The sequence below is a fragment of the Podarcis filfolensis genome (genome assembly GCF_964270895.1).
Source record: "Podarcis filfolensis genome assembly, chromosome: 5".
Classification (NCBI taxonomy): Eukaryota; Metazoa; Chordata; class Lepidosauria; order Squamata; family Lacertidae; genus Podarcis; species Podarcis filfolensis.
In genome coordinates, this window is record NC_139608.1 from 53,829,092 (window position 1) to 54,061,244 (window position 232,153).

The 232,153-nt window shown below is 41.1% G+C and overlaps 6 protein-coding genes and 1 long non-coding RNA gene across 14 annotated transcripts; all 7 read left to right on the plus strand.

Annotated features, from left to right (window-relative positions):
* The first annotated feature begins 5,404 nt into the window (after positions 1-5,404).
* BTBD16 (BTB domain containing 16) lies at positions 5,405-37,397 on the plus strand. The gene is made up of 17 exons (XM_083616956.1): positions 5,405-5,696; positions 6,463-6,529; positions 8,745-8,904; positions 14,545-14,662; positions 15,581-15,657; positions 15,763-15,906; positions 16,823-16,948; positions 17,551-17,665; positions 18,918-18,987; positions 19,863-19,993; positions 24,446-24,565; positions 30,841-30,932; positions 33,638-33,720; positions 34,990-35,067; positions 35,678-35,776; positions 36,869-37,057; positions 37,172-37,397. Exons 1-17 carry the CDS (start codon positions 5,578-5,580, stop codon positions 37,238-37,240), a joined length of 1,857 nt encoding a protein of 618 aa, XP_083473082.1. The 5' UTR covers positions 5,405-5,577; the 3' UTR covers positions 37,241-37,397.
* Positions 37,398-46,462: 9,065 nt separating this feature from the next.
* Positions 46,463-84,926, plus strand: PLEKHA1 (pleckstrin homology domain containing A1). Of its 8 annotated transcripts, none has more exons than XM_083617051.1 (13): positions 46,588-46,703; positions 58,604-58,764; positions 60,841-60,897; positions 62,719-62,764; positions 64,818-64,915; positions 65,978-66,109; positions 67,532-67,672; positions 69,586-69,654; positions 73,662-73,726; positions 74,947-75,010; positions 76,679-76,768; positions 77,876-77,946; positions 80,425-84,926. In XM_083617051.1, the coding sequence occupies exons 2-13, from the start codon at positions 58,624-58,626 to the stop codon at positions 80,639-80,641; spliced, it is 1,191 nt and encodes a 396-aa protein (XP_083473177.1). In that variant the 5' UTR covers positions 46,588-46,703; positions 58,604-58,623; the 3' UTR covers positions 80,642-84,926. The 8 variants fall into 8 exon arrangements, with proteins under 8 accessions (XP_083473174.1, XP_083473177.1, XP_083473180.1 ...); XM_083617054.1 differs by having other exon boundaries at positions 46,589-46,703; positions 77,876-77,916; XM_083617050.1 differs by having other exon boundaries at positions 46,623-46,878.
* Positions 84,927-86,106: 1,180 nt separating this feature from the next.
* Positions 86,107-131,034, plus strand: HTRA1 (HtrA serine peptidase 1). Its single transcript, XM_083616998.1, has 9 exons — positions 86,107-88,545; positions 109,455-109,554; positions 109,889-110,093; positions 123,035-123,229; positions 124,464-124,496; positions 126,136-126,250; positions 126,613-126,670; positions 127,967-128,062; positions 130,319-131,034. The coding sequence occupies exons 1-9, from the start codon at positions 88,059-88,061 to the stop codon at positions 130,485-130,487; spliced, it is 1,458 nt and encodes a 485-aa protein (XP_083473124.1). The 5' UTR covers positions 86,107-88,058; the 3' UTR covers positions 130,488-131,034.
* Positions 131,035-152,733: 21,699 nt separating this feature from the next.
* Positions 152,734-156,003, plus strand: LOC310763130. The gene is made up of 3 exons (XR_014548504.1): positions 152,734-152,845; positions 153,897-153,944; positions 155,914-156,003. It is a non-coding gene; the product is annotated as an uncharacterized lncRNA (long non-coding RNA).
* A 2,438-nt stretch (positions 156,004-158,441) lies between these two features.
* Positions 158,442-181,341, plus strand: LOC310763270 (scavenger receptor cysteine-rich domain-containing protein DMBT1-like; the record flags this gene model as incomplete). The annotated part of the gene is made up of 15 exons (XM_083615159.1): positions 158,442-158,448; positions 159,482-159,632; positions 159,998-160,200; positions 161,122-161,433; positions 166,361-166,511; positions 166,833-167,026; positions 168,417-168,725; positions 169,690-169,707; positions 171,720-171,752; positions 173,670-173,829; positions 174,776-174,996; positions 175,376-175,548; positions 176,400-176,788; positions 178,962-179,239; positions 180,421-181,341. The coding sequence occupies 15 exons, from the start codon at positions 158,442-158,444 to the stop codon at positions 180,576-180,578; spliced, it is 2,757 nt and encodes a 918-aa protein (XP_083471285.1). The 3' UTR covers positions 180,579-181,341.
* A 4,717-nt stretch (positions 181,342-186,058) lies between these two features.
* On the plus strand, positions 186,059-217,203 carry SPADH (spermadhesin family member; the record flags this gene model as incomplete). The annotated part of the gene is made up of 17 exons (XM_083615160.1): positions 186,059-186,169; positions 193,828-193,857; positions 194,733-194,880; positions 196,339-196,523; positions 197,603-197,638; positions 199,069-199,098; positions 199,705-199,731; positions 200,653-200,679; positions 203,207-203,233; positions 204,044-204,200; positions 205,344-205,534; positions 206,967-207,047; positions 207,161-207,205; positions 212,942-212,983; positions 213,291-213,308; positions 216,697-216,738; positions 217,046-217,203. The coding sequence occupies exons 1-17, from the start codon at positions 186,124-186,126 to the stop codon at positions 217,201-217,203; spliced, it is 1,290 nt and encodes a 429-aa protein (XP_083471286.1). The 5' UTR covers positions 186,059-186,123.
* A 592-nt stretch (positions 217,204-217,795) lies between these two features.
* Positions 217,796-230,679, plus strand: LOC310763972 (scavenger receptor cysteine-rich domain-containing protein DMBT1-like). The gene is made up of 10 exons (XM_083617072.1): positions 217,796-217,832; positions 218,874-218,915; positions 221,298-221,436; positions 222,893-223,089; positions 223,926-223,970; positions 224,726-224,761; positions 225,046-225,224; positions 226,413-226,804; positions 227,570-227,853; positions 229,374-230,679. The coding sequence occupies exons 4-10, from the start codon at positions 223,014-223,016 to the stop codon at positions 229,520-229,522; spliced, it is 1,161 nt and encodes a 386-aa protein (XP_083473198.1). The 5' UTR covers positions 217,796-217,832; positions 218,874-218,915; positions 221,298-221,436; positions 222,893-223,013; the 3' UTR covers positions 229,523-230,679.
* The last annotated feature ends 1,474 nt before the right edge of the window (positions 230,680-232,153 follow it).

A 232,153-nucleotide genomic window follows, 5' to 3' on the forward strand; every position in this document is an offset into this window, starting at 1 on the left:
AGTTTTTAAATCATCATTGGAATTCAGATTTGCAGACACGAGAGAGGGAAAGTAGTACAGTATCTTGCTGAAACTGAAATTCACAGGATTTGGAATTTGTAATTTCTCTTCTTTTCCTGGTTGGCATTATAATGTGAATAGTAAAAGTTGCATGTTACCATTTCAAAGTTTCTTGCAAGATCTCATTTTTATTAGGAGGCAAAGTGGACATCACACTTCTCAAATACATTAACTCTGTTAAGTGTGGGGTAAATAGAAACAAGCCCAAGATGTTTGTGAATTGATCTGCTTCTTCACTTGAATTAAAACCCAATACAATGACTTCTCACTTGATTCTCCATTATTCTTTGGCAATGTTTGTGTGAAATATAAGTCAAATTGCCCTTTTTATTTGAAGCTGAGATCAGAACTGATTATCCATAGTTATTTGCATATAAGGCCTTCATCTGTTTTTAATTGATGACAGGCGAAGCACTGCAATGCTATACGTGTGTAGGTACAAGTGATGAAGAATGTAACAGACAAGGTACAGAGCAATGTCCAGGGAGTTCTGATGCCTGCGCAATCATAAGAGGACAGTCAAGTAAGTGGTTGTATAATGGTCATAATCAAAACTTTTTTTGGTTAATTTCAAGCAATGGAAACTTCTGCGAATTTTGCTAGCCAGAAAGGTGCAGGGGGCGGGGGGAGGCCATAACACAGAGAAAGCAGAATCCATTTGCATTTTATCTTTAACATTATTGATAAATTACATTTTGGTCCACTTTTGTACTGAACTTTCAAATATCCATAAATACAGCATTTAAAATCCTTAATTTTGAAGGGCCGTTTAATCCAGATAATTTAAATTTATGGGAATGTTGTCTGTATTCTGTTCTTTTCCTTTATCTTGTTAAATACTGTACTCTCAATTAACTGAGTAAATTTCATGCCATCAGAAATCTTAACTAAATTTTCTACTATAAGGAGACAAAAGATAAATGTGCTATAGTTGAAGGTCTGTATTTCCTGTGGGTTTTAGCAGGTATTGCACAGATGGTAATATAGCAAGTTACTTGAGATGTTAACTAATTTAACTGATGTTACTTGAGATGTTAAGTAATTTACCTGAAGATTAATATATCAAGTTACTTTGATGTTAACTAATTAATTTGGAGATATCAATCAATATTGACAAGATACCAAGATATAGTCTGAAAGCATAGAATATTTCCAAAAGTCTCAGTAATAGTTGAAATAATCACAAGCACATTTCAGAAGCTTCCTAAGGAACTGGAGCTAGACTTTCAATAAGCATCTTGCCCAAATGATGTCCCCCTCAGCTGTTCCAATGGAGAAGAGGAGGCGCCTGTAGGAGCTCTCCACACCCAAAGTCATAGAAGTTCAGATGGGGGAACTTAAAACTGTAGTTTCTGTCTAATATACCTTTAAACTCATGAACTTGGCTAGTAATATCTTTCTTTAAAAGGTCCTTGATAAACACTTCAACAATTGAGTTACTTTGTTTCAGGTTATGACAAATTAAGATAAGTATTCGGTTTATTTTCGTGTTTCTTTCCTGATTATACCAACCTTTTGGACTTTCGGAACATTCATTTATTGTCTCTTGAATTTACTCTTAAAGTTCAGTTTCCTACTTACATGTCAGCATTTCCTAAACAATGAGTTTCCACAGACAAGACACTTGACTTTAGGCAAGGTTTGAGTTCTCTATCTGATCCATCTTCTCTGAAGCCTGAAGAACGTTTCCATCACATGTTCATCATATCATATTAGGAAGCAGTATAAACAATACCAACAATACAACCAAGGTTGCTTTCTCTTAAGCTCCTTAAAGTTCTCTCTTTCCTCTTCTGGAGATGAAACTAAAGCAGGTGAACTAGCATTTTGTCATTGTCACCCTTTATCAATATTTCTATGAGATAAAAGGCAGCAATGAAGCAAAGATTAATAATGAACTATTTAGGCTTCAAGCCTAGAATAGGAACAAGCAGAAACTTGGGATTAGAACATCAGTCTATGTTTTTCTAATATCCACAATTATTTTTCTGGATGGCAACTAAATAAAGGGAAGTCTTGATGCTTCTAATAGGCATGTAAATTTGTAGCTATACTTCTCGACTGACAAATAAAATAAAATGCATTCTATAAAGCCAAATCAGTGTAACATTCCTTAAAATGTTCCTTAACGTTCCTTAAAATGGCAGTGCTTTCACCTAGGATAAGCAGTTTGAAGATGTGAGCCTAGATGTTCTGATTCAAGCTAATAAGATAAAGAAGCAGTTAAGCATGGATGGTGTAATATGTTCTGGATTTGTCTCTGAATCTATTCTAGGTGGCATTATGAAGTCGTGTTCGTATAGGTCATTCTGTGAGCGAGCGCGGAGGGAAGGTTCACGGGCACCCGGAGTGAGTGTCCACTGCTGCTATTCAAATAATTGCAATGCCAAAGGCCTGGGCACAAGACATATTCCCTCCTCCTGCTACTTCTCTTTACTTCTTTCTGCTCTCTTGTGGCACTTCTTTTTTTAACGCGGAACAGAATTTGAACAGGAACGGAAGATGGAAAGGAAGCTATTCAACCAGAGCTACAATACTGTATTTGAAGGATTGATATCAGGAAACCCAAATGAGCACTCCTATGACTATAGGACATTACATTTCAAAAAAAAATCAGTGGCAGTTAAAGATGTTGGTTGGAGCGGAGGGCACAGAAAAGCAGACATAAACCCTGAAACAGTTCGGTCTCAATCCTATGTATTTTCAGTCATTGAGTATTTCAATGCTATTGTTTTAACCAGATGTGTTTCAACCATATTGTTGGTTTTATATGATTCTATGTTGGGATAATGCAAGAGCAGGTTTGGGGAGACCGGCAAATGGCATTGTACTGAAAATAGATAATCTAGTTAGAGTTAGTTCTGTCCATAAGAAAAACCCATGAGCTGAATCAATGTGTAAACTGGGCTGGGCTGATAAGCCCAATTTTTCACCAACATTATGTACACCATCATTCCCACCTCCTCACTTGTTGTTAATTCAGCATGTGAACATTTCTCATGAACTGGGCTTTATTTGGCAATTAATCCCACAAACAAGCAAAACATAGCTGCCAACAGCAGCCTTGTAATGATGTACGTGAAGCTTTACAATCTGACAATGGTGAAGAGCCTCTGTGTGACCGGCAATGTCAGGAAATTTGCTTATGGAACAATAGAGCTTAGCAATCCTCCTCCAGGAACTCTTTCTCAAGGAACTCTCCTAACAGGAACTCTTTGTGATGAATGGTTTAGTGGAGAAGAAATAAACAAAACAATTTGAAAATATACCTAAAGCCTGATTTTATAGAGTTAGTTGAGTAGCTTTGGTACCATTCTGCATATTTCACAGCAGACTGTTGGAAAATCAAGTCCTTAAAATGGCCTTGTGGCATTGGATGGATATTACGAAAACATGATGGGCAAAGGGAGTACAGCTTTATCTAGGATGATCCCTAGGGTAGAAACTGCAAATCCAGATTAAGCAATGACACAGTTTCTGGTCACTAGGCTTCTTAGGTTGCATTCCTATACCTACCTACCTGGGAGTAAGTCTTATTAAATCCAATAGGACTTGCTTCTGAGTACACATTAAGAACATAAGAAGAGCCTGTTGAATCAGGCCAATGGCCCACCTAGTCCAGCCTCCTGTTCTCACAGCAACCAACCAGATGCCTGACTCAAGCACAAGATCACTCTCCCCTCCCTAATAGGGAAGATCTAGCTCTATGTATAGAGTTGTGCTTGTGAACAGACCTACCAGTTACCTTGTGTGCCCCTATGATTAGCCCACAGCTATTTATTAAAGCTTTTGATCGTTGACTCCTTTTGACATGGTTTCATTGTGTTGTGTGTATTGGCCGCCATGCTTCCCTTTGGGTAGAGTTCTACATAAAGGCACATCTGTACTGAAGCGTTAACTTTATGCATATGTATATTATTGTTTATGGTGGAAATAAATGTGTTCTCTAAATAGAAATGAAATCTAGCTGTACAGTTTCTGACCTGGGAATGCTAAGAATTGCATGGCTTCTGCTACCTAAAGTACTCCTAAACCAAACTGCCCTGGAGGCCTGTTTTTACACAAAAAATTATAGACCACGCATAGATATAAGATATCAAGCTAAGGTACAACAGAATATGCAGTTCAACAGAACATAAAATACTCATTAAAATGACAGACTCATCTTTCAAAAGTTTAATCAACTGAGGAGGCCTGTCAGCCTAAGAGATGCCTGGAAATTTTAGGGTGCTTGCCGAATCTCTGACAGAAGAGTATCAGAGTTGTTTGGCTAAGAAAGATCCCAACCTCCACCACCCAACCTCAGATTCTTAGAAGGTGCCCTTTCCAGTGCAAAAGGAAGGAACCTTCCAGAGGAAGGTGATCTTCTGTTGCCTCAGGTGAGCCTCCACAGTACAAGGCAAAATTTGTGTGAAAATCAGCTGTCTTGGGCCACTCAGATAGCAGTCATTGGTCAATGTAATAGGTTGCTGGGAACAGAAGCCGATTTGACTAGAGCTGGTACTCCAATGTGATGAACTTGTTCCAACAACGGTCAGAGCTAGAAGGGACTGAAGTGCCCCATGTTCTGAAACAGGTACTCTGGCAAGTAGGACTATGAGACTGTAGTCCCTGGGGCAGACATCTAAGGAGGCTTGGTTGGCTGCTTGGATGCACATGCTTGCTGGGTCTAGAATTTAAGTTGGGAGATGCCACACTGTCCTGAACCCCTGGTCCACCTGGCAGCAAGTCAGTATATCAAGTCCCCAGTTCAGGGTCAATCCACGTGCCCAAAGTCCTGCAGATATCCTGGTGCATCCAAGCTGAGTTCCATCAACATGGACAGTTGAGTAGACCCAGCACCTCAGCTCTGCTGCCCTTTTGTACTTTGCATGCTGATTGCAGCATCTGGGCTTCATGAGACCTGTGATCCTCACCTGTTCTGAGCCTACTCCAGCTGAGGAATCACACACCTTGCCTGCCTCAGCCTCCTGGAGTGCCCTGCCCGCTGCTCCCTACACCTCAGAGCCCACCGTGTTCATGGAGACAGGGGCACCTCTTGCTCTGGTGATGGGTCCTCTTGTTCTGGTTCCTGTGCACTGACCCCCCACCCCCTCCATCATCCCATGAGTACTTCCTACATCAACTCCTCCTTCCCCAATCTCCAGCTTGCCCCAGTGTGTCCCAGTCCCGGCTACATCATTTGCTGGGATTGCCTTCCTCCTCCCCTGCCAGTTCATGACAACATACTTCCCTCTGAAAAGTATTTTTTTTGCAGACACTTTCCCCTAGATTTGATCCAGAAGTGAAGATATCCTAGGCCCGTATTGTGATGCCACAGTCGTAATGAGATGACATAACAGTGTTCTGTATGTATGCAGACATCGCCACTTGTTGCTGCTTTTAAGGGCCTGAAGTCATGCTTTTTCTGGGAGAAAGGTGGAAGGGATATGGGAAGGAATTTATAAGCCTTCTTTCAGCAACCCCTAATCATCTCTCACTGAGTCTTGACAGGAATCCAGAGCAGCATTCCTGAACATGGCCACAAAAATGACTTGCTACAAGCGTCTCCATGGGAAAACCCGACATTCCCTGGAATTGCTTCAGCTAACTTCTTTTGTTCCTGAAACACCTGCTTTAGATAATAAAGAACACCTGTAAGTAGTGGCTAACGTTTTGAGAGATGTATCTGAAGTGCTTTTCTTCTGGGGGTCCTCAAAGGTATGTGGTACTGGCACCTTCTTTTCTAGAAGAAAAGCACTGGTTAAAAGTGTGGCGTTTACCGTAAAAACATCATGGTGAGTACTGGCACCTATTTTTTCTAGAGGAAAAGCACTACGTATTTATAATGGGTGGTACTACTGAATAGTGAAGAGAAAGAGTTAAAGAGACCTCTTTTGCTTCTAGATTCCAGAACGTGTGATGCATTCTAGAAGGGATGGGCTGTGTTCTAAAAGGAAGTGGGGCAACAGCATGTCATTGGCTACTGCTGTTTACTCAGATTACAATTATTTTATTTTACTAGATTTATTAGTCACTAGTTACCATGGTCTCCAATTGTCATTTAAAAACAAAAACAAAACAGAAAGATTACACCAATAAAATTTCATATAAAACATTAACATTCTCATACAAACACCTGTAATTCATGCCTACAGAAAACAATGCCACCATTGCCATAAAAGCCAAAGGAAGTTTGGGCAGCCCACCAGGAGTTACCCCTACCTAAAACTAAGATAAACTGCAAGTCGGGAAAAGAAAAGGAAGAGAATGGTGACTTAGTTTTTTTTCTATATACACATGAAAGAAAAGAATCAGACTCCTCCTTGAAAAAGGGACAATGTGACATTAGGAACATTTTAGTTTTGTCTTTGTCCTCTTCCTGAATGCATACAAAACTGATGCTGTCTTTTTCACCTCCAGTTACCTGCTCTCAGCTCCCTATGTGTCTCTGGGAGGACTCTCGCCAAATGAGAAGGAGATAGCTAAGGTAGGTGTGTGGGTGTTTATGATAGCTTTGGATGACTAAGACTTCGAGAGCAGAACAAAGCTGCTGGCTAGCCAATCTAAGCTACTAGTTTAACTTACTTTACAGGTCTGTGTATTGTAAAATCTATGGACTTTGGCTTACAGCTATAACGAAACAACACAGATAATCATAGTCTTGCTAGAGTATACTACAGACAATACTTGGGGCTCATCATCACCTCCCAGGTTCTTTGCCATGCTGGCCCAAGACATTTTGTTGCATGAGGCAGAGTGGCAAATGGTGCCACATCCTTCTTCCAAGTCACAGCGCAGAGCCAGCCAAGTTATTATGATATTTAAGGCAGAGAATCCCACAATGTTCTCTGCCCCCGGTTCCATTCCCACCAGTAGCATAGCATCTCTTCCTCCCCTATGTTCATTTGAGATTTTCCTGACATGCCTTTGGCCTCCTCCACTGCTTCCTTCAGGTTCCTGTTTCTTAATCCACAGCCTCCTTCCCACTTGTGACTGTGTGTCTGTGCTTCTCATCTTTCCTTCCACCCAGCTGCTTACAACCTCTGCTGATCTGAAGTCCTCTGTGAAGTTTGACCTGGTCAAATTGGTCTTTCAGTTCCTCTCGCACTGACTGTTGTGTAGGGTATTCATATTTTATACACGACCTTTCACCTTTAGAAATGAGAATGTTTATTAACATTCTGCAACTTCACATAAAAGTCATTCCATTGGTGGGCTGATGTAAACACAGATTGCATATGGGAGATACAGTGCTAACCTTTGAGGAGATGCCAGGTTAAAATTTCCGGAGAAAACCCCCAATTGATAGCCATTTCAGCTGACTGACTGATCAAAATCTGGCAGTTTGAGGAGTGCATTGCATGGTGAGTTATTTTGGTTTTTTGGTGGGGGGAGACGTTGAAATGGCAACACCACAAGGACAATAAATTATGCTGCAGCAGATCACAAGATGGACTGAAGACAGGTTTGTGATACTTCTTGTCCTTACCCCAAATGTTCATCAAAAAATCCATGTAGAACTTCACCAGCTCAATGGTGGGTGGATGAGTTATTTGGGGGCCTTCTCGGTTTGATTTTAAAAGAAAGAGAGAGACCAATATAATATTAATTCTACAAAGCAGAGGTGTGCTTGTTGATATCACCTGGGAAATGGTACAAGTCCCATTGAAACTCTTTTAGCTCCCTTCAAAACTCTTCCACTCTGAGGGATAATTCTCAAATTGCGTTGGGCAATATTTTGGTGTCAAATTTAGGTGAAAGGTGTACTTTTTAAAATGATCACTTACTGAAGTACAGGCAGCAGCTTGATTTGATACCTCTTTCAGCTGTGTGGGCTCTCAGCCTGGATACTAGTAGTAATTTGTCTCATTCTTCCTATTCCTCTAATGTATCTACTCCTTCAAGCCCAAATGAAGGTGATTACAGTGGTACCTCAAGTTACAAACACCTAGGGTTACAAACACTTTGGGTTACAGACTCTGCTAGCCCAGAAATAGTACCTCGGGTTAAAAACTTTACCTCAGGATGAGAACAGAAATCGTGCGGCGGTGGCACTGGGAGGCCCCATTAGCTAAAGTGGTACCTCAGGTTAAGAATGGTTTCAGGTTAAGAACAGACCTCCGGAACGAATTAAGCTCGTAATCAGAGGTACCACTGTATTTTCTTGACAGTTTGTCTAGGGAGAAAGGAATGTATAGCCTTATAGCATCATTATAGCCTTACAGACCAACAGGACACAAGGGCAACATACACACTCACACCATTGAGGTATTTATTCACATTATACCTTTTATGAGGCGGGGAAAATTACTGCATTTGGATGACCTTGGGCTAGTCACACTTCTCTGAAGTCTCTCAGCCTCACTCACCTCACAGAGTGTTTGTTGTGGGTGAGGAAGGGAAAGGAGAATGTTAGCGGCTTTGAGACTCCTTAGGGTAGTGATAAAATGGGATATCAAATCCAAACTACTCCTCCTCCTCCTTTCTCTTTCTCCAAGGAGCTCAAGATGGCATTCATAGTTTTCCCTTTCCTCATTTAATCCCCACAACAACTCTGTGAGGCAGGTTAGGCTGAGAGGCAGCGACCGACTCAAGGTCACCAGCTGAGCTTCAGGTATAAGTGGGGATTTGAACCCTGGTCTCCTGGGTTCTAGTCTAACCCTCTAACCACTACACCACAGACATTCATGTCTTTGTTTAAGGTTGCAGGACCTTTGAAAAATCGTTCGTTCCGCAAGCAAGCCGGGCTCACCAATCGCTGGCAATTTCCATTCAGCCCAAGTTGTGACCTCCTGGGAATTTCACAAGTGAATAAGGCCACCCGGGTTGGTCTCAATGAGACCTTGATGAGAATGATATCAGGTATGGTCATAACTGAGAACATTGACTAACTGTTTGATTGGAAACCCTCTCTTTTCTGCGTCTGCTGGATGACTGTGAAAGCTTTTGAGCTTCTTGGTAAGGTTGAAAATAGGGCACTGCTTCCCATAGAAAAGTAAAGGTAATTCCACAGTGTGTCAGTTTCTAGAATCAAGACTGTTTTAAATTTACCTGTATTCTACAAGTCTGTAGCATTAATCTCTTGAGCGGTCTGATTGGAATTAGCACTTCCAAACTCTTCCACTAGAGAGCGATTATGTATCTGTAAGAACTTGACTGAACAAGCCCTGTATCTTTAAGTATACAAGTGTAAAGAGAAGCACGTTTTATTATTTTGTTAATCATCTCTCTCTCTTTCTTTCTTAACTGATATACATTGAAGTCTACTGTTTCTGAAAATTTTTATGCATTGACATACCCAGACAGACACATATTCTGTATGTATGGGTGTACACATAAATTATATGTATTTGGGTGAGGTTCAGATTTTGACATCTTATTCCCAGGTCCATTTTGGATTGGGCCCAAATCCTCTGTAATTTGCAGAAATATGAAATTCCACTATTGCTGCTATGACATTCTCTGGAGTCTGAAGCCTTCTTTGCTGCCTGTCTCTGAACTGGATGGCATTCTCCATAATTCTTTGCATGCTATCGCAGCTCTCACTAGAACATCCCATCCCTGCAGTTGCATTCCTTGGAAGCCTCTCTGTCATCACCCTAATTTGTGTGAAATGTGGAGCAGGCAGGGAGGCCCTGGGAGTCTCATCTACTCAGGACACAGTTCCTGGTCCAGAACAAATACCAGGGACTGGGATTAGAGGGAAGATTCCCCCTAATGCGATAGACAGGTCATGTTGAAGAAACTAGCCAGGAAAGACTCAAAGGCTGAGTACACACCAAACCTTTATTCACATTCAGGTTTGAAAATGGTATAAGTGCAATCTACTCAGAACAAAAAGCTAAGTTAATAGTTAATAATGTGATGACAGAGGAATTTAAGATAGAGAAAGGGACACGACAAGGCTGCCCAATTTCCCCATTGCTTTTTATTTCGGTTCTGGAGGTTTTGCTGAATATGATTAGAAGGGACCGTCTGATTAAAGGTATTCAGGTCGGAGCCAAACAATATAAATTGAAAGCTTTTGCAGATGACCTAGTTTTGACGTTACAGGAGCCAGAATCTAGCACGAAAAGAGTATTAGAATTGATTCAAGAATTTGGTCATGTGGCAGGATTTAAGCTGAACAAGTCAAAAACTAAAGTGCTTGAGAAAAACTTAACACCGATTGAGAAAGAGAGGTTTCAGAAGGAGACTGGTTTAACATTAGTTAAGAAAGTAAAATATTTGGGGGTTAATATGACTGCTAAGAACTTAAACTTATTTAAAGATAACTACGAGAAATGTTGGATAGAAGTGAAAAAAGACTTGGAAATATGGTCAAATTTGAAGCTTTCCTTGTTGGGTCGAATTGCAGCTATAAAGATGAATGTATTGCCAAAAATGTTATTTTTGTTTCAATCATTGCAAATTTTGGACAAGATGGACTGTTTCAAGAAGTGGCAGAGAGACATTTCCAGATTTGTCTGGTAGGGCAAGAAGCCTAGAATAAAATTTAAAATATTAACTGATGCAAAGGAAAGAGGTGGATTTGCCCTGCCAGACCTTAAACTTTACTATGAATCAGCAGCATTCTGCTGGTTGAAAGACTGGCTGCTTCTTGAGAACACAGACATTTTGGATCTAGAAGGATTTAACAACGTTTTTCGTTGGCATGCATATTTGTGGTACGACAAGGTTAAAGCACATAAAGCATTTAAAAACCATATTGTCAGCAAAGCATTGTTCAATGTCTGGATAAGATACAAAGATTTACTGGAAAATAAAACCCCAAGGTGGTTGTCACCAATGGAAGCGAAGGCTCAGAAAAAGCTCAATATGGAGGCCAAATGGCCGAAATATTGGGAAATACTGGAACAAGAAGGAGACAAACTGAAATTACAGAGTTTTGAGAAATTAAAAGATAAAGTGCGAGGCTGGCTTCATTATTATCAAATAAGAGAGGCCTATAATTTGGATTAAAAAAATGGCTTCCAGGTGGAAAAATCAAAATTGGAAACAGAACTGTTAGATCCCAAAACTAAGATACTTTCAAGAATGTATAACTTGCTGTTAAAATGGAATACGCAGGATGAAACGGTTAAATCTGCTATGATTAAATGGGCACAAGATATTGGTTATAACATTATGTTTGCTGACTGGGAACAGTTGTGGACCACCGGTATGAAATTTACGGCATGTAATGCCTTAAGAGAGAATATTATGAAAATGATGTACAGGTGGTACATGACACCAGTCAAGCTTGCAAAAATTTATCATTTGCCTGATAATAAATGTTGGAAATGTAAAGAAAATGAAGGTACATTCTTTCACCTTTGGTGGACGTGCCCAAAGATTAAGGCTTTCTGGGAGATGATCTATAATGAAATGAAAAAGGTATTTAAATATACCTTCCTGAAGAAACCAGAGGCCTTTCTCCTGGGCATAGTCGGCCAATTGGTGCCAAAGAAGGATAGAACTTTCTTTATGTATGCAACAACAGCAGCAAGAATACTTATTGCAAAGTATTGGAAGACACAAGAGCTACCCACCCTGGAAGAGTGGCAGATGAAGGAGACGGATTATATGGAATTGGCGGAAATGACTGGCAGAATCCGAGACCTGGGAGAAGAGTTGGTGGAAGAAGACTGGAAGAAATTTAAAGACTATCTTCAGAAATACTGTAAAATTAATGAATGTTAAAATGATGTTGGATTGAAAATAAGTGGCATTAGCAACAAAGTTAATAAGAATATGAAAAAATGAATTGATAATGGATGAAAATATAGAGTTATAATATGTTAAGATACAGAGTTAAGATAAACGAAAGAGGGTAAGGATTTGCTGATTTGATTATTTAAATGGGAATACAAAAAGGGGAGGTGTGAGGAGGCCAAGGAAATAAGCTAATGAGTTCAAAGTTACAAAAAACGGATTTGTTTTTAATTCTTTTTTAGCGATTTGTCTTTTGTATTTTGTATTTTTATTCCTCTTTTTTCTTTTTCATGTATTTTTCTATGTTCTCTTTTTTGTATCTTTTTCTTTTTATATGACCTTTTTTCATTTTGTAAACTTATGTTTTTGTAAAACTTCAATAAATATCTTAAAAAAAAAAACCTTTATTCACATTCAAAATGCATTGTCCCTCCAAATAATAATAATAATAATAATACAGTGGTACCTTGGGTTACATACGCTTCAGGTTACATACGCTTCAGGTTACAGACTCCGCTAACCCAGAAATAGTACCTCAGGTTAAGAACTTGGCTTCAGGATGAGAACAGAAATCGTGCTTCGGTGGCGCGGCGGCAGTGGGAGGCCCCACTAGCTAAAGTGGTGCTCCAGGTTAAGAACAGTTTCAGGTTAAGAACGGACCTCCGGAACGAATTAAGTACATAACCAGAGGTACCACTGTAATAATAATTCATTATTTATTTTTTTTATTTTTTTTAATGATTTTTTATTAAAGGTTTTTATAACAACAACAAAACATATAACAAATACATAAACAGACAAAAACAGAAACAAAACAAAAAAAAAACATGTACCATTTCGAATCTTAATTTCTTATACCTTTCTTCCCCGACTTCCTCATGCCTCCCTTTTCTGTATTCCAAATTCTTATCAATTGCTCAGCAAATCTTCCCTTATTTTAATTTAAATTTAATCTAGTCTTCCTTATTCTCCTTGTCTTAACCCTTACTAATAGTAACCATTTACTTTCCAATCCAACATCATTCTAACTTTCGTTAATTTTGTAATATTTCTTTAAATAGTCCTTGAACTTTTTCCATTCTTCTTGCGCTGCTTCTCTTCCCTGGTTTCGGATTCTGCTCGTCATTTCTGCCAGGCCCATGTAGTCTATCACCTTCATCTGCCATTCTTCCAGTGTGGGTAGTTCTTGTGTCTTCCAGTACTTCGCAATAAGTATTCTAGCTGCTGTTGTAGCGTACAAAAAGAAAGTTATGTCCGTCTTTAACACCCCCTGTCCGACGATACCCAAGAGAAAGGCCTCTGGTTTCTTAGGGAAAGTATATTTAAATACCTTTTTAAGTTCATTATAGATCATTTCCCAGAATGCCTTAATCTTCGGGCACATCCACCAAAGGTGAAAGAATGTACCTTCCTAATAATTCATTATTTATACCCCGCCCAACTGGCTGGGTTTCCCTACCCACTCTGGGTGGCTCCCAACAGAATATTAAAAACACAACAAAACATCAAACATTAAAAACTTTCCTAAATAGGGCTGCCTTCAGCTGTCTTCTAAAAGTCAGATAGTTGTTTATTTCCTTGACATCTGATAATGACACCATGTGATTGGCAAGTCACTGCCCTGCCCACCTGTCCGATTTGGCTCGACCAATACTAATAAAAAGCCCCTGGAACCAAAAAGATTCCCCACCCCTTTTATAAAGCATTGCCTATCCATTCAGGATCACATCTCACCGAATACCAGCTTCATCCCTAAGCGCTTTTGCGTGGCTATAATGTGCTCGTGAACTACGATAATGCCTCTTGCTTGCCTGGATGAAGAGGTGGGTGTATCTAGACATCACTGACCTTTTTGTGTGTGGAATGTAGCTTACTGCACAAAAGTAAGTCATAGCTGTTGCTCCACCTCAACTTGCAACCACTTTTTGTATCTGGTCCTGCCCCTGGGTGGCATGTGGCCTTTGAAAAGTTCTTGGTGTGGGAGTGCAGCCCTTGAGCTGAAAGAGATTCCCTTCCTCTGATGTGCACTTACATGTTAGATTGCTCTAGGATTTCTAAAGATGGGAATGTCAAATATAGAAATATTATATATCTTACTATATAATAAAATTGTAAGGAGCTCGGCAGACACGTGAGCTGAACCTGGATGACAGAAGAGCAGGCAGGCGGCCCAGGCAGGCAGGTAGGCCCTTCCAACTAAACAATCCTACAATAGATTCCTAAACTCCAAGCATATCAAGCAGTTGCTTTACCTTTCCTTTTCTATACGTGAAATTTTAGTATTAATGGGTGGCATCCTATGATATTTGCTTACCTGCAGAAATCCACTTGTGCAACAGGACTTCCCATTTTTCTTCTTCGCCCAACCCCAGCCCTACACCCTGTTCCCAAGGGTCTCCCAATTCTGCAAAGCAGATTTTTGGGAGTTCTGCAGGGGGAGTAGAATAAGAAGTCTCATCATTCAATTTGTACTAAACTGGACTCCACCCTGTTTATTTAAATATGTGTTAACCATGTTTTGTCACACTATTTCAGGATGGTATACAAGAGTGTGAATTAAAATACACACATACAACATATAGACACAGTTTTAAACCAGCAAATAACTATGATAAAAGCCAAAACCCAAACGACAGAAGACAAAACTAGAAGAAACACAAATAATCTTCGATGTGAAAATACTAGAATGCCTGGGCAATAGGAAGGAAGGTCTCCACCTGGTGCTATAATATGAACCATTTGATACTTGCTTTCCATGGGCAAAAATACATAGCATTTTTGTTTTGTTTTGTTTCTTTAATCCTCCAGCTGACACCCCCATGTCTGTGAGTGCAGAACGAGAGGACCGGAAGGAAAATGGAGACTTTCAGAATGCGTATGATTTGAAACATTTGCCAAGCACTCCAAAGCACAAGCATAGACCCAGGTAACTGCCAAATGCCACTGACATATTGAAACTTGGTAAACGGCCTTCAAAGTGGAATTTCCCCATTCTGCCAACCACCTGCATCTTCACTGTAAACAAAGAAATGGTGTGCATGCATGCATGTGTTCTGGAACTTCCCCACCCCTCCACAGGCCCAACAGACACCATCTGCCCTGTGGGAAGGAAGAGGAAAGAGAGGAAGACCAGCAGAGGCAGCACCAGGGGCTGCTTCATTCAACTTTTCCCTCTCCCACTAGTCAGGGTCATCTGCCTTCTGTGGGAGTGGTTGTTTTGTTTTGTGAGCGTACAAGTCTTGGTGTAGCTGTTGTGTTTCATCAATGTCGTTGACTGCTTTGAGGACTCAAGTTTAAAAGCAGAATATAAAGCTACTAAATAAATAAATGTCCTGTCCCACCCCCCGACACAACAGCACAAGCAAGAGCCAATCAAGTCTTATCGAGGGTGTACTAGTGGGAGCACTGATTTGGCTCTGCTGATCTGCCAACTTCTCAATTATCTCCCTCTTCTCCCCACAAGAAAGTGGCAGTGACTCAACTGCCAGGGGGCTATGTTTGTAGTGCCTCCCTTTGCTACCTCATCTGGTACATTTCAACTTACAGTAGCGGTAGCCCAAGTGGTGCCCTTCAGATGTTGTGGGCTACAATTCCCATCAGCCCCAGCCAGCATGGACAATGGTCAGGGAAAGTGGGAGCTGTTGTCCGCAACATCTGGAAGGTGTACTACATTGGTCTTACAGTCTTTTTCAGGGGAAAGAAAACATTATTCCTTTCAAATTCACTGAAACATGTTTATTAGCTGGTATTTTGTAACCACAGATGCAACCATTTGATATGCATGAAAACGGAACAATTCTAAGTGACTTAAATCTTGGCTTCTTGTTTCTCTTTCTCCATTGAGGGTCTCATCCCTGCACAGAACTCCAAATGAGAGCCTGTTTTCTTACACGCAAAAGATCACAGAAGGCATGGAGGCAGGTGGGTAGCACTGCTTGATGCCCACAGGCCGCTGGAAGTGGCCTGTCATCTCCACAGAAGCAGCTCTAGTTTCACCAATCTCTCTCTCTCTCTCCCCACCCTCAGATGTAACCCTGGAGTGCTTGGGCTTCCAATGGGAACTTCATCGCATGTACTTCTTCAAATCTCAGGTCCTCTCACAGCTTCTTGCTGCAGCTGTTCAGAAATGCGACTTACAAATAACAGAAAGCAAGCCCCAAGTCGAAAAAGGTACTGGAAGCCATTCCAGAGATGTGTTTATTCAGCCATTCAATCGATCAAGCATAGCTGTCAAGTGTCCCTTATTCCAGCGCCATGTCCCGCTGCTGTCCCTTATTGATGGATGTCCCTTAAATGTCCCTTAAATGATGTCCCTTAAATTTCAAAGGAAGCAGCTCCTCTCCCTCCCTCCCTGCCGGCCAGGGAGGAGGGAGGCTCAAACTGTGTTGCTTGGCTGTGTTGCTCACCCTATAAGAATCCTAAGAACGACTGGGGGGGTGGAGCTTGCATGCCTTGTGTGTGGCTAGTTAATGCAAGCTGAGGGGTTTTTTGAATGCTGGATGCCATTTTGTTGCACGGGCTGCTGCAAACTTTGCAGTGCAAAGCCAGGCCGGGGAGCCATCTTAAGCTGAGGATGCATAGGCCTTGTGGTGCATGTGATTCAGATTCTATTCAGTTGAACCTCTGGTTACAAAGTTGGTTGGACAGTGTTCTCGAAGCTACCAGCATGAGTTTGACCAGACTGCAGGAGGACAGGAAGAGTGGGAGTGCCTGGAACAGGTGAGGCTGCAGGTCCCTTATTTTGGCTGCTGGTCCCTTATTTTCAAGGCTGCTGGTTCCTTATTTTCAAATCTGTAAGCTGACAGCTATGCATATAAGTCACATCTTTTTTGTGTGTGTTTGTTTAAAATATTTTTAGGCCGCTTTTCTGGGCAAATGCCTGTCCAAAGTGGCTTCCAATCAAAAACAACAAACGGTAAAAAGACCATGACTACAAAATTTAAAACTGAAAACTGCCACTCAGCAGCACTCCCCCTCCCTTTTTTTGTTAGAAAAACTGAGGTGGAAAGAACATAATTATGCTTATTGTGCCTTTCATGACATAAATCCCATACTAGTCTTCCTTCATTTCTCATGCTTTTGGCAGAAACCAGATGTTATAAGCAGCGTCTCTTGACTAGTCGCAAAAGCAAAGAACTCCTCAAACAGAAGAAAACGATGCCTAGAGTCACAATTTCATTGGAGGTTAATGATCCAGACGTCACTCGATTTGGTAATCCGTTTTTACTTTCGATACGGACACTAGCTACAGATAAAAACAATATAGGTTGGCCATTTTCAGTAGGTATTAAGATTTTGTCCTGAAAGGCTACCTGAGGGGCTGAGGAAATAGGTGAGGAGCCTCATTAGGGCACCTGCACTGCCAGGAGTGGCTCAAGGTGCCTTTTGCTGACTGAGAAGGAGGACAAGATGGCACCCTGCTCCTTCCCACATTGGCTCTACTGAAAGCTTGAAGATTGGTGACAGATCAACATCCTCCACCACGCTGGAAAGTAGCAGGCTACTTTAGGGGGGTGGGGAAGGTCACAGCTCTGTGGTCCAGCAGAAGGGAAAGGACAGAGGGCTCACGAGAAATGGCTGGCCCCTTCTGCCAATACCTAAACTTGCTGTTTACAGTTATATACACTGAACAGCTTGCCTGTTATAGGGAGAGGGGGCAGGCCCACAGGTAATGCTAAGTCCATAGCACAGTATTGTCATTTCACTGTATGGGAATTCAGATCAGGTGACAAGAGGGAACCATTGCCCTGCACTTCTAAGGCTTGGTGAATTAACTGATGTCTTTATTTGCATCTCCTTTTGATGTGAATGAAGCCTTTGCTGTTGCGCTCAAGAATTTATACAACTCTGAACTCGAAGTGAATGAAGAAGATGTTCTGGGAGTCCTGGCTACTGCAGAGGTATTACAGTTCCCTAGCCTGTTCCAGAAGTAAGTAGACATTGGCGCACCATCCTGTCATTGGCTTTAGATGTGGGGACTGGATTGTATAACAGTACAAAACACTGGCCTCCCTCCCTCATGACTTGGTTCTGTGAAATGTCAGTTTTTGTCAAGCATCTGGTGTTGTGCATCTGGAAGTCATGTACAAAGAAACATTTGCGCAGCTCAGCTGTAGGTCTCCCTACCAACTGTTTGCATAGACATTTGCTGCTCTGCAGAGCATTGTGGCACTAGTCACATTGCACATATAAATCAGTCGAGCAGGATCTCTGGCCATTATTAGTGACTCTGGTGATGTAACAGTGTTTTGCACCTCTCTGTAGCCCAAGTTCAAAGCCAACGTTATAGCATTTCTTCTTGGCAGAATTTTCTGTGTCTCTTGGCATGACCATCCTAAATTAGGCATTATTAGAGTGAGAGAATGGTAGAAAAATGTCCTCCTGTCACCCGGCAAAAGCACAAGTTGACGCCCTTAGCCTGCCAAGAGATGTGGAATGAATCATCTGGGTTGTTGTTTTACTGGAAGAGCCTCCTATATTTTTAAAACTGCCTTTAAAAAAAAAAAGTTCTGACTGAGCTTGACATGCAAGTCTTGGCAAAGACCATTTTATCTCAGTAGCTGATGAAATCAACATATTTTTAGGACACAGTCATATTTCTTTTTCATACCCATATAGACATATCCACATAATTTGAGCGCAGAATTTTCTTACAATACCCAAACGCATAGCGGACAGACAAACAACTTTGCAAAATGCATAGCAGAGTAGCTGGAAGTAAGGAGTGTTGCCTAGGAATTACAAGATCCTATACTGAATTTCACAGAATGATTTTTAATTTTGTTTCATTTTTCATGTGTTTTTATTTATTTGCAAGTCATATTGGTACCAACCCTCAGATTGTTTTAAATATAGGTCACATCCATTTTGGCCTTCTGGGGACAAACATTGCTCTTTATCAAGGGCATTGCCATATAAATAATTAAACTGCTTGGTGATTGGCCATATAAATATTTATTTTAAGATGGTCCTTTCCTACTGCACTACTGTTGGAAAAGATGCTGCTGTTTGAACTGGGTTGGGGGCAGAACCCAGGTGTGGTAGCAATGATATTGCTGAAGCTTTGCCCAGGAGATTGGTGAATTGCTCTCCTGCTTCTTTTTCTTGATTTCTTCTCCCCTTACGCTCACAACTCACTAAGTCTTCAATTAATAGCCTTTTCTCTCTTCCTGCCTCCCAAGGTGTGTGCAGGTTATGAGAAGAAGCATTTGCCCAGCCAGCGTCTGCAGCTATTATTCCGCAGGCTGCAAGGTGAGCTGTAAACCTGATGGATTTGCATTTAGCTGAGCCTGGTGAATGTTCATGGACCCACTTGTTCCTGACATTTGCACCTCTGCCATTTTCTAGAGCCCTCTGTGCATGCTTGGTGTTTCTCTGTAGCAGCTGGGCTTCTGTTTTCTTGATCTTATTCCCTCACCCTCTGATTGCCTCTTGGGGGGGGCGGTGTCCAAAGAACTTGCTTCTATGCATGCATTGAACACATGAATGGAGGTTTGATAGGACACTATCTGCCACACCCATTCGCTTTGACCTCTGACCATGCCCACTGAGAGCCCCATGTTCAGTGTTCATGTAAAGGGAGGCTACATGTTTGCACTGACTGTGTAGCCACTGGGGACACAATCTCTCTCTCCTCCCTCCCAGGTGCGTGGGCTGTGGGTGTCTGAACGCCCCTTTAGCGGCGCAGGAAGGAAGTTCTTAAAGAAATATGGCCTGTCTCCAAGACAGAAGGTGATAATCTTCTGCAGAACAGTGACAGAGGAACACAACCGGGTTTGCCATTGAGTGCAGACTCAGCAGGAAAATAAGAATTTAGGATGAGACTGCTGGATCAGGCCAAAGCTCACGTAATCCAGCAATCTGTTCTTCTCACAGTAGTCATCCAGATCCCTAGGGAAGCACTTGAGATTCCCAGCAAATGACATTGCTCCTGACAGCAGCAAATCTGTACAATATGTGAATTAATCGTATTCCCACTATACATATTAGGTGTGCACTTAAAATCCAATACTTTTAGTACTTTTAGTTTCAATCTGCATATGATGTCTCCATTTCCAGTTTCCACCACAAGATGGTCCCAGAGTTCAGAATTTCTTTGACACTTTTCTCCCCTCCCTTGAAATCAGTATCAGCAGCCCACCTTGATCACCGAATGTGAAAGATGGATAGAGGTGAACCTTGTCGCACAGCTTGGCTCTCAGATTCACCTGCGGCAGCTGCCCCTGGAACTACTGCAGAAAGTGATCAGATCTTCAAGGTCAGAGGGACGTGCAATACTTTGTTCTATAAAAGGATGTTTTGTGGAGGCAAATCAGGATGAAGGCTTAATAAACAGATCTTTGAAGGGATCTGCTGTCTAGGAAGCTACAGGAAGTGGGATCACAAGTCAATTGGGTTCTTTTCATTGATGAAAATGGAGAGCAGGAGTTCTGAGGAGGGCAAATGGATACAATGCTTTCATAGCACATCAGTATATATGGGGAATAGAAACGGACCTGCCAATATATATTCTGCAGCACTGCCTTCTGCCAGGTACTATATACATCATAGGCATTAGTGTTTGGGGGCTTTATGTAATACTATTCATATATTTATATCCCTCCTCCCTTTCAGATTAATAAAAAATATCTATGTGGCTTTCACATTAAAATAATATAATAATATGCACACATTACAACAAGAGTTATAAAACAGCAGATAAAGCAACATAAAACTCCCTCCCCCCCCAAAAAAAAAAAATTCCAGGAGAAATCAAAAGGTTCTAATTCAGCAGTGAAAATATAGCAGCCCATTTATAAAACTGAACCTCCCTGGATAGGCCATTTGATAGGCTAAGTGCCACTGTAGATAAGCCTCTCTGTGTGTGCCGGCTCTGGATGACGAATTTGAACTCCCAGTTCTGGAACTCCCATCCAATAGCTTTAATGGATAAAACAGGTTGGGACATAGGCAAGGCACAGGTTACAAGGTGCAGCAGGTACATAAGAGGTATAAGCACGTGGATAAGCGCAAGCTAAGACATTGAGCCAACAAGCGACAGGCTCCCTGCACCTTCCTTTTGAAGAGTAGGGCAGGCGCAACTCATAGTGCAACAAGCGGTTGGCATCTTGGGACTAGGCAAGTAAATGGGCACTCATTTGAGCGGGCTGGGTCTGCAAGGTTTGTTCATGTTGGTGTTGGCGTCTCTCTTATCTTTGGATGGTGGTGCTGGCACTGGCTGGGCCTCCAGTTTACTCGGTCACCTCCACAGAAAGGGGAGGAAAGGGTTAAACCTTCCATCCACATAAATAGCTGCTGATAGATATAATTGCTTAATATTTTTGACTGTCCACCACCCAGTCATTTCTTAAGAGGTCTATAAACAGTCATTCTCCTAATCCACCCAAGCAATATGTTGGAAAGGCCCAGGTGCTAAGCTATGTGCTGTGAAGGACTGTTCGCTTTTCAAAATTGCAGATTTGGTGGATGCTATTTCCTCATTCATTTTGGTAAGCAGGAATGATCAGGTGCAAACTTTGTTTGGAGAAGGAACTTTTAGTACAGAGGGAGCATGCCCGTCAGATGAAGGGTATTGACTCTTGTGAGCAAAGGATTTAGCAGACATGACGGTTGGTTTTCTTTGGATTCTGCCACTCCACAAGTTGTTTTTAAAATGAAACCGAATATTGACTTGACCAGAAGTTCTCTGTTTTATGGCCACTGTAATTGCTCTCTTATGAAAACCACTGTCCTAGCGGATGTGTTATGAAGCAGCAACCTAATTCCGGGGAAAGTCTTACTTAACTTGAGCAAAACAGATTGTTTTTATGCCTATGACATGTCACACTGGGAATTTATGTCTGTGACATGTCACATTGGGAGTAAGAGCCTGCCATGTGAATTAGATTTTCTGTGTGTGACCTAGCTTTGCTAGGGCGTTAAAGATTTCTCACGTGGATTCAGCAGGTTTCCTCTGATTTGCAGACTGATTTCAGGTATCATTTGAATCTGCTTTAGATCTTTGGCTCACCTCTGTCCACTGTCTAGTCCTGGCTGGCAGTGGCTGCCCAGTAATGCTCATTGATGCACTAAAGGAGGCACAATTTTCACCGATAAGAGAAGTGGTGTGGGGGAGGCTTAAATATTTTGTCTTCGCATGTTGCATTCCTGAGAACAATTGTCCCTCTTCACCTTGTGTGTTTTGTTTTGTTTTAAGCACACAATGTGATTGCTAATCACATAATTATTAAGGCCCAGAGATTTTGTCAGAAGTGGCGATGGGGCTTTTTGCATGCAAAGCAGGTGATCTACCATTGAGCTTCTGAAATGAAGGATGTGCATTTGTCAACTATATTTGACAATGTTTCAGATGTGGCAACACTGTGCCTGCCCTTGTTTTATTCTAGTGATGGAGGTCTGGAGCAAGATAGGAGTCAAACAGTGCATATTAGCAAATACACCCCCCCCCCCGAAAATAAGATGTAGGGTCAGCAAAGAACGCTTGATCATCACGACAATTCAGTTGCAGTGAGCACAGATGCCAGTTCCTGTTCTACAGGGAAGGCTATCACAGCAACATAGGAACTCAGTAAGAACGTAGCTGCCTCATACTAAGTGAAATCATTGGTCCATCCAGCGCAGTATTGTCTACAATGATTGGCAGCAACTCCCAAGGGTTTCAAAGAGGGAGCGTCTCCCAGCACAACCTGGAGATTCTGGGGTCCTGGGACCTTTTGCCACCAGTATAGATGTACATCCACTAGGGATGGAGGAGATATTCAGTACACATTTAAAGTCAAATCTATCAAATTTAATAATAATAATAATAATAATAATAATAATAATAATAATAATAATAATAATTTATACCCCACTCATCTGGCTGGGTTTCCCCAACCACTCTAGGTGGCTCCCAATGTAATAATAATAATAATAATGTGATGAAACATCAAACATTTAAAACTTCCCTAAACAGGGCTGCCTTCAGGTGTCTTCTAAATGTCTTCTAAAATTTGCACTTTCCAGAACAATACGTGAACAGGTACATGCACTTATTCAAATTTCATGAAGTTCTCCAAGCAAACAATGATTACAAAAATGCATATATCAGTGGGAAAGTGTGTGTGGAAATGAAGATACGAGTGAAAATACATACAAAAATGCAGTCTCTTAGGAAGGATTGCTTTCAAAAAATGTACACTCAATTACTCAAAACTGCGTATTAAAATGTGTTTATTAGGAGAAATTCACACTAATATGTTTTTTAAGGCATATTGCTGCAAAATGTGGGACATTTAAGTTATAACTTAAATGAGTAACAGAGAGAACCAGAACCGACAGACCTTTCCAGCCCTAGATCCCACTAGATCCCACGGTCAAGGCCATTCTCCTAGTTCCCACTTGACCACACAGCTATGGGCATATTAAATGTCTGTGGGTGGGCAGTGGAGAAGATCTGTTCCTTGTTCCTGAAGGTAATCAAAATCAGATATCTCAGAGCTGTGCTATATCAAAACTGAGGGTTGATGAAGGGGTGAGAAATAAATTATTGCTGCTTTCCCACCACCATCCATTTTAGATTCTTGCTTCCGCTAAAACACTTGGTGGCTCCCAGGGGCAGCTATAAGCTCCTTGTTTTGCAGATTTATTTATAGTGTTTGGACAGAATGTCTGCTTTTTGCAAAGATCCCTTTCCCAATGACTTTTAAAGACTGCCTGCTTTTACTTCCAAAATGTTGCTGAAAGCTAGACACATTTTCCATGCTTCTTGTCTTTAAATAGACTCTTGTCTTATCTGAGCAGTTCATTAACTTTGCCCTTCTCGGAAAGCAATTAGCTTCCTCCCACAAAAGTTTTTAAGAGCTGTCCTTAAGTTTCCTCGCTGCCATGTGACTTTCTCAAAAGCTTCTGTCTAGTTAAGTAAGATTCTGCTGAACATCTTCTAGCCCCTAATCTGTAGAGGGATGAAGACAGGAAGATGGGTTTTCACTATGTTAGCTCAAAAACCAAGTAGTTTGCAAGTCAGAGGTCCAAACTGAATAGGCTGAACATCAGGTAGGCCACTGGAGAGGTAAAGGAAACACTGGCCTAAAATACAAGGTCAGGAACACAGGAACGCCCAAGAAAGCAGGTGCATCATTGCATGAAACAGGAATAAACTAACAGCAGAAGTACAGGAAACCCCAAGGGCCTGAGAAAAAACAGTGCCTATGTAGTGACAGGACACACACTGTCTTTGTTTCAGGTGATATCTCATTCTGCAAGGGCACCTTTAATATTAATATTGTACTGATGTTTCAAAATTTAACTTTGAATGTAGCCAAGGTTTGCTTGGGACTTTTGACTTTTCTACATCTTGTCCTGGCCCCAACAGAAATCTGAAATGTACCCATGAAAAACTGAGCATTTGTTTCTTTCAATACTACTGAAATGGTTGTTTTTGCCATTTTGGGGACTTGTAACTTACATGTCATGTCAAGTGTTCTGTGTGGAACTGCAGTTTAAAAATATGCCTGATGACATGCTGATCAATGCGCTAAAGTAAATTAAACTAACTTGAAGCGGTTGTATCCAGTTCTTAAAAATAAGCAAAATAGGAAAATATGGTTATCTGAGGAAAATAACTTACACTTAATATCTACGCTTAAAAATAATGATGTAACTATTTGTTTAGACAAATAGAGACACCATACAAACTGGTAGTTCATAAAGATTTTGTTTTGCCTTGCAGGTTATTTACTTTCAATGAATTTCATCTCCTGCGAACTGCACTATGCTGGGTCTTCCTACAACAGAACCCCAAAATTCAGATAATTCCATCTTACGATACCGTCCTCACATATTTTAGCAGGTAATTAAATGTATTTTTAAAATCCCTACTCTACACACCTATTCATATCAATTGTACATATTTTAAAACTTCTATAAAGTCTAACAGCGCAATCACTCACAGAGCAGAAAGTCTTCAGCTGCTGACACCGTCCTCGAATACAGTAAAGAAACAGCATTAAACACACACACATATGAGGGGATAAACCCCAAAATATAAAAATACAACCCTTCAGAATGAGAGAGTTTCAGGGCCCCTCTCAACAGTCAGTATTTTGCAGGAGGGATTCAAGCACGTACCAGAAGTTTAGGTTTGCATAATTAGGCTGTGTGGGTACTAATCTGTTTGTGACACAGAAATGTAGTTTTTCTCAATCCGGAATCATTTATGCTCATGCTCATCATGCTGCTTTCATTCTAGATTAATTCTAGATGCTGCCATCCACAAGGGTTGGTGTCTTTTTTGGGATACGTATTTGAAAATCCTCCCCTTGGTGAGATTATCCACCTTCCCATCACTGAGCATACCTCAGGTGAATGAAGAAGGAAGTGGTGATTGCATCACAGTATACACCCACCCACAATTTCATTGGACAGGTGTGGATACACACATTGCCCTGCTGACTACCTCTATCTTCAAATAGACCAGGATAATGCAGAATCAATCTGCAATGAGCTTTTATTATTTTGTATGAAACCAGTTTCCCAAGAAGTGCTTTTCAGGGGCAAAAAGTAAGCAATAGCTCTAAATTGTATGGGGCTTACCTAGAAAAAAACCAAGAGCTTTTGATTTTAGAATAAAATGTTCTATGTGCACACCCTTAGAGTAGATGAAAACACTCTGTTGCCCTAGCCTAACAAATCCACTTAAAAAGATTTCTTCTGGTTAGGAAAGTGATGAGGAAATGCACTGAAAAGTGTGGCATGAACAGTAGTTAACGGGAAGACATATACACAAACAATTCAGAACAAATGCTCAACGAAGACCAAATACAATCTGACCTCCGCATACACTTTGTCCAGGTGAATGAGGATGAATGCTCAATAAATAGGTCATCTGGAGAAACCCAGAGTATGCCTGCAGCTGATGACACTAGGCACTTCCAGGCGCCACTGCTTTTGGGTGGGATTCAATCACATATTTTGAAAACTGCTTTGAGGGTGCAGAAGGCAGTTTTGGAGAAGAAAGAGAGGGAGTCAGTCAGGAGAACTAATACAATGGCAGAAGTAGACCCCACATTCACCTTTTAGACTGAAATAATAAGCAGCAAATGGATTTCAAGCCTCCCACATGAAAATGCTTTTCATTATCTTCGTTCTTCCCGCTGTCCTCAAACAGATCTTCTTGACATTGCTGTTTTGTTGTTGTTGTTACTATTCCCATAAGACATTCCTTCCTATGAGTCATGTATCAGTATAAAGAAAATACTGTTTGGCTCAAAATGGAGCTCCCCACTTGGAATCAACCTCTCTTCTCTCCTCTCTCTCTCTCTCTCTCTCTCTCTCTCTCTCTCTCTCTCTCTCTCTCTCTCATTTCACCAGGATATAGAAAATGAGTTGTGGGTGAATCAGTATTTACTAGTTTTACCCAAGAAATACTTTTTATATGAAAAGCTAGTGGAAAATGAGAAATTTTACGATGCACACATGTGCAAGCTGAGTGCGATGCCAGATTGCAACTACGCAGTTCACATTTAAAGTAACATGCATTGCTTTGCAACATCCTCTGTGCTGAAGCATTCTGTTTTCCCAATGATTTTGCAGTCAGGAGTTGCAGAGTTAACTAGCTACACCCCCAGTTTGCACTAAATCTGTTTTAACACTCCCACTTAAATTCCCTTCAGTTTAAAATGTTTTGTCATTTACACATCTGTATTTATTTAGTTGAAGATTACTTTATGTAACCTGCTACTATCTAGGGCATCTAGAAACAGAAAAGGAGCGTGCTGCATTTGTGCATTAAGCAATACGACACACTGGAACTTGTTGGTTATCCAGTTTTCACTGAGACCCCTTTAAACATGATGAATGGGAATCAAACCAATAGGGTGTGTTGAAACAGAGACAATTATTGAAATATACTTGGAGTCGAGTGTGGAGTTCATGCTCTTTATTCAGCTCATAGTAGTGAGGAGGAATGGAAGTTCCTCCAGAATGTCTGCTTTATATACATTATTTACACAATGGGCCCCATGTGATTGGCTAATTCCAGGATTCACCTGTAGGCCAATCAGGTTGCAGATTCACTTCCACCTGGAGCTGGATTGGGCGGCTCCTGTGGACCAATCAGACTGCTGCATTCTGAATCCTATTGTTCTAGGACCAATCAGTCTGCTGCATTCTGAATCCTATTGTTCTAGGACCAATCAGACTGCTGCCTTTTGGATCATATTCAGCTCAGTACATAACAATTATAGTTCCCCAATCCTAAACATATTATTGGAAAGTAAGTCCTGTTGATTTCAGTGGGACTTACTTGCATCTGATGACTGCAGTTGAACACAAGAGTTATGCATGCTTTAGCACATTGGTTTCTCAGGCTGAAAGTGTGCTTATCTCTCTTTTGGATTTCAGTCAATATATAGTAGGTCTGGAAAGCCCAATCCAGCAAGTTAGTAAGTGTGACCATTTTATATCTTTTCTTTTTTAAAAAAGGGAGCAAATCCTACGATCAGCACAGTGGTGTTTATTTATTATAATTTAACAGGTGCAAATGTTCCAAGCACAGTTTTCAGTTTGCCCAAAAATAGTCTGCTAAAGAGGATTGCTGAATCAAATCAAGGGGAATCCCTTGAGCTGGCACGTGCCTTTCCAGAAAAGAACAACAAAAGAAGCAGATGCACAAAGCTTAGCATTGTTCGGCAGCTGCACCAGAAATGAGGTAGCTTTGAGCTAGTTTAAAGCCCCTCCTCATACAGTTTACCCATGCAGCTGTAGGAGAATCTCTACAAGGCTGCCAGTTCCCAGTTACTGGCCATTGTCCAAAGAACCATACAGCTAATTCCACCAGCCAAAGGGAGCTTAAGGTTTGGGTTTCTCCAAACAGTTCATAATTGTATGAATCTGTTTGTTTGTTTGTTTGTTTGTTGTATTTATACATTCCTCTAGGAAGCTCAAGGTGGTGTACTTGGTTAACCACCTCCTCAATTTATCCTCGCAACAACCCTATGGGGGTAGGTTAGGCTGAGAGATAGTGACTGGCCCAAGGTCAGCTGGTGAGCTTCATGACTGAATGGGACTTTGATAGCTGCCCCCCCCCCCCAAGTCCTATTCGGACACTAACCACTTAGCTCCAACCATATGAGTTTTAAGCTGCTTTCTGTGGCTGGGCTCCTCCCTTCATGTAACAGGAGTGATTTCTGCTTACTCCCCACCACACACACAAACACACAATTGATAAAACAAAAAAATATTTATTTCAGGAATTTTGTTTTGACTATGGCAGACCAACACGGCTACCTATCTGTAACACAATTGATAGACACTCATGCCGTAACCCATTCCCAAATATCCCCCAATTCCTAGGGATAAATTTCAGGGGGGAGAGGTAGGGTTCTGCAGAGGTTAAGGGAAGCTTGCTTTGTGAATGTGAACTTGGTTCAGTCACAGATGGGAAGTAAGGTGCCAAGCAAATGTACTTCATATTGTTTAAATATTTTACCCTGTTACCTGCTGGGAGCAGTCTGTTACCTGAAGAGTGGGATGGAAATTCCTCAAATAAACTGAAATAGCATTATAAAGTTGTATTTCAGTGCTCAAGCATTCCTTAACTTTTTGAGTGTTTGAACAAACTTTTGGACACTGCAAGATAATGGAGAATAGCGGCACAGCGGTATTCTAGAAGGCAAATAAGTCTTTTAAAATATGCTTAGTTCAAATAGTTCATATAAAAATATGCTTAGTTCAAATATGCTTACTCAAGAGAGTGCCTTCCAATAATTAGAATGTGAATATCCCTGTGTGTTTAAGTAGTGCATTCAGCTCAAATATAATGTGCAGAGAAAACAGCTGTTTTCTGTGTAAAGTCGCTGAAAGTGATCTATTGTGTAAAGCGGAGGAAAAAACCACTTTGCAGTTCCTTTCTGCCTTTTGAAGTGAACTGCAGCAACAGGCATCTGATTCTTCTCTGACCTTTCAAAGGCAGGGTGTGGGTTGCTTCAATTTCAGAGAACTTACTTCCGGTTGCCTTGCATCTATAAAAATAAAGTATTCAAAGTATCTAGGGAGAGCACTGTTGCAAATGAACGCTGAAAAAGAAGCCAGGAGTGAAGGTGGAGGTTGAGGAGTCGTTTCATTCAGAGCTTCCTTAATGAATGACTGTGATTTAGAGTTGGGTCTATTGTGGCATATCTTTGTTCTTCGGCAAAGAAATACCCATGAAAAGAAGTATACAGTAGTGAGAAAAATGTCCAGCAAAGATCCATAAACAGGAATGAGCAGAGATTTAGGCAGGATCCAAACTGTGGAACTAGTTCAATGGGCTCAAAGGGCCTTTAGGATGCAAACCTGTGCAGAATTACATGGGAGTAAGTCCTATCGAACTCAATTTTGAGTAGACATGCTTGTGATACAGCATAGGGGGATTAGCTGTTCAAAGACAAAACTCAAAAATTTCAAGGGGTAGGACATGCCACCTTGTGAGCCAAATTTTCCAGCTTCAGGATTCCCACCCCCCTTTGTAATCTGCATGTGGATTTGGGGATGGGTGGTTTGTTTGTTTTTTGGCATGGCATTTCCCTCTGCCACCAAGGGTTATTATGTGTCTTCCCCAGTAGAATAAGAAAAAAGCATAATGACAGAAACATTATAATTGACACTTCCCTAGGGAGATGAAGGTGGATTCTTGGGAATGGTTTATGCTAGGCACTTTTAAAAACAAGGTAGCCTGGACCAGTTTGTGTAAATCAATACAAAATAAAACAGAAAACTAGCAATGACACTGGCTTGCTTCACTCATTTGGAAAAATTTGGATTGTTTATCAAATATTACCTGAGGACTCCACTTAGATCAGTGAACCCTTTTGTTTAGTCTACCAGCTCTGTGCTCCTGGCTTCCTCCTCCCTGGCAAGGATTTGGCCTCACACAGCTCCTATTTCCTATTAATCATTATATAACCTAAATGGTTGGTTAGATATTTCCTGCTGTTAATAACGCAGTCAACCTTTGAATCAACCTCTAAGAAACCTTTCATATAACCTTTCAGAGGGTTGGGTTTTTTGGTGAATTATTCTTTGTATGTCACTCTCATATAAAACTTTGAGGTACAAAACCCCCACCCCCACCCCCAATTGTAGAATCATATGCTTGAATGGTGGCTACATTCGGATGTAATAATAAACTATGGTTTATCATTAAATGAGCACGTCTAGGTGAACTTTGAGCTTGCACACCTCCCCTCATGTTTCACGCTGTGTGTGTGATCAGACACATTTCCTTCCATTTCCAACTAACCACAGTTTATTGTTATGTTTGAACCAGGACAAACCATGATTTACTGAACCAAGCCAACCTCAAAGATTGGTTTATGAAGCTGGCTTATTTCATTAAACCGTACTTACAATTGCCCACTGTACCTCAGAGTGAATGTAATGCTAAACTGTGGCTAGCTGAAAACAGAATAAAAACTTCCGATCTCTTTGCAGACTCAGTGGAAAAGAGGGCAGGGGGAGGAAAAATGACTGAAGCCAGTGTGTTTGTGTTTGTGTTTGTGTTTGTGTTTGTGTTTGTGTTTGTGTCTGTGGCAAGGGTGGGGGAGAAGACAGGGTAGAGTGAGTCCTGATTAAGAATAACATCAAGGTAGATGTTTGGAGAACCTACCTGGGGAAACGATTGATTAATTTATTACTTAATTTCCATACCACTTAATATATTAAAAATATCTCTAAGCAGTGTACAAAACAGCTGAAGCAACAACAGGCACTTAAAACAAAATATTACAAAAATACACAGTTACATATAAAAATGGTACATTAACACAGAGTTAATTCTTACTGTTGCATTACCATTGGTATCTTTCACATTAGGAAATCAGTTTTGTCTTGGGCAAAGCCTGAAATAAATACATGTAGAATCTCACTTGCCTTGCATATGAGAATCACATGCATAACTCATTGCAGTGACACATTTTGGCATTTCAGCATGTGCACAGAAACCTCACATAATAATCTATTTGCACTTGTAATGCTTGCCGATGCTTTCCATGTAGAAAATGAACAATAGCTTTAGCAATACTAAGCTTGGATAGGAAATCATGCTGGGTTTAAACAAAGTTTTCTGCTCCATTGTTTTGTTTTTAGCTTACCCAAGATATGTGCCTTCCTGGAAAGGGAAGTAGGACAGCGATACATAGCTATTTTTCAGTCCCTCCGTTTACATGGCATCACTTCAAGTAAGTTTACTTTTTCTTTAGAACCTAAACATACTGTCGCAATCAGTTTTCCAAATCAAAATGCACTCCCAAATTTTGTGTACCCTACTCCATAGGTCTGCTCTGCCCTCTTTAATATAAAATTACGGTACATATGCATATGGCACTTTGCAAATAACAGGTTTCAGAAGTCTCTACCCCAAGGGGCTTATAATCTTAAAATAGAGAGATAGGAAGGAGCAGAGGAAGGAACTGGAAGCAGGAGTTTACAGGGGAAGAGCATGTGATTACTTCCATTACACATACTTGGGCTTAGTTGCAATAAGACGGTGTAAATACTTGGAGGAAATGCACAAGGAGTGTGTGTGTGTGTGTGTGTGCGCGCGTGCACACATATAACACACAGACACAAAACTACTAGCATATGCATGTATATAACTGCCAATAGAGAGTCATTTCTAACTAAGGTCTGCTTAGAGTAGACCTACTGAAATTAATTAAACTAAATTAGCCATGCACATTGGGTCTACTCTGAGTAGATGTAGCATTGGAGACCACCCATGTATCCAAAACATTCCATGCATATTTTCTTTATGTGTTTCCTCCATTCGTTTCGGCAAAATCTATTGCAGCTATCTCTTTTTTGAAACAAATTCAATATTCCATGATACTAGAAATCGGGTCCTCCCTTAAAGAGGGTACACACTGCGGTGAGACCTGGAAAAACCAACACCCTGTGTTGTGGGTGGGATTGGACAGCCACAACACCCAATTGGTAGGTCCCTCGAAGCTGGGTACAATCTGGCCAATGGGACGTAGTCCAAACGGTTCGAGGGACCTATTTATGCCCATGCATGTGACCCAGAGCTTCCTCTTTCAGTGTGTGCATTCAGAACACTCGCCCACCTCTCACTACTTTTAGGACTTGTGCGCTTGACCTTGTTATGCCTTCGTGTGTCGTCTGTTGTTGGGACAGGGGCACGGCAGGAATTTTCCCCACGTGGCTGATTGGCTGTTGACATTTGGGTTTCGCCTGCCATGTAGCAATTCGTCACAACTTATAAGGTTGCGGATAGGCTCTGGTTCAGGTGATAGGGATGGGAGAAGGCTCTCGCCATCCCTGGAGAGTTTTGGAGAACTCAAAGGCTTGCCACATTTTTGTGACATGTTGGTTGGCCCTAATAAAAGCATTAGCCAAGTGCAGACATTGAAATTTCTACTTTCTGTTGTAATGCCTCTCACTATTTAATGCTTATCCAGCACCAACTACGTGAAAGGCACTTTTTGTACATTTTGCGATGTGAGAGGGAAAGAAGAATGGAAGCTTATTGTCATGCGCCCTTTAAAAGAAACCACATTTAACAAGAAATATTTTTGATTCACCCACTTTGTCAGTACATTTGTTTTGGAACAATAGCTGCTTTCAATAGCAAGCCCATGTTACATTGACTTCTTTCAGCCTGAATAGACTGTGATGACATCATGCAAAGCCATTTCTGGCCATGAAACTGAAATGCATACTTTGCTATACGCAAACAGCACTGCATTCTTTGGCAGCAGTAGCACAGACGAGAGCCCAGATTAATTTCTTCCTCATTGTGCTGTGAGCATCTCAAAAAGCAGGTTAATGTAAAACCCAGCCAAATGTTGTTAAACCTGATTCTTGGCATTTGTGTCTGGCCTGCAGAAGCACAGGGAAGGAAGAATGGCATCCCTGCAAACTGTGCAAATCCCGGTTGTCGAAACAATTGAGGATCTGTGCAAGGTTGTCAAAAAGAAAACTTTATCTGACAGTTTTTAATTTTGGCAGAACGCTGAGCAGAAGCAGAAAGGGGCACTGTGCAGAAAGTATAAAGGAGAGTCAACTTGGACAAAGTAGTGACTGAACTAAGGGAGTGGTGCCATAGCTAGACAGGTGGATGGGAGAGGATAGATTTATATCAGTGGTAAAGGTAAAGATAAAGGGACCCCTGACCATTAGGTCCAGTCATGACTGACTCTGGGGTTGTGACGCTCATCTCGCTTTATTGGCCGAGGGAGCTGGCTTACAGCTTCCGGGTCATGTGGCCAGCATGACTAAGCTGCTTCTGGAGAACCAGAGCAGTGCATGGAAATGCCGTTTACCTTCCTGCCGGAGTGGTACCTATTTATCTACTTGTACTTTGACGTGCTTTCGAACTGCTAGGTTGGCAGGAGCAGGGACTGAGCAACGGGAGCTCATCCTGTCACAGGGATTCAAACCACTGACCTTCTGATCGGCAAGTCCTAGGCTCTGTAGTTTAACCCATAGCACCACCCGCATCCCTCATACCAGGGGTAGGATTCTTTTTTCTGTTGAGGGTTTGCATTCCCATGAGGATGATACATTGAAGGGACACATGATGATGTGGTCAGGGCCACCCCTTTCTCTGTCTTTCTGCAACCCGTTCTCTCCTGACGAATTCATCAGTTCCTCTCTCTGCGTTGACCTCACAGCTTCTTAGCTGCTCATATTCTTCAACAAGGTGTGGCCTTAAAATCCCAGTTCACATGCCTGGGCTTCCCTTTTGCATTCTTGCTGCGTCTCCCCTTTCCAAAAACTCTTCCTGCTTTTAGTGTTGTGCCTGCAAAGCCTTGCAAGTGCATCACCAATAATATCGGACTCAGCAGGTGCAATGACATCTCTTTTTTGTTTTCTGATTACCAGAAATTTAATAATAATTCATTTTCCTCTCTTCTTCCCAAAGGCAGGCATCTGGAGGAACTCTGGGAAATTAACTTCCTTCCTCTGCCATGGCTGACAAGGATCTTGTCTGATCATTACCATGCAGTGAGTTGGTATGCTTACTATACTGAGCAAATGGGGGGATTTTAGTTCTTTTTAGTTCTTTTTAACTTCATAGTTTCCCTCTCTGGTATATTTTCCTAGTACCGTATTTTTTGCTCTATAAGACACACTTTTTCCCTCCTGAAAAGTAAGGGGAAATGTGTGTGCGTCTTATGGAGTGAATGCAGGCTGTGCAGCTATCCCAGAAGCCAGAACAGCAAGAGGGATCACTGCTTTTGCTGCGCAGCGATCCCTCTTGTTGTTCTGGCTTCTGGGATAGCTGCGCAAAGCCTCTTCAGGGCAGCGGGAGGAACGTTCCCCCTGCCCTGAAGAGGCTTTGTGTTGCTTTCTCTGAAGACAGAACAGCAAGAGGGATCGCTGCGCAGCAATCCCTCTTGTTGTTCTGGCTTCTGGGATTCAGAATATTTTTTTTCTTGTTTTCCTCCTCCAAAAACTAGGTGCGTCTTATGGTCTAGTGTGTCTTATAGAGCGAAAAATACTGTATGTCTATGCCTATAAAAATCCAGGCCTGCTTTGAAGTGTGTAGAGGCTTGTCATTCAGGTCGGACACTGAAAACAGATACACAATGGAGAAGTGTACATAGAAGCATGGACCTAATTTCTAACATTGTTTAAGGAAAATAATGATGAATCAATAATAATGAAGCCATGACAGTTCACACCCTGGACATCTCTTGTTAAAATGCATGCATTAAAACCATGATGTCCCGGGTGTGAACTGTCACGGCTTCCCCCAAAGAATCCTGGAACTGTAGTTTGTTGAGAGAAGCCGAGGATTGTTCAGAGACTCTGTTCCCCTCAAACAGCTACAGTTCTCAGACTGTCACACTTAACAACTTGGCCACCACATTCTGTACTAGCTCCGACCTTCACACCATCTTCAAGGGCAGCCCCATGTAGGAAACATTGCAGTAGTACAGGCAGGAAGTCACCATAACATGGACAACTGAGTCCAGGCTGTCCCAGGCCAAGAAGGGTCATAGTTGATGAACCAGCCTAAGCTGGGCATTGGCATCCCTGGCCACAGAATCCGCTTGATACTCCAGTGTCTAGCTGGAATCCAGGAGTATTTCCTGACAACAAGCTTGTTCCTTCAGGGGGAGTACTACAACCCCTTCAATAACAGGTTGTATACCTAATTCCTAGACATGGGAACCACCCATGTTAGGCTAAAGCACTGAATTGGCACCTGTGTTGTACTGAAAAAAATTGAACTCATGAACTCTATATGAAGTTTTCTTTTCCTTTCAGCTAGAGAATGGTGGTGACATGGTATTTCAGAGAGACTTTAACACTCAGGCAGTGAGATTTGGTCTGGTGCTTACACAGGTAGGTCACTATTAAAACGTGAAGAATTTCTACACAGGATGGAGGGCAGGGGACCGTCTGCTGACAAAACATTTCACATAACCTAACATGGCGATGGGAGGGATATGCATGAATAGTCAGGTAGAGAAAGAAAGAGAAAGGATTTAATATATATATGCTAAAATTGGCTGAAAGATACTGTTGCTGCCAACTCTGAAATCACTGGCCGAAATAACGTTTTAAACTGTTCTTATAACATTTTTACCATTTCCTCCAATTGTTGATGTGTTTGCCATCCTGGGGTCTTTCAGGAGGAAGGGTGGTATATAAATTGAATAAATAAATAAATACAGACTGAACTTGGGGGGATGGGAAGGCAAAATTGTGGCAAGAATTAGCGAGGTGGATTTTGTCTATACCTACAGAGTAACTCACAAGCAATGGGCAACTGTTCAGTCTTTTGTGATGTTCCCACGGTCCTTCCCCTTAGAGGTCACTAGGTCAGCTGCTCTGTTGAATCCAGACTTCTCTTAATGGCCCTCTCACAATACTTACAGATCTTTTTGCTGACATAACTTTGAAATTAACTGGGATAAAAAAGCATTAAAAAAATATCTCTTGGTTACTTCAGGAGCCAAGGTACCATTCAGAAATAATTTCCATTTATGGATTCTTCTTTGAGATAAAAGCAGTAAAACATGATGCTTCAGCCTACAGTTTTTACATGCAGGTAAGAAAAGCGTTTCTGTAGTTCTCTCTAACTTGGGCCACCATCAATCTTTAGGGAGATGAATAAAACATTGAACTAGGCTACACCCTGAAAACAATAAATTTCCACAAGGAAGATTGTGTCACTGGCATTTTTTGCTATAAGGAGGAGGGAAATAGTGTTAAGGCTGACTTGCAAAACTGGGCAGAAGTGCTCTTGTGCAACTCCCCATTAGGGTGACCAAGGAGTATAGGGATCCTACCCCTTTAATAGTCAGGTAGACTTGAGCAGTTCAGCAGGTGTAGCTAAGACAAAGGATATGTATGTATTGCCATTCCAGCTCCATTGCACTCCCACCTCTGGTGTCTGAAGTCAAGTACACATGGCATTAGCTTCAACTCATATGTATCCTGCAGCTTCTTGAGAAATACTTCTGTTGGATGCTTTCTCCTCAAACCAACTTCCTTCTGACTTGAAAATGCAAGTCACAGATTGGTTGAGGTGTATACAGTTCAGACAGCCATTTCACATGTGCAGAATGACAGTTTCCTTGAACTGGAGTTCAGGGGGGGTGTACAGTTGCAGGTAAACAAATCAGATACTGGTAATATGAAGACACCATCACCTGCTCTCTAGTTGTGTACAGCAAATGCAACATGAAATGCACAAGGGAATGGGAGTGGCCACCTTGCTTGCCTTTGCAGCTACTAATGTGTACATACCCAAAGGAAAAACAATGGGAGCTAGGAAGACCAGTTAGGTAAAAAGAGATTGATCTACAGTGGTACCTCTGGTTACGTACTTGATTTGTTCCAGAGGTCTGTTCTTAACCTGAAACTGCTCTTAACCTGAAGCACCACTTTAGCTAATGGGGCCTCCTGCTGCCACCGTGCCACCGGAGCACGATTTCTGTTCTCATCCTGAAGCAAAGTTCTTAACCCGAGGTAAAATTTCTGGGTTAACGGAGTCTGTAACCTGAAACATATGTAACGTGAAGTGAATGTAACCCGAGGTACCACTGTACCTTGAATTAGGATTTTCTTGGTGGAGGTTTTTGAGTACCTTCAGCTCACAGACGCTGACAAATAACAATTTAACTCTGTGTCATTTCAGAGAGTCAAACATGCAGATCCAATTATATCTTTTTTTACTGCCGAACGGAGTCCTGTCAGTTTAAAGGAGACACGTGAAGTTAAGTATGAAATCAAAGCACAGTGTCAGATAGATGGGAAATGGGAAGAGTTCACTACAGAGAGACTTACTCAAAGGTTTGGAGTTAAGAAGCCCAGCTGTAAAAGCATGGTAAGTCAGGGAAGGGAGCCCTTTGTACATTTGAAAAACAAAATTGTTACATTGACTTCCTAAATAGCATAGATAGAAACTTGAGTGCTAATTCTTGCCTCTTTCTGAATGCAGGTTTTGAAAGCATGCATACCATCGGTTCCAATCTATGTGACCTTTTCTCTTCTTTTCCCAACATCGTAAGAGACAGCAAGCACTCTCTGGGCAGCTCTGCTGAAGGACTCATTTTGACACCTAGCATATGCGTAGGAGTGTTAATATCATACGTCTAAGGGCCTGCACTGGTCAGGCAGGTGATCACATTTCGCATAACAGGAGAATAAACTGCACCCTTCCCTCATGCTCAGCTCATTTAGACATTAATCCCTATTTGCATTGTACTCTTGTTTCCTGTGGCAAATGCTGCAAATAGATTGCAATTGCTTAGGTGTAGCTTCAAATTACCAATCTGGTGCCCACTAGCAAATGAAGGGCATGAACCGTTCCTCCCATATGGATGCAAACAGCCGTGTGCGTGGCATTTTAGAGAGCTTTCTTTTTCCACTCTCCCCAGCTGGCCTTCAGCCAGGTGCACTACAGCACATCTAGTCGTTATTGATTTCGGGAAGCCATTAATGTTGCTCACATAAAAGTGTCAGGTAACCCCACCTAGTCTAGCCCTCATCCCATTGCACAGGCTACTGTACAAATAAAAGCAAGAGCCACCTCCATACCAGGAAACTGAGATCAAGCACCCCAAACAATCCTAGTTTATACTTAAATTCTTCTGCCAGAATCACCAACATTGTCTAAATCCTGAGACATAATCTAAATGTATGGCTTTATAGCTTTGCTCTTGCTCTATCTCAAATTGCCTGTAGAGCCCCACCAGGTAGGTGTTTTATTGTAATCTGCAATATGTTATTGAAAACAGTAACAGTGCAATAGTGGTGGATGTATTCTGCTTTAGTTCTGTTATGCTTCTCCAGTTCTACCACATTTTCACTGTCCAGAGGGATTGAAGAGCAACAAAAGCAGGACAAGAACAAACCAGAACATTGGTGTGCTATAAAAAGTTTGAGGATATCATCAGCACGTTATGAGATGTGCACTGATTGGAAATGAAGCAGCGTGACTGCCTCAAAACTTTTGCAGGTACAAACAGTGTGGAAGGTAGGGTTGCATATAGCGGCCCCAATAGCACCAGGAACATAAATCATCTTGAACAAGAAAAGGGATTTTTGGAGGGACCTTTAGTTATTCCGGTAATGGAAGGGGGAGGTGAGGAGAGCCTGTTTATGCCCAGCCTTGCCGGTTGCCAGTTGTAACCCGAGCCACACTCCTTATTAAACCCGACAACTCCCAGGTGAGGTGAATTCTGGGAGGTCAAAGCAATTGCTTCCAAAGGGACTTGGAGACACCACACCCTGCACTTCTCAGCTAAATCCCTCTCTGTTTATCAGAAACAACAGGCCTAGCACCCAGGTGCCTTTCCCGCCCTGCAATTCAACACAGCCTGTTGTTTCCCCTTGGAATCCCACTCTTTCACCCACATAGTATGCTTCCAGTGGCAAGGCACATGGGAGATCACAAGAATGCTTGGCATAAACATACTTCAGACCCCAACAGTCAAATTGCATGAAGTTTTATTAAGAATAAAACAGGAAGAGAGGACAAATGAACAAAACATGATGAGGAAAATAAAAGGAGCCTGTTGGTTCAAAGTTATCCAACCTAACCTTGCTACTTACAAACAGGCTTCCGGTTTTCTCATGAACAATGTTTCCTTTATTTTTGGTTTCTTAATGTAGGGTTCTGCTTCTTCCTTTTGTCCTCCTGATTTTTAAAATTCTAAATAAACTTCTTACCATTGGCTGTGGGGTTCATGCATGTATTTCTTCCAGACTCTCCCCATGGGAGAGAACCTGATGTTCCCCATAAGATCTCCTGCTCGCTACCTTTACATGAAGTGGATGGGTGTGTGACTAGGGTGGCTACCAGCCCTGCTGCCTCCTGATGTCTTTGGACTACAACTTCCAACTTTGCTGGTCAAGGGCTGATGGGAGTTGGAGCCCAACCACATCTGGAAGGCACCATGAAATGAAGGAAGGTCCTTTAAAAGTCATTCAAACAGAGGACTATCCTCTGTCACACTGCATGTGAAAGGCAGCATGTGATAGTCTGGCAGCACATCTCCTTGCCTTCATTTGGTTGTACGGTGTGGCCAAATTGGTTCATTATTTTCAGGTCAGGGCTGTGAAAGTTTTCCTGGAAGCTGCTTCAATGACTGTCAAGGTCATTTTGGGAGGTGGCATCCACCCTTTTGTTCTCTGCCACCCCACACGGCATGTATGCCTGCTTTGAACATGCCATTGCTGATACAAACAATGACATAGTGGCAGGCCTGTTGTCTAGCCGGGGAGACTGAGAGGGAGATACAACAGCCATCTTCAAATGGCTGCCACATGGAATATGGACCAAGCTTGAGTTCTCCAGCTCTGGAGGGCAGGACCCAAATCAATGGCTTCGAGAAAGGAGATTCTGACTAAAACATCAGGAAGAACTCTCTGGCAAAATAAAAAAAATTGTCCAGTAGCACCTTAGAGACCTAAGGTGCTACTGGACAATTTTTTTATTTATTTCAACTGCGTCAGACCAACATGGCTACCTACGTGTATCTAGAACTTTCTGGCAGTAAGAGCTGTTTGACAGTGGAACAGACTCACACGAGAGTCTGTTCTTCATTGGAGGTTTTTCAGCACACAGGCTGGATGGCCACCAGTTGTGTAGATACCTGTACTGCAAAGGTTGGACTAGATGACCCTTCCAACTCCTCAGTTCTATGATTTTATTATTCTGCCTTGTAAGCTTGAGTTTGCCTTCCTGCGCTTCTGTGGAGTTGTTACAGAAAAATACAGAAGATTGTGGTTTGTGCTTACTTATGACCCAGCTGAATAAAGCATACTTTGTTGTAAAATATCAAAGTGTTCCTGGCCCATTAGATAAGAGCGGCAACCTCAGTTTGGAAGCTAATGTGCAGGAAGACTGAGTAAAACACACTATTTCATTTGGAGAACCGTAGCTAATGGCCAATTAATACAATCCTTTACATGCGGTCAGTTGTGAGGACAGAGCACAGTTGCCTGTAAGCCTAAAATAAATGCAAAGGCAGTAAAATGGTTGTCCTACCGTTTAAGTGTGTGTGTGTGTGTGTGTGTGTGTGTGTAAGCACCCTGGGGTTCCCCGGAGAAAAGTGCAGGATATAAATATAATAATTTATAGTTCAAGATACAGAAGTCATTTCAAGAAATCTAACCAGGAAAAAAGAAGAAAGAAGAAAAACAGCATGGATGGAATCACAAATCCTGCAAAAAAACAAAACAAAAAACAAAAACACACACACAACAACAACCCCAAAACCCCATACCTGCATTGTCCACCAAATTTCAACTCTGTCCTTTAAATTTAAGCACATGCACATCAAGAACAGCAAAGGTCAGAATCACAATTTGCATCTGCTAATAATACAAATACCCACAGAGTCAAAACGTGGGTGTTACAGGAAGCATAGGTCAGTATGTCAGTGTGGGTGAATATAGGAAACATGATGTAATTGCTGGCGGCTGTCAACGATATTTCTGTATTTATAAACAAACAAAGAGTTCAGTCCCAATGTCAGAGCTTCACCAGAAGAAAAGAACAAAATGGAAAAATGTCGATGTCATAAATTTATCTCTGCAGAAAGAAATCTCATTATTTCCATTATTGTTTCTATTCTCTTTCTCAGGGAAACTGTGGTGACAAAATATAAAGTTAATAAACTCATATACTGCCTTTTGAGGGTGTGTGGAAATTAAACCTTAGTCAAATTGTTGAGGCCCGCTTGGAACTAAATAGGCAGCAGTATTGGTGCAGGCCGCTTCAGCTGCTCTATAAAAGTTGAAAGTTTAAGATTGCGCCTCAGGAAGGAGCATGAATCCGGAAACATGTTGAGTTCATTTTATTAGTTGATATTTTTGAGAACTAGTTTCTCCTTTTTGCATTCCCTTAGAAATAACTCCCACTGCAACCTCATAATGCACATTTACTGGTTGGTAAGGCCCCACTGAACACAATGGGATTTATTTCTGAATGAGCATTTATAGGATCGCACCATTTAAAGTATAAAATTGTGGGCGGGGGGGGGCATATCCTTCACAACTGCTGGGGTAAACCACACCCCTTGTCTATCACCAAAATAACACTGGTAAACTGAACCATTCATTACTTCATTTTCTACATGAATCACCTTCACTGAGTCATATTTGTTGCGAAAGCCAGGTGGATTTTTATAAACTTGTCAGTGTGTACTCAGATTACAATTACAACCTTATAAAGTTGATATCATAGGTAAGAACATGGCCATTTATTTAAATGTATTGCTCCTTATTTTTCAGAGGCATGTTAAGTGCCTTATAGGTTGCTTTTAATGTGGAATTTAAGAACTACCTTGTACGTTACAGAAGCAGATTTTTTAAAAAGTTTCCTTTGTTTAAAACAAATTGCATTTGTTCTTTTTTCCCACTTCAGTTTTGTTGTTGTTGTTCCCCATCAATTTCAAAGGGACAGCCACTCAATATTTGGCTGCCTGCAACTTTAGTGTTTCTCATCCAAAGGACATGAGCTTTGCAGGTATCCTAATATCATTCCATGGCACAAGTCCTGTCAAATACATGAATGATAATAATAGTAATAATAATAATAATACTAATAATAGAACATCACAGTTTTGTGTAACGGAGAGTTGACACTTACTGCAGTGCTAAATTATTTGTTCTTTGAACCATTTTCACCTTCTATGCTGTTATAATCTCTGGAGATGTACAGCAAAAGACTGTACACACATCAGAGCCTTTTAGTATTAACAGCAGTTTTTTAAACATTGGTTGGATCATGTCCAAAGGTCATAAAATAGAATGTGCAAGTATACAGAGGAGTTGTGTTGCTGGTCACTAACTAAACCAAAAGCAAGATTTTATTGGAGCCATAATATTTGATATTCCGAACTTTAAAATGGAAAGCGTAATGTTGGTGGTCAACAAAAGAAGTTTAAAGACTGTCTCAAGGCAAATCTTAAAAAATGTAGTATAAACACCAACAATTGGGAAACATTTGCCTGAGAGTGCGCCAATTGGAGAACAGCCTTTGCCAAAGGTGTCATGGGCTTTGAACTCAGGACACAAGGGAGAAACATGCTAAGAGGAAGGCACACTTGGCAAACCCTCACCATGATCAACTCCTGCCCAGAAACCAATGTCCCCACTGTGGAAGGACTTGTGGATCCAAAATTGGCCTCCACTGTCACTTACGGACTCATTGCTAAAACCGTGTTTATGGAAGACAATCTTACTCGGCTATGAGTGATTGCTAAATAAAAAGAAGAAGATGATTTGATGGTTGTGGTACTGGAAAAGTAAACACGCTTTTCTGTTTCCCAAAATACTGTTGTTTCAGTGTTACAGAAGTGGTAATGTTGCTACAAAAGAAGCACTATCTTGTAGGCAACCCCAAAACTGCAGGCAACCTGACCAATGGGATATAAATGCACATATATCAGGCACTGAATTGACTGTGCCCTTTGAGGGAACTTCTGAGCTGAAAGAAAGAATGGCCATAAGCAGAACTTCACGGACATGGCTATGATAAAATGACTCAAGGAAATGTCATTGTTTGAAAAGAATGGACCTGGGGAAGCCCTTTACCTGTAATGACATGGCAACGCTCCTCCCATCCAAAACAAATAACATGGCTAAGCTGAAGGTCACAGTTGCTTGTGTGCGGATAAGCTACTATGTATACTCTTCCTACCGGAATCGTACTGTATAGAATAATAAACATTTCCGAACAACAGGAAAGGAACAAAGAGAATACAAAATTCAGAAGAACAAAAAAGTAACCAGACGAACGTCTATGTTATGGGGGAAGGAAGTGCAGTGGTGTTAGCTTATGCTTTTATCCAGTGCTTTTTTTATAAAAAAAAATGTTTAGGGGTACTCTCATTTTCCTACTTATATTGGAATACTGCCCCTCAATGAGGCCAAACTTAGATTCACAAAATGTTTAGGGGTATGCGTACCCCCAGAAAAAAAAGCACTGCTAAATGTGCTCATCAGATGCATGTGAATAAGCTGCTATTATTTCCTACCCCTGGTGGTACATGACACCCCAAAAATAAACAAGAGCTCTTAAGAACTGGCTAGCCTATGGGATCGAGTCAGTGCTTTGTGGCTAAAAAGAAAAGAAAGCAGTGTTAGGAGTTTGTGGGCTGGGGAGTAGGCTGCATGCTGAGACCCTTCTAATTCTTGGAATAGCCAAGCTAGCTTCCTGGTGAGGTGGTGGGCCATTAGGGGAACAAAGGGAGTGGCTCTGTATGAGGTGGCAAGTGAGTGGGATGAGAGTAGGAGTGATGTGAGCTAGAAGGAAAGCAGCAAGATGAGAAGCAAGTTGTGGGGCGGGGGGAGAGAAATGATTGATTTCTGTCTGAATCCAAGTCTGCGGCTTTGGGCGAAGTAAGGCCGTCTTGGGGTGTTAACGCCGCAAAGCCCTCCATCGCAGGTTCAGGTTGTATATATGTGTAAATAAACTATATATATCACAAAGATTTCCTCATTCCAAAAGAAACACAAACTGGGTAAACGCCTGGAACCCCTGGAATCTCACCCCGCTGGGAGATAGGGGTGGTGTGCAACAGTATTAACATTTGCAGCTGCCCTGCAGGCTCACCTGGAGGCAGATCTGTCTTGTCACAAGCTTGAATATATTTACGTTGCAGCATAAATATAGAGCGTTTCATCAGTTTCTGCGTCAGGCTATCTGTAATTGTATTTGCAAATATTGCAAAGGACCCAATAGGCCTCCAGTGATATTCCAAAAGTAACCGAGCTGCATCACTCACGGTATATTAAAAACAGCCAGTTGCTTAGGTCCCATCACATTTCTTATATGCAGAATCACAAAAATGAAAACCGTGAGAGGACTTAAAAGGTACTCTCAGGGTGTAATCCTATGGCCCTTGGAGGATGGGGTGGAGGACCACAGGAGCCATAGAATAGAGATGTCAGAGGCTCAGTCGCTGAACCCTTTGAAGCTCTGCTGAAACCAGTGTTGGAAGTTCTGATGTCAGAAGGGTAAAAAAAAACCACACAACCGACATTCCATGGGTGTGCCAAGAAGCAGCTTAGATCCAAAGGTCTCCCAGTCCCTTGACACAATCCCAAATTAGGGGGAAATTAGACACAGTTGTGTGCATATCTAAGTTGCTCCTTCCACGTGTTTCCAATGATACATAAAATTGTGGGGGCGGGGATTAAATATTTGTCATCTCCCTTCCCCCCACCATGGGCATAGCCAGGATTTTTGTTAGGGAGGCAGGCCTTTTGTTGGGGGTGGGGAGGCAGAACCTCAGTTTGCCATGTATTTTTATTGCTTTAGATGGGGGCAGCTGCCCTCCTGCCCCCCTGGCTACGCCCATGCCCCCACCATAGGGTTGAAGCCTACAGCTTCAATCCAAAACACACTTACAAGAAAGCTCAGTAAGACTTGCTTCTAAGTAAACATGTCCAGTAAATGTTGTAAATGTGCGAAATGAGGAAGGCACCCCAGACATCCTCAACAGAAACGGAACAGTACATCCAAATCAAATCAAGTCAAATGGGAGCATTTCACAAAATGTGCACAGAAGGAATCAAAGATCAGCAGGCACGATGCTAGCTGCCGAGACATTATCAGGCACTCTTTAGGAATCATGATGGTGCCTTGTCAAACTTGAGTTATATGTAATCAAACTATGAAAGAGTACTGCATTCTCCATTGTGTAAATTATACAATGCAAGTTTTGCTGGCACACGACAGACATTGTGGGTGAAAGTTTCGTCACTTCTTCATGAATCATGATACACTATTAGATGGTGTGACTCTGGGACTTTTACTGAAAGATAATTTAAAACATTTGAATAATTGTGAATGCATGAAAAGCTGCTTTCTCACAGAGAAAGGAGCAAGCTCTATGACCCTTCATGGGTTTGGTAGAAAATGTTGCCATGGTAATTGCAAACCATTGTTCACAGCTGACTTCAGCATTCATTGTTGCATTCTGATTACAGCTTTTGTTTCATTATGAAGTGCGATTACTGAAAGCCTCCTTACAACAAAGATGTATTTTCATGCAACAGCTGAGTATAGAAGAGGCCTTTTAGAGATTCCCCCCCCCCTGTTTTAAGCCTGAAAAGGGGGTGGGGGAGCCCTACTGCACAGTGGACAATATTAAATATTCCAGAGGAAGCAAAATTAAAAAATGATTGTTGTAAAAGTGGTTTTATGACACCATTGGAAAGAACAATTATTGGTCTCTCAAAGCTTTATGAGGTAATGCCTGAATTTACTAGACTTCTGACTTAAAACACAGAGCAAAAGAGAGCTTTTAAAATTATATTTACTCAGACTTCTTTGCAGTTATGAACTTGTTTAAACATTGATACATTTTATTGCATCAGCTTATGCAAGAGAGCATGCAGACTCCTACCCTAACGTAATTTGGCCTAATAAATGAAAGCACTGCAACCACATGGTATCTTCTGTCCTTTGACCAACACAGTGTGCTTTGAAACATGCTCAGCAACAGTGAAAAATCTATCAGTTTTTATGGTTCAGTTTTTATGCACTGAACTGCAAACAATGTTTATACAATCTTTGTATCGGAATCAGGAATAATGGATAAATCCCAGTTATTTGATGTCAGACCTCCTATATCCCATCATGATTACAAAGCCTTTTATAGCTGGCCCAAAATATTTATCTGATTTAGTTACATTAGTCAATATAATGACCAATATTATCTTATCTTAGTTAATGAACATGTATATAAGGGGGATAATTATTTACTAATTTTAATTCCTACCTTTTCTCCATGGAGAGAAAGGTGGTGTACATGGTCAACACAGTCTAATCATTTATTTTATTTAAAAGAATCCTAAGCCACCTGCAAAAAAGGAGAAGCAAAGTGGTGCACATGCTGCAAAAAATGAATAAATCCAATCCATATTAAATCTAAACCCAAAAACCTGACAGTTAAAATAATAAAACAGGAAGAGCGAGATAAAGCTATCTGTATTGCATTTCTATCCTTGTGACCCATTCCACTCGCTCTCAAGACTCCACGCCTCGTTTTATTTGCAGTTTACTTTTCTTTCAATGGAGCCCAGTTACACCAATTGGCACTCTCCGCTCCCATTATTTCCTATGGACCTTCAGAGAGCTCCTATTGTCCCCAACGGGGACATTCCTGCCGTTCGTTTCAGTACTTCCCTCCCCCGACCCTAGTGAATACATGACAGGTCCGAGCCTGTAGCCTGAGCTCCGCGGAACGAGGAATACAAATCCCAGCATGCAACGGGCTCCGAAGCGATCGCGCGACGCGGGGGCAGGCGCTGGGAAGACTACACTTCCCATGATGCCTCTCGGCAAGAGAAAGCCGGGCTTTCGAAGCTCCCTTATGGAGCACGGCCTTCTTGGGACCTGTAGTTCTTCACCGAATTCAACCCCCCACCCCCATCCCAAGCTCTGGCGGCGGGAACTTGGCGCATGCGCCCTGGGCTCGCGAGAGCAGGCAGTTCCTGTAGCTCACACTGAGGTAACTAATAAAGTTTCTCCTCTGAGGAGGGAAGGAGAAGAGAGAGCGAAGGGGGAGAAAAAGAGCTCCAGCGCCGAGAGGAAAAGAGGGCGGGACCGCGCCGGGGAGCGGCTGGTCCGGCTTCGTAGGGCGCTCTGCGTTCGGGGGGCTCTCGCAGGAATTTCCGCGGATTTGAGTGAGTACCGGTCGCCTGAGGGAGAGAGCAGGGCCGAAGGAAGAAGAAGCGGGGTATTAAAAACACGCACAAACGCCCCACTTCCCCGCTTAATGCCGCCGCCGGCTGAAAGGGGTCTCGCTTCGCCTGAGGAAGGGAGCCCGGCGGCGAGGCGGCCTCTGTGAGGGAAGGTAGGGGGCCGCCAGGGCGGAGGCGCCTCGGAGCAGGTCGGCGGCTGTGAGGCGAAAGACGGAGGCTTGGCCCGGCGAGGGGGCTGGGGGCTGGGGCTGCTCTGGTGGTTCGTTGAGGTGAGCGGAGTGGGGGCGGGGGTTAAACAGGTTCCGGGGCGGAAGGTGCAGGTCTGAGGGAAGATGGGAGGGGGCGTGGGAGCCCACTGGCCACGGCGAGGCAGCCTTTGCAGAGCCTGGAAGAGGCGGCTGTGGGCTGGCAAGGCGGCATGTCCTCCTCCCAGAGCCAGGTGCTTGTTGCCCCCCTGCAGGCGAAGCTCCTTCCTGGCTGCCGTGGTGGACCTTTGGCCTCCCGAGAGTAGGGAGCTCCGTGGTGGTGGCGGCGGCTGTTAAGCTCTCAAGGTGGCTCTGGGGTCTGCCAGGGGCAGCGCGCCCTCCTGAATGTTGAGGGTTGGGGTCGCGCTCCCTCTCCGCAGGCAGGGATATCGTGCCGGGTGTTTTAAGTAATTGGTAAATAAGAATGCTGCGGGGCAACACCGCGGGGTAGTTACAGTGCCTTCATCCCCTAGAAGCGTTTGGCTGGCTACTACTGTGTGTGCAGTAGGGTCTGCTGGGATAGCCCAGTGGTTAGAGCGTGAGACTCTTAACCTCGGGGTTCAGGCCCCACGTTGGGCAAAATGATTTCTGCATTGCAGGGGGGGGGGGGGTTTGGACCAGAGTGGTCCCTCCCAATTTTACAATTGTATGTTTCTGGTTCTGTTTTTATGATCTTATGATCCAGACAGGGCTCCTCTTGGTAGATATTTCTTTCTTTGTTTGTTTTTGGGGTGGGAAGTGCAGATGGGGAGAGCAGCTGGCCTAGTTGCTGTGCCCTAGGAATAAGGGGACAGGCTATGGTGTGTGTCGTTTGTATGTGCTCATGTTGAAACTGGCATGCTGAGGAGCTGAAGGATTGGTGTCATGAGGGCGTCTGCGATTACCTCTTTGAAATGGATTTTCAGGAAAGGCTGCCCTCTGCTTTTGCTTAGCTCTGCAGCATGTAGCATTTTCTCTTAAATGCCTGCCTACTCTTTGACTAGGACTCCCAAAGTGACTTTTTACCCTGGGGAAAACTTGGCAGCTCATAGTATAATTAACCTGGTAAGTGTTTGAGACTATGCAACATCCCCAGCGGTCAGGGGTTGATCGTGTTACCAAGTAATTTTTGTTACTTCAGTATTCTGAGTGTGACGCTGTGGAGACTCAGATCTTATCAGTCTCGAGAATTATAGAGTGATTTGGGTTGTGGTTGAATGCTGTGCTTTTGTAAAGGATGGGTGCATGAATGCTGACAAATGTTTTCAGTGGGTTTTCAGAGTTAATGCCTTTGTGTATGGTGCAAACTGGAATTTTGAAGCAGCAGCTTAAAGGCAATTAGAAGAGATACTTTAATTAAAACCTTATTTGCTTTAAGTGTTGTATTTCCTTTTTGATGACTTCAAAAGCCTGCTAATACTGGGATTTCTAGCTTCATTAATATCTGTAAAGGGTTCAAAGTTCCTTACCTAGCTGTTTTGGTTTGCCAAACTTTATTTTCACTTTATCATCACAGGATAGTAATGCTTTCTGAGAAATTTGGAGATGTATATATTTTCTATGTGCATTTATAATTCACTCTTTACAATAGTCTCAGGATGGAGAATACACATACACTAAAACCAACAATTAATAATATAAACTAAACAGAAAATTATAACATGGGTATATTACATGGGGAGGTTTGTACATAGATATTCCTGAAGTATCTTCTTCAAAGAAAGCGTTAATGTAAGTATTGAGATTTTGACTTTGGGGGGGGGGCTGGGGGAGGGGGATGGATTGAGAATATTCTCCAGCCATTGATGTGCTGGGATATGCATATCTGGGGTATCTAGATTGATAAGGGTAAAGGGACCCCTGACCATTAGGTCCAGTCGTGACCGACTCTGGGTTTGCTGCGCTCATCTCGTTTTATTGGCCGAGAGAGCTGGCATACAGTTTCCGGGTCATGTGGCCAGCATGACTAAGCCGCTTCTGGCGAACCAGAGCAGCGCACGGAAACGCTGTTTACCTTCCCTCCGGAGCGGTACCTATTTATCTACTTGCACTTTGACGTGCTTTCAAACTGCTAGGCTGGCAGGAGCAGGGACCGAGCAACGGGAGCTCACACCATTGCAGGGATTCGAACTGCCGACCTTCTGATCGGCAAGTCCTAGGCTCTGTGGTTTAACCCACAGCGCCACCCGCGTCCTTTATCTAGATTGATACTTAGGCCTAAATTGCAATATGTGTCTATGCCAGTGGCCAAATCCCCCTCTTGTGCCGTTTGATGGTTGAGTTGGAATTAGTAGCATTCTCACACTCTGAAATAGCATAGCTTAATAATAAATAATAATAATAATAATATCTTTATTGTCATTGCCCCCTCTCAGGGACAACGAAATTACTTGACTGCTCCATAAAAACACTAATTAAAACAATACAGTATAGTACAGCAAGGAAGATTAGATGACTTTCAAAGTCCAGGCTTCCCATTCAGGGCTGAGTTCGCTCTGGAGAAGAAGCTGTTCTTAAGACGGCTCGTTCTTGTCTTCATCGTCCTGTATCTCCGTCCCGACGGCAGGAGCTCGAAGAGACTCTAATAAGAGTACAAATAACCACAATAAAAAAATAGACTTACAACTGCTCTCATATATAGGCTCTAGAATCAATGAGGCATTTTCTAGTCTTCAGGAGATTATGTAATCATTAACATTTATAATGCAGTCTATGCAATCACCTATTTTAAGTGCCTAATATCAACATAACACGCTGTTTCAGGGTGGGAATCCCCTTTCAGTCTGAGGACCATAGTTCTTTCTGAGCAATCATCTGGAGGTCAGATGCCAATGGCGGGCATGGCCGGGGCAAAGTGGGCATGGCAGTGAATGTAATGTTTACCTTTGTACAGCCTGCTAGTTTCTACACACATTCCCCTCTCCAATTATTAGAGTTCATGGGCACATTGTGGTGAGACAAAAACACTAAAGGAAGATATGAAGCAGGGCCAGTGAGTAGTGTGGTTGGGAAGGAAGTGTGGCTTGGGGAGAATCCCAAGGGCTAGAGGGCCTTATCAGCCCCCTGTGATTGAGGTTCCCCACTCCTGTGTAATATTGTACCAGTTATTAAGTACTGTATACATATTTTTTACGTATGTGTTATACTCAGTGCTTTCTTTCTAAAAAAATGTTTAGGGGTACTCTCATTTTCCTACTCTCATTGAAATACTGCACCTAAATGAGGCCAAACTTAGATTCATAAAATGTTTAGGGGTATGCGTACCCCCAGAAAAAAGCACTGGTTATACTGAGGAGAATTTAAAATGTGTCAAAATTGCTTAGTTGCCAAACCAGATGTTAAGCTGATGTGGAGGGAACTACTAACATGAGTGCAACTTTTTCTTATATGAATTGCTTTCCATTTAAGCTAGTGATTTCCAGAGATAGTATTTTGACCATCAAATATATAATTCACAGGGGTATGTAAGGTCCAGATTTTGTTCATGCAACTTGTTGAAGTAGTAGAAATTGTGTCCCTGCTGCAAGGAAGTTCATGAAGGTTTGCAACTTGCAGAAGTAGGGCCTGTAGGCAACAACGTGTCAGTATGTAACAGTTGAAAGGGTACCTGTATTAATGGAATGATTAATTAATTGCTTCCTGGGGGGAAAGGTTCTTCTCCTAATACTTTCATTTCACATCCTCATCCATATTTACAGAATCAATGAATGTATATTTCGCCAATCAATTAATGGTTGCAAAAGTTCTGTTTCCATCCCCTTTTCTTTCAGATGGTATGTTTGTACAAAACAACTCTTCAGTTGTTTCAGTAACTAACTGTATTTCACTAAGATTGACAAGAGTCTTCTCTGTGTGCTTTAGTAAAGGCACTGCAGTTGGTCTTGCAGTGGGGACCAAATGATGAATTTAGTAATCAATATGTCTATGATCATGTGTGACATCTAATCTGGAAATCAGCAGTTTGGACAAAACACTAAAGGCTAGTTTTCACCATTTCATGCTTTGTGGTGTGATGGTGCAGTTGTTTCAGTGTTGTACCAGTGCTTCCCATAGGCATATGTTGGGCTACTGTGGGTACAGGATTTTGGACTAGATGGGCCACTGGCTTGATGCAACAGACTCTTCTTATGTTTCTGTGCATAAGTATGTTTTCTTCCCATTTAGTTGTTAACCCAGGAGATTTAGACAGTGCTTGTATGTATAGAGCTTTTGGCATGCTGCAGCAACTGCAGCTATGGTTTCTACTCAATTGCTATAAGGAGAAAATGAATTTCTGTGGAGGACTATCCTGTAAAAACACATCAAATAACCACCCAAGGAATTTATATACTTCATCACAAAGAATAGGACAGTGATGATGGAAAGATAAAAAGGCTGTGACTGATACATAAATACTGATATATATATATAGCACCTCCTCCCTTTATCGCTGAATTGCAGAAATAGTATTTAGATAAAAGGCCTTGTTCACAACACTTGTACTCAATTTTCAGTTTTGCAGGAATGGACAATCCACTTAATATTTTAATGTGTGAGCATCTTTCGGCCTGGAAATGAATTGGCAATCAGTGCTGCTGTTTTTTTGTTTGTTTTGAAAGGGGTTATGTGAATTCTAAATGGAGCTCCAGACAGTAATGTGGATGCTGCGGTCTGGACTAATTGAAATTTCAGTCTTTTTCAAAAGCAGCTCTATGTCAGAGTGCATAACAATAACCCAGTCTGGAAGTTATCAGAGCATGTTGATCAGCTAGCTGTAGTTGGAGATAGGCATTCCTAGTCACTGAGGCTACCTGTACATCCAGTGACAATGTTGGCTGTAGGAGTGCCCCCAAGCTATGGACCAGCTCCTTCCAGGAAATTTCAAGCCAGTCCAGAACAGGTGGTCTCCCCATATGTAAGATTTGAGAAACTGGCACACATAAGTCTTATAAGGGTTCGGCTTACTGGTCCACATGCACATGGTGCATACAACTGAAGTACAGAAGACTGGTTCCGACAGCCATCAGGTTCCAAGCATGCTGTCTTGTATATGACTATTTTCAGTGCAGGCAGAAATCCCATTATGGAGACAGTTATGCGATAAGGATTTCATTATGAACTGAATTATATGGTAGTTTGATTTTTATAAACCTGTACTTTACCATGCATTTCCTGCTATTGGAATATGAAACAGGGTTTCTTTTGTTTTAAAGGAAGGAAGTTAGTGTTGGTGCTTTTAAAAGTAGATATACTTCCTTAAGGAAGATGCAGAAACATCAGGGCTGTGTAGGTGTCTAATTTTTCAAAGACCAATATACAATCAAGGCATTTCATGGAGAGAGTAAGAATTTACAGTATTTCTGACAGTTTAAGCTCCAGACAGTGTCAGAAAATTGTTGACTTGATTCATTTTCCTCAGGTCTATAATAAATGTATTTGGCTAATCTGTGTGAAATGCCTATTGTTTGAGGGAAATAGTTTAGTTCGTAATGCTTAAAATCTATTTCTATAAGATACTAATGATGTTTCAGATTTGTCACGTTCCAATATGTTCTTCTTAATCTTCTGTTTTAGTCTTCTGTTAGTTTAATTATTTTTAGTGTATTTTAATTTGTTTATTTGTTTTTATGTTGCTCATCACCTTGAGGATCCTTGTTGGGTAAAAAGGCAAGATATAAATGCTTTTGATGTATTGACAAGGATTAAGGTGGAAAAATTCCAAGCATTTGGATGACTAGGATCCTAAAAATTGGGGCTGATGTCCAGAGTGGCTGGGGAAACCCAGCCAGATGGGTGGGGTATAAATTTATTATTATTATTATTATTGAAATAGGGAGAATTTTCTCTCCTAAGATATTTAGGGTGTGACTTTTATGACAGAGATCTATTGGTAGAAGGTTCAATTTTATTGACACTGGGTGATATTTAGCTAGATAATGGATCAAAATAGGTGCATTGAAATCAATAGACTGAAGTTATTCAATTTGAACTCAGTGGGTCTGCTGTGGGTATGACTAATGTTGAATATTGTCCCACTCTAAAATGGTATTTTAAGCATTTGAAAACTAGGCACAGTGCATATCTTCAGAAGCTTATGTATGCTAACGTCCATAGTTATTTAGCTTTTCCTTGTACTGTGTTCCCTTTGGACAGTTTTCATCTTTGCATCTCTTTAGCCTTTCAAATTCTTCTTGAATGTAGTGCCAAAAATCAAATGGTGTCTTTTAAAAACAGGCTACAACCCCACACAGAGTTAAGTGTGCTCAAACCCATTCCCCGCCCCCCATGGGCACTTAATTCTGTATTGATACAGAAGCTGGACCAGTGAAAAGTTCATTTAGACTTGTGAAGTGTTTCAGTTGCTTAGTCAATCTACTCATCTAGTGAAATGTTTTGTGAAGCCAAGAATGCAGCTATTTATGCAGTGAGCATTTTCTATTAGCATCACTATGTTTTCAGATAGCAAAGGCAAGAGTGAAGGGCCCTTGATCCGAAGCTACAGAAGTATGTGGTGTGATATATCTATATATCACATGCACACACACCCTTTGTCTATCTTCATTTAGAAACAGATGCCTGCTTGTCTGCTTTGTAACAACATTTAAAACTAATACCTGTTTTTTAAATAGTGGCTATGTGTTTCTTCACTAAATTGAAAACCAAGTGTGTGTTTAGACTATCCTTGTGGCTTCAAACAAAAGCTAGTGAGAATTGTTTTCCCCTCTTTTATTACTGATGCTTGCATAACCTAGTGATATATAATAATTAGTAACTTGTCTTTATGGACATGTATTACAATACTAATAAAATAATTTTAAATATTTCATCACCATAAGACATGATTGCCCTATATTTGATCCATCAGGTGGTTAACCCTGGTTATAGTATTACTTAATATGCTTTTTGTGGTATGTTAGCTCCCTAGTGTATGTAGCATTGGACTTTTGTGTCATAGCATTGTATTGTATTTAGTTTGCTTCCCACTAAGCAGGACTTTGAGTTTTGCATCAAGCCAGTCTGGATCCAGAATAAATTATGCTAATTGAATTTGGATGTGTTTATTTACTGTGTTAATTTTAGTTTACAGAATTCAGTTTGTCAGACAGTTTGAAATTATTTGAACAGTATTGGGTGTGCACGGGGCAAAGTGTTATGGAAATGGAAAAACAGCCTACTTTGGGATCGGTTGTGATGGGAGGTAGATGAAATGTTGAAAATCACTTAACTTTTCATCTGTCTTTTTGTGAAACCAAGGGAGTGGTTGGAAGAGCAGTGAACATAGATGAGCTAGTGTTGTGGCTTTTGATTTGTTTTTTTTGCACTGGTTGCTAAAAGCTTGAATTCTGTTCTTCCAACCTTTGCAAGAGTGCTCAGATCCAGAAGTGCACTTTTGATGTTAATATACTTGCATATACTGTGTTGGCCCTCAAAAGTTAAATGGCAGGAATGTAGCTTCTGCAAAAGATTAGCAATAATTCCAGACTCAGCTCTTTGTGATAGAAATCATGCTACAGTTATTACTCCTCCTAGTTCTTATCAGCTTGGGAGGGTAATGTGCATTTTGCTTTGCATCTTCCTTAGAAGTGGCCAAGCAGGAAGCACATTGTGACTCATAACTGTCTTGAACATTGGCAGAAGGTGATAATATAGTAGCAGAAGGGATAAAAATTAATTTTGAATTTAAAAACTAAAGCAGATTCTTAAAAAACAACAACCACAAGTAAGTAAAAGCCTGGCTAAACAGAAGTGAGGAACCTATGGCCCTTCAGATATTCTTCTAGAAAGTATCCTCCAGTATCTTACCAGGATCATTCACAGGGTGATCTTTAAGAGAACTTCTTATAGAATTTAGTTACCTGACCTATGCAATTTGTTCAGCTCTCAGCTTATGAATCTTAACAACTTTTCAAGGATATATAGTGCTCATCTCATGGAGTTAAAAATTCTTAGCTCAGTAATTTCTTGAAAGTTCTACACATAGTAAATTCGCATGTTTTCTCAGAAGTCCACTGTGCTTTGTTGCTGCTAGATAAATGTGCATTAACCATTAAATAATTAGGATTTTAGCATTAGCTTTCAGTTAGTGATAGTCCTTAAAATCCTTAAAGGTGTATTGAAAACTAAATAGAAATCTAAGTTGATGTAACTTAGATGTGCTGCAGAATTATATGATTAAACATTTTTTTGTTATGTCCCTAGGTTGTGTTTGTTTTGTTAAATTATAGCCGCCACTTTATATGCATTCTTATTAAGAAAATGTATGACCTATAACATGGGAAATTTGGTTTAAATCAGTTCTTTTTTTAAAAAATTGGCTATTCTTAAGACTGAAGTAGTTCTAACTTCCCAGATCTTGTGTATGGAATATACGGTCAAACCTTGGCTCCCGGACCTCTCCATTTTGGAACGTTTTGGCTCCTGAACACCGAAAACCCGGAAGTAAATGCTCCAGTTTCCGAATGTCTGTCACAGCTTCCGCTTGAGTGCAGGAAGATCTTGCAGCCAATCGGAAGCTGTGCCACGGTTGTCGAACATTTCGGAAGCCAAACAGACTTCCGAAATGGATTATGTTTGACAACTGAGGTTTTGACTGTACTTCCTGGTAAGCAGATTAATACTGAACCCTTGAGATCTATGTAACTATGTTTTGGTTTCAGTAAATGGCAAGCAGAAGAAACTTGACTATGCTGTTGTGAGGGCTGGATAAATCTGGGGTATCTGGTAATTACACACATACACCACCCAATATAAAGGCCATAGAAGTCTGGCCCTGAGTAATAAAATAAAAACTTTTTTTCTAGGCCACAAAGCTATAGATTTTATACAGAGAATATTAGCTAGTATATGACCCTGGCTAATTTGACAGAATTCCCAAACGTAGGTATGATGCCTTGCTTCATATTGGAGTGAAAATAAAACTAGCTCAAATTTTTGGCTGCTTGGATGTGGTATAGGTAGTAAAGGAAACATGTCAGATATAAACTTTAGAATCTAATGGCTGAATATGTGTCCATACTTGCTTTGTCCTAGAAGATCTGGAGTATGCAAAGTATTTGTTGGTTATCCTTATACCAATACGCTCTCTTTCTCTCTCTTCCTGCTTGTTCTCAATAACACTGTTTCTGTCTATGGCTCCAAGGCATTGTGGTGAAATATTGTAACATGTTCTGACAAATGGTATAATTATAACTCCACAGTCCACTGCATTCACGAATGAGTGGTGTTAAGACATCTCAAAAGTTTGAATATAGTTCATATTGTCTGTATGATTATATATCCTCATTTGCATCATTGTTTAAATATTTTTATTAACTTGCTACATGTATACTTCCTCACTTTTAAACAAATGATACAAGAGCTTAGCAATGAGTTATTAAATCAAAATACAATTGGCATGAACACACACTTAAAATGGATACCAGCTTTCATAAATATTTCAGGCAGTATAAACATTTTGTATTTGGACTGAGAGCCATACATTTTTGTTGCGCCAAATGTGGAGAGCAGTGTTAGAAACTCAGATATATAATCTAATTGTCATAAACCAAGGTTATGGTTACCACAATGGAATGTCTCAGCACCTTTTATTTTTGCAATGGAGATTAATACAATTATGATTATTGATTTCTCTACCACTTTATATTTTTAAGAACAAATCTCAAAGCGGTTTACAGCACATTAAAGCATCAGATAAAACAATCCAGAATAAAACAAATTGAAGCTTCAAGGAAAATATTTCAGATCGTTCTCTAAGTGACATTTTGCTTTCCCCAGTTGCCAGCCTGGCATTCAGAGATCTCCACGTGGTTGGAATTGGATCCGTACCAATCACAAAATACACCTGGGGCTTGGCTAATTTCTAACACTGGTGGAGAGTTGCATTGCCCTAATTTGTGGTGCCCTTAGGCTGTTGAGATTTACTCTGTTTTTCAGTTTATCAACAAGCTTAATAGAGGTGCCAGTTGTCCCTATCAACTAGGATAACATGTGGAGAGATCCATTGTGGGCAAATCTGCAGTATGTTTGCCTTAAGCTTCAGTCATTTGCTTGAAAGCAAGTTGTACCAAGACTTGCCCAATTAAGTCTGTGTGGTTTTTTATTTATTACATTTATATACCATCTTTTTCTTCGCAGGAGCTCAAGGTGGTGTACATGGTTCTCCTCTCCATTTCACCCTCACAACAACCCTGTGAGGTAGCTTAGACTAAGGGATGGTGGCTGGCCCAAGGTCAACCAGTCAGTTTCATGGCTGTGTGGGGATTTGAACCATGGTCTTCCAGGTCATAGCCCAACACTTAGATTGAGCCTATAATATTCTTTATAATTTTGTAACAGTTATTTTTCAAAAAAAATGCTGTATCTGTGCCAGAAGGGCTCACTTAACACAATTATGCTTAATTGAAAGCTTAGAGGATAAGAAGGCCAAACAAACAATAATTAAAAGTAATCAAGCATTCAAATATGTCACCCTCATTTCCTTATCCCTAATTCACCTGCCTCACCTCTTCCTTCCTCTCCAGTATTATTTTATTAGTATTCATCCTCTTTGTATGAGGTTTAAAAGTCCAAAAAATAATAAACATAAATTGAATATAGAAACTTCATATAACACTCACATGCAACACATTGCCGGTGAACCAAGTCTGCAACTGCTCTTGTGGAAAGGGTTTAAACCCCAGCATATTTTTTGAAAGAATGATTTAGCACAATTATATCTTAATAATTAATATATTCTAGAAACTGAATAAATCCACTATTGTTGTTTTATATACCTTGGTTAAAAGGGTCTTGGTAGCACTTGAAGCATGCAATTCTAATTATGTGAAGACTGTAAGTTTTAACATTATTCAGGCTTCTGAGTGTAATGTACCGTATTGGCCTGAATATAAGCCTCACTTTCCCCCCAAATTCTGACCAGGAAAAGTTAAAGTGTGGCTAATATTCGTGACCTTACGGTATGCAGCCAGGAGCGCTGGGCAAAGAGCACCAGAAGCGCGGCAAAGTGGTGCCTGCCCTGCGCATAGGCCCCCTTCCTCTCCCCCAAGGCCAGGAAGGGAGAGAGCGAGGAAGCAGAAAGGCAGCCAGCAGTGCAGTGCAGCCCCCCCCCCCCCGTCCAGGAGCAGTGAGGAATGGAGCAGCTTATATTCGGGTATTTTTAATTTTTCTCTCTCCCCCCCGCCCCAAAATCAATTTTAAAGGTGTGGCTTATATTCAGGTGTGGCATATATTCGGGCCAATATGGAAATATTCTCAAGTATCACATCTATTTTGGAATCTCTTGCTGTGCTCTCATGAAAATCAGAGTTTGGGGCAATGTTTAGTGAATCACAATGTTATTTTGTTTTTTATAAAGTTCAGTGGGGACCCCCCCCCCCCGCTTGCTTATTTAAGTATCACCTTTTCCTAAAATAAGCTATGAAAGTACGTTAGATGAAACTAGTAATGAAACAGTATTGATTAAGTGCAGCTAGTAAAGCAAACATTTGCTACTCTTTGTTTTGCAGTGTAATGTCCAAATTCAGAAATGCCTTATGTGGATCGTCAAAATCGTATTTGTGGTTTTCTAGACATTGAAGAAAATGAAAATAGTGGAAAGTTTTTGCGGAGATACTTCATATTGGACACAAGAGAAGATAATTTGGTATGGTACATGGATAATCCACAGGTAAAAACATTTCAGGATACTTTTAAATGTGTGTGCTTTTTAATAATATGAGATTGAATTGAGCTGGAAGATTTCAAGGAAAAATTCTGCAAGTATTGACGTGCCTTTCAACTTTGTGCAGATACATATTCTGTTAAATTCTCATTTTGCCCTGTGATTCCATCTTCATGGGTCAAATGATTTACCATTTGAAGTTTGGATACCTTGGGCTACGGTCCTAGACACATTTGTTTGAAGATAAAACTGAGACCCAAATAATTGAGGTGTGAAGACTGTGATTGAATGCTGATGGTCAGCAGGTGGCAGGTTCTGGGCTAAATTTGTACCTGAGGTTTGTCATCCAGTCCACAGTTGACATCCAAGAGGCAAAAGGTGGAATGGGAAGTAGACTTGTTTATAGATCTTGGCAAGCATTTCAGTGGTGGTGCTTTGGCCCACCAACCCCAACTTCCTTTTCAGAGTGGCTCTTGGGCAGTTGTTTGACTAGGTTTATAGGCTGTACAGTGGTACCTCGGGTTACAGACTCTTCAGGTTACAGACTCCGCTAACCCAGAAATAGTACCTTGGGTTAAAAACTTTGCTTCAGGATGAGAACAGAAATCGTGCGGTGGTGGTGCAGCGGCAGCCCCCATTAGCTAAAATGGTACCTCAGGTTAAGAACAGTTTCAGGTTAAGAACGGACCTCCAGAACAAATTAAGTTCTTAACCCAAGGTACCACTGTAATCTAGAAAAGAAAGACAACTTTGTTGGTATTATCAGGATTTTCACACTTAAACTTCTAGTTTTCAACTTCAAACTTAATTGAAAATAAAGAATTGGCTGGCTCAGTGCCAGATGATGTCTGGGTGAAAACAAAGGAAGTTTACCTGGTTACTTAGGTACATTTGACATGTGTCAATTTAAGGGCTGAGCCATTGTGCCCATTTTGTAAGAATCTTTGGATTTTACTGGATTCAATCAGAATGAAAGAGTTATTAACCATATTGAGCCCCATGAGAAAACTCATGGAAATCAGTGGAGCACTTCTGCAAAAGATGCAAAATACCATTTGGTCCTAAAAATGAGACACCTGATTTATGCGGCAACAGTACTTCGATTTTCGTGTGTGCTAGTGTGAATTTGAATCACAGCACCTGAAATACATTGTAATAATCAAGAGCCAGTCAGATACTAGTTTTGCTAAGGCTTTAAACTGATGCTAGCAAGCTGTTTTAGTGTAGGAGTTTATTTTAAAATAACAAAACACAATGGTAGCAGCATTCTGTTACACAGAAGGTGCTGCTGGGCCGGATAATTACGTTATAGAGATTTCTACCCCACCCTTCAGACAGGTTGCCAGGATTATTTTCAAATTAGAGAAATTAGCAAAATCTAGAAAGGGTAAAAGCATCAGCCAGAAGAAAAACCTGCTTAAATTAAAAATAAAATAAAATAAGCTAAAATATAGGAGGAGGTGGAATGTTCAGATTCATGAAACAAGTGCAGTTAAGGAAGTTGTTTCCAAAAACAAGCAGGATTAAGCTGGCTGGCGTAATTGGGTATAACACAGAGGGAAGAATGAAAAAGGAATTGCAATTACTAGTTCTTAGAATATTTTGTTCTATGTGGATTTCAAGCTTTTGAACAAAGCCTCAGAGCTTTTCTGAAAGCTGTATTTGGTGTGCATGTCTACTTGCTAGTAGGCCTGGGCGATGTATCAATACATCGTCCAGGATTGGTTTGAGGACCAGAGCATGATGGTGCCTTCACCCAGCAGTATATCATGGGTGGAACTTGCCTGCCGCCCAGCTCCTTACCTTCCTTCTCCAGCTGCCTCTTTCGTCCCTGTGCCAGGTGTACTGACAGTGGTAGGAGCGGTGGCGGTTTCACCCCAGCACCTCATGGGACTGGGGCCAATGCTCCTCCCTCCGTGTTGGAGGGAGATCTTTCTAATAAAGATCAAATAGATAAGAACATGTTAGAAAAATATTCTATCTTTTGAATGGGTTTTTTTTTATGTGATGGTTTGAAAATTTGGGCATTGTCTTAATTGATAGCACTGCACAATAAAATAAAAACTATTTTCTTGACTACAGAACCTTCCCTCTGGATCTCCGCCAGTTGGAGCCATTAAACTTACCTACATTTCAAAGGTATGTATGTGTTCCTCTAAAGATTGAATTTCCAAATTCATAACACACTTTGAAAGGAATTGAGATGTGAGTAACTTCTTTAAGATGTAGCTAGTAAATATGTGTCTTTCTTTTGGCTATTGTTTCTGAGAACATTGGAAAGGAAGAATGCAAAGTCAGAATTCTGAAACTAGTTGCAGTACTTTGGGTAGTGTTTGTACACATGCATGTGTCATGTTGAGCCCATTTTTATTTATGGTTTCTGAACAAGCCAATAAACCCCTGTTTATAGTTGGCTTGTTTTGGTGAACCATAGTTAAAAACTACATGGGTTTTCAAGAAGTTGATGGAACGCCAATCAGTTGTTCAAAAGTCTGCTGCTGCTTTTCTCCTTGCAGCCACTCCAGAGGAGAGGGGGGGGGGGGTCCATGAGCCTATGAGTCTTAGGCTCATTCATGTAGGACTAGGTCATAGTTTATTGTTAATGTCTGAATTCAGTATTTTCTCTGAAAGTAAATAATGTAGATGAAAGCTTGTCTGCTGGAGTATGAGTGAAACTAGTGTGATGGGAAGAGAGTGCAGAGTGTGTGGACAGCTTTGATATAATAGTATTTTGAGTATTTGTATCCCACAGTCAGACTATTTATAATCTTATTTACTTTGGGGGTGGGGTTCTTTGTGGAAAAGACCTCAGTACACAAAACAAGCATTTAATGTTTGTTTTTAGTCTCTGATATATCTTCTGTAGTTTTACAACTTGGTAAATATCCTTAGGGGGGGAAAAGCAGGCAATAGGGAATAAATGAATTCATTACATCTACTTCAAATCACTGATTTACTATTCAAAGGTTGTACTAATATATGTGGAAGCAATTTTGCTGCATTTCAGTGCAATATTAAAAAGAAACTACCTTTTGGGTAAATATCGGAAAAATAAATTTAAATGTTGTGAAACATGAAACATTGCAATACTTAGTGCAGAAATGCCAAGTTCTTAGCTCCTTGTACATATTGGTAAGGCCTTTACTCTAAAGATCTCTGATTCCCTTGCTTCCGGCCTGTTATGGATTTCTCAGTATTTCTCACTACACAAACTGCACAAACATTTGTCACAGAACCAAGGAAGAAACCAGTATGTGAAAAATGAGTTGAAAAAGAGTTGAAACGCCACTATCTGTTTTTTGGAAGTCTAAGAGTTCAGAATCAGGAGCTTTAATACATTAAGAAAAAAGCTGATACAAAATATACTTTTTTCATGTTTATATCTGTGCCTTATTTGGGCTTGTTAATTTGTTTATTATTATATTTTCATGTTTATTGTATAAACTGCTCTTTGATTTTTATGAAGAGTGGTATACAGATGAAATAATAATAAATGTCATTTTTTCAGTCATATCAGTAAGCCCACAAAAGTAACTTGCCTGCAAAGTTTTTTACTAGCCTGCTAAGGAAGCAGAAGAAAGGAAGTTCTATGCTTAGTGGGCAGCATGGCAACACAGACTACTAGCCTCTTTGCCTACCAGTAAAGAAAATTGCCCCCCCCCCCAATCTGGTAGGATTGATCTGTTAAAGTAAAGAATAAGTTTAGTTTGGATAATATTACATGTGTTTCCATTCTTTGCAGGCTCCACCCTTTGCATGTTACCTTTAACCACAGAAATACTCCATTTCTAGAGTCCTTTGAAGAGATGACATAGCTCACTGGTGTTTTATGTGGATCTGTGTACTAGTGTAATGTGTGTTTGTAATCAACACACAAATCAAGGTGTATTGTAAGGAATCTTTATGTTGTACATGATAATTTTTATTATGGTAATACGTATAACTGTCATTTTTTTTTAGGTTAGTGATGCAACTAAACTGAGGCCAAAGGCAGAATTCTGCTTTGGTAAGTTGTAGTAGACTGCATAAATGTTGTTGTTGTTGTTAACTGCAACCAGGATATGTTCTGCACATTTCTTACCAAATATCTATTTGGAATTCAAGTTAATTCATTTTTAAGGTTTCCTTCTAATTTAAAGAAGAAAAGTTATTCTTTTTTATAGATTAGATATTGGCAGTATCTAAATTAGCAAAATTGTTGATTGTAAGGAAATCAGCCCTGAGTGCTCACTGGAAGGACAGATCATGAAGCTGAGGCTCCAATACTTTGGCCACCTCATGAGAAGAGAAGACTCCCTGGAAAAGACCTTGATGTTGGGAAAGATTGAGGGCACAAGGAGAAGGGGACGACAGAGGACGAGATGGTTGGACAGTGTTCTCGAAGCTACAAACATGAGTCTGACCAAACTGTGAGAGGCAGTGGAAGACAGAAGTGCCTGGCGTGCTCTGGTCCATGGGGTCACGAAGGGTCGGACACGACTAAACGACTAAACAACAACAACAACAACAACAACAACAACAACAACAGCGACAAGTGGCAGTTACCAATGGTTTATTTAATAATTGGATAATCAAAACATTGTTTCTGTATTATTATTTTTTTACAAAATTAACTATTAATCAACACTTCATATGTTGTAAAATATTTATTTTTTTCTCTTTCTCATGTTGTGGACCATTAAATACACTGGACTTTATGCAGCAAAAACAGAAAAAACAAGAGTCATGTTTTAATACACATCAGTATTAACAATACCTGCTAATTTGTTATTTGCAGTGAGTTTAACATGCATCTAGTGATTAAGCAAAGCCTAGATAGCCATGTTAGCATATGCAACAAATTATTAGAATGGCTGCAGGCATGGCTTGTTATGGAGCTATTGCTTGTAGTGTTGCCAAAGGCTATGTCCAACTGTGGGATCCCAATAGCACTAAGTATCTGACTGTGTGGTGAGGTCATTTTTACTTATATTTCTGTTTGTTCAGAATTATGATCTACTACAGAAGCATAGTAAACATAATCTCCTTGCATATCAGAGTGCTCCTGACAACTAGCTTCTTATATGTGTTGCTTAGACTTCATGACATGATGAAAGGAGGTGGCCATGTGGCAAAAAGATTCTCAAATATTTAATATAAATGAACAGTCTTTGTGTGGGTTATTTGAGCTCTAATGCTTTTTCTGTACTCTGTTACACACACAAGGGAAATGTGACAATATAGCGCTAACTAAGAGAATCCATATGATTACCAATCACTAGGAAATTACTTGCAGATTTAAGTATGCAATAAAAATGGCAGAAACCAGCTCTACAGATGTTGCTTGTTCATTCGTATAAATTCTGTGTCTACGGCCCTACTACCCTGAACACGCCCGATCTCGTCTGATCTTGGAAGCTAAGCAGGGTCAGGCCTTGTTAGTACTTGGCTGGGAGACCGCCTGGGAATACTGGGTGCTGTAGGCTCCCCCTCTAAAGAAAACAAACCAAAAAATAAAAAATAAATAAATTCTGTGTATATCAGGATATGGCATACACATTTTCTTGCTTTAAAAGTCCTGTTGGTTTTTCCTTCTACCTCAACAGCATTTAAACACTAATTTTAGATTTGAAGCACCTATTGTAAGTGTTGGGTCCTATGCGTTTTTATAAATAAAAGTCTGTTTAAAAGGACAAATTACTTCTGGTGTTTTCAAACCAGAATAGGATTATTCTTTTTGCATCTCCCGCTCCCATCATACAGGTGTGTTGGTTCAGCAAGGGCATTGGGGTCAGTACTTATTTGGAAAGTGAGAGAAGGGGTGTGTGTGTTAGGAGATAGGAGAACCAGGAATACATGCATCACTCCCCACCCCCTGCATCTAGAACTATATATAAACAAAACAGAGTTATTTAAGACAGATGAGTATATGCTATTAAAGCACTGAATTTGGGTTTTATAGCTTTGGGATAAGGAGTAATGTACCCAGTTTGACTTTGAGCTTTGTTACAATGCCTAGAAAAAGAACAACATAGGTTTTATTTTAGTTAATGAAATCCATTCCTCCTGTCTCTTAACAGTCATGAATGCAGGGATGAGGAAATACTTCCTACAAGCCAATGATCAGCAAGACTTAGTTGAATGGGTGAATGTCCTGAACAAAGCTACCAAAATCACAGTAAGTAATTATTTGTGGATGGTAGAGTCATTCTACATAGAACTCCACTATACTTGGACAAACACAGCAACAATATGTTTGGTTTTCTATGTCATTTTCAGGTAGATCTAGTGCTTACCCTGCCTCCAAAAATATATATATATATATTTTTAAAGGGTCATAACTAGTAAAACATTATGGCCAAAATTGAGATGGTGTAGAAAGGAAGGGACACTGCAAAAGGAACTAGAAACAGAAATCAAATTCCTACTTTTGAATGTCTTGAACTTGGAAAATGCAGGTCAATAAATCAAAGCATGTAATTTCTACAAATATTTATCTATTTCTCCTGTATGGAGCAGATGGATATTTCGTACTGTTTTTAGATGATTTTTTTTTTGGATGAACACTTTCTAGTATCTTATGTTGATATTGTTTACCGTATTTTTGGCCCCATAGGACACACTTTTTCCCCTCCAAAAATGAAGGGGAAATGTGTGTGCGTCCTATGGGGCGAATGCAGGCTTTCGCTGAAGCCTGGAGAGCGAGAGGGGTCGGTGCGCACCGACCCCTCTCGCTCTCCAGGCTTCGTGCAGCTCTCCGCAAGGCGCGGGAGCCCTGCACTGGGCTCCCGCGCCTTGCGGAGAGTTGCCTGCATGCCAAAGGCTGGGCGCGCTGAGCTCAGCATGCCGAAGGCTGGGTGCGCTGAGCTCAGCACGCCCAGGCTTCGCACAGCTCTCCGCAAGGCGCGGGAGCCCGGCACCGGGCTCCCACGGCTTGTGGAGAGTTGCCTGTTCTGGGGGCTGGGGAAGCTCGGGCTTCCCCCGCCCCAGCCCCGCGCCTGGGGGGGAAATAATTTTTCCCCCTTTATTCCCCCCCCCAAAAAAACTAGGTGCGCCTTACAGGACGGTGCGTCCTATAGGGCGAAAAATACGGTAATTGAATAGCTTACATATTTTGCATTATTGTAACTTGTTTTTGAATGCCTCTGGGATGTTTGAAGCGATATATAACTATATATAATTATACTGAGTTAGAATGATTTTTGCTTGCTCCCCTATTTATAATGCTTATTATTTTCAGGTACCAAAGCAAACTGATTCACAGTCTCACACTGATAATTCAACACGTCACACTGAAAATGTGGGGTTAAAGAAGCAGATGTCTTACAGGACAGAGATTGTTGGTGGTGTTCCTATAATAACCCCTACTCAGGTAGCAGTGTGCCCTTTTATAACAACTTTATCAGAAGTATTTGGTTATTGGCCATCTATTCCTTCAGTTGAGATTTCTTGGAGCATGGGATTTCTATTGCCCCCAAATGTTGCCTCTTCTATTGTGATAAATGCGTACATTGCTGTGCATGTATAGACATGCTTTTTGTATTGAAATGAGAAGGCTAGTCTTCATATGCAGGAATTTTGTACAGTTGTACCTTGGATGTTGAACGGAATCCGTTCTGGAAGTACATTCGACTTCCAAAACATTTGAAAACCAAAGCACGGCTTCTGATTGGCTATAGGAAGCTCCTGCAGCCAATCGGAAGCCACCAAAGCCCAGTCAGATGTTCGGCTTCCAAAAGAACATTCAAAAACTGGAACACTCACTTCTGGGTTTCGATCGTTTGGGAGCCGATTTGTTTGGGAGCCAAGGCATTCGAGATCCAAGGTATGACTGTATATGTATTCAGGGTGTATATGGGACTACTTAATCTAGAATCAAAATCTTATTTTCAATTTTATTTTGCTTAAAACTATGTTTAAATGTATGTATGTGCATGTATGTACATATATGTTTGTGTGATACTGTATACATTGTATTTATATATAATAACACACCTATATGAAAATGCTTTTTCAGGTGGAGGGAAACCTGTTTTTACAAATTCCTTGTTGCAGAATGAGTTGCTACTATTTGCAGTTGTTGGGTATTTAGTTCTAAGCTAGGATTGAGTCTGGTTTTGTGGATGGTAGATTTGCAAGATGCTTGGGCCTGGTAGTGAATCAGCACTAGCAGTTAATAAAACCTGGTAACCAAGTGATTCTAGACATTATACTTGTTAATGCTAATACTGAGAGAGAATATAACATGAGAAGCAGTTCTAAGAGGGACAGCTTCATTATGCATATAATTGCAGATCCTTACATGTTGCCTCCAGTAAAGGGAAAGAGAAAGCTGATAGAATCAGGAATGTTCCTTGCACAGCATAATCAATATGAAACTTTGATTTAGTAAACTTTGTACTGGCCTGGCTCTTGAAAAATATAGGGAACACCCCCCAAAAAAACCACCTTTGTTTTTACAGATAGCTGGAAATAGTTGACAGATTTGGGAGGTGGGGCTATTACCAAATTTGTAGAAGAAGCTTTCTGGTTTATATATATTATTTATCCTGAAAGTGTGATGAGCTACATGCCATTTCTTTGTACATAAAAGAAACCTGAGGTGAAGTAGAGACACAAGTGTATAAAGGCCCTGATAAATTGAAAATATGTATTTAGTAGTGCACCAAATTCAAAACTTGAATTTGTCTAATAAAAGGGAATTTATAATCTGGAATGATGTTAGGAGAAAGTAGTGGAGGGGTTGATGATGAATTTTAGACCTTACCATTAAGTAGTCTTGTTTTATTTCTAGAAAGAAGAGGTAAATGAATGTGGTGAAGGTGATAAAAACTACTTGAAACGGTCCCAAAGCCACCTTCCATATTTTTCTGCTAAGCACCCCCCAGATAATGCTGTGATTAAAGCTGGCTACTGTGTTAAACAAGGAGCAGTGGTAAGTGACTAAGATGCATTTCTGATGTTAATGACTCATTGTTCTATATGATGCTAAAGCAAGAGAGTTTTTTTGCCAGTGGAATGAATCTGGTTAAAATTCTTTGGGAAAGAGCGGAAACTCCAGGGCTCTTTGGTAGCTTCCAAACCCTGACATTTAGGAGCATCCCAGGTGGGGAACCTCTGGCCTTTGGGCCATATTTGGACCCACGTGGGTTCTGGTTTGGTCCTTAAAGCCATTTCCCTCAAACCATGGCCTTCTGTCCTATTCCTGATGTCACATGTGATGTCAGGTGAGGAGCAGGTGGAGATGGTGGCTGCCAGTGTACAAGTGAGAGCCTTAAAGTGTGCTCACAATTGTGTAATGACAAAGAAGGCTTTCTATCACCACCAGCCAGTTGAGAGGGAGGGCAAGACAGCAGGGATTGGCTGCGTACAGCTAATCTTAGTAGGAAGAAAACGTTGAAGTTGGCATCGAGCAGGGCTCTTTGTAAGCCCCTTTCTCCTTGCAAAGAACCCTGCTCAGCACTTTGAAGCACCAACGACCAGCTGTTAAGTACAGTGGTACCTCAGAACTCGAACATAATCCATTCCGGAAGACCGTTCAACTTCCAAAATATTTGAGTTCCAAGGCATGGCTTCCGATTGGCTGACAGCTAGGTTTCTGCACAGGGGAAGCCACTTCGGAAGTTCATGTTCCAAGGAGCGTTCGAAAACAGGAGCACTTCTGGGTTTTCGGCATTCTAGAGACAAAACATTTGAGAACAGAGCTGTTTGAGGTACCACTGTACTTCAAAGCACCCCTCAGGGCTCTTTTCATACCCTTTGTGGCAGTCCCAGTTATTGTGTGGACATCAGAGTGCATCATCGCCGGATGCCATGTGATGTAACAGATAGCTGATCCACTCACTTGTCAGATTTTGCCTGCAAGCAGTCAGGGAGATAGGGATCTGGTCCACTGGCCAGATTCAATTCCCCACCACTGCAGTAGCATGTGATTTAGTAATGATTTTTAAAGAGAAGTTAACTTAACTGAATGATTTTGTTTGCACTTTAAGAAAAATGTTTTGTTTACAGGCTCAGAATCCCATTAGAGGGAAACTGTTTTATGTAATTAATTATTAAATAAAGCCTGACTGCATTTGCTCAGACACAAGATCAGAAGAATGTTAATAAAAGTATGGCCCCACTCTATCTACTTAAAATTTCCTCTGTATTTTAAGCCTTTAGTATACATCAGACTCACCATGTTAGACCATCATCCACTACCGATACAGCACTATAGCAACACTGAGGCAAAAAAAAGCAAAAAAAGCAGGGGCCAGTTTGCATCATGCATGATCTGGTGTATATGAGATGGAGCAGCCATAGTATGGAAACAGTATCAAGCTGCCTCAACAATACAATTAGAAGCAGCCTTGACTTTGACTATTGTTTGGAATTGTCCCATTGGTAAAAGATTGCTGGAAGTAACATCAGCTGGAGTAGATGGGCAGCTGCAGTTTGGCTCTGTCATCTTGCTTGGAGTAACCAGAAAGAGAAATCAAAACCTTTCCCAGCTTAGAGGGCAACCTGTGATTTGCTGGCTCTTGTTAAAAAAGTTGATTATTTGATAGCTATCAATTGCTTCATTTGTAACTGCCTCTTTTGGGGAAAAGGAGAATTGAAAATACTTTCAGTCACATCTGGACATGGTGGAAAGACTCACTTTCAGTTGCCTCAAGTTCTAGTTGTATTTTCCTCCCCTATTCAGAACCATTCTCAGCAAATGAAAACAGAGACAACTCTTCCCCAAATGTTACAAGCTATGCTAAAAAATATGGCCTGGATATTAAGACTCCCATGAATAAACTGTTTGATGATCCCTAGACTGGAATTATGTTTATTTTATTTTTTACTTTTTATTTTACATAGATGAAGAACTGGAAAAGAAGGTATTTCCAGCTGGATGAAAACACGATAGGATACTTTAAATCTGAACTGGTAGGTGTCCAATTGTGTGTGTCAGATTAACTTTTGAAAACATGTTTTGTACAAACATGATAATGCATAATTGTTATGCTTCAATTTTCTGATGGGAAACTAGTTTTATTGGAAATGTGACTTGGACATAATTCCTCTTATATATATTTTTGTAAGTTGACAGAACCTGTATGGATATTGTATGTGGTTGGATCATGCTATAATGCTGAGTGCTGAAAATCTGAGAGTGGAATTAATTAGTCCATTCCTTTCCCATCCTTTGACCATTATTGGCCCTTATCCTCTGAATTATTTGTGCTTCTCATATATAATAGCTGTACATCTCTAAGGAAAGCAATAACCTCTTTCCATTTTCTCTTGTTGCTATGCATACTTTTTCCATTCCAAGTTAAGAATTAAAGTTTTGATTTAAGATGCATCCTTCTTATACATGTAGGCTGGTATGCTTGTAACAGCAGTTTCCCAATGATGCATTATCAGCTTTTAAAAACATTGTTGAGGGAAGTTTAAAAAGCTACTTGAAGCATCACATTGGGCAGCACTTGAATCTGGCATTAGAAAGACACCTCTCCATCCCTTCTCAGGACTGGCTCCTGGTTCCAGGATCAATAACCATCTTCCAGTGTTGCCTTCCAGAAAAGCAATTCTATCAACTTAAGAGATTTCTGTCTTTTGCAGTTATCAGTTGATTAACCCAAAGCTAACTTCTAAATTCAGTAATCTTATTTCATCATGGATCACTGGCTTTTACCACAAGTCAATTTCTCGAGAGTGGGGAAACAAGCACCACTGTGTTGAAGGTGAATTCACTTCCATATCTATAGGCTACTGATGGTAGAAACTATGTGGCTAGCCAATCAGTTGTCTAAAGAAGTTCATAATTTTCAAGTTGAACAATATTTTTGATAACTATTAAGAAGATATTGTGGGTGCTTCACAGCTTTAGTTTTATGATGAAAGCTATCTTCCATTAAAATAGTAATTGTTAAGTGAAATACAAACTATGTTGCGTTTATTTCTTAAGAGCATGGGAGGAAAGAAAATTGAGTTGCTTAGCTCAAGTAAGATTCCATCTACAGCAATGCATGCTCTTGAAGAGAATGAAATGTGATACAAAAATGTTTGGTCTTAATTCTTGCTGTATATGTCACTTTAATTAATCTGACCCTTAAAATTCCTAGCAGTCATTAATATTTGATAGCGCAGAGAAACTTCTTTGGTGTTGTATGTGGAGAAGGTGTGAAATGTTACTTTACTGTATTAACTTTATATGAGGCTTTTCCTCCAAATAAGTATGCTTTTTGCTTTCCTTTCAATAACCACATGATGGCACATGAAAAAAGGCAGATGAAAGATGTCAAATTGTATGGTTTCAGAAAAAGAAAGCAATGTAATTCATCATATTACTCAAACTACAAGCAAGCAAGCAATGTAAACCTTTGAACATTTTACCTATTCATTTACTGAACTCCTTCTGTAATTTTAGAAGTTTCCCCTAAATTGTATTCACATATAGTGTACTACTGATGATGTTAAGCTGTTCAGTGGTATCAGAAACTTCATAATCTTTACAACTGATTCAGAAGTCATTACTAATTATTTTTAAATTAAACATGAACATGTCAACTTAGTGATGTTGCTGTACTGTGCTGTCCACTATAAATAACCTAATCAGCATGCATTTAAAATGTGTAAACGTAAAGATTGTTTGCTAGCAATCTTCCTGACCTTTGTTATCAACGTGGTTATAAAGTTGCATCAACTTGAAATTGATATAGTCCCTAGGATACCATACTTAATACTTCACATACTGAAAAGAAAGCGGGTTACCTACTGCATGATAAAATATCTGTGGACAAATCTTATATCAAATGCTGGGCTCTGCTATCGAATTTATTGTGTGCACAAACAGAACTGTGTTCTTTCCCATATATTTTTTCTCCCCTTCTTGCTTTGGTTAATGTTTGTTTGTAGTCATGTTAAAAAAGAAATTAAATCACCATAAAGGGTTGATTTTATATCATTAATTAAAATTTTCCGCTTAATTCAGGGTACTCAACATGGTGCCCTCCAGATATTTATTTAGAAATAAATAAATAAATAAATAAATAAATAATCCAAACAGAATGCATAAAACAATATAAAGCAATTATCAGTAATATACAGATAAAACCAGCAAAACTTCAAAAGCAAATACTGAATTTTATATCTAGATAGACTTGGGTTTTTAAAATATGTTTTGAGCTGGTGACTAAAATAATGAAGTTGCCTGCTTAAGGAGGGAGTTCTAAAGTTGAGGTCCTGCCACAATGAGAGAGACAGAGACTCCTAACAGATGCAGAACTTGTATGGCACTTGTAAAAGCGGAAACTCTGCAGATTAAAGCGTTTGAGTAGGCACATTTTTCTACTAAACTGCTTCCAAGCTGTTTAGGGCTTTATGTACTAACAGCTAAAACTTGAATTTGTCAGGATTCAAGCTCATATTATTTTCTCTCGTCTGGCCCACCATGACATTCAGGCCATGGCCTGTGTGACTTCTCCTGACTCAGATGTTTTGGAGAAATATAGCTGAAAAACGACTAAACAACAAAATCAGTATACTGATGGCACTGTACTTTAAATCTCCTAACATTTTGAAGTCTGACAAAGCGCCATGTCGCCTAACCAGGTTGTGGTGTTTGGTGATAGATAGGTGGGCAGCCTCACCCACTTCAGATCTTGCCCTACAGGGGAGATGGGAAGATAAGGATCTGGCCTGCTGATTGAAACCACTTCCCCATCTCTGACCTCCATAACCATTACCATTCAAGAATGTCTGCAGTTATCTCTCCACTACCTCCCCCCCCCCAAAGGTGGTTTTTTGTGATGGGCCAGTGGTTGCTTCAAACAAACAGCTCCAGGACAGTCTTTAGTTTAGGAGTGGCCAATATCACTGTCTCTTTCAGAGACTTGTAGACAGTAACTCCACTTATCCACAGCCACCGTGACCAGTGGTCAGGTTGATGGGAGTTGAAGTTCAGTAATATCTGGAGAGCACCACACTGCCTATGCAGCTCAAATTAATTTATTTTCAAAACAGATGCAACTTGGCCAACTTTATAATGATTAGTTCTAAGGATATTTGGTTTATTTTTCAAAGCTTTGTATTGTTTCCTTATTTATTACACCATCATGCCTCCCAAAGGAGCCAGAGCAGGAAGCAATGCAATTGAAACAACTAATTGATTGCTATTACAGTTAAAGAGACCTAGTTAAAACTACATTCACTGAATATAGTCACTGGCAACATGTCACTGAATTAAACTCAATTATGCTTGATATAAGGTGTCGGGGTTGAGGGGAGTAAGCAAGGTATCAATAGCATGAACTATAGCATATCTTTGATTATTGTGTCACATTAGTTCTTGCTCACATTGTCAATTGAGAAATTTTTAAAGGTGAATCATTTTGCTGGATGTTGCTGTGTAATGCTAAATATTAATGTAATGCATTTACCGTATTTTTCGCTCTATAAGACGCACCAGACCACAAGACGCACCTAGTTTTTGGAGGAGGAAAACAAGAAAAAAATATTCTGAATCTCAGAAGCCAGAACAGCAAGAGGGATCGCTGCGCAGTGAAAGCAGCAATCCCTCTTGCTGTTCTGGCTTCTGGGATAACAGTGCAGCCTGCATTCGCTCCATAGGATGCACACACATTTCCCCTTACTTTTTTGGAGGGAAAAAGTGAGTCTTATAGAGCAAAAAATACGGTATATTAAATGATTAGATTCATTTTGGGCCACATCTTTCTATCTGAAATCAACATGGAAATAAACTATCTGAATCACTGAGTTCCTTAACTGGTCAGCAATTTGAAATCAATTTGCTAATCATTTGATTTTGTAAATAAGTCATCTATTTGACTTCCGGGATATAAAATTTGCATTTTGGCATCTCCTTTGGGATGTCTAAGTCCTTGTTTCTTATGTGCTAAAAAAATTTGATGTACTATCTGTTTTTTCAGGATAAGGAGCCCCTTCGGATTATACCACTGAAAGAGGTTCATAAGGTCCAGGAATGTAAACAAAGGTGAAAATCTGAAGGTTAAACTAAAAAGTTGATGATCTCCTTCAGTTAGAAAAAGAAAGCCTGCCTGCACATTATTTTCTATTATGTCTTAATAAACTCCTCCACTTTCCATTATACTAAAGTCACCCTCTGTGGCAGGCTTTTAGACAGATGTAGTGAGATCTTAAATAGCTGTATTAAACTGAGTTGCTGGTATATCATGATAGAAGATGTGGGTCTCTGAATGAAAGGAGGAATATAAATAGGGGGTGCAATATCCCAATATGTTAAAAAGTTGTTGGTGAGAAAGTTGGTTTTATATGTTTTAGATATTATTTTATTTTTAACTGTATTCTTTTACCACTTCATTGTTGGCCACACTGGACTCCTGTGGGATGAGGGGCAGAATAGAAATTTAATAAAAAGTAATATAACAGGAAATACTCCTTTACTTGAGGATTCTAGTCCTTTGCAAATGAAGAAACAAAATACCGGTTTAAAGACTGGTGGTTTTGTTTTTGTATCTGTGCTAATCACAAATACAAAAGATGAAACTGTGGTTGCTGTGTGTGATGCTGTAAAGTGGTTTCCATTATGGTATTGTAAGAAAAAAGTTTTGGGAGTGCCTTCTAAATAATGTTGTCTTTTTGTCATGCTAAATTTGTGAAAGCTTGGGGTCCTGGCTCAAGTGTGGCCCCCTTTGTGCCTGGGAGGGGGAAGGCAGCAGAAGACTCTGATAGCATGCATCACTTTACTGGTGTATCATTTTGCTGTTGATGTTTGTCCTTCCCTGGGCAACTGGCTATACTGAGAAGCTGCCACTGGTGCGAGGTTTCATGTCTTCTAGTGCAGTTACACATTAGAGGTCTGTGCCTGACCTGGACACCAGCCAGTCAGGTAATGATTTCTCCACTTGAAGAATGCAGCCTTTTTCTCTTTTGTGTAAAATTGGGGTGGGAGGAGAGGGGAAAATCTAGTGTCTTCAGTATGGTATAACTACTTTGAGCTGCTAGAGCAAGAAAGTTGAGTGAGTAGGCACAGAATCTTGGTAACATCTTACTAATAATTATAATGTGTGCGTGTGCACGCATGCATACACCCCCCAAGAAATGGTGATATAATTTAAATTATTTTCAAAGGTAGCCCCCTTATTTATGTGTGTTCTGTTGCTTGGAAATACAAATGTGCATGTCAGACGATGGTAAAAATGTTTAAAGACCACAAACATATTTTTTCCCCAGTGATATAATGATGAGAGACAATCTATTTGAAATTGTAACAACTTCTCGAACGTTTTATGTACAGGTAAGTCTATGGAAAACCACTTTTCTGTAAGAAAATGAATTTATTGCATTTAGAAAGGTCAAACACATAATCCTTTGATTAATGCCTGACAGTATACATACAGCCTTGCAGTTAAATTGTGCATAATTGTTTAGAATGGAATATACCAACAGACATGCCTGTCATGTAAACAATGCTAATGACCAATGGTACCTGTCCACTAGCAGAACTAACATTGAAGGAGTGGATTCCCCCTTCTCCCTGAAGCCTTCCCCTCTTCCCGTGGGCCCAAAATCTGCTCTGAAGGGTTGGAGGGTTCTAGAAGAGAGGGAGAGAAAGTCTTGTTGAATGAACAGAAGTCTGCTGGCATGAGATTGAAACTTGGCCAGAGAGCTGAAGGCAATTCTCCAGCCAGACCTTCTACCCAAATTATTACCTAAATGATCCAACCAAATGCTTGCTTCACTTGTTTTTTAAGTCGTCATCTAGGGAATCTTTCCCAATGCTCTACTGCCATTAGGCTCCATCTTGTGAACACTTGTTTGGAGTGGGATTTGAATAACCATGCATAGGATTGCACCATTAAAAAGGTTAATGCTCTGAGGGATTGAGAAGGAAGAAATTCATTGTGAGAACAAATAAAGTCTAACTCAGATGCCAAGTCAATAATACTTTTGGTTCCAGTATTTATTTCTCGTCGACTCCTCTTTTCTTCAATTATATCGCTCTTCCTCTAGTTGTTTCCTTAGGTCCTTCCTTTTCAGCTTTGTCCCACTTTCTTAGCCATCCTGCCTCTTGACTGATCCCTTGTACTCACCTCTCCCAGAGCACAGAGCACCTCTTGATCTTAAACACTGTGAAGTTCATTTATTGCCTGTGTTCATTGTTTCTCCACCTTTTCCTCCAAGCTTCAGTCTCACCTTTACTTCTAGATTCTTTTATGTCATTCCATGTCTAATCTACACCATTTTTTGTCCTCTTTACTCTGGGCTCTCTGATCCTTAGATTTGTTATAGCTTGATAGCCCCCTGCCCCAGATTTTAATTCCAGGCTCACTGACAAGTATCACTTCCCTCACAGAAAATGGATCTGAAATGCTAGGTAGGGGTGGAGCAGTTGCAGGTCACCACACCAGCTGTGCTAATATGTGAGCATTTCAAGTTACAACACCAGACCTGCCAATCAGAGATATTACCTGATCTATTCCTTGGAAGAGCCTGATTTCCCTTTAGAAAATTTACTTTTGTGTTGCTGGATCTCTAAAGTGATGTGATACCACTCTCTATGTATATTTGGCCTAAATTTCTAACTGTAGTGCATCTCTTATTTATTGCAATATTGTTTTCCGTGCATGGTTCACATGGTTAGTTACTTTCCCCCCTAGAAGCAATCACAAGTTCCTTGTTCATTATTTATGTATCAGGTACTAAATTTAGAAGTCACTACAGTACTTCAGTAATTGTTAAGCTTGAGATTAGTGAGTAGTTACATCAGTAATATAAAATAAATCTCTTACCATGCATAAGTATTTAGATATCAGCCTAAGCTTATGAAATATTTTTTTAAATTGCAATTTTTTTATTGAGAAACATAGAAAACACTTGTCATATTCTTAGATTACAAGGTTTATGAAGCATATCTGTTTATTGTCACTCACATGATAAGAGTTTTTCTTTCTTTTTTCTTCAGGCAGATAGCCCAGAAGACATGCACAGCTGGATTAAAGCAATTTCTGGTGCAATAGTAGCACAGCGAGGACCTGGAAGATCAGCAGCTTCTGTATGTTTTTACAAAGCTTTACTGTTTCAGCAGTGATGAATCTTATACATTCAATCTCTTTCATTTTCTTGTGCTCTTCTACCCCCTCCTAAGTCTGGAGTAATATCTTTGCATGCATTACAGGTTGCATTGAATCCTGCCTTTTTAATTAAGTGCTAATCTTAGCAGTAAACATATGTGTTGTGGGTCCACACAGTATTATTTTAATGTTCCAACAGTTCAACTGGTGGGTTTGAAAATTATTGTAGTTCTTTATTAATCTGAACTCTGTCAAATTACTTGACAATCTTTACTGAATCTTGTACTTGAGATTTAAAATTACTTTGGTGTACAACCCTTTTGAAAGCTTTTGGGCTCTCCAGTCTCTTAGCAGGGAGTAATCTAAACTTAATGTAGATTTTCATGGAATGTTTTGATAATTATTGGCCTCATTATTGGTGACTAGTTTGGTTCACAATTCTAACATTACCAAACTGAATCTTAACTGTAGTGACAAACTGTAGGACTCTGTAGATAGTGGTGATGTACCTTCCAGCAGATATCAAGTTTAGAGGTACTAAGTATTAGATTCTTAGAGTTGGAAGGGACCACGAGGGCCATCTAGTTCATTCCTTCAATACAGGAATCTTTTGTATTCCATGTTTTAATTTATAATGTTCTTGCAATCCATATTCTAGCCATGCTTTGCAGTTCAGGTTTTGCAAGATATGGCTTTTATTTCCCATTAATACATCAAAAGTTAGCATTCATACCTCTTTGTAAAATGGAATGACTTCATATGTTAAAAACAATTGATCACTTGTTTCAAGCTTCATTCTTTGGCAAGGAGAAGTATTATTGTAATTGCAGTGGGTTTTCACTGCATAGTAGAGACTCTGTTTGGGAATCAATGTGTTCTGGGTGAGAGAAGCTGCCAAAAGATTTTTCTATATTTGTGTGCCTCTGTATGTGCAATCTTTGTGGTGGGATAACTCAGCTAGTGACTCTTAGCAGTTCTTTCTTTCTTTCTTTCTTTCTTTCTTTCTTTCTTTCTTTCTTTCTTTCTTCTCTCTCCCCCCTCTCCTCAAGTTTAGGTTACTCTAATCTTAGCTTTGCACTGTGTTCCAGATGCGGCAGGCCAGAAGGCTGTCGAATCCTTGTATACAGAGGTATACATCAAGAACTGGTGAATGCAGCATGTATGTGGGCTCTCATGTAAACTTGCCTTCTTACCAGAGGGCTGAAATTCCAAAATACTTGTTAACACCACGTAAAATGATGAGGTCAATCCCATGGCTTCCTCTATTGATTTATAACCACTGTGAAGTTACTAACTTCTAAAATGCTTCCCATTGGCTATTACGTTTACTATCTCTAAATGCCTCCTAAATAAAATCCATTTTTAAGAATGGCAAAGATTCACACAGTGCTGAAATCTCTGCTCACATGTGCTTGCTTTACTGAGTACAAAAGCTCTAGTAATAAATATACATATTTAGGAACTAAAGCTGACCTAATTTGCATGAGAGTTCATATTTCCATTTTATCATTTTTGAAAGATAGCTAAGTAAAAGCCACCTTGACCCTCATAGCCAAATATGTGTGTACATTAAGGAAAAAACCCTGCACTGATTTGCATGGCTTATATGATAGATATGCATGGGGTCATTAGTCAAGATGTAGGGGCTGTTACAGCTTGCAACCTGTATGTTAATCAAAATAGTGCAATAAATAAAATCTTTTACTTTTTAATCATTAGGCATAACTACATGTGAGTCTTATATCATAGGTGTGAGTTGTATGGATTGTAGTTTTTAAGCTGTTATCCCAGTGCTGGTCCCACTTGAATTCAGATTTTATTTTTTTAAAAGAAATGTTTGTGTAGTATTCACTTTAGAAAAGAAGCTTAATTGTAGGTTCTGCTTTTGTATTGGAATTTACCACTCCAAGTTGAAGCTTGTATGTTTCATATTCCGTGTCACATAATGTTTCATACTCCGTGTCACAGAATATGTTTCATATTCCGTGTCACAGAATATGTTTCATATTCCGTGTCACAGAATGTTTCATATTCTGTGTCAAAATGATTCCTGTGAATAGTTCGTTATTGGGGTATTTATAATTTCCCCCACTACTCCAAGTATACTGTTTATCATTGTAGAATATTGAGGTGAGCTGCTTCTGATTGTAACAGACAGTAGAAATAGCTATATTTTAGTGTTGCCCCCACCATCCTAAATTATAGATTCATGAACTGTTACTCATGTCTTGAATAATACAGTGAGGAGTGCAAAAAATGAAATTGTACCTCACATATACTTGATAAAGGGATTCTGGAATTATATATTGAACCAGTCCATTCTCACTGGTAGCTTCAACACCAGATTGTATTATTGAGATAATATTCTGAAAGAGCTGTTCCAGAATACTGCAAATAATAATAATAATAGGGCAACCTTTCTGGAACAACAGAATTGAATGGGAGAACAGTGTAGTCATGTGACCTGTCTCCTTTTGTCAGAAAGCCATACTATATGATGGAATGCTGGCCACTTGATTGGCATGCTGCAGGTTCAGTTAAAGCTTTCACTAGCCATCTGAAAGTCCTACTGCATCATTTGTTTTTTTAAAATATACACTAAAAAATATCCTTTGATATCATGAGTAGTCTAGTAAATTTGTCTTGAAAATACTCCAGTTAACTGTATAAATGCTACTAATGTTTTTTGGCAGATACCTTTAAGAAGGGGCTGCTAACTTGTAGCCCTCCAGATGTTGTTTAACTCTCATAAGCTTCAGTCAGCATGTCCAGTAGTTGGGGATGGTGGGAATTGTATTCTAGCAACATCTGGAGGGCCAAAGGTTAGCAGCCCCTGTCTTAAAGTATAATGTTGAAACATGGAGTTTAGTAGTGACACAGTCATGTAAATAGTTGTTGATAATATTGTACACAATATAAAGCTTAGCAATTGAGGCAGCTCTTACCGTACTTTTCTAGAGGAGAACATGTTAGTATTTTATCTTCAGTATGGCTGACTATGGCAATAAAATACATTTAAAATGTAGAAATGACACAAATCATATTTGTTATAAATTTGGGAGGAATATTGTCCAGTGGAATTAGTTTATTCCTTAATAGTTTGTAGTTCTGTAGAACGAAAAGGTGAAGGAATAAGAAATAGGTGTCTAGTCAACAAAAATGTAAATGTTCATTAACTTAGGAAGTGACCTTCAGTGAGGGATTCCATTATGCTTCTTTTTTGAATGTGAATACACTTCGCATGCACTTTTGAATAGTTTATTCGAGTTTATTGGGGGACTTCAGGAAGCATTTGTTCACATGTTCTTAAATTATGAAAGTATGCCTTCAATAATTTTAATTGCATTATATTAAATAAACAAGTGCAATTCCAAGCTAGTTTGTGCTGGTAAACTTAAAGTGATGCCATGCTAGACTTTAGGGACCTGACTTGGCCGTTTCAGCTTGCTATCACTGCTGTAAGCTCAGTCTTAACATTTTGCTGCCTTGGAAAACCGCCTGGTTTCTGCTCTTAAGCTTTGCTTTGTTTTCCCCCCTTTGATTTGTTTTTTGGTTTTTTCAGAGGTATAAGTTTGAAATGCGTTACTAGCATGCAATTAATGACCCACTCAATCTGACAAACATTCCTCCTTTACAGGAACATTCCAACTGTTCTTCAGAATCCACCTGTCCTGCAAAAACAGCAGCAGCCACCTCACATTCCACAACCACTCACAACCCCCCTTTGGTCCAAACCCTTAACACCAAGCCCCTTGTCTTGGAGAAGCGAAGACTTCACGAATCTTTTACCAAGACCAAGCCAGGGAGCTACAAGATCCAGGCTGTCCCTTCAAGAGACCCAGCTTCCAAAGTGACTCTACAGGGCCTAATGGAACCTCAAAATAAAAATGGCACTCAGGAACAGGATCCTGGCCCAGTGGATCTGGATGATGCAAGCCTTCCAGTCAGTGATGTGTAATAATGGGAAGAGTTTGGAGAGTGATGCATTTGCTTTTGGTCCTTGAATTTCCTTGCTCAGACTTTTAGCCAAAGATGACTATGGGATGAAAGAACAAAGAATGGGATGTTGCTTATATGTGTGTGCTTACATTCAAATTTGTGTATGTTTAAATTGTCATATGCTGCCTTGTACTGATTATCAGAGCGGACCTTTTGCTTCTACCGCAGTCTGATGATAAATCTTTTTAAAGTGAGGGGCCAAAACAAATGATTAAATATTACTGTTGTCAATAAGCAAGATACCAGCTGCTTTTCATCACCCATATGGCAAAACTGAGTAGTATCTTTGTGCTTTAATAAAAGAAATGTCAACATGTGACTTACTTATACTCTAATTCAGGCTATTGACAAGCAAGTTGACTTACTTTCTTAAAACACTGGCACAGCCTTTCAGATATTTTAATATATGTATGCAGAGTTGTTTCTTATAGGATCAACACTGTAGAAACTTACAGAAATACGCAGAGCTTGATATAATGTGCTTTTCCTATGCACAGAGTCTTCATGTAAAAAACAACACTATAATTCTGCAGTGTCTGAAATGAAGTGTATTTTCCCTACCATGATGATACAGATTTGGCAGCTGCTGCATGATCTGCATTCTTATGGCACAAATACCACCTGCACTGTATTTTAGACATTGCATACAAGTGTTAACTTACATGAAATGAGTGTCTCTATGTGTGAGAAAAGCATTCCTAAAGGTGAGGGGCACAGAGCACTTACACCGATAAAAGTGTGCTGACTTTATTGGAACAACTTCTTTGTAACTGCTCTGTGAATCACTGCCCTTCTATAGAATTCAATCCCCTTAGAATTCCTGGTATTTGGTGCTGTGAAACTAATTAAAGAGTAATACAGCTATTTTGAATATTAAGCCTATTTTTATGCACTCCTAAAGGTAAATTGTAATTTTTGCACATTTGGATATTAATGGACCACCAATAAATAAGGGTGTCGTGGGGTTTTTTAAGTAGGGAGAAGGGAAACTGGACTACTAAATAAATCTTTTACAGGTTTAACTAAAAGTATTTTATATTAAGCTTCTCAGAAATTAAAAGTTTAAAACTATTGTCTTAAGATTTCCCCCCTCCTGTATGCTCCTTTACCCCAAGTGTGGTATTAAATGGTTCCCATTTTATATTTGGGTTAGTAAAATCTAAACAAACTTGTTTCATGCTGTTAACTGGTACTGAGTTGTTCAATCATGCAATTGTGGCCTGTAACTTTTGGTGCACTAAATTTATTAAAAGTGCCTGTGGGTTCTTCTTTCATGATGTGTTAAATGTTTGGGGGTTAATTGGATGCTGATTTTTGCTTTTGTGGTTTTGAACCTTATTTTGTGTAGTGTAGTTCACAACATGTATAAAAAAATGATACGCCAGCATTGCCAGCATACTGGTATCTATTAGCTGTGCATTGTGTTTTTTAAACTTTTCAGGGTTTCAGTGATGAAAATAATGGGTTTAAGACACTGATGTTGGATATTTTGATCAGAATGAGCATGCACTATTTTGTAGTTAGGTTGTGAAATTATTTGCTTTAATCAACAAAAGCCCCAAAGTTTCACATGATGCTGCTTAATGCAATTCAGTTTCCAGTTTGTAGTACTCTAGTTTTTTTAAACCTTGCGTGTGTGAGAGAGAGATGCTTGACAAAGCATGAAAAAAAGGGAAAAAAGGTATTTCAGACATTTAAGTGAAAATGTCCACTACTTCAGTGAACATACAGTTGAGTTATGCCCCAGTGGTGCAGATAAGCAACCTGTTTGAAATTAAGGGTTCTGGAGTGAAGTTGTGTGGGATTCTACTTCAGCCAACAGGCATGTTGCCTGCTCTCCTTCTTGCTTGCCATTTAGTAAGATGTGACAGAAGTGGATTATGCCCTGTGTGCCACCCCAACTCATTGTGGACTCTGGATGTTTCCACGTACTCAAACAGGGTTTAATTTGCTGCTGACTTTCAGTTGCCCCAACCCGCAAGCCTCGTTGGAAGAAGATAGCTGCTCATGGCCCAGTAGAGTTTATTTAGCTTCGCAGGCAATAGCACCAGATGACCTTTTTCAAATACTAACTAGACCAGGGGTTCCCAACCCACGGCCCATGGGCCGGAAGCAGCCCACAGAGGCCGTTTAACCAGCCCCCGAGCCGCCCCTGAACTGACTTGCCAGCTCGAGTCCCCACGCGCTGCGCTAAACTGGCGCAGCATGGGGACTCTCTTCTGCTGCTCTGGAAATTGCTTCTGCGCATGCCCAGACGCCAAAAATCACTTCTGCGCAGGTGTGATTTTGGGCATCTGCAGAAGCGATTTCCGGCATCACGCTGCACTAGCCCAGCCCATGGAGGATCTCCGCGGGAGTGATCTGGCCCATGCCCAGTAAGCCTTGCTGACCCCTGAACTAGACTGTATAGACTGTCACAACAACCTGTTTAAAAGTATACCCCCCCCCAAAGCCCTAGTCAGTGCTCTCAAAACGTGGCAGTGACAAAATTCCCTAAAGCCAGCAGACTGTGGGTCATGTACTCTTTTCCATTTTAATTCATTTCTTGTTCCAGAGAAATTTTCTTTCGGTTCCAAGATGACCTGCAATTATTGGCTTTCTTTGTGCCATACGTAAAGAAAATGCAAGTGGAGAGTAACACTTGCAGCCCGACTACATAAGTATTCACATGGAAGCCCTACTTTCAGCTTGCCCAAGGCTCTTAATGTCGTGGTCTGTACTAGTTTGCACCTTGAGACTTTAAACTTCCGCAACTTGCTCATTCCATCCTGTCATCTGGTCTTCGGCATATAATCTTTCTGCCTGCAGCTAAGTGGCCTCCAGCTTTAAATTAATTTGCCTTAGAGATGCCTTCCCCCACAAAACTTGATTTAAGCCTATATGTCTATGCAGTTCTTTGTGTGATCGCCACCCCACCCCACTGGAATTTACATGGGGGGGGGCACATTCTGCACTACATACAGTATCACATAGCAAGAGGTACAAGCAGTTACACCATTGGTGCAGACAATCTTGCATTTTTCTGATTCCATTGTGTCTTCTCATTTTTTGTTCCTTATATTTTTGTGTGAATTTATATCATCGCACACATCCACCTAGAAGTGTAACTAATTTTGCCTGTCAGAATCTAGTTACTTTGTGATCATGGTAAATCCACTAGTTTAGGCTTCCTTTCAAGGCTACACTCCCCTTTCCACTTTTTCAGCACACTGATTTTATTTATTGAAAGGTACATAGGTGAAATTGCAACATGTTAATAAAAACTCCCAAACTTTCAGTTTTGAGGGGAAATCGCCTGTGTACGAAAGCTTGTAAACATTATTTGGATTTGTTGAGACTAAAAATTGAAAAGAGAAAAGATTTGTTAGTACTGACAAATGCCTACAGCTATAGTAGTAGCAATGCCAAACTGCAGTGGTCTTGTTTCTAATGAGTATAGCAGCACCTTTACATTTATTAACCATAAGCTAAACACAAGCAGTGTTTGTAAATTACATTATTTGCCTTTTCAGTTACATGTGAACTGGTAAGTTGACTGTTAAGATTAGTTTAGTAGCATACATTTTAACTTGTAACAAACTTAGCCAATAGATATTTGAAACCTTATTTTCACAAATATGTACATTGTGGGAGAAACTGAATTGGAATGTTTGTATTGGCATACTTTGTTGTAGCTTTAGATTTCCTGGTTCTGGTACAGTTTTCACACTGCATGTTCATTTTATTCTGTTTTGATATTGCCCATTTTAGATACTGAATTTGAAAGGAAGCAGCACTCTTATTGGGATTCTTTTAAAATTTAACTGCTTAAGATAGTTCAGTGCAGGAAAATATTGTGGTTGCTAAATTGTTAGGGTCTCTTATTTATCAGTACCTTTTTTATAAAGTGGATGAAAATTGTTAAATTATTTTAGAACCTGTGGTGTTTTCTGTAAATGTCACACTTATTAATAAATTGACTTCAGTACTGAAATACAACAATCCTATCAGACTACTATATTTAGTGCACTTCAAAAGAAAAAGGTTAATGGTGAGTGAAACTGTTTGCATACTATCTGTTGTTCTTCCTTGTTTAATTCACAGAAAACTAAGTGACAAGTTTTTAAAAAAATAAAGAAAAGCCGACCTGTGAAAACTTCATTCTGTGTAGTATAGTAATCCTTTGGTTCCCATCATTTTTAAAAATAGTGGTCTCACATCTCATACAGATATGGTGTGAAGAGTTATTGCAAAAGCCTTTTTTGTAATTGTCAGTTGCTTGTAGAATTTAGGGTGGTATCCAATTAAACACTTCCACTAGCACAATGGAATTGTCCCTAGTATGACCCCCAAATCTGTTATGGGCATGCAGGGGTCACACAGGGAGAGGAGTAGGAAACATCTATTGCTCAGCTAAAACCCCTTGCGCTGGCAGAACTGTTTAGTTTGGGTATCATCTCTGGTCCAAATGACCTCTCACATGCATACCTTTAGTTTTATTGGTTTGATTCAGCAGTTAAGCCAGGCATAGGCAAACTCGGCCCTCCAGATACTTGGTTGCTTTGGAAGCGAATGGGGGCTACTCAAAAAATGACAGTGACTGCTCCATACACGGAGGACACCCTAGCCATGTACAAGTTCTTCAGCTGGTGAATGAAGAGTGTTGTTTTAAAACAACAAAACTGCCTAATGGGAATCTCTTGCATTTACAGAACTGGATGGCCATTGAGCCTAGGAAGGTAGGCAGAAGGCTCCTAAAGCAGGAGATGAATATTCTTTTCTGTAGTGGACTGTATTCTTTCAGGGTTGATTGCTGAGAGTTGCACGATGGCAGGTAACAGTGCCAAAACCACCAGTGGGTGGGGTACTCTCTCCCTCAAATCAATATTATTTTAATTATATTCTCTTGCTATGTGTTGACAGCAAAGAAGAACAAAGGCATTTGTTGTTTGTTTCTTAGGGGAAAATGATTGCTTTTCCTTCTCTCAGAAATTTGGGACTCCCTTGAAAACTAGTGGTTATGGCAATACATAGTGTGGCCTCACAGCCAGTGCCATGTATCAAACATAACCTTTTACAGTAAGCCTGCAACTTAATTTAACTTGTGTGTGTTCAGCTTTACATACTTGCCCCCCCCCCTTTTACAAATTAGCAAGGGAGCAGATAGTGGGGCGGGGCAGGGGGTGGGTAGGAAGTCTTTGCCAGCCCAATGTGTGCCTAATGTGTTTTGACTACATGCCACTTTGGCTTTAGGTGTGAGCCCTGTAACATAACCCTGTTGATGGCTTACTGTACTGCATAAATGCTTTTCAAAATTGAAGCAAGGCAAATATATATGGATTATTTAATTTCTATACAGCATATATTTAAAATGTCTCTTAAGCAGTGTACAAAAAATAAAGCAACAATAGACAAAATACTAAAAAGTACAGTTACATATAAAAATGTAACATTAATACAAAGTTGCTAATATAGATAAAAGTATCTTGTAATGAAATGTTGACATAACTGAACCCCAACACGTCGTATGGTGCTGAAGAGAAGCAACAAAAAACAATTGTGATTTACTGTACGGGATTTTTCATTTCAGAACTACTAACAAATTGCTTTATTTAGCCATTTAACAATACCAGTTAAATATGGTATTGGAAAGACATACAGTTTTAACTTCTGATTTGAACAATACTGTAGGACTCTTAAAAAAAATAAATTAGAGTCAGTCCTACAGTATTTTACAGAGACTCTAAAGCTCAGTTTCACAGAATCTGCCTTGACTATGAATGCCAGACATAAAATTTGAAACCAGTTGTACCGTTTTGTTAATGCTCACCGGTCCATCTTTCTCCTTAATCATTTTCTTGTGCTTTTTCTGACCCCTTTTCACCTCTACAATATACTTTCTATCGTGAAGCAAATGTGACTGCACCATAGATTTATATCAGCAGTTTTATTATCCATTCCTTTTTAATGATTGCCTTTTTCAGTCATCAAGCTATCCACTACGACCCCAAAGTCAGTTCCCACCTGCTCAGCTCCCATGATAGTATATGTGAAATTAAAGATTTTTTGCACCAACATCCATAAAATTCCATTTACCATCTTAAACCTTCAGTTTGAAGAGGTCCTTTTGGAAATCTTCGCAATCTTTTGTTTTATCCACAATTTAGTACCATCAGCAAACCTGGCCACCTCATGGCTCACCCCTAATTTATAGGGTTGCCATAAAATTCCTGACACCTGCAAAATTGTTGAGTGCTTTTTTTAAAAAAGGAAACCACCAAAATAGTGATTTTAAGCTTATGGAGCTGTTTCCGCTGCTTTTTCCATATCTTTGCCATGCACCCGGGTTCCCCCTGACATTTACAGGTACGCAGTTTTGGCAAAATTTCCCCTTGGTGCCATTTCTACACCTCAAAACCAGGACGTGTCAGGTATTTTCCTGACGTATGGCAAGCCCATCACTTAGGAGCAACTTGAAACCCCCAGTTCCCGATCCCATCCTTGGGAGACTCCGGCTTTCCCCATCTCTCCATTCACAGAACTGTCCACTTATTGCTACTCCCCGCTTCCTGCTGATTAACCAATTTCTGATCCGCCCGAGGACCTCTCCTCTTATTCCCTGACTGCCGAGCTGAGCTCACTCACACCTTCCCACACGTCTTATGCACGCACAAACTCTTTGAATGGAAATGCCCATTAACTTTGGGGAGGGGGGCGGCGGCCTCCTCAAATACGTTATGTATTGTGTTGGCTCCTACGGAGAATGCCCCTGTTTCCACTCGGGAGTCTTGGCTGAGGTTGACAGAAAGCGCGGGCTGCGCGTAGCTCCGCCCCGCCGGCATTAAGCGCTCGCAGCTCAGCGAGCTTAGAATAACTTTCCCGGCCCAGGCTCGCCGCCGCCGCCTCCGGCTTGGTGGAAATGGGCTTTGGCGGGTGCCAGCTTTACGGCTTGCCGCGGCTCCCTGCCCCACTTGGCGCGGCGGCGGCGGCGCGTTGCCTTTCCTGCCCCGGCGGTTGTGTAACCCCGCCACGTCCCCTCCCAGGCGGCGGCGGCGCGGCCAACCGACGGGCCGCTCTCCACGCGCACGGCATCTTCTCTGCCTTCCCTCCCCAGGCGCTCCGTTTAAAAGCGGCTCTCCCCGCCGCCGTTTCCATCTGCGTGCCTCGGCGAGCCAGGCGGCCAAGCGCTCCGCTGCAAACCCTTCTGCCTCGCGCGCCTTTCTCGCGCTCCAGACGCGGCGCCTTTCTCCACCCGCTTCCCGCCTTTTCTGAGAGAGAAAGCGCGCCAAAGCGATGAGGGGAGCCCTGTGGCCTCTGGCGCTGAGCTTCTTCTGCCTGCTGCCGCCGCCCGGCTGCCGGGCTCAGCTGTACGGGCGGCGCTTCGAGGAGCGGCCTTGCCCCGAGCGCTGCGAGCGCGCGCGCTGCCCGGAGCTGCCGCCCGAGTGCGCGGGCAGCGGCGAGTCTCTGGACCCGTGCGGCTGCTGCCCGGTTTGCGCCGCGCAGGAAGGCGAGCCGTGCGGGGGCCCTCCGGCCGGGGAGCCGTCGTGCGCCGAGGGGCTGCTGTGCGTGGTGTCGCCCGGCGGGCCCGGCGTGGCGGCCTCGGCCACCGTGCGCCGGCGGGCCAAGGGCGGCCGCTGCGTGTGCGCCAGCAGCGAGCCCGTGTGCGGCAACGACGGAAGGAGCTACGGCAACGTGTGCCAGCTGCGGGCGGCCAGCCGCCTCTCCGAGGGCCAGCGCCAGCCGGCCGTCATCGCCATCCAGCGGGGCGCCTGCGGGCAGGGTAAGCCTCCAGCGGGCGGAAAGGGCTCGGAGCGGGGATGGGGCAGTAGGCGGACCCCTCGGGCGCGCAGGGCGCTGCAGCTGAGCTGGCGCCCCACGCTGGGCGCATTTGTTTTTCTGGGCGCTCTGCACATGGTCAGGAGCTCTTACAAAACAGAACCCGACGGCTTCCCAAGGATCAGGTCTTGTACTGAAATGGGAAAACAGGGCCAATTCAGATCTGTTAATAAGGCAATCAAATGAAGGTTGGAGCCAACTCCTAGCGGCCCTTCGGCCCCCCAATAAAATATTTGAGAGGCCTCCCCCCAAGTTTAGTATTGCCATTCAAATGGTGGGTGCAGGAAGAATGGACAAAATTTAACTTAGCTAAATTCGTTAAGTTAAACTAATTGGAAATAGCTTGCAGGCAATAGATTGGCTTAGGAATTTATATATTTAACATGTACAGTTTTGAACTGAAAAGCTATAAGGATGTTAATGGACTAAGTTAAGTTTATAAAAATTACGATTTGGAAAGCCGTTATAAGGATATGCATGGAAATTCAACCAAGGGGAAGCGTGGAAGTCACTTAACAATGTCAATAAGTGTAATTTTAATAGGGTTATGGTTTATGTTTGTTTGTGTGTGTGTTTTGTTTGTGTATAATTTTGTGAAACTTAATAATTTTTTTTGGAAAAAAACAAAAACAAATGGTGGGTGCGCACCGTGTTATGTGATCAATTATGTGGGGCGGGGCTTACCAGCCCCCACCCCAGTATTTTATTCAAGTTGGCTCCCCTGCAGAAACGTATGAACATAAAATAAAGAAGAAAATACCGAAGAGCGCCAGCAGGCTTTCCCCCTTTCGTTAGCTTTGTTCCTTTAAAAATCAATCAAGCCATCAAAACCTCAGTTGGTTTCCTGCTCAGTATTGAGGGTGTCTGTGTGTGGGGTGGGGTGCGCTTCTTGGGCTACAGTTCTCCAGCGTCAGCATCCACCTGTCTTGTGTCCTATTTCTGGCCTCTAATGGTGGTAGCACAATAGAGAGAGCTCTGAAGTAGAACCACGGGGATTACTGATACGCAGATGGCTGCGAAACCAAATTCCCTGGTCAACACCTTGGAGAGTTCACATTGTTCTCTCCCTCTTCTCCCCGCCCATGTAAACAATAGTTGTGAGCCGTAACACTGTTGGTGGAGAGGAGAAAGTGCTCGGAGAGAAGTTTGGGTATGGATCGATGTGGTCTGATTTAGGAGACGGGGAGAGGTAGTTTGTGCTTGTGGGAAGAGGACAGGGGTAGGACTGGGTAGAAAGGTCATGAACTGGAAACAGAGGCAGGGGAAATATCTGGGCTTGATGCTGAACAAAGAGAAGAAGTGAATGGAAAAGCCCATTTTGGGGTAGGCATGCTGAGAGGTGATCTGATAGGGATGGAGGGTTTGTTTTTGTTCATTGTTTTGCTGGATTCTAGAGTGAGGGTGGGGAGTGTGAAAGAAGCCAATGTTGCTCTAGATTTTTGTGCTTTTTAATAAAATAAATGATCAGTAATATAGATTTGATTCTTCTCATTTAAAAAAAATACAATAGCTGCCTATAAGCATATCCTCTAATTCTGTTTTACAGTGGCCTGCTATGAAATGTACTAAATATAATGTTATGAAGCAGTTGAGCAAGACAGCATAGGGTGGGTCATATTGTCTGTGATAGTGTTACATCCATTGATCATAGTCCCTTGAATATTTAGATTCAGATGTCAGCCTGTTTCAGCCTTCATAGTGGATAATGTCTCCATATCTCAAGGAGCTAGTTTTCTGTTACGTACACTTGAAATCTGTCTTTTGCTTGAGGGTCATTAAGGGCCAAATTACACAGCAGGTGAGTGCTTGCTTAACTCTTTCTACTTTTGCCATTTCCCCACCTTAACCTCCCCTCACCAGCTGCTTTTCCCCTTGCAGGGCAAAATATACAAATACTTACATGTTTCTTCTGTGCCAGAAAACCATGCAATTGTGAATGGAAAAGCAGCCAATAAGAAAGGGTTAATCAGCCTCCTTTCCTCCATTCAAATTTCCAGAATCTTCCAGTTACTTTTCATAACTATATTCATATTAAGAGACAGTTATGCATTTGCTGTGTAACATTTGGCTTGGCTTGACTCTAGCTAAATATTTTCATTTGAAAGAATATTATTGAAAATCAACAAGAATTATGCCTTGACTAATCTGCTACCTGCTGTCTGCTTAAGGCTGCACTCCCACACACATTTACCTGGGAATGAGTCACACTGAATACACTAGGTTTTGCTTCTCAATCAACATAGGGTCTGTCTGTAAGGCTGCAGTCCCAGCACAATTGGGAGTAAAGACCAGACTAGATGTGTGATAAATTTGTGGGCAAAAAGGGGTCTGCCATTGTTTCATTGTAGAGTGGTGTTGTTGAGGTGGGGTGATTTAAAATGATCAAGTATGAGGGGAGAACTCAATCCTTCCCCCTGCTCACTATCTAAAACGGTGTTTTTTAAGCTGTTCTTCTCCCAGAAATAGAGGTTGGTTCATTAGGGCAAATGGGTCACTGCCCTACAAACATCTTGTCTCCCCTTCCTCAGCCCTCACCTGCTTGCCTTCTTATTTACAGTCAGTCAGGGTGTGGTTCTGCCTGTCTCAGGGTCTGGCTTCCTGCCTTCTGCCCCATCAGTCCCAACGATTACTAACCATCACTGTCTTCCAGTGAGGCTCCATGAAGTGGATAAAATCCCTTTAAAAAGTGGCTTAGGGTGTAAATGGAGGGGATAGAAGGATTCATCTCTGTCAGCCCTCCACCTGCACTTTAAATCATCTCCACCCAACCTGGTTTAAAGGGAATTAGCAGGACCTGAGTTAAGTCCTACCCTGCCCATTTGCATCCTAAGTTCTGTACAGCTCAATTTGTAGGTAAATGGGCCTTGAGGAATCTGGCTACATGCATGTTATACATTGATAGCTAGTAACTGTGGATCATCTGGTAATACATGCAGTGAAAAGTTCATTGGGCTGGCGACAGAAGTTTTAAATCTGGGATTCTAGAACTAAGCTATGTGGTCTGGAATGCACATAGACAACTTGAGTATCTTTGAAGTACCTCCATTTATAAGAATGTGACAGAAAGGTTATATAAACATCTGGCAGACATTGGGATAGAAGGTACGGGAGCAAACACTTCATTCGAAAAAGAAAGGCCTGAAACCACATTTTATTGAAGTAGAATAAATAGCTGCTTTGATGTTGGGATATATCTGTTCTTTACACATTAAGCTTTAAGGAATCTTATTTTCTTTCTAGAGTCCCCTTCCCCCAGTATATACAGAAACACACTTCAAGCAGCTGTTGAAGAAAATCAAAAGTGGTTGCTAGAACCTTTAACCAACCATCCATTTCTACATTGCAGTTTTTCATGTTTACATACTGTTTTTTAAGTCCTTAGACTATTTTACACATTTCGTATATGAAAATAATATGGGAACTTACTTTATATGAAACCATCCCCCACAACAAATGTAGCTGGAAGGCTTAGTCTAAACTTCTGTGAAGAGCTTTATGACTGGGTGCCCTTGAGTCAAGTGACATCATGGAAAATATAATTAGATGTGCAAAGTAAGCAGCAACAGTGGGATGAATGGTTGCTGAATGGTTGCCACAAACCTATGGACCACTTCTTGGCAATGCTAAAACCCATCTCATCAAAAGCTGCACATTATTTGTTAGTTTGATATGGTGCATATTGTTTGAGGGTAGACAAAATAAAGTTCATGATGTCATTTTTATTAAAGTGTATAGAGTAATCAAGCTGATCAGTGCTGAGAACCAGCAGGGAGATCCAGCATGTTTTTTTGGTCAGGGGAGATTTGAGCCCAAATCCTGCTCAGCTAAACTTATGATTGAGCAGAGGTGCATATGATTCCACTTTCATGCAAGTTACTGTTATGTAGCCTAATGTACTTCACAAGGCTGTTGCATGCAGAAGGTTGTAGGTTCAAGCCCTGGCTTCCCCAAACACTGTAGAGCTGCTGCCAGCCAGTGTAGACAGTACTGGGCTAGAAGGATCCAAGGGTCTGGCACAGCACAAGTCAGCTTCCTGTTGTTGCAAAACTGTATTCTGTGTAGGAACAAAGAAGGCTTCACTGCAGTACTGTTTAAGTGATTAGGGTTCAGGATTAGGTGGTGTGATAACATAACTCTGCTTAGCTGGTATATAAACTTACATGTGACTATAGTAGCCCTTTGAGTATGGTGGGACTTTCTTAGAATCATAGAATCGTAGAGTTGGAAGGGACCACGTGGGTTATCTAGTCCAGCCCCCTGCCATGCAGGAATTTTTTGCCCAAGGTGGGGCTCAAAACCATGACCCTGAGTCTCATGCTTAACTGACAGAGCTATGCTCTACTGACTGAGCTATGCTATGTAAGCATCAATAGAACTGAGCTATCCGTGACCTAAAGAGCCTTCCAGCATTTTGACGGATGAGAGTGGCCTGACCTTGTGTTATAAATTGCTGTTGAAGGCTATATGCCAGCTAGAACATGGTTTGGCTTTCCAAAAGATTAGTCATGTATTATTGATTCAAATGATTGTGGTCCTGAGGTTGTCTGATTAAAAAAAGAAAAGAAAAAAGCTTCAGAATGGATGCAGCTGCAACTTTTAAAATATTTTGCCTTCACCTCTTCAGTCCATGGTAAAAACAATTTATTTTATAACTAAATATAAAATAAACTCCTGTGATGCTGCTCTTCAGGAATAAGCAAAACAAAATATTTTTTTGTACAACTTTTAACTGTTCAGGAAGTTTTCTTTTGTATCCTTATTGAAAATGGCAGTGCCTGTTTGTATCTTGTTTTGTTTAAAATTTGTATTGTAACCAAGTGGGGAAAATTTGAATTCGGTTCATTGTAATTAGCAGTGTGATCTCAAAGTCTATCTTTAAAAAATGTTCGCTTTAAGCATCACAGCAGTACAGCTGTCTTATCCCCACCAAGTTTAAACATTCCTAGTTGCTGAAGGAAAGTTTGCAAAGCATTCCTAATTCCCGATCTATGCTGCTGCAGGGGGTTTGGGTATGGTGGATATTTCCCTTCTGCCCAGCTCTACTTGGTCCTGCCAGCAGAAGGTGACAGGCATAAGGCCCTGAAATGAGGCAGAGCAGACAAAGGGTATGCTGGCCTGGGTTCTAACCTGGACAAGCAGACAGAGGGATGTGATTTGGGTCTCTGTGCTGCACTAAACTGTAGCCAGCACAGCAGACATTCAGGGCAAGTAGCAGGTCCTCAGTTACAGAGGGGGTTGTTTCACTCCATTCAACCACACAACTTCCAGGCTGGGAGTTAGGATTGCCCTTAAAACTTGCTTTTCTATCCCAGAAGGCTATGAGTGGAAGATGTAAAATCAAAATGGAAAAAAGTTCATTACTTCCATTCAGTACAAACCCATGCTTGTTAAGTGTGTGCCTATGACTCACACATCAGTACTTGAAAAACATATATTGCTTTCAACAACAATAGAGAAAGCAATGTACAATCAATACATTAGCAAACACAAGAATCTAATAAAACAGCAACAATCATAGTAGCCAGTGGAAAAACCACTAACCTCAAATTCCTCAGTAGTCTTATAAAAAAGTACATGAACCAGAAACTTAAATGGATGCTCTTAAGCCTACTAATACATGTATATCTTCACAAACTCTCCAGAACCCTACAAGGATTTATAAAAGGATAATGATTCAAATGTCTGCTAAACAGGACTCCCTTGTGGAAGCTTCAACTTGTCCTCCTGAGAAGATATGAACAGATTTTAACAACGATATAAACTTAGATCATTCAGTCCCTCTAAGGATCCACCCCTTACAGATGAAAGGATTTCCATCTCTCATGCACATCAAACTATACACATGGGTTTATCTGTCCCTTTGATCATTTAGCCTGGCCTTTTCTGAACAGTAGAGGCTCAGAGAAGTTTTTCTTCTTCCATTTCCTCTGTAGTCCCTTGAAAATCTGCTCCTGTGGGTTGGGGGACACTTGGGAGTGGGGGTTGGCAAAAAAAAAAAAGCCCTCTCATGTGAACAGAGGAGCAACTTGGGATCTGAGCCCAAAAACTTATTCCGTTGACTTCTGCTAATAGTGCAAATTTCAGACATTTTCAGAATTCTTCAGACACTGGCTGATTTTTTCCCCTTCCAGCACCTCTGACATCATTTAATTGACAAAGTTGGACAGAGCACTATTTAAATGTTGCCACCTGTCTAGTTTTTGACCTGATTACCCAGTTCCTAGGCTTCTCGTCTGGTTTTCAGACATCTCTTTGTCCCCCCCCCCACTACTTTCCCCCTCTTTACTGTAATGTGTGTGCTATGAATATGAGCTACTTAGGAGGTTTTATGGAGAAGCAGTGTATGCCTGCATTTCCTCTGGCTGGGGCTTTGTCTGGATGTTAGTAGGAACAAAAGAGAAGGACTGGAAAAGCAGGTCTCATCCCTGATGCAGCAAAAGCAACTTTTGGGTACTGGGTTTGATCTTTTTTATAGCAGCTTATAAAGGATGCTTGAATGGCCTCAATAAACAATCCATTGTATAATTCTGGGTATTTTATTTCATATCACTTTCTCAGGGAGTACACGGTTTCCCTTTTTACAAAATGAGGTTCTTAATTAAAATAAGTTTCGATGTAATTCCCAGGATTAACATTGTTTGCTCCTTTTTCAAAAGCTTAGCAATGAGTTGCAGTGCACAGTTCTTTCCTCCCTCCGTTCCCTCCTTTTTCGCAAGCGCTTAATTGGACCGAGAGATTGAAGTTCTCCTTTGCCCCCACCGAATCACTGCTTCATAGGCAGGGCTATGAATGTTGTGTGCTCTGCTATTGCTCCTCAAGTGCTTTTGCCTGTCTGGAATGTATCCTTGCACTGTGACAATGGCTCTTGCTTGCCTTAATGGAGAGTTGTGCGTGCTTAGAAACCCAATGCTTTGGCATTGCTGGCATGTAGCCTCCTGTCAGATCCATTGCCTCACCCACCTTTGCCTCTTGTCTGACCCACTGGCATGTAACCTCACCCTCCAGGCTGGAGAAGGTCCACCATCATCACTCTATTTGTTCTGCTGACTGATGAAGCTCCAGCCGAATGGCCCAGCCACCTGTTTTGTGGGGAGAAATGTGTTCCTCAAAAGGGTTTTTTTTGGGGGGGGGGGATGTTGTGTTCTTTGTGCGGCTGGTCTGCTTGCCCATGCTTAATAATCAGCCTGTCTACAGATACTTGAAAAAACAAATGTTAATAAGACACAAGACTACTAAAAAAACATTAAAACTCCATATTCAGATTTGTTGTAGCTGCAAAACACTTGCCTGAAAATAGGTCGTCTTTTTCTGAATGCAGCTTGAGATATGGCAAGGCTCCAGTGGAAGAATGCTAAGAATTGCTATAGACATACCCTCGTTGTATGAACTTGGTCTGCTGATGGAATAATCAAGACAGCATTTTCCTGGAGATTGCAAATGAGGGAGGAGGTATGCTAGATATGTTGGATCTAATACAAGCAAAATTTTGTATGATAGAACCAGTGCCTTGACTTTTGCTCAGGCAAGTTCAGAAAAAGCTACTGAAGCTTCAGAGCGTATCTTGGTTGAGAGGCAAACTCCATGAACTACACAAGCTGCAGCCCTGAACCTGCCGTGCTGGGGAAATGTTTGCTATAATGACGTTTTACTAATGCAAAAGATAACTATTTGCAAATACAGTGCTAAAGTAAAACATAATTGCTCCTTATGTACAATAGATGCCCCAATCTAGCCATAGTAGTCTGCCTGTAGAAACAGGTTCTATATGCGGACCTGCTTTAGAAGAGGTTCAGGAGGCCACTGGACAAGGAAAGTGTGTTTTTGTTCAGCATCGTGCAATGGACTGGTGGTCCATTGGTCAACTTTTTTTTTTAAATACCCAATTGCTCCATCAAAAATGTTTGCAAGTTGTAAGATACAAAGATTTCACATGTTACTGTCTCATCTCCCTTTCTTGGATTTGTAACCACACATAAACATATTTATATGTAACACATTATGCCTAAGGCTCTAACTACACATGCCATTTATTTTATAATTGCTCTTGAATGCACGTTCCTCTGCTCAAACAACAACAACAACAACAACAACAACAACAACAACAATAAACAACAACATTGCTACCATGGAACCCACTCTTCTGAATTGAGGCCCTAGCATGGAAAGGGTGGGGAATAGGGAGATTTTAACCATTTGCAATCATCCAAATCTGGGTCATGTCCCTTCTGCCTTCCATTGACATAGGAAATAAGCTCCCATTAAAACAGGAGATTTGAAGCAAATTGCTACCATGGAAGCCAATGGGCCCCATTAGGACCATAGTGGGGGACAAAGGGTTAAAGCCCTATTGTCACCTAATCCAGATTGGGCACTTCATGCTGATAGGGGCTTTTTGGGGTGTGTGTGAAGGGCTTGTACTTTGGGGTAAACTACAAAGTAAAGTATCTTTTTTGTAATACTTTTTTACCCATTTTCAATTACAGTCCAATAATAGCCTCATTTATAACAATATAAATTTATAATACAATTATTAATACCAATCATTCAAATACCAGTAAATAAACTGTTGTCACCATTTTCTCTCTCAGCCTGGAAAGAAAAGTGGTCTATCAAACTGCGGATGACTCAGTAAAGAACCTTAGTTCCTTGGTAGCTCACAGTCTCCTTTCATCCTTCCTTCCAGCTGAAGATATATGAGCAAATATACTTCCAATTAAATTAAATTCCAAGTCCTCTTAGCGTTATTCAGTTCACTTTGTAGATAATAAAGGATGGGGAAGAACCAGCTCTAAGTTTCCATCTAAACCTTTTGCAAAATGGAGCTTCCCTCCTTTCTTCCTATTTATACAAACAGGGTTTCGTTTGATGTTATATTCCATATTTATAATCCAATTTCTTCCATCCTCACTTGTACAAGTATAATTTGAACCAAAATTCAGAGGAGGGCTGCTGAATCATAAATGTAGAGATGAAAACGTTAAATAAACAGTAGCCTCCTCTCCCCCACCATCTTTTGCACCTAATGAAGTCTTACCTCAAGTTCAAACCTTAAAGTCCTTGCAGTTGGTTTGTTCCACAGTTTGTGATCTCATCTCTTCTAGCACACGCCTGTACTTTAGTCCAATTAAGCTCTAATTAACAGGAGAATCTCTGCTTCTTAATGGTGGCATTGGAGGGTTTTCAGCAAGTGAAGTGCTTTCACATTCAGTGCCCCCCTGCCCCCCCTGCATTCCATGCCGGAGCGAGAGCCAGGTACTGAGACAAACTGAGTGAAGCCGTTCTCCCCGTCCCTGGAGGGAATCTGCAAGGATGATTGTTACCCTGAATCATCCTTGGTTTTCCTTCACCAATGATCTCCCGCTGTCATGGGGGCTACCTCCATTAAGGCAGAGTGGAACCGGAAGCCACAAAGTAAAGTATCTTGTGTACTTTGGCCTTGCGTGTACATGCACCATAGCTGCAGAGTGCTTGCTGCTAGATCGTACCAATTTTATTATGAGGTTCACTTTCCCAGTGAACTTCTGAGACCATAGTAGTTGGTCATTTTTGGTCTAGATGATTAATTGTAGTATGAAGTTCTCGGTCTCTCAATTTAGCCCTTAGGCTGAACCCCCCCCCCCCCAAGTTCTGGCATGCCAAAGAAAAGCAAAAAAAATTACAAAGCAAAACAATGACGAACTCTTTCAGCTCTTTGAGCTAACTTGCTCATGTATATGTGTGCAGCATCCCATTGAAAAATGTGAAGCAAGTAAGCTAAAGCTAACTCTGGCCTTGCTACTTTCTACCCATGCACAAATCAGATGAAGATGCATTCATATTGATTTCTAAATTTAGAGCAAGCCTTGGGAGTGAGTAGACAACTATTAATTCAGGTGCAGACTTTTAAAACGTTGTTTTGATTGAAAGCTTGATTATCCTTTCTGTTACACAAACGTTGCTGAATTATTACCAAAAGCTTATTATGCCAGATTTAGGAGAATCACATGGCTGGAAGTAGACTTTCAATGTGCTTGCTGAATTCCAGGAATAAGATGTTGTAAATGGGATCTTGGATTTCAAACATGTATCCAGATAAATTTGTAGCTAGTTGTGAAACAAACATAAAATGATTAAACTCCTAGGCACTCATTTTAGTTTGCTTTGAAATTTGACTAAGATTTACAAAGCTTCAGCGCTGTGTAGGAGCTGTCTTTTCCATCTGTCTGTTAGTATTTTAGGTTTTTTGTTTTGGTCTTGTAGGCTATTTTGTATTTATTTATTGAGACATTTCATGGAGACAGCTGGCTCTTTGTGCCTGCAGCAATGATCTCTGGTGTACTGAATATTAACACTCATCAAACATTCTCTTTCACTAGAACATCCTACTAAATGGAATAGCTGCATCCTGTTTTCCAAAAGCTAAATGTCAAAAATTTACATAAAGCCCAAATGTGGGTGCACATTTTTGTTATCACATTGAGTCCCATTTTCCTTTGACCATTTTATTTCCCTTCAGCATTGTTTCCTGGCCATCAAAGTAGAAGTAATTATGAAAGCCCCATGTTTTATCTATTATGTTATTAATTTAATTGGCAAAATGAGTAAGAATTTACCTTTCAAATCAAAGCAGGTAAATATAGATAGAAAGTGGGTCATGGATAAAGAGTTGGTCACATTGGCTTGGTTCAGACCAACCACCAGACCACAGTTCAGTGCTATATGAATGTGCCTGAAACTCCCACATCCCCTTAACTCACATGCTGTGATTGCTTTCCTTACCACTTGTTTACAAACCATAGTTTGCCATTACATGTGAACCAAGCAAACCATGGTTTGGCAACATACAGGAGAGAGTTGGATTCACAATGCACAAGGAGAAGAGTATCTATGTGAGGGTGAGGCTGGTTCATGTCCTGCTGAGCTACAGTTTGGTTTTAAATCTGAACTGAACTAGCATCCTCTTAAAATCCTGATAGTTCAGTTTTATTAACAAAACATAATTTATATTTGAAGACATATTTAATCTTGGCTAAGGGACGCGGGTGGCGCTGTGGGTTAAACCACAGAGCCTAGGGCTTGCCGATCAGAAGGTTGGTGGTTTGAATCCCCGGGACGGAGTGAGCTCCCGTTGCTCGGTCCCTGCTCCTGCCAACCTAGCAGTTCGAAAGCACGAAGTGCAAATAGATAAATAGGTACTGCTCTGGCAGGAAGGTAAACAGTGTTTCCGTGTGCTGCTCTGGTTCGCCAGAAGCAGCTTAGTCATGCTGGCCACATGACCCGGAAGCTGTACACTGGCTCTCTTGGCAAGATGAGCGCCGCAACCCCAGAGTCATCCGCAGCTGGACCTAATGGTCAGGGGTCCCTTTACCTAATGTGAGTTGCTCATGCAGGCAACCCAAGGGAGTCCTCACTACAGGCTTTGAAATAGGTTGAGCCAGTGCTGATGGTCCACAGCCTGACTGGTGAGGGTGTGGGACAGGATGCAGAACTGTGCACTTCATTACTCCACCCTCTTAAGTGAGAATCCCCAATTACGCAGTTTAAGGGTTAAGTTGCCACATTAACAAAGGCTAATGCTAATCAGGATTTGCTCTTAGTTAAGCTTGCTTTTAACTGAGGTTTGACGCAAGTTCAGAATCCTACTTAAGAGAAAAAACCTAGCAAGTGGTAACTGTGGCTAACATTAATGGCAACAAATAACTCTTAAGGATGCATAATGCCAGTGGGTAGAATTAGTGGTATAAAGGGGAATCCTGTGGTTGGTGTATGATCCCTTAAACACCATTAAAGATGGACCGAATTATGTCTTCAGGAGCTTATATTACTTTTCAAGTTTCCTCACTTTTCACCTAAGTTACTCTGTTTGAGACAGGGTCTGTGATGAGCCCAGTTCTGTCTGTTTCATTATCCCCACTGAATATCTTGCCTTCTTAGAAATCATTTCCAGCATTGTTCCATATATTGTATCTGAGGCTCCTGAGCAGAACCTTTGTAAGGCAGACCGTTTAATGCTGGAGTTCATTTGCTATAGAAATGCCCAGATCCCCATTTTTCATCAGCTACTGAGTATCTGTCATTCCTGGGTTATTTTAGTCATTTGGCACTGTTCTCCTTGGTTTATTTCCCTTCCTGTCTCGTCAGAAAGCTTTCTTCCTCATTGATTTTGAAGATCAATAAATGCTTCTTAAATATTTCCACTGATGTAACTTCCAGACAGCTTTGATGGAGCAAATGCAAAATGCATGTTAGGAAGCCCACTGGTAATATTTGGTAATTTTAAGGGTAGCTTCTTTTGCAGCTTGCCAAGTTTTAATTAAACTTCATGCCAGCCACCTTTGATGGAATATTATAACCATTTCAAAAGTAGGGTTGAGAAATTGTGGTTAAATACTATTCACCATGACTATTGCAGCTGAGAATAGAACCGTTAAGTCACGAATTGTCAACACCTACTTTAAGCAGTACACTCACTTTTCTTTACCAAGAAATGTTCTATTTTCCTGCTTTTCGTGCCGATGTTTTGTAGCAGCTGCTACCACTATAGTTGTGAAGATGTTCAGCTGATTCATACACCACTGACTGTGGTTTACAATTTAGCAGGGAAAAGACTTCCTGTTTAGAGCCAAGCTATTCCTGCATGAAGGAACAAACATGACTGCATTCTTTATTTTTTATTTAAAAAAAATTTTAAAAGGGACTAGCCTAGCCAGGAACTGGTCTAAGAACTGTGAATCCCAGGTTCAAATCTTAACTCAGAGCTGTTTCATCCATTACAATTTCCAAAATGGAATTGTAGTGTAGGAAAAAAGTATGTACATTTTCACATTTGAAGTGCAATGAGTTTTTCTGCTGAGACACACCAGATGGGCAGGCAACACTGAAAATAAACTTTAGCCACACTTAAAATAGCTTTATGCTGTCATATTTTTCCTCCTTCCACCCCATCCCTATTTTGTTTTGTGCCATGTATTTAAAAGCAGGGTCTATCTTGTTTTTATTATCATTATTGATCTGCAAACTGCTCAGGGGGGTCTCTTTTGGCTGAGAAGTAGAGCAAAAATGCTACAAACAAACAAACGAACCACTCACATTGAATGAATTTATCCTACATAGAGGTCAAAGAAGTGCCCATTCATTAGTTATCCAGAGCTTTTGTTGTCCTATAGCAGATGTTAAGCAAGACATTAGAAATAAAGGCTGTGTTCATGGAAACAGACACAAATACTATTTTCTGTAGTGATTGTTCAGGACTAAGCAGCTTTATTATTTACAAATAATGAAGAGCGCATCCTCTTGTGTTTTACAGTGTTACATAAGGTTTTCTATTAATGACGATGTGCCTGTCAATCTGGTTTCAATTCACATGTCCTGGTAGATAAAGCAGAGCCAGGGAGAATCACTGCAGATTTGGGACTGTAACTAAAATTATTAAATGGTTTATTGATATACAATAGAAAACAGAAAAAGAAATATGTGAATTGACCATATAAGAACATAAAGGAACATCCATCAAAGCTCTGCAAGAGGGATGGCCTATCTGTGATCCTCCAGATATTGAACTGCATCTCCCATCAGACCCAGCTAGCAATACCATGGTCAATGATGTATTGCAGCAACACCTGGAGCCATAGCCTAGCACCCTAGCATCCCTGCTGTATAGTGTAAACAAAGCAGTACAATATCACTAGAATCATCATCATCAAGGCTATACAGTGTGAATAACAGCATAACCATAGGAGAGTTCACAAACCAACTATAATTTGCATAAGAATAAGTAGCAAAGCTACCAGTAAAGAAATCTGAATAAGAATAAAACGAGGACCTATTTGTCTCTCCAGTCCATTTCAGTTTAAAGCACTGTTTTACCACTGCTCCCTGAAGAGCAGTGGTCCTTGTGTTGTAGCAAACTTCTCTACACATGGAAAAGTAAGCTGTTTGAGGCTCTCCAAGTGTAACTTTAAAAACTCCAAGTTAAACAGCTTGACTAACAGTGCTGCTGCTACTTAGGAAAAGGTTGGGGTGAACACGTGTCTTCTGCAAGATCTATTACAGAGAACATTCCTTTTATTATGCACAGAGAATTCAAGCTATTACTTCCATAGAATTCAAACTATTACTTCCAATCCATTTTTATGGATTGGTAACACTGTTCAACAGCTTCTGTTCATACATTATTTGAAACATGGATGATTATGTCCAATCAGCTTTCCCTATGTTGTTTAGTTGTTTAGTCGTGTCCGACTCTTTGTGACCCCATGGACCAGAGCACGCCAGGCACTCCTGTCTTCCACTGCCTCCCGCAGTTTGGTCAGACTCATGTTTGTAGCTTCGAGAACACTGTCCAACCATCTCGTCCTCTGTCGTCCCCTTCTCCTTGTGCCCTCAATCTTTCCCAACATCAGGGTCTTTTCCAGGGAGTCTTCTCTTCTCATGAGGTGGCCAAAGTATTGGAGGAAGGATCTGTCCTTCCAGTGAGCACTCAGGGCTGATTTCCTTAAGAATGGATATGTTTGATCTTCTTGCAGTCCATGGGACTCTCAAGAATCTCCTCCAGCACCATAATTCAAAAGCATCAATTCTTCGGCGATCAGCCTTCTTTATGGTCCAGCTCTCACTTCCGTACATCACTACTGGGAAAACCATGGCTTTAACTATACGGACCTTTGTTGGCAAGGTGATGTCTCTGCTTTTTAAGACGCTGTCTAGGTTTGCCATCGCCTTTCTCCCAAGGAGCAGGCGTCTTTTAATTTCGTGACTGCTGTCACCATCTGCAGTGATCATGGAGCCCAAGAAAGCCACTCCAGTATCCCTGCCAAGAAAACTCCATGGACAAAGACAACAGGCAAATAAAAGCTTTCCCTATAGTTCTCTCTAATCCTGGTGTTGCATTTAAATAATTGCTCCTGTTTTCCCAAACACTATAATTCTTCCTTTCACATACCTTACCCAAACTGTGAACGTGCATCTGAAATGTAACCATTATGAAGAGTAATATGTTAAAAAATAAGGACTAAAAGAGAAAAGGAGTGCCAGTGTTAGCTTTTCCTTTCCATGGTGTGTGTGGGGGGGGGGGGGAATCCCTGGCATTGCTTTCATACTGAAGTCATACATAATTTTGGTTTCTGTGCAGAAAACGAGGTATGCTCTGACTTCATAAACAAACTGGTGCTGATCCTATAGTGCTGTTCTTTCTCATTGTCTTTTAAACTTTTTCTTTAAGGTCTATGGAGACCAGAATCTTAAGTAAAATGTAACTAGCTCTCTTCCATGGGGCTGTGGACTTGCTGTTTTTCAGAATCCATCTATGTTGCCACACAGAAATCTATTGACCCTCTATGCACATCACCATAAACCAGGGTTGCCAACTTTTCTGGGCCTGCGGGCACATTTGCAAACTGAACAAACTGCTGTGGGTGCCACAGACATGCCACAACCTAGCACATACCACAACTTATTCTATTAGTTACAGCAGAATGTTTTTTCGTGCCCCCTTTCTATTTTCAGCAGGGGGAGGGGACCCTGCAGGCACTAGGGAAGGCCTCTATGAATCCCTGCCACAAACCAGACACAATGGCTAAGACCCAGACTAAGTACTCACTGGTTTCAGTGGGAACTAAATTAAGTCTTAAAGGCGTAATTTGTCCCAATGACTTCAGTGGGGCCTATGCACAACAAATTTAGTCTGCTTTGTGTCTGGAAAAGTACTCTGGAGTAAGAGTGAAGCCTAGATGTTCTCACCATCTGTAACACATGCAAAGAAATGTATCTATTTTCTACAATATTTTTTTGTGTGATGACTAAGAACCGTGCTGTTGATGGAAACCAAAACCTGAACATAAAGACTATAGTCTTAATATTTAACTTTGAATAATGCAGTAGTGAGTGCTTTTGGTGGCTAGGTCTGTTGAGTGTTTTTGGCATTGCATTTCTCTTATTCAAGGCCTGTTGGTGCACATGCAGTTCCAACCCACTTTCAACTTATGTGTAGGATGGAATATGCTTAAAAGGCTCTTACGCATGTGCTGGCAGTGAGTGTGTAAAATAAAGAGCTGTGGTAGTGGCCAGGCGGCTGATCTATCAGTCAGTAGGTTCTGGTTCAAATGTGGCCTTTGTCATATTAGACAAGCCACTCTCTTGTCAGCCTAGGCTCCTCTCCCATTTTACATATGAGATAATAATGGCCAGTCTTACAACTTTGTTGTAAGAGTTATATTGTATCAGTGTTAATTATTATTATGTGCATCCCAGCACTGCCACAATTTGAGATGTTTCTGAAGGATAGCCTTCAGGACAACAACTCTAGCAAAGTGTCTCTAGCAAAATATTAGCATAATGCCCATGGAAGCTAATGCCATGGTAAATCTCTTCATCACTAAAGAGCTTTAAGATTCACCTGAAATGTGTGCATGTATATGTAACAGAGACTGAAGGTGTTCATTGGCAGGATCTTGCAAATTAAACTAGGGCAAGCTAAGATGACCCAATCTCACTGCTCACAAGACATCCAGTGAGATCATTGCTGAGGCCTGGTGAGTCCTGCTTAATTTTAGTCTGGGAATACTAAAACAGATGGACAGAAATGCTGTGGACTAAAATGAAAAGGAAAAAAAAACTTTATAAAAGATGAATGGCTGTGGACAACGGGTAAACTGTGCCCCTGTGCATTTGCTACTTTTTATTTCTCTCTTCTTCCTGCCATGATTCTAGACTGACAAAGAGCAAGGATGGGGACTGGGAGAATGGTGTGCAACAGAAACATCTTTTCCCATGCTGAGAGACACTCTGAGGAAAGCACTGTCCCCTGAGAAAATAGTTTGAAAAATTGTGAGGTTCTTTCATTTGTTTTCAGCGAGGAACTTGAGAATGTGTTTCTTAACTGCTCACAGAGTTCCATTATGAAAGTCCTAGCAATCTGTGTATGTAGAAGGCAAGATGTTTTCCATTAGATCAGTTTCTCTCCCCCACAACATCTGTTGCAAAATTGTGTTATACAACTCAAATGGTTTGCGCAAGAATAACGTAAGATACACAAGAAAAGCCCTTCTGGATCTAACCAAAGGTACATCTAGCCCCAGCATCCTGTTTCTAGCAGTGGATAGCCAGATGCTTTTCGGGTAGCTTGGAAGCAAGGCATGAAAGCAGCAGCCCAGCCCTGTCCACTCCACCCCAAGAAACAATGCTGCACACCTTTATTTAATATTCATGATCATAGCTGTTGATAGGCCTGTCTGCAAATTTGTCTCTTAGACAACTCTTAAACATCTTACCATTTTTATCTTCTGGAAGAGAATTCCATAAGTTAAGCATGTGTTGTTTGAAGAAGTCTTTTTTTATCCTTTATTGAAGATACTGCTAATCAGTTTCACTAAATAACCCTGAGATGTAGTACATATTAAGACAGATGGAGGGCAAAAAAACCCTTTCCAACCACTTTATCCACAGGCAGATATAATTTTATAAATCTTTTATTACCTGTTGAATTAGCCTTTCCTCTGAGGAAAGATAATCCAAATCCTGATCTCACTGGTTGCCCTCTTCTCCAGCTTTATGGTATGCACTTTGAGGTGGGTTCAGTAGAACTGTGCAGAGTATTCTAATGTGGCATTATTGTGTATATTAGCTGTCTTATTTTTACCTCTTTCCTGATAATCCCTAACATGGAACTTGCCTTTTTCACTGTCAATGCATACTCAGAGTTGACAAGTTATTAAGCTGACCGAGAGCTCTTTCCTGGACAGTCACCATCAATTCAGACCCATAAACCTATAGAAGAAGCTAAATGTTTTGCATCTTTGTGGTTCATTTTACACATCTCTTCAATCTCCAGTAATCCCTGTACATATTTGTTATCAAGCAGTCCAACTTGTTTGGGTTTTTTGTTTTGCTTCTTATTATGCGTTTGAGCCCCCCGTTGGGCAAAGCATACCCGCATTGCAGGGATTGGACTAGGTGACCCTTTTGCTCGAATTTGAATTTGGACTTGGAGAAAAACAGACAGAAAGTTTACTTTGCCCAGTATACAATGTGTGGATGAATTAATAGTTGAACTATTTAGTGTAGTGACTGCCCAGACCATGATTTAAACTTATGTGACACTTCAGAGAGTTAAGTAAATGCTGGGAGATCTGGTTTAGGCTTGACTCTGCTGAAATGTAACATTGATGTGGCTGCAAACTTTGTTCTTTGGGGATCTTTGCAAGTTATAGGCACACCCTAGATTCCAGTATGCTCCGTGTTTATATTTTGTAGGTATTGCAAAGGCACCATAAGTTTCACCATATGGGATAGACTCTGTAAAGAAGCTACCCTTTGAACCTCCTACTCTTTGGGAAAGCTGGTCAGGGGCTGCTGTCTTCATAGCAATATCATGCCTATATATCTAATTAACAAAATTTAAAGACAACTGGTTCAGTTGTTATCTTTAAATTTACTTTGCCCAGTATACAATGTGTGGATGAATTAATAGTTGAACTATTTAGTGTAGTGACTGCCCAGACCATGATTTAAACTTATGTGACACTTCAGAGAGTTAAGTAAATGCTAGGAGATCTGGTTCCCCACCTGTCCTCCCCACCCCCTGTCACTTAAATGAATTATGAAATGATGGTTTGTCATTTCTAACCATAGCTAGTTATCTCTTGCCTGCTGTTACTTAGAAATCCCATGGTTTTTGTTCCACTGCAGTTGACATTTCTTAAAATAATACAGGAAAGGAATTTTCATGGAGCACAGCAGTCAGCTCTGCCTCTCCTTCCAAGGAGAATGTTTACTCTGAAGAGCCATACATTCATGTTGCAAATAGATAAAAACTGGATAGATCTAAGAAAGGGATACTTGTTTATAGAACTCTCATCTTGTATGTTGTGCTAAAGTTTCGTTAGCTGCAAAAATACATCTTGTATGTTGTGCTAAAGTTTCGTTTGCTGCAAAAAGACAGAAAGACTATTTGATTATAAATAGTGTTTCTGTCTCTCCTTTTTTGCAGTAAATGTAACTTTAAAACAACATACAAGATGAGAGTTCTATAAACAATTGTCAAAGCAATTGTATTTCCTTTAGGATGTGGTGGCTTAATTGTTCTGGTGCAGCATCACTGTTGCATGCCACCCCAATCTCCAAGCAGTACAGGATTCCAGGGGTTCCAGGCACTTACTCAGGGTTCAGTTTCTTTGGAATGAGGGACAGTGGAGACCATGGTGTCTTTATGATATCTGGTTTATTTATACATATATACAACCTGAACCTACCATGGTTAATGCTCACAGCTTTAACAACCGCAGAAGGTCTTGTTTCTCCCATAGTTACAGCCTTGGATTCAAGCAGAAATCAAGCATGGCACTCACTCTCTGGCTTCTGTCTGCTTCTAGCAGCTCTCTCACACAGCTTTGGCTATTGACTTTCTCAGTACTCAGGGGCGGGGGCCCACCCATTTCCACTCTATCACAGAGCAGCTTCCTTTGTCAGACTAACTACCCATACCTGGCCCTTGCCTGGGTAATTCAACAATGGAATATACCATTAGATTTTAACCCTTGCTAGATCCAAGAATTAGAAGGGATTCATACAGACTAACCTATCCCACAACTCACAACAGTACTTTGATTAATTGAAGCCTGTAACTAGCACTGACACCTTATACCTGTGTAGTCTTTTCTTAAAGTGTTTCATTTGGGGGGGGGTTCAGTTTATGGGATTATGGCTCATGCCCCATCTAGAAAAATTACTGTTGTTGCTTTTTGGATCAATAATTTAGGTCCAGGGAAAGTCTATTGCTAAATATTTTGGCAGGCTATTGTGGAAGTATTCCTAGAAATGAGACACATCAGTCAGTTATAAGTAAAACAGAGCAGAATCATGAAGAGTGGTGGCCAGAAGGATCTGGGCCATCAGTAGCAGCTGATGGGAGGCAGGAAAGTTAATTGAATTGAGCTTGAGTTATAAAATGCAATTGTTAGGGCCCTTGGGAGGTCTGGCTAATGTGTGGTTTTATGTCCGGGTCCTGTAAATGTTGCTTTACTGAAGTGAACATAGAAAGTTATTATGGGTCATTCCCATAATAACCACTCCCTAGAGGTGAGTGTACCTAACCCTGTTCCTAGCAGGACACCTGGCACAATGCAGATTTCTACCCAGAGGTCTCCGTTGTGCTGCAGTTTGCAAGCAGGTAGGAAACAGCAGCAGGTGGGAGTGCCACTGTTTCTTACTTTCTTCATACTCTGGACAAAGGAGAGAGGATGCTTAATCTCTTTCAAACCCTCTGTGCATGCCAGAGTGACCAACGGAAGGGCTCATTGTTGTCACAAATAGTGACTGGCTAGTAAGCCAAACCAACGCTTGTTAACTCATGAAGCTAATTATAAAAAAATTTAGCAGTGTGTTAATTATATTTTGTTAGAGTAACTGAGAGGAGCCTCTGCTGAAACTGTGATGCTAGTATATTAGATGATATAAGTAGTTCTTACCTGACATTTGTGAGAGGAGCACATAATAGAGGTGAGATAAGTGGCACAGTTGTGCACGGCTCTGCTATGTAGGTGAGGATGTTTATGATATGGTGATATGTGAAAATGCCCTGCCTTGTGGCAGCCTCAGAAGTGTGGTGACTCATTTGATAAATATGGGGATGCTAAAACTGAGTAATCTTCTTTGTAATATAATGAGACCCAGTGCTTTTATTGGAGCAAGTTCCCCCCACCCTCACAATTTTATTAATTAAAAATAAGCTCAACAACAGTCTTGTTGTGAACTCTTAGACTATTTTTTTAAAAAAATGTTTTTCATAGATATCAACTCTGTTTTTAATATGAGTATTTTGCAACACTTTATTGCTGACATTGATGAATTATGACAAGTGTTTTATTTTTCATTCCTCAGGCCAAGAAGATCCGAATAGTTTGCGGCACAAATACAACTTTATTGCAGATGTGGTGGAGAAGATAGCACCGGCTGTGGTTCACATTGAATTGTTTCGCAAGTAAACAAGAAATCCAAGTTTTATTATTTAACTGGAGACTTTGTGGGTTTTGTGTGTTGTTGTGAAAAACACTGATGCTATATTTTAATGTTGTTATGAATATAACATTATGTGTAATGTACAAATAGTATAGCATACTATTATTTTCTGACCAGCTTTTTTAAAAAAGTTAATGCATTAATATATGTGTTGTGAAAGTCCTTTATGTCTCATATTCTAAGGTATCTTAAAACCAAATGTATCATAATAGTGTGTAATGGTCATAGAAGCAGATTGTCTTTGCTATCTTCAGAAACTGCTTTGCTTCTTGATCTTGAAATTCCATGTCTTTTAGACTGCCTTTTTCAAAGAGGGAAGTTCCTGTTGCCAGTGGCTCAGGTTTTATTGTTTCCGAAGATGGACTGATAGTTACAAATGCCCATGTGGTTACCAACAAGAACAGAGTGAAAGTGGAACTGAAGAATGGTGAAACACGAGAAGCTAAAATTAAAGATATTGACGAGAAAGCAGATATTGCACTAATAAAAATAGACACTACGGTAAGTTGATTATGAGCACGGGATTATTTATGCATCTGCTATTTGATTGATATTGATATATTCTTACATGAAAAAAACTAGATTTATAGCAAACAATGGACTTGGAAAGAAGTATGAATATATTTACATGCCAAATATATAGTTGAATCAAGTTTAAATAAAACTTTCAACCATATCAAGATACTTAGGATGTCAGTATAGCAATGGATTCAATACCTTTTGATTTTTAGTCATTTAAAAATTCACCTCCTGGGAGAGTGATGCAGTATCAGTCATCAAAAGGGTCTAAAACTTTTTTGGGCTGCAAACTGGCAAAGTTGTTCAGCAAGACTAAAAAATAAAGTGCTGCCTTTTAAAAAAATCCCCATTTCATGTGATTCTGCAAGCATGTAAGAGCAACTTAGCCATAGTATGAGGAGCTGATATAAATGCCAGAACCAGTTATTTGAATCATGGAATTGTAAAGTTGGTAGGGACCCTGAGGGACATCTAGTCCAACCCCGTTCAGTGCAGAAATCGCAGCAAGCAGTCCTCAACCAGTTTGAAACCATTCTGGACCCTGATTAGCTTTGCAAGTGTGCTAGGAGATTTATTGATGCACCATTACCTATTATTACCCATCTAGAAAGAGAAGCAATGATTGGCTGTGATAGAAATACACAGAGTTGACATTGATTCAGTATTGCCATGCACACGTTGACATACAGTCACGTGTTTCTACAGCCGTGCTTGGACCTGCTGCTTGTGTGCAAAGGCTGCACATGAGCAGAATAGGAATGAGCATGCTAAGCTCTGCCCCCATGTTGCCATGCCTGCTGCCCACTACAGGTTAGGGGGGCAAAGTCTGAAGCAGGAATAATAATAATAATAATAATAATAATAATAATAATAATTTATTTATTTATTTATTTATTTATTTATTTATTTATTTATGCCCCGCCCATCTGGCTGGGTTTCCCCAGCCACTCTGGGTGGCTTCCAACAAAATATTAAAATACAGTGGTCTGTTAAACATTAAAAGCTTCCCTAAACAGGGCTGCCTTCAGATGTCTTCTAAAAGTCTGGTAGTTGTTTTTCTCTTTGACATCTGGTGGGAGAGCATTCCACAGGGCGGGTGCCACTACAGAGAAGGCCCTCTGCCTGGTTCTCTGTAACTTGGCTTCTCGCAGTGAGGGAACCGCCAGAAGGCCCTCGGAGCTGGACCTCAGTGTCCGGACAGAACAATGGGAGTGGAGACCCTCCTTCAGGTATACTGGGCTGAGGCCATTTAGGACTTTAAAGGTCAGCACCAACACTTTGACTTGTGCTTGGAAACGTACTGGGAACCAATGTAGATCTTTCAAGACCGGTGTTATGTTCTAAATAATTTACTGAGTCCTCACTCTACCTTCCAAGTTTCAGAGAGCAGACAAAGGGGCAAAGGTTAGTGAGCTCATCCCCACTCCTGCAAACATATGTGCAGCCCACCAGAAAAGGGCTCATGCATTTTCAATATCTACTTCCAAAGTCTTCTACCCTTTGACATGCAGTGCTCTGAATAAAGAATGCCAAGATGCTATCTAGGGCTGATGAGATGATGAGTGATGCAGTCCAACGACATGCGGTGGGCTGGCCTAGCACCACGGCTGGACCTTTCTTGTGTTTGGATCTGAATATACTCCTACCACGCACTCTTCAAGCCCACATACAAAGAAGCGCTTCTAGCGCACTGTCAGTATGGCTGGCAAATTATTTTTGCGGCGTCAAAACAGGCTGTTAATTCTGCATGGCTGCCTCCTTAACATGGGGTCACCCTGGGGCAAAAGGTACTTGCCTTTTCCAGGGCGATGCTTCCTCCCATTCATATGCGCTACAGAGTCCAGCTGGGAGCACAGGCTGTTACTGTGCAGATGTGCCCTAATTCAGTACTGCGGCCTTGGAAGGGGAAAGCACAATTAAGACATAACTCAAGTTCTTTGGAAAACATCTCCTGGCATGTGTTTGATTTCTGTCCGAAAACGTAGCAAGAATAATGTTTGTTTATGCCCTAGAGTGCACTCTGGTTTTCATGTGGTGAGCTTGCTTTGCCACTGTATTCATGCTATTTCAAAACCTCCCTTTAATGCACTGCAGGTGTGTGTGTGTGTGTGTGTGTGTGTGTGTGTGTGTTTGTGTGTGTGTGTGTGTGTTGCGTTATACAATTTGGCATATTTAAAGGGACAAATGCTGTTTCGTTTTCCATTGCTAAGTGCTCTGGGAAAATTAAAACACACACACACACACAATACTTTATTCAGTATTTCAAACCCTATTGGGGCTATTGATCCAGCAGTTACTAAACTGCTCAATCATTATCATGTGGCTCCATCCTACTGCCTGGATGCCCTTTTTTCTTTTTTACTGTGCTGCATAAATGTTTTACTTAAATATGCAAAGAGAACCTCATGGGGGGAAGCATAGCTTTGAAGTGATGTACAGAGTGTTTGAGATGCCATCTTTGCTCTTTTTATGTATTATTAAGGATTTTTATGCCTGTAGAACAGGCAGTGTCGGGGCATATATCTACGATAAAGAGCTGTACACATATTTAAAAATATTAGCTCATTTCAGATAGCCATGATCAGCATAGGTAATGGGAATTATCCTCCCATGACTTTTTAGGGATCTGGAATGTTGATTCAGTGCAATTGAGAGTTAGCAGAAAGAGTGAAATAAATATTTTTTATTTTACATTTCCCCAGAGGTTTGGGAAGGAGGAGTTAAGAGCGTGTTATATCTATGTAGAGAATACAGTGGGTGGAGCTTCCTTAGTTTACAGTGGTGGACACTGTTGCAAGTTGGAGTTTTGGCAAGGATTAACAGAGGAAGTAAGCAGATGGACATATACAGTAGCTGAGTTCAGCAATTTCCTTTTAAGCATTGTTTCCTGGATTATTTTATCTATTGTTTCTGGAAAGGATGAAATGCTCCTGTGAAATGCTGTTCAGTTACAGTATTTTAGCTAATGCAAAGAGGCAGGGCAATCCAAAGGGGGCAGAGGAAGGAAAATCTGAAGCAGAGAATCTTCCAAAGCCAAAGCCCTGCTAGATTTATTCTCTGAACCGCCCTGAGACTTCTGGGTATAGGGCGGTATATAAATTCAATAAATAATAATAATAATAATAATAATAATAAGAAGAAGAAGAAGAAGAAGAAGAAGAAGAAGAAGAAGAAGAAGAAGAATTAGCACTGGCAGAGCAGAAGGTGGAAGATCAGCTTTTCTACCAACTTTCCATGCTTTTTTATTCTTATTCGTAAAAAAGCTTTGGTCCCAATGGAAAGCAAAGTAAGGCCTTGGGGCCTTGTTGGCCTTAGGGACTGTGTACTCCCCAACCCCCTAATCCATGGGTAAGCAAACTAAGGCCTGGGGGGCCAGATCCAGTCCAATCACCTTCTCAATAAGGATGCTCCTTCCACAGAGAAGCAGATTCACAAAACCCTGTGGCCCCAAGACATCTTAGGACTGCATGCTAGGAAGTTGTATGTAGTCACATCACACATAACTAAAATCTATGTAGTTTCAAAACAAGTAATTTTATATGGCTTTTTGAGCACATTTCAACTTCTGTGCGTTACATGCAGCCTATTAAACTTCATTTTGTTCACTATATGCAGCATTCTTCAGTTAGTTTATTAGTTCAATTGGTTTATTCCTACTAAGAGGAATATGTTTAACAAAGATTCTGATTGCGAATGTTAGACAAGTGCTCTTCTAAGTACAGTAGTAACTCCGGTTAAGAACTTAATTTGTTCCAGAGGTCCGTTCTTAACCTGAAACTGTTCTTAACCTGAAGCACCACTTTAGCTAATGGGGCCTCCTGCTGCTGCCGCACTACTGCTGCGCGATTTCTGTTCTCATCCTGAAGCAAAGTTCTTAACCTGAGGTACTATTTCTGGGTTAGTAAGAGTCTGTAACCTGAAGCGTCTGTAACCTGAGGTACCACTGTATAAGCATTAGACAATTGACTAATGAGGTAAAAACTTACCTGCAGTCACTTCCCTGCTATTTTGCCACTTTATACTTCTATCAAATAAATAAATAAATGCTTAATTTGTATAGCACATGGGCTTATTTATCATTTAATTTGATAGTAATACTTAATGCATTTAAAAATGATTGTTGACTGTATGATTCTTTTAACTGTATTTCTGAATCAGAAGGGAATATTTCCTCCTTTGGCCAGATAATGCAAATATGAGTACTAAATTCTGTCATGGGATATGGAATGTCTGCGGTAAAAAGAAAGCACAAGGCGACTTACTCTAAAGATTCCACACCACTGACATTTCTAAAACTGCTGTGTTCTTTCATTCCCAAGCATGCAATTTTCCTTTAAGTGATGGACTTCTGCCTTAGGACAGACTGCTTTACTAAACAGGAAAAGAAATTAAATAAAGTATTGAGTTACAGGCACCAGTAGAATGAACTGGTTTGCACTCACTAACCCATTTTTCCACGGAAAAGAATTTAGCACAAATGAGAAACAGATCTGTTGGGATGTCCCCCTTCAGTTTCCATAAGGTTGTGCTGACCAAATGGAGATACATAGTAATATGGGATAATTTGAAGACATCTTGAAGAGTGAAGGTTCTTTATTAACTTTGTTCTCTAGGGAGGGAAGTAAAAATTTATTTCTGGAAAACTAACACAAGGGAAGCCCACGAAAAGGAAGGGAGCTGTGAAAGTGAAACCATTAGTTGTCTTGTAGTGAGTTAATCAACTGGTCCATCTAGCTTCAAATCATTTTTTGATTCTCTCTGACCAAATAAGTCAGTCTCTCTGTCTCTGTCTGTCTCTCTGTCTGTCTGTCTGTGTCCCTCCCTCCCTCCCTCCCTCCCTCTCTCTCTCTCTCACACACACACACACACAAACCAAACACATATTCTAACAAGCAGTGGAAATAGGACTTAATGGAACTATAACCAAAGGGTTAATAAAGTTTTTCTGTTCCTTTAGCAAAAATAAACTGGACCAAAAAAACAACAACCCCTATCATGAATGCAGGTCACATATTGTGATTACATGATAACTGGTTGAAAGCCAAAACAAATGGAACTGAACAGACCTCCCACATGGAAGTTTCCATAGAAGAAAGCATAGAGTTGGAGTGTTCACCTTAGAAGCCAATAAGTCCTCATAGATCACTCTTCCCCTTTCCTGAACAGTGAGTGGTTCTCCCTAGACATTTTATTAATCACTTGGGCAGCTTGACTATACAAAACACGGCAACTTGGACTTAGAAACGTTGCCTCTCTTAGCTCCAAAACAAGTTCCTGAACGTCTTACCAATTAGTTGTCTGAATAACACAGTCCTGGTAATTGGGATGGATGCAGGAAATGCATCTCTTTCCTATTTAGAAGTTGCCAGAAATGTGCAGAGCTCTAAAATAACTCTCAAGGGTCATAGAGAGGATACTGGTGGACACTGCTTATGTTTGACTTCTGTGATTTGAAGAAGAAATCCAACCAAGCAAACAATCATGTTCATTTCCAGTGCTTATGAAGTCTCTATTAGACCAGTGGTAGGGAATCTGTGGCATTCCAGATATTGCTGAACTAAAACTCCCATCGTATTTGTCTATTGGCCTTGCCAACTGATGAGGGTCAAAGACCAACATCATCATCCCTAGCTAATAGGACCAGTGGTCAGGGATGATGGGAATTGTAGTCCCAAAACATCTGGAGGGCCAAGTTTGGCCATGCCTGATCTAGAGAGTCACAAGTTCCCCTTATCTGTTGTAGATGAATAATCTCACCCACTTTGAAAATGCAGCTAACTAGATTGATACTGGGACAATAGGTGCATTCAGACTTAGTGATAAATTCTAGTTCATAAGTATGGGAATGAACCAATGTGAGCATCAGGACTCATATACTTCCCTCTTCAGCACAGTTGCAAGATCAGAAGCAATGGTCCCATTTTTCACTAAGCACCATTTATGTCTGAACAAACTGTGCTTAACCTTAACTGTGGTTTACTGAAACAAATTAACTTTGTATTTATGAAGCTGGCTTGTTTCAATAACCATAGCTAACATTAACCACCGTTTAGGGTTCAAAACAGAAGTGAACATTTTGGTTCACTTCCTTGTAGTTTCATCAAAGGAGATGTGGGAGTGCATGAGTCCAACGCTTGTCTAGGCTCATTCCCTTAATAACTATAGTTTCTTGTGATGTCTGAAAGCAACCATAAATCATATAATGTTTCCTATTAACTCAAAGTGTTCTGAACTAACCTTTGAAGTAAGGAGGCCTGGTTACTGAAAGGAGGATGGTTTGACTATTAATTTGCAAAAATGATTGTGTGTGACATGATCTAGTGTCTGCTGCAATATGGTGTAGTATCAGCCTTCCTCAACCTGTACCCTCCAGATATTTTGGTGTACAGTTTCCATCCGCCAGAGTCAGTATGGCCAGAGATGAAAGGAGCTGTTGCCCAAAACATGTGGAGGACACCAGGTTGGTGGAGAATAGTGCAGATGCTTCTGTGCCAGGAGACCTAATTACCTCCCTACCTGGCAGTCTTTTTTGCCATTTCACTGTTTGAGGTTTGCTTTTAGGGAGGTCTTAGTCTTCTGATGTGTTTTGAAACTAGCTAGTGACTTTTGCCACAATTTACTAATAGAAAAATTACCATCCGAGCATGTGAAATAGCTTTTAGAGCCTTTTTTGTTTTTGTTTTAAAAAATCTGCCTCCATTAGATCTCCTAAAACCACCAAGAGGTAAACTTATGAGAAGAAACTTTTTTGAGGTCCAGTTATATGTTTTAGGGTCAAGATCACTTCCACATGTTTTGTAAGAGGTACCTCTGAAACGCAACCAGTTTGTTTTCCAGAACTGTTGGCCATTAACATAAACACACACAGCTTGCTTTGCTGCTTTCCACACAGGCTGTGTACACAGAAAAATAGCCAAACCCCCCTCTGGCCACACAAATACAGTAACTGCAGCGCTACAGAAGGGAAGAGAAACCACATGAATGGATCAGACAAATAGAAGGGAAAGTAGTGGGTGAGAGGGAAATCTGGAGAGCAAAAGTTCGCATTCACTTCCTACTGCTGAAGCAGGTAGGCCTCAAGCAGTGTTGGTGCCCTAGAATCAAGTTCATCACCTGGGTTAGGTTTGGTTGGGGTCAGAGAAAGCCTGCAACTTGTTTTAGAGCACCAGGCCTCCAAAGACTCAAGGGTTGATTGTGGCAACAGTAATGAGGCAGACACTGATACTGGATTAAACTATTGTCACAACTTTTATTGTATACAACAACAACAACAAAAGTTACTAGGACTAGCTAAATTATTGGGGGTGGGGGCCTCAGTCGTGACTCTTTGCACCTGATGACTGGTCTGGCTGTCCATTCCTGCCCCTTAATTACCAAGACAGGAGTTTGACTAATATAATAAAGCATGCAATGAAAATCTAGTAATTACCCCACTAACTACTCAAAAAGCCACTCAAGGGAAGGCGAAGACCATGCACGTCTTTGTCCAATCGGCATGGTGTCCAAAAAATTGTTCCTGGCTCCCTTAGAGAGCGACCCTCAGATGACTGAGGTAACTGTAATTCAGTTGTGACCTGCCAGGTTTTGCTAAACTGCAACTCCCATCAGCCCCAGCAAGCATGGCCTATAGCAAATGGGAGTTCTAGTTCAACAATCTTTGGCAGGACAAAGGTCCCTCACACGGGCCTTAAATAAAGGGAAGCAACTCAACTCTTGGCCCTGGCCTGACATTCACTTGTGTCACCTGTCTTTGGCTGCCACTAAATCTGCTTGACACATCTGCTTGTCTGTCTCTGAATTTTCTTCTTGCCCCATTTGCTTCACTAAAATGAAAAGGGATAATAAGTTGTGCATTTTCCTAGTTGTTCAGGAGCAGCTGGTAGGTGTGATTTCTTGCACGCGTCACCCTCACTTTCCAGTTTATTGAAAACAGGAATGTAAATCCTTGTATGAAATCCATTGCATCCTCTTCATAGCACTGGCTCAGTAAGATGGTTCAAGTTACAGAATTTTAAAAATTATGCAGACTGTGTTAGGCATTAAATAGCTCCCCACATCACCGGAACACCGGACGAAGAATCCCAGTGATTTTGTGTGTGTGTGTACACACACACACACACACACACACACCGTATTTTTTCATCTATAAGGTGCCCCCATGTATAAGACGACCCTTATTTTGGGGGACTCCGATGGGGGGAGATGGCCCCCGTGTATAAGATGCCCCCAAATTTTGTACATTCTTTTTTAGCTGTGAAATAGAAATACCATATTTCCCAGGTCTCTGCATCGCAAGGTGCCCATACGTCTGCTGTCTTTGTGAATTTGTCATCTTGCATGTGTGCATCACGTTCCTCTTTTCCTCTTCACTATTGTCCTTTCATCTCCTTGAGATTTGCTTACCACTTTCATCCATAAATTTGTTCTCAATATCACATAATGGATTTGATATCCTGCTGATGCTGTGTGTCACCTCTTCTGCTTCTATTAAAAAATAATTGATACTTATTTCCCTTACACGTTTGAGGGTACAAATCAATGTTTCATTCAGTGAGTCATACTTTGGCAACACAGTGTAAAGTAATCTTACTTTTTTGTATAGGATTTCTTCGCTGGTCTGATCTGTTAGACCGTGTGAATGCATTGCAGGCTTGTGAATATACTGACTTTGGAAAGTTTATTGTTTTTCTTGGCATCTTTTAAAGGAATAAAATAAGCATTCCTGACTTAATATAGTAAGGGCTGTCTGAGTTTTGGCAGCACTTCTGCTAATAGATTGCTGCCATTTAGTTCAGGCATTTCCCAGGGTTGCTGCTGCTACATGTTTTGCAATTTGCTGTCAGCTCAGTGTATGAATTCTTTTTGGGAGTGGGGGTGTTGAGGAATCAATATTATTCTTTAAGAAAAATAAGATTTATAGAGTTCTGCTCTCTTGTATTCTTGTTTATGAATTTCCTGTAAACTTTCAAGCTGTAAGGCCAATAAAAATTAAAGCCACTTTTAATTCCTCACTATAGACATCAGTTTTACTGCAGTTATTTCAGGAGCGGACCCAATTTCAGTTTTCTTCACAAGCATCCACAGTAAAGTATTAACTTCTTACAACCAAACTGGCAACATTAATATTGGGGGCGGGGTGGGTTGCAGTGCTTTCCCGGCCCATGTTCCTGGGAGTTACTGTATTTTTCACTCTCTAAGATGCACCAGACCATAAGACGCACCTAATTTTTGGAGGAGGAAAACAAGAAAAAAAATATTCTGAATATCAGAAGCCAGAACAGCAAGAGGGATCGCTGTGCAGTAAAAGCAGCAATCCCTCTTGCTGTTCTGGCTTCTGGGATAGCTGTGCAGCCTGCATTCGCTCCATAAGACGCACACACATTTCCCCTTACTTTTTAGGAGGGAAAAAGTGAGTCTTATAGAGCAAAAAATACGGTATTTGTGTTTCATAGGAAGTCTCCATAGGCACCAAAAGGAATTGAAAGTTGCACCTAGTTTGGCTTTTAAATTGTTGAAGATAGTTCCCATTCACAAATGTACCTTACTTGATTCTGATCTCCGCATGCAACCAAATGAAGTTGCAGAATCCCATTGTGATAAATAAACTGTATTTCTTCCTTGTACTTCCTGCACGTAAAATAACTAGCACATAAGGGGAAAAGATTCTACCCCAGCATACTTCTGGCTGTGCTAGTTTTCTAATCAAAGTCAGTGATGTGGCAGACTTCTAAATTGGAGGTTGGGAGATTAGTACTAGGTTTTAGAGTCTGCCTTGACCTATATTAGATTGAATTGGATCCCTTTGAAGCTGATGTAAGTCAAATCTTTTTTACATTGCACTATTGCCTCACCACATTTCCAAATGCACTGTGGATGCCCCTATCACTATCCTGCTATGCAGCAAACATAAAATCCTGCACTTAATTGAGTGTTTCTGTTCAGGCTGCAGGAAATCTAACCTTGCAATTACATCTCTTCCTGCACAGTGTTAGGTGGAAAGCATTGTTTAGCTTAGATTCTTGCCACAATGAGAAGTGATGGCCGGCTTAAGTCCCTGAACGTTTCTCTCGTCTCACCCAGGTAACCCAAATACATTTGCACTGGGAGAAATGTGATGGTCTCTGTGCCCACAAATGCTGGGTGCAAAGCTTTTGAGACTAATTATTTTAACATCAGCCTTGACTTTCAGAATTTGAAATAATACGTGCTGGGTCTGTGTTTTATGAACATTACATGAGGCCACATGATAATAGGATGATTAAAGGAAGGAAGGAAGGAAGGAGGGGGCGCACAGAAAGGAGAGAAACAATGACTGTGGTTTGCTCTGGGCTACATAGTTAAGTCAGTGACTCAGCATGCGGAGGGAGGGAGGGCACTTGGAAAGATTTAAATCTAGGCATGTCCAGGCTTTTCATTTACTCATTATATGCTGCTGGAAGGCATTTAATTAGCTCCTCTGCTTTAATAACTCTTTGCTACCCTGTCCCTGAATATTGTAAAAAGATAAATTAAAAAGCAAATCATAATTGAAGCTTCCAAAATACTGGGCCTTCCCCACAAAAAAATTTTCTATTCCATATACAGGAGAGAGAGTAATACTGTTTTCAAAAATGTATGCATTGAACAGCTTTCCTGTTTCATTTAGGCAGTCGTGAGGCTGGGATCTGTCTCTGTTGTACTCCATAAAACACCATGCACACCTGGTGGTCCTGCTTAAATTAATGGATTAAATAAATAACTTCAAATTAAGTTCCTTCTTTGAAATTGGTGTTTATCAGTTGTCAACAAACTGGCTCATATTAGACTTTTAAAAGCACTGTGATATTTTGCCTTTGTTTCAGCTTCAGCTCATTTTAGTCACCCTTCCTTTGTCATTCAGAATTTATAGTTGCTGTTAATTCTTTTTACGAGGTGGGAGCATTCCTTTGACATGTTTTACTGTAGATTGCTTTCTAAAATGCTAACCACTCAGCAAGCAAGAGACATTTATGACTTGCAATAGGATTTCGGATACGCAGCCTATGCTGGATTAGGACCTGCATTGGCAAAAGGATTCTGTTCACATGGTTTCTGGTACAGGGATCATGTATACAGAATTTGGCACTGAGCCGGTAACCGTGTGTGCAGAACAAAATGTATTAAGTCATGTCTGCCAATAGCTGCAGCAGTGATTACCTTTGCAAACCATTCCCCCTTTCCCCACCTTTCCCAAACCAGTGGTAGCTGCTAGTCCTATTAATTGCTTAGGCAATTAGACATGAATGAAAAGCCCACTGCTGTGCATGCATATCTCTGGGTAGCACCAATATCACTCTAATTTGCTAACACAACACAGAGTTTTCATCCTAATCTGAATTTTTTAGGCCCTTTTGGCCTTTTGGTTTTCTTTTTTATCCATTCCCATTCTAAGAGCCTTTACAAAGGTAAGGCTTAAGTTACACCACTCTGTGCTGTTCATGCAAATGTATTCCTGGTTATTGTTCATGGAAGAGGCACTTGCAATGCAAATGAGCATTTTCCCCCATGTAGCACTCCAGATGTCACAATATTTGTGCTCTTTGACTTAACTTCAGAGTTCAACAGGATCTCCAAAAAAGAAAAAGGGACGGCTGCTTTTACCTTACATAAATTGATGATGATTGCCATGTTGAGGAATAAGAGGAAACTGACAAATGAGCGTCTCACACATGGTCATTTGAGGATTTCTGCCTTAAAATGCCTTAAACAAAAGATACAGAACTTGGTCTCTTCTGGAAACTCTCTGTACATGACACATTCTGCTTTGCAAAACTGTGTTTTATAACATCTGCTGAGGAAGGGAGTTTTGCAGCTGATTTTGTTTTAACCCCAGAAAGAGAAGGCTAACTCTTTCCAGAAGGCATGTTGAATCCCACAGATGATCTTGAGCCAAGTCATACAGTACTTGACTTTGAACTAGTGTTTCACCAATATTGGCCCAGGCTTGAAGACTCAGCACAACTGCAAATAATTGCATTACTCACCAACTATTTATTATATAGCTCGTTTTCTTGCCAAAAATAACCCGAAGCTATGAAAATATGTGTCTGTCTCTCAGGAGATCTATTACACTTATCAGGGTTTGATCTGATAGATGAATCGCTTTAGACAGATCATAGAAAACATTTTGTTTCAGGATTCCCACCCCCACCCCTTCTCTCTGCCTCAACATAATATTTCCCTGCTTTAGAAGTTTTGTGGAGATTAACAATAAGTAAGTGCTATGCTTAGGGTGTTCCAGTTAAGGGTGAACTGGCCTATAAATAAAGCTAATTTATATCTCTAAAGGGATGGACATATTCTTTTGTGAAAGATGTCTGCAAGAAATACATTAGTTTAAAAGGATTAGATTAATATTTTATGACTGGATATTTACTTAGTTTGCTGCTTTGCTTTTTTTTAGCCACATCAATGGGCACAGCAGTGGAAAGGACTTTGTGAGAGATGGGGCCCTTGGCAATGATCAGGGCTCCAAGAGGGAGAAGTGCCATCGCTTTAGCATTTCTACTGAGACAGCAACATATCCTGAGCCAGTGATTGTACTTGGCTACTGCTGAACCAGCAACTGAGCCTTTTGCATTTGCTTCCCCTTAAACAGTTCATTAATCAGACACTAGAGTTTGCCATCACCCCAGAATTTACCTGGACTTTTCTATTCTCCTTCCCTTTATTTGTCTCCTCTTGTGCTTCTACCTGACAAACAGTATACAATGCAAAATTAAAATACTATGCTAGAAGTGTCATTAATATTACTTAATTGTTTAATTGTTTAAAGTTGCCATTACATTTACCTGATACAGGAGGAAAGCTGGCTGTGCTTATATCTTGATTCATTGTTCAAGTTACTATTTAAGTTGCTTGAGTTGCTATTGACTAATGATTATTTTGACCCTCTCTATTCTTAGGGGAAGTTGCCAGTCCTTTTGCTCGGACGTTCAGGAGAGTTACGGCCTGGTGAATTTGTGGTTGCAATTGGAAGTCCATTTTCTCTTCAAAATACTGTGACTACTGGAATTGTTAGCACTACCCAACGTGGAGGCAAAGAACTGGGACTTAGAAACTCTGATATGGACTACATCCAAACGGATGCAATTATCAATGTAAGTCACTTTCCACAAAGCCATTCTCTTGCATTCATGGTTCTCATCTCAAAATACATTCAGATTCTGTTGCTGCCTTGTCATTCATCCCTATAAAGTTGATGCATTAGGATTGGCCAAAATTGTTTCTTGGAACATGCAAAGGAAGCAATTTGCAGTGATCTTTCTGGTTGCTCTTTAAAGAGACATTTTTTATTATTATATTTAGCTGAATTCTCTTAGAATTATTAAGTGCAGGCAATGTTCATCAGAGATCTTTAAAGATCCATCAAAGAGTTTGCCAAAATATCACGTTGCTGTTCTTTTGTTGGCTTTTTTTAAAGAGACAAGCTAGTTTTTGGACTAATAAGACATCAACTTTTAGTGCTTCTTCTGCTAGCCTTGAGAGAACAGGTAATTCTCAGGGAGAATTCTCGGTCTAATTCTCAGAAAGTTGTGCTAACTTCCTGTAATCTAGGAGTGTACAGAATTAAGAAAACAGACATATTTTCCTAAGCTTCGTTAGCAAGGCCATCAAATAAAGGAATCAGTGTCTAGCAGTTTTTAGACTAAAAGAGAGGCAAAGGTGACCAGGAACTTTACTGGGGGAAAACAGAAGCTCTAGACATGTTTAAAGGAAAGCATCAAAATTATCACTGAAATTTAGTGGTCTTTTGTTTAAAAGAATACTAGGTAAAAGACCTCCCTGTCTTGTTTTATTCAATGAATGGCAAAACTGAATCCCCTGATTTAAGTACCTCCACACAGGAGAACTTCATTTTGGCTGCTATGGTAGTTTGTTTGGTCTGTGGTGTGCTTTGGCAAGGCTTCCATATCAGCCCCCTTTGAACTCCCTGTTCCTTCTCCAAGATCTTGGCTTCATGCTTTTGGGCCCTTCCGCTCATGCGATTGCATGTGCTACAGTTAAAGCAGTCTGCATTTTCTTTCAAAGTGTCATGCCTTGATTGTAAAGGTTTTTCTTTTCCCCAGCCTAACAATACCAGAGGGGGTCTGTTAATCCTTAGTCCGTCATTGCAAAGTTTAGGCATTCTAGGCTACAGAAACTATATCAAGTTTATTCCAGCCATGTTTGTATAGTAACCTCTTCATAAGAGAATGCTGTGCATAAATGAATGTGAACCCCTCCCTCCCAGAACGTTTTGTGCAGCAACTCTATTTCAAAATGTAAAGAACTGTTGTAAATGGGGGAGAAAAAGAAAGATTAAAGACAAATTTTCTTCTTCTAAATTTACAGTACGGAAACTCCGGAGGGCCTTTAGTAAACCTGGTAAGAGTTCCTTTCTAATAGTACTTCTAACTGGTGTTTTGGATTTTACTATTGATTCTCTTGCCTCTCTCCCATCCCTTTTCCCCATATTGGTAGAGGAAGGCTAACAAATGCCTGTACAAACATCAGACTCATTAATCATTCTTTAATGTTGGTGCTGGTAAATGGTGTGATGCTCTTGGAGTTCAGTATTCAAAACATTTACTGTGTGCATATTTCAAAATGAACGTAATACGTAGCATATTTGCGTATTTTCTCAGTGAATAATAATATTCTTTGGAATCTTATTTCCACCCTGCCCCAAACTAGGCATATAAGAGGCTGAAATGCAGACTCCCTGTGTCAGTTTCTTATGTTTACCGCATGGTTCTCTCTACCAGCATGTTAGCAATATGATTCTGTGTAAGTCAGAATTAAGCCCCCAAGGGGGTCAAAGGGATGCTGACCCTTCTGGTATTAGTTTGTGATATTTTAGTGCCACTGTCTGCATAGCCAGTGGACTGTGAGCAACTCAAAAGCTTGTGCGGTACAAGAACTTAGAAGACTTGAATTCTAATGCCATGAGTAAGACACTGTCAGTTGGCTTTGCTTTGTTTTGGCAAAATGGAAATAGTAGAGATTGGCTTCACAAAATTGATGAAATGTATTATCAAGATTTGGAAACCCCATTCTGTGAGGCAGTGAAAAGTTTTGCATAAATAGTGGCACATGAAGAAGTTCAGCCAGTTCTTTCTAACATGCTAGTTTTACAGATAAACGGATTAGAGTCCTCTGAGGATTGCCTTGACACCATTCTTGAAGTCTTCTGGTTTTTTTGTGTGACTTCAAATTTTCCTCCCTTGAAGGCTATTTGGCAGCTTTGGCAAAATTATTATTGTTAAAAAGAAAGTTTTCTGTGTCATATCCTTTAATAGAACTATTGTTTACTCCAAAAGCAAACATTCAAAATACCTGTAAGGTTCTGTCCATTTTGATTAAAAAAATAAAAATCCATTTAGTCCAGCTATGATTATGGACTACTTTCTTTTTTTTATTATTTCAATGCAACAGAGTCCCTTAAAGCAAACATGTTGAGTAAGTCTTGTTGGAAAAATAAATCTTGAAACCAGTTGAAGGAAAGTTTTTTGGTTAGTTTAAGAGAAAGTATCAAGCTGTTGTGCAGAGCATATTTTTGCAGCTAGAAAAGACTGGGGCGATGCCTGATCTCATAACCAAGTCGTTCCCTTGAGTAGAACTGTCTGTCCTGGTTTGCAACAGCTGTCTCAGCTCTTGGGCAGTAATGTCCCAGTTCTGCTACCTGACTTTGAAGATGCCAGGAATTGAACGTGGAGCCGTATGCATGGAAGCATGTTGCATTGAGCTTGGTTGTCTTGATGTTAAACCCTGGTCCTTTCACACTCAGGCGTCTCAAAGCGGGTGGGGAAGAAAAAGAGTGAAGGATGCTTTCACCCAAATGAAAGCGGGGGTGGGGGGGGCAGATTTAATTTTCCAGGGTACATTCAGTTCATGATCAGTTTAGGAACAGGGAGCTATGACAAAGAGATCACACGCAAGGTCAGCAGCTCAGATTAAAGTGTGATAGAAATTGCAGTCTTTATTTGGGCCGCTCATGCTTACTTAATTATTCACACTACTGCAGGATGGTGAAGTGATTGGTATTAATACTCTGAAAGTCACTGCTGGGATTTCCTTTGCAATACCATCGGACAAAATTAAAAAATTCCTCACTGAGTCACACGACCGACAAGCTAAAGGTACTGTACTGTACTGGTAAAGTAAACCTTCAGTCCTATACACATTTATATGAGAATAAGTTCCATTGAAATAGTTCAATCCTACACATATCTGCTCTGAAGTAAGAGCCATGCTACACAGTATACAAAAGTCGCAGCACTTCAAACTTCAGGAAAATATTCTCCCACCAGCAAATCTTTCACCTTTGTGTGCTGGTTTATTATAATATTGTTTATGAGAGGTAGTGTTCAACAATACTACTTCCCACTTATATTCTGAAGTGGTATCTCCCACATCATTCTGCTTCCTTGGGGTAGAATGTCTCCTGTTCAGATGGGAAAGACGAATCAAAATAAATGCTACATTTTCCTTCTCAAAACAGGAAAAGCTGTAACTAAGAAGAAATATATTGGCATACGGATGATGTCTCTTACTCCTAGGTAAGTTTAAAAATTTCAGGGTGGGTGTTTCTGGACAAGGAATATACTAGCCTGGAATTGCAACTCTTTGTTGACACCAGGCCCGTTGGCTAGGCCCCAGAACCATGTGTGCTTGGGGCTGCGCACGCCATGGGTGCACATGTGACCAACATCAGCACACCCCGTAGCATGCTGACATCATATGCTCATGTACGTAAGTGGGCGTGCTGACGTCAGACATGCAGGACCCCACGGCATGCACGGCCCCAGCGCAAAAAAGTGTGGTTGCCCAGCCCCATCATGGGGAATGTTGTGGGGGCTGGAGCACCCAGGGCTCCCCACCCACCCAGAGCCTATGGTTGACACACTTTTTGTGGGGGAAACGTCACTTTTTGTGGGGGAGACGTCACACGACGTCTCGTCAAAGTGCTGCCTTCCTTTGTTTTCCCCATACGACTTCCATCTTTTTTTAAACCATTGAAAGCCTTCTCACCCTCTTTCTTAAATACAATGTCTTTGATGAGCGGACAAAGAAAAGGTGCAATTGAGGCAGGAGGAATGGTATACTGATGATATGGTTGCTACTGCTTCACCATTTCCTGTTTGCATTGTCCCTTTATCCATTACTTTTCAATGAGAGTTTTGCCAGCTCTGAGGTGCTGCTGAGGGAAAGATCAGCTGGAAACTCTTTACATCATATATGTTTGATCATAACAATTGTTTATTATTGGATCATTATGTGTCACCATTCGTGTTCTGGATGATTTTCATTTATTTTTAAATTTCCAGTTCACTTACATTTTGCGGGTGGGGAGGACATAGTTGGACCCTTGTTTATTTTTCTGGATTACCATTGCCATACACTGCAGCCCATTTTTTAAATTTGCAAAGCCAACGGACAGATGGTTTTCATCTTTTCCCTGGCAGAGCTACTTAGCAGAAGAGCTAGAATCTGATATTCAGAGACATAGAAAGAGTTTACAAAATCTGCCAAAAAAAGGAGAAAACATTCTCTACTTGCAAACCTCAGATGCTTTCTTAAACTCAAAGGCTTAGGACATTTCTAGATCTAAAGCAATACTGATTTCAAAAACCAATATAATTGCAAAACGAACAAATTGGTAAGGCAAAATTTCCTGTGCACTTCTATCCAGAATAATGTTTCTCAGTGGCGGCGGCATATTTTTCTTTCTTTCTTTAGACTTAGGAAATTTGCACAGGTTACGTCAAAAGTAAGAGAGTGGCCTCTGTGTTGTCTTGTTTTGCTTTTCTGGAAATATGTTTCTTATTTAACTTGATTGGGTTTGTTTTTCCTAGCAAAGCTAAAGAACTGAAGGAGCGCCATAAAGACTTCCCTGACGTCATTTCCGGAGCCTATATTATTGAAGTAATTCCAGATACACCAGCTGAGGCGTAAGTTAAAGAACCCCTTTTATTCAAAAACCTGCACGTATTCACTTAAAGGATAAACACCTAGCAGGCCTTTAACTATGCTGTTTAATGGCAGGAAAGTTCTTACCCTCAGATGACATCTGCCTGCTATTTCAGGAAATCTGTTGGGTTTCCCAATACCATAAATCTAGAAGATGATTTTTGCCATTTTACCATTTGTTAGAGACTTGAGCAATATTTAGAAGAGCGAGGGAGACTAATAGACTGTTTTTCCCAGCTGTTGCAAAAAGTTCACATGGCATGATCCCAAAAGCAAGCCCACAGTTGTCCCAAAGCTGGGAGCTGACCCAGCAGTTGCTCTTATCACTGCTGCACTCAGTACTTGGGTGCGGCTACGGTATCATGTGATTGTGTCATGCAGTCGCTGCTAGAACGGGGTGAAAGTTGTAGCTGCTGGAGTTCCTTGGGTAACAAGAATAATAATTTGTAGCTATTATTTGCATAGCATTTTCACGGGGCTCCTGATAGTACTGAGCTCCGCAAAGCAGACCAGTGCTCCTTTTGAGTTTCCTCCTGTTCCCCTGCTTCCCGCAGCCCACACCTGAACTGGAAAGAAGATGAGATGGGGAGGGTAGCTCTTTGCAGGTCCCATAGCAGGGAGAGACAAAGCAACACCGATTTACGGTGGTTTCCGCCACCTGTTCCGCCTCCTCCTCTGCCTCCCCAGGTCCTCTTCCCTGCAAACGATCCACATTTGTCCTCAACGCCCATACTCTTGATCCAGTGCTCTTTGGTCACAGCCCTTTCGGCAGTGCAGCCTGCTTTTATGCCCCACAGGTGGCCTCCTGGGGCGCTGTGCTCACTAGGTCTGCCAGTAAGGCACAGCCCACATCTCTGGGGCCATCTCTGGCCCATTCAAATTTGGTGGGCAATCCCGCCAGCCTCTGACACGAGCTGAGGCCAATAGAGACCATGCAGGGCTGAATTCCTTCCCTCCTCTGTTCTTGCGGCCACGCTTGGCCTCAACAGTCACCACCACTGGAATACAGTAAGCACTCTTTTTTCCAGTGGTAGAATGCTCTCCCCAGGGAGACTTGCCTGGCACCTTCATTACATTTCTCTTCTTCCAGAACCTTTGACTAATTAAACAATCTATGGCCTTTTAAACGGGGTGGGGGGTTATTATTTTTGTTTGTTATTATGTTGTGCATTTTTGTGTTTTTATATTGTAAACAGCCCTGTGTTCTTTGGATGAAGGCGGTATAGAAATAATAATAATAATAATAATAATAATAATAATAATAATAATAAAATAGATAAATAGATAGATAGATAGTACCCTTCTCTTGACCCATAAGCACATATTTCGAATCCTTGTGACCCCCATGCTCATTTCTTAAAAGGGGGGGGGGTTCTGTGCCTCGTTGTTGCACAAGTAGCTTGAAATCACCAGTAATTTAATGCATGCAATTTAAATGTTTTTATTTGTCCTGCATACTATGCTTGTTTTCATGGAGCTGCAATAAGAGAGAGTGAAATAAAACCTTCTCACTTTCACTTTGGTGTTCCCCCTTAAGCATCATAAAATGGCAGTCCGTACAAGAACTTCTGTGGGGAGGGGGGAAACACTTCTGAAAGAAGTGCTTGTGTAAGGCATTTCTCAGCAGTAGCTTGTGACTGCTATAAACTGATTATGTTTAGGGGTTGAATCATGTCTCATCCCGCTAGCTGGGTTAATGTTTCCATAACTCAGAGCCAGAATTTGTCTACAAGAAAGGGCAAGATGATACAGGGAGAAAGATGCTGTATCCTCTTCATTTGCCTTAATGCTGTCAGTGACTTCTGCCAACTCTGTTCAAACAGCACCATCCAGCTTGATATATGGATTTAATCTTGCTGAATAAGCTCAACTTTGATTTTTCTGTCACCATTGAGTGCACATAGGTTAGAGTAAGGAGAGGAGCTAAGGCTACACCACCTAGAGAGCATGTGAAATCTATTTTGTGTAGTAGCACAAAGGAACTAGAAAGGCAGAACTTTCTAAAAAGGATCTATAAAGGCCCCAGCTTTTCAGAACATGTTCCTGTCATTTGTCCTTTTGAATAGCTTCTCTCTCTAGGTCTCTCTATCTCTCTGTCTCTCATCACCTGTTTTGCTAAAGATCTGTTGTATTCTTGCTTAAGAGTTGTGGGTTTGGTATCTTGGGGGTGGCTGTTACAGAAAGCAGATATGTTTCTTGCAGTTGAAGTAATTATTTTCCATCTCTTTGTATTTCAGCGGAGGCCTGAAAGAAAACGATGTGATTATAAGCATCAATGGGCAACCAATACTCTCTGCCAACGATGTCAGTGACATTATCAAAAAGGACAATACACTCAGCTTGGTAGTACGTAGGGGCAATGAAGACATTATTTTAACAGTGATACCTGATGAAATTGACCCTTAAGTAGAAACATGAGCTGGATTTCATGTTATCTGTTAATAGCAAGCAGTGGACTGCTTATATTATCTCTGTGCTGGTACAGGAAACATTAGACTTTTGACCAACAACCTGCATGTTCAGTGGAGATGTATTGGCCAATAAAATAATTTTCATGTAGTTCTGAGGTACAAAACCGATGCAATCTTCAAGATGATACTTCTGTTCTCTATGTATGCTTTGTATTCTCTACAGGCTGCTCCTTTTGTTAATGTTATTTCTGTGGTCAACATCTGATCCCACCTACGTTGCAAATATATTACTACTTTGAACCAAGGCTTTCCCAAAGTTAAACCACAAGTAAACCATACATTGCATTGGTGGTTCCCCCCCCCCCCTGTAGCTTTAGTCTTCCTGGAAATACAATTGTTTATATGAGTGACAGATGACTAACATGTTTGAAATGCTCACTTGTACACACACAGCCCGAGTGATATTTCCTTACTGAACCCAAGCTGATTTTTTTTTAAAGAATACTTGTTTTCCTAGTTTAATTAAAATATTTCCAACAGTATTGTCGTTTGTGTTTTCCCTGATGAAAATTCATTTCTGGAAGAACTCCCCCCCCCCCCCCGTGATTCCTACTTGACCCAAACTCTATGCACTGCATATAGAGATATATAATTTCATTACATATCCTGGCAGATACAAATGGCTTATGTACAACTTCCAAACTCACCTCTCTTCACTGTATTTAAAGACTGATGTTAAATTTTTAGAACCACATTTGTCACATTGATGGGAACCTTTGTAAAGTGGGTCCTTAGCGAGCCCTATGAAGGATTGCTTCAGATTGCAATTTTGTGCGTTTAGAAAGAATACTAAGTGTGTAGTAAAGCTTGTGTTTACTACTGCCCATGGCATGGTTTGTTTGTTTTTGCTATGGATTTTATCAAATTGATTTAAGAATATGAGAGGAGCCCTGCTGGACCAGACCTGAGGGCTATCTGGTCTAGCATTTTGCTGCACAGTGGCCTCCCAGGTGCCTATGAGAAGCAGAAAGCAGGACATCAGTGCAAGAGCCCACTCTCTCTTATGCTCCCCAGCATCTAGCAAAGCATTCAAGTCAGTGGTGATCATTATACCCTGCAGTAGCGAATTCCATAGTTGTAACCATGCATTGTGTGAAGAAGTATCTCTTTTTGTCTGTCCTGAATCTCCCTTGTTGATCAGGCTGACCACGGATTGTGATTTTATTTTTTTTACATAATATCGCTATTGAATTAATGTGCTGCATATGCATAGATTGACCTTAGTAGTTAAATGAGCATTCAGCCTGTGGCTCATTCTAGATTTAGAAGGCCATTCATGTGATGATTCAGTCAATGCATATTAATGTAAGCTTCAAAAGACAATGTACTGAACTGCAGGCATTGCAGATTCGTTCTAACAATGCGCAGCTTACAATGGCAGTCCTTTACACCCAGTGCCATACTTCTGGAACAGCATTTTCCAAGAGTGCACTGTGGTTGTGCAAACAATTGGAAACTTGTACTATAAGAGACTTCTGAATGCTGCGTCCCTAGTAGGTTCATACACTCTTAATAGGCTGTGCTGCTCCAGTTCACCCATCACATGCCAAGCAACTGGAAGTCAGATCCTGTAGCTAGAGGCAACTCTCAGTCTGAAAGCCGCTTTGCAATTGCACTCAGATTGGATTTTATTGCATTGACATATGATTGCACAGGTGCAGAGACCCTCTTTGTCTGCCTTCCTTCCTCTGCTTTTTAACACCTAATTAATTCTCCTTTGAAACCGACAGTCCATGACTCAGTATGCTGACTAATGTAACAGGATTCTTATTCCATGCTTTGCCATTTCAGCTACATAACACAAACATTTCACACACTAGGAGGATGTCTGGATAGAACATTGCTTTGCTGCTCTCTATGTGGTGGGACATGCCTTCCTTGTGATCCTATAATGCACTGATGGAGAAATGGCAAATAGGACAGGTTTTTTTTTAACCAGTGAATCAGTTCCAACCCTGGGGTTCATACCTAAAAGCACCCCGTAAGTTGTTACACTTAGCATCTATTTTCTTCCTAATCATGCTATTATTATTAGCTAAAAAAGGTAAAGGACCCCTGACAGTTAAGTCCAGTTGCAGACGACTCTGGGGTTGTGGCGCTCATGTCGCTTTACAGGCTGAGGGAGCCGGCGTTTGTCCGCAGACAGTTTTTCCGGGTCATGTGGCCAGCATGATTAAGCCGCTTCTGGCACAACGGAACACCGAAACCAGAGCAGTGCACAGAAACGCTGTTTACCTTCCTGCCGGAGTGGTACCTATTTATCTACTTTTTGGCGTGCTTTCGAACTGCTAGGTTGGCAGGAGCTGGGACCGAGCAACAGGAGCTCACTCTGTCATGGGGATTCAAACCGCCGACCTTCTGATCGGCAAGCCCAAGAGGCTCAGTGGTTTAGACCACAGCGCCACCCGCATCCAACCAAGGCTCATATTATGACAATCTATCAAAACAGTAACAGTTTGGGGATTTCCTCTTTTGGTCAGGATTAGTCTATCCTGTGTGCTTCAGGACCGACAACCTGGCAGTGGTGAACATACTGGCCATGCAGTCATCTCGGTCTGCGAGGGTCTCCTCCCTTCTGCGGGGATATCTCGCTTCCGGTCGCTAGCACCTGGAGCACAACTGTTGCCCGAACCCTTTCCGGAGCACCTGTGGAACGTTGGAGACGCAAAGTAATACAGGGAGTATTAGCGTCTGCCGCACCCTCCACTCTCAGGTCTTACAAGAAGGCCTGGTGCGATTTCCTGGGTTTCAGGTCTGGGATATCTGGGCTTTCGCATAACGTGCCATCCACCACTGATGATGTTCTGCAGTACCTTTCTCATCTTGACGATTTGGGACGTGCTCCCAAAACCTTAAAGATACACGTAGCCGCCATCAGCTTCTTTGCTAAAGCCACATTTTCCCCCGATCCGTGTAGTGACTTCCTGATCCGCAGAGCTATTGAAGGTTGGGGCAGGCTACAACCCCCCAGGGCCGAGGGCCGTAAGCCAATTTCTTATGGGTTGCTATCTCAGATATGCATAAAGCTCAGGTCAATTTGCTGGACCAAGTTTGAGGCCTGCCTCTTTTCCACGGCGTACGCTATCGCCTTTTTTTTGGCGCTCTGAGAGTTGGTGAAGTTGTGGTTGAAGTTAGTGCAGGAGGTTCAACGTGCGGCCTCCTTAGGGAGGACATGCAGTTGTCCGAATCTAGCTTGACGGTGTGGATACGTCAGTCCAAAACTGATCAGGCCAGTAGGGGTGTTCTAGTTAAGCTTACAGCGTTGGCGCAGCAGGGCCCATGCCCGGTAAAGGACACTAGGCGGTACCTCTACCTCAGACCACCCGGCCCGGGACCGCTTCTGGTTCATGAAGATGGGTCACCCTTGTTGAGACACCAATTCACCAGGGTACTCCGCAAAGCTATTGAGGCTTGTGGTTTATCTTCCCAGGAGTATGCTGCGCACTCATTCAGGATTGGCGCCGCAACAACAGCCGCACACTTGGGTCTGCCTGCGGATAAGGTTAAGGAAATGGGCCGGTGGAAATCCAACGCTTATAAAAGTTATGTTCGCTAGAATGCACTCTGCTATATTACCCCTACTTACCTGTTTTTCTGTCCTTTCATCCTCAGCTGTGCTCAGGAGAAGTGTGTGGATTTGCGGCCACAGTATAGTCCATTGGGCCCGCGTACGGGCGGTCAGCTGCGGCCTCGCGCCTAATATTGGTTTGCCACCTGGAGTTCGAGTTTCCTGGTTTTCAAGAAGAGGCATGCATTGGGAAGAGCTTATGCCATTGCTGTTGGAGAAAGTAGCCACGTTCGGCCCTCCCGACATCCTTATCATTCAATTAGGGGGAAATGACCTTGCTAACAGAAGGAGTGCAGACTTGTTGTGGAACATAAAAAGAGACTTGGATGCGTTTGCTGCCTTGTGTCCCAGAACGACGGTGTTCTGGTCCTCCTTCCTGAAGAGAATTTTTTGGCGCAGTGCGCAGAACTGTATGGCCATTGAAAAAACCAGGAAACTCGTAAATCGGGCAGTGGCCCGTTGGGTGCGCTTCATGAATGGCCGAGTCATTTATCATGACCGTATCCGGATCGGCGACCAGGCCTTATACCGGAATGACAGGGTGCATCTCTCAGACCAGGGGAACGACATTTGGCTAGATAGTGTCATCAACAGCATTTGGGATTGGTTACAGCTGTGAGGGTATTGGCGGCGAGCCTTTTTTGGCTCGGGTGGCGGTTAGGCATTGGAATAATGTGTTGTGGTGTGTCGAAGGGCTAGGTGTGGCCATTGCCTATGCCTTCAATTTTTGGGTATTCCGTTAAAGGAATCTGGCGGTCGTGTACTCTGTCCGATGCCTGCTTGGCCGGAGGCCATGGCACGACCCTCGGTGACATCAGGGGAGAGCCTATAGTTGGATTACCATCAACAGGCTGCACCTACTGGTGAATAAACTCCCTTGTTTTAGACATCCAATGCCTAAGCCAATACCTTTTCACTGCTGTAATCAATAAAGTTGTGGTCTTTTCTTGCCCATTAACCTTTTATCACGTGTCCTTGCGTATTCATTTCACATTGCGGGGGTCGGGTCCTCGAACCACAAAGACTCTCCTCCCTGGAAGAGAGGGGAGTGGTTGTGGGCGGGAGCCCAAGCTCCGCCCCTAGCAGGGGGCGTTAGCCCCCTGCCTCCTCCTCTCACCTGGCTGGCACCCACGCCCCTCAGCAGGCACCCAACCAGTTGCCTCTGAGGGGGCGTTTACAGCAGCCTTTTGCTGCGGCGCCAGTTCCTCCTCGGCCTCATTCTTCTCTCCATCGTCTCGTCGCGAGTCACCCACCCTCCACTCCCTTTGAGCTCAGGGTCTTAGTTCATTGGCCTTGCTATGGACCTTAGGTTGGTCGCCCTGGTTGTCCAGGGGGCCTGGTAGGAATTTTTCCATTTGGCATTAGGCTTTTTGGTTTTTTCGCTACCTCGTAGCAATCGTCACAACTTTTGTGGTATTGGTGGGTAGGTTAGGCATTGGAATAATGTGTTGTGGTGTGTCGAAGGGCTAGGTGTGGCCATCGCCTATGCCTTCAATTTTTGGGTATTCCGTTAAAGGAATCTGGTGGTCGTGTACTCTGTCCGATGCCTGCTTGGCCGGAGGCCATGGCACGACCCTCGGTGACATCAGGGGAGAGCCTATAGTTGGATTAGCATCAACAGGCTCCACCTACTGGTGAATAAACCCCCTTGTTTTAGACATCCAATGCCTAAGCCAATACCTTTTCACTGCTGTAATCAATAAAGTTGTGGCCTTTTCTTGCCCATTAACCTTTTATCACGTGTCCTTGCGTATTCATTTCACATTGCGGGGGTCGGGTCCTCGAACCACAATCTATCAAAACAGTAACAGTTTGGGGATTTCCTCTTTTGGTCAGGATTAGTCTATCATATGTCTTGGCTTTTAATCTTTCTGTGCCTGGGTTCATCCCATGGTTTGTATTACGGTATTCCAGTGGTAAGATCACAACAGGATCTGTGCATATATTCTGAAAGAAAGATGGAGAGAATCAAGGAAGTACAGTAATAGGAAATGCTTAGAGAGCAACCTATATTGCCCCCTAGTGGGCAATAGATTGTCTTTCACTAGGTGTTTTGGCAATACCTGGAGTTCATTGTTCCTCTGAGTAACTTCAGTAAAGCTTAGCTTTACCCAGTCTGGTGCTCTCTTCATCCCTGACCATTGACCATGTTGTCTGGGGCTGATAGTTTCTTACTGTGAGACCTGGCTGTTGGATGAGATGGGTCCTTGTTGAATGAGATGGGTCCTTGTTGGATGAGATGGGTCCTTGTTGAATGAGATGGGTCCTTGACCTGATCCATCAGGTGCTTGTTACGTTATCCTCGGAGTTGTCCCAAATGTCTGTAGTGTGCCAGACTGAGAGGACTGTAGCATATTAATTATTGTAGTTGAAGCAATGTGTCGTTTATGATCTGCATGTCTTTGACATGTGCAAATGGTGGATTCCAGAAGGGTAGCCCTGTAAATGTTTCTGGAAGCACAATTAAGAGTCCTGTGGTACCTGACATTTATTTCAGTACAAAGTTTACATAGGCAAGAGCCTACCTACTTCAGTGTACACAGCATCTGATCATTCCTCAGATGAGGAAGGCAAAGGGATAAATGAATCTACCAGTCTTGGGGAGAAATCTAGAATGAAGCACAAGTTGTTGTTAGGTTGCATGATGTTCAGATGTGTTAAGCTAAAACCATAAGAAGCTTGAATGCACACGTTCAGAAAGAGACCACTTTTGAATTTTCTTTCTGAGACTACATTTGCAGCTATTCTAGGCCAGTTAACTTTTAGATGGCTGAGGTTTTAGATGGCCAAATAAGCCCTGGGTGATACAGTGATACCTTGTGTTACGTACTTAATCCGTTCCAGAGGTCTGTTCATAACCAGAAGCCGCTCGTAACATGAGGCGCGCTTTCGCTTATGGTGCCTCCCGCTGCTGCCGAGCCACCAGAGTGCAACTTCCGCTTGCATCCCGGGGAAAAGTTCGCAACAAGGGGCATCTACTTCCGGGTTAGCGGAGCGCGTAACCCGAAGCATTCGTAAGGGGGACGGTACTTAACACGTGGTACTACTGTATTCTGTATTAGTGATACTCATGGTAGACCCAATAAAATAGATGAACAAGTAACTTAAGACTGTTGATTACAACATGACTTAGTTTGCTATCACTCCCTATATTTATTGGCTGACTGCATAGCTAAGTGCTTAATCTGACGTATTGCAAGTATTCCATTACTTGCTTGAAGTGGAAAATGATACTAGTCATCATATTTGAAACTGTATTGATTGTTCCCTGTAATAGTGCTGGTATCTACTCTAAAAGTCCAGACTAGTCTAGATTGGGTAGTAGTTTCTCCTTTCTTTGCATGGCTGAATCATCATTGCTGACTCATCATGTCATCCACACTGATTGAACAGCCAGTGTTACTTGCCTGAAAACTAGACAGATGCTTGTTGGCTTCAGCTACTGGTGGTTTAACAGCCTCATCCCAGCTCCATTTAGTAGCCATCTATAGCTTCCATTGGCTTTCTAGTAGTGGAGAACAATTTTATATGCCAGACTTATTGCCACCCCAGTGCAAAATTCTCTTCTAAATCAAAACTAAATCTTCTCTTAATCAAAACCAGGATAGCAGTGTCTCAGCTGAAAAGTAGAACTGGTTGGAAAAATGTGCTCAGTGGTACATTTCATTAGTCATGTACACTGATATTGCAAATTAGTAAAGCAGTAGGATTTGCCAGTTCTTAATGTCTCTGCAGAGCCCTGCAGATGATTTCCATTTCTTTTCCTATCTCTTGACAGGCCCCCCACCCAAAAAAACCCTTCTCAACTACCATTTCCTATTTCTATGACTCAGTGACATACAGTGATGCAGTGGATGCTGTATATTATCCCTGCAAAATGTGAAAATGTAAGAGGCAGTTCATCTATAAGCCAACATGTCTGGGATGTAGTTGTAGAATGTGAAGGTTGAGGCTCTTTTGTGTGCGCTGGAATAGTGAAGCTTGGAGAGGATATCTGTGGTGAGGAATCCTGGGGACTGAATAACTAGGATGAAGCAGGTTAAGATTGGATGGAAGAAGGAAGGAAGGAGTTGCAGGCTAAGAGAGAATGAGAGAACACTAGGTCTTAGGAGTATGACTGTGGAGGGAAGGGAGCACTTCATCTTGTGCACCAAGACTAATCCATCCAAGCTGTAAGTGACTACACAAGGCCTTTCTGTAAATGTATATCTCAAGGCCTTTCATATTGATTCTATACATGTGCATATTTTGCCAACGTGACTTAGATAATGCAAAATGTTCAGCACTCTGAACTTGACTTATATCAATGGAACAATGGCACACAGATTGCAATGTACATACAAGAAAGTATTTTTTTAAAAAAACACACAAACATATCTAATCACTGTAGAGATGCCATCAATAATGTGATAAAGCATATATCTGAAGCAATGCAGCAGTTCAGATGGCATAAGTTCAGGATCTGTGAATGGAGATGAACTGGGTGTCCAGAAAGGATGCACACATTTGCAAAAAGGAGATATGCTGTCAAAAACAATACCTTTGTGGGGAGGACCATAGATCAGTGGCAGAGCACATGCTTTACGTGCAGAATACTCCATATTCAATCTCTGGCACTTTCACATCAGGTAGCAAGTGATAAGAAGGACCTTTGCCTAAGATGTTGAAGATCTGATGCTAGTCATAGTAGGCAACATTGGCCTAGATGAGCTAATGGTCTGATGTGAATAAGCTTTCTACTTCAGAAATTATTCTTTCAAAGGGTTCAGTCCTCCACTTGCTGTAGGAAATGGAGATGCATTCCTCCAAAAGGATACTTTCAAGTAAATGGCCCAGGATGATAGGAAGCTGCCTTATACTATGCCACAAGAACATAAGAAGAGCCTGCTGGATCAGACCAATGACCCATCCAGTCCAACATCCTGTTCTCACAGTGGCCAACCAGATGCCAATGGGAAGCCAGCAAGCAGCACAAGAGTCCTCTTACCTCCTGTAGTTTCCAGCAACTGATATTCGGACACATTACTGCCTGCAACTGTGAAGGCAGAGCATAGCCATCACAGCTAGTAGCCATTGATAGCCGTCTCCTCCATGAATTTCTCTAATCCTCTTTTAAGACAGACCATTGATCCTTCTAGCTAGGTAAGCAGGGGGTGGCAGCAGCCTAGCCTCCAATGGAAGGGAGTTCTACAATCTGGGAACAGCCACCAAGAAGGCCCTCCCTCATGTCCTCTATGACTGAACTACGACCTTTTGCCATATGGCTCTGATGTAGCTAGACATGGCCTCTTGAGAGCAATTGAGCATGAGTTTGTCTTTGTAGGATAGGGTGGTCCGTCACTCCAGCACCAGCCCTGTAGGGTAGTCTAGTAGCCTTGGGGAACCCATCCTTATCCTTTTCTCTACAGCCACCACCCATTTACATATCACCTAGGGCCAGGGGCACAGAATTCTGACTGCCTTACAGTGGTCTCCTGTATGTAAGGGAACAGCCATCTGAATCCCTTGTTTCCTGCTTGGCCAGCCCCTTTCGCTCTCCTAGGCACCTTAAGAATTAGTAGCACAATTCAAGTAGCCGAAGCCACATGGGAGGTTAATTAGCCCTTAAATGTAAAAGGGAAGGGGAGTGGAGAAGTAGCAAGTGCGCAGCTCACAACTGAAACAAAACAACATACCATAATATTGGTCTTACCCTATTGCAAACTGACATTGCAAAACTTAGTCCCAATGGTCACCTCCTGTGCTGGAAGCTTCAGCTATCATTTGCAGGTTGAGGGTTCAAGCAGTACAAGGATGTATGACCGCAGTCCATCTGAAAGGGTTTCTTACCTATGTTGGTTCTGACTAACAGCTGGTGCTTTCCAGCCAGTCATAAGTCATGTCATATTTGACAGGCAGAGTTTCAACATTGAGGGGCTCAGGGAGATGGTAGACGCCTCCTGGGCACAGATAACTTTTGGGAGCAGGGGGTGAGGGTTATCACTGGTAGGAATTGCCAACAGGATTTGATCTCCTTGATAGAAAGGATTTTTTAAGGAACTTTGTGTATTTAAGGAGGAATCTGCCTTATTTTCTAAGCATAATAGAGGGCCAGAGACCAGGCTTTGACAGATCCATGACTAACCGCTTTCATTTGTTTCCATTTGACTTAGTTATAGGACTAACTTTAGCTGGAGTGAGGCACATGTTAGAATTAAGAAGAGGCCTTCTATTTCACTTTTTTAAACAAACATGGATCATACAGGAATGCCATCAACCAAGCACAGAAGAGCAACTCATCAAACAACAGTGCTATACTCTAAGCAGACAAGGGTTGTTGCTAGGGAGCCTTTTCTGATGTGCTGGATTCTATAACGAATGTGTTTCTCAATTATTCTTGTGGAGGCATGCTTTGCCAGAACTGAAAATCTATGCTGTTTTTTCTTTTAAAGAAAAGATATGTGAATAAGTGCTGGCAGGAAACTAGTATTCTGCTCATGGATCTTTCCAATGTGATTACTTCCATGTGTTTGCCTCAAAAACTATTCATGTGGAATAAGAAGTTGACTAAACTGTAGACTAAGCAGTGTAGCCGCACACAATGATACTTACCGCCAAAATAAAAATGTATGTCTGATCAGTCTCTATGGAACTCCTGTTGATAATACAGTGGTACCTTGGATTAAGTACTTAATTCGTTCCGGAGGTCTGTTCTTAACCTGAAACTGTTCTTAACCTGAAGCACCACTTTAGCTAATGGGGCCTCCCGCTGCCGCCGTGCCGCCGGAGCACGATTTCTGTTTTCATCCTGAAGCAAAGTTCTTAACCTGAAGCACTATTTCTGGGTTAGCGGAGTCTGTAACCTGAAGCGTATGTAACCTGAAGTGTATGTAACCCGAGGTACCACTGTAATGACAGATATGATTCTAAATTAATATGCCTAGCTATTCCTAATCAAGTAGTAACCAGAATGCTATTCCTAAACAAGTAGTAACCAGAATTGTTTGTGGAAGAAATTGGATGGGAGCAGAGTATGTGCTCCCAAATGGCTACTGAAACTTCATGAAACCTTGCTTACGGTTAGAATACATATAACACTGCATAAGAAAAAGCTTGATCCATTTAAAAAGAATGTTTCCATTTTGAGAGTGTTTAAAAGGAAATTGTAAAATATTTAGGAACTGAGTTTTTGACTCATATTCATCTATATACCTTGGATCTTAAACGCTTTGGCTCCCAAACAAATTGGCTCCCGAATGATCGAAACCTGGAAGTGAGTGTTACGGTTTTCGAACGTTCTTTTGGAAGCCAAACATCCAACGAGTATTCTGCAACTTTCAATTGGCTGCAGGAGCTTCCAACGGACTTCCAGGATGGATTCCGTTTGACTTCCAAGGTACGACTGTATTTCTATAGATTTTATGGAAGATTGATGCTCGTAAACTGCCCACTCTGGAAAGCTTAGTTAAGTGTGTTTTACTGCATGAGGCAAACTCCATTGAAGGAATGGTCTCCTGCAAGCAGTGCAGTGGTGATTTTCAAAATGTAAAAGAAACTATATACTTTAGCAGATAACAGCAGCATGCTTTTACTTCCCATTTATAGCAGGCTAATACTCATAAAGGCAAGTTTTTTTAAAAAAAATCACGATCAGAGCAATCCACTTTATTCATCCCTTCCCTGCAGCAAAATAGCCATTGCTCAAGGCAATGCTGCTCAAGGCAGAAAAAACCTCACCATAAGGAAGTGTTGGCACACAACTTGAGCTTTATTATGTTGCACCACCCACTGCAAAACAACAGTCATCCAGCTTGCAAAATAAGTGACTTTAACACGAACAGCATACTGCTTTAGACCACCCAGCAACTGCATAAGCAACATTTTTGAGTGGGTGAGTTAATATTGCCTGGTCATCAGCACAGCAGATTCTTATAATTACATCTTCAACATTCATGCTCACTAAATATAAGCACAATTTATAAACATAGTTGCAGAAAGCATAGTGCCCCAAAAATTCTTTATGCTCTCAAATCCAAGCTTGAAAAGCTGAGCAAGCCTAAGGTGTGTGCATGTGTGTAAAAGTGCAGCAAGATGGAATCCCAAGCAGAGCAAATACCACTTCCTAAGCCCTACTGGCTTGTTCCAGCCAGGGTAGAAGGTGGGCAGCCTTATCAGGGGACCTGGCTCCAGTTTTGTATTTTTCTTCCAGTTGCTGTCAAAACCACGATACCATGTCAAGAACTAGTAACATTTTTTTGCCTTTTGGGGGGACAGTGTTGGGGCAAAGGGAGCTTTAGATCCCAGGATCACCTGCAGTCTGCCCTGACACGCCTCCTTTCAAGTCCTACTGCCAGTGCCACACCACTAGCTATGCCCATGAAGTTTTCTGCAGGTGTACAAGAAGCTCCTTCGTGTGCATAAGTGCCAACCAGCTGGCAGTGGAGTAGCGCTTATGCTGCATTATAAGGCCCCTCAGTTGGCCTTTGTCTAGTTTAGGGTTGCCATCCATCCGGACATATCCAGAATACGGCAACCGTATAGAGCAGCCAATGTTGGAATTGGCAAAAAAACAAAACTGGACTGTCACTTTGTGGAATAGGGCATCCCTACCTTAGCTCGAATTTGAATTTGCACGTTTTACAAAATTGGATTGCTTTTTAATGAATTTGATGACGTTGCCACAAATAGATAAATCTACATGATTTGTCTCTTTGCAACCTGTATGTCATGAATTCTAAGCTTGTACATCATCAGTGGAAAATGCATTGACTTTAATCAGGTTAGGCATTTAAAAATCTAACCAAGACCAGCTTTCTGTTAACGTAAACTAAAGTTCTCAGGATCTGGGGTGGGGGGAGGCTGTGAGCTTTAAATATATGGTGTGCATTTTAGCTGTATTCTTACAATACAGAAAAAGTGCAGTGATTCTTCCCTGATCTTGAACTGCTCCAGTAATATTTGAACTGCTACAATCACAAGGGATGGGTAGGCCACATGGGACGCTCTTCCCCACAGTCCAGCTGGAGGAACTTCCCTTCCCACATGTTTGTAGTTACCAGAATGTATTACCAGAAAGGAATGGGAACAAGCTACTGGGTCAAGGGAAGGGGCGACATCAACCATGCCGCTAGGAACTGGCTCTTGGGCAATGTGTAATAGAAAACATGTGAACCAGCTGTAGAATATTCGGATTTAATTGCTTCTTCTCTTTTGCTTTTTTCCTTTCCAATGCACTGTACTTACACACCCAGAACAAAGGAAAATGAATCTGAACCAGTGCAATGACTGCATGGTGTCATATACCACCTGATGGTAGTAAAGTTCTCTGTACCACTAGGCAAGATAATACAGAAGATTCCACCAGTTGTTCAAATTACACTGGGTGGGATAGCTTAATCACCTGCCAATTCTGCCAAGTGATAAGGGGAAGTTCACCCAATACCACGTGAATGCCTAGATTGCTGCCAAGTGAGAAAAGGAGCAGGGAAGGGATTGCCAAGTACAAACTCAGAATATGTTGAGTTCAGAGGACTTGGTAGACAACTCTCCATACCCACCAATGTTGTTCTTTCTTTCTTTCTTTCTTTCTTTCTTTCTTTCTTTCTTTCTTTCTTTCTTTCTTGGAGCTCAAGATGGAGTACATACTTTTCAACATTTTATCTTTACAACAACAGCCCTGTGAGGTAGGTTAGGCTGAGAGTGAGTGACAGGCTTGAGGTCACCCAGTGAGCTTCATGGCTGGGTTGGAATTTGATCCCTGGTCTCCTAGGTCCTGGTCCAGCACTCTAACCACCACACCACACTGGCTGTCAAGGAAGACATTTGCCTTCCTCCACAGACACTTTCCTAGCAGATACGTTCTCAGCATCCCTTCAGTAAATAAGGGTGAAAGATGAAATTCATAAAGCTGTGATAGGTTTTAAACATAAACATGTGTGTGATATGATGTGGTACATTTAAACTATGCTTGTTCATGTCCTTCCTTTCCCCAAGATGGGCACAAAATAAACTGCCAAGTGGAGAAGATGCATGGTAGAGAAACACTCTAAAGGAATTTATTTCAAACTATAATGAAGTTCCCAGCATCTGCCCATAAACTGAGTAAAATAAGTTTACAATTAGACCTACCTGCTGTTGCAGCTGTGGTTGATGAAGCTGTATAATTTAAGTTAAGAAACCAACAGGATTATCATGATGAGGTGCACATCTTTGCACTGAATACAATTTTGCAAAGTTATTTCGTTGTATGTCCTTCAGAAAGAAAAATCTTGTCTACAATGGACAGGAATCAATATTACTAGCTAAAAATATAATTCCACAAGGGGGAGCTAAATCTTTGCATGTAAACCATTGGTATTCAACTAGGAAGCACAGGAAAATTTGATTTCTCTCAGTTTCTTCTTTTTCTCTAATCTTAAATTCAGCCCTTCTCATTTCCACATCAGTTTCCATGCTCTGCTTGCTACCTTGCATCTTGGTCACATAACTCCCTGTTCTAAGCTTCTGGCTCACATTGCTTCTAACTACTCACATTGCTCCCACCTTTCACTTCTCTCAGCTCTGTCTTTATCTTTGAACTAAGAGCTGAGGGAGGAGCTGCAACTGTTTGGCATCCCACACTGAGTCCCTTTGATGCTTTGTCCTCTTAATGGCTCATCCTTCAGGCTATCACCTCACGCTGGAAGCTTGGACTAGCTTAATTAATTTTCAGCATTTGGTGATTCCAGTGGGTTTAAAAGTGTCTCTCACCCAAGTTAATACACACAGGTCTGGCTTAATACACATTGGCATAATACACATGGGTCTGTCACCCAGTCTTAACACTCCAAGCATTAAATTCCAACACTTATCTGATCCAGGAATTTAGGGTGTCTAGCACCTGCAAACTCATAACAATACATTTAATAACTCACAATTTGCTGCTCTTTCAGAATACCTAAATCCGGCTGCCTGAGGAAACTGCCTTGCAAAAATCTAATGGCACAACCAGCCCTGCTGAGCCCAGACCATTATGAGGATAAAGGCACTTATAAGGGGAAGAGTTTCTAGGGAAAAGTGAAGGATAGTGGGATGGTTAAGTGTTTCTTTTCTTCCTGTCCTTTCTCTGATGCCAATAAACATTTCCTGAGGGTCCTTTTCAGGGGAGAAGGAGGTGTCAGGGCCTTGTTACCTGTAGCTGTAATACCACACATGGTGTTTCTTCCTTCCTTTTCCCAATGTAATCTGTTTTGTCTGGATTCCCTTCTCAAATGTTTCAGGTGACTCCCAGAGCCTTGGCTTTTATATGGAAAATTGCACTGTGTTATAACATTAGTCTAAATGTGAAGAAGTGTTTTGCAATTCCACGGTCAGTGGTACTGCTTTAAACACCATGAGGAAATAACCTTCACCCAGGGTAATTTCCCGTCTTATCTCTTTATCTCTCAGTGGCTTTTTCTTACAATGTGTGATCATGTATAATACATATACGTCACATTGGTTTGTTCACACAAATAGTTTCCATGGAACAGTTATTGGCATAGCAGAAACACTCTGTGTGGTAAAAATGCCAGGGATATTGTAAAAATTTGGCCTATACATGCATTATGTGTGTGCCCATTGCAGGTATGTTCCATGTGTCCTTTGCCTGGACTGGTTTGGTTAAATTTTATGTCTAGATTTGATATTTATTTAAAAGCATTTTTTAAAGGTGATTAAAAAAATAAACAAATCTCTAAGTGATGTAAAAAAATACAATTTAAAAACAACAAGACTGTACAATTAGAAACACAGCTAAAATACAAAAAACACTGACAGGATTATAACAATAGGAATTAAAAAATGACAGAGCCCAATATTATGGGAAGCCTGGGCAAAAAAATAAGGATGGCATTTTACCTTAGCCTCTGAAATCTGAGAATTCTAACTTTAGTTGTCAGTCTGAAGGACATAGCTAAAAGGAAGAGGCCACAGTTTATTTTGTACCATGAAAACCACAAGAAGGGGTAGCTAAACAGTGCATTCAGCTTCCCAAATTCCTTAAAAACTTAAACCAAGACTGTGTTCCCCTGTCCAAATTTTGAGGGGAAAAATTGAATATGCCTCCCTCCAAAAGAAAAGAAAAGAAAAGAGCATAAGGAAAAATGAAATAACAGCACCATGGAATGCTTACTGACTACTGTCGATAAAGAAAACCAGGTGCAAAGGGGAACACAACTGAGTATCTTGAAAGAAGTCATGGCTGAGCATCCCAGGTTGGGTTGAGGGGCTGCTCCAAAGTGCCACATCAAACCTTGGATTAGGGGAGCCCTACCGAATATTTGAAATCATGAAGACCATTGCTAATTATTCTTAGTTACTTTATGCAATACATTTTGAAAACACAACAGAGCTTTAGTGGATAATTGCTAGTATCGACTTGCATATTTTTGGAAACATATTGGAAAATGTGTTACCTATAATAGAGGAAATGTTATATAAGGTTTGGCAATGGCTGTTAATGAATAACTTTATCTTTATGAACATTTATGGGAAGTGACAGGCCACCCAGAAGTCTATCTGCTTTTTCCCATACATTGGAAAGCTACTAGTTTTAGGCTTATCTAATCTGTCCTACTGTGAATCTCTTTTGAGCTTCAAAAAGGAAACATAAGAAATATAATTGATGAGATCATAAAAAATCCTTCAAATTGCCACATGCATGTGAACAAATGCCCCCCCCTCATCAAACTGTTGGGGAGGTGGGAAATTATTTATTTATATTTTATACAAATATTGATATACCACTAGGTCATTAAAAAAAAGCAAAGCAGTTTACAGCAATAAAAAAAAAGCTGTACAATAAAAGCCATAGACAAGTTTAAATCATGCAATAATTAATCACTGTGGAAGAAGGAATTTTCAATTGCTTGCATAGGCCTGGCAGAATGGAAACGTTTTCAGCAGTCATTTAAAATCAGGCACAGGAGATGTCCACAGCATTTATATATACAGTGGTATACCTCTAGATACGAACGGGATCCGTTCCGGAGCCCCGTTCGCATCTAGAGGTAAACGTAACTAGCGGCGGCACATCTGCGCGTGCGTCACTTTTCGCCGCTTCTGCGCATGCGCATGACGTCATTTTGAGCACCTGTGCATGTGCAAGCGGCGAAACCCGGAAGTAATGCGTTCTATTACTTCCGGGTTGCCGAGGAGCGCAACTCAAACACGCTCAACTCGAAGCGTATTTAACCCGAGGTATGACTGTATATATATAAAATATTTGCACACTGCCACATCATAAAAAATACATCACTATGCTTTACAGCAATGAAAACATAAAACCATATAATAAAAACAATTAAAATGTTAAAACTGACATCAATGAACCATTGTCGAAGGATGTATTATTAGTTGTTTGCATAGGTCTGTCAGAAGAGAAAAGTTTTCAACAGGCATTTAAAAGTTGGCACAGAGAAGGCACCTGCCGAATTTCTGTTGGCAGAATACTCCATGGGACCAGGCCAATGACAGCAAAGACTTGGTGTCTTGTAATTGTCAAATGAGCCTCACCAACTTGGGGGATGATGAACAATGTTCCTGCAGATGAACTCAATGATCAAGCCAGGATAAGAAGGATTTAAGCAATTCCTGTGGTACTCTGGACCTAGGTTCTTCAGGGCTTTGTAAATTAATAAGAACTTTGAACCTGGCTCAGTAGTAGGTGGACAGCCAGCGCAACTGTATTAGCAGTGGTGCCACATGTTCTCAACCAGAAGCTCCCAATCATCTGGCCACCGCATTCTGCACCAGCTAGAACTTCCAACCAGATCAAAGTGAAGCCCTACATAGGGCGTATTACAGTAATCCAGCTTTGAGGTTGCCAATGCAGTGGTCAGGCTATCCTTGTCTAGCAGCAGATGTAGCTGATGAACCAGAAAAGCTGGTAGAAGGCACTCCTAGCCATGGAGCACAATTGGACCTCTAGTAACAAAGATGTATCCAGGAGTACCTGACAAACTATATACTAGCTCCTTCAGGTGGAACTTGCCAATTTCCCTAACATGGGAACCACCCACCCAAAGAGCCTCCGTCTTCCCTGGATTCAAGCACAGTTTATTGGCCCTTTGTCCAGTCCACCACTGCACCCAAACTTTCACAGCTTCTTCTGATTCAGATATTATGGAGAAGTAGAGCTGTGTCTCATCAACATACTGGTGAGGTCTTGCTCCAAAACTCCTAATGACCACTCCAAACAGCTTCGCTCCAGCTGGTTGATTGGGCTGAAGCAGCAGAGCTTGGAGCAAAGGAAGGAAAGTCTAAAGAGGACACCGCTTCGTAAAATTGTATTTATAAAATGATCAGGCTTCACTGTTCAGGGCCAGCCCTACCATTAGACAGAGTGTGGCTGCCATCTGAGGCAGCAGATGCTGAGGAGCAGAGGGTCAAAGCTTTGACGCCTTGGCATGCCCTGCACTTCCTAAGGAAGCTGACTACCCTCAGGTGTGGTGGAGATTCTGTCCCCTTACCACGGTTGAAGTAGTATTTATCTGCCCATCTAGACAGTTTTTGTAAAGGAACGGGAAAGGAAGAGGTACTATCTTGTTCTTTGCCTGAGGCATCAGAACATTTTGGGCCAGCCCTTTAAGTATTGAAAGGAAAAGATGGATGTGCAAAGAATAGCTACGTGCAGGGAAACAAGAAGTTAGTGATAACAGTAATATGTGGAGTTATATTTTATATATAGTATCACATGCAGTATTGGAAGGAGTCAAACATTAAGCCTCCTGCAAACTGAACTTTTGCATAGTGACAGTTGTACAGTAACAACCCCATATGTCATCGTGACTGCAATTCTGTATCATTGTAGCCACTGCAGAGAATTACCCAGAGATTCATGTTCATTGTACCACTTGAACTTGATCACAGCTGTGGCATTTCATCACAAGTATGGGTGCAACCATTGCCACCAATTTAGTGTTGCAAATGATTGACGAGATGAGAAGTCACAGCAGGAAGATTTTAAAGGGTAGAATGACCCCCCCCCCCAAGTATATGTGATGCAAGTAACTTTTTCCTTCCCCACTGAGCTTCACAGACTTCCACAACCAAGTATGGAATGTAGAGTTGTAACCTAGTACCATTTTCCCTGGGAAAGGTACCGTGGTTTTCGCTGTATAAGACGCACCAGACCACAAGACGCACCTAGTTTTTGGAGGAGGAAAACAAGATAAAAAAATTCTGAATCTCAGAAGCCAGAACAGCAAGAGGGATCGCTGCGCAGTGAAAGTAGCAATCCCTCTTGCTGTTCTGGCTTCTGGGATAGCTGCACAGTCTGCATTCACTCCATGAGACGCACACACATTTCCCCTTACTTTTTAGGAGGGAAAAAGTGAGTCTTATAGAGCAAAAAATATGGTAATACTTGGGACCAGACTGATCGGCAAAATCAGAAAGTTTGGAAGACCTTTTTTATGTTGGTTTAGCTGATTAGCTTAGATAGTCCCCACTTTTTCTATAGTAGGGATGGAGAACCTGTGGCCTCCAGATATTGTTGAACTCCAATTCCTTTCAGCCCTAGTCAGCATCACAAATGGTAAGGGATGGTGGGAATTGTAGTCCAGCAACTTCCTTACTTTATTCAAAGGGATAAATTTCTCTACAGGCCATTAGTTTTTTGCCAAATTTTTGAGATTTTGTGTACATCTGGAAATGTTCACACACATTTGTGACTCAACAATGGGGTTGCATTCCTTCTTTCTCTGACAGCTGCCGATCAAGAAGGTTCTCATGGTCAATGGTGTCAAAAACTACTGAAAGATGCAGGATTGTCAGTTTCCCCCTTTTTCCTAGCATAGATCATCTGTCAGAGTGGTCTTTGTGCCAAAACCAGACTAGAATCCAGATTGAAATGGGCGATCGGTCTCATGCAAAAGCACCTGGAGTTGTGCAGCCACCAACTGCTCAGGTACCTTCCCTAAGGAAGATGATAGATGATAAGAGAGACCAGATGATAATTCTTAAAATCCTAGGGGCCCAAGCCCTAGTTGCAGACTGTCATAGACCTGTTACACTGGCGCATATTAACTGTAATACAACCCAATGACTGAGCGGTCATAAGATAATGGATTCACTGTGATAAAGTATTGAATATCTGTTTAATATGTATATATCTTGAGGATTGTTTCTAGTATGCGGCTTTGTATTACCTGTTTCACTGCTTTGTATTAACCTTGCATGCATTTCATTGGTTGGAAGACTGACGTTGATGGCTAGTCTCCCTCATGGGTAGCAAGTGTCACCTACTCAAAATAAATTTAAAGTTGTGTTTGTAAAGGAAAGGAAGTGAAGGAGGCAAGAAAGGACATATCATGCACACACCGCCATACAAAAGTAATAGATGTGGAATAGCAAGCATTTCTGCACTTGCTGCTCCCTAGCAGACAATGCAGTCCTGTCACCAGGACCAATGGCTTCCTACAGAAGTTTTCTCTCACTTTCTCTCCTTGCTCTCTCCCACACATAAACACCTCAGAACAGGAACCTCCAGCCACTGTTGCAACTGTCAGTCATCTGCTGCAGCTCCTTCTCACCGCAAGGGCCTGGGATTGTCAAACCTGCCCAAGCCTACAACTAATTTGGTTGTCCTGTGCCATTCAACTAGAGACTGGACATGGGAAGGGGAAAGGTGTTGTTTTTAAAACTGCACAACACTGTTGACAACCTTTAGATGTCTTTTAATATTTTCTTATTTTACTGTGTTTCTTTGATTAAACAGAAAACATTTAATCAACGTGATATCTGGTACATCTGTTCTGCATAGGCTGGCATTTTTATAGGTCATTCAAATGACACATCTTCTAGTTCCTGCAAGAATTCTGTGAATAGATATATCATCTGCCTCACTAGTTTAGGCAGTTCAGGGCAAAACCTTGGAATGCACACAGCTTGTCGGCATTTGCTGCCCCACTCTGTCTCTTTGTATGTAGGCTTGGTGTCCAAAAAAGAGATCTCTGTTTCCTCTAGTTCTCTGCCAAGCTTTCAAATACTCTTACGTTACTCTGCAAAGTTCCACTTTTAGTCTGTCAATCAAGTTCTTGCCACTGGCAACCTAAGAACTCTCTGTTCTCCTGAGCAATCAAGAACAACCTTTGACAAATGTGCAAGCTGCTACATTTTACCCAAGCCTGATTTCCTCCTTCATTTGTGACCTTTACTTTACTTCCTCTTCATAAATTCTCACAGAGAGATTATGAGAATTTCACCCCATTTTTTTTATAAATGAGAACATAACATAGGAAGAGTCTGCTGGATCCAGCCAATGGCCCATCTTGTCCAGCTTCCTGTTCTTACTTTTATTATTTATTATTTATTAACATATTAGTCATTTGTCACCCAAAGGTATCCAAGGGACTTACAGTAAAGAAAAATATAAAATACATAATGCCATAGGGTAAAAAAGGGGGGATAATACATTACTATTTAATACAATACAGCAGTACCTCGGGTTAAGTACTTAATTCGTTCCGGAGGTCCGTTCTTAATCTGAAACTGTTCTTAACCTGAAGCACCACTTTAGTTAATGGGGCCTCCTGCTGCCACCGCGCCGCTGCTGCATGATTTCTGTTCTCATCCTGAAGCAAAGTTCTTAACCCAAGGTACTATTTCTGGGTTAGCGGAGTCTATAACCTGAAGCATATGTAACCTGAAGCGTATGTAACCCGAGGTACCACTATATAACATTTATAGAAAAACAGAATAACATAGCAGCTGTATCAAATGGTAGCAAACAACATTAACAATACTCAAATAATAAACAAAGCCATACTTTGACCCACTAATTAGTGAATAAACAAAGCCTCAACCTCCCCCTAGCCCAAAACTCATTCACATCGAACCAACAAATTTTCCCCTTTAACCTCCCCACCCAGATGTCTGGTGTCAAGGCCAGCTGTTGCAAATCAGTGGTGGGTTGGTCCAGTGTCCTCTAGGGATGGTCCAGCACCTTTCCTCTCACTTCAGGGGAAACAGACATGTCCCAGCTTGGGTTGGGCCTTGCCTTGTCTAAACCCATCTTCTGGTTGCCCCATAGGTTCCTGGATGCTTGGGTTGCCCCATACCAGGATCCAACACTGGTCAAATTCAAAGTACATTAGGTACTTCCCAGAAGACCATTCCAACAGCAAGGTCTGATTGGAATGATGATCCAATTCTTACCCATTGCCTTGCTACTCCTTACCTGTTGTATAAAGCTGTGGCCTAATTTCACTGAGCACTAGTGTGTATCATTCCTGCTGCACCCATGGGCCATAAATCTATGTTGAATACCCCTCCACTCATTGCTAAAAATTCATGGTAGTGCTTTGCCCTTTGCCCTCCTTTACTCTGGTGTGCAAATGAAGAGCTTTGCCCCACTTCAGCAAATGGTTTCCAGTCAAAGAAAATTATCCTCTCATCCATGAAGTCATTTCCTTGCCTCATATACACAAATAGGGGCTTCCATGTGTCAATTGAGTCTTCTTCTGCAGCCAACATTATGACCCAAATGCTTCACCTTTGGGTAGATAAGGAAATGTTAAAAGTAAGATATGGGATGAACAAATAAAACGCGTCATAAGATTTATGGCAGAGACAGAAAAGTACATATACACAACAGTGCTGTTTACCACAAGCATTTGAGTTGGGGAGCTTTTTGTACCTGGACAGAAGTCTTGACGAGATGGATTCCACAGTGATGGTTGCTTGGGTGATGCTGTTCAGTACATTGGCTTTGCCAGGTGTCTCAGGTAATTGCTGGGCTTAATCCCAGAGTACATTAGATGTAGAAAGTTTGTTTACCTAAGTTCCACTTACAGATTTTGGCAACAATTTGGGGACGTATTTGCAAAGTTACGAAACATGACTATAACAGCATGATTTTGTATTTGATGCCTCTTCAGTTATCCAGAAATGATCACGGTTAGAAATGAACTGATGGTCAGATAGGCCATTGATCTGACTCCATAATGAAAGAGCAAGAATAGGCTTTGAACTTTAGATGAAAGTAAAGCATGAATTATTTTTATAGCTTAAAAAAGAGAAAACAAATGCCAGAACTCAACAAAATGTTCACTTGAGCTCATGGGAAACTAACTGTGTCAATATAGCACTTCTTAAAAAATCAGTAATAAGGTACATCTTAAATTAGTCCACCACAATATTTTAGGATTGCATTCTAAGTAATCTTTAGATACTTCACATACTGATTCTTTTCATTGTTCCAAAATGTCTCTTGTATGGGCAGGTGTGGGGAACTGTGCTGGATGGGTAGGGAAGTGGCCGCAGCCCCAGGCTGCTTCTCCTGAACACTCTGGCTGTACACTGTTATTGAAGGGTAGCTGCATGTGCCATGTGGCCTGTTCTGATGTCTGCATCTAGCCTGCTCCATTCAGAAGTGGTGGAGGTCATTGTCCCATAGCTAGCATTGTAATAAGTTTGAACTGCCAGTCTAGTCAGCTACTGTGCATGGAATGGCGGGGCCAGCATCTTGATGCCTAAGGAAGGAAAATGTCTTGGTCTGATCCTGACTCTCTTCCATCCACCCCTCCTTCACAGATGCTCCAGATGTCCTTTTTACTGAGCAGTTATGATTTGTGCTCATGAGCTTATTGAGTAGGGCCATGCAACGGGTTGCTATGTTGTTAGGAGACATACATAGCACCAACCAAGTTATCCCAGTATGCTTGGGGGCATAGGTTAATGGTGTAGACTGGAAGACTCAGGAGTCGCCCCTCTAAGGAGATGTCACAGTTATACACATATACCTGCAATGTTGTTTTCCAATTCCTTCTACTACAGGTTACACAGTCATTCCTGATACCACAACCACCACACCAGAAACTACCGGTAAGAACTCACTTTGTTTTGCTTTTTCCAAGTATCATGGGATTTAAAATATTATGTGTTTCAGGTCTAGAAAACAGGTCGTATCCAATGATAATCCTGCTTAGAGTAGACCCATTGAAATAGGCCTACAGTGGTCATGTCCATTAATTGTAATGTGTTTTACTCTGAGTAGGACTAACATTGGAAATTTGACTGCCAAAATGATGGACTTTAAGTTCTGTGAGAATACAGTAAAGAGAAGAAAACACACACTCAGATAGGATTTGAGAGATATTCTGCTCTTAGCTTCGTTGTTCTGCGTTGAAACCCTTTGGGAGGAACAGTAGGGTATAAATTCAAAATAAATAAATTATTATGAAGACAGAAGCCATACAGCCAGAAGCAGCTTGAAGGACAGGGTGGATTTGCTACATGAACTTCCCTGCTGGTGGGAAACTCCTGCCAATGTGTTTTCACTGAACTGACTTCCCTGCAACCTTGGACCTTCCACGGTACCTCCCAGTAAGCAGTGACCCACCTGCTAAGATGCTAGTGTAGCAGCTCCATCTCACCAGGTGAGTGGTTTCTGCACACACCTGGATATTAAAACACTCCATTCTTTGTACAGAACCCAGTCTAGTGAAAGGAGAGGTTGATTTCGAGTGAAAAACTGTGATCGGGGAATGCTTTAAGCATGCCTTTCATCCCCCAACCCTTTCACACTCAGTTTTCATTTTTGAAAATGATGCTGATTGCTAATTCCCAGATATTTACAGGAAACTTAAAAAGACCCTGAAACCCAACATAAACTTTGGCCTGTATCCTATATCTTCATGACTGAAGGACTGACCCCTGGGACATCTACAATGATTTTCTCCAATCAATATTGTCATGTTTGAGGAACAGTCCTAAATGTGTGATTGCCCCAAATGAAAATAACAAATAAGAAATCTCACAATTAGCTTTGTGCCACTGCAAATCGTACACTCACACAGTTAGGAGAGCGTTCTCTATGAGATTACATTGAATCATTCTTGGCCTATTGCTTTTCTTCATTTTGGTGCAGGATATTATCAAAGGCATGTATCCACTCTACAAATAGCTAAAATAGGTGTGTGGCGGGGAGGGAAATAAGGAACTAGGGTGTAAGTAAGCTTTTGGCCACCATTTGACCTTTTGAGTTCTGGAAAAAAAAGATTTGGATGGAGTGTTTCCTATCTCCCAGCTTCACAGAAATGTGCATAAACAAAGGAGGTTCTTGATTTCATTAGATTAATTCCAGATGATTTTATAAAGTCCGTTTCACATGATGTTTTCTTCTGAATGCCCATGGTAAGAGCTGATGTCGATCACATCTGAAAACCTATTAGTTTTCATGCCTTTTTCCTGGGAGAGTGAAACTGCCACCTGTTGATGCATGCAAGTACATTCCTAAGAAATATTCTTCATACAAAACGGACACTCTAACTTAAAGATGGAATATGTGAGCAGCCTCTGAAAGAGAAGGAAGAAACAGGAACATGTGATTTTCTCTTTAAAAAGGAGTAATATTTTGATTCCTGAAAAGTTCATCTGAAAATGATAATGGAAAACTATCTAGGGGTGACATTTCCATTTCAAACAGTAACATGAGGAACAGCCCTTAGTGCGGACAGAACAGGAGGCTAATAATATTTAATACTGCCCAGAATGGCTGGGGCAATCCAGAATAATAATAATAATAATAATAATAATAATAATAATAATAATATGTATGAAAAAGTTTCCATTGCCCTTCTTGTGTTCCATGAGCACTGTATGGTCCATGGGGTCATGAAGAGTCGGACATGACTAAACAACTAAACAACAACCCTCATAAAAGGATCTTCATAACTCTAGTTTAATAATTCAAATAAAAAATCAACCTTATTTAATTCCCTGTGGGTATTGCATAAAAGAGGATGTTTTTCTGTATAGGCTGCTAAATGCCAATATATTTGTTTTTTTCCAGCATGGGCAGATGGTGAGTCTACTGTTCATATTTGTCGCAATATGGTGTTCATGTTTGTCCTAGATTTCCAATTAGATGTATTCTGTTAGCTCAGTGGTAAGAAACATGCCCTTTAGGGCAATCTTCTGGGGTTACATGCTAGTGGTGGTTTGGGCCAGAGGCAAAAGTGGGGAGACAAGCAATATAAATTTTATCTTTGTACAGTAGGCTTTTTTTTTACACAAACTAGAGGCAAGGTATTATGACTTATATTCGCAAAAGTTCTAGTCAGATTTTTTCAATTTGTCATTTAAAATTGGTAACCAAAATGGGAACTACTCCATATCTCCTAGGGTTATATATTTTAAAACCACAGCTAATATCTATGGTAGAAAACAAAAACAAAAGAAAATTAGCACAATTTTAGTAGTGTATAATTAAAATTATTTCTTTCTTTCCCAAACAAACAGTTAATTAAAATATGGCTTAAAATACAGCTTAAAATGCAGCCTCATTTTAGTAGCAGCCCATAAATCAAGACCACAAAGGAAGGAAACATAAGATATTCACCCGAGCCAGCTATCCATGCTGGTCCTACATGGGCCAGCAAAAAAGCCAAGGGAAAATTTATATACCAAATCCCATATAAGGGGTCAGAGTGAGTTTCAGCCGAAGGCCAGGCGGAACAGCTCCTTCTTTCAGGCCCTGCGGAAAGATGTCAAATCTGGCAGGGCCCTAGTCTCTTGTGACAGAGCGTTCCACCACGTCAGGGTCAGTGCTGAAAAGGCCCTGGCCCTAGTTGAAAACCAGTCTAACCTCCTTGAGGCTTGGGACCTCCAAAGTGTTGTTATTTATGGACCTTAAGGTCCTCCACGGGGCATACCAAGAGAGGTGGTCCCATAGGTACGAAGCCAACATTGTTATTGAGTTCTGGAAAGAACCACATTTACCTTTGATTCCACTGTTTATATAATATGCCAGTACTAAAAGTCAAGCAACTTCTGCTCTGCTATCTCTGTCACTGTCTTCTATCTAATACTTTATGTTTGTTCTGCAACTGTATCCTCTCCTGTACCACCATCCAAACAACCATTAACAGAACAAAGTAACTCAAGTTTTTCAGCGCATATTATTTATGGGCATGATAAGGTTTGGAAATCTTATCAGTACTGCATTTAGTTGGCATTCCTTGTTTACAGTGTTCAAAAAGTGTCCAGCGTAGGAAGATTAAATGGACAGTTGATGTGAAAACACATTTCCTTTCCAAGATCATTGGGGCCATTACTATTTATCATGACTTTAGATTTTATTGACCTTATGTTGCCCCTCTCCCTTTTACATGGTTTGGAAACTGATAAATAAATATTTGAGAGCATAAAAGACATTGGGGAAAATCAAATCCACAATACAGGCATAGCTTCTTTGAGAACTATGAAGGGCTCTGATCCCTTTAAAGCAGCTTTGGTTATATTTTTGCCTTGTTAATACTGAAATTATATGAAATAACTTAGTGGTTACACTGTAGCTGTACAGAACTATTTAAAAACACACATGCCTAAAATGCTTACAGTTATACTGTTTTGAAGAAAGCTGAGTTCCAGGGTTATGAAAAATGTACACATGCACCACATGGTTGGGGATATTGTACACCAGTGAGGTGTCTAGAGTCTCTTTCCACGATCCTAGTAGAGTATTAGCTAAACAGCCTTTCCTCCATCAACATCTCCCAAGTAGTAGGCACTGCATAGAAAAAGGGGCCCTGTTGGGCACAAAACCCCAAATGCAGGTTCTGTTGTGGTATTTCTCCAAACTAACTCCTTCATTCCTGGTCTATGCAGCTGAGTCCACATGATGCTGAGAAGGGGAACATCATGAACTGGGCCTTTTTGAAAGTCTCATGATATGTGTTTTACATGTGTATGATAGAATACTTCATGATATACTGGTACTCTATGATGTGGAGTATGGGGCGTGTTTTAGCTTAGCTTCTTTTTTGCCCCTTTATGGCTGTTCAGTCATCATTTCCTTTCACTGTCTGCAGAGATCCCTGGAGCATATCAGCTACTAGGCTTCTGCTGGCTGCACCACAGTTATGTGTATAAAATGCTATGTATAGCGCCTTTTGCTCCTTAGAAGAAAGGCAGGATATAACTGAGAGTGAGATCCTAAGTGGGGTACATATATGCGCAGAGTAGCAGACCAATCTCCACTTATGAGCTCTCACATGCTGGCCAGGAGAAGAGGTTTCCGTTTTCCTTCCCTATGTAGATATTTGATGTTCATCTCCTTGTCCAGTTCTAATAGTGATGGAATTAGTTGTGTCAGGTCCAGGCTTGTGTGAAGGCAGCCCCTGGCCTCTGAAATGAAAGAGGGGGCCTGAATTCCAACACATCCAATACCACCCCCAGCCTACCTCTGTGCTACTGCAGCTGAAAGAACCACAGGTGGCATCTCTACCTGTTCCTTTGCTGGCAGAGTTCTTCTCAACTAATGAGAAGCATCTCCACCCCATCCTAACTCTCTCCAGTCAGTGGATCAGGGGGTTGGGAATGGCCTGTGAGTAGGTAAAACAAACAAACAAAGGTACTGTGGCATATTTGTATTTACCAGGCTGTGTACTGTTGTAGGTAGAAGGGAAGGCAAAGGGGCACGTCACATTCTATTTCCTCCTATGCTTGATTGGGTGTCAGTGGTGTTGCCCTGGAGGCTAGAGAAATGTATGTTGGTGTTGTACTATATTAATTGTAGTAGTACCATTATTTTGGTTGGGTGGGTTGTAGAAATCTTTATTATCTTTATTATGTTAACATTTCATTGATGTTAGTGGTTGGTGGCATCGGTGGTCCCACCAGATTGGTCTAGCAGTCCTCTCACTTTGAACAGATCTTCAGTAGGGCTCATTGTGGCACTCCTCAAATCTATAACAGAGTTGACCCACTGGTGTGGGTAGAACTTTTCATGAGTAAGCTATCTGAAGGCTGGGAGTTCATTTATATCTTTTGAAATAAATGTGATAAAAAGCAATATCTTAGTTGTTCTGGCTCAATTAGCTTATTTGTTTGTAAGAGAACTTAGCTTCTGTTCCTTCAATGTGACTTTTAAAAGTCATTGAAATGTATCTAATAACTCATTCTGAGAGTAGACCCCAGTAGTTGTTGACGGGTTAGCCGTGTTCACTTGACCCCTTGTCACTATGGCTTACCAGGAGTGGTGAGATGGCAGTGGAATGGATGTGGTGCAAGCACAGTGGCAGAGCTAATCCAGCACTACTGCCGTTGTGTTTGCTCTTCATCAACTTTGCCGTGGCCTCACTCCTTCCAGTAAACCACAGTGATGTGAATCAAAGATTCCTGACAGGAAGTCAGGAAAGCCAGGCCACTCCACCCTGCTGACCACTATTGGTAGACCCACTGAAATCAATGGACTAAAGGTAGTTAAAACTAAATTCATTGATTTATGAGTATGACCCAGTTGTTCTGTTTTGAGTTCTATGTCTTAGTTGGACATAACCCAAACCCAGTGACAAGCATCTGTAACTATATGGCAGTCTGTTCAGAAATATGATTTCACTTTTTTGTTGCACTCTTAGTGGCCTCTGTTTGTGGTGGTCATCTCTATGAGCCATCTGGGAAAATCACTAGTCCAAATTATCCTGTTGTATACCCAAATAATGCACACTGTGTTTGGGAAATCCATGCTGAAGGTTATTCCTACATAAATCTCATCTTTGAGTATCTTAAGTAAGTGGCAGTATTTTTAGGATTGTGTTGCCCTGTGTGATCTTTAAAAATGATTTTGTCTGCATGCCTGCCTTTCTGTTTGTTGTCAAATTGGCTTTGCATGTTAACAATAATCTATATGCTATTTCTGAGTTTGCCAAGTTGTGTGTGGACCCAATATTAAATCATTTACTTGTATTCTAAAGACTTGGCTCAGACCTTAAAAAAAGGCTCACTCCATAAGTGTGAATACATAACAAATAGTGTGCCAAAATTTGCTGACCTGGGTCTACAAGTCCCAATTTCGTGTGGATTTTAACTTTTGTGTTTTATAGTTACAAGCGAAATATCACCCTACTCAGTGGTTTCTAACTTTATATCCACAGACTGGAGCCACGTAATCACTGCTCTTATGATTATGTTGAAATCTATGATGGGCCAGCGTATGTAGCTCCTTTGCTAGGAAGAATTTGCATTTGGGAGCACCAATCATATATTTCTAAGTCAAATACATTGTCTGTTGTGTTTTCAAGTGACACTAGTTCTCAAAGCACTGGATTTTTGGCTATTTATTTTTCTATTCCACAAGGTAAGATCTCACCAAAGAGAACATAATTCAGGACCATGCTGCTTTACTTTAGTGCAATTTTTCAAGTCCATACCTGCAACTGAATTAAATAGGCTATGCTTGGATTGTTGTATCCCAAATTGTAATTCAGGGCCATCCTAAAAAATATTGATGTGTGCATGGGAACTCCATTATTTAATTTTCTCTCTCCCATGGTTAAACAGGGAAGAAGCAATTTAAACTACTCAATGGTTTATCTATTTGGCAGTTGACTCTTCTGCAGAGAAAGGTAGAAACAAACTTGTGGCAAGATACACAGTTCTCTCTCATGTGTTCTGTGTATATAAATTACTTGAGTCTCAGTCCAGATTTTGTACAACATTTATTAGTGGCTGCTTCTGCTTTTGTTTGTTCATTTAAGTACTTTATCTGAAGAACTTTCAATTGCCAAAGAGCAATACATTGACCAAAAATTTAATTTACCCCCCCCCCCATTTTGAACTTAGCCACTAATTCTCATTTGCATATGCTGTCTTCTTCCAGAGTTACCAGAGATCAAGTTTGTTCCAAATGTTGTACAATATATATTGCAAATCTTGTTACTATGCTTTTTCTTGTATAGAAATAAACTGTTGTACACCCACATGTTATTGAATATATTATGTATAAAACTCTGGAAGAGACAAGTTCTCTCATGTGGCTACATATATTTATTTATAGGCACATGGTACATTAAAAGCACATGTTTTGCCCCAAAGAATCCTGGGAGCTCTGTAAGGAGTAAACTACATTCTCAGGATTCTCTGAGAGAAACCACATGCTTTAAATGTAAGGTATGAACACAGCCATAGAGAGGTATCTATAGGTATGTAAACTGGCTGCTGTTTAAGAAACAGGAAACAGGCTGCTCTTTACCAAGTTGTTTCCTGTTGTCTTTCGAAGACGTGTCCTTAAGACTGGTGAATGGATCATACAGCTGTGAGGGACGCGTTGAACTCTATTACAAAGGAGAATGGGGAACAGTTTGTGGTGATTACTGGGACATAGCCGATGCCCAGGTTGTGTGCTGGCAGCTTGGATGTGGAGAAGCCATTTCAGCCCCAAGAAAAGCCTATTTTGGCCAAGGCTCGGGACCTATTCTCCTTGATGATGTGAACTGTAGAGGAAATGAGTCTAACCTGTGGGACTGCCGTAGCCTAGGGTGGCATGTTCATAACTGTGGCCACAGTGAAGATGCAAGTGTCACCTGTGCAGGTATTTTCTGATCTTGTTTCTTGCATGTAGCACAAAAGCAGGATAATTGAATTATGCATGGCATGCCTCCTCTTCCCTCCTGAAATGCAACAAGCTTAAGTCCTATTTGAATCAATTGCCTATGTTGCTGAAGTGCAGAACTGCTTGCTTTGGAATTTATCCTGTTCATAATGCCGGTTCGAATTAATTGTACATAATTGTTCCAAATTTGGAATCCATCAGCGTGCCCCCAGCCTTTCTTTCAAGTCCATAATATCCAGCCACATAATCTTGCACTTAGAGAATATCATATGTTGCTAAAGCCCTGTACAACAGCACAGATATAGCACACATGAAATCCCAGATTCAAACAATGGATGTGGATCCCAGTAGATACAGGAGTCGCATCACATGGCCTCATATCACACAGCGCATTGGCCTAACCAATCAGAGGATGTGGAGCATGAACCTATAATTTCATTTAGGAAAGTGTTTGGCTCTCACATATGTCGAGATTCATGTAATTTTGCCCAATCCCTTCATCCCACCAAGGCTTGCTATACGTTAGGAAAATTCCTGACGTATCCTGGTTTGGGGGTTTAAAAATGGTGTCTGGGGGGAATTTTGCCAAATTGGAAAAATGTTTCTGTTCCCAAAAGTAGCTCAATAATTTTGGTGGTTTCCTTAAAAAAAAATAATGTTCAACAATTTTAGGGTTTTCAACAACTTTGGGGGGGGAGTGTGTGTCAGGAATTTTACTTTTTGAAATATGGCAACCCTATCCCACATAACTTCTGGCTGCATGCTCATTTGTTTGTCGGCACGTTCTGGTTATTTCTGTATAAGACATTCCACTGTTCATTCCTGCACTTCCAATGCTTGATTTATTATCATACTAGCAGTAATGAGGAGAAGTAGGACAGTTGTGAGCTGTTGAGGCCACCTTATTGTCCTCTCTAGTTCTCTGATGGCAAGGCTCAAGCCATGCGGGGTGGAAAATCCCAGCTTCTCTGCCAATGTGTATGACTCTTGAAGCAGCTGAGGTGAGTAACAGAGAGGTGAGGGTTTCTGCTAACTATCACAACTGGAGTAACAGATGGGATACTTACAGCTTTGTGTATGGCCTCCAAAGTGGTGGGAATTCTGACAGCTTTATAAAGACCGGGGCTGCCAAGTTTCCATCTTGTGCAAGATCTCATAACAGACACAACTCTCCCTCTTGTTGCATCTGAAAGGTGAGCACTGTTGTAGTTCAGTCTGCCATGCCCTCTTGCAAGGTGCAGATGCATGGGGAAGGGAATTTTGGGCAACCCCACAGTGGAAGAGCTGGATTCTCACTGGCCACTGCTGGTCTAGCAGCAAGTCCTACTTGTCATCCACCTTGCAATGGGAGTTGGCAAGGTGGCAACCATATCTTGGCCTGTGTATTTGCTGGATTATTGCTTGGTTGTCTTTGAAGAGATAGAGGGGACAGTAATCAGTAATGGACACCCCCTGTAAAAGATAATTTCTGTGCCAAATGCTGAGTAGTTACAATTGAAAGCAAGAGACAGTTGCAAGCTTAATGCTCTTTCAGTCATCGTGTCTGACCCCCTCCCCCTGCATTGATGGTCCCTCCAATGTCTAGGTTGTGATACTATAGATAATGTTGGGGATACTTATTACAACCAGGAAGACAATACTTACCAATATACACACTCCTTATAGAGTCATGTCTAGGGAGGACTAGCCAGGTTTTTTGCCCTGGGTGAAGCCTCCGGAGGGCTGCCATTGAGGCTCCCAGACTGTGTGTGTGTGCACGTATGTAAATTCGCATGTGGTGTGTGTGCCAAACTGGGTCTTTGAGCCAGGTGAAATAAAGCCTAGTTTTGCCCTTGCTCCTTATGTGGAAAAGAACTGGAAACAGTTATCATATGACCTGTTTCTTGCCCAGACTGAGATATCATTACGGGGGGCGGGAGGGCGGTGGGAGGGCGAGCCCTGAGTGTTTGGTGAGTGGGAATGGAGTATCTAGGGATTACCCACTAAGTTGGGTATGTTTTCTATTGCCTTTACATGGGTAGAGCGGTTTAGTCATGCTGGCCACATGACCCGGAAAGCTGTCTGTGGACAAACACCGGCTCCCTCGGCCTGAAAAGCGAGATGAGCGCCGCAACCCCATAGTTGCCTTTTACTGGACGTAACTGTCCAGGGGTCCTTTACATTTACCTTTTTTACTCGGGTGGTGCTGTGGTCTAAACCACTGAGCCTCTTGGGCTTGCCAGTCGGAAGGTTGGTGGTTCGAATCCCTGCAATGGGGTGAGCTCCCATTGCTCTGTCCCAGCTCCTCCCAACCTAGCAGTTCAAAAGCACACCAGTGCAAGTAGATAAATAGGTACCACTGTGGCAGGAAGGTAAACAGTGCGCTCTGCTTTCTGTCATGGTGTTCCGTTGTGCCAGAAGTGGCTTAGTCATGATGGCCACATGACCCAGAAGGCTGTCTGTGGACAAATGCCGGCTCCCTCGGCCTGAAAGTGGAGATGAGCACCACTACCCCAAAGTCGCCTTTGACTGGACTTAACTGTCCAGGGTTCCTTTGCCTTTTACCTACCTTTTTTACTGTCTGCGCAGTGTTCATTTTGGTGTGTCTTTGTGCAAAGTGCCCTTTCACCAGAGTGATCCAATCACCAAAATTCCCCCAGTGTGCTTTTAAATTCTCCAGGCAGGCAATGTAGTCCAAACACTGTTTTCAGTAATGGTAGGGAGGAGTGTGAAGCACTGCCATAGGCAGCAACAGAAGTTATGCGACTGCAGAAGTCTGCAAAACACAACCCTTCTGACTTTTGCTATATTGTATATATCATTTTCCCCAACTCTATTTCCCACCCTCTAATCTGTTTTTCTCTGATATTTGCCTTCCCTGACCAGTTTCTCTGTTCTCAACAACTCCCGCTATCTTTCTATCTCCGCTGAATATTATTAAATGTACATACTAGTATTAAAGGAAGGTATCTTTAACTTATATGTTGTGTTTGCAAATGGATATCATAAATTTATACTCCAGCAGAAAGTAATTTGCAGTAAGTGCAAAATATGCTCTTTCTGTCTCTTTCTAAACATTACCTCAGTAGATCTCAAACTTTTTTCTCTATGCCACAACTTTCAGAATAAAAATTTGCTCGGGCCACACCATTTTTTTTATTAATAAGAAATACATTGGAAAACAAAAAGAAACAACTCCTAGCATTGCTAGGAGAACAAAGCAACTTTATAATATGATCTTCAGAAATCCAGAGTCTAGTCGCCTCACCATTACATAGAAACCTTTCTCTTTCCTGAGCTTTCATATTTGTTAGAGTTGAAAATCACTGTTTACAGCACTATGTCATGGAGAACTGTCAGTGCAGTTCTCCAGCATGCTGAATGGTGATCCTGGATCACAATTAGGATGGTTGTCCGTATCACTTGATGCTCTTGCTCTCATTTTGAAAAGATACTGTATTTTTCCACGTATAAGGCACCCCCATGTATAAGGTTCCACAACAGAAAAAGTAATAGCCAGTAATTAATTTTTCATTTTCATTTAAAACATAAATAAATCTGCTACAATTCCAAATAAACCAGAGATTTATTCACCAGCTCCATCTAAAAAAGGGGTCCATATTGTTTCAGAGATTCAGATGTTGCATCTATCATTCAAACATATGCAACCATGAACTCTTAAATCCGAGATGGGGAACTTTTGATATTCCAGATGTTATTGGACTGTGACTCCCAACACTCCTGGCCATTTGCATGCTGGCTGGGGCTGATGGGACCTGTAGTGCAGCAACATCTGGAGCTCTGCATGCTCTGGCTTGGAGTGCCCTCTTGAGGTTGCTAAGTCAGTTTAGCAAAAAAATATGGAAAGGCATTACAGTGGTACCTCAGTTTAAGAACAGTCCTGTTGATGAACGATTCGGTTTACGAACTCCACAAAACCGAAAGTAGTGTCCCGGTTTGTGAACTTTACCAGAAGCCGAACAGTGGAAGGGCACCAGCGTTGGGAGGCCTTATTAGGGAAAGCGCTCCTTGGTTTAAGAACGGTTTCGGTTTAAGAACAGACTTCCAGAACAGATTAAGTTCGTAAACCGAGGTACCACTGTATTGGGCTCTGTCAATCAGTTATGTCTTTTCTCCCCAAGCCTTTCAAAAGCCCAAGTCTCAACACAATAATTCCCCCCACCCCTAAATCTGTTGTTTTATACATCTGAGATGCATCGGGCTATGAGTTCAATTTTTTTTAAAAAAAATAGGCTGATGGATGGACAAAGGTGATTTCTTAGAAATATGAACACCTTCTGATATCTCAATCAGTTCTAATATTTTTCATGTGTGTGTGTGCGCGTGCTCATATATGTCTCTGTGTGGTTCTTTTACCTTATTACAAAGTGGCTTTTAGCAGGAGGGAAGTCTTTCTGCTACTTAAAGTAGTGACTTGGGTTCTCTGAACATTCTGATTGCATTGCTTTGGACAGAACGACATCATTCCTGGGAGAATTCTTGGGGGGAAAGATCACTGTTTCTATGGTCGGTCTGTGGAGACAGCAATCTTTTTGCCCAAATAATGTCCCTGAGAGTGCCACTACATTGTGACATCGTATCATTCTCAAGGGACGTTCTATCACAGAAAGGCCACATACGATCCCTTTAAATAATCCTGGGAACTGTAGTTTGTTAAGTTTGCTAGGAATTATAGCTCTGAGGGGGAGAAATGATAGTTCATATGATTATTGGGGGATGCTTTAAATGTGCTTTAAAAGGGTGGTGTGTATACAGCTGCAGAGGTAACAAGGTTTCCATGCCTCTGTAAAAGAGAGAAGCCGATAGCATTTACAAATGGGTTCAGGGCAGGTAGGGGCAGTTTGATTATTATGTGTGTAGCATAGATACCTTCACACATTTGATTACATTGTCTTTTATTTCACAGGAAATTATAGTTGTGGTTCTTACCTTCCATATGGATCAGGATCATTCAGTAGTCCCTTTTATCCAGCACTTTATCCGAACAATGCAAACTGTATATGGACAATAAATACTTGGAATGGCTCACGTATAAACCTCAGAATTGCAAGTATTGAGTAAGTACGAGGAGAACTAAATAGTGCTATAAAACTGCAGCTCATTTAAATGTGGACTTTCCTGTGCTCACTTCATCATATATGTTTACTATTATAATTGGGAAGCATGACAATGAACATATCTGTTGAGTATTCATGTGCCCTACTTTACAGAGGTCAGCCCTGTATTCAAGGAGCTGTCAGAGGAGAGTCCTCAGTCTGAAGACACTGAATTGATCTTGCATGGTTCGGTGGCATACTGAATCTCTGTCATAGTTAATTGATATACTAAGTTTATATGTTGAGTTGTATGTTCATGCAGGTTTCTTGTTTTTATTCCAGGGCAGAATGCCCCTTTGATTATATTGAGATCTATGATGGATATATCTACTCACGTTCCCTAGGAAGATTTTGTAATGGTTCCCAACGAACATTTTTTTCTACATCAAATGTTCTCACCGTGGTGTTTCGCAGTGACAGTGGCGTAACAAATCGTGGTTTTATTGCTAACTACTCTTCGGTTTATGCGGGATACGGTGAGTGTGTGTGTGTGTATTAAACTGAACTCAAGTTGAATGACTAAATGGAGTAATAGTTTGTCATTGTGTACATTCATCAGGCCCCATGCTGAATGTACACAAAATCATTCCAAGAAGAGGGGATTGCGCACATTTCCTGATCAATATACACAACCCCCAACAAGACTTTGAGAATGTGCAAATCTTGGCTAAATTTTGTACATTCTCTGGTCATCTACATATCTCAATGGTAGTTTGCACTTTATTTGAGCTACATGCACATTTTTCAGTCAGTATGCATTGTCCCATTTTTTCCTCTGTCTCTTGTTCAGAAGCATGTAATCTGCTCTCTTCTGACCCACTACCTAATCTTCTATGCCCACAACATACCCCCCCCCCCACTGCTCAGCTAAACACCCAGCTGAAGAGGGGGCTTCAGATAAACATGATTTATTATTACTCTTTATTATATATATATATCCCACCCTTCTTCCAAAGGAGCTCTTTCCCCCCTGAAGTCCAGCCTCCTTTTAACCAGCTGAGCAGCACATGGGGGAATGCATGTAGTGAAAAATTATACATCTTTGCTCACCCCAGAGGCATAGCAAGGGTTGCCATTGCCCTGGGCACAGTTTTTCCCAGGGTGCATTTTGTTCCTCATACCACCCTGCCAGTCCCATGCTGCTTTGCCATTGTGGCAGGACATCAGGAGGATGCATCAAGCATGTGCCCTTCCAATCAGACCAATTAGGCTGATTGGAAGGGTGCATGCCTGCCCTGGTGTGTCCTCCTCACATCACCCTCCATGCTCTGCTCCCTGTCTGTGCGCCCAGATACTGCTGCCTCATCCTCCCACAATTCTGATGGAAATTCTCCCCCCTCTGGTGCCACTATTAAGCTGAAGAAAAGCCTTAATAGCAGAACTTCTACCATTATTTAAAACCGCTACTTTCCCTCTTCCTCTCCGTGTGTGTCTCTTCTTGCTTCCATGCCACACCACTGCTGTTGTGCAACCTGCCTTTGCTTTTGCTCCCCTATCCCATTCTGACATCGTGAAAACCCAGGATTGTGATACAATACTACAAATTCTCCAATGGGGGCTGAATGGTGACGGTCTTACATTTTTGTCTACTATATATTTTGGAAAGTAGTTTGTCTGTCCATCTGTCTGTTTGTTCTCTATCTGTTGGGATGTCTCTTGATTTCCCCTCTGGGTTTTCAGCGTTCGGGAGCCGAAACGTTCCAAAATGGAGCCGTTTATGAACTGAGGTTTGACTGTATTAGGGAATTTTATAAATCCCAGACTTTAGCAGGCTCTTGCTGAGACTTGAATTCTGCAGTATCTGTTACCAAAAATGACTGTGAATGCTCATGAATGATCCACATACTTTTGGTGTCCCCATCCCAGATCTCCGACTGGTGAATGGAGGTCATGGTTGCGAGGGCCGTGTCGAAATTGGTTCTTACAATGGAACATGGGGAACTGTTTGTGATGATTCGTGGAACCTGGTGGACGCAGGTGTGGTGTGTAGACAACTTGGATGTGGACAGGCTGTGTCAGCCCCAGTAGCGGCATATTTTGGTGAAGGCTCTGGACCCATTCTTCTGGATGATGTTTATTGTAATGGAAATGAGCGCCACCTTTGGGAATGCTCTAACAGAGGCTGGGGGTCCCACAACTGTCGTCACAATGAGGATGCTGGTGTCATCTGTTCAGGTGACTTCTGATTTTGTCATACATATTGTCTTATATTAGCATATTTTAATCAGTTTGAGCATCTAGGTTAGGCAGTATATTCACTTTTTAAAATTTTTTGGATTCTCCAATAATTCAGTCCTCCCTAACTATAACTAATAGTAACACTGATTATTCAGGAGCAAACCAAACTGTTGATCTCCCAAGGTGCTATCAATAAAAACAAAAGTATTGGGCTTCTACAGCAGGAAAGATAGCTACAAACTATGATCTGCAATCTCTGATGAAACCAACACTATTCTGACTTTTGATGTAACTCTGGTCTACTATTTCCAATGAATTACGGGTACTGAGTCTTTAGAAGAGAATATAACTCTCATTTACCACTTCCAAGGAACTGGAAGTATACGTCAGGAGCCAAGGGTGCTGTCTTGATAACACAGCACGCAAGTTGTAATTAGCTTGAAGATTTAATGCAACACAATTAGCTGAGCGTCCTAGTCTTACAATTCAGTTGACTCTTCTGGGGAATGCTTCCGGCTTCTGCAGAATATCCTGAACCTATGACCCTTACGTTTCTGGTTTTGTTTTCTGTCTAATACCTTTCCCATTCATCTATTCCTGGGGCTCATGGGGTTAACTACCTCCTCTTCCAGTGAGGAAGTGCTCCCCCTTCTGCCGTCCCTAGCTGAACGGAGAATTGCATGCCACATCTCTAGCCTAATCCAAGAATTGTAGGCACGTAACTCGATTTTGTTTTTTGGTTTGTTTTTAAAAGGTGAATTCTTGTTGAGCTGTTGGCAGGCAGAGGAGAAGCGACTTGATTTAGCTCTCTTCTTTTCCTTTACCCAATGACCACTGATCATAAAGATATTTAATTATACATTTGTTCCAATGAATACTGATATCGCAAATAATTATACTGATCAAACCATTAACACATTTGGGAAACATTCTAAGGTCTCTCTACCTTTTTATTTTTCAGGTGGTCACCTTACAACAGGTAAATGATTCATCTAATAAAAGTTTCCTTATGGCTTTTTTTTTTTTTAGTAGTGAATAACTGCAGCAAGATTAAGGGAAAAGGTAGCAGTGTTGTTGTTGTTGTTTAGTCATTTAGTCGTGTCCGACTTTTCATGACCCCATGGACCAGAGCACGCCAGGCACTCCTGTCTTCCACTGCCTCCCGCAGTTTGGTCAGGCTCATGTTCGTAGCTTCGAGAACACCATCCAACCATCTGGTCCTCTGTCGTCCCCTTCTCCTTGTGCCCTCAGTCTTTCCCAACATCAGGGTCTTTTCCAGGGAGTCTTCTCTTCTCATGAGGTGGCCAAAGTATTGGAGCCTCAGCTTCACAATCTGTCCTTCCAGTGAGCACTCAGGGCTGATTTCCTGTTAGTGTATTAAAATATTTAAAAGTCTTTAGTCGACTGAAGAGGTGTCCTCAATTCACCTGGCAGAAAATCAAACAAGTACTTACAAAACTTTCAGAGGAGGGCATGGGCAGAGGGGAATTGCTCTCCTTAGCTTCTGTGTCTGACCACCATGGCTACTCCTTGATGGGAAGTGGGATTTGATGGTCAGGGGGGTGGGGCTTGTCAATTTCAAAGGTGCCCCCTACCTCCCCACCCTTATCCGAGCACTGAGATCCAGCATAGGAAAGGCATTTTCCTTTCTTTTAAAATAATAATTCTTAGGCAGAGTCTGTTGTGATGTGTAGCCATCATGTATTAAAAAAGCAGGTCGTCCCCCCCCCCCTAGAAACTACTGTTTATTCATCATTTGAAATGTATGCTGATGGAATGAATTAATTCACAATGATTGAATTCACATATGTAGTATGATAGAATGAGATGATATATCGGAGGGGGAGGCAGCATAAAGCCTATATGACATATCAAGACAGCCAAAGGGAAAAGCATTTTTCTTCTATAGGCAAAATACATCTACATCTCCTAAATTAGCAGGTGTGGAAAATGCTTCTTCTGCCTTTTCTCACATGAGCTGCTAATAATAATTAATTTACAATCTCTCTTTCACAGCACATAAAGATGCAGGTAGACACCAGAAAGTAGTTAGAACTGTTTGACAGTTTTGATGAATGGTGTCATGAAGTGTATCATTTATACAGTCAAAACAAAAAAATTTTTTTTGCTTCCAGTAGCACCTTAAAGACCAACTAAGTTAGTTCTTGGTATGAGCTTTCGTGTGCATGCACACTTCTTCAGATACAGTGTTATGAGCTGCTTGGTAGTGTGAGGCGGGGGGATCCCTGTTCAAATTCTGCATTTCCTTTCCATTTTCTAAACAATTCATTCCATTGTCCAACCTTAGACCGAGCATTGTACTGATTTCCTTATAGCTAATTTATATTATATGGAACTTAGACCCATTAGTCTCCACATTAACAATGGCATTGGCAGTGGGGGAGAAAATATTTAGACATTTCTTAATAGAACAGGTCTTTCAATGGCAATGGATTCTAATCCTTATGAATGAGGTACTTTAGGCAGATCCTGCCACTGCTTCCAATAATGGAAAGAATGACGTTGAAGGTAAACATTCTTCCTATTTGCAAAAGCTTGAAGAGGTTTATATCTGGTCACTTTAAACAAATACAGGAGATGGAGCAATAAATTCAGGCTTCTTCTTGTGTTTTGTAAGCTGCATTTCAAATTAATTTTTAAAGCTGCAAAATGTACCCACAAGATCAAGGAGTATTAACATGAGGAGCATAAATGTAACTCAGACTTGGCTATTTTTCTGGGACTTACTTTATGTATTTATTTATAGTTATAAAAGTATTCCTGTACTACCATATCAAGGTGGTGTTCACTGTTAAAACGTATTTTTCAAAAAATACCAAAAATGCAAATAATCATTAAACTTACAGATCAATGTAAAACCAAACAGCTGCAAAGGCCTGTTGGCACAAAACAAGAGATGCCTGAAAGTCAAAAGCTTGAGTCAATTGTTTAAATTGTTCTCTCTCTCTCCTCTTCCCTCTTGATCTTCAGAGAGACCAACTCCTCCATGGTGGCCAAGGACAAGTAAGCTCTAGATTTCTTTACTTCATTTTTTTTTTACATTGCCTTTTTATGATCACTTTTACTTCAGCTTCATTAGCGGTATCTGCATTATCACATGGTCTAACACAGGCATAGGCAAACTCGGCCCTCCAGATGTTTTGGGACTACAACACCCATGATTCCTAGCTAACAGGACCAGTGGATGGGAGTTGTAGTCCCAAAACACCTGGAGGGCCAAGTTTGCTTGTGCCTGGTCTAACAAAACAGGACTTGCAGAATACTCTCATGCTGTTCACTTTCAAAACAGATATATAAAGTCATGTGGTACGGTGGTTGTTGTTTATTGCTTTGAGGAGGAGTAAAAATGAGTTAACTCAGCCTCTCTTTCAGGGTTTCTTAACTACAAGGCTAACATAACAGTGAACTTGAAACATAAAATGAAACATATATAGGGAGAGAATAAAACCTAGTAGCCACAAATTTTAACACCTGATACAAGGTCATGTACAAAAGACCTCCCCATTTCCTTTGCACAGAGGCGGACATTTCTGCAATAATATTCCTTTGCGCATGTGGATGTCACCAGCAACAGACAGTGGGGTGGACAAGTACTGCTCAACTTACCACCAGCTGGTTGTGTTGTTGCTGCTTACTGTCAGGAGCTCGTCCTACACTTGAGTAGGACCCTGGTAGACACACATGCCTGACTGGCATGTTCCCTCCCTCCTGGTCGATCGTTCGGGAGCTTCAAAAGCTTTCTTCTGCCCAAACATCACAGCAACCGATGCCAACAGACACCGGCACACTTAGAGATCCGCAGAGTCTTTGCAGCTTGCATGACAGGCCTCAGCAACTCAGCATTTTGGCTAATCTACTTTATTTACATATAAACACACATAGAGCACTGCAACATGTCTCCCTCTCTCTCTACCATCAGACAGCAAAGAGAAAAATAACAAAGGACAATAGTCCCACTTCACAGAACACAGTAACACAAACATCCTGTCTCCGTCACTTCTCACTCTGTGGAGTCAAAACATACACCATCATGTGATAGACAAAAATCCCATGACTGCAATCATGGAGCAGGAATGCTAACACTTACTGGGATGTTAGAGGAGAAGGAATGAGGTAGTGGCAAGGTTGATGCAAATCCAATACAGTTTTAGTGCCAGTGAGTTTGCAGTGTGTGGACCTTGCCTCTCCCCTTCCACCTTCTAGTAAGCAGTAGTGATACAAACAACTGGAGGTCAAGTGAGTGGCACTAAGCCATCTTGCTGTCCATTACTGGGTGTATCCCTTTCACTGGATTGAGCATCCTAGTGGCCATGTGGCCATTCAGAGAGTCCGCCCTTCTCTCTTTAAGATGGCACTGCTAGATAAGTATAGGGTGTCTAAGTCTTCATCTTTAACACTAGGACTGAATACACAATAAAATGCTCTACTGAACCTAAACTCAGGTTTGTGCTTTGTTTCTCTCCAAACAAACCATGAGCAGCAAGTAAGTTTTGCTCCTGGCTTACTACTCAAGGTTTTGAAGGAGGTGGTGGGTGGGAAACCATGAATCCAGGTCTGAACGCAATACTAAGGTAGATCACGGCTTAGCTTCTACCAGTGCAGTTGCATCAGAAGCAGGGGAGGAGTGAAGTGGCCATGATTTTAGGAGTGTGCACAAGTGACTGCACATTCACTAATAAACCATAGCTAAGCTTAACTATGGGTTAAAGTGATGCAGTAACCAAGCAACTACTTCAGAATATTAAGCAGGGTTGAAATAAAAGTCAACTCTGATTGCAACATGTGGCTTTCTCAGTAAGGAACATTGGGTTCTGGGTGTAACAAGCAATTGATCATAGCAAGTTTATAATATTTTCTAGAATTTAACTACTTATATCCCATATGTCTGTAACAAAATGTGTTCTGTGTTTTATTTCTTAGCTCCCTCAACAGATTATTCTTGCGGTGGTTTCCTCGCACATTCATCTGGGTCATTTCAAAGTCCGTTTTTTCCATCCAACTACCCAAACAATGCCGACTGTGTATGGGAAATCCAAGTAGGAAGCAATTCTCGTGTATCACTTACTTTCCAAACACTTCAGTAAGTAAAGCTCTAACATTGCCCATAAGTCAAGGTCTCAAAATGAAACTTATTATTATTATTAATAGCAGCTTTACTAGATAAAACATTACATATAAATTCAAAAAGAGGGTGAGATTATAGCTGGGAGGCAAACAATAGATGCCGTTAGGACTATCCAGTGAGTGCATGACTGAACACCAAACCTTAGATTCTAGGCAAAAGAGCCCACAATGCATTTGCCATTTAAAACACATGGCTTCATCCAAAGAATTCAAGAAACTGTAGTTTACCCCACACAAAGCTACAGTTTCCAGTACCCTTAACAAACTACAGTTCCCATGATCCTTTGGGGGAAGCCATGTGCCTTATATGTGTCATTTAAATGTATATTGTGAATGTGATTGCTAGCATTCCTAGATCCTTCTATAGTCTAGAATCTATTATCACCCAAAACTGGCTGTCAGTTTCTTTGGTTCCCTATAAGAGTACTATAAGAGCTTTTATACCATGACTGCAGCATATCGTATTTTAGAAAACTGAGGACAAGCTTATTTGATGAAAAAGAAAGGGGGGCAAAGATGTAAGGGTTGAACCCTGCTTGTGACGTAGCATGCTTACAGCCCTACCTTGTAAATCCAGGTGTGTTGCAGGAAAGCTCTTGTTACTTAGTGGTAACATAATAGCACCCAAATGTACTCAGATGCACTCTTTTCTTCCTACTTAACATATTCAAGGGCGTTGTGTTCCACGTCTGAACTATGATGTGCCATGGCTTAACAAATAAATTCCTGTTTGGTTTTCTATTTCTTTTGTCTGATATCGTTTGTCTAGTATCTGAGCAACTTAACACACCAAAATAAAGTCTGTTATGTGATAGTAGCTTAAAGGAATTGCAAGTGTAGAGACTAATTCATCATGATCAGTGAACTTTGCTGTAAAAATCACATTCTTGTTTGCTTTCTAGACTAGCATCATGTAATACACAGAGCTGCCCCTGTGATTATATTGAAATCTATGATGGAACGCTCCATAACTCTCCTTTGCTTGGGAAGATTTGCTCTGGCTATTACCAAACCTTTACATCAACCTTCAATATGTTGACAGTTAGATTTCATAGTGATCATAGTATCACAAACAGAGGCTTTTTTGCAAACTATTACACCATCCCAGCAAATCATAATACAAGTAAGTGCAATTTTGCAATACATTTTTCTTTTACCAGATTGTTGTCATTCAATTTAGTTAAAAAATCACAAATTTTCTTGGTATTGTATTGGTTTTTTCCTGCTGTCACTAAAAAAACTAAAAAGAATAAAGTGGGCACTAAAATATATAATTCTCAGATGCCAAAGGCCACGGAAAGAGGTGTGTCTTCAGCATATGATAGAAACTACATAATAAAAGTGGCAAATAGGAAAAATGTAAGGACGTATAGGTCAGGGAACTTTGTGTTACTCTGTACAGTGCAATAAAGATGGATGGCATTGCCTTCATAAAAGGATAATAATGTATTGTCTTGTTTTATTTTAGTGCACTAATACCACATCCTTTCTCTCCTTGCTAGCTCTTCTTTGTGGACCAGAATATATGCAAGCTATAATAAGTAGAAGCTTCCTGACCTCTGCAGGCTATTCTCCATTTGATGTCCACTTGATTGACCCATCCTGCCCACCTATTATCACACCGTATTATGTTATTTCCAACATACGGTACAATGGCTGTCAGACCAGAAGAGACGTATGGAGATTTATATTTGATTTCTATATGCCTGCCTTCCTTCCTTCCTTCCTTCCTTCCTTCCTTCCTTCCTTCCTTCCTTTCTTTCTTGTTTAGAAAAACAGGGCTTCAGGAGTTCAACTGGGGCAATGCTAACAAACTGAAACATGTAGTCCAATTCATGTAGATACACAGAAACGGATTTAGGGGAGCATAACAGGTTTATTTGCACTGGGCTCCAAGCCAAAAAGGCTGTGCAGAGGTTGCTGCAACAATAATTTAGAACGGAAGGAGAGAGGCGTGGGGAGCACTGACTTTTGGCTGCTGAAATTTGAAAGCCCAGAGTCCATCGCTTAGATCTTTGTACAACAAATAGTCACATAAGAAAATATTTTTAGTTTGATTTTTAGCATCTGAATAGCCTGGGCTATTCATGTTACATTGGCAGCATGGAAAGGAGCCAGATCACAAGATCCCTTGCTGCAAATGTAGTATGAGTATGGGATGTTCGGGCACCATCAGAAACCCCAATTTGTTCTGTGTTGGGGGTTGCATGGGTCAAGGTAAGAACAGCAATACGGCATATGAGTTAGCTGTATGTTCAGAGCAGTGCCATTTTGAAACAACTTAATTCTGAACAACAGTTGATACAAGTAATATTTGTATAGAGAATTCAGTAGCGTCCCCAGTGATACCATTGGCTTAGACAAGTATTCCTACATCTTGAAGAGGCAACTTGGTGGTGGGGCTGCTTTGCGCAAAGGTAGCATTAAGACTGGCTGCAGCAAATTCTACAGGGCTATGGCAACATCCTTACCTCAGAAATGTATGTTAACCACTGCCCCCCCCCCCCCACTGGATGTTTCAAACAGGCAGATGCTGATACTATTATTTATTCAAACCTGATCACGGCAGCTGCTTCAGGATACATAATTAAAAGGGACAAGGATCTTCACTTCCATGTCAGCTGCAAGATGCTGAAAAACACTTGGATAGAAACAATGTATGTCGCTGATGGTGTAGAAGAGATCAATGAAACTCGGTATGGACAATACGAAGTCAACATCACATTTTATACCTCCGACTCCTTCTTATATCCAGTCTACAACTCACCTTATGAAGTTAAGCTGAATCAGGAATTATATCTGCAAGTTACTCTTCATAACTCTGACCCAAATCTGGTGCTGTTTCTGGATACATGTAAAGCATCACCCAACTACAATGATTTTACAACTTTGACTTATGATATCATCAAGAGTGGGTAAGGATTTTCACCTTATATGTTGTTTGTCTGATTAACTGTTTTAATCTTTATTGCTTTTCATTTCTAAACATATATGTGGTATAAATATTAGATCTCATTAGGCATGCCATTTTAACCATGTTCTCACTCCAGCCAGAAGCTGCAAAGTAGGGAAACAGCCAAATCATCATTGGGACCATTCTAAAGTTGACATGCATCCTAATTCATGATCCATTCTGCTGGGAAAGATGGAGCAGTTAGGAGGCAGCAGAGGCTTTCCTCTTTGTCAGGCACCCCCCAAACTCGGCCCTCCAGATGTTTTCGGACTACAATTCCCATCATCCCTGACCACTGGTCCTGTTAGCTAGGGATGATGGGAGTTGTAGTCCCAAAACATCTGGAGGGACGAGTTTGGGGATGCTTGCTCTATGCAGAACTGCTGAGATCCACAGGCAGGGGAGCTATCCTAATGTGCTCACCAATGGCACATGGTATTGACAGCCTATTGCTGGTGTTGTTCCTGCCTGTGGTAGCAATGTAAGTCCTCAAAACAGACTGGTGGCAGGAGGTTGTGGAGCTGCTGGATCCTAATCTGGTCCAACAATTGGAGAGGGGTCTGATCTGGGCCTCTCTGCTACACCAGTCTGCAGCTGGCACAGCAAAAATAAAGAACAATATCACACCTCCCACTATCTTCCACTCTGCCCAGCTTGAGTGACGGGTCTTCCAATGGCTCCACATTTAATGCATTGCAGTAATCCAACCTAGAGGTTGCCAGAACGGAGAAAACAGTAGTTAGGCTCTCCCTGTCTAGATAGGAGTGCAGCTGATGGAAGGCACTCTGTGCCACTGAGGCCACCTGAGCCTCAAGCAACAGCAAAGGATCCAGGAGTACCCCCAAGTTGTGTACCCATTCCTTCTGAGGGAGTGTAATGCTATGAAGAACAGGCAACATCCCATCCACCTAGTCTAGTGAACTGACCATGAACAGCACCTCCGTCTTATCTGTACTGAGCTTCAGTTTGTTGGTTCTCATACAGTCCGTTACCAGGGCAAGGCCAGCACATCCACTGTCTCACCTGCAGATGTAATGGAGAAGAAGAGATGTGTGTCATCAGCACATCGCTAACAACCTACTCCAAACCCACTCAGCAGTTTCATGTAGATGTTAAACAGCATAGGGGATAAAATTGAACTCTGAGGAACCCTGCTCCAGAGGGCTGAAGATCACTCCCCAAGCATCACCCTCTGGAAACGTCCATTCAAGTAGGACTGGAACCACAGCAAACCAGTGCCACTGACAACCACTCCAAAAGGATACTAAACTAGTATACTGATACAGTTTTATAGCAAATTATTTACTAACTGAAGCTTGCATTCTTCACAAACCCTCACTCAGGTTTGATTTGACACCTTCAAGCTTCTAAAGCAGCTACATTTAAATTATATTACTATAATAATTTCCTCGAGATTAAAATGAGCCGCTCAGAATACTCTAATGCATGTGACATTTTGTGCATTAGTTCAAAATAGTACCTCTGCATGAACCAAGATGTTCCTTCTTCCTTTTAGTATATTTTGCCTCAATATATATTCAGATAATTTGGCATGTGCTGCATATGGTTACTTTCAGGAAAATGAAACTTAGAGCTGGTCACCTGTTTTGAAGAGCTGTTACGCAACTGACATAATAAAGGTTACAATTACAGAAGTTTTTGCTTTCCTTGGGAAAGCAAAGCCTTGCAGATTAAAAGGATGGTAAAGAACAGAAAAGTGAGTTCACCATACATATTCAATACCACCTCAACAGATCATTTACTTACGTATTTTCATAGGGTTGCCATATTTCACATTTTAAATATTTGAGCTTCTTTTTTTCTTAGCTTACTAATGAAGAACAAGTGGGGGGAAAGTTACCAGTTATGGTGAATATTTCTGTCAATATGCTTTGTGCAGTTTTAATTCAGAGTGAGAAATCACTGACACCTACTTCAATTTAAGCATGGCAGGCATGGCCTTGAAATCAGGCATATTGATGTTATTCATATTATGTTCAAGTGACACTTGTATGCTTTATTTCAGAACTGTTCGAAGTGCTACTTCTATTTCTTCATTGTTCCACATTAACTATATGATGCAAATTGAATACTAATTAGTGTAAACTAATTTTATTATTTTTCTATTTGTGCAGGTGTGTTAATGATCCTACATATCAGACCTATTATTCCCCAAACAATTATGTTGTTCGGTTTTCCTTCAAAGCCTTTAGCTTCATGTATAAACATCCATCGGTTTACCTGCAGTGCAAACTGGTGGTTTGCAGAGCCTATGACTATTCTTCCCGATGTTCTCAGGGTTGTCTGAATCTGCCTAGATCTAAGAGAGATACAAGCTCCTATGAGGAAAAAATGGATGTTATCATTGGGCCAATTGAACTACAGAAGAATGGCATTAAGAATAGAAATTCTGGTAATTTTGCTTCCCACAGAGAGTTCTTTAATGTCTTTTAAATACAAATCAATGCCATCCTAGAGTAGGGATAAGGAGGAATGTATTTTAAATGGATTTATGCACAGAATTTGGCAGTTCCAACCTGATTTGAACACTGCATTAAGCACCCACTTATATCTGAATCACTTGTTGCTGTTTTTTAAAGCCCAATTTATATGCATAATTATATTGAAAAACTCATATATATGAATTAATATATAGTATAATGCATTCAAAAGTATCAAGTTTTATGCTGTATTATATTTCTGCAATATCAATTCATATTAGTACATACCTATTTTATGCAGTTGTACAGTTATGCAGTTTTATGTGTAGTTGTGTGCATCTCTTAAAGCGCTAGTTACCTTAGGAGACGTCCTAGAGTGCATATGCATATAACAATGCATATAATATTGTGCAATATGCTGCTTGTTGAGATTAAGGAGTGAGATGGGAATTAGAAATTATATATATGGATAAGCATGTCATTGAGATTTTCAGAAAATACCATCCCTCTTTTAAATCTGTTTCAGGTTGTTGAGGTTAAGGCAGAGCAATTCGTGTATCCTGTGGCTTTGAGAAAGGCAGAGCTATAGGGGTGCAGGGTATAAGCTGGAATCATCATTATTACCACGATCCTGGCTAGCACTGTATCAAAGCCCTAAAAAATGCTTCTAATGCATTTTAGCACTCTCCTCATCTAATAGTACTTCCTCACCTAACCTTGTTACATTACATGCCTTCTTAATGTGGCCTCATCCATCAGATGCAGCATTATCATAGCTGTGCCAAATGTACCCTGTGCCCTCCAGCGTATGATCTACCCTCCACAGTGGACTCGTAGGGTTCAGCTCCCAACAGTCATCCATGTTTCTTCTTTGGCAATCACTCAAAGCCGAGTAAGATTGTCTTCCATGAACACAGCTTTAACACTGAGTCCATAAGTGGCTGCGGAGGCCAATTCAGGATCCACATGTCCTTCCACAGTGGAGGAGAACAATAGTGTGGTCAGGAAAGTTACTGTGCAATTTTTTACCTTTTTATTAAAAAATAGTGCTATGGAAGTCAATGGTCCATTGTCTTCTGGGGAACTAGAATGATGCAATTCCATGACAGTTCAAGCAGATAATGCATCACATCTTTTCTTTTTAATTTTGCAGAGGCAAAACAAGAGCTGCAAGGAAATGCGGACCCTCCTCATGATTCGCATGCACCATACATTGTTGCCGCAGTCGTCTTGGCAGTTGTTGTCATGACCGTCGCAGGATTCATTTTGAAAAATAAATTGAGAAGACCAATTCCATATGAGATAATGTGAGCGCTTAAAACCTTGGGACTCAATCCAACACCAAGTCAAGCAAGCTTAAACTCATTCATTTCCATGAGTTTAGGTGCAGCTATTTGTTGGTGGGATTGTGGCCTTGATGGTTGGAAAGAAGAATCTGTATTGAATGTGCATCACTTGAAAGATGCATCCTTATGAAGGGGGTCTCAATAGTCTTGTGATTTTATCTTGATTTTTGCTTTTACATGAAAATACAGAAGCAGGAAAATGTATTGGACACAATCCAGCCATATTAAACTCTTGAAAGACCCACTGTTTGCACAAGAGGGGGCTTAAAAATTATTCTTAATTCTTCCATTGGTCTTTTTACTTTTTTACTAAATTTTACACATTGTCATGAATGTATGTAGATGGATGGATTCAGGTTAGACGAGGACCTGAACTGCAACACAAAATACAAATAAAAATTAATCCCACCAAGAGTCTCATATTCAGAACTCGAGCTATTTTTATGAAATTTCTGCCACGTTCCTTGAAGCAATATCCAAGATTAGTAGTTCAGTGCTGCATTTAGTTAAGAATACCTTTTGTAAATGACATACCACTTAAAGTTTTCATTCTGTCAATTTGTATAACTGTCTAAAATGACAATATTTGTTGGTAAACAAGGGCATCTCAACAGTTTCTGGTAAAGTGGATAAACCTTCTTAGGATCATATTCAGTTGTGCCCCTCCACTCCAGCTCTTTCATCCAGCTGAGGATTCCATGAATAGAAGGGCAGGATAGCAATTTTCTAACACACACAGACTTTCTCATCCTGCCTGGACCACCTCTCATCCTGATCCCCTGATCCGCTGGAGTTTTGTAATATTTGAGTTTATTTACAAATTTGCAGGTTAAGCATAGGTGGAAGTGAAGGGAAAAGACCCCAACAGATAGACAAAGTCCACTGCTCCCACACCTGGACTCTAAGGGAGATATCCCAGAATGTTGCTAGATTACAGGGGTCAAACACAGCTCTCTGTTTCTGTGCCTTTTTTGAATGTTTCAAAGCTGCAGTTGATTGTACTTTCCACACACAGACACGTAGCTGTGGGAGCAGCAGGATATCTCCCCTTCACCCACTTGCCACCTTTCTAACCACTCAGAAAACTTAATGAGAAATAGTTGAACAATTCGTTCCATGGGAAACACACCATTAGACTTTTGTCACTCCTACCAGATCCAAGGTTCTGGTCCAGTAATACCTCAAGAGAACCCACAGGATAGTCCTTTTCACAGAACCCTGGCAATGAAACTGGCCACCCCTCTGAAAAGTTTAACAGTATATTTCTAAACTGTGGACTTGTACTTTAGATTACGAAGATCACGTACTTTATAAAGAAATGTTAGAAAAGTAGTTCTGCTTACTATGTGTTTACCATTTCGGAAACAGAAGAGATACCTGCCACATGTCAGACCTAGTTCCTGTTAAGGGGTGACGCAAATGGAAGGAGAAGGAAGTAGCACATAGCTAAGCTTGCTGATTGCTGCTAATTGCTTCCCTGGTGATCTGACTGGTTTCCCAGTGGTTCTCTACTTTGACTAGAGGTTTGTTGTTTGTAAACAGACTGAATTCCTGACATCCACCAGGTTCCAAGTTTAGGATTTGCGGTGAGCTAAAGTCTTGTACACCCTTCTTTCTCAAAGGATTACACAGCTTAAAATATGACCAGTGAAGAACTGACAAGGGGAAACTTTTGGGGGGGGGGGAGAGAGAATAATGAACCATTGAAGTATTACATACTTTAGCTTAAGCCTTTGTATGAGAGATCAAGGGCAGAAGAGGGAAGTCCTAAATATGGTTTGGGAAAGATGCTTATAAGGAAAGAACTAAAAGCTGGGAGTGAAACCGGGCAGCATGAAGCTACTACGGTAGGTGGCCAAAGGGAATTATTTGGTTGGTTTATTTATTATCTCCATGTGGGGATGCCATCGGACATTTCAGCCATAAGGATCAAAATGTCTTAGGCTCTCCCTGGAGAAATATCATTAAAAAATAGTACTTGAGGAATAAAGACCATCAAGGAGGTACTTTACCAAATCAACCAGTAGATTAGGCAACCTGGAGTGAGTGAGTGAGTGAGTAAGCAAGGTATCAATCAGGGGATAAAAGCATGATTAAGAAAAGTCATTGGAAATCTGCTCAAGACAACACATTACAAAAGGTCACAATAAGAGGAAAACAGCAAAGGAAAGGTTTTCTTTCTTTCTTCCTGTTGAATTTCAAGTTAAAATATGTATGCATGGATTGCTGCAAAAGTAGTATAAAAATGGTAGAATTTTATAATGACCAATGCTAAAAAAACCAAAAAGTGGTTCTGCATCCCATGAGTAGATTTGTGTGTGTACTAGTAAACCATATACCTAAACAACATGTGACTACATGGATAAATGCAAGGCACAATTTTGGCCCTGTAGTTCTTAACCGAGCAGGAATGTATCTAATCCTACTTCTGCAAATAGATTGCCTTCATCTAACCATGAAACCATTTTGCCTGATTAAAGGATGACTCATTTTATGTGCAGTCTCTTGGTTATCAGCCTCCTCCTTTTTACCACTCTACAGCAAACCCCTTAAAACATACTAACAGTGATGAAAACCAAACTGAATAACCCACGAATACCAACTTGTTCAGGATAGTTAAAATAAAAAAGGGGATTGTGAGGAGCCCCAAAAGGATTTTCCCAAACTGGGTGAATCAGCAGTAAAATGGCAAATGCAACACAATGTTAGCAAATGTACTTTGATGCAAATTGAAGCCAAAATGTATTAATTTCACATATGTGCTCATAGGGTGTGCATTAATAGTGACTGACCAGCTACAATCTTGATGAAGGTGTTGGTGTGAGGCAGCTCTGGAAAAGGCAGATTCCATGCTAGGAATCATTAGGGGAAAGGATCATTAGGAATATACAATTCTATGGTACAACCACACTTGGTGTACTGTATACAGTTCTGGTTGTTTTACCTCAAAAAGAATATTGTGGAGCTGTAAAAGGTTCAGAAAATGGCAACCAAAATGATTCAAGGGGGTGGAGCAATTCCTCTATGAGGAAATAACTTTTGGTGCTTTTTAGTGTAGAGAAGAGGTGAGAAAGCAGGAGTGTGATAGAGGTGTGTTTAGTTATACGTGGTGTGAATAAATTGGATAGGGAAATATTTTTCTCTGTCTCAGTATACTAACTTGGGGGTCATCAAATTGAACTGAATGTTGGATGACAAAAAGAACTTCACACAATGCATAGTTAAAGTGTGGTACAAGCAACAGCCATTTTGCATGGGGGCTCCATTCTTGACCCCTGCACACATTGGCAGAACATGCAGAAGCCTGCTCTGCCCTGTTATGTCCTGTTCTGCCCCAATCCTGCCTCTGCCCTGCTCCCACCATGCCACCTTTCCTGGCCACTTCCAGGTTGCAGTGATGTGTGTGTGTGTGTGTGTGTGTGTGCGTGCAGCTGCGCACATGTTGAGCACATGTAAAATGGTTGTTGCCTGTATTTGCTCCCACAACAGGCATTAATGGCAAACAAAACGGGAAGGCCTTATAAGAGGATTAAACCAATTTAGGGAGGACAAGGCTATCAACAGCTACCAGTCATGTTGGCTGTGTTCTATTTCCACTGGGAATTCAAGGTGGGGGGGGGGAGGACAACTTAAATTCTGCTTGTGGAAATTTAAGGCATCTGGTTGGCTTTTGTGAGAACACAGTGCTGGATTAGACAATCCTTTGGTCTGATCCAGCAGGCTCTTTTAAGGCTCTTTTTCCCCCCTGGAAGGCTGCTTTTAAAACTGTCACAAGACTACCATTCATGTGAATCAGGAATAAAATAGTTGTTAAATTGTTCTTTGTCTGGCCCTCCCCCTCCCTAAACACTCATTAATGGAATTTTCTTGTAAACTTCCCATGTTTAGAAATGTCATGCTTCTTTGCAGAAATTGTTGTTAATAAATATCAGATAGTTTGGTTTGAGGTTTGCTTGAGTAGTTTCCCATCTCCTTCTTGCCACCTGAATTGGCAAAGCCTTGAAATGTCCTTAACCTGCTTGCAACCCCTATTTTTCTTTACTCACCACCCGATTTTCCATTCTTGGCTGTCTCTGCTACTTTATCTTTCACAATGCCTGTTTAAATATGTACTATGGTCTTTGTAGTGCTCAGTACTTGGCTCCAGATACATTATCTTCACACCTTACCTGTTCATTCATTTTGGTTAGTTTTCAGCATTCACCAGTCTTGACTTTCTACTTGCTTGATCAAATACCCAGAGAATATGTGCAAAAATTCAAAGGCATAGCCTTGAAAATAATTAATGTGGCACAAACAAATTTACAAAAAAACTATTTATATATATATATATAAAGTCCCCATGAATGTTCTGGCTTTAAAAAGGAGGCAGTCATAAGGAGAAACATCTTCTTGTTGAATTACCCTGCTACAGAGGTTCCCAAGCCCTGGTTCACAGACTAGCAGTGTTCTGCAAACTTTTTCCACTTTATCTGTGGCATGTCTTCAGATTTGTGGTTGAAGATGGGAGGTGGCATATCTACTGCATTAAACATTTATATTTATTTTAATAGTGTTTTAATTGCTTTTTTATTTATTGTATTGAATTATCATGCGAATTCTATTGAGCGTGATATATAATAAATAAAAGAAGCTATAAAAATGCAATTAACACTCATACAGAATCTAGCACAGCACAGTACACATGCTACAATAGGGAGAGAAAGAACCGCAGTAGTTTTAAAATGGTCCGGGGGCGGGGGGAGGTTGGAACAACTGCCCTAGTCAGCAGCAGGAAGAAATCTGAAAAATATGTAATGAGAAAACAAATGGTTCAAGTTATTTTATTCATTTATTAGATTTGTATCTCACTTTTCCTCCCAAAGGAGCTCAGGGCAGCAAACAACCAAGTAGCAGAACAACTAAAAATAGAATTATTAAAAAACAACCCAGAACTTCTAAAAGCAATTAACATCATTTTGAAAGCAGCCACATTCTCTCACAGCTAATAACTGATATGAATGACTTCAAGAAACAGAAGCCCAAAGCTCAAGTTCAGCACCCAGAAGTAGCTGTGCGTTTCTCTAGATCCTGGCCGCATATGGGCACAAATATTTCTTGTGCAACACTCTCCTTAAGAGAATCTTGCCTGCTGACATTCCCCCAAATGAAGTGACAAGCAGGTGCACTCGATGGTATCTAATTCACACTCATTTCCTTCTGGAAAATAGCCCCCCTTTTTTAAAAAAGGAAGAAGGAGAATGACAAGCGCTGGGCTTCATATTGAGGACTGTTTACACAACAGGTATAAAAAATTAAAGATAAGGGAAGTGGCATTGATATGCACTCGTATTGTTGGCATAGTTTAACAAACATTGTTTGGCATTGCGAAAGTCCTTCTAGAAAACTTCCTTTTCCCAGGAGGTGACGAAAAAGGGCAGATCAAATTTCAGACCCACCACACTATATATGTTCAGGTGTCTTCATCCTGAAGGTTACTACTCCTAATTCTCCTGGAATCTTAGCCCAAGATGGATCAAACTGTGATCTTCCTTTTGGTGCTACTCTCAGCATCAGGTAATGTGCTGTGTGTGTGTGAGAGAGAGAAAGAGATCTTTGCTTCACCTTCTTTTCTGTCTTGCATATATAAAGTCGAACAGCAATTTCAGTAATTAAATGCTTAAATCAGAATTGAGAAATAAAGGACAAAGTCTGTAGCTCAGTGGTAGGGAAGGCTCCAAGTTCCAACCCGGGCATCTCCATGTAGGATTGGGAAAGTCTCTTGACTGAAACACTAACTCAGTATAAGGCAGCTTCATATATTCCTATGAAGAAACGAATGTTGACTGTTTTCATATTTGAACTGCTTGAACCTTTTAGAGCATAGTCATAGGTATCAACTTTGCTGTAGAAAATTGACTGTCATTTGCTTTGTTGCGAACTTGGTCTTCAGATTATGGTCTGTGCATCCATCTAGAGTTAGTCACGCTTATGCACACTTTCAGGGAAGTAAGTGCCATTGATTTGTTTCTCAGGAAACAGGAACAGACCGCAAATCTTGTTGAGAGCAATGGGATAAGTTTGTCAAAACCAATTTATTCTACTGGTTTCAGTGGGGTGAACTTTGGCCGGATCGGTATGTTAGTGTTCGTTAGAAAATAAATTAAAACCCATTACTCTATTCATTTCACAACCTTGCCTTTGTTTGGGGGAAATTATTGAATGATTTATTACTTTGATTACATTTGGCATTCAATTCAGGGAAGCTAGATTCCAGAGAATAGTTTTGAGATGTAGACTAGGTAGATTGTCTAGGGAACTTTTTCTAACCCTCTCCACTGGAGGCTTGAAAGAAAAACGGTTTTTAAAGAGGTCATTAAGAAGCTAAGTCAACATTATTATTTTTTTGTTAGGAATCTTCCCAAACATATTGGGTGGTATTCAACTAAGTTTTACATATACCGTATTTTTCGCCCTATAGGACTCACTTTTTCCCCTCCAAAAATGAAGGCGAAATGTGGGTGCGTCCTATGGGGCGAATACAGGCTTTCGCTGAAGCCTGGAGAGCGAGAGGCTCTCGCTCTCCATGCTTCAGGAAGCTCTGCGCGACCCTCCAAGCTGCGCCGGCCTCCGGAGGGTCGCACAGAGCTGCCTGTGCTCCCGGGGTCCGCGCAGCTCTGTGCAACACTCCAGAGCCTGGCGCCAAGCTGCGCCGGGCTCCGGAGGGTCGCGCAGAGCTGCCTGCCTGAAGAGCGTGCCCGGGCTTCGCACAGCTGTCCGCAAGCCTGGGGAGACCGGCGCGGCTCCCTAGGCTTGCAGATAGCAGGCTGTTCTGGGGGCTGGGGTCAGGGGAAGCTCGGGCTTCCCCCGCGCCAGCCCCGTGCCTGGGGGGAAGATATTTTTTTTTCTTTATTCCCCCCCCCAAAAAAACTAGGTGTGTCCTATGGGGCGGTGCGTCCTATGGGGCAAAAAATACGGTAGTAAACACACTGAAATTAATGAACATGACTAAGTTAGGTCCATTAATTTTAAAGGATCTGCTCTGGGCAGAGGTGCCAGCTTCTCCAGACTATTTAGGGGTCCTGTCATGACATCCCTACATCATGCACATGATATCGTGCAACGTTCTGATGTCACGCGTGTGGCACTGCATGGCATTCTGATGTTGTGCGACTTTATGATGTCACGTGCGTCCCCTCAATTGTCCAGAGAAGTTGGCCCGTCCTTCTCTAAAATAAGATGGGGGAGAAAGCTAAAGTGCTTTGGCCCCAGACACTGGCACCCTTGGCTCTAGGTAAACAGTGGCGTAGCGTGGGTTGTCAGCACCCGGGGCAAGGCAAGTAATTTGCGCCCCCTAACCCGTGGATTTGCGCCCCCTAACCCGTGGATTTGCCCTAACCCCCAGATGTTGCGCCCGGTGCGGCCGGCCCCCCCTGCACCCCCCATGCTACGCCACTGTAGGTAAACACCACCTGGAGTACAGAACCTCTGAGCATCAAATTTGTGCTCCTACTTATACTACCTATAGAACACTCAAGCTTGAAAGTCAGTTTTTACCTCAATGTAAAATGGATTAGATGTATTTTAGAGCGTAGCAGCTTCTTCAGCATGTGTCCAGTTGAAGTTCATGTTTTTGATGTGGTATGGGATCTCCCCTCCCCCCAATTGCCCCCAGAAGGTTGCAGCCATAGGCGCCAACTCCCTGGGGCCCTGGATGCCTGAGCACTCACAAAATTCCCCATAAAGGGGCTGGACACCCACAAAATTTGGTGCCAAGGCACCCATGGTCCTGGGGCACCCATGGTCCTGGGGCCAAGTTGGCACTCCTGGTCCCAGCAGATGTTGCCACAGGTTTCCTGCATGCACAGATTCAGGGTCTCCCTAATCATGGGCAATAGGATGGAAGATTCACTTCTAAAACAAGTTTAGAAGGATTGTGGAAAGTAAGCCCCTCCCACAGTCGATAGAACTGATCATTAATCACATACACTATTCCCAATCTTAAGGGGGAATGCCTCATATCTTACAGAGCCAAAATGGCACTCCAAAAATGAAAAAGGAGGCTATCAATAGGTTTAGGGGAAACCCAAGATTTGCAATTGTATGGAATTTTTTTACAGAAGAAAAGTGGACCAAGCATTCCACACAGGGGACGGTGTCCTCAGGGGCCAATAAATATTGACTGTTGGGGGCAGGTACAGAAAACCAAGGGATAGAGGTGAGCAATTTGATTCAGTTCACATTTAAAGGTGAACCTACCTACCATGCACTTTCTGAAACAATACACAAACTAAAACACAGCCATCCTTTGAGATCTTATTCTGTGGATAAGTAAGGCATACACAAATGCATAGTCTAGGATAAAGGGTGCCTAAACATGCATATGGCACAAGCTGTTATTTATGTGTTGTTTTTACCTGTATGGGCCTATGGCCGTAATAAATGAAATTTCAATTTCATGCATATGTAAGTGTAAATAACAGATGAAATGCATTATATTAGGGAATATAGCTTTGCAAAAAAATGTGTACAAAGGGGCAAATATGCATTCCGCATGTGTATTTTAGGAGAAATTTGCAGTAAAATACTGATAAATTTTATGAGAACCTTAAAAATTACAAACTGGATTGGAAATGTGAAAAACTGAAAGGATTGGAAACATGAGGAATGGGGAGAAACCAAGATGCACAGATTTGCCCATTCCTAGGTAGGGGAAACTGAATTAGAGTAGGGAATCTTGAACTGAGGCCACTGCACACGCCAACATTTTTGTTGTAGGTCTCACTTATTTAAAACTCATTTTTAAGTAGTTGTTCCACTCCAGCTGGTTTGGACTATAAATTCCCTGGCTCAAGAATGTTTTGTATAGTGACTAGCTGGGCTGAAATATATTTTGATGCGAGTTGCGACTATTGTTTTGTAGGCTCTCCTGGGCATCAGTCTTAAACAAGAACCACTGTGTGCCAGATCCTGCCACCCACACAAAGGGGAAAAGTTCGGAAGCCAGGAGGGAAGGTGTGGCTGGGGATGGGAAGAGAAGGTTGGCAAGGGTTGGTCAGTGCCAGAAATTTCCTCTCTCTCCCTGCCAGAAACAGCGTAGGTTGTTGCGTGACCATGACGTCTGTGGTGTGTGATGGTGTACTCAAACTGGTTTAGAGAGGAGGAATTCAATGACTTGGAAATGCTTTTCCTTTCCTACACATCACTCTTTCCTGTGTTTTCTTGTGCATTACCTATGTCATCACCCCCAGCATGGGTTGCATCCAATTTGAAAAACTTCCATTTTTTAAAATGAACCAACCACAACTTACACATTTTATTAATTAACTAATTGGAAATGCATCATTTTTTAATATTAAGTGTCCAAGGTACTATGCTGTGTAACATTTTTGCTTGAATTGTGTTTTACTTGACTCTGCCTTAAATAACTCTAGTTACTGAGTGTTGCTGTTACATTCAGGTCCTGCTTGCAGGCTTCGCACAGGCAGAACAGGATACTGGACTAGCAGCTTCATCTAGTTTCTGACTTCTGTAGTTATAGAGGTTGTCATAACTGAATTTGCATGGAAGCAAATATCTATGTGAATGCAAAGAATTTTTTCCCCCATTTGCCCAAATGTTTCCTATTATGGAGAATATCCATTCCATGCAGCTATTTATGGCTGAGAAGGCATCAAGGGACTCTCCACCACTCCATTTGGTTGTATTCCATAAGCATTACTTTTGAATTCCTGAAAACCCTTGAGAGGTTTCTCTGAGCATTCAGCCATAATTCTCAAGAGAAGTCTTTTTCAACCTGGTGCCTTCCAGATGTCATTAGCCTATAACTCCCATCCCAAACAACATGAATGGGGCTGATGGGAGTAGGCGTCCAAAAACATCCAAAGAGCACCAGGTTGGTGAAACCTTCTCCAAAGGGTTCAATGATGGAGGCTTGAAGATCAGCCCACCACCATTCACAGTGGGAAGAGATGCTCAGAACATCATTTCCTCCTGAAGCAGAAATCTATTGGGTCTTAGCCTTTTCAAGAGCACTCTGCCCTCTCCTACCTACTCCCTGTCCTCAAGGTGAAGTATTTTTGTGTGTGTGTTGGGGAAGAGGGAAGAGGCAACAGGCTGTGAACATCAGCATGGATGTAAGAAAAATCGAGGTGGAGGAACCAGTCCACTTCAGTCCTGCTCACTGTAATTCCACAGACCTAGGTGCGCAAATAGAGCACTGAAAGCATAAGCTGTGGGTCAGTTAAAGCACAACAGTTGAGGTCCAATTCCTTCTTCTGCACTCATTCCCCAGTTTTGAACACCCAATCCCAGACATCAGATATAGATCTTCAGTTCTGGTAATGTCTGGGTGAAAAAAACACATATGGGACATCTCTTAATTTAATATCTATAACATCTATATTCACACACACACACGAGAAAGAGAGAGAGAGAGAGAGAGAGAGAGACCACTTTATTGTGGTCCTTAGACCCAAAATACACAGTACAACAATAGTACATATTAACAGTTATTAAGGTGTAAGATCAGCCTTGCTGGCCAACAGAGGAGCTTTAGCTGGTACATACTGATTTCTTATTTTTATTGCCTTTAAGAAGTGTAACAGTATCAAACTTATCCTCAAGGAGAACCTTAACATGAAATGGGTCAGTATTTCTAGGTTGTTCCGATAGTATTGGATTGATTAGATGCTGTCGAACCTGTTTATACAAACTACAGTTTATTAAAATATGTTCCATATGTTCAACATCCTGGGAACATGTGCACAGCCTTATCTCGGTATGGGACACCAGCCAATATTCCCCTCAGCACTTCAGATGGGAAAGCATTTAATCTGACTTTAGAAAACAGATGGCGATAGTTAGATACAGTCAAATTCTTAAGCTAGGGAGATAACAAAAAACCTTGTAGGTATTGGAATCCTGACACAGATGGACCACAGGGCACATGTGAGCAAGATCGCAAATCACTAAAGGTGATATCCCATAAGCTCTGTTTCACAGTTTTGAGGGCAGTATCATACCCCAGGTGGGTAAGAAAAAGGTTGAAATACCTATCAAAGAGGCCTTACATGCCATGGTTTTTGACCAGGAGCCGATGTACTCCTCATTTATCAAATGAAGGAGTAGCCCGCTTCCAAAGCCATACATGCAGATTCTTAGCCAATATTTCAAAGCACTCCACCAGTGGGTAGGGAGAGAGAGGAATTACATGCTGCCAGGCTACAAACATTGTAAAAATTAGTTTCATAGCAAGGCTCAATACACTCATTGTTCTTCCCCCTGGATATTATTTACACATCTCCCAAGTATTGCAGAAATAGCCTTTCATTGCTAATCATTATTTTTCATTATACTTTCCCACAGTCATACAGAAGAAGCTTAGCCTTCTTTAATAACCTTTAAATGTATTTATATAAAACAATAAACTCCTCTATTAACCTTAACCTTTTTTAAGCTCAGCAGTAGTAGCTTTAGTAAATTCACTTATTAAATATTTCTATTTTGGTGTTCTTTAGCTTGTAGGACAAGTCTCCCCTTGTCCTACCTGGAGATGCTGGGAACTGAACCTGGGAACTTTTGCGTGGAAAGCAGATGCTCTGGCACCAAGCTGTAGCTTAGCTGAGAAGGAATGGAGCTAGGGTTCTCATTGCCTTACATGAGGAGGGCCCCCTTAAGGGGTACCAGGGATGTAGGTGTGGATCAGTCTACCTGAGATGATGATTGCATTGCTATGCCACTGGGATGCTGAGCAACAGTCATAGTCATGTTTGCACATAGTCGAGACCCATGTTTATTCAAAGTCTGTGTCCTGTGTGTTCCTCTTTGACCTCTATGAAAGATACTTCCAACGGCAAGTGCAAAAGATTTGCTGTGGTGCAATTACTGTCTTCTGCAAATTATGCCTTTTACAGAGGTTTCGCTGGGGTTCTATGGAAGCATTTTGAGATTATACTAGCACCACTTCAGAAAAAAAGGATTATGAAAAGGAGCTACTCTGTGGGTGGTTAAGGGGCAGTAATCGTAAATTAAATGCTATCAGATTTCCAGAAGCCAGTAAAGTTATAAAGATGATCAGAAGAATGATTCATGTTGTTTGAATTTAAGTACTAACATTAATTTCCTTAATACTAGTCAAACATTGTGAAATGCTGCTCTTAAAACAGAACTGAGTTTTGTTGAATAACGTCCCATTTCAAGAGTCTAAAAAGTAATTGTTCAAACTCCATTCTTTGATTCTCTCCCCCCCCCCCCCCCCGTTTGCAATTTATACAGTAACATAAAAATTTGCTCTGGCTGTGAGAGAAATCCTTTCCCAGCCCCAGTAGCATAGCTAAGGGGGGGGCAGGGAGGGTGGTCCACACTGGGTGGCAGGCTTACCCAAAGGGTGTCCCGGGTGTCGCACAGCCTGCAGAGTGCCCCAGCCACCACCTCCTGCTTGGCTGTGGATGGCCTGGAAAATCAGCATGGCCTGGAGCTCAGCTTATTTGCCCCACCCCATGGGCGGCTTGCCCTGCCCCTGTGGGCAGTGCATGCACCAGCCCCGGGCACCCAAGCGGCTTGCTACACCACTGCCCAGCCCTGTCAACTAGTGGCTAACCTCTGTCTACAGCAATGTCAACCAGCAATCAAGGAAGGAGGGGGAGGGATGCAAGTTGGCAATGGTTCTTCTTTACTACTGCCAGCCACAACAGTGCTGTGCTGTGGCCTAATCCTGGAATTACAATCCAGGGGTATACTAGAAAGAGCAGGTTCTCCCTCATGTATGTCACTCTGGCCCTGCCTCCAGAAGTGAGCTAGTGTTGCAGATTGGCCTCCAATGTACAACTTCCAACTTGCACAGCTACTGCTTTGAGCTCAGATGAAATGGAACTTTTAGTATACAGTGCTCTTATTCATTTGGGGTTTCTTTTTGTTTGTAAGAACAAACTTGATTGCATTTAAGATTGAAGCCCTACATATGAGACCCCTAAGATTTGTAACTGTATTCCACTATAATGGTTGCAGAAATTGGATTTGCTAGAGGAGTGTCCTTGTTCTTCTTCTTCTTGCTAGCAAAAGTGGCATATTTTTGTCGTTGCGAGCATGGCATTCAATGAAGCCATTTTTTTCTTCTTGATGAAGAACATTTCCTGCTACATATTAAACCACATCAATTCAATGAACAATTTTGAAATTGTATTCTTGCAATGTTTTCTTGATTCTCTTTCCTCTCTCCCTTTTCTTTTAAATAGGAGTGAAATCTGCCACAACAGTAGCTAAAGGTAAGCAGCATCTCTTCTGCTACATAATATAATGTTGAATTCCAGTTCCCGGCATGCTGACAATATAACATCGCTTTCTCATGCAGAAGTTTGCTAGTGGGTAGCCTGCAAACCCCTTCAGATGCTGTTGGAGGAGCCTAATTGCTGGGGCTGTGCATGCCCCTCAATGCAATCTAGGGCCCTATCTGTCACACTGGAGCAACCCAATCTGACCCAAGCTGATCTGGGTCCAACCCAGCCTGACCCAATATCTTGTGAATTGCCCTGTGATCTTTGGATGAAGGGCGGTATACAAATTTAAGAAATAATAATAAATAATAATAAGCTTGAAATTTTTTTTGGGGGGGGGCGGGAACAGTTCTAACTCAAGTTAAATATTTGGCCAGAAGAGGAGAAGGAGAAACTGCCTCCCCCCCCAACAGCATATTTCATTAGGGTACTAAATCAAACACATCAGATTCCCCCCCCCCAAAAAAAAATACCCATAGCAATGCATTCAGAAAAACCCTTGAATTCTTTGCATTCTGGTTTCTTGTTCTTATAAGAGTGCCTACCATGAGCTGAACCTATCTATAGGCCTGTGCTGCAAAGAAAAGCTGGATTCACTGGGCTCGTAGCAGATCTAGTATTTATTCTTCTGCCAATGGCAGCTCTCTGCTTAATGGTGCAAAGATCACCTGGCTTCATGACACACAACAGATGTGATGCTGAAGATGGCTGAAGAGAACAGAAGGACCACATGGAATTCAGTCCTTGTGATTCTGTCCTCTGGGTCTTGGTGAAGCTGGAAAGTTGTTACTGGGATCTGCTTTTGGAGGGGTGGGGGGAAGCAATGCTTTGACACAATACTCAGCATTTATTTTTGTATTTGTTAGGTAGCTACAGTTGTGGCAAGACTTTCACAGATCCAACGGGGTCATTTTATCCCACATATTACACTGGTGGTGGAAACGTCGTAGAGTGTCTCTGGACAATTGTTTCATATTATAAGATTCCTATAGTGCTAACCCTTGATTATATCAGGTAAGTCCTCCGTTGCTGAAAGCTAGTGTTTTGTACTGTCAGCATCTCGCTTGTACTTTGGCAATAGGTACCACTGAAGAGGAAATTATTTCGTCATGCTTCCTTTCCTCCTTAATCTTTTTCTTCACTTTCTGCTTCTCTTTTTCCACACTTACCCCTTTTCATGTTCTCCTGGTTCTTTCATCTTTTCTTTTTCTTTATATGTTTGCTTGTTTTGAATAACTAGAGCAAAAGGATGCAGAGTTGATATAATACATAAACTGATTGATTTGACATTTTTAAAAAAATACCTTGTGTAAATCATGTATAAGGGCTTTTCACCTGAGCAGCTTGTTGATGGATCGGGTTCATCTGCAAGGTGTGAGGGAGCTGACACCACCACCCTGTTGTGGGTTACAGGTGTGCCAGTTTAATTTGTTTTTCAAAAATTTTCATCATTACTGAAATCACAAAGGAATAAAAGCATGCATATCCTTAAAGCATATATGTGAAAGATTGTATCATCCCTTATATACTCTATCACTGTGCTCTGCCAAGAAAGAAAGAAAGAAAGAAAGAAAGAAAGAAAGAAAGAACATTTTCCAGTTTCAGAGTCCATTCCAGTTGTTCTGTTATTTGCAAAGTTAGTAAAAAATGGCTGGCAATTCCATAAGTGCCGGGGAATCTGGGTCAACTATGGCCTGCATATCTCACTTGGGCTGTCGAAGCTTCTGAGTCTTCATTCACAAATTTAATAAAACCAAAGCAAGCTGAATGCAATGTGCCAGATGTTGATTGCCTTGGGAAAGGGTGAGAAATGGAAGTCTTTAAGGTGACCATGTCCTGTGGGCTCATGCATATTATATTCTAAATAAATAAATGAAGTTTCCAAAATTCCCTACAAAACAGTGCTCATGACTTCTGTGGGAAAATCAATACTATGGCCACACTAGGAAGTATAGCTGTCCAGAGCCAGCACTCCTGCTAGAGTTCTGCTGCATATATTTAAAGTAGGAGAGGAATGATGCGCTGGCTCCAGGTCTGGCTCCCACTGAGACATTGTGAGATGCATTCCAAAATCTTTCCACCAGAGCCTATTTCTTACCAACCAATGAGACATTACATTAATCAAAATGCTACAATATTTAGTGCTACAAGGCCTTTATATGTCCTACTTATATGTCCTACTTATCTGGGAGCAGGTCTCAGGGAACTCAAGAGTACCGGTACTTGCTTCCAATTAGCCATGCATAGGATTTTGCTGTTGATGTGTTACGACAAAAAATTAACTGAACTCAAGGGGTCACAAACCGCAGGTGGGAGAGGAGACAGAGTTTTTAAAGTTAAGAATGTGAGGAGAAAATGAAATCATCAAAATCATATAAATAATAAAATCATTGTCATCGTCAGCTGATACTTTTGAATGCAGGAATTTCTTTGCCTTGTACAGTATGACTAATGACACTTTTTCCTCCACAGTTTGGACTGTACTCGTGAATACATTCAAATCTATGATGGAATGGTAGATCATTCAGCACTACTTGGGCAAATATGCGATGGCCCAAGTCAGGTATTCGTTTCACGTTCAGGCCTCATGAAAGTTTTACTCCACAGAGAGTCCTATCGTGCAGGCTCTGGCTTTTTTGCCTATTATGATATAACAGGTAACCCTGGAACTCATACATTTACTTTCCATGCAGCCGAATATTTTTGCTTTTTGTATGCAGGAATAGAATTTTGTAGATCGGATTAGAATTTGACATTGTGGGAATTTGCTTCAGGATTACAATAGAGGGGCTTTAACGCAGTAAACAATAGGGTTGTGCAACAGTTCACTAGATTGGCTTGTATCTGTACTTGTAATATTGGGAAACAATCTACTCTGCTTCAGAGCCACTCTGTCTTTCCAGTTTGACTTCTTGTTCCGAGTCTGAATTAGACCTGCTTCTCCCCATTGATTATGATGGGGAATTTAAACATGGCTGAACGTTTTCCCCTTTTCCCCAGGAATGGATGACAGAGAAAACAATGCCTCTCCAGAGAGCATTAAGCCTGCCAAATTGCAGGCAGTGGAAGGCCTGGTTTTATCCCTACTACAAAACATATGCAGGTTGGATGGGGAGCTGATCTGCGGTCTTACCCTCCACACATATGTTCAGTGTCACTGTTTTGATTATCTGAAGAAGGCCTGACTCATCCACAAACTATTTCTGCTCAACCTTTTCAGTGAAATTTTGCCTTTTTTAGTCTTCCCAGCTCCAGAACTATGCTACTCGTAAAAGCTGCCCAAACCCCTATTTGTTTCCATGGTTTTTCATTTTGTTTCCTCCAGTCTTCCTTCAAATGTTCATTTTTTCTTCATAGGGAAAGCAAAAGTGCTAAATTCGCAAATAATTTTTTATTAAAAAAATCAACATTTTCACTGTATATTTTGGAAAGTTGTTTGTTTCACTATCCATTTGGATACTTCTTACAATATTATAATGGTTGTCAAGGGACAAGTTGGGATACAATTGGATGCCATTTGGAATCAAGATGGTTGCCACACCATGCAAATGTATACTTATTTCAACCACTCATTTTACAATTGCTCCGATACAAGTTTAAAATATAAATGTGGTTTTGATTTTAAAAGAGCAAATATTTTTAAATCTAGGTTGAATCTTGACATCTGCGGGACATTATAGCATTAACAATTGCTAGAATGTTGATTGTTTTATAAAATGATGTTTTTTATTTATAGATCTGGCAACCTCACCAGTCCCTGAATTAACAACAGGTAATGAAATCTGCTCACCTTTTTTTTTAATGTAGGGAATATGAAGGTCCCTGGGCATAACAGTAGGCTTGGCAGAGTAATGGTCATAGGTAGTAGTCAACTAAATTTTACTGAGAGTATATCCATTTAAATTGAGAGTCCTAACTTAGTCATGTTCATTAATTTCAGTGGGTCTACTCTGACCAAAATGTAATTAAATGATACCTCATAAATGCTCTAGCATTTGATAATGTTGAGGTAATGAGGTTTTAGCATGGAAGAGAAAATAAAGACAGAAACCAAATAAGGAACTATTGGAAATTTAACATTAAGTTATTGAGAATCCTGAAATCCAAACAAGGATAGATAATCTGTTGTAGAAAATATCAGTAAGAGCAAGGGAGAGAGAATTAATTTGAGCTGGAATCAAGAAGAGAAAGAGAATTCAAAAGGTACGTATTTTTTTTTTCAGACTTAGCTTTGCAAAGCTCTATATTGATTTGTTTTGTAATGCTTTGTTCAGCTATTTCCCTAAGTTGTGGAACTAACTGAGTACAGAACTGAGATATACCATTCAACACAGACTAAACTGTGTTAAATCAACACAGACTTTATTTGGTATTAGGTAAAAAGTCATTGAATATACATTATCTGAACATCACTTACCTGTCCAAATTGGGGTGGTAAATGGGAGCATAGATAAAAACAGCATACTTTTTTGGCATGCATTTTAAAAACTAAAGGGGGTGAACCTTAATGGAAATGAGTAAGTGAATGAAAGAATGAAAGTTTGTTGGAAACAGATGTATTTATTCTTGCTTTGTTGTTGTTGTAAATATTCTTTCATCATGAGGTGAAATCTAATGTTGAATCAGTGCTTTTTTCTAAAAAAAATGTTTAGGGGTACTCTCATTTTCCTACTCATATTGAAATATCGCCCCTCAATGAGGCCAAACTTAAATTCACAAAATGTTTAGGGGTATGGGTACCCCTGCGTCCCCCCCCAGAAAAAAAGCACTGTGTTTAATCATGTTCAGGGTAGGTTCATTTATTTCAGTGGAACTACTCTGAATATGACTAATGTTGGATATCACCTTCTGATGAGAAGATGAGAGTAAACAGGAACAAAATTAGGACAAAACTTGAAAAATTGTGATATCCTGGTTTATTTTAGTATGTGTAGAGCCAAAACACTGGATCCCAAAGGCCACACATCCCCTGTTTCATATAAGGATATTTACAATTTTCTTCAGAACAGCAGCTAACCTTGGTCAAGAGTCCTATGTTTCTCTTCAGTGTTCTAAGGTTATTAGAGTCTAAACACACATACGTCTCTGTTGCTTGTCCATTTATGACAACATGCTGGGGTGGTAAAATGCTTGTTATTCAACTGAGCTTTACTCCACAAATATTGATCAAGGTTGCTTTTTTATCAAATTCTTCTCTCACAGCTCCAGAGTTGACAACCGAACCCGTGTATAGTAAGTTTCCAATCTAAATCTTAATTGTTATACTTTGTCCAAAAAGGGTATGAATTAGAGAGAAGCAAGTCTTCAACTGAATAATCAGACATTCAGTTGCAAATCTGTTGCCTTCTCTCTGTGTTCATGCAGTTAAGAATAATGAATACCCAGTGAAGAGGGCCCTCTTGAAATAGAAAACATCTCTGATCACAACTTGTTATGGTGTAAAAACACTGCAATCTCTGTTAACTGAAGGGCTTTACAGGCATTTGGACTTATGTCCACCGCCTTTCTCTTCTTCAAGGGAAAACAGAGGCAGCAGGGGTGATTTGAGAATAGCCCTCCCCTCAGGCAGTAGCAGGAGCAATGCAGAACAGGGCACCTCAGTCCCAATCTCTCTAGGCCAGCGATGGGACGCCTTTGGTTCTTCACGTAAAAGTCCTTGACTTATAAATAAATAAATTACTTTTCTGTTCTTCTGTATCTCTTCACTACATTTGCATGCAAAATTCAAGTATAAGATATAATTTTAACTCTTTTGTGTAACAAGTAGTTCATTTTTTAAAATGAACATAGTAGAATGTGGATATTTAAATTTGCTGACCAATGTTCATCTTTCTTTAGCAACAACTCTTCCTCCAGAAACCACTAGTGAGTACCTACCTTTTTGCATGTAATTTTGCCACAGTGAACAGCCAAGGGAATAATGTGATATCGGGCAGAAGATACAGCATGGAATTAAAATGCAGTGCCTTCTTACATCCCTTTTATAATAATGGCATCTCAGGACCATCTGAGTAAAATCATGGTTGATGCTCTTTGTTGCTGAAAGAACGCGAAGCAGGAAGACCAACAGCAGATGGAGCCAGAGCACAGTCATCTAGGCAGCTTCCTAGTTGTCCCCATTCTCCTCCTTGCTCAGCTGTACAAAGCTAACACTGAGACTAAGAAGGAGGAATCTGACCAGCAGTACCACCTCCTGGACTTGCACATAGGATGGTGGGCAGGCAGGCAGGGGGTGCAGCTGACAGCAGAATGAGGTTGGTGGGGCAGTGCCCCATTTGCTTTCACAAATCAGCCTGACCCAAAGGTAGATTAATATTTGTTTTGACACAAAGTAGAAACAGAATAGGCTTTAAGCCTTTGAAAAATTGCATTTGCCAACACACACACAACTGAAAGCATGGTCATCTTGCCCTGGGGTGTAAAGTTAACATTTTTGTTCCTTGCTTTCTGATCATCGCCTTCTGAGAAATCCTATATTTCCAGCCCCCTGAATTGGGTGTTCCCAATGTGCCTAGGTGAAATTTTAGTCCTAGATGCCCGGGGTCTGAGGGAAGATCTAAAATGCAGTGCTAATGTTGCTGTAGAGGAGATTATCTCTACAATACCTTGCGCATAATGACAACGGAGCCTGGCTCTACAAAATGTTCTGTCTGTGTTCTTCAGCGCCCTTTCAGTGTGGTGGCATCCTCTTGGAACCATTTGGATATATCCATGGCCCTTTTTAAAAAATGAACATAGTACAATGTGGATATTTAAATTTGCTGACCAATGTTCATCTTTCTTTAGCAACAACTCTTCCTCCAGAAACCACTAGTGAGTACCTACCTTTTTCCATGTACCGGTAATTTTGCCAAAGTGAACAGCAAAAGGAATAATGTAGTTTCGGGCAGAAGATACAGCATGGAATTAAAACGCAGTCCCTTCTTACATCCTTTATAATAATGGCATCTCAGGACCATCTGAGCCAGTGTGGTGTAGTGGTTAAGAGCGGTGGACTCGTAATCTGGAGAACCGGGTTCGCATCTCCGCTCCTCCACATGCAGCTGCTGGGTGACCTTGGGCTAGTCACACTTCTTTGAAGTCTCTCAGCCCCACTCACCTCACAGAGTGTTTGTTGTGAGGAAGGAAGGGAAAGGAGAATGTTAGCTGCTTTGAGACTCCTTCGGGTAGTGATAAAGCGGGATATCAAATCCAAATCCATCTGAGTACAATCGTGGGTTTGGTGGTCCACTAAAATATATCCAGTGTTAGTTACACTGAGTAGGAAACCTTCAGGCCCTTACTACAATGATTGCCTCTTGTGCCCCAGATCCTTTCCCCAAAGATTCTTGGAAATTTTAGCTTGTTTAGGGTGCTGAGAACTGTTAGGAGGCCCCCATTCCCCTCTCAGAGCTACAGTTGTCAGAGTTCCATGGAGAGAAGGTTTGGTTGTTGAATGTTTGGCTTAATATCAACACATTCTACCACAATCTGATTGATTCTGTTCTTTCTTACTAGTTCTATCCACAACTGGAGAACCGACCACTATAGTCACGCAGTGTAAGTCTGCATGTAGAAACTTCTTTTGTGACCACACCGGGAAATAACACACACAGATTGGGTGAACTGGGCCACATTTAATTTAACACTGCAAATCTGCAGAAGGGAACCAAGGTCAACCTCAGACATCTCCCTCTGTTCTCACAAAGGGAGATCTGATTATTTCTGTGGCCCACAGGACGTTTCCCCCAAGGGGCACAGGGTTGCTGGCTTCATTGGGTAAAAATACTGATGAATATTAACAGATAATAATGACATGCCTATTTCTTACCAATGCATATCAATGTTTCTCTTTGTGAACAGCTCCTTCTACACTTCCTGGTGAGTCCTACTTTTTCTATTCCAAGTCTGAATCTTTCTCAATAGGCATGAAGTATGAAAGATACATAGTGTGAAATCAATTAAGAATTGGGGGGGGGGGGAGCTCTTAGGTGTAGTTGCTAGTACATATTTGAAAGTCTGAAAGTATTAGTGATATATGTTCCAAAGGTAACTGAGTCATTATTTCAAAACAAGGAAGAAATTGAACTGACTTTTGAAAAACAGTTTGGAAAATTGAATGGAAATTGGTGTGTGTGTGTGTTTGTGTGTGTGTGTGTGTGTGTGTGTGTGTAAGAAACTGGAAGCAATAGGTATTTTGTACTGAGCTGTATTAGGCAAGGCATAGCAACCTGGCTTTCGGTTACAACTTTGTTCCCCATTTCTTTTCTTCTAGGAACAAACTACCATCAGCTTTTTAGAAATCTTCCATTTCTATCCTGATGCAGTAGTGCTGAGGCTAGATGCTTCTTGGGTTTGGTGGTCCACTAAAATATATCCAGTGTTAGTTATACTGAGTAGTATACCTTCAGGCCCTTACTACAAGGATGGCCACTTGTGCCACAGATACTTTCCCCAAAGATTCTTGGGAATTTTAGCTTGTTAAGGGTGTGGAGAGTTGTTAGGAGGCATCACAACACAGGGTCGGTGCTCTCCTATTGTGCTTGTGGTCCCGTCGTCTTCGAGCTCTTCAGAAAACCCCCCCGAAAAAACGGCCAGACCACTTCTGCGCTGCTGGTTAGCCATCCCTCAAGGGTACCCCCTTGAGATTTTTGGGGGGCGCAGTGCCTTTGCGACTCCCACAAGCCCCTGTGTTGTTCGAAAATCCCCGACGAGACTTTCCACGCTCCCTTTCTGTCTGCGATGGAAACTGGAAGTCCAATCTAAATCTAAATCTTTATTGTTATACTTTGTCCAAAAAGGGTATGAATTAGAGAGAAGCAAGTCTTCAACTGAATAATCAGACATTCAGTTGCAAATCTGTTGCCTTCTCTCTGTGTTCATGCAGTTAAGAATAATGAATACCCAGTGAAGAGGGCCCTCTTGAAATAGAAAACATCTCTGATCACAACTTGTTATGGTGTAAAAACACTGCAATCTCTGTTAACTGAAGGGCTTTACAGGCATTTGGACTTATGTCCACCGCCTTTCTCTTCTTCAAGGGAAGACAGAGGCAGCAGGGGTGATTTGCGAATAGCCCTTCCCTCAGGCTGTAGCAGGAGCAATGCAAAACAGGGCACCTCAGTCCCAATCTCTCTAGGCCAGCGATGGGACGCCTTTGGTTCTTCACTTAAAAGTCCTTGACTTATAAATAAATAAATTACTTTTCTGTTCTTCTGTATCTCTTCACTACATTTGCATGCAGAATTCAAGTATAAGATATAATTTTAACTCTTTTGTGTAACAAGTAGTTCATTTTTTAAAATGAACATAGTAGAATGTGGATATTTAAATTTGCTGACCAATGTTCATCTTTCTTTAGCAACAACTCTTCCTCCAGAAACCACTAGTGAGTACCTACCTTTTTGCATGTAATTTTGCCACAGTGAACAGCCAAGGGAATAATGTGGTATCGGGCAGAAGATACAGCATGGAATTAAAATGCAGTGCCTTCTTACATCCCTTATAACAATGGCATCTCAGGACCATCTGAGTACAATCGTGGTTGATGCTCTTTGGTGCTGAAAGAATGCGAAGCAGGAAGACCAACAGCAGATGGAGCCAGAGCACAGTCATCTAGGCAGCTTCCTAGTTGTCCCCATTCTCCTCCTTGCTCAGCTGTACAAAGCCAACACTGAGAAGGAGGAGGAAACTGACCAGCAGTGCCACCTCCTGGACTTGCACATAGGATGGTGGGCAGGCAGGCAGGGGGTGCGGCTGACAGCAGAATGAGGTTGGTGGGGCAGTGCCCCATTTGCTTTCACAAATCAGCCTGACCCAAAGGTAGATTAATATTTGTTTTGACACAAAGTAGAAACAGAATAGGCTTTAAGCCTTTGAAAAATTGCATATGCAAACACACACACAACTGAAAGCATGGTCATCTTGCACTGGGATGTAAAGTTAACATTTTTGTTCCTTGCTTTCTTTGTTCTCTGAACAAATGATCATCGCCTTCTGAGAAATCCTATATTTCCAGCCCCCTGAATTGGGTGTTCCCAATGTGCCTAGGTGAAATTTTAGTCCTAGATGCCCGGGGTCTGAGGGAAGATCTAAAATGCAGTGCTAATGTTGCTATAGAGGAGATTATCTCTACAATACCTTGCGCATAATGACAACGGAGCCTGGCTCTACAAAATGTTCTGTCTGTGTTCTTCAGCGCCCTTTCAGTGTGGTGGCATCCTCTCGGAACCATATGGATATATCTATGGCCCTGATTATCCTGGAAATGGCAGGCTGGTGCAGTGTGCCTGGGAAATTAAAGCTCCAATGTTTTACAATAGAGTTGTTTTACAGTTTAAAACAGTTGGTCGGAAGTAAGTATTTGCATTATCGTAGTCCTTTCTGTACATTTGACTGATTAATTTCTAAATCTGTTTTTGCAACCAGTAAAATGCTCCTAAACAACATGGAGTTTTGTGCCATCTTAAAGACCGACACATTTAAAGACAAACAGCATTTAATATTCTTTAGTCTTTAACGGCCTTTGGGCAAGACCTTTTACACAGAACCTTCATTGTTTTTTGCTGCAGCAGCCTTACATGGCTTCCCCTGTGGATATGGTTAAAAATGTTTGAGTCCAAGATAATTTTTGATGTCTAGAACAATCAAGTGAGGTAGCCAGAATCACCCAGGACCAGATACGGTCGTACCTTGGAAGTCGAACGGAATCCATTCCAGAAGTCCGTTTGACTTCCAAAACGTTCGAAAACCAAAGCGTGGCTTCTGATTTGAATTCATGGAAGCCCTATCGGACATTTGGCTTCCAAAAATAGTTCACAAACTGGAATAGTCACTTCTGGGTTTGATACTACCAGGAGACAAAACATTCGGTAACTAAACTGTTCCACTTCTAAGGTATGATTGTACATAAGAAGGCAACGGGCAAGATACAATTCAGAGTTTTTCAATCCAGTCCCATATACGTATATACGTGATATAGTTCACACAAATGCCTACAATGAGCCCCAGTGAATAAGGGAATATTGAATGGAGAATAGAGGGGGAGAATGGAATGCCTCTCTCACACACATCCAGGGCTTTTAATTACTGTGAAGAATATGTATTACTTAGTATTTTTGTTTTTATAATACTTATTCTGTGACATATAATATACATTGCATTACATGTACTCAACAACTTGAATCTAATTAGATAGTATTCATCACAGCTTGGTAACTTAAAGCTTTCTCCCAATGCCTGTCTACATCCATATAACTTAGAAAACATTGCTAAAATCTGACTGTAAATGTGAGGCTGACCCCATATTTTTTCAAATACTCAGATTTATGGAGAATGATTGAGTGTATTTCCAATATTTGGTAATCAATTTTTTGCCAGTCTCTCAGCATAATCCAACATGCCATGTCTTGAGGAATTGCTAGTTGCGAGGAATAAAAATAGAGTTTTTACGTGGCTCCATTAATATGAATAATAAATTTCTAAATTTGCATCTACAGTATGAACTGCCGCACAGACTATATTGCCGTCTATGATGGTGGCCTGGGCTCATCAAGACAACTTGGAAGAATTTGCTTGGCTACCCGTCATGTATTTATATCCACTTCAGACACAATGACTGTTGTGTTGTACAGAAATTCCTTTAATGCAGGACCATCATTTACTGCTTATTACTATACTACGCCACAAGGTAAAATGTGATTTTTAAAGTCACCTATTAATCAACAAATATATTCAATCTGCTGCTTTCATGAAGGGATCCTTATGCTTCTTTAAAAATTGCATAAGAATATATAAAAAGAGTCCTGGCTAATAAGACTGAATATCCTCGTAGCCCATCATTTTGGGAAGTCCAGAAACAGGACTTCAAACCTGTTGCATTTACTGGGTCTGTTCACACGACGGTTTATTGTGGACCTGTGCTCACACATGCATGTTTTGCACAGCATCTACATGGCACAGTCCTCGTCAAAATGCAGTCCCATATTATTTTCCTAATTAATCCGGATTGGGTGGGTGTGGAACTGGTAAATGGTAAATGTGATAACGCTAAATGTGTACTAAATGGTAAAAAAATATGAAACGGCATGTTGATAAGGACATCAGGGCTGGTTTGGGAGGTGACTGGGATGGCACTGGATTCTTATGGTTGGGAAGGAGCTGAATGTTCCCTAGTGTGGGTAAATGTTGCTTGAGTAAAGAAGCTTCTGCACCCTGGTCTGCCAGTTTTTCGGCCTTTTGATTTCATTTGGCCAAGTACTGGGGACACTTCTGTGGCAGTGAAGTAGAGGGATTCATCACTTGATCTCTCTCTCCAACCCCTCTTTCCACCCTTGGAGAGGGAGATCCAATGCCATCATCATTATTATTATTATTATTATTATTATTATTATTATTATTATTATTTATTATATTTCTTTATTATTATTTATACCTCGCCCATCTGGCTGGGTTTCCCCAGCCACCCTGGGCAGTTTCCAAAAAAAGATTAAAAATACATTAAACTTCCCTAAACAGGGCTGCCTTCAGATGTCTTCTAAACATCAGATAGTTGTTTATTTCCTTGACATCCGATGGGAGGGCGTTCCACAGGGTGAGCGCCACTACCAAGAAGACTCTCTGCCTGGTTCCCTGTAACTTGGCTTCTCGCAGTGAGGGAACCGCCAGAAGGCCCTCGGTGCTGGACCTCAGTGTCCGGGTAGAACGATGGGGGTGGAGACGCTCCTTCAAATATACTGGACCGAGGCCGTTTAGGGCTTTAAAGGTCAACACCAACACTTTGAGTTGTGCTCAGAAACGTACTGAGAGCCAATGTAGGTCTTTCAAGACCGGTGTTATGTGGTCTCAGCGGCCGCTCCCAGCCACCAGTCTAGCCTTACTCCCTTACTACCAGAGGGTCTTACTGCCCCAGGGGACTATAGGCTTGAAGGACAAGAGTACATATTGGATTTATATTCCCTTCTTTTATTTGTCTTCTCATTCCCCAACAATTCACCTTTCATTCATTCATAAGTAAATACTATATGTTAGATCATCTAATGGTCAAACAAAATTCACTGCCACAAAAATGGGGTTTCAATGTAATATAGTTCTTAATAATTTTTATTCCTTTCTTTTGCAAGAAACAACCACAGAACACATCTTGCAAGAAACAACTACAGAACACATTTTGCAAGAAACAACCACAGAACACATTGATCCTAGTAAGAAGAATCTGCTAGCTATTTAAAAGCATTAGTACAATATACAGTTTTGATTTCATTTTACTGCACCATTTTCCTCTTACTCTGTTACTTTGTTTCTCTTCACGAACTAGCTTCTGTCACCCCGGAAGCAACTACAGAAGCAACTACTGCTGCTGGTAAGAGTCCTCTGACTCCCATACTAAAGTACTAAATCCTAATCCTGAGTATGTACACACAAATATCATAGAAGAGGTTTCTCATGCAGAGCATCTGCTAACGAGACACCTGAAAATTAGGTGGTGTGTATATTTTAAAGAGCCTGATCTGTTGATGGCAATCACAGACTGTCTGGAGAAGCAAGCACAAATCTCTTCCAGAGATTTCCTTGACTTCTATTTCATTTGTATCCCATTGTCTATGACTCTGTTCCTCAAGTCTGGTCTTGAAACAAGCATAGTCACATCCACCTTGCTGAAACATCCTCCTTGAATATTTGCTGAAATATTCTCCTTGAATATGGGGCTAAGGTGTCATGCGAATAATTTATGTTAATGTGGTAGATGTTGGAGTCGCCTATGCAGAGGTTATTCAGTTCCTCTTAGTACCTGACTTCTAATCATTAGATTGTGGTGACTGTTGTTGCTATGACACACTCAAAGCTTAGGAACTGAAGTCTCTGCATAAGACTCAGCTGGCATGTACGGTAAGTGTAATTAGTGGAGCAACTTTTCCAACCAGAAACCACAGAACCTCTACCAATGACAAGACTGAATCTTTCTCTCAATAGGCAGGAAGTATGAAAGATACCTAGTAGAAATTCCATTCAGAATAGGGGGAAAGAGCTCTTAGGTGTGGTTGCTAGTACATATTTGAAAGTCTGAAAGTATTAGTGAGACATGTTCCAAAGGTAACTGAGTCAATATTTCAAAACAAGGAAGAAACTGAACCAACTTTTGAAAAAGAGTTTGGAAAATTGAATGGAAATTGTGTGTGTGTGTGTAACTGGAAGCAATAGGTATCTTGTACTGAGCTGTATTTGAAAGCATGCCCAGTGCAAGGAGATAAATAGGTACCACTCCGGCGGCAAGGTAAACGGCGTTTCCGAGCGCTGCTCTGGTTCACCAGAAGCGGCTTAATCATGCTGGCCACATGACCCGGAAGCTGTCTGCAGACAAACACCAGCTCCCTTAGCCTACAGAGTGAGATGAGGGAGCAAACCAGGAGTCGTCCACGACTGGACCTAATGGTCAGGGGTACCTTTGCCTTTTACTGAGCTGTATTAGGCATGGCATAGCAACCTGGATGTGGGTTACAGCTTTATTCCCCATTTCCTTTCTTCGAGGGACAAACTACCATCACCTTTTTAGAAATCTTCCATTTCTATCCTGATGCAGTAGTGCTGAGGCTAGATGCTTCTTGGGTTTGGTGGTCCACTGAAAAATATCCAGTGTTAGTTACACTGAGTAGTAAACCTTCAGGCCCTTACTACAAGGATTGCGTATTGTGCCACAGATCCTTTCCCCAAAGATTCTTGAAAAGGTAACTGAGTCATTATTTCAAAACAAGGAAGAAATTGAACCAACTTTTGAAAAAGAGTTTGGAAAATTGAATAGAAATTTTATTTGTCTGTGTTTGTGTTTGTGTTTGTTTGTTTGTGTGTGTGTGTGTGTGTGTGTGTGTGTGTGTGTTTGTCTGTAAGTAACTGGAAGCAATAGATATCTTGTAGTGAGTTGTATTAGGCAAGGCATAGCAACCTGGCTTTCGGTTACAACTTTGTTCCCCATTTCTTTTCTTCTAGGAACAAACTACCATCAGCTTTTTAGAAATCTTCCATTTCTATCCTGATGCAGTAGTGCTGAGGCTAGATGCTTCTTGGGTTTGGTGGTCCACTAAAATATATCCAGTGTTAGTTATACTGAGTAGTATACCTTCAGGCCCTTACTACAAGGATTGCCACTTGTTCCACAGATCTTTTCCCCAAAGATTCTTGGGAATTTTAGCTTGTTAAGGGTGTGGAGAATTGTTAGGAGGCCCTCATCACCCTCTCAAAGCTACAGTTGTCAGAGTTCCATGGAGAGAAGGTCTGGTTGTTCAATGTTTGACTTAATATTAACACATTCTACCACAATCTGATTGATTCTGTTCTTTCTTACTAGTTCTATCCACAACTGGAGAACCCACCATTATAGTCACACAGTGTAAGTCTGCATGTAGAAACCTCTTTTGTGACCACACAGGGAAATAAGACACACAGATTGGGTGAACTGAGCCACATTTAATTTAACACTGCAAATCTGCAGAAGGGAACCAAGGTCAACCTCAGACATCTCCCTCTGCTCTCATGTAGGGAGATCTGATTATTTCTGTGGCCCACAGGACGTTTCCCCCAAGGGGCACAGGGTTGCTGGCTTCATTGGGTAAAAATACTGATGAATATTAACAGATAATAATGACATGCCTATTTCTTACCAATGCATATCAATGTTTCTCTTTCTTTGTGAACAGCTCCTTCTACACCTCCTGGTGAGTCCTACTTTTTCTATTCCAAGTCTGAATCTTTCTCAATAGGCATGAAGTATGAAAGATACATAGTGTGAAATCAATTAAGAATTTGGGGGGGGGGGAGCTCTTAGGTGTGGTTGCTAGTACATATTTGAAAGTCTGAAAGTATTAGTGATATATGTTCCAAAGGTAACTGAGTCATTATTTCAAAACTAGGAAGAAATTGAACCGACTTTTGAAAAACAGTTTGGAAAATTGAATGGAAATTGTGTGTTTGTGTGTGTGTGTGTAAGAAACTGGAAGCAATAGGTATTTTGTACTGAGCTGTATTAGGCACGGCATAGCAACCTGGCTTTCGGTTACAACTTTGTTCCCCATTTCTTTTCTTCTAGGAACAAACTACCATCAGCTTTTTAGAAATCTTCCATTTCTATCCTGATGCAGTAGTGCTGAGGCTAGATGCTTCTTGGGTTTGGTGGTCCACTAAAATATATCCAGTGTTAGTTATACTGAGTAGTATACCTTCAGGCCCTTACTACAAGGATGGCCACTTGTGCCACAGATCCTTTCCCCAAAGATTCTTGGGAATTTTAGCTTGTTAAGGGTGTGGAGAGTTGTTAGGAGGCATCGCAACACAGGGTCGGTGCTCTCCTATTGCGCTTGTGATCCTGTCGTCTTCGAGCTCTTCAGAAAAAACCCCCCGAAAAAACGGCCAGACCACTTCTGCGCTGCCGGTTAGCCATCCCTCAAGGGTACCCCCTTGAGATTTTTGGGGGGCGCAGTGCCTTTGCGACTCCCACAAGCCCCTGTGTTGTTCGAAAATCCCCGACGAGACTTTCCACGCTCCCTTTTTGTCCGCGACGGAAACTGGAAGTCCAATCTAAATCTAAATCTTAATTGTTATACTTTGTACAAAAAGGGTATGAATTAGAGAGAAGCAAGTCTTCAACTGAATAATCAGACATTCAGTTGCAAATCTGTTGCCTTCTCTCTGTGTTCATGCAGTTAAGAATAATGAATACGCAGTGAAGAGGGCCCTCTTGAAATAGAAAACATCTCTGATCACAATTTGTTATGGTGTAAAAACACTGCTATCTCTGTTAACTGAAGGGCTTTACAGGCATTTGGACTTATGTCCATCGCCTTTCTCTTCTGCAAGGGAAAACAGAGGCAGCAGGGGTGATTTGAGAATAGCCCTCCCCTCAGGCAGTAGCAGGAGCAATGCAAAACAGGGCACCTCAGTCCCAATCTCTCTAGGCCAGCGATGGGACGCCCTTGGTTCTTCACTTAAAAGTCCTTGACTTATAAATAAATAAATTACTTTTCTGTTCTTCTGTATCTCTTCACTACATTTGCATGCAAAATTCAAGTATAAGATATAATTTTAACTCTTTTGTGTAACAAGTAGTTCATTTTTTAAAATGAACATAGTAGAATGTGGATATTTAAATTTGCTGACCAATGTTCATCTTTCTTTAGCAACAACTCTTCCTCCAGAAACCACTAGTGAGTACCTACCTTTTTGCATGTAATTTTGCCACAGTGAACAGCCAAGGGAATAATGTGGTATTGGGCAGAAGATACAGCATGGAATTAAATTGCAGTGCCTTCTTACATCCCTTATAATAATGGCATCTCAGGACCATCTGAGTACAATTGTGGTTGATGCTCTTTGGTGCTGAAAGAACGCGAAGCAGGAAGACCAACAGCAGATGGAGCCAGAGCACAGTCATCTAGGCAGCTTCCTAGTTGTCCCCATTCTCCTCCTTGCTCAGCTGTACAAAGCCAACACTGAGAAGGAGGAGGAAACTGACTAGCAGTGCCACCTCCTGGACTTGCACATAGGATGGTGGGCAGGCAGGCAGGGGGTGCAGCTGACAGCAGAATGAGGTTGGTGGGGCAGTGCCCCATTTGCTTTCACAAATCAGCCTGACCCAAAGGTAGATTAATATTTGTTTTGACACAAAGTAGAAACAGAATAGGCTTTAAGCCTTTGAAAAATTGCATATGCAAACACACAAACAACTGAAAGCATGGTCACCTTGCACTGGGATGTAAAGTTAACATTTTTGTTCCTTGCTTTCTGATCATCGCCTTCTGAGAAATCCTATATTTCCAGCCCCCTGAATTGGGTGTTCCCAATGTGCCTAGGTGAAATTTTAGTCCTAGATGCCTGGGGTCTGAGGGAAGAGCTAAAATGCAGTGCTAATGTTGCTGTAGAGGAGATTATCTCTACCATACCGTGCGTATAATTACAATTGAGCCTGGCTCTACAAAATGTTCTGTCTGTGTTCTTCAGCGCCCTTTCAGTGTGGTGGCATCCTCTCGGAACCTTTGGATATATCCATGGCCCTTTTTTAAAATGAACATAGTACAATGTGGATATTTAAATTTGCTGACCAATGTTCATCTTTCTTTAGCAACAACTCTTCCTCCAGAAACCACTAGTGAGTACCTATCTTTTTCCATGTACCGGTAATTTTGCCACAGTGAACAGCAAAAGGAATAATGTAGTTTCGGGCAGAAGATACAGCATGGAATTAAAACGCAGTGCCTTCTTACATCCTTTATAATAATGGCATCTCAGGACCATCTGAGCAAGTGTGGTGTAGTGGTTAAGAGCGGTGGACTCGTAATATGGTGAACCGGGTTCGCGTCTCCACTCTTCCACATGCAGCTGCTGGGTGACCTTGGGCTAGTCACACTTCTTTGAAGTCTCTTAGCCCCACTCACCTCACAGAGTGTTTGTTGTGATGAAGGAAGGGAAAGGAGAATGTTAGCTGCTTTGAGACTCCTTTGGGGAGTGATAAAGCGGGATATCAAATCCAAATCCAGAAGCGGCTTAATCATGCTGGCCACATGACCCGGAAGCTGTCTGCAGACAAACACCAGCTCCCTTAGGCTACAGAGTGAGATGAGCACGCAAACCAGGAGTCGTCCACGACTGGACCTAATGGTCAGGGGTACCTTTGCCTTTTGCTGAGCTGTATTAGGCATGGCATAGCAACCTGGATTTGGGTTACAGCTTTATTCCCCATTTCCTTTCTTCGAGGGACAAACTACCATCAGCTTTTTAGAAATCTTCCATTTCTATCCTGATGCAGTAGTGCTGAGGCTAGATGCTTCTTGGGTTTGGTGGTCCACTAAAATATATCCAGTGTTAGTTATACTGAGTAGTATACCTTCAGGCCCTTACTACAAGGATGGCCACTTGTTCCACAGATACTTTCCCCAATGATTCTTGGGAATTTTGGCTTGTTAAGGGTGTGGAGAATTGTTAGGAGACCCTCATCGCCCTCTCAAAGATACAGTTGTCAGAGTTCCATGGAGAGAAGGTCTGGTTGTTCAATGTTTGGCTTAATATCAACACATTCTACCACAATCTGATCGATTCTGTTCTTTTTTACTAGTTCTATCCACAACTGGAGAACCGACCACTATAGTCACACAGTGTAAGTCTGAATGTAGAAACTTCTTTTGTGACCACACAGGGAAATAAGACACACAGATTGGGTGAACTGAGCCACATTTCATTTAACACTGCAAATCTGCAGAAGGGAACCAAGGTCAACCTCAGACATCTCCCTCTGCTCTCATGGAGGGAGATCTCATTATTTCTGTGGCCCACAGGACGTTTCCCCCAAGGGGCACAGGGTTGCTGGGTTCATTGGGTAAAAATACTGATGAATATTAATAGATAATAATGACATGCCTATTTCTTACCAATGCATATCAATGTTTCTCTTTCTTTGTGAACAGCTCCTTCTACACCTCCTGGTGAGTCCTACTTTTTTTATTCCAAGTCTGAATCTTTCTCAATAGGCATGAAGTATGAAAGATACATAGTGTGGAATCAATTAAGAATTTGGGGGGGGGGAGCTCTTAGGTGTGGTTGCTAGTACATATTTGAAAGTCTGAAAGTATTAGTGATATATGTTCCAAAGGTAACTGAGTCATTATTTCAAAACTAGGAAGAAATTGAACCGACTTTTGAAAAACAGTTTGGAAAATTGAATGGAAATTGTGTGTTTGTGTGTGTGTGTGTAAGAAACTGGAAGCAATAGGTATTTTGTACTGAGCTGTATTAGGCACGGCATAGCAACCTGGCTTTCGGTTACAACTTTGTTCCCCATTTCTTTTCTTCTAGGAACAAACTACCATCAGCTTTTTAGAAATCTTCCATTTCTATCCTGATGCAGTAGTGCTGAGGCTAGATGCTTCTTGGGTTTGGTGGTCCACTAAAATATATCCAGTGTTAGTTATACTGAGTAGTATACCTTCAGGCCCTTACTACAAGGATGGCCACTTGTGCCACAGATCCTTTCCCCAAAGATTCTTGGGAATTTTAGCTTGTTAAGGGTGTGGAGAGTTGTTAGGAGGCATCGCAACACAGGGTCGGTGCTCTCCTATTGCGCTTGTGATCCTGTCGTCTTCGAGCTCTTCAGAAAAAACCCCCCGAAAAAACGGCCAGACCACTTCTGCGCTGCCGGTTAGCCATCCCTCAAGGGTACCCCCTTGAGATTTTTGGGGGGCGCAGTGCCTTTGCGACTCCCACAAGCCCCTGTGTTGTTCGAAAATCCCCGACGAGACTTTCCACGCTCCCTTTTTGTCCGCGACGGAAACTGGAAGTCCAATCTAAATCTAAATCTTAATTGTTATACTTTGTACAAAAAGGGTATGAATTAGAGAGAAGCAAGTCTTCAACTGAATAATCAGACATTCAGTTGCAAATCTGTTGCCTTCTCTCTGTGTTCATGCAGTTAAGAATAATGAATACGCAGTGAAGAGGGCCCTCTTGAAATAGAAAACATCTCTGATCACAATTTGTTATGGTGTAAAAACACTGCTATCTCTGTTAACTGAAGGGCTTTACAGGCATTTGGACTTATGTCCATCGCCTTTCTCTTCTGCAAGGGAAAACAGAGGCAGCAGGGGTGATTTGAGAATAGCCCTCCCCTCAGGCAGTAGCAGGAGCAATGCAAAACAGGGCACCTCAGTCCCAATCTCTCTAGGCCAGCGATGGGACGCCCTTGGTTCTTCACTTAAAAGTCCTTGACTTATAAATAAATAAATTACTTTTCTGTTCTTCTGTATCTCTTCACTACATTTGCATGCAAAATTCAAGTATAAGATATAATTTTAACTCTTTTGTGTAACAAGTAGTTCATTTTTTAAAATGAACATAGTAGAATGTGGATATTTAAATTTGCTGACCAATGTTCATCTTTCTTTAGCAACAACTCTTCCTCCAGAAACCACTAGTGAGTACCTACCTTTTTGCATGTAATTTTGCCACAGTGAACAGCCAAGGGAATAATGTGGTATTGGGCAGAAGATACAGCATGGAATTAAATTGCAGTGCCTTCTTACATCCCTTATAATAATGGCATCTCAGGACCATCTGAGTACAATTGTGGTTGATGCTCTTTGGTGCTGAAAGAACGCGAAGCAGGAAGACCAACAGCAGATGGAGCCAGAGCACAGTCATCTAGGCAGCTTCCTAGTTGTCCCCATTCTCCTCCTTGCTCAGCTGTACAAAGCCAACACTGAGAAGGAGGAGGAAACTGACTAGCAGTGCCACCTCCTGGACTTGCACATAGGATGGTGGGCAGGCAGGCAGGGGGTGCAGCTGACAGCAGAATGAGGTTGGTGGGGCAGTGCCCCATTTGCTTTCACAAATCAGCCTGACCCAAAGGTAGATTAATATTTGTTTTGACACAAAGTAGAAACAGAATAGGCTTTAAGCCTTTGAAAAATTGCATATGCAAACACACAAACAACTGAAAGCATGGTCACCTTGCACTGGGATGTAAAGTTAACATTTTTGTTCCTTGCTTTCTGATCATCGCCTTCTGAGAAATCCTATATTTCCAGCCCCCTGAATTGGGTGTTCCCAATGTGCCTAGGTGAAATTTTAGTCCTAGATGCCTGGGGTCTGAGGGAAGAGCTAAAATGCAGTGCTAATGTTGCTGTAGAGGAGATTATCTCTACCATACCGTGCGTATAATTACAATTGAGCCTGGCTCTACAAAATGTTCTGTCTGTGTTCTTCAGCGCCCTTTCAGTGTGGTGGCATCCTCTCGGAACCTTTGGATATATCCATGGCCCTTTTTTAAAATGAACATAGTACAATGTGGATATTTAAATTTGCTGACCAATGTTCATCTTTCTTTAGCAACAACTCTTCCTCCAGAAACCACTAGTGAGTACCTATCTTTTTCCATGTACCGGTAATTTTGCCACAGTGAACAGCAAAAGGAATAATGTAGTTTCGGGCAGAAGATACAGCATGGAATTAAAACGCAGTGCCTTCTTACATCCTTTATAATAATGGCATCTCAGGACCATCTGAGCAAGTGTGGTGTAGTGGTTAAGAGCGGTGGACTCGTAATATGGTGAACCGGGTTCGCGTCTCCACTCTTCCACATGCAGCTGCTGGGTGACCTTGGGCTAGTCACACTTCTTTGAAGTCTCTTAGCCCCACTCACCTCACAGAGTGTTTGTTGTGATGAAGGAAGGGAAAGGAGAATGTTAGCTGCTTTGAGACTCCTTTGGGGAGTGATAAAGCGGGATATCAAATCCAAATCCAGAAGCGGCTTAATCATGCTGGCCACATGACCCGGAAGCTGTCTGCAGACAAACACCAGCTCCCTTAGGCTACAGAGTGAGATGAGCACGCAAACCAGGAGTCGTCCACGACTGGACCTAATGGTCAGGGGTACCTTTGCCTTTTGCTGAGCTGTATTAGGCATGGCATAGCAACCTGGATTTGGGTTACAGCTTTATTCCCCATTTCCTTTCTTCGAGGGACAAACTACCATCAGCTTTTTAGAAATCTTCCATTTCTATCCTGATGCAGTAGTGCTGAGGCTAGATGCTTCTTGGGTTTGGTGGTCCACTAAAATATATCCAGTGTTAGTTATACTGAGTAGTATACCTTCAGGCCCTTACTACAAGGATGGCCACTTGTTCCACAGATACTTTCCCCAATGATTCTTGGGAATTTTGGCTTGTTAAGGGTGTGGAGAATTGTTAGGAGACCCTCATCGCCCTCTCAAAGATACAGTTGTCAGAGTTCCATGGAGAGAAGGTCTGGTTGTTCAATGTTTGGCTTAATATCAACACATTCTACCACAATCTGATCGATTCTGTTCTTTTTTACTAGTTCTATCCACAACTGGAGAACCGACCACTATAGTCACACAGTGTAAGTCTGAATGTAGAAACTTCTTTTGTGACCACACAGGGAAATAAGACACACAGATTGGGTGAACTGAGCCACATTTCATTTAACACTGCAAATCTGCAGAAGGGAACCAAGGTCAACCTCAGACATCTCCCTCTGCTCTCATGGAGGGAGATCTCATTATTTCTGTGGCCCACAGGACGTTTCCCCCAAGGGGCACAGGGTTGCTGGGTTCATTGGGTAAAAATACTGATGAATATTAATAGATAATAATGACATGCCTATTTCTTACCAATGCATATCAATGTTTCTCTTTCTTTGTGAACAGCTCCTTCTACACCTCCTGGTGAGTCCTACTTTTTTTATTCCAAGTCTGAATCTTTCTCAATAGGCATGAAGTATGAAAGATACATAGTGTGGAATCAATTAAGAATTTGGGGGGGGGAGCTCTTAGGTGTGGTTGCTAGTACATATTTGAAAGTCTGAAAGTATTAGTGATATATGTTCCAAAGGTAACTGAGTCATTATTTCAAAACTAGGAAGAAATTGAACCGACTTTTGAAAAACAGTTTGGAAAATTGAATGGAAATTGTGTGTTTGTGTGTGTGTGTGTAAGAAACTGGAAGCAATAGGTATTTTGTACTGAGCTGTATTAGGCATGGCATAGCAACCTGGCTTTTGGTTACAACTTTGTTCCCTATTTATTTTCTTCTAGGAACAAACTACCATCAGCTTTTTAGAAATCTTCCATTTCTATCCTGATGCAGTAGTGCTGAGGCTAGATGCTTCTTGGGTTTGGTGGTCCACTAAAATATATCCAGTGTTAGTTATACTGAGTAGTATACCTTCAGGCCCTTACTACAAGGATTGCCACTTGTTCCACAGATACTTTCCCCAAAGATTCTTGGGAATTTTAGCTTGTTAAGGGTGTGGAGAATTGTTAGGAGGCCCTCATCGCCCTCTCAAAGCTACAGTTGTCAGAGTTCCATGGAGAGAAGGTCTGGTTGTTCAATGTTTAGCTTAATATTAACACATTCTACCACAATCTGATTGATTCTGTTCTTTCTTACTAGTTCTATCCACAACTGGAGAACCGACCACTATAGTCACACAGTGTAAGTCTGCATGTAGAAACCTCTTTTGTGACCACACAGGGAAATAAGACACACAGATTGGGTGAACTGAGCCACATTTAATTTAACACTGCAAATCTGCAGAAGGGAACCAAGGTCAACCTCAGACATCTCCCTCTGCTCTCACGTAGGGAGATCTGATTATTTCTGTGGCCCACAGGACGTTTCCCCCAAGGGGCACAGGGTTGCTGGCTTCATTGGGTAAAAATACTGATGAATATTAACAGATAATAATGACATGCCTATTTCTTACCAATGCATATCAATGTTTCTCTTTCTTTGTGAACAGCTCCTTCTACACCTCCTGGTGAGTCCTACTTTTTTTATTCCAAGTCTGAATCTTTCTCAATAGGCATGAAGTATGAAAGATACATAGTGTGGAATCAATTAAGAATTGGGGGGGGTGGAGCTCTTAGGTGTAGTTGCTAGTACATATTTGAAAGTTTGAAAGCATTCGTGATATATGTTCCAAAGGTAACTGAGTCATTATTTCAAAACAAGGAAGAAATTGAACCAACTTTTGAAAAACAGTTTGGAAAATTGAATGGAAGTTGTGTGTGTGTAAGTAACTGGAAGCAATAGATATCTTGTCGTGAGCTGTATTAGGCACGGCATAGCAACCTAGCTTTTGGTTACAACTTTGTTTCCCATTTCTTTTCTTCTAGGAACAAACTACCATCAGCTTTTTAGAAATCTTCCATTTCTATCCTGATGCAGTAGTGCTGAGGCTAGATGCTTCTTGGGTTTGGTGGTCCACTAAAATATATCCAGTGTTAGTTATACTGAGTAGTATACCTTCAGGCCCTTACTACAAGGATGGCCACTTGTTCCACAGATACTTTCCCCAATGATTCTTGGGAATTTTGGCTTGTTAAGGGTGTGGAGAATTGTTAGGAGACCCTCATCGCCCTCTCAAAGCTACAGTTGTCAGAGTTCCATGGAGAGAAGGTCTGGTTGTTCAATGTTTGGCTTAATATCAACACATTCTACCACAATCTGATCGATTCTGTTCTTTTTTACTAGTTCTATCCACAACTGGAGAACCGACCACTATAGTCACACAGTGTAAGTCTGAATGTAGAAACTTCTTTTGTGGCCACACAGGGAAATAAGACACACAGATTGGGTGAACTGAGCCACATTTCATTTAACACTGCAAATCTGCAGAAGGGAACCAAGGTCAACCTCAGACATCTCCCTCTGCTCTCATGGAGGGAGATCTCATTATTTCTGTGGCCCACAGGACGTTTCCCCCAAGGGGCACAGGGTTGCTGGGTTCATTGGGTAAAAATACTGATGAATATTAATAGATAATAATGACATGCCTATTTCTTACCAATGCATATCAATGTTTCTCTTTCTTTGTGAACAGCTCCTTCTACACCTCCTGGTGAGTCCTACTTTTTTTATTCCAAGTCTGAATCTTTCTCAATAGGCATGAAGTATGAAAGATACATAGTGTGGAATCAATTAAGAATTGGGGGGGGGGGAGCTCTTAGGTGTGGTTGCTAGTACATATTTGAAAGTCTGAAAGTATTAGTGATATATGTTCCAAAGGTAACTGAGTCATTATTTCAAAACAAGGAAGAAATTGAACCAACTTTTGAAAAAGAGTTTGGAAAATTGAATGGAAATTTTATTTGTCTGTGTTTGTGTGTGTGTGTGTGTGTGTGTGTGTGTGTGTGTGTTTGTGTGTAAGTAACTGGAAGCGATAGATATCTTGTAGTGAGCTGTATTAGGCATGGCATAGCAACCTGGCTTTTGGTTACAACTTTGTTCCCCATTTCTTTTCTTCTAGGAACAAACTACCATCAGCTTTTTAGAAATCTTCCATTTCTATCCTGATGCAGTAGTGCTGAGGCTAGATGCTTCTTGGGTTTGGTGGTCCACTAAAATATATCCAGTGTTAGTTATACTGAGTAGTATACCTTCAGGCCCTTACTACAAGGATGGCCACTTGTTCCACAGATACTTTCCCCAAAGATTCTTGGGAATTTTAGCTTGTTAAGGGTGTGGAGAATTGTTAGGAGGCCCTCATCGCCCTCTCAAAGCTACAGTTGTCAGAGTTCCATGGAGAGAAGGTCTGGTTGTTCAATGTTTAGCTTAATATTAACACATTCTACCACAATCTGATCGATTCTGTTCTTTCTTACTAGTTCAGTCCACAACTGGAGAACTGACCACTAAAGTCATAGAGCGTAAGTCGGCATGTAGAAACTTCTTTTGTGACCACACCGGGAAATAAGACACACACATTGAGTGAACTGGGCCACATTTAATTTAACACTACAAATCTACAGAAGGGAACCAAGGTCAACCTCAGACATCTCCCTCTGCTCTGACAGAGGGAGATCTGATTATTTCTGTGGCCCACAAGGAAGTTCCCTCAAGGGGCACAGGGTTGCTGGGTTCATTGGGTAAAAATACTGATGAATATTAACAGATAATAGTGGCATGTCTATTACTTACCAATGCTTATCAATGTTCCTCTTTCTTTTTGAACAGCTCCTACTCCTATTGGTGAGTCCTACTTTTTCATTACAAGGCTGAATCTTTCTCAATAGGCATGAAGTATGAAAGATAAATAGTGGGAAATTGATTACGAATGGGGGGGTGGAGCTCTTAGGTGTTATTGCTAGTGCATATTTGAAAGTTTGAAAGCATTCGTGATATATGTTCCAATGGTAACTGAGTCATTATTTCAAAACAAAGAAGAAATTGAACAGACTTTTGAATAAAGATTTTGGAAAATTGAATGGAATGTAAGTAGAATGTAAGCATAAGTCTGCATGCTTGAAACATCTTTTGTAACCACATAGGGAAATAAGATTCACAGACTGGGCGGAATGAGCCACATTTAATTTAACACAACAGATCTGCTGAAGGGAACCAAAGTGCACAATACTATCTTCAAATAGCAAACAGGGTGAACCGACTCTGACAAGAATAAGAGGCATCATTTCACCTTAAGCCCCATAACTTAGATGGGGTTTTACAGGTTGGCCTCAAAGGTACTTCTTATTCTGTCAGTGGGTCTCACAACTCAGAAGGCAAGGCAAAGAAAAGTACCTAAGGGTGCTCACCAAACCTTAACTACCCGATAACTAATTAATTAACCTATTTAACAACAAAGTGATTTACAACCAACGAAACAGACAAGCAACTCTCACCCATGAGATGAAGTAAAACCAAGAGGAAAGAGAAATGCATTAAAAACATCCTGCCCACAAATATATTAGTAATTTAATAGGGGCAAGGATATTGGAGGCCTCCAGCTTCAACCTAAAAGGGCCAATTATTTGCTTATTAATAACAGAAGGAGAGAGTTAATGCAATCAAGTTGGGGGAGGGAGGGAGGAAGATTTTAAATTAAGATGGATTTCATTTCACATTTCTCTGTACAAAATTCTATTTTGGCTTACATGCACAAAATATTGTGTTTTCTAGTATGTGGTGGCTCTCTCTACTTTCCAAATGGATCTTTCTCTGGACCATATTATCCTGGAAACGGTGCCATTATACAGTGTAGCTGGGAAATTCAAGTGAGCCCTGATAGACAAATAGTTCTCCAGTTTTCTTATATTAGGTAAGTGTAAGGAACTGAATGTTTTCCCATTTTCCACAGGCACCTGCACATGATGTTAATTCATGGTTTTGTCATTACCTGAAGACTTTAATAGGTTATGGGTGGCTGTTCTTCTCTGTGCTTGAAAAGATAGATGTGCTGAGGTGTTTGCCTGAATTTGTAAGCACCAAACTATGTAGGGAGGTCAGAATGTTTAAGCAAGCCCTGCCCTTAACCTGGCTGTCTGCTTTGCTCCTTCCCTCTCAGCCTCCAACTTTCTCTGTGTCACACAGGGAGGGTCTGCATAGAATTTCTACTTGTATTCACTTGAACACAAGCAGAACTCTCTGCATGAGGGACCCTGATTCTATCCAACAAACTTAGCATGTGATAGCCATCAGATTAAATCCTGCTAACTGGTCATGCGGTTCTGCCCTACACGAGATGAAATCCCATACAAATTAAAAACCTTCCAAAGAAAATACATCATAAACACATTTTTATTACAAACTCTACAAGTGGTAGATATTGGCCCTTTTCTGAAAACAAAAGGGTCCACTTTTTAATGCTTTCTTAGGAAATATGAAAGACAGGCCCTTTCACTGAGGCATTGAAAGATGAGTAAAAAAGACAAGTATTTTGTGAATCTTGTCTTTAAAGCAAATTATGCTGTTCCAGCCAGAGGAGACATCATTCAATAGCAAAGTGGTTAAATTGTATGCATATATATTTGAATTCTTTGAATAAATTTGTAAATTTGAATATTTGAATTCTGGGCATTTTCAGGAGCAAGGCTGAGAAAGACCTATAACTGTGACACTGGAAAGCCATTGCCAGGTGGAGCAGACTGTACTGGACGTAATGGGCCAGAGGTCTGACATGACCTTGATATGTACATAGGCATGCCACTCTTTTAGGTTGAGCTAATCTGGGATACATCTGAGAGCCTCATCAGCCACCTAGCTTATCACTCAGCTGACATTTACTGAAACATCTCCATAGTATCATAGATGTAGGGTGGGGTTCTCACAGGCAGAACCAATCATAACATTACTTTAATATGTTCGGAATTCAGGTCAGCTCCACTGAATCTATGTATTTACCTTTATATTTTGGCATATGTGTCACCAAAGAGAGAATCAAAGGGTGCTTGAATGTTCACTTGAATGTTCAATGTGGTATCTTTGCTCCTCATATGTACATGTGATTTGCAGTGTCCAAACATTGTCATTGTCATCAAAATGCCAGCCCATATCTGCCCCCTCCTGGATTTATTATTTCCAGGGAAACCCTGATAAGTAAAGAACGACAACGCTATTGCCAGTGAATCATTTGTGATAGTGACCCATTATGAAATTGAACCCCCATATATAAGCAACCTATGTAACATTTCTTTACTTAATGTGAAAATCTAATGTATGAAATGATGGCATAATTTTATACACAAAGAGTGACTTGCTGACCTACCTTTATACAGTCTGGACTGCAATAAAGAATATATTGTGATCTTCGATGGGTACCCGTATGCCTCCACTATTCTTGGAAGAACTTGCTCTGGCATCTATCTCAACTATACCTACATATCAACTTCCAACACAATGACTATTCTGCTGCACAGAGATTCATATTACTCAGGAGATGGGTTTTATGCTTCTTACTATTCTATTCCACTAAGTAAGAGTTATCTATTTATCTAGTTCTAGGACATTTCTACTATCTGTTGTGTTAGATTAATGTTGTTCTGGTTTGAGGATGCAATGTAAGCTGAAAATCAACATATGTCTTGGGCAGAGATGGGGAACTTGTGGTTCTCCAGATGGTCTCCAACTCCCATCAATCCCTGCCAGCATAGGCAAAGATCAGGGATGATGTGAGTTGTGATCTAGCAACATTGGGTGGGCCACAGGCTCCCCACCCTTTGTCTAGGATCATACCAATATACAAACCCATAGGCTGGTCGGATTATGGCACAGTTTCTGTGACCTATCCAGAGATGAATAGGATATTTACTTTGCTTAACTTTTCCTGTTTGCATGAATGGTATCAGTTTGCAGTTGGATAGATCAAAGGTATTTTTCCTATGAGGGACCAAAGTAAGATCTGAATGCACAATTTTCTGCCATGTTAAAATTTCTAGCCCCTTGACATGCACACTTTGAAGAATAAGGCAATGCTTCACTTTAGCAACAACTGAAGCACCATCTCGCCACTGACACCTTTTTTTGTTAATGTTGTAGGAGAATATTTTATTCCACCAGGCTTTTTGTATGTTTTAAGCATCCTGATTTACTTGCATTTCACTTTAAATGTTCTCCCTTTAATTGTATTGATATTTTTTTGCTGTATAAATAAGGTGTGTGCACGCGCGCGCACACACACACACACACACTGGTGACTTTTGTCAACGAAGAATAGCTGCCATATGTTCCTAGGTTATTGGATATATTACTGCTAGGATCTTAACATCAGTGTAATAGTACTTTTATTGTACTATTTGTTTACCTAAATAGGAACAGAAACAACTACTGAACCACCTCTCAATGAATCAACAGCTGGTAAGACCTTGTTCTTTTTCTTTAATGTCATTCATTTTAAATGCTCTCCCTTTAATTGTATTCTTGTATGATTAATGTGTGTGTGTTTGTGTGTGTGTGCGTGCACACACACACTGATGACCAATCAATGAAAAATATCTGCAATATATTACTAGGTTACTGGATAGATGACTGCTGGGATCTCGATATCTTCAGTGGAATATCTGTACTATTTATTTTGGTTCCTTTAATAGACTTAACATTTGAATCAAGTGCTAGTGAAGCAACAACTGATAAGATGTTTTTCCTTTTCTTCTGTGTCTTTTGTTAGGTAATAAGGCAAATGGTTAAACATGACACTCAAAGAAACTAGATGCTTCTTTTCACAGTTGTATGATTTAGGCACCTCTGAGCTTGCAGAGGATTGCATGCTCAAGATCCAGGGAAGCTGTTCTTCACCAAAGATATATCTGAAACCACTTGCTATCTTCTCTCTGTTGTGGAAAAGAAGCAGTAGATTTTACTCCTCAGGGAATGGCATTAGATTACACAGTAGAGGCACTCTGAAAAGAACATTTTTCATATACTTAAATCCCAACAAAACGGAGTACAAGCAACACTGATTGTTTGTATAATGGTCTTTGTCATGGTGGAAGGGTGTAGCAGGTGAGGGCACAGAACTCAATGTTGTGACTACAATTTCCCAACTTTTTACCATTTAAATGCTAATTAGACACAAATTGATCTCCCTTTTGTTTTGTTTTTCATTTGTACAGCTCTTCCTACAAGTTTAGCACCAGTTCCTGCAAGAAGTAAGTTCCAATTTCTCCCTAAAACATGCATGTGAAAATTGCAGATTTTGCTGATTTGGGTTGCCTAGCTGAAAAGTCTGTGTGTTCAAAGGAAACATTGAAACTGAGTATTCCAAATACTTCAAATTTCTGAAAACGTGGTAAAGCCGTTCCATGGCAGCTTCTTTATGAGCTCAAACAAGCCCCCGCTTGCCTGACATATCATTCACCAAGGTTGCCCCTACTCATAAGTAAATGTAAAAAACATTACAGTATTTAATATGGTTTCTATGTGCCCCATTCAGCGCTCTCGTGTTCCGGAGAATACATGCTTGCACGCATCAGCAGGGACTATCTTGGGTTGCTGGGCTACAATGCAAGCGAAGTATCCCTGAATACTTCAGACCCCTTCTGCACACCTCAGATTACTCAAGACTATGTGGTCTTCGAGGTACCATATAGTGGGTGTGGCACAGTAAGAAAGGTAAGACAATGCGTTCTTAAAAATATTGTCAGTATCCAATGCACTTGTTCTGTTTGTGCAAGGATTTTTGCATGTGCTATGGAACTTCTCCGCTATCCTCTCCCTGCACATCTCACACCCTCCTCAAATCTATTTCAGGGTTGTTGGAAACCCCAGAAGAGATTTAAGGGGTTGTGGTCAGAGGAGGGGGGAAAGTTCTGCTGCACAAGCTTAAATCCTTGCAATGATGGAACTAGTTACTCAGTACCACATTGGGTACTGCACATTATCTGTTATCTGGTTCGTATCTTTGTAACATTACCCTGCTGTTTAAAGTTTGGAAAAGTATTTCACCCACCTTTTGGCTATAACATCTGAATGATCTGGCTTAGAGAGAGCCTTGGGAAATCCATGCTGCCTCTTCTCCACTCTGCCATGGAGCTAGTTTCCTCTTCTTCTTTCAACTATATTTCTAGGAAATGTCAGCGCTGCCCTTCATAGACTTTGACACCATTGAACGATGTGTTTAATTCAGACGTGAAACTACCACTTTCAGAACTTGGGTTAAATAGCAAGTGTCAGCAATATGCCACACCATTTAAAGCAGACCGTATTGTGGGTAATTCCTGACATTTCTGTTAATCATAGGAAATACAGGAGTGGGGAAATTGCTCCAGAAAGAGTAAGTGGTATAAGGCGGGGGGAAAGCGTTATGTTCCCGAGATTGTCCTCCACTTTTAAAAAGCCAGTAAATTAGAGGTAGCATTATGATCACGCTGCCTGGCCCTTTGAATGCTTTGCATTATGCTCAGCTTTTTCACTTCTGAGGACAAAACCCGTCATGTTAATACACACAAACAAACAAATAAACTCAGTTATTCTTAAAGAAACCCATAGCATTTTAAAGATAAATGTCATAAAAGTCAGATATTTGTTGGTATATTAATTTGAATTAAAAGATGTAGCAATCTTTCTGCACTTTTCTGTGTTTCTCTTCTCAACTACTGAATGCATTATATACTTTTATCTTTCTCAACTTTTTCAGTGAGAATACAGTAAAATTCCAGATTATATAAGGTGGTTTTTTAATGGTAATAAGTCTGAAATATCAGCACATTCTAAAGTGGTTAAGTATATTGGGTGTGTTTTATATGACAGGTCCTAATTTACAAATATTATTGACATAGATCTTTCTCCCCTGTCTTTTAGCAGTCAAATAATGACACCATCACCTATTCCAACGTAATCAAGACATTAGCCACTGGTTATATCATTACAAGAAGGAAAAACTTCCAATTTCATATTATGTGTGAAATGAACGCAATGACTGTTGTAGAGACGATGTTTGTTGCCCAAAATTCCATTGACATTACTGAAAGAAAACTTGGCAACTACAGTGTGGCACTTTCATTCTATGAATCTTCATCCTTCAACGTTTCAGTTCTCAGTTTTCCATACTTCGTGTACCTCAACCAGGTTCTCTATCTCCAAGCTACTCTCAACAGTTCTGATCCAAACTTAGTACTATTTCTAGACACATGTGTAGCATCTCCATACCCTGGTGACTTCAGAACTCTGACCTATGACTTAATCAAGAATGGGTGAGTATATTTTAGATAAACATGTTTAGATATCCACTTAGAAGAAGGGCTTTCCTTTTGGCTTATATGACAGCAGAGTTAATACTAAGCATGCAATGCCATTCACACTCATCTGGAATAAACCATACTGAGCTCAATTGGATTTCTGCATAGGCACATATAGGATTGTACTTAAATGTTTCTTTGTGGTATGAACAAGTGGAGTTGCTTTACTCTCAAACTGACTCTGAAATTCACTTTTTGATTCTGACATATTTCTTAAGAAAATCTATAAAGAGTTACAGAGCCTACTTGCTATTACTTGTTCCCGAATATAACAATAAATATGGTTGTTTGCTACTAACTCATTGTGTCATCAGTCAAAGAGTCTTAGACAAAAGCAAGGAAGGCAAATACTTGTTATTGCAATGGCCAGCCTGCATGCAGGACCTCTCCCCAATTGCTTCCCAGTAACTGGTATTCAGAAGCATACTGTCTTTGACAATGGAGGCAAAGCAGAGCCTTCATCACTAGTACCTTGATAGTTGAATCCTCCACGAACATCTTATGGGAGTGAATCCCAAAGTTTAACAATGTGCTGTGCTGTGTGAAGTACTTTCCTTTGTCTGCTCAGAATTTTCTAACTTGAAGCTTTGTCACTTATTGATATTTCTTCTCATCCTTCTCCAGCATGGTCTTTAGTCACCAAAGATAACATACTTCAGAACTCCATAAAGGATTCATCTAAAGTAATTATGTAAACAAACTTGGTTCTTTTATTTTCAGATGTGTGCGAGACCCAACCTTCTTAAATCTGAGTGAACTCGGATTTAACTCAAGCAACAATCAAGTTCGTTTCAAGTTCAACTCTTTTAAGTTTCTTTATGAACACAATCAAATTTATCTGCAATGCAAACTAGTAGTGTGTCAGGCACATGATTATTCATCCCGATGCTACCAGGGATGTTTAACTAGAAGGAAGAGGGATACAGAAAAACTTCAGGATAAAGTGGATGTGGTTGTGGGACCAGTCAAACTGCATAAAGAAACCATTGAAGACAAAGGACAGGGTAACTTTTATTTTTGATTCCTTTTTTTGCTACTTTTTTCCTGATGATTGCAGACCAGAATTGAAATAAATGCATGGGCACATTTGCTGCATTGAATAACTACCATTTTATTGAACATTAAACCAAATTTGCGGAGGGAAAGTATAGGTGTGGGAATGAACAAATCAGGAAATCACGTAGGTATAAGACAAACCAATCCCTTGCTGGGTCAAAGGTAAACCATTTTGTTTACTCCTTACCCCAGCCACACCCTGACGGTGAATTGGGAGGCCTTCATTCACCACCACCCCTTTGGACCCCCAAACTCCAGGTGGATGAGGCTAGTTGACTTCAGAAGAAGTCTCTCTCCTATCTCCAAGCTCTGCAGACCTGAGATGCAGGCCTCAGAAACAAACAGTCACCTCAAATGGAGCCTAAAGGGATCACCAAGCTACCTTATCAAGTTCCCCTTGTGGCACCTCTGTGCCAAAGATTACCTTAAGGAAAAACAACACTCAAATGGTCAGATTAACCTATAACGCAAGCAGAACAGTCAAGAGCCAGATGAACCTGTCAGCCAAAATAGCCTAGTATTAAGGCACTGCACCTAAACAGTCTCCCATCCCACTTTAAAGTATGGCATAGGCAAAAACTCCAGCTGCAGAACAAGGCAGGTGGGCCCAAAAATCCTACTTGGCCCTGAAGCAAATCATACTGTGATGAAGGTTGGGAGAGAGGGTGAGTGCCTGATAAAACAGAGGGGGAGGGGAGGGGAGGTGGGCTTTTAAAAGGCTCTGTCACCCCCCCCCCCCGAGTGCTCTCAGATGCAAACTCCCACCACCACCCAAAGCAATCTGGGCGGTGGAATAATGATTTTCAAAATATATTCCGAAGTATCTTGAAATACTAATTACTCAAGAACAAAGTGTTGTTAAAATATTCTACTACTTTGTTTAAATAATATTAAAACCAATATTTATTCCTAATTTGCCTGCCAAAAGCATAGTAACATCACACAATGAAATCTCATTCTGTGTTGCTTCCACTCTTCGGGTAGCATTTCCCTAATGGGCAACTTTTTGAGAGTCACATGCCACTGATGCATGGAAAGATAATGTAAAGATGGGCAGAATAAAGAAATTGACTCTTATGTTTGGAACATAGGATGCTGCCTTAGACAAAGCCAGGCAATTGTCAATCTAACTCAGAGTTCTTTAGATGGACTCACAGTGACTCTCCAGGGTTTCAGACAGAGGTCTTCTCCAGCCCTATCTGAAGATGCCAGGAATTTGACCTGAGCCTTCTGCCTTCAAAGCAGTTGTTGCCATTCAAAGACGAATTTGCCCTCTAACAAAACTAATATATATACATTTAGAGAAAGGTACAAAGTGTTTTCCTTGTATGTTTATATTGCTGTAACTTGCCCAGGGATCTTATGGGGAAGAACAAGTAAGAAATTTCATACGTACGTACATACATACATACATACATACATTATCTGAAAAATTGTTCCAAACTGTGTTTTTTTATTCTATTTACAGAACTGGCTAAGAGTATGAATCTAGAAAAGAAAGAAGCTCTCAGCCCACTTGCTGTTACTACTGTACTTTTGGCAGCCATTGTCTTTGTTCTGTCTGGCTTACTTATAAGCAGCAAACTGAGAAGGAAAAACTATCACCAAATCTACTGATACCAATGTGTCAGCAAGATATACATTCAGCACTTCCTACACAAAAACAAAAACTGCATCTTTAGCATGTATTTCTGAAACTTAAATCCATAGACAGGCACATCTATAGTTGGGCACATTTACTGGTAGATTAAAACACAGCCCAGTTCAATCAAAGTACCAGGATCAAATATGTATTCTGATCAAAATCATTGCCTATATCCAGCTATTTTGACTTAATGGCATTGTGGAATTGCTCTCATTCTCCTTTTAAACATTCCCCCCATCTTCTATGGATATAGTTAAGTTCCATTGTACTTCCAAAAACCATTCTACATATACATATTATACATGCCAACTTCATATGTCTGAGATGCATCAGGACTATATTTCAAAGGAGGATTTGTTGCGACTCTTCAGTTAATATTTAGGAGCTGAAAGGCAAATTGCTGAAGTTTATTGGAATCATTGGAAACAGACATAGGAAATGTGCTTCATAATACATAGCTGAACATGCTCCAGCTATGTCGATTTTGAAATGATAAGTTTGATATTCACTTTTGACTAGTGTGGAATCTCTGTCACAAATGTACACAAGCAGTTTGGCTTATGGCCTGATTCACCAGCCAATTAAGTCAGAGAATTTCATGTTCAGTTCCATTTATCTTACAATTAGTTTAAATCCTAGGATGTTTTTGTTAATTACTTAAGCAAAGGATCTCACAATCCAACTTTTCTCTGTCACTATTACATTATGCTATTTCTGCTTCTTTTGAAAAGCAAACTACTGCTTTGCCCCATTGTGCTTTGGGAGAAATTTCAGATGACCACGTTACCCTTTCATGTGGCAATTCATGCTGTCAAATTGATGCAAATAACAAACCCATCATTTGTAGGAAGCATAAAACAGATTCAGGGTTTGTTGTTGCATTTTGCTAACTGAAGGTAAAGAGGCATTCGGAGTCCACATGGTGACTGACAGAATAATAAGAACAGAATTATAATCTCAAGCAACTCCCAAGGAAAGGGTGGCCCATAAAACTGAACAGATAGTTATAGGGTTTTATGATGTATTCAGGAATAGAAAAATCTGTTTCATCCATGTAATGCCAAATTATATGAAGTTGCATTTTGCTGCCAACTACTTTGCAATAAAATTACTACATCTTTGCAAGTTACCTGTGTTCACTGTTTATTGTCTCATCTCATTAGCAACTTTGAATGGTCAAAGGAAATACATGGTTGGCACAAGGTGCCTGGGGATGGGGAAGAAATATCATTCGGTTCACTTTTAAAGGCAAGCTCACTAATTTGCACTTTCTGAAATGACACTGCCATTCTTCCAAATGTTCATTTCTCTGAATTTTGCAATGCAGTTCTCTGGCTAAATAATGCATACAGAACACATGTTCTAGCATGAAGTGCATACAAATGCATGTGCTATTGAAAATTTTAAAAATGTAATGTATTAGGGGGAATTCCATTGGAGAAAGTGGGTATTAGGCAAAATTCCATCCACCAATCTATAGATTTGGAGCAATTTGCACTTAAATGCTGGTGAATTTTCAAGAGGGCATTCTTTTAAAAAATTACACCCTGATGTGGCAATGTAGAGGGCTAAATTTAAGACTGGAAAAATGAGAAACTGAAACTGACAGGCTCACCCATCTCTATATAGCTACCTGTCCTCTGTGCATTGTTCTACTCTGCCTTACGCTACATGTTCTGTATTCAGCTCCAAAGCATAGTATGGAATACCCCTAGAGTATGTTGCCTTTCTACGGATTTTCACATATTTTCTCTCTCCATGATTAGTTAGTTCCAGAAATGAATTCCCAACAGAACACTTTATTACCAAAGCTGAACCTGCAGCCTGTTTTCTATTTCTTCTAATTGGTTAAGCAACAAAGACATAATAGAGGAGGAAAAACCCTTATGAAGTTAGCAAAACATAGCCACTAAGGAGGCCATGTGAAACGGAAGATGCATATACAAAGACAAGCTAGTGAGTGGTAGGTCACAGAAGTATAAGAATGCAAAAACTGAAGTCATTAAGTGCCCTGGCACAAAGGAGGAGTCAGAGAGTCAAGTACTGCGGGGGGCCACTAGGGGCGCATTGGAAGATGGCCGATAATAACATCTCTCCGACCCACACGAGGTAATTAAGAGGCTGTGATGGGAGTAAGCAGCCTCCCGGGGCCCCCCAAGCGAGTGGGGGGGGGACTGCCCTCGCCTGCTGTGCCCTATACCACCCCCGAATTTGAGGGGGTGGGGGCACTAGGCAGAAAGCCCTTGTGTGGACTTTGGTGCTCCTGGACGCTGTCTCTGATTCGCGCCTCTAGCTGCAGCAACTTCAAAAGAAACAATTAGGAGGAAGCTAATGCACATATTTCAAGGAAGAATGGGGAGTAAAGACTGCTAATTGAAGAGATCTCTGAGAAAGAAGACGGGTCGGATAAACAGGAATATATCATGAGAAGACACACCAAGGCTCGGTATGTCAGCAACGGGACTGGATGGGGGGGACTTTCCTTTCTTTTATCTATGTGATTAACCAAGAATCCCCCCCCCACAAGTCAGAAATGCCGCTTAAATGACCTAAGCTGATGATTTAAGACTGTGTGGAGATAATTTTCTAACCAAAAGCATGTT

Excerpts from the sequence above, each read along its gene's own strand:
- BTBD16 (XM_083616956.1), top strand. The coding sequence starts at position 5,578 with ATGGCCACAAAAATGACTTGCTACAAGCGTCTCCATGGGAAAACCCGA. Across the intron at positions 14,663-15,580 it reads AAGCACAAGCATAGACCCAG|GGTCTCATCCCTGCACAGAA; the intron begins GTAACTGCCAAA and ends TTCTCCATTGAG. Across the intron at positions 37,058-37,171 it reads AGCCCAGCTGTAAAAGCATG|GTTTTGAAAGCATGCATACC; the intron begins GTAAGTCAGGGA and ends TTCTGAATGCAG.
- PLEKHA1 (XM_083617048.1), top strand. The coding sequence starts at position 58,624 with ATGCCTTATGTGGATCGTCAAAATCGTATTTGTGGTTTTCTAGACATT. Across the intron at positions 64,916-65,977 it reads ACAAAGCTACCAAAATCACA|GTACCAAAGCAAACTGATTC; the intron begins GTAAGTAATTAT and ends TATTATTTTCAG. Across the intron at positions 75,011-76,678 it reads CTCGAACGTTTTATGTACAG|GCAGATAGCCCAGAAGACAT; the intron begins GTAAGTCTATGG and ends TTTTTTCTTCAG.
- HTRA1 (XM_083616998.1), top strand. The coding sequence starts at position 88,059 with ATGAGGGGAGCCCTGTGGCCTCTGGCGCTGAGCTTCTTCTGCCTGCTG. Across the intron at positions 123,230-124,463 it reads AAACGGATGCAATTATCAAT|TACGGAAACTCCGGAGGGCC; the intron begins GTAAGTCACTTT and ends CTAAATTTACAG. Across the intron at positions 126,671-127,966 it reads ATGATGTCTCTTACTCCTAG|CAAAGCTAAAGAACTGAAGG; the intron begins GTAAGTTTAAAA and ends TGTTTTTCCTAG.
- LOC310763972 (XM_083617072.1), top strand. The coding sequence starts at position 223,014 with ATGACTATTCTGCTGCACAGAGATTCATATTACTCAGGAGATGGGTTT. Across the intron at positions 223,971-224,725 it reads TCTCAATGAATCAACAGCTG|CTCTTCCTACAAGTTTAGCA; the intron begins GTAAGACCTTGT and ends TCATTTGTACAG. Across the intron at positions 225,225-226,412 it reads GGTGTGGCACAGTAAGAAAG|CAGTCAAATAATGACACCAT; the intron begins GTAAGACAATGC and ends CCTGTCTTTTAG.